Source organism: Nelumbo lutea, chromosome 1 (assembly GCF_056320005.1).
Source record: "Nelumbo lutea isolate HS-2025 chromosome 1, American lotus-T2T, whole genome shotgun sequence".
NCBI lineage: Eukaryota > Viridiplantae > Streptophyta > Magnoliopsida > Proteales > Nelumbonaceae > Nelumbo > Nelumbo lutea.
The window spans coordinates 98800702-99035218 of NC_142684.1; the positions used below are offsets into that span (position 1 = coordinate 98800702).

General features: G+C 38.8%; 5 protein-coding genes, 2 long non-coding RNA genes and 1 other non-coding gene across 14 annotated transcripts; 4 read left to right on the plus strand and 4 right to left on the minus strand.

Moving 5' to 3' along the window:
* The first annotated feature begins 790 nt into the window (after nucleotides 1-790).
* LOC148876354 (uncharacterized) lies at nucleotides 791-1666 on the plus strand. Its single transcript, XM_088967326.1, has one exon. The coding sequence runs from the start codon at nucleotides 791-793 to the stop codon at nucleotides 1664-1666; it is 876 nt and encodes a 291-aa protein (XP_088823452.1).
* A 54453-nt stretch (nucleotides 1667-56119) lies between these two features.
* Nucleotides 56120-72363, minus strand: LOC148876355 (soluble inorganic pyrophosphatase 6, chloroplastic-like). The gene is made up of 6 exons (XM_088966671.1): nucleotides 71681-72363; nucleotides 70656-70816; nucleotides 69338-69438; nucleotides 69013-69194; nucleotides 63782-63880; nucleotides 56120-56486 (listed from the first exon to the last, which is right to left on the minus strand). The coding sequence occupies exons 1-6, from the start codon at nucleotides 72053-72055 to the stop codon at nucleotides 56394-56396; spliced, it is 1011 nt and encodes a 336-aa protein (XP_088822797.1). The 5' UTR covers nucleotides 72056-72363; the 3' UTR covers nucleotides 56120-56393.
* Nucleotides 72364-89069: 16706 nt separating this feature from the next.
* On the minus strand, nucleotides 89070-90543 carry LOC148876356 (uncharacterized). Its single transcript, XR_016105302.1, has 2 exons — nucleotides 89825-90543; nucleotides 89070-89657 (listed from the first exon to the last, which is right to left on the minus strand). It is a non-coding gene; the product is annotated as an uncharacterized LOC148876356 (long non-coding RNA).
* A 1106-nt stretch (nucleotides 90544-91649) lies between these two features.
* LOC148876357 (kinesin-like protein KIN-8B) lies at nucleotides 91650-142163 on the plus strand. 6 transcript variants are annotated; one of them, XM_088966674.1, is made up of 15 exons: nucleotides 91650-92589; nucleotides 92714-92791; nucleotides 92887-93003; nucleotides 105638-105726; nucleotides 107071-107215; nucleotides 107321-107416; nucleotides 123717-123808; nucleotides 126420-126521; nucleotides 126637-126783; nucleotides 126865-127015; nucleotides 127944-128006; nucleotides 128091-128327; nucleotides 128691-128795; nucleotides 128885-128998; nucleotides 132314-132877. In XM_088966674.1, the coding sequence occupies exons 1-15, from the start codon at nucleotides 92542-92544 to the stop codon at nucleotides 132518-132520; spliced, it is 1791 nt and encodes a 596-aa protein (XP_088822800.1). In that variant the 5' UTR covers nucleotides 91650-92541; the 3' UTR covers nucleotides 132521-132877. The 6 variants fall into 6 exon arrangements, 4 of the variants coding, with proteins under 4 accessions (XP_088822800.1, XP_088822801.1, XP_088822799.1 ...); XM_088966675.1 differs by lacking the exons at nucleotides 91650-92589; nucleotides 92714-92791; nucleotides 92887-93003 and adding an exon at nucleotides 101311-101531; XR_016105868.1 differs by lacking the exons at nucleotides 91650-92589; nucleotides 92714-92791; nucleotides 92887-93003 and adding an exon at nucleotides 101739-102472 and having other exon boundaries at nucleotides 128091-128496.
* LOC148876358 (Ankyrin repeat family protein with DHHC zinc finger domain-containing protein) lies at nucleotides 141774-197976 on the plus strand. Of its 2 annotated transcripts, none has more exons than XM_088966677.1 (13): nucleotides 141774-142473; nucleotides 142603-142707; nucleotides 144159-144271; nucleotides 145706-145785; nucleotides 149627-149790; nucleotides 169896-170034; nucleotides 170139-170238; nucleotides 177329-177386; nucleotides 186290-186367; nucleotides 186505-186603; nucleotides 191379-191457; nucleotides 191544-191692; nucleotides 197321-197976. In XM_088966677.1, the coding sequence occupies exons 1-13, from the start codon at nucleotides 142222-142224 to the stop codon at nucleotides 197507-197509; spliced, it is 1605 nt and encodes a 534-aa protein (XP_088822803.1). In that variant the 5' UTR covers nucleotides 141774-142221; the 3' UTR covers nucleotides 197510-197976. The 2 variants fall into 2 exon arrangements, with proteins under 2 accessions (XP_088822803.1, XP_088822802.1); XM_088966676.1 differs by having other exon boundaries at nucleotides 141978-142473; nucleotides 142567-142707.
* A 10008-nt stretch (nucleotides 197977-207984) lies between these two features.
* LOC148876359 (protein DETOXIFICATION 48-like) lies at nucleotides 207985-210066 on the minus strand. Its single transcript, XM_088966678.1, has 2 exons — nucleotides 209847-210066; nucleotides 207985-209683 (listed from the first exon to the last, which is right to left on the minus strand). The coding sequence occupies exons 1-2, from the start codon at nucleotides 209976-209978 to the stop codon at nucleotides 208199-208201; spliced, it is 1617 nt and encodes a 538-aa protein (XP_088822804.1). The 5' UTR covers nucleotides 209979-210066; the 3' UTR covers nucleotides 207985-208198.
* A 3390-nt stretch (nucleotides 210067-213456) lies between these two features.
* LOC148876360 (uncharacterized) lies at nucleotides 213457-226867 on the minus strand. The gene is made up of 3 exons (XR_016105869.1): nucleotides 226264-226867; nucleotides 214474-214559; nucleotides 213457-214234 (listed from the first exon to the last, which is right to left on the minus strand). It is a non-coding gene; the product is annotated as an uncharacterized LOC148876360 (long non-coding RNA).
* LOC148876361 (U6atac minor spliceosomal RNA) lies at nucleotides 225479-225599 on the plus strand. The gene has a single exon (XR_016105983.1). It is a non-coding gene; the product is annotated as a U6atac minor spliceosomal RNA (small nuclear RNA).
* Nucleotides 226868-234517: the final 7650 nt, after the last annotated feature.

Below are 234517 nucleotides of genomic sequence, written 5' to 3' on the forward strand. Positions count from 1 at the left end.
AGCCTGCGTAGCCAGCCATGCCAACCGCCAAGAAACCACTGTTCACCTAGGAGATTGTGGACAAAGTGCCACCCACGGGGTGGCGAGCACCTCAGCTCGACAAGTATGATGGGAATACTAATCCCGCCAATCATATCTAGGCGCTAAAGGCTCAACTAATGTTGTACAAATTCTCTAAGGGCCTGATGTGCACAGCCCTAGTGGCTACCCTCACAGGAACAACCCTAACTTGGTATTCCTCTCTACCCCCACGTTCCATAGCGTTGTGGGAGCAGTTGGACTCCCAGTTCCGTGCACAGTTCACGGTGTGTCAAAATCACTGGAAGACCTCAGCCAATCTTATGCAATTACGGCATAGGAAAGCAGAATCCCTCAGAGACTTCCTGGTGAGATTTAATAAAGTGGCATTGCAGGTCAGAAACCTGAACCAATATATGGCTGTCACCGCTATTCAACATGGCCTCCGCCCTTTTCCATTCAACTTCTCCATCTCCAAGAACCCTCCACAGACCCTAGCTGCACTAATGAGCCATACACAGAAATACATCAATGCGGAAGAAGCACAAGCGCAACTGTAGGACGAGGAAGAAAAGCCCTACAAAAAGAGGAGAGACACAGAGGAGTGGAAGTCAGAAAGATCAGATCGGGACCACAAGAGGTAGGACCACCAACCCGATCATAGACCACAGACACCTCCACCAACATACTGGAACTTCACACCGCTGAATACTCCACGGTCTGAGGTTCTGATGCAAATCCGTGACTGTAGTTATTTTGGTGGCCCGAGAAGATGAAAACACAAGGCAACAAGAGGAACCGCGACAAGTACTACGAATTCCATAGGGACCATGGCCACAACACGGAGAACAGCTTCAACCTACGCAACCACATCGAGGACCTGATCAGGTGTAGGTATCTCGGTGAGTTCGTTGACAAGAACGAGAAGCCTACACAGGAGGAACAGTGCATGGAGAATGCTTGGCCACCACCCCGAGCTCCTCCTGTCGGTGTGATCCACGTGATATCAGGAGGGATCATCGTAGGAGGAGAGAGCAGCTTGGGGTGCAAAAAGTATGTGTGGCTGTGCGAAATCGACAACCGGGGGCACAAGAAGAGACGCAACCAATCAATCACCTTCACCGACGATGACCTTCAAGCAGTTCAGACCCCGCACGACGACGCCTTGGTAATCACAACCGAGGTTGCCAACTTCAAGATGCGACCGATTCTGGTAAATACAGGTAGCTCCGTTGATGTGCTCTTCGAGGACACATTCGAAAAGCTCGGAATTGACAAAGAGTGCCTCACCCTCATCAACACTCCCCTAATGGGCTTCTCTGGGGAGTCCCTTTTGCCCACTAAAATGATAACCCTTCCCCTTCTGATTGGAGACGACGACATCACTACGAAGACCATGGTGGACTTCATTGTGGTTCATTGCCCCTCATCGTACAACACCATCCTTGGCAGGCTGACCCTTGATGCTCTGCAGGCTAAGGTTTCTACATTCCACCTCGCCATGATGTTCCCCGCCAAATATGGTATAGGGGTAGAATGTGGAGACCAAAGAACTGCACGACAGTGCTACTTGCTCTCTTGCCGAGGGCATTGCCTGGCCACGAAAATGTTGATGGCAGAAGCTTATGATCTGTTGGACGAGGTCTGAAGCAACCAACCTGAAGACCTTATCCAGGTGTTGCTCAACAAGAAAGACCCTGAGAGGACGGTCCAGGTCTCTCCTAGATGACTACCTCCGGGAAGAGCTTGTGCAGCTGCTAAGGGATCACGTCGATGTGTTTGCTTGGTGGGAGGTAGATATGCCGGGGATTGCCCCTGAAGTCATCACACACCGCCTAAACGCCGACCCTTGCAACCGACCTATCAAGCAAAAGAAGAGAAGCTTCACTACAGAATGGTGGCAAGTGATCACTGATGAAGTGCAGAAGTTCGATGTTGACTTCACTCGAGAAGTTAAATACCCCGATTGGCTGGCCAACATGGTGATGCTGAAGAAGGCCAATGGGAAGTGGAGGATATGCATCGACTTCACCAACCTAAACCAAGCCTGCCCTAAGGACAGCTTCCCTTTCTCGAGGATTGATCAGCTCGCCGACACGACGACAAGGCATGAATTCCTGAGCTTCATGGATGCCTTCTCGGGGTACAACCAGATCCGAATGTACCCTAACGACCAGGAGAAAATAACTTTCATCATCGACCATGGCCTATACTTCTACAAGGTGATGCCCTTCGGCCTCAAGAATGCTGGCGCCACCTATCGGTGACTGGTGAATGAGATATACAAGGACTAACTCGGCGGAAATGTGGAACCGTACATCGACAACATGCTCGTGAAAAGCAAGAAGGCCGAGCACCACCTTGCTGACCTAAAGGAAGTCTTTTGTACCCTCAGGAACATGGTGACACAAAGGGGGATTGAAGCGAATCCAGAGATAATATAGGATATCTTCGACATGCAATTGCCCCAAACTCACAAAGAAGTGCAACGACTCACCGGTAGAGTAGTTGCCCTCAGTAGATTCATTTCCAAATCCACGAACCGGTGTCTGCCCTTCTTCAAAGCCCTCAAGCAAAAGGACTTCCAGTGCACCGAGGAATGCGAACGGTCCTTTCAAGAGCTGAAGCAGTACATGAGCTTGCTGACTCTCCTCACCAAACCAAGCCCGGGGGATGTGCTATTGCTCTACCTCTCAGCCAAGGATGAGGTCGTCAATTAGGTGTTGGTTAAGGAGGAATATCGGGTACAGAGGCTGATCTACTATACCAACAAGGTCCTCAGCAACGCGGAAACCCGATACTCTAACTTGGAAAAAATGGCCCTGGCCCTGGTTAGCTCGGTCAGAAAGATCAGGCCATATTTCCAAGCCCATAATATTCGAGTGCTCAGTGACCACTCCCTCAAGTAGGTCCTCCCAAGGCCTAAAGCATCTGACCGCCTAATTAAATGGAGAGTAGAGATGAGTGAGTGCGACATCGAGTATGCACCCCATCCCGCGATCAAGGCTCAGTCCCTGACCGACTTCATCGCTGAGTGTACGTTCACTACCGAGGACCCAGCCTCACCGCCACAAGTATGGACTCAAGGCAGTGGGGCCGGCCTCATCCTCCTCGGCCCAAATGACATGGTACTAAAGCACGCTCTTAGGTTCAAGTTTAAAGCATCCAACAATGAGGCTGAGTATGAAGCCTTATTTGCTAGACTTCGCCTCGCCCTAGACCTAGGAGCTCGGAGAATAGAAGCCTTCAACGACTTTCAATTGGTAGTCAACCAGATCCACGACCAGTTCGAGACACGAACACCTACGATGGCGAGCTATCTACAGAAGGTGCAAGAGCTCGTCCATCGGTTTGAGCACTTCAACATCCAATAGATTCCTCGAGCCAAAAACATACGAGGCGATGCATTGTCAAAGCTAGCTAGCTCCCCAAAAGCCAACCTTGACACAACGGTGCAGATGGACACACTGGCCCAACCGAGCATCACACTAATGGCCCTCCTCATCTTCCTTGTACAGCACAACCCATCCTGGATGGACCCCATCACGCAATACCTCTGGGAATGCACACTTCCAAAAGACCGGACAGAAGCAAAGAGGCTCTGGCATAGATCAGCTCGGTACTGCCTTATCCAAGGTCAGCTCTACCGCCGCTCATATACTTTCCCCTACCTAAAGTGTCTCTCCCCAACCAAGGCAAATTATGTCCTATGGGAGATCCATGGAGGCATTTGCGGAGACCACCCCGACACGTGCACCCTGGCCCACAAGGCACTCCAGCAAGGTTATTTTTGGTTGACAATGAAAAAAGATGCAGCCCAGCTTGTTCGGAAATGCAACAGTTGTCAGCGACACTCCAATCTCCAACATCAGCCGGTAGTCTCCTTGAAGCCGATCACCAGCCCATGGCCATTTGCATAGTGGGAAATGGACATCCTCAGTCCCTTCCCCACCGCGGTTGCACAGGAGAAATTCCTCCTAGTGGCAGTAGATTACTTCACCAAATGGGTGGAAGTCGAAGCTCTGGCATGCATTACTATGCACAATGCCCAGAACTTTTTCTAGCAAGGTATTGTCTATCGGTTCGGTATTCCACGTGTCCTCATTACAGACAATGGGACGCAATTCACCGATCGAAAGTTCGAACCTCTCTGCGCTGACCTAAGGATTGACCACCAAACCACTGCCGTACATCGACCCTAGAGCAATGGGTAGACCGAGGTGACCAATTGAACCTTATTGCATGACCTGAAAACCCGGCTGGATCAGGCCAAGGGAATTTGGGTCGAGTAATTGCCGAGCATTCTTTGGGCATACAGGACTACTCCGCAAACGGACCGAAGAGACACCCTTTAGCCTAACCTACAGGGCCGAGGCCATGGTACCCATGGAAAAAGGCTCCCCAACTCTTCAGACCAAGCTCTTTCATGAAGACCAAAACGACGAGGACCTCCGCGCAAAGTTAGACTTGGTGGAAGAAGCCCGAGACCGAGCACATATCAAGATGGTAGCGCAACAATCAGAGGATGGCGAAATACTACCACTCCAAAGTTAGAAGACGCGAGTTCAAAATAGGTGATCTCGTCCTCTACAAAGTCATTGTGCCTACACTCAGGGAAGGCAAGTTTAGACCAAACTGGGAAGGGTCATATAGAGTCACTTGAGTTCTTGGACCAGTCACCTATAGACTTGAAGACCTCAATGGCCGACCAATATTGAGAAGTTGGAACACAGTGAATCTTCAAATGTACTATCAGTAGTTTGATGATTAATGTACAATGTTTTATCCAAGCCACACATCTGATTATCCTACAAACCGCACACACGCGCACCACGCACGACACGAGACTACACACACACCGCGTAAGCCACGCTACACAGCCGCACTGCACAGCTGCACAACACTCATCGCGCAATACATACATTGCTCGGCACAACTCATTGACTCGACTGATCTTCGAACGGCCCAAGCCAACGACACGTAGCTCGGTAGCGTATCTTCGACCAACTCGACTCGGCTGTCCATGGCCCCCGCCCATCAAGGCCTAAGGAAGATCATTAAACTCCACTCACCCACTGACTAACAGTCGGTCAGAGCTAGTCGAGCAAGGGTCAGCCCTCGAAGGGCCCAAAAATCTCCCGAGACCAAAAACTAAGCATCCTAGAGATGAGAGCTTGGAATACACTCCGGCTCCACTAGCTGGAGAGTGAAGATCTTAGACAACCCTGGACCTCGACCGAGGCAAGGCAGAGGAACCCGAAAAAAGATGAAGAGAGAGAGACAACACGCAAGTTTGAAACAAAAAAGTATCTTCATTAAGTTAACCATCAGTACAACATACCGAGCCATTACAAAAACAAGAAGAACAAAGAAACCCACGGCTATTCAATGCTCAATGGGAGGATCAACGGCCTCATCACCGTCCACACCAGCCTCGCCCCTATCGACTTCCTCATCGACAAAGTTGTCCGAAGCAGGTGGGGTGTCCGAGTCGTATGCCTCCCAAGTCTATGCGATCCCACTCAGCTCCGGGCAGAGACACAATGCCTTCATATGGAAGACATTTAGTCAAGCCTCGAAGGAAGCCGAGGCATACTGATCCATCACCTACTAGTGCTCCATCGAGGCCTTGTACCGATCCACTACCTCCTCGGCGGCCTCCTGCTTCAACCGCTCCTTCTCTGCCTTCAACTCGGCAATCTCCTAATTCGGGCTACGTACCACATTCACCTGCTCAACCAACGGGGCCTTCAGCTCGGCCACCTCCTTCTCCAGTGTGGCTGACCACTCCCTGGCTGCCCAAAGCTCGACAAACTGAGCCTTCATCTGTAGATACTTGGAATGCTCCTTCTTATACATCCCTCGCAAGTGACGCAGCCGGTCAACCAGGGCAATCGCCGAGCACGCGCTCTATAGACAGAAGAAGTGTCCTTAGCATGAAGAAACTTAAAGCAACAAAAACAAGTGCAAACTTACCTGAGCTGCTCCCCAAATGAGTGAACATTCCAAGGCACCGCTTTCGGTACTCCTGGCCACCTCAGTAATGTACGCAGTCATCATTCCACGGAGTAGCTGCTCGGGAACCCCAGGGATCTCTAGCCCGTCCCAGCTATGGACCAAACAACGAAGTACGTTGATGTCCGAGCTTCTGTCCCCCATCTTAGTCTGCGAAGGAAAGGCAACCCAATGAGCCTCCTCAGGATCTACAACGACGACGTCCTCATCTTCGTTTACCCATTGCCAAGCTCTTTTCTGGTGACAGGACGCCCTTTCAGAAGACCTCGATGGAGGAACCACCTCTGGGCGAACCTGCAGTTGGGCATCAGCCCGATTTTGCCTTAGCCAATTCTCCCTCATTCGGCGCACGATCTCTTACTCCCTGGCCATCTCCGCACCTGCATCGAGGAACCTTAACGATTTGTACGAGATCAAAAAGAGAAAACAAGGATTGAACAAAGTAAAGTGAAGCAACAAAAAGAACAGACCGGCCCCCCTCCGCATCAGCCCGACGAGCATCAACATCTCCCAGCATGTGTACGCCATTACGTCTATCTCATGAATCATGCTCATGGCTGACCTCTCCTCCTAGGTGAGCGTAGACCACAAAGGTTGTGGCACTCTCGTCCTCGACTCCTACAACACAATCGGGAATAGGACTGTGCCCCCCATCTTATCCCCTCATCACGTTAGCTACACGTCATGCAGATAAACACAACTACAGATAAGAGGAGAGAGGAAGACAACTCCGCCAAGGAATAGGACTCTAGCCCGAGGACCTCGGCGGTAAACCTCATCCCGAAAACCCCGGAAACCCAATCCAACCAGGACACGGATCTTCGGCTATAAAGAGGCATTACCCACTCAAGGTAAGGGATTCAAACTTCTAATACCCATACTATTACTTTGCTCAGACCAACATCCTTATACCTTGGCCCAGTCATTCATCACCTCCTACTGACTTGAGTGTCAGAGTGCCTACCCAGGGATAACACCTCGGACCTCTGACTTCTCCTTTCTTGATCCCAGGTTTTAAAGCACGGCCCCGTCATTGTAACTCGGCACCGCCCTATTGGAAAAGACTATTTGGTTGCTCTCCTCAGTTCATGCACCTCCTCAGATTGAGCGGCATTAAAACCAATCGTTCTCAAAGAAGAATTTTGTTGAAAATGCAGGAGTTCACATTTAATAAAAAAAAAATAGGTTAAAAGGGCAAAGTAGTCGATGAAAAGAGTAAAGTGCTAGATAGGGTTATCTGTAATTTAATTTATAAAACTAGAGGTAGACTCGACGCGTCAAAAAGCTCAATCAGGTAAATTTAAACTAAACTTCAAACTGAGCTTGAGCCTAATAAAAATTGGATCGTGTCATTTTATTTTTTATATGATGCTTACACCACAATCAAGCTCAAATAGCCTAATATTTGGCTTGGCAATTTCATAAAGTTAATTTGTTAACTTTCCCTAACTTTATTATTCTCTCAAATAGCCTAGAGGCGATGATCAAGATATCATTTCGATAATTTCCAACAATTGGGTGGTAATAATCGCAGCAACATTCCCTATAATGGTGCACATTGAAAAGTGAAAACATGAACTACTCATGTTGCCCATAAAAAAGACAAGTATCCCACTATTGTATCATAGCACTCCCAATTGATAAAGTGGTATGGGTTTTAATTAAGTATTATAATCTTTTAAGCCACCTTTATTGATCATTAAATTAGCATTTGATAAGTATTAATTATATTTATGTTTAAATCATTTACTATTTCCATTCTATGTTCTTTTTGGTCTACCCTTAGTCCTTTTAGCCCCTTCAATTATTTTTTGGTATTGACTCACATACCTTGGATCCCGATAGGGGCCATAATTCATTGTCTTGGCATATTATAACACTTTTTTCCTTTACTTTTTCAACAACATTCTAACAACTCTTTTCCAAAAGTGGTGAGAGTGGATAGTGGGGCTTGAAACCAAGTATTTGCTGGAACTATCCAAGTTATGTACCAGCTAAGCCACCACTCAATTGGTTTTTAGCCCCTTCAACTTGTAACAAATCACTTCTTCTAACTGACTAGTGTTGTTGATGGTCTTCTATCAAAGTGACCAAACCACATCTTAGTCAACTTTCATTTTATGACATATTGGAGTTAGTTCTAAATTCCTACGAATGACTTCATTCTTGATCATATATTTTCTAGTTTATTCACTCATCCATCTTATTAGTTGCATTTCTACCACACTTATTTTTAGGACTTGTTTCTTGACTACTCAACACTCTACTCTATGGCATAACTGGATTTACAATTATTTTGTAGAATTTTCTTTTTAATGTAAGTGGTGTTTGCCTAACACATAAAAGTCCAAATTCACTCCTCCATTTTGTCCATCCTTCTCTAGTTCTTTGGATGACATCCTCCTCACTCTCTCCCTTGTTATGAACTATTGAACTAAGGTCGAAAATGATCACAGTGAGTTATCTCTTGGTCTCAAATCCAAAGTGCATTATGATTTATACTCTTATTATTACTAAAATCATATGTCATGTTTTAACCCTACTTATTTTAAAATCCCTTGTTTTTAAGACATTTTTCCATATGCTTAATTTTACGTTTAATTTTTCATTAGTTTGAACAATTAAAACAATGTCGTCCAAAAACAACATGCACCATGGAACTTCCGCCTAGATATGTTTAGCCAATTCATTTATTTCCAATGCAAATAGATAAGGGCAAAGTGTTGAACATTGGCGAAGATCCATCAAAACTATAAAATCTGAAGTTTCACCTACTAGTATTGTAACATTGGTTGTTGCCACCTCATGCATATCCTTAATTAGGTCTATATACCTATTTTGGGCCTCTTTCTTTTATAGAATCCACCATGTTATCTCTCTAGGAACTGTCATATGCCTTTTATAGATCAATAGACACCATATGAACTTTTCTATCAATCATCTCAAAAGAAATATAGTTACCATGGTTGATCTTCTTGGCATAAAGCCAAATTAGTTCTCTGTTACACTTGTTTCAAGTTATAATCTTTGTTCAATTATTCTCTCCTAAAGTTTCAAAATGAAGCTCATGAGTTAAATCCCTCAATAGCTATTACAATTTTGTATATTAATTTGTTCTTAAATATAAGCATTACATTGTTGCTTCACCAATCATCAGGCATCTTCTTTTCTTTCATTATCTTATTAAATAACTTAATTAGCCAAAATAAGCCTACATTTCCATGGTTTTCTTGGAATCCCATTAGGTCCCAATGCCTTTCCTTTCATCTTATTTAGGTGGCATTCGACAAATTTAAAGTCTAAAGTTTGAAAACAAAATAACATCTAAAAAAACTTTCAAAACATTCTATGGATTTTTTAGTTTTTTGCTTTGGTGAACATTTAAAGGCAATGAAGTTGTTTACTAATCTAAATGTTGTTACTTACCCTTTAAAATTGTTATTTAAATAATATAAATGTAAATAATTAAAATATAATGATAAAAATTTTAAAAATAATAAATAATAAATTAAGTATTAAAATGATAAATTAAAAAGTAGTAAAGAATAAAGGAGAGAGACAACACCTTGTAAACAATTTGCAAAGGAGAAGTTTCCTCCCTTAGACAAAACTATAATGGAAATGCTCATTAGCATTATGTTGATAAAAATTAAAAAAGAAAAAACTTCAACATACCATTAAAGTTTGGTTGCCACCGGTGGTCTCATTGTCAGATATCTAAGGACAACGTGGTTGTAGAGAGAGTACCCATAGTTTGGACCGCTACAAGGTTGGAGAATGATGAAAATAAGAATAGGGTTCGGGGTTTTATGAATATGGGGTAAAGTGGGGCCATTCAAAATTATAAAGGGCACTCAAGGCATGAAAATGTTGTCCGCTACCTCTAAACACATTCAAAGATAATGGACTAGATAAATGAAACAGAGGCCATTTTAGCGCTACAAGCAGGCGTTCAAATGTGCTATCAAATGATAACCAAAGCACTAAAAACCCAAAATTTCAACATTCAGAAGTTCATTCAATTCAACCAAATGTCACATTAGTGCTTCTTTTAATTCAGTAGGTCTAACTCTACGAAGGTACATGTCATTTTTAGCATTACTGATATTGTTATATTCTCTTTCAATAGCATTCTCTCCCTATTGTGAGCTCCGGAAAGTTCATGGACAGCTCAAGGAAATGTAATCACTATCTATTTTTTAGAGTGCCCTCACTTTCAGATTTGAAAAATCGATTTAAGTTTTTGATAATGACTCCGTTCTTCATGAAAAAGGCACATAGCTAAAAGATTTTGGATTCCAAGAATTGGGAAAGGGAAGGTGTTAGTCTCCTTTCTCCAAACTGATGTAACAGCCCAATATGGGAGTTGTTCAGGCTCAAATTCTAGCGAAATGAGAATTAACAAGATTGCTCAAAGCTCTTGAAATCTGATGAAAACGTTCTCAACTTTACCCAAAATTGATTTAAGGTAATGTTATCGGGTTTTACATATTGGTTTCCCTAAAACCATTGCCTCTCTACCTCTTTTTCTCAATTTGGAGGAAGCTAGGTTGCAAGTTTTCCATGGTTTTAATACTTTAAACAATCTGAAACTAAACTAAAAGCAAAGAGATGGTGAAATGAGATACTTACCTCTCATGTGTGACATTAAAACAAACTTTCCAGCAGCTAGAAAGACTTCAAATGAAGCTTGAGCAAGTTACGAAGATAAGCTGAGCGTTTTTGGTGTTGAGTCTCTCATGTGTGACCTTGAAACAAACTTTCCAACAGATAAAAAAGACTTCAAACAAAGATTGAGTGATTACAGAAGTTGGGAAATTGCCCTCACTCTCAAGCTTGAGATGGGCCTCTATTTATAGTGAAAAAATGAGGAGAAAGGGTCTGACACTCATCCATCTATAGTGCCTAGGACTCGATAGCAATTTTTTACACAAATAGGCAAAGATTCTTCAAAGAAATAGATACTCAGTTAAGTTTTCCTATTTAATAAAATATTCTCTTCGATTTGGGGGTGGTTTTCACGAGTTTTGTGTGTCCAATGGGAGCTTGGGGTGTGTCTATCATGGCGGTCTCGTACTTGGAGCTATTAATGGTAGAAAATGTAATTTTGATTAACTTTAAAATGTTATTTTGTCTTTTCTTGGTTTTAAGTAGGGATATCTTGGGATTTTAGGTCTATTAGGCTCTATTTCATTGGTCTAAGTGTTCTAATGGATCAAGAATGGGCCTGACATAATCCATCACCATTTTGAGGCTCCAGGTTGGGACAAATGACGTGACAATTTAATCAGGTGCATCAAAATGGTATCTTTCTAGTTTAACAGTCAAACGGATGAATCTAGTCATGAAATTTGGCATGCTCGGACTTTTTGGGTGTCTGAACATAATGGTTATGTCTGATTAGTCAAATAGGGTCAGGATGATTGAGATCTATGGCTGACAAGTTTGGGCCAACAAAATTTACTAAAATGGGATATTGGTTTAATAAAGGGTCAAATGAGGGAATTTTGAGCTACAATTTGGTAGGTGGGCATTTTTTATCGTCTCAAATCTGATGGAAGCTACAGATCATTGATCAGATGTGTGGATTAACAAATTTAGTTCAGATCATGGTCTTAGCTTATGGTTTTTTTAATCAACTAAAGGGCTCAAAATGGAATCTTACTTTTTCAATGGTCAAATTGAGGAGTTTAGTCGTGCAATTTGACGTTCTAGGTTTTTTTGGGTTTTTAAAGAAGGTGGTAAGGTTTGATTGGTCATATAAAGTTGGAATGATGGATGGTATGCTCTAATTAATGAGATTTGCTAAAATAGAATCTAGGCTTAACGATGGGTCAAATGGGGGAATTTTGAGCTATAATTTGGTGGGTAGGCATGAATTAAGGTGAGACATCAAGCGAATAGTTCTGATCTGAGAAAGATATGGCTGATCATGGTAATTGTTCAGGGTCGTCAAAATGGAATTATGGTGTTTTTGTGGTTAATCACCATAGATTGGTGGTGGGATACGCTAGTTAATTGCTTTCCAGTGATCTTGAGGTGATGGGTGTGTTGGATTTGATTTTTGAGGAGTTGGACTTTGAATATCACATAGATCGGGGTCATTAGAAAGGAAGTTGGCGTAATGAATGGTGGATATTTGGAGTTTAGTTATGAAAATTGATCTGTAACTAAGTAATAATTTTCCAAGTCTGGGGATGGTGTCTGATCAGACGTTGATGTCAATCTCAATGTTCTTATTTGTACCATGGATTGTGTCAAATAAGGTATTTTGGGGTTTTGAAAAGTCTTAGGTTGTGTTTCCAAGTTTTTGAGGTCTAAGAGGAGAGTACATAAAGGAAGGGTGAAGGGATTGAGCAAAAATTGGGTGCTTACACTTACCATTCATTTAATAATTTTTCAAAATAGTTTTTCATTTGTATTTGATTTCCTTATCTTTTACAAAGACTTTCATATTCATCTTTAATGCACCTAACATGATTTAAATCCCAGCATTTCCTTTATCTCACCTTTAGTAATTTATACATGCCTTTTTCTCTCTCTTTAGTGCCTAATTTATAATAAATCTCATCATAAGCCGGCCTACGTACCTATATTTTCATTCACTTTCTTTCTTATGGTTTTATATTTTTTTTCTAATTTTCTACATTTGTAGTTTTTTACTATTCTTTGTAACATGTTCATTTTCATCTTACTATATTTTGAACCTCTTCTTTCCACAACCAAGTTTATTTAGTACTTTCCATTTCCTAATGTATGCATGTATCTCACTAATCTATGCTGCATTGTTATGCTTTTTAATATAATTTGGTAATCATTACACAACATTTATAATATGTTGGGTTTGAAGGAAAAAGTAGGGAAAGGAAAGGAAAGGAAGGGAAAGGGGAACACCTATACAAGGTTTGTAAAGGTTTCCTTACCTTTCCCTACTTTTGCTTCAAACCAAACACATCATTATTTATTCTCTTAGTAAGGAAAATATCTCTATGATTTATGTTTGATCCAATTTTAAATATTACTAAGTGATGGAGGGTGATTTGGCCCGACCTCGTAGCACGGGTACACGTGGGCATGACCTTGCTCAAGCAATGACTCAACGTGACAGCACAGCAATCACCCAACCGCAACTTGGTGGAAAGGGCTCACCGAGTTTAGTCTAGCAACTAGGTGGGTTAGGCTACTCGTCGAGAGCCGCCAGGCTTGCACCTCCTTCCCAAGGCTGAGGCGCTCTGAGCTACCTCCGAGCTCAGGGCCCCCTGAGCTTTCCTAATGCCCGAGCTCCTCCTAGTGGATTTTAGGCCACTCCCAAACAGGAACACCCCGATCCGCCTCTAGATACCCCGAGGTAGAAACACCTCGGGCCAGACAGCTCGATGTAGCTTGCCACAGGCAGCTCACCACTTGTGGTAGCTCGCAGAAGAGCAGTTCAGCACATCACAGGAAGGCCTCCTGCCCGACCACCATACCTGACAAACCTGGAGACTGCAACCACGTCTCTCGTCAGGCAGTGTGTGCCCGCCACCTTTAGAAGGTGTCCTACATCTGACACGTATGTACCCTACAACGACGGCCCCGCACATGCCACCTCAGCCCTGGCTGTAACGGCTGCAGCATGACGACAGTGGAAGTTATACCAGCCCTGTCAGAGGCAAGTGGGCCTGATTCGACAGAGTTCTATTATAAGTAGCCCAATCCCAAAGGACATAGGTAATTTTTCTGATACTCGCGCTATCTGCACTCTTAGCTTTCTTCCTCTCTTTGCATCTTTCACAGAACTCTAACTTAAGCATCGGAGTGTTCCCGCCAGGCAGGCCCCCGGGAATCCCTAATCTTCTCCATCTTAGGTACCTTCCAGGAGTCATGCAAGTGACAGCTAGGAGTGATCGGATTGATGGAGGGTGATTTGGCCCGACCTCGTAGCATCGGTACACGTGGGCATGACCTTGCTCAAGCGATGACTCAGCGTGACAGCACAGCAAGCGCAACCGCAACTTGGTGGGAAGGGCTCACTGAGTTTAGTCTGGTAACTCGGCGGGTTAGGCTACTCGCCGAGAGTCGGCTGGCTTGCACCTCCTTCCCAAGGCTTAGGCGCTCCGAGCTACCTCCGAGCTCGGGGCCCCCTAACCTTTCCTAATGCTTGAGCTCCTCCCAGTGGAATTTAGGCAACTCCCAAACAGGAACACCCCGATCCGCCTCTAGATACCCCGAGGTAGAGACACTTCAGGCCAGACAGCTCGGTGTAGCTTGCCACAGGCAGCTCACCACTTGCAGGGTAGATCGGTACAGGGTAGCTCGCAGAAGAGCGGTTTGGCAAATCATAGGAAGGCCTCCTGCCCGAACACTGTACCTGACAAACCTGGAGACTGCAACCACATCTCTCATCAAGCAGTGTGTGGCCGCCACCTTTAGAAGGTGTCCTACATCTGACACGTACGTACCCTACAACGACGGCCCCGCGTGTGCCACCTCAACCCTGGCTGTAACGATTGTGGCAAGACGATAGTGGTGGTTCTACCTGCCCTGTCAGAGGCAGGTGGGCCTGATTCGACAGAGTTCTATTATAAGTAGCCCAATCCCAAAGGACAGAGGTAATTTTTCTGATACTCGCACTATCTGCACTCTTAGCTTTCTTCCTCTCTTTGCATCTTTCACAGAACTCTAACTTAAGCGTCGGAGTGTTCCCGCCGGGCAAGCCCCTGGGAATCCCTCATCTTCTCAATCTCAGGAAACATTCAGGAGCCACGCAAGTGCCAGCTAGGAGTGACCGGATTGATGGAGGGTGATTTGGCCTGACCTCGTAGCACCGGTACACGTGGGAATGACCTTGCTCAAGCGATGACTCAGCGTGACAGTACAGCAAGCGCAACCGCAACTCGGTGGGAAGGGCTCACTAAGTTTAGTCTGGTAACTCGGCAGGTTAGGCTACTCGCCGAGAGCTACCTGGCTTGCACCTCCTTCCCAAGGCTGAGGCGCTCCAAGCTACCTCTGAGCTCAGGGCCCCGTGACCTTTCCTAATGCCTGAGCTCCTCCCAGTGGATTTTAGGCCACTCTCAAACAAGAACACCCCGATCCGCCTCTAGATACCCCGAGGTAGAGACACCTCGGGCCAGACAGCTCGGTGTAGCTTGCCACAGGCAGCTCACCACTTGCAGGGTAGATCGGTACAGGGTAGCTCATAGAAGAGCGGTTTGGCACATCATAGGAAGGCCTCTTGCCCGACCACTGTACCTAACAAACCTGGAGACTGCAACCACATCTCTCATCAGGCAGTGTGTGCCCGCCACCTTTAGAAGGTGTCCTACATCTGACACGTACGTACCCTACAACGACGGCCCCGCGCGTGCCACCTCAGCCTTGGCTGTAACGGCTGTGGCAGGACGACAGTGGCAGTTATACCTGCCCTGTCAGAGGTAGGTGGGCTTGATTTGACAGAGTTCTGTTATAAGTAGCCCAATCCCAAAGGACAGAGGTAATTTTTCTGATACTCGCGCTATCTGCACTCTTAGCTTTTTTCCTCTCTTTGCATCTTTCACAAAACTCTAACTTAAGCGTTGGAGTATTTCCGCCGGGCAAGCCCCCGGGAATCCCTCATCTTCTCCATATCAAGTACCTTTCAGGAGCCACGCAAGTGCCAGCTAGGAGTGACCGGATTGATGGAGGGTGATTTGGCCCGACCTCGTAGCACCGGTACACGTGGGCATGACCTTGCTCAAGCGATGACTCAGCCTGACAGCACAGCAAGCGCAACCGCAACTCGGTGGGAAGGGCTCACCGAGTTTAGTCTGGTAACTCGGCGGGTTATGCTACTCGCCGAGAGCCGCCTGGCTTGCACCTCCTTCCCAAGGCTGAGGCGCTCCGAGCTACCTCCGAGCTTGGGGCCCCCTGACCTTTCCAAATGCCCGAGCTCCTCCCAGTGGATTTTAGGCCACTCCCAAATAGGAACACCCCGATCCACCTCTAGATACCCCGAGGTAGAGACACCTCAGGCCAGACAGCTTGATGTAGCTTGCCACAGGCAGCTCGCCACTTGCAAGGTAGCTCGGTACAGGGTAGCTTGTAGAAGAGCGGTTCGGCACATCACAAGAAGGATTCCTGCCCGACCACCGTACCTAACAAACATGGAGACTGCAACCACGTCTCTCATCAGGCAGTGTGTGGCCGCCACCTTTAGAAGGTGTCCTACATCTGACAGGTACGTACCCTGCAACGACGGCCCCGCGCGTGCCACCTCAGCCCTAGCTGTAACGGTCGCGATAGGACAACAGTGATGGTTATACCTGCCCTGTCAAAGGCAGGTGGATCTGATTCGACAGAGCTCTGTTATAAGTAGCCCAATCCCAAAGGACAGAGGTAATTTTTCTGATACTCGCACTATCTGCACTCTTAGCTTTCTTCCTGTCTTTGCATCTTTCACATAACTCTAACTTAAGCATCGGAGTGTTCCCGTCGGGAAAGCCCCTGGGAATCCCTCATCTTCTCCATCTCAAGTACCTTTCAGGAGCCACGCAAGTGCCAAGTAGGAGTGATCAGATTGCGCACCATCATTTGGCGTCGTTTGTGGGAGTCGCTTCTAAAAGCCTTCCTCTAAGCTTTCACAGTTCATTCTTTTCCGAAAACTCATCATTTGGCGTCGTTCATGGCTTCTTCAAGCAATGTCGGACATAGCATGGAGATGGACATCACCAGGGAACAACTCTAGGTCCCCGTGGTGTGCATTGGGCAGTTCACCATTAACCTTTCGGTGGATGGAGTCCTTAGCTTGAATGTGCCACGAGCAGTGGCGCCTGTGAGTGTTCCCCTTCCCCCCTCTGTTGAGACAACCTTCACAGAACCAACTGTTGTCCCTCCGACGACAAGCCAAAGCCAACTCGATAACCTGGTGCGGTCCATGCGGGCCATGCAAGCCTGGATGCAGCAGTTTCAACAGTTCCAGCTCTACCAGCAGCAGGTGCTGCACCAAATCTCTCAATATCACTATCAACAGCAGTTCCCTCAGCTGCCTTAGCCTCAGCCTCAGCTCCCTCCTTGGCACCCAGCCTCACGGCAAGCTAGGTCTTGCCGCCAGGATGAACGCCCTTCTCGCCAAGGAGAGGCTTCCCAGAGCCAAGCCTCCTCCCGCGGCAGAAAGGAAAGACCAGCCACTCCGGTCTCGCCGCGGGCAGTCAGGTCGGGAGGACCCCAACCCGCCAGGTCTGCATCACCCCAGCAATCAAAGTTTGAATCCCCACTTCTAGAGAACCAGTTCGAGATCCTGGCTGCAGACTCTAAGCAGAACCCCTCTGTCCGTAGCCATCACTAGCAGCCCGAGTTGCTTCCTACGCAAATTATTCTTGATAGTATGGAAGTGAGCAGCACCAATGCGGAGCCCGCCAAGAAACAAAGACGTCGCCGTCGAGCTTGCCGAACTACCACCCACAACCTGCCCAAGCTCAGAGGTAGGGAAGAGGTAAGCTCGAGTGAAGTTAAAGCTCCTCTCCTTTCTGTTCCATCCCCCCTGTCTCTTGAGCTCCTGGCTATTCCAATGCCCAAGGACTTCAACCTCCCCCCTCTTGATAAATATGATGGGTCGTTCGACCCGAATGATCATGTAGACGCTTTCCAGTCGCAAATGCACCTGGCGAGGGCCAATGAGTCTTGCATGTGCATGGCTTTCTCCACCACTTTCAGAGGAGTGGCCTGCACATGGTATCGAAACCTTACACCCAGGTCGATAAGAAGTTGGGCGCAGTTCACGCAAGCCTTCACGTCCCACTTCATCACCAGCAAGCGGTGCCCGCGAACTAAGGAAAGTCTTCTCAACATAGTCCAGAGAGAGCGAGAGTCCATCCGAGGCTATATCAAGCGGTTCAATGATGCATGCATGCAGATACCGTGCCCGGACCCCGTAGTGCGCCTTGCAGCAGCCAAGAAGGGCATGACGCACAAAGAATTCAAGTGGCACATGGTTGTCAACCAGCCGGCGACCATAACAGAATTCCTCAAGCTCGTGGACAGGTTCATAACCACGGAAGAAGAGATCAACCAGAAGGGAAAGAGCGCACCTGAGAAGAGAAAGAAAGAAGGAGAACCTTCCAGCCAAGGAGACAGTCGAAAGAAGAAGGACGTAGCTCAGGGGGCAAAGTTGGGCCAGCCGTTCCAACCCCCTCTAGCGGACCAAATAGACTATACCCCACTGAATGCTAAGCAGGCCGAATTCCTGATGGCACTCAAGGATGCCCCGTACGTGAAGTGGCCACCCCGCCTGAGGGGGAATCCTAATGAAAAGAATAAAAATTTGTATTATAGTTTTCACAGAGACCACGGTCATAGTACTGAGAACTGTAAGAATCTCCGTGACAAGATAGAAGAACTCATTCATCGTGGATACCTAAGAAATTTTGTACAGAATAACAGTAATAATAATAATAAAGCAAGTCGGCAAGGGGAGCACGGTAAGGATGTTCCCGAGCCCAGCAGCAGACCGGCAGAGCAGTCACAGAGACAGCCCCTGGAAGAGAGGCCAATTCAGGGCACCATCCACATGATAGTCGGAGGCTCGATCGTTGCAGGTTGTACCTCGGCGGCAGCTTGGACATCAATTCGTGAGGCTGCCAGAGAAGAGCAGAATCCCCCTAAGCAGCCGAAGACAGAGGAACCGATCTTCTTTACGGAGGACGATGTGCGCGGGGGTTCACTACCCCCACGATGACGCGCATGTCATAAAAGTAAGGATCAATGATTTCGAGGTCAGACGCGTCCTCGTTGACTCGGGTAGAAAGGCGGATATCCTCTTCAAAGCCATGTTCGACCAACTTCAGTTGTAGGGAAGTGACTTGAGGCCCGCTAATACTCCCTTGGTAGGCTTCAGTGGAGAAGAAGTCAGGCCCCTCAGCAAAATAACAGTACCTATGGAAGTCAGCACATGGCCCAGCGTAGTCAGACTTAACCATGACTTCTTGGTGGTCGCGACCCCCTCCCCGTACAATGCCATAATAGGTTGGCCGATCACCCATGTCCTATGGGCGGTGGTCTCCACTTATCATTTGATAATGAAGTTCCCTACAGACTTCGGAGTAGGGGTAGCGCGGGGTGACCAGCTTGAGTCTCGCAAGTGCTATGTCGCCGCCCTCAAGGGAAAGACCAAGGTGACTGACAACCTCGAACTAGAGCGACCTACGGAGCAAGGCGAAGAACGAGCTGCACCCACAGAAGAAATAGTTGCCATTCTGACTTCAGCAGAAGACCTAGCTCGAACACTTCAGATCGATGCTTCAATCCAAGAATCCCTGCGATCCAAACTAGTAAGTTTTCTACTTCAAAACTTAGATGTTTTTGCATGGTCCGCGGCAGAGATGCCCGGTATAGACCCTAGTCTTATAACTCACAAGCTCAACACTGATCCTATAGTTAGGCCCATTAGATAGAAGAAACGCAACCTAGCCCCGGAGTGATGGAAAGCAGTCGACGAGGAGGTCATGAAGCTCCTCGCAGCCGACTTCATAAGAGAAGTCCATTACCCGAGCGGGGTAGCCAACCCCGTTCTGGTAAAGAAGGCTAATGGCAAGTGGTGCATGTGCGTCGACTACACCAACCAAAATCGAGACTGCCCAAAAGACTGCTTCCCACTCCCCATAATCAACCGCCTGGTGGACGTGACCTCAGGGCACGAGTTGCTGAATTTCTTGGACGCCTATTCAGGCTATAACCAAATCAGGATCGACCCGACGGACGAAGAAAAAATTGCCTTCATTACAGAGTTTGGTTTATATTGTTACAAGGTTATGCCCTTTGGGTTGAAAAATGCTAGGGCAACCTTTCAAAGGCTTGTAAATAAATTATTTGAGCCATTAATTGACAGAAAAATAGAGTGTTATGTAGATGACATGGTCGTCAAAACTCAATTCTCACACGAATTAATACAAGACTTGCATTTTGTCTTTCAAATTCTGCGACAATTTAACATGAAGTTGAATCCAAACAAGTGTGTCTTCGATGTCACCTCGGGAAAATTCCTAGGATACATCATTAACCGACGCGACATTGAGGCCAACCCGGATAAGATTAAGGCCATCTTAGATATGAGACCACCCCAGAAGTTGAAGGAGGTTTAGAGGTTGAATGGCCGCATAGCTGCTCTGAGCCGCTTTATGTCCAAGTCAGCAGACCGCTGTCTGCCTTTCTTTAAGGAAATTAAAAGCAAAGGGTTTGAATGGACCCAAGACTGCCAGCTCGCGTTTGACGAGCTGAAGAAATACCTCGCTAGTGTGCCAATCTTAACCTGGCCTGAAGAGGGCGATGTTTGAGTTGTACCTCTCGGCAAGTGACGAAGTGGTCATCTTGGTACTGATAAAGGAAATAGATCAGGTCCAATGACCCATCTATTATGTTAGTAAAGTATTGCAGGGAGCAGAGACGAGATATCCAGAGATAGAGAAGCTAACCTACGCACTGGTCATCGCAGCTCGGAAGCTCCGTCCGTACTTCCAGGCTCATACTGTTATCATCTTCACCGACAAACCTTTGAGGCAAGTCTTACTTAAGCCCGAGGTCTCTGATCGATTGACGAAGTGGGCCGTTGAGCTCAGTGAGTATGACCTCTAATACAAGCCGCGAACTGCTATTAAGGCCCAAGCCTTAGCAGATTTCATTGTCGAGTGCACTTTCACCTCCGAAGTCACCAGGCCGGTTGAGCACGAGGCCCCCAGTCCGGGCGAGCCCGGAGCTCCCAGGCCAGTTGAGTCCGGGCCCTGTGAGGTAGCAGCCAGTGTGGCATCTCTCCTAGTTAGGCCAAGTGCGAACTGGGATGAGGAGCCCTGGATCCTTCACGTAGATGGCTCCTCGAACCAGTAGGGCAGTGGAGCCGGAATAGTTCTGCACGTTCCAAGTGGCACGAAATTGGAGTACGCACTATGCTTTGAGCTCACGACATCCAACAATGAAGCGGAATACAAAGCGTTGATAGCTGGATTAGCTTTAGTCAGAGAAGTAAAAGCCAAGCACATCGTCATCTGCACTGATTCCCAGCTCGTAGTCAACCAAGTCACAGGAGATTACGAAGCTCGCAAACCAACCATGGTTGCTTACTTAGCCAAAGTAAGAGAGGCTCTGCTCAACTTCCAGTCACACTTCATCAGGCAAATCCTGAGGTCGGAGAACGCTGAGGCTGATGCCCTGTCCTGGTTAGCCAGCACCAGCGATATCACCATGAGAACCGTGTACATAGAGGACCTGCCTCGGCCTAGCATTCTCGGGGGGGCAGAGGAGGTCGCTCCCGTTGTTCAAGCAGAGTCGAGCTGGATTGACACGCTCGCGAGCTTCTTGCTACATAGGACCCTCCCTACAAATCGCAATGCGGCCAGAAAGGTAGAGCGCCAGGCAGCCAAATATGTCATGATAGACGAACGGCTGTACCGGAGATCCTACACGGTCCCCCACATGTGTTGCTTGCGACCTACCGAAGCCAAGCTCGTACTCCGCAACACTCATGAGGGTCTATGCGGCGGACACTTGGGGGGTAGGGCCCTCACCCTAAAAGCACTATGACAGGGGTATTATTGGCCAACAGTGAAGGCGGATGCCATCGAGCTCATCAGAAAATGTGACAAATGCCAGAAGCATGCCAATATTCACCATCAACCTGCTGCCAACCTCAAGTATCTCACCAGCCCGTGGCCTTTCGCACAATGGGGCATCGACATACTTGGACCGTTCCTGCTAGCGGCAGGCCAGAGGAAGTTCTTAGTAGTAGCAGTGGATTACTTCACTAAGTGCGTAGAAGTTGAACCTCTTGTAACGATCACAGCCCGGAACGTCCAAAACTTCTTTTGGAAAAACATTGTGTGCCGCTTCGGTTTAGCTCGGGTACTAATTCTTGACAATGGCAAGCAGTTCGAGGATATCAAATTCCAGAACTGGTGCCAAGATATGGGGATACGACATAATTTCACTTCGATCACACACCCTCAAGCAAACGGTCAAACAGAAGTCACAAACAGAGCCATCCTCCGTGGACTGAAGGCATGTTTAGACCGAGCTAAAGGATTGTGGGCAGACGAGCTACCCAGTGTTCTATGGGCTTACCAAACCACAGAGAAAACTGTCACAGGAGAGACTCCCTTCAATCTCACATATGGCACTGAGGCAGTTATCCCGGCAGAAATCGAAGTACCTACGCTGCGACTGGAAGAATACAATGACAAGACAAATGAAGATGAGCTACGTACCAACCTCGATCTACTCGATGAAGTAAGGGACCTCGCGTACATCAGGATTGCAGCTTACCAGCAAAGAGTAGCTCGGTACTATAACGCCAAAGTCAAGAAGCGGAACCTCCGCGTCGGTGACCTAGTCCTTCGTAAAGTTATGGTACCTGAGCCCAACGCTAACAAGCTCGGATCCAACTGGGAAGGACCTTACCGAGTGAAACGAGTGCTCGGGGAAGGAACATACGAGCTCGAAACCCTCGAAGGGAGACAGGTACCTCGGGCATGGAATATTGTCAACTTAAGACAATATTACCTGTAACAACTGAGTAGGCTACGAGTCACTCCCAGAGCATAAGGGCCAAAATGCCGAGCTAACATGACCTCGGCACTATAAGACCCTGTCGCCTCTTCGGCACGGGTGAACTCTATGAGAGCGGACTACAAGCCGCTCCCCCAGCCTAAGGGCCAAAACGCTGAGCTAATGAAAGACCTCAGCACCATATAAGACCTAGCCGCCTCATCAGCATAGGCAAAGTACTTGTAGTGCCTAAGGCACAGGCAGCTCGGGTACGAACCTTGTGATGCATAGCCCACCCCGGCATACAACAGGTTGAACCTGTTAGGGACAACCAATGTCAACTTAACCCGGGTGCAAATAGGTCGGGCATATACCCTACTATGTTGCTCACCTCGGTGTACATAAGGTTATCCCTGCTAAGTACTGGAGGACGATTCGGGGTGACGACAGTCGAGAAACCCCCGCTTCGGGTACTTAGCTCGATAGCTTAACAGTTTGGGGTAAAATAATCACTTCAGCAAATAAAGTAAATTGCACAACACTTAGCAAAATGTATTTTCATTACAAATATTCCATTACAAAAAGTTTGTTACAAAAAAAAAGATCAAGCTCGTAGGTACAGGGACAGAACTATGTCAGAGACTCATCGCATCATCATTGGCACCTTCGTCCTCAGAGTCCGGATCATCCACTGACTGACGCACTATGTCATCAGTGATCCGCGAAGTGGTGATGGTGCTCGTATCAAGACCGGGGTAGATGTGCCTAATTAACCACCAGCTGAGCTTGAAACCCTTGTGGTAGGCCTCAGTCATCACATCGTCTAACTTCGAAGACTTAACATAGTCGATGACAGCCTGGACCTTGGTCTCCTTGAGGGCATCTTCAAAGATCTCAGTCTTCTCTTTGAGGTCACCTCTGAGGTACTCCACCTCATACTCCAGCTTTCCTTTCGCTTCCTTAAAGCCCTGCACCTCAAGCTTCAAAGCATCCCAGTCTGCCTTGAGGCTGTCCATCTCGAGCCTCAAGGCCTCTTCGCCAACCTTGAACCCATTCACCTCGGCCCTCAATCTGTCCTTGTCTCGGGCCAGCTCGCTCTTCTCCGCCAACAACACCTCGATGAAGCTCTTCTAAGCTGAGGCATCATTCTGCAAGCGGTGGATCTGACCGCGAGCTGCCCTCAGTTCGGTATGGACTGTGCAGGATGACTTCTCAGCTTCCAAAGTCCGTCTCAGATGCCGATCAGATTGAAGGGTCAAGGAACGCACGACTGAGTTCACCTACAAAAAGGAGACCAGCCAAAAAAAAAAAAGAGAGAGAGAGAAGAAGAGAAGAGGGTCCTTCGCAAGGAACTCACCACCATGGTATGAGAAGCAGCTCGGGCACCGAGCTGACCAGGAGTGAGATCAGCCCAATCTGAGACCTCCGGGTACGCAGCCTCCTTACTCTTCTGAAGGCTAGTGCACTGGGGGTTTAGAATGCTTTGACCCTCCTGACTCCCCGAGCTGGATACCGACATCTCTGCTGCATGGGTGTACTCCTCGGAAGCTTCAGCAGTGACTTCAGCAGGATGAGCTTCGGCTGTAGCCTCTGCAAGGCGAGCCTCATCAACAGCTTCAATGTTATCCCCGGCAGCAGTCTCGGCAGGATTAGGGGTGGGCTCTACCACCACCTTGGGCCCCTGAGGCGCCATGTCTCCCTCCAAGTCGATGACAGGTTGAGCACCGGGAAGCTCGGGCTCCAGAGCCAAGGCCTGTGGAGGCTGAGCCTCGGTAGAGGCCTGCGAGGACTCGATGCGCGCCTTCTTGGCGACGCGCTTCTTCCCCTTCATCTAGCGGAAGAGCCTCTGACTGTCTATCTTTTCCGCCTCCATGAGACCTGAAGTGAAGCTCGAATTTAGTAACCCTAAAGTAAGTATGCGAACAAAATAGCCGAAGTAAAGACAAACCTACCCGGACTCAAGCCAGCCTGGATGAGCTTCTCCTCGGCTGTGAAGTCCTTGTAATTCAACCCGAGCTGAGCCCATGACTGAAGTGACTTCTTAGTCTTCCCATCAAGGATAACATCGGGATCTTGAACGGCCACCCTCCAGTCAGTGGGGAAAGGCCACCCCATGCTGCTCTGAACTACGAAGTAGTCCCGCTTCCAGGCTGGGACTTTACTCGGGAGCTTGTGCATCAATTTAAAACTCGGGCGGGGAGACAGATAATAAGCCCATCTGTGCACAGGGAGAGTGCTCAAAGCGCTCTTCTTTATTGCCAAGATAAAACAGAGGATATCTAGGTCAATGGAGAAGGCGCGGTCGAAGCAGAGGGAAATGGTCCCAACCACATTCCGTATGAAATTCGGGTGAAGCTGGTCCAAGGTAATGTTAAAGTGCACCAGCACCTCAACAATCAGGGGGTGAAGAGGGAGACGGAGTCTGGCGACCAGTTGCTCCCTAAAGACCACGATCTCATCGGTACCGTGCTCCCATGGAAAACTACCGGTAGGAAGGCTGTAAGAGTACTCCTTAGGAAGGTGGAACCTCTGTATGAGATTCTGAAGTCTCTCCAAAGTCATGGTGGAAGGGCCGAACTGATCTGGCACCCTACCTCGATGGGAGGTGGATGCCAGATGACCCGAAGCCACCCGTACATCCGACGACTGGGCAACAGGAGAGCCACCCTGAGCCGAGGTACCCACCTCGGGCTCATCAATAAGGGTATCTACACTAGACGACATGAAAGCACGAAAGGAAAGAAAGTTTAGAAAAGAAAAGGAAGCTCGGGGACTCACCGCAGAAAACGCGAACCGAATTGGGGAAATAACTGAACTAGAAAACCCAAGTTGAGAATCTCAGCCGAGGTCCCCCACTATTTATATCCACCTTATCCGGGCATTAACGGTCAAGATTGAGATGAACCAATAGCTCTCAAAGAAACCGGTTACGGGCACCTCGAGGTGAAATTAGTTTAGTGCATTTTTTGGCATCCGTGAAGTCCAAATTGCGTGATGTTTGCACGTAAACCGAACGCGACCCAGGTTTCTTTTGATCGAGTCGGGCACTGGATTGGTCCAGCTAGGCGAAGCGCACAACGGAGTGGCATGAGTACCAAAGCCAAATCCACCCAGCGCGTCATGAACTCCCCGCACAAGGTCAACACGGCCAGCATAGGGAGTGGGGGGCAATTGATGGAGGGTGATTTGGCCCGACCTTGTAGCATGGGTACACGTGGGCATGACCTTGCTCAAGCGATGACTCAGCGTGACAGCACAGCAAGTGCAACCGCAACTCGGTGGGAAGGGCTCACCGAGTTTAGTTTGGCAACTCGGCGGGTTAGGCTACTCGCCGAGAGCCACCTGGCTTGCACCTCCTTCCCAAGGCTGAGGCGCTCCGAGCTACCTCCGAACTCGGGGCCCCCTGACCTTTCCTAATGCCCGAGCTCCTCCCAGTGGATTTTAGGCCACTCCCAAACAAGAACACCCCGATTCGCCTCTAGATACCCCAAGGTAGAGACACCTCGGGCCAGACAGCTCAGTGTAGCTTGCCACAGGCAACTCGCCACATGCAGGGTAGCTCGGTACAAGGTAGCTCGTAGAAGAGCAGTTCGGCACATCACAGGAAGGCCTCCTGCCCGACCACCGTACCTGACAAACCTAGAGACTGCAACCACGTCTCTCGTCAGGCAGTGTGTGCCCGCCACCTTTAGAAGGTGTCCTACATCTGACAGGTAGGTACCCTGCAACGACGGCCCCGCGCGTGCCACCTCAGCCCTGGCTGTAACGGCTGTGGCAGGACGACAGTGGCGGTTATACCTGCCCTGTCAAAGGTAGGTGGGCCTGATTCGACAGAGTTCTGTTATAAGTAGCCCAATCCCAAAGGACAAAGGTAATTTTTCTGATACTCGCGCTATCTGCACTCTTAGATTTCTTCCTCTTTTGGCATCTTTCACTGAACTCTAACTTAAGCGTCGGAGTGTTCCCGCCGGGCAAGCCCCCAGGAATATCTCATCTTCTCCATCTCAGGTACCTTTCAGGAGCCACGCAAGTGCCAGCTAGGAGTGACCGGATTGTGCACCATCACTAAGTATTCATCCTTCTTTGGAAAAGAAAAGGTATTTAAAATTATCATATCATAAGCAACTATAAATTTTAATTTTGTACCTTCTTATTGATTTCTCTCCCCAAACCTAAATCCCCCAATGCACCATATCATATCCTACATTTTTTTTCTTTTTCATGCTCATTTAAGTCTCCTCTTATAAAATCTTCAATTCATTTTGAATTTCTTCGGTTAATCCTTTTAATTTTTCCTAAAATTATCTTTTATAGGTTTCCCTACCTTTTCTTTCAAGCCAAATACAGCCTTAATGTTTTCTTCGAAACTCACTTGAGATGCATAATCATTAATTATGTTAATGATTTCTTCACTTGAAACAAGTCTAAGTAATTAAATTTATTCTATTCCTAGTTCTTTTAACATTTATAATTTCATTTTTTTTCATTCTTATCTACTATTATCGCTACATCATTTCTATTTTTTACCTATGTAATTTGTAGTCATCAATTTCTTTAACTCTTTTACCCTTCCTTTTAAGTTTTTGGAGGCATCCAATGTTAATCTTTCTCTTCTTCATAGTGTTCACTAATCCCATGGTTTTTTTGTTAATGTTCCTACATTCAAAATGGCTAAATGGAATTATTTCTTAGATTAGATTTTTTATCCACCCTCATCTAGGCGGATGTAGGAACCCTTGCCTATTTGACATCACAAGCGAGTATTATTGTGACAAGTCATTCACAAGGACAATCTTAGAATACCCTTACCCACTTAACACTACACTCAGGTTAAGGTGTAGTGTGTAATTTTCAAAGAATGCCATAGCATGAGCATAAAAATGCAAATTAAAATCCATATTCATGAGAATTTGCTAAAAGTTTTAATATTAGTTGGCAACATGACACAGGGTTTGAAACCAACAATGTAAGATAAGCTCACACTGGCTAGGGTTGTTCATAATGAGAACTAAACCAACCAAGCTAACTAAACCAGCCAAATCCAACCCGAGCTAGTTGGTTTCCTAAGGTTGCTAGTCAATTTCGGTTGATAAATTTGAACAACTTAACTAGTCAATTTAGTTGCATTTCTCATATTTGAAAATTGCAACTAACCTAAACCAAACGAACTATGGTTAATTTAGTTTAATATAGATTATTAAGGGTGTACTCATGTGCTTTCTTATAGTTTACATGTTACAAATACCTTTATGCATTACTCTTAAAGTTGGAAAGTCATACAGTAAAATGAAAGTGTAAGAGGATGGCATCACAAAAGTACATAGATTTGGTCAACCCAAGACTAAACCCGGGTCAAACTAATCCACTTCAATAATAAATCAAAGTTCAAGTATAGGTTACTCCAGCATGAGTCAAAATATCCTATAATAGAAATAAACAAGTGATTTAAATAAATGGACAAGAATATTTTACAATAAAGGATAAAATAGGAATTAACAATTAACGAGAAAATTCTAGAAAGAGATTTAATCACATGTTTTAAATGTATAAAAGGAACCCTCCAAAATAAAAGGGCAAAAAGGAAAAAATGCAATAACTCATGAAACTTCTAGAATGTGCATCCAGAACTTATAAATAGGAGTTTCTTACCCATTTCAAGAGACTTTTTGGAACTCATCATCCACGCCTTAGCTCTCATCTCTTCCCTTTCCTTCCACCTTAGTCTTTTCCCATGTTCCATGTAGCCATCCACCATTCCTCTCTCTTATCTTCAGAATTCTAACTCTAGTGAACTACATTTACCAAGCTAATCCATCGTTGTAGGGTATGTAGTTCGGGCATCCAACCACTTCTTTTTCCCTTCCTTTCCCCTTTCTAGTCTCATAACTTGAATTACTTCCTCAAATTTTAGAGTATAGACCACCACCATGACCACCGCCTTACAGAAAGAGGGAAACTTAGTCCTTTGGGCCTAAATTTAGGGTATAGATTCAGCTTATAAATAGCTAGACACTAGAATGTTAGATAGTATTTGACTCAAACAACAATTACCAAATTGGAAAAGGAAATTGGCAAAGAAAATTAGCCTTCACCTCTTCTCCTTAATCATCCCTAAAACCAACCAAACTGACCCATCAAGATTGGGCTAGTTTCACTCATGGTCAATTGGTTTCAATTCCCTATTCACCAACCCACCAGGTTGGATTGGCCAAAATACTTGCAACTAAACTGACCCAACCCATGTACACACATAATACTAACATAGTCGTATTACTTTGCATATACATATACTATGTATAATTCTTCTATCATTTTTCAATGTTCCCAAGTGTATCCCTGTAGTCCGCACTTAACATAGACTATTAAAATATCTATCTGAATATTATTTTTGATATTTTCTAAGCTTCTCTAATACATTATAAAGATAAAAATAAACAAATCTAAACAACAAAAATGAAACTAAAAAGCAAACGCAAAACATAGACAATTAGCCTTATAGCAAAAAAAAAAAAAAGGAAAATTTCCACATTAGTACTTGAACTTTGGGGGTAGTGTTAAGTTAGTACCCGAACTTTTAAACGTGTCACTGTAGTACCCAAACTTTCAAAAAGTGTCAAATTGGTCTAAAACCATTAATAGATGTTAAGTATCATGTAAAAGGATAAAAATGACCTTAATCTATCATCTAATTTTCATATATCGTGCTTACCGGTATTTAACTACGCATCTCTGCGCTTCTTTTTTGTTTCATTTTGCCCGCAATACATGATTAACAACTTCGTTTCCTCCTAAAACTTAACAGCAGATAGTTGAAGATACGTATGAATTCTTTACCAATAGGCAACTGGTTTCTATATTCTTGGCTCCCAACTATTGTGGAAAATTCAACAAGACAGGTGGGTGCACTAATGAACGTGGATTCAAGACTACTTTGCTCTTTTCATATTCAAGAGGCTCAAGCCCAAGAGACGAGAAAAGAATGACTTTGTTGCTGAATTCACAAACACAACAATGAATACAGGAATCATATGATGTTCCTAGCCATCAGCATAAGGAACATCGAGCACGACAGCCTCGATGAGAGACCCCAACTTGGACTCAGAACCAGAAAGTGAAGCGGAAGAAGAAGAAGATCGGGAGTACCGAACTTCGGAAGTTAGGACCGCGGAACTAAAGAAAACACCAAGCAACCGAAAACTACTTCTCAACGAGCTTCGCAAGTGTTTCCTTCACAAATGACAAAGGGGAAATGTTCTTCCCCCCTTTTTATAGAACTCCCACTGATCCAAATCAAGGGAAGATCAAAGATGTGGATCAGTCTCCACCCTCTGACAGCTCGGGAAGACAAAACGACGCCATTGACCTTCGCATGCATGTAACCTCGGGAAAGCAAAATGTTGCTTCCGTCAGCATGACGCAAGCATCGAACTGGCCAGCCTACTCAGAAACCAGTTCAATCCCAAGGTCCTACGCTCAGAGGGCAGGTTCAACCAACTTCAGACTTGAGTTCCTCAGCCAAGAACCGAAGAGCTCTTCCATGCCACACCGCGGCTGAGCACTACACTCCTCGACTTTGGAACTAGGGGAGTGGTGTTAGGGTTATGGTTGAGCTAGCCCTGAGTGTCGTGTGTCGCCTACATGGCCACCTCATCACCTCGGCCATGTCAATGCCACATCACCTCCATGGCCCGTCTTATCACATCAGCCACATCGGCACCACGTCAAGTGGATAAGCGTGATCAAGACAGGAGAACATCATATGGATGAGGACAAATCCGCAAGGGATTAGGTCTTATCCCAAAGAGCTCGGCAGGCAAACCCCATCCCAACAACCCCAGAAGACTCATCCGACAAGGACAGAAATCTTTGGCTATAAAAAGGTACCTCCCTCTCAAGGTAAGGGATCCAACTTTCTACTTCCACATTGTTACTCTGCTCAGACCAGCACAGTTCTCTAACTGCTTGGCCCGACCACCAACCTTTCTTAACTAACTTAAGCGTCGGAGTACCTACCTAGGGATAATTCCTTGGGCCTTTGACCACTTTCTTGGTTTCAGATCTTGAAGTGCAAATTCATCCTTCCACCTCGGCTCTGCCCAATTGGTACGATTATCTAACTGTGACCTCGATTCAAGAACCACCTCGGATCGAGCGGCATCAGATTGGCACCGTCTATGGGGATAGCACAAAAAGTCATTCCTAAGCTTCTTTCCACACGATCAAGAAAGATGCCAAGAAATGTTTTGGAATGATCAACAGGCCAATCCCCATCTCAGGGATCCCGCTCTCACGGAAGTCCTCCGTCACGAGAATCTCAACAACCCCAGCCTCAGACCGCAGTCAACCCCACCCAATTTCAAGTGATGCAACAAAAGGTCGACCAAGTCTTGGATATGATACAGACATTGTGTTCTACACCACAACCTCCTCAGACCGTCCCACCCCTTGCCCCGATGCTTAATGTGGCTGATCCTCACCCTGAGGACCCTAAAAGGCACCAATCAGATAAGGACAAGGTGTGGTCTAAACAAGAAAGGCAGACATCAAGCAGATCAGGCTCCTCAGCCCAGTCCCATGAACATGACGACCATAGAAAACCGCACCAAACTACCCATGTACCCACCAAAGAAAGGCTCGGCAAACGGACATCGCACCAGCAGGTCTCCATTGCCGAGTCCAGTTCCATCAAAGACTGTCCAGTGGTCCTCAAGAAGAAGAAGATCACACCTGTGGTACCAGATCGCAAGGACGCGGAGATCCGGGAACTCCGATAGTTCCTGGCCGAGTTGGAGTGCAGCCAAGTTCAAAGAAGCGCAGCACCTCCTATGGTGCAACCAGTAGAGCCGAACAACCAACCCGCCAAGGAGGCGCCCTTCATACAAGACGTCATGGATGAGCTCCCACCAACTGAATGGTTAGCATTGCAGTTCAGAAGGTACGATGGGTCCATGAACCCCGACAATCACATCAACGCCTTTAAAACCCAAATGATGTTGCATGGACTATCCGAAGGCTTCATGTGTAAAGCTTTCGTGGAGACCCTCAAAGGAGTAGCATTGACGTGGTACTCTTCCCTTCCCCCTTGGGAGCAATTGGAGAACCAATTTTTGGCACATTTCATAGCTAGCCAAAAGCACTGGAAGACTTTAGCAAGCCTCATGCAAGTGTAGAAGAGGAAGGGGTCAGAGAATACCTGGCGAGATTCAACGCTGAGGCCCTATAAGTCCAAATGTTGAACCAGTCGGTGGCTGTCACAGCCATCCAGTATGGTCTGCCTCCCTCTCTATTCAACTTCTCCATCTCGAAGAACCCTCCAAAGACCATAGCCGCACTGATGACCCATGCTCAAAAGTACATCAACGTGGAAGAGGCACAGGCATAGATGAGAGAGGAGGAAGAATGACTAGATAGGCATAGGCATAGACGAGGAACGCAAGACATAAAGGGCAGACCGGGGTAACAAGAGGTAGGACCGTCGACCAGATCAGAGGCCAAGGACTCCGCCCCCAACCTATAGGAATTTCACACCATTGATTGCACTGTGGTCTGAAATTCTGATGCAGATTCATGACAGCAAGTACGTCAGGTGGCCCAAGAGGATGAAAACCCAGAGCAACAAGAGCAACCGGGACAAGTATTGTGAGTTCCATCGAGACCATGGCTACAAGAATGATAATTGTCATGACCTGAAGCACCACCTCGAGGACCTAATCAGGCGTGACTACCTTGGGGGCTTCATTAACATAAAAGAAGACAGGTCGAAGGAGGAACCGCACCCCAGACCCCCAAGCTGAGCTCCCCCAGTCGGAGTCACCGTTGTGATCTCAGGAAGGATGGCCTCTAGAGGGAAGAGCAGCTCGGGCCGAAAGGCATATGTGCGGCTGCTCGAGACTGATGAAAGGGAGAAGAAGAGAAGGTGAGGGGACCCGATCACCTTCATTGACAACGATCTCAGGGGGGTCCAAACCCCATATGACAATGCCCTGGTGATCACGACCAAGAGAGCCAACTTCGAAGTTCGGCGCATCCTAGTAGACATAGGGAGCTCAACCGACATCTTATTCGAAGACGCCTTTGAACAGCTCGGCATCAACAAGGGCCACCTCACTCCAGTCAACACTCCCCTGATGGGTTTCTCCGGAGAGTCGCTCATGCCAAAGGGGAAGATCTCACTACCCTTATTGATCGGAGATGGTGAGATAACCTCCACGGTGATGGTGGACTTCATCGTTGTCCACTGTCTCTCACCCTACAACGCCATCCTCGACCAACCGACCTTGAATGCTCTGTGGACCTCTGTCTCTACATTCCATCTCTCCATGAAATTCTCAACCCCATACGGAGTGGGAGTGGCACGTGGAGACCAGAGGGCAGAGCGGAAATTCTACCTGACATCTTGCGAGGAAAGCGCCCAGCCGCAGAAACACTAACGACAGAAAGCATAGATATGCGAGATGAATTGAAGATGTAGTGCGGCCAACCTATTGAAGACCTCATCCAGGTGCCGCTCTCTGAAGAAGACCACAAGAAGACTATCCAGGTTGGATCTCTCCTGGATGGTCGTCATCGGAAAGACTTAGTGCAATTGCTGAGGAACCATGCCGACGTGTTTGCTTAGTCAGCAGTGGATATGTTGGGGATTGACCCCAAGGTCATCACCCACCGCTTAAACACCGACCCGCACTACTGACTCATCAAGCAGAAGAAGAGGAGCTTCGCAGAAGAACGGTGGCAGGTGATCAACGAGGAGGTTCAGAAACTGCTTGACGTTGTCTTCATCCGGGAAGTAAAGTACCCAGACTGGCGAGCCAACGAGGTAATGGTGAAGAAGGCCAGCATGTAGTGGAGAATCTGCATTGACTTCACCAACCTAAACAAGGTTTGTCCCAAGGATAGCTTCCCCTTGCCGAGGATCAACCAACTCACCAACACAATGGCGGGGCATGAACTCCTGAGCTTCATGGATGCGTTCTCGGGCTATAATCAAATTTAAATGCATTTGGACGACCAGGAGAAGACCGCCTTCATCACCGACCGTGGACTCTATTGCTACAAGGATTTGCCATTCGACTCCAAGAATGCCACAATGTTGAAGCTTATATAGATGACATGCTGGTGAAAAACAAGAAGGCCGAGCATCACCTACCCAACCTAAAAGAAGTCTTAGGCACCCTTAGGAAGTATAGAATGAAGCTAAACCCGAATAAATGTGCTTTCAGGGTTGGTTCTAGCAAATTCCTGGGGTTCATGGTTAGGTAGCGAGGAATTGAAGCCAATCCAAAGAAGATCCAAGCCCTCCTCGACATGCAGTCACCCCGAACCTATAAAGAAGTGTAGCGCCTCACAAGATGGGTAGCTGCCCTCAGTAAGTTCATGTCTAAGTTTGTGGACCGATGCCTACCCTTCTTCAAGGCCCTGAAAAGGATGAAAGACTTCCAATGAACCGATGAATGTAAACAATCCTTCCAGGAGCTAAAGAGATACCTAAGCTCACCACCTCTCCTCACAAAGCCGAGTCCTAGGGACAAGCTGCTACTCTACCTCTCGGCCGGAGATGAGGTGGTCAGCTTGGTACTAGTCAAGGAGGAAGACCAGGTACAAAGGTCGATCTACTATACCTGCAAAGTTATCAACGGCGCAGAAACTCGGTACACAAACCTAGGGAAGGTAGCCCTGGCCCTAGTCACCTCGGCAAGAAAGCTCAGACCATACTTCCAAGCCCACAGTGTCTGAGTGCTTACCGACCAACCTCTCAAGCAAGTGCTACAGAGACCGGAAGCATCCGACCACCTAGTCAAGTGGAGTGTGGAGCTGAGCGAGTTCGACATTGACTATGCACCTTGGCCACCATCAAGGCCCAAGCCTTGGCCGACTTTCTTGTGGAATGCACCTTCACAACACAAGACCCGCCCCAGCACCGTAGATGTGGACTCTTCATGTGGACGGTTCATCCAACAAACAATGTAGTGGGGTCAGCCTCATCCTCCTCAGCCTAGACAACATGGTATTAGAGCACGCCCTCAGGTTCTACTTCAAGGCCTCCAACAATGAAGCTAAGTACGAAGCTCTAATCGTTGGACTTCGACTTGCCCTAGACCTCAGTGCTCAGGGAGTCGAAGCCTTCAATGACTCTCAACTGGTAGCAAACCAGATCCATGGCCAATTCGAGATGCGAACTTTGACCATGGCGAGTTACCTGCAAAGGGTGCACCAACAGCTTGACAACTTTACTATACAGCAAATCCCTCAAGCCGAAAACATCCGAGCTAATGCACTCTCGAAGCTAGCTAGCTCGCCATAGACCAACCTTGACTAAATAGTGCGGACGGACACGTTGGCCCAGCCCAACATTGCACCAACGACCTTCCTCATCCTTCCTTTCCAGCAAGGTTCATCATGGATGGACCCAATAGTGCAATACCTACAAGATGACACGCTACCAGAAAACCGAGCCAAAGCCAAGAGACTTGCACACAGGCCGGCCAGATATTGCCTCATCTAGGGACATCTCTACCACCAGCCACATACTCTCCCCTACCTGAGGTGTCTCCCCTCTTCTAAGGTCGACTGTGTCCTCAGGGAGATACACGAAAGTATCTATGGAGATCATCCCAGCACCCGAACTCTGGCTCACAAGGCACTCCAACAAGTTTACTTCTAGCCGACCACGAAGCAAGATGCAGCCCAACTCATCAAAAAGTGTGATCGCTCTCAAAGGCATTCCAATCTTCATCACCAGCCAGTGGTCCCCCTGAAGCCAAAAACCAGCCCGTGGCCCTTCGTACAGTGAGGAATGGACATCCTCGAACCTTTCCCCACCACAGTTGGGCAAAAGAGGTTAATCCTAGTTGCAGTGGACTACTTTACCAAGTGGGTGGAAGTCGAGGCCCTAGCACACATTACCACACAGAATGCCCGAAATTTCTTCTGGCAAGGTATTGTCTGTCGGTTTGGCATTCCTCGGGTTCACATCACCAAAAATGGCACACAATTCACTGACCGGAATTTCAAAGCCTTCTGCACTGATCTGAAGATCGACCACCGGACCACAGCCGTACACCAACCTTAGAGAAATGGACAGACCGAAGTGACCAATTGAACCCTACTGCACGGCCTGAAAACTAGACTTGACCAGGCCAAGGGACAGTGAGTCAAGGAGTTTCCTAGTATTCTCTAGGCGTACAGGTCCACACCGCAGACAATTACCAAAGAGGCACCCTTCAGCCTAGCCTATGGGGCCGAAGCTATGATCTCCATGGAAATAGGCTCACCAACTCTCCAGATTGAGTTCTACGACAATGAGCAAAACAACGAAGGCCTCAGCACAGAGCTCGGCCTATAGAAGAAGCACACGAGCGAGCATACCTCAAGATGGTAGTGCACCAGCAAAGAATGGCCAAATACTATGAATCCAAAGTCCAAAGAAGAGAGTTCAAGACCGGTGACCTAGTTCTTCACAAAGCCGTAGTACACGTGCAGAGTCACTAAAGTACTCAGACCTGGTACCTACAAGTTGGAAGACCTCGACGAGAAGCCCGCACCGAGGAGCTAGAATACCAGGAACCTAAGAATGTACTACCAATGATTCTGCATCAATAAAGATAACTTTTCTTGCACTCAGTTGTTCAACACATATTGCATAGCATGCACCGCACAACACACACTACATGGCACACACCGCCCAGCATACCACACAATGCATGCCATGCAACACACATTGTCCAACCGAACTCTCAACGGCCGGAACGCCCGCACATTGACTCGGCCGACCTATAACGGCCAGAGCCTGCAACGCATAGCCACATGCTAGTTTGGCAACGCATAACCGACCAATTCAATTGGCTCGACTGTTAACGACCAGAGCCCAAAGCGGGGAAGAATGCCCCTGCCTCTAAGGTCAGAGGGCGGTCACCAAACTCCACACACCCTAGTGACAAATCATCATATCAAAGCTAGCTGAGGAATGGCAAGCCCACAAAGAGCAGAAAGCTCCTCGAGACCAAGTGCAACTAATCATCCTGCAAGAGATGAGAGCTCGGAATGCACTTCAGCCAGGAAAGCCGAAGACCGAAGATCTCGGCTACCCCGGACCTCGGCCAAGATAAGACCGAGGCCTACAACTTAGTTCAGAAAAGTAAAAGAAAAAGGCAAAGGACACGACAAGCTCAGAACCAAAAATTGTCTTTTCCATTAATCGTCAAAAAATTTGTACAAAGATAAAGGCTTGGCATACCGAGCCATTTACATCATCAACAAAAAAAGGAAAAGATACACATCAAAAGAGCAAAATAAAGAATAGTGCAGCAGCAATAGTGGTTAGTGAATGCTTCAGTCCTCGGTGGGGTGCTCCTCAGCCACTTTGGGCACATCGACGGCAACAGTATTATCCTCGACTCTGGTGTCAGGATCATAAGGGCCCATGCTCTGAACAGCCTCGGCAATGTCAGGGAATTGGCGCAAGACCCTGTCCCAGCAAAGGAAGAACCCCGTCTCCTAGGAGCATGCGGAAAAGTCACCCATCTCATTCTAATACTCCTTGGAGCCCTTAAACTGAGCAACTACCTCCTCCTTCACTCGGGCCGCCCTCTCGTCGGCCTCCTTCCTTAGTCTCTCCTATGCCTCCTTCAGCTTGGTGATGAGCCCCTTTAGCTTGCGGACAGTCTCGAACCGCTCATCGATGCCACGCTTCAGCTCAACATTCTCAGCTTCTAGCACAGCCGACCGCACACTAACCTCAATCTCAGCTAACTAATCCCTCAGGCGTTCAACCTCGATGTGACTAGACTCGTACAGGCATCGCACTAACCGGAGAAGGTCGATCACCGCGATCACCGAGCAAGCATTCTACAAAAAGAAACCAAGTATCAGAATAGAAACATTAACTGACCAAAGCAGAATAACCAGCACAAACAAGGACTTACTGACGTATCTTGAAGCGCGAGTGCACTCTCTAGGACGCCGCTTATGGACTCCACCACCTCCCACCTCATGGCCGGCCTCAAAAGGTCATGGAGAAGATGCTCGGTAATGCCCTCCATCCCTAGGCCATCCTCAATTCGGACATTCCACTATGGCACATGGATAGCCGAACTACCGCCCTCCAGCATGTTGTCTCGCGGGGAAGGGGGTGGGCGGCCTGAGTGCCATCCTCCGGGTTGACCCCTACAACCTCTTCCTTAGCCTGCCTTGCCCTCTTCTGCTGCCAGGGAGTCCACTCGGCAAACCTCAGCTGCACCCCGTGCGACCAGGGTGGACCCCTGGAGTACTTCTGTTGCACCTGGCTTGCCTAGCACTCATCCAATGAAAGATCTCTTCATGGCTCACCATCTCAATACGTGCACAGGACAAACACAATCAATACAAATCAAATGCTCAAAAAATAAGAGATTGGCAAATCCAGAGCAGCAAATAGACGGCCTCCTCACTCATTAGCCTGGTTGTGATCAAACTCAAGAAGGGTGTGTAGTCTATCACATTGACCTCCTCGATCCTCCCTATCGATGCCCTTTCTTCCGAGGTGAGTTGGGCCAGCTCGGGCTGCTTCACCTTAGTCCTCGACTTCTGGAGCTCGACTGGCAGAGGCGAGCCTTCAAGGCAACACACAAAGAAGAACTCCTTCTAGTGCTTCACCGAGGACAGGGTCCCAACCAGCACCTTGATGCGTTGCCTAGCCGAGTAGTAGTACTAGCCCTACTGGTGATGCTTCAGTTGAAGGAAGTAGGTGATCATCCCTAGGGTAAGCTCGACACCATGGATAAAATAGTACGACATGAGACCGATGGGAACCTAAACAAGTTAGGCATCAGCTACACCAGCAGTACCTAGTACCACTTGAACACGTCAACCAGCCCCTCGTATAATGGGAACCTTAGCCCGGCCATTAAGCTGTGCTCATACACACAGAGCTTGTCCAAATGAGCACTCGTGGGCCTCTCACCGATCCTCGGGCACCTAAGTTCATATTCTACAGGGATGCAATGCAGAGCCCAGATTCAAGCCATATCCCCAGGAGTCAAACAGCACGGCGTGGTCCCAAATTGGCAACCAGCCCGCAATGGAAGGGCAGCTTCCTCCCTAGCCGATAACTCAACCTCGGTTCATTGGCCTCGGCCTCCCACTCAGTGACCTACACAGGGTCGAACGCCTCAAAGTCTTCAGCCTCAGCCCCATGGCCATCAGCCTAAGGAACATCGAGCATGGCAGCCTCGACTCAGACTCAGAACCAGAAAGTGAAGCAGAAGAAGAGGAAGCGGAAGAAGAAGAAGATCGGGAGAAGTCCGTCGACGAGGAAGACATCTTACTGAACTTCGAAAGTTAGGACCGTGGAACTGAAGCAAACACCGAATAATCGAATACTACTTCTCGCTGAGCTTCGCAAGTGTTTCCTTCGCAAATGACAAAGGGGAAATGCTCTTCACCCCTTTTTATAGGACTCTCAACGATCTAGATCAAGGGAAGATCAATGGTGTGGATCAAACGCCGCCCTCTAACAGCTCAAGAAGACAAAACGATGCCATTGACCTTCGTATGAGTAACCTCGGGAAAGCGAAACACCGCTTCTGTCAGCATGACGCTAGCTTCAAACCAGCCGGTCTGCTCAGAAACCGGTCAATCCCAAGGTCCTCCACTCAGAGGGCACACTCAACCAACTTCAGACTCGAGTTTCTCAACCAAGAACCGAAGAGCTCTTCCATGTCACACCACGACCGAGCACTACACTCCTCAACTTTGAAACTAGGGGAGTGGTGTTTGGGTTATGGTTGATCTGGCCCGAGTGCCACGTGTCACCTCCGTGGCCGCCTCATCACCTCAACCACATCAACGCCACGTGACCTCCACGGCCCACCTTATCACCTCGGCCACGCCAACACCACAACATGCGGATAAGCGCGACCAAGACAGGAGAACGTCGTACGGATGAGGACAATTCCACTGGGGATTAGGTCTTATCCCAAAGACCTTGGCAAGCAACCCTATCCCGACAACCCCGCCAACACCATTCTCTAACTACTTGGCTCAACCACCCACCTTTCTCGACTAACTTGAGCGTCAGAGTACCTACCCGGGGATAACTTTCTTGGTTTCAGATCTTGAAGTGTGGCTTCGTCCTTCCACCTCGACTTTGCCCAATTAGCAGTATTATCTGACTACGACCTCAGTTCAAGAACCACCTTGAATCGAGCAGCATCAGTTCCCCATGATTGACAAGGGAGATATTACTAATACATGCTCGTAGTGCCCTATAGGTATGGATGTGAGAACAGTTTGTGGGTATGAGATCCAAATTCTTTCAATGCACACTAAAATTTTCTGCGGCATGTGTAGGGCCTATAGGAAGCCGATTTGAACCCTCCCTTCCCACTAGGACTGCAATCGATCCAAGCTCTAATCAAATAATTTGGGCTTGAGTTTGATTAGGCTCGATTTGAGTTCAATTCTAATTGATCTCGAATCAAGTTTGAGCCTCGAGGTAAATTTGATTAGTTATATGAACTCGAGCTCAACTAATAAAATGTTCATCTCGAAAACTTGTGAACCTTACTCAATTAATACATACATACATATAGAATGTAAAAATATATTTTATAATATATATTATAAAAATATATTTTTATGTATTTCATATATAATATAAGAATATATTATATATTATAAAAATTTTATTATATATAATATAAAAATATATTCATTTTCAAGCTTTTAAATCAAACTCAAACTCATCGAATATTTTAATCGAACCAAACACAAACCAAAAAATATAATTTGAATCAAACTTGAACTTGAATTCAAACCAAATAGTATTTTTATTGAACCAAGCCAAAATATGCCAAAATCCGACTCGGCTCAGCTCGATTGCACCCCTACTCCCTCCTCCCACATTTACCTACACACGGGGCAAATTCCTTTTTCCATCCATTTTCATTAAACTCAAAAATCACCTTCCGTTAAAATTATTCATTGGTCAAAAATCAACCCCAATCTGAACCGAAAGTTAAAATGGTTGTCGTTACGTAGGGAAGTTGCCTTTCAAGCCTCTCCATTCCTTTCTTCTTTTCTTTCTTTGGACCACTGCCTTGCCTTAGCTTGCTTTGTATCTGGAGCCGGCCAGAAAGTTATGCCTCGCCAAATTGTTTAATTGGGGCCCATTATTTTGGTAGACAGGAATATTATGCCTTTAATTTGTAGGTTTCATCTTTTTCGTTTTTCATTTTATCGTTTATATATGCTGGATGACTATTTTCATCTTTAGCAAAGTTATATGTGATCGATTTTTTCTTTTTTTTTGGCTGTCTAGTACGCTGGAAACAAGTTCATGGGGAGAATCTTTTTTTTTTATATGAAAAAGAAGAAAGAAACGCGTAACAAAGAGCAAGATATGAAGATGACATTGAAGGCTGATTCCAATGGCGACCTCTCATGTCATTTGCCATGTAAACTTTAAAGGGGTCAAGGTTGTGGTCATGCGTCTCTAAGCACTTTGTTAAATATAAGAAATTAATTTCACTAAATACAAGGATAGAGTTGTCAATTTACGTCATGAGATGAGATGGTACTGGTGGTTCGAATTCTACCATTTTAATTTATCCTTAAATCCAATGGTTAATATTGTAATCATATGAATCAAAAAAATATATATATATATATATATATATATATATATATATATATATATATATATCATGGTTTCTCTGATCATTTTTCTTAAGGCTTAGTTTGGAAGGAGTACAAATGCAAATATGTACACTGCAAAACCTTATATTTATTTTGTATTATTTTATATGTATTTGCACTGTATATATTTGCATTTGTACTCTTTCCAAACTGAGAATAATATAAAATACAAGGTTTTGCATTTGTACTCTTATCAAACGGAACATAAGGCTCAGTTTGGAAGGAGTACAAATATAAATATGTACAGTACAAATACATATAAAATAATATAACGCTCTTTTGCTCTTTCCAAATGGAGCCTAAGTCTCATCAGTTTCGTTTTTTTTGTGGTATAAATCTGAACTGGATACAAATTATGCATTTATTTGTTTGTGTTGTAGTTATGATTTGCACTCCCAGTTGATGTAAAAGTTATATTTTGTCTCATTTTCATTCACCAGAAATGCAAATTTTATTTTCCAAAAAGTTATACAAAGTTTGCACCACCTCCTCTTACCTCAATTCTCTCTCTAATATAAAATAGGGCCACATCACCTTGCTTCTTACCTCACTCTAAAACAAATAATCCTTTTCCTATCTCCATTCTCTTTTATATAAGGTGGAGAATACACTATTTTAATTTATTTCTATAACTGTATTTCAACAACAAATGAGACAATATCATATATGAAGCAAAAGAAAGTAAAAATTTACACTTAGCCTACTTACAGTCACATGCATTTGTCCTAGTGAAAATAAAACCTGTACCACAAACAAACTAAGGTCTCGTTTGGTTTGCAGGAATAGGGGTCTGGAATCAGAATCGGAATGGGCTATTCTAATTCTAACTGTTTGGTTGGGTAGAATTGAAATCCCATTCCCATTTCTGCTGGAATGGCATTCCCCCATTTGAGGAAATGGCCATTCTCTGCCTCTTTCTTGAGAATAAAATCTCATTCCTGGTGATTCCAATCCAACTGCAAACCAAATGAACCCTAAGCCTAAGTGTATTATAAGTTTATAACATGAAAAAATCTATGATGCCCAAAAGACTTGATTACTCTTCTTTATAATTTTTACGTGGAATCTTCTCACGCATGGTGTGGCCCCAACTGCAACCTTTCTTTTATCTTCCTCCTTTATTGAATGTAGAATTTGATGTCTCATAATCGTAATTTGTGTGGGAATAATAATAATAATAATAATAATAATAATAATAATAATAAAAGAAAAGAAAAGAAAAAAAAAAAGTGGTCATCGGCATGAAAGAATCGTCTATATAAAGGGGCGGGAGCATAAGCGTTTGGGCAAGAACAAACAAGTTTTCTGGCTAGCTCTGTCATCTGCGCTTTAGAAACTACTGTTATTTGTTGTTACTACTTAGACTGAAAATGTGCTCCGCACAAATACCAGGAGGTGGAAAGCTCTACAACTTCTACGATGAAAGCACGGTTCAACAAATCTTACACAATAATGAGAAAACGGTACCCTTAGATGTTACATTTTTGCTGCTTGATTTAATTTATAATTATAGTATCGGAGATTATTTGTTCGTCTTTTGTTATTAGCTTTTGCCGTTTTGTTTAGATTCTAAAACACAGAGGCTGAGGTTTTTGAAGAAGTAGGTTCTGGAATGAATCCTCATGATCATATCAGCTTAATTTGTTTGGGCTTGGGTTCCTGCTTCCTTTATTAACTTAATTCCTGAACCAAACATAGTATAATTGCTTCAAGACTTGGATCGATATGCTGTTCATGAATCAGGGTGGGGTGATAGATGTAGGTAGTCTTTTGGTTGTATTATTCTTTAAGGAAATAAGTTGTCCAACAGCAAAACCACCAGATAAGTCTGGAGGCGAGCAAGAATTAATGGGGTTTTTTTATTTAATCTGCATATTGATATTGATGATTAGCTTTTGTTGCTTGACTGCACTCACTGACCAATGAATTGTGTTTCAGGTGCTGGCTTTCTTCAGCGATCCACAAGACATAGACTCCTTTTACTACGAGCAGTATGTGAAAAGGCTTGCAGCACAATACCTTAGTGTGGTCTTTATCAAGATCGACGGAAAATCCCTCAAGGTCTGATTTTAGTTTTAGCTAGTGTTGAATCTAAATCTTCATCTATCTCATCTCAGTAAATAAATAAACTCGATATTCCTCAGCAGTGGTTTTTTCTGTATCAGTTACTAATTAAATTGAAAACCTGATGGCTCGCAGAATATTGCTAAAACGTGGAAGGTGAACGAGCTCCCTACCTCCGTTCTGATCAAACAGGGGAAATCTCAGGGCACTATTGTCGGCAGAAGAGAAGGCGATCTGCTTAAATTGCTGGGGAAAGAATAGGCAGAAGTAGTGCCTCTGTTGTCACTATGTAGAACGAGGACGCGCGTTACTAATTTCCAGAGCTATTCATGATTTAGGTTGTTTAGGGTTGAAGTTTTAATTTCAATATAAAATATATATATATATATATATATATATATATATAAAATTATAATAGCTCTGGAAATATATATAATAAGGTTTATGTACTGTTTGGAAGATGTAATAGTCAGTCTTGATTGTCTAATAATATGCTTTATGTTTAATTTCTTCTACAATATTATCATTAATTAATTGCTTGTTCCATACTCGAACTGCCCATATCCATCCGCCATCACCATTTCAAACACCAAGCATCAACCAATTAAGTGCTTGTTCCTAGCTAGTCGTAATAATGGGCCAATATACATACCTATAGAGGATTTAATTGTACACTCGTTGGTTTTGTTGACTTGACATTAATTTGGATCTTCTCCTCCTTTGTAAACATGGCCATGTAACTCATGTTGAGTCTGAATCTGCTTAATTAATTGCTTAATTAACACAGTCAAACATTGGGAGCATGTCGTCTACTTTTTGTTGTTATTAATGAGAAAATGTGTATCATGCATGTATGACCGTAGTGTCGTGTGCACAGGGTGTAGTCAGGCTAGTGAGAAGATCCAAATTCACTCATGAAGTTTAATATTCTTAATTTTAAGTATATATGGGACAGGCCTGACTTTATTTTTCAGGTTTACACAATGGAGTTTCAGTTAACCGATTGGCTTTAGTTCAGTTTATGTATTTTTAATTAGTTCATCAATCGGCTTCGATTTGGTTAATTTGCTTATCAGTTTTCTATAAATTGATAATACCATTTCAGCTTTAAAAATAGTCCTACGGGTATTACATTTTCATTATTTATATCTTTGCTAATAGGGAAATTTTCAAATTAGTATTCCATACTTTAGGGGTAGTGTCAAGTTAGTACCCTAACTTCAAATCATGTTACTGTAGTACATAATTTTCAAAAACTATCAATTTAGTAGCAGTTCAATTGGTTCTATCACGCTAGCTATATGCTGTGTAGTATCAACGATTTTCACAGAAGGTGGTGAGATGATGTCTTGAGCAGTTACTTATCCAGGTCCCTTGACACAAATAAATGCGTCGCGAGTTTCATACAATTTCTTTCAAATTCATTAAAATTTCATGTACTAATTCTTCAATACCTACTATGGTAGAATATTCGTGTGGTATCTTCTCAGATTTTGCACATGTGATACATGTTCTTTCTATTTCTCCAAGCAAAGCCCTTCGCATCGCGATGCCTATCGTGTCAATTATCTTTTCACATGATGACATGTGCAACTTAAAATTTTTAAAAATATCAAAATTATCGTTCAAAAGAAAATACTATTCATGAGACTAAACCAGTTGCTGCCACAATAATGATGATCATGATACTGTCCCACTGCACAGATGACATGTCCCTTCGCATCGCGATGCCTATCGTGTCAATTATCTTTTCACATGATGACATGTGCAACTTAAAATTTTTAAAAATATCAAAATTATCGTTCAAAAGAAAATACTATTCATGAGACTAAACCAGTTGCTGCCACAATAATGATGATCATGATACTGTCCCACTGCACAGATCCAAACCATTGATGACTATTTAACAAAAAGTGGTAGAAATACGATGAAAAACCAGGAAGTGAACCGATGGAGGATTCGAGGGACACATCAGGCTTGCTGGATAAAGGAGATGACAGCCTGCTAAGTTGATAAAGTCTTGTTTGTGTGTGTTAGCTAAATCACACTTTTGTCACATAAGAGGCAAGTAGGTAATTAGTTAAGAAAGTTAATTCCAGTTTCGTTAAATCACGTAGAAGAAGATGCAATCCGCCCCAATCCCATGCATCTGCATTTTGCACAAAATTTCCCTAAGTAGCTAGGTTTAACCTTCTGTGAATTTGCAGTGCCAAAATAGTATCTTTAGTGTTAACTGACGTAGAGCTGGTTGCCACACCGAATTGGGGGAGCACACAATCCCAATTCAGTTATTTTCATTGAATGAAAATTCTCTTAAGCCATTAAAATAGGAACAGAATTGGGGGAGCACACAATCCCAATTCAGTTATTTTCATTGAATGAAAACTCTCTTAAGCCATTAAAATAGGAACAGAATTGGGTGAGCACACAAATAAAGGAAATGAAAGGATCAAAACAGAATTCATGGTGCATGCAATCAGTATTTTTCTTTTCTTGTGATAACCAGCAAAACTACAACTATTTCATAAGAAAATTAGGGAATACACCACATTTGTATTCTTCCCCAAGAATTCATCTGCCACAACTGCACTTCGAGAGCTTGTCAGAAAGGAAATGGCGAAAATACCTCGGAAATTAGATCGACCCGCAGAGGACCCACCCGCACCACTTCTTCCTGCTCTTCCAGTACCATCCAAAATCAAACCGCTGGATTCAATGCTATTTAAACCAAAGCCTGCTGCTCCCATGATTGTCTGCCGTAAACGCAGTTCAATCTCTGTAAAAGCTTCTACTACGACAAGCGTAGATAGAAAAGGGAAGCAACGACCAGTAACAGCAGCGGTCAATGAGAAGCCGGTTGTCGATAGGAAACAAGTCGATGACTCATCTGCTACGTACTGTAGCCGATGACAAGAAGAAAACGAGAGAACGGCCCACAACGTCGGGTGCTTCAAGTTCAAGAACGGGCAACAATAAGAGTCGTATCTACACGACCACCGAAAAGAATTCAAACGCGAATGCTGGGCAAAGCACCCCACCCAACTCGAATCCTGTCTCGGCAAGCAAAGGTAGTGCAGCTCGTGAAGGCAGACCGGAGCCCAAAACTGAGAGGTATCAAGGAAAGTCCTCCATAAGGTGATTCCACAAAACTGGCAGATCTCAATACAAAATAGCAACTAAGAATAAAAAGGATATTTAACAGCTTCCAATGACAGATCTCAATCCAGAATAGCAATTGAGAATAAAGGATATTTAGGAGCTGCCAATGACAGATCTCCTCCAATTACGGATAAAGGCTTTCACACAGATTTGGCAACCACTAAATTAGAAAGAATTAATTAGCAGAAATTAATTAGAAAATCTTTGTACATAGGCTCCTATTCTTAGTTTCTTTATTTATTCTTTTATCTTTGTGTATATATATATTATATCTATCTCAGCCTGGTCGACAGGTCAAGTAATACAACCATTCTTTTATTTTTTTACTCTCTCTCTCCTACATTTTATCTTGGTATCAGAGCCTATGGCATTTCACAGTGCTGACTCGTTTGAAGCTATGAGCTCCAAATCTCCTGGTCTTCAGAACATGACTACTACAATAGCCATGAATTCTATTCCTAACATTTCTCCGTATCTCACCACCAAGTTGAATGGAGAAAATTTTCTTCTGTGGAGAGCTCAATTTCTGCTAGTTCTCAGGGCCTACAAACTTATGGGCTTAATTGATGGTTCGGCCAAGGCACCACCAGAGGAAATTCCATATCCCAATGATGGTAGTAAGAAAATTCTTAACCCAAACTATTCTTCATGGATACAGTTGGACCAACTTGTTTTAAGTTGGCTTGTTGCATCTCTGACAGAGGGCGTATTAGCCCAAGTTGTTGGACTGTCTACTATAGTCGAAGTCTAGAGTTCCCTAGAAATATCATTTTCTTCTCACTCACGATCTAGGGTGCTACAACTAACGCGGCAGTTATAAAATCTTAAAAAAGGCAATCTATCCATAAGCGAATATGTTCAGAAAGCAAAAACTATTGCAGACAATCTATCTGTTGTTTCTGAATCGGTAGCTAAGGAAGACCTTGTTCTCTACATCCTATCTAGACTAGGTAGTGATTATGAATCTCTCGTCACTACCATTACTAATAGGACTGATGCTAATCAGTTAGGCATCAATGATGTTCTTGGTTTACTGTTTAACCATGAATCTTGGCTTGTTCAGCATAATGTTTCTAGTGAAGCTCCCAATGCCAACATAGCCACAAATAATAATAACAATGGAAAGAATAGCAATAATAATTCTCAGTTTCAGAATAACCAAGGGAATTATGGCCGCAGTAGAGGCATGGAGCGCGGAAATCAGTCTGGACGTGGACAAGGTCGAGGAAGAAGTAAAACAATTATCTGCCAGGTATGTAACAAACCTGGCCATGGTGCACTCAAGTGCTACAAACAGTACGACCTCTTGTACCAATAAGAACAGAACCATACTTCTTCAGATCATGCGGCTGTGTTTCATAGTGGTATGTCTTCTTACAATGGCTCAACATCTAATTTCGGCCCTGCTTGGTACCTTGATAGTGGAGCAACTCATCACATGACTCTAGATGCTGATAACTTACAAAACAAGACAGAATTTTTTGGTACGAACCAAGTAAAGTTGGTAATGGTGAAGGTTTGACAATTAAAAGTATTGGCTCTTCTTCATTAAATTATGATCATTATCAGTTTAATCAAAAAAAATATTTATCATGTTCCTACTTTGACAAAGAATTTGATTTCTGTTAGCAAATTCACAAGAGATAATAATTTAATATTTGAGTTTCACCCAGATTTATTTTTATTAAAGGATCGTATGGGGAGAGTTCTACTTAGAGGACCCAGTAGAGATGGACTCTATCAGTTCCCAAGAGCCATTAATGAAGGAGAAAAATTAGCTGAAGCACTTGTTGGAGAAAGAGCTTCTTTCCAAGATTGGCATCATCGCCTAGGACATGCATCATTAAAAATAGTTAAATTAGTAATTTCTAAATTTGGTTTACCTTATTCAGGACATGTAAATGAGCAGTTTGTTTGTGAGGCTTTCCGATTAGGCAAAGCACATCGTTTAAATTTGCCACTTTCTTCTACTAATGTCTCTCAACCTCTAGAGTTAATTTAATCAGATGTATGGGGACCTGCACCAGTTTGTCTACAAAAGGCTATAAATATTATGTTTTGTTTATGAATGCCTATTCTAAGTTTTCTTGGTCCTCTTGAAAGGAAATTATATGTGTTTGATGCTTTTGTTAAATTTAAGAGACATGCTGAAAATCTATTTTCCACTAAAATTAAAATGTTTCAAAGTGATTGGGGAGGAGAATTTCGAAAATTATCCCCCTTCTTGGATAGTGGAGGAATTTTACACAAGGTCAGTTGTCCTCATACTCATGAGCAGAATGGAAATGCTGAAAGGAAACACCGGCATATTATTGAGTCCACTCTCTCTCTACTGGCGTCCTCCTCTCTCCCCAAATTCTTCTGGGTCGAAGCAGCAGAAACTACAGTGTTTCTCATTAACTAGTTGCCTACTCCAACACTTGGTAATCTCTCTCCTTATGAAAAGTTGTTTGGTCGAAAACCTGATTATTCTATATTGTGAAATTTTGGTTATGTCTACTATCCTTTCCTTCGGCCATATAACAAGCACAAGATGGACTATAGATTTGTTAAATGCATTTATGCTGGATATAGTTCCTCTCATAAAGGGTACAAGTGCTATAATCCGGTTACTTCACAAGAAATTATTGCCAGATATGTGGTTTTTTATGAGAAACAGTTTCTAGGACTCTCTCAAGAGAGAAATTTTTCTGAATCTCTGAATTCGGCGCCAGTCACCCTGCTACCTGTTCCTTTAGTCACTGATGCGCAGGATGATATCTCTTCTCCTGACTCTCCGTCTCTTTAACAATGTATAACTGCAAGTTCATCTTCCACTGATACTAATGAGTCTTTGTCTCATGATGATAATCAGACAACTCAGCCACGACAGAGAACACGGCTGATTCAGGATATTCTCGACACCACACCTGTTGTTCCTGCACCGGCTGTACGGACACATTCTATGACTACCCGTTCTATGAGTTCCCACCATGCGCAGCCTGTCACACGGTATTCCTTACCTGAAGGGGCACTTGCATATGGTAGTCCGATTGATGTAGAACTAACTTCCTACTCTCAGGCATCCAAGTCTGCACACTGGCACACTGCTATGGCATCTGAATTTCATGCACTCATACAGAATGGTACGTGGCAACTTGTTCTTTATGACCCTTCCATGAATGTTGTTGGTTCTAGGTGGGTGTACAAAATTAAGAGGAAACCTAATGGTTCTGGTGAACGCTACAAAACTAGACTAGTAGCTCAGGGTTTCTCTCAAGTTCCTGGTGTTGACTTCATTGATACCTTCAACCCTGTTGTTATGCCAGCCACTATTCATACAGTTTTATCTTTGTCCACCTCACAAGGGTGGGACATTAAGCAGCTAGATGTTCACAATGCCTTCCTAAATGGATTTATTCAAGAAAATTTTTATATGAAACAGCCCCAGGTTTTGAGGATCAGACATGTCCAAATTATATTTGCAAGCTTAAAAAGGCTCTATATGGTCTTCGTCAAGCCCCTTGGGCTTGGTTTTCTCACCTCAATTAAAGACTTCATGATCTTGGCTTCAGAAGCTCTCAGTGTGATCCCTCTCTCTTCATCTACACCAAAAATAATATTTCTCTATATATTTTGGTTTATGTTGATGATATTATTGTTACTGGTTCTTTTGCTGCTCATGTTTCTCAACTAATTGTGGGTTTGTCTCGGAGCTTCTCTCTTAAGGATCTTGGATCTCTACACTATTTTCTTGGAGTAGAAGCTCATCGTGACAAGACTGGATTGTTTCTTTCTTAGAGGCATTACATTTTGGATTTCCTACAGAAAACTAATTTGGCAAGATCTAAACCCTTGACCACGCCTATGGCTCCTACGTCTCGATTGTCTAAATTTCAGGGAAACCCACTTCCTGATCCTATTCAGTATCGCAGCGTTGTCAGGGCCCAGCATTATATTACACTTACACGTCCAGATGTGGCTTTTGCGGTGAACAAAGTCTGTGAATTCCTTCAGAACCCGACCAGTGATCATTGGACGGTAGTAAGACGCATTTTGTGTTATCTCAAAGGCACAATTGAACATGGACTATTTTTTGCATCCAATTCTCCTAGATATTTAGTTGCTTTTTCAGATGCTGATTGGGCTGGTTGCCCTGATGACTTCCAGTCTACTGGTGGTTATGGTATTTTCCTTGGATCTCATTTAATCTCTTGGAGTGCAAAGAAACAACCCACCATTGCCCGTTCTAGCACTGAAGCTGAATTTTGCTCCTTAGCTAACTCCACCACAGAATTGTTGTGGCTTCAGTCCCTACTACGGGATTTGGGTGTTCATCAGCCTGTTCTGCCTATAATTTACTGTGATAATATTGGTGCCACGTATCTGGAAGCACATCCGGTGTTTCACGCTCGCACCAAGCACATCGAAGTGGAATTTCATTTCTTGCGTGATCATATTCTCTATAAAAATCTGGATGTCCAATATATCTTTGCTAATGATCAGTTGGCCGATATCTTTACCAAACCTCTTGCTCCATATTGGTTTGATTATCTCCGGCCCAAGCTTCGCGTGCTTCCCGCCCCATTTCACTTGAGGGGGCATATTAAGGAAAGTCCTCCGGAAGGTAACTCCACAAGACTGGCAGTTACCAATGGAGGCTCACAATCCAGAATAGCAACTGAGGATAAAGGATATTTAGCAGCTGCCAATGACAGATCTCAATCCAGAATAGCAACTGAGAATAAAGGATATTTAGGAGCTACCAATGACAGATCTCCTCCAATTACCAATAAAGGCTCTCACACAGATTTGGCAACCACTAAATTAGAAAGAATTAATTAGCAGAAATCTTTGTACATAGGCCCCTATTCTTAGTTTCTTTATTTATTCTTTCGTCTTTGTGTATATATTGTATCTATCTCAGCCTGGTCGACAGGTCAAGTAATACAACCATTCTTTTATTTTTTTACTCTCTGTCTCCTACATTTTATCTAGAGGAAAACAATAACACAGCCACTATTGCCAAGAAGTGGAGTGCAACGAATTTCTTAACAGGATGAAAAAGAGCTCTTCATCAGAGACGTCGAAGAGTTCCATCAATAATTAATAATAACAATGGAGGCTAGGAGAAGGAGCAACCGAGCAAAAGAAAACCAACGGCAGGAGTGATAGGCAGAATGATCAGATTCTCCAACAAGGTTGCGATGGGAAACAAACTCCTAGTCCAGCAAAAATGAGTGTCGAGGATGGCGGGCTATGGGAGAGGTTGAACCATTGTGTAAGAAAATTAGATGATAGGTGAAGGGCATTTTTGTCCTTTTGTATGATACTTAACATATTTTAATGATTTTGGATCAACTTGACAGTTTTTAGAAGTTTAGGTATTGTAGTGACACTATTTGAAGTTCAGGTACTAACTTGACACTATCCCTAAAATACAGGGTACTAATCTGAAGCCCTGCTAATAATGGTTAGCTGACATGCTGATAAAAAAACACCTAAGGCTGTGTTTGGTTGCAATGCAAACAAATTTGCACTAATGCAAAACTATGATAGTGCAAATGGTTTGCTTGTAATTTCTTACCTATTTTTGTTTCAAGTTTTAGCTTATTTTGTTTGATTGCATAAAAATGAAGTTAAGACATGAAGTAGAACAAGGTAAAATCCAATACAAAATTAAATGGGAATATGCATTTTCTTCATTTGCATTCCCATGCATTTGTAATAGTACAAATAAAATAGCATTGCAACCAAACACAGCCTAAGTTGCAGCAATTGAATCAAACAAAAGAAGATTGTCGTTTCCTTGGATCACCGTTTCCTTAAAAATAAATGATAATGAAAAAATGACATTAAAACCAAACACCACCTTAATCTTTCTAACCATCAAAAGGCAGAGATGATTTTCTAAATATTCATTAAGCTCTTTTAATAATAGCTGCTTCATCTTTTGTCATCTCTTTTACAAAATTTGAAGTTTCCTTTTAAAAAATAGTTGAGTTTAGAATCAATGGAAGTTTACTTGAACTTTTTGTGCTAAATATATACAAGGAAAGACAGCTATTAATTCCATCATCTCCTTTACAGACTGAGGAAGAAACCGGTACGTTGCTGGAGTACAAGGGAATGAAGATGACTAAAACACAATATGGAAGAGGCGCTTGCCATCATTTGCTCATCTCCCAATAACTCAATTCTTACATTATATTTCTCTTCTAAGCTAATTCCAATCAATTTTGTTCAAACATGGACGGTGGAAATGGATTCTAAGAGTTAAAATTTTCCCTTCCAGTAGATTCCTAACTCAAGACAACTGAATTGAGAATATCCTCAGTGGTGAAATATCACATGCAATCCTTCATCTCTCTTGGATAAATTCCTTCATTTGCTTAACTTTGTGTCCACTTTGGTGGACAATCTCCATCTTTACCTCATAGCAGCAAAATACCAGACACCAACCCTAGTCTCCACACAACAAGATGCCATCTGAGGCTGCTTCAGTAGGGCAGCTAGGAATTCTCTAGTGGGGCAATTTATATGTGTAACTGTAATACATGGTAGGTGTGAATACGCACCCAAAAATACATTTGTTGTGCATTGGGTTTTCCTGTTTTCTCATTTGGATAGTTTGAAATTGGGTTGATCGATCATAACACGATCTCATCATCTCTACCTGCTTAGAAAAAATAGGTAGTTCAAAGACATGGGACTCATTTGCAATTTCAGTTTTTTTTTTTTTACTTGAACATTGCCACATTAGCATTTTTTATTATTTTATTTGTTATTTAACGGATTGTAAAGGGTGTCACTAATACCATGAATTTTTGGTCTAACAGTGGCTTTTTTAACTTATTTTGATGTATAAATTAGCTCCTCAAATTATAAATGGGTGAAATTGGTCTTTTTGCAAAGTTTAAGGGTTGTAGGAGCCAAAAATCCTAATAATAATAATAATAATAATAATAATAATAATAATAATAATAATAATACATTATTAACATATTAAGGATAATAAAATAAAAAATAAAATATTGATAAAATCATAAAAAATAATTAAATATTATAAATAATGTTAATATACTAATACTAAAAAGTTATAATAATAAAATAATGAAAAAATGATAAAAAAATTAATTATTATTTAAATATATATTAAATTCCACTTATTTGTTAGTAATTAATTAAAAATCAATAATTATTATTATTATTCTATTAATTATTTATTTATGATTATTACTTAATAATCTATTTCATATCTTATAATTAAATAATTATTTGTTACCAGAATTGCAATTTTATTATTTAATTACATATTCAAATGTTTTATTGATTAATTACTCAATGCTCATACTTAAATAATAATTATGTAAATAACCTATAAATAATTATTTTGGTTAATTACTAAATTAATTAATAATAATTAACTATTATTCATTATTAATAATTAATTTCGTAATTACTAATTATGTACATATAAAATTTTTTATCAACCATTCCTTAATTATGATTTAATTAATTAATAATTACGCAATTATTTATTGTAAATATATACATATTAATTAATTAATTGTAAAATGCTAAATTATTTAAGAATAATTATTTCATTAAGGAATAATTATTTATTTTAACTAATTTTTAAATAATTCATTAAAATTAGTTATTACTAATATTAACAATAAATTATACAATTACAAATTATGTGCTTGTTAAAATAATTAATTATTAATTCATTACATCATTACATAATTATAAATTAATTATTTTAGTTAGGAAATTATTTATTGATTGATTAATTATAATTAATTAATAATAATTATGTAATGGTTAGTTAATTATTAAATGCTCACTTATTTAAAACTATTTAATTATTTATAGTTTTTATAAATTTCACTATTTATTTACTTATTTTCTATTTATTTAATTAATTGATAATTGATTTCTTAAATAGTTAAACAAACTTTTTCATATCTAGAGTTAAAATCGTCAATTGTCATTTTTCAGAACTCAACGTTTAAATTTTAGAACAGCATTCTCTACATTTAATGCAAAAGAACAGGCCCCAAGGTCTTAAACTTTATCCCAAAATTTTGAAAAAAAAAATTAAGAAATTTATAACCATAAAGATGACAAGAGCTATGGGCCTAGGGTTGTAAACGAATCAAATTCTTAAAAATCCGAATCCGATTCGATTATTGAAAACTTGCATCAGAATCTAATCCAAAATTTGAACAGATTTGAAGACCTCATATTCAAATTCGAATCCTAACAGATTTAGATCGGATTTGGATTTAATCTAACTCTACTTTAATTTTTTTTAAATACAAAATATAAAAAGTTAATTACTTTTCAACTTTTATATACAATAAATTAATGTAATTATATAAATATAACAAACTGAATTCTTCATATAATATATATTTAAATATATATGTATATATATATTTATAATTTCAAATATAATTATATAAAATTTATATATTAAAATCAATAATTATTATAATATAATCGTATTTGGATTTTAGTAGGACCAGTTAGAATCAAATCCAAATCTGATCCAATTACATAAATTCATTATCTGAATCTGAAATAATCAGATTGGATGTCAGATTGGGTATCATTGTCGGGCCAAGTTATGGTTCTCTACGTCTCATGAGATGTGTATTACTTCACTATTGAAAACAAAAAAAAAAATCCAAAAATCTAGAAAATTAAAAAAAAAAAAAACATAGAAAAATCCCATTGCAATTGCTGAGTTCGACGAGTCAGAGAACCTACCAACTGAGCCACGAACACCCCCTATTAATAAGTCGCTTAATTTGACAAAGAGATAAGAGCAATATTGATTAGGCCAAATCAATTTTTAAAAACCAACCTAGAGGTCCAAACCGTTTTTGCCTCCAAGTCATGGGTCGTTGGTTTGGCTGGCCAAGTCAAACAAGTCAGACTGTGCCACGTCAACCATATGGAATATATATATATATATATATATATATATATATATATATATATATATATATATATATATAGTGTGTGTGTGTGTGTGTGTGTGTGTGTGTGCAGGTATGTATCTATAAATATGTATTTTATCAATAAATAATGTATAATGATATTTTACATATAATATATGAAATATTTTATATTTAATTTATGTTTTTTAATACAGTTTAGTTTTTTTATTTGTAAAAAATATTAAAAATTACAATTTGAAGCCAAAAATGTGATTTTTTGGAGAAAAATAATGGGACAAAGCGACACATAAACCTCAAAAAGTTACCAACATCAAAAAAATCACCTCAATCGAACATCGGAGTACAAAGTTATGGCCTCCTAAAGTTTTCTTACACAGTTAGCATGCAACCCACAACCCGGTCACTAGGTTGAACAGGTCAATGATCCAACCATCCAGGTCAAACAGTTTTGACTAAGCCAACGGTTTTTTACCTTCTCCAGGTTTTACTAAAACCAAACCCGGAATCTTGACCGAGTAATGGTTTGAGCAGTTCAACCGGCCAAGTCATTGGTGGGTTGAAAACACTGGGCCAAATCTGCTTAACATCTGGGTTTGGTGATGACTGTTGGTCTCCATTAACCATTCTCCGAGTTGGTCTGGTTGTTATTAGAGTCAAAAAAATGGATAGTTCCAGCCTTCCAATGTTAATTTTCATATGGTTCAATCCTATGAGATCCCTTTTCAGCTACTACAATCCACGGTAAAGAGTTGAAATAAAACAGGAAAAACATGGTAGAGTTCTTGCTCATGCAAAAGTGTTCTCTGCGACTACAAGAAACTCAACAAAGAAAGATAACGACTTATTCAAGCAAAGCAAACTCAAGGGTAATGAAAAAATCGGGTTGAATATCAAAAATCATAAATAATCATTCTTAGTTTTTTTCCTTTGACCGGTGTCCGGTCACAGATACCACTGGCCAAAAATTTCTGCAACGTCAAGGAGAAAAGACAAGCAGCATTGCTGCAGCCCCGTCTCCACCAATACATTCTACACAAGCGAAAGTTCACCAGAAGGAACCGACCTCTTGACTAATTTAGCCCAAGATTCGTTGGTCTCTGTGATAACCTTTAGAGCATACTCCTGCGTATCAGAAGAAAATAAAAGAATTTTAAGTCATAATAGGAATAAGATTATCTTCACGCACTCTAAATCCATCAATCATTGTAGAAATAAATAGATCAAATGGTCTTGATTCTTGAAGGTTTCAACATCAAAGTGGCTGGACCTTGGTACTGGAACTCACTCGACCACCTTAACGCTCATGGTATCAAGCCGTGGGATACAGACTACAGCATAGACATGTCAAAGTGAAACTAAAATTGATCTTTTTCCCGCTAAATGTAAAGGTATAACCCACTCCATCTCACAAGGCTGTCCTTGAAAAGCTTTATATTCTGAGACATCTATTTAAGTGTACATATATTGTCTCATAACTTGTATAAATTTAACCTCCAGTAAAGTCTTCCTATCTTTTGGATTTAACGGTCTACGGATAATGTGGAAAAGTGAAAATTTTCATGCATTTTTTTCCTTAGTATGGGCAAACACTCAGACAGACAAACATGTAGAGGGTTTTGTTTTACCATCAAAAGTGATCTCACAGAGGAGTATCTTTGTGAGATGGATCAAGTAATTAATTGCCCACACACGTTATTTAATTTGTTTAATCATGTCTTTCCTCTTTCCTTTTACCTATTAAACGAAACTACATGTATACATTCAAGATACCCAACTAGAACGTGTATTAGTTATTAAGAATTCCAATATGTTGATCATTTTATCAAATATAGACTATCATGTCTTTCCTCTTTCCTTTTACCTATTGAACAAAACTACTGTATACATTCAAGATACCCAACTAGAACATATATTAGTGATTAAGAACTCCATATGTGTTTATCATTTTATCAAATATAGACTGTCTACGGACCCTCCAACATAGAACACCTATGATCACAATGACCACCTACTGTCACAGTTTATTATAAAGAGTGATGTAGCAAAAAGCTCAAGATAAATGGCAGATATTTAGCTCAAAATATTAAAATTTAAATCTATACATGTGCTAGAAGATCAGGACCATCACTGAATTGGTTCCACCTAACAGATTGTCAGGTCAAAATTCAATTTAACGAGATGATTACAGGTGAAAATTCAATTCATCCATATGGATAATAGAAAACATTTCCTGCAGCTCCAAAAATTATGTACAAATGAGAGGGTTAAAAAGAACTGTAGAAACCACTGATGTGGTCCCCACCTCTTTCTATTGTACTCGTATACAACTACTATGTGGTCCCCACCTCTTTCTCTTGTACTCGTATACAACTACTAGTTATTTAAGTGTCAGTCCACAATTAGTTGTTAGTCTTTTATTAGGACTTTAATTGTTGTCTTTTATTAGGATTTTAATTTTGCCATGTAAGCAGTCTTATCCTTACTTCAGAATTAATATAAATAGAAAGAGGGGGGTGGCAGATTAAGCATCCTCTTCTTTTCTGAAATCCTTCCTTCAAAATCTTCTTCTCTTCTTTTCTCTTCCTCCTCTCATCCTCTTAAGTTCCCATTGATTATACACCACAGCTTGGGCTGTCAGTAGTCTCATACGACTACATGGTATCAGAGCCAACCTAGGAAATCTTATGATAGTCTAACATGGCCGGCTGCATAAGAATTTCCTAGGGTTGGAAAATTTCCAGCAAAAAAGCATCATCGGCTGAGTCTTGGAGATTGTTGGTGAAGCATCAGAGGATGACCAGCAATCAGAAAGTCAGAAGGAAGAACCCTCAAGATTAGGGTTCAAACTTATCTTTGAAGGTTGCGGCCAGAGTTTTGCTGAAGTCAATCTTTTCTATTAAAAGGATTACCTTTTCTGGTTATTTCAAAGGTTCGACTGAAAGTTTTTTTCCTCCTGAACTGCTCTTGATACATGAAAAGAATAGTTTTTTTTTTGTTACTTTAAGAGGTGCGGCTGAACTGGTTGTGTTCTTGACTTGTTTCTTGACCTTTGACTGGTTCTAGGTTCAAGATTCTAGTTTCTTGATTGTCGCCAATTCTAGGGCTGCAGTTAGTTTCAGCCTTGCACTCTCAGCCCTTCACTCTAAGTTGTACTTGGAAGGTTATCTTTTTTGGGTGGATTGCCGAGCTAGAAGGATAAAGTAGGTTCGGCTGATAGCAAATTCTGGGTGTAATTACCCAGTCTCGGTGATACAAAAGGCATTTGTTAATCTTTTCTTGACAAAGAATGGAGTTTAAGAGCCAAGGGGAAAACTATTTAGGGGCTGGTGGTGCTGGTAGCATACCTGAGAACAGTTTTCAGATTACCACTGTAAAATTTGATGGGTCAAACTACTTAGAGTGGGCCCAATCAGCCATGATGGCTATTGGGGGTAGAGGAAAGCTAAGTTATTTACTGGGAGATGTCAAGGAACCAGCCAAGGAGGACCAAATATATACCAAATGGGTTCAGGAGAACTATTTGTTTATGACATGGCTGTGTAACTCCATGCAACCACATATCAGCCGAAATTATTTATGGGCAAAAACAGTTAAAGAATATTGGGATATCATGAAAGAAACCTACTCCCAACCCCTCAATGTTGCTAGGGCCTATGAGCTAAAATGTAAGGTGAATAACCTTAAGCAAGGAGAGAAGCCAGTCTCGGTTTATTTTTCCACCTTGAAATCCTTGTGGCGTGAGATTGATCACTTAGAAACAATTGAGTGGGAAGACAACAGCTTCTAACAAGAGAGTGAGAAGACAACCTTAAGCAAGGATGCACAAACCTACAGAAAGCAGGTTGAAACCAATAGGATATTTGAGTTTCTAGCTGGTCTGAATTCTGAGTATGACATTCTAAGACAACAGCTTCTAACAAGAGACAGTGTGACTCTATCACAAGCTTACTCTCTAGTGCACAGTGAAGAAAGTAAAAGGAAAGTTATGTTACAGCACTCGCCACTTGAATCAGCCTTGGCAGCAACTAAACCCAAGTTTGGGGATAAGGAGAGAGATATGAAGAAGGAAGACAATGACCTAATATGTGAGCATTGCAAGAAACCTAAGCATAATAAAGAAACCTATTGGAAGCTACATCCTCATCTAGTTCCCGCAAAACTTAGGAACAAAAAGGGGAATGCTAATACAGTTGTTACTACTGATTGTGCAACCTCATCAGGCACAAGAGCAGCACCACTAGACACTCTAGCTGTTGTCCGAGCTGCCTTGACTCAGTTGGAAAAGGAGGTTGGTAATTCAGCATCATCATCTCAGCCAATCACAACATCAGCTCCTCCCACCTCACCATTTGCTCATTCAGGTACACGGGCCTCAGCTTATCATGCTTCAACTCCAAGTAACACTGAACATTGTTGGGTAATAGACTCAAGTGCATCTAATCATATGACTAGTTTGCCTTCACTATTTACTACCTATCACTTATCCTCTGGTAAAGACAAGGTGTCTATTGCTGATGGATCACTTGTTCCCATTTCTGGCAAGGGAGACATCAGGTTGTCTAGTGCCATTTCCCTGTCTTTTGTTCTACATGTTCCTAAACTTAGCACCAATTTACTTTCAGTTAGCAACATTACTAAAAACCAGAATTGCTCAGTAACCTTTTTTCCTGATCGATGTGTTTTTCAGGACTTGGAGACAAAGAAAGTGATTGGGACTGGCCGTGAGACAAATGGAATCTATCTGCTTGGAGGAAGTTCACAGTGGAACGGTAGTGAAGTTAGAAGTTCTTTTGTTTCTCAGTCTATTGGTCAAGTCATGCTTTGGCATAATCGATTGGGTCATTTATCCTTTAGGTATTTGAAAAGCTTGTTTCCTAGTTTATTTGAATCTATCAAATGCCCAGTTTAAAGAGAAGTAGTGTTCCTTTTGACATTGTACATACCGATGTTTGGGGACCATATCACATCACTACTATGGGGGGTACAGATACTTCTTGCTGTTTGTTGATGACTACACCCGGTTTTCTTGGGTCTACTTGATGCGTTCTCGAGATGAGGTCCCTACCCTAACCCAGACCTTTCATCAGATGATTTTAACCCAGTTTGGGATAAAAATCAAAATTTTCAGATCCGACAATGCAAGAGAATACTTTAAAGCATCACTAGCCTCTTATTTTCTTGACCATGGGATTATCCATCAGAGTACCTACCCTCATACCCCTTAGTAGAATGGGGTGGCTGAGAGAAAGAATAGGCACATATTGGAAGTAGCTAGAAGTATCATATTCAACTCCAATGTGCCTATACATTTCTAGGGAGATGCCATTCTCACAGCTATGTATCTCATCAACCGAATTCCTTCACGGGTTCTTGACATGAAACCCCCATTCACTCTTTTATATCCTGATAAAGAGTTGTTTTTTGTCCCTCTTAAAACCTTTGGTTGTACCTACTTCGTGCAAACTCTTGGCCCTCATTGTTCCAAATTTGACCCTAAAGCCTCAAAATGCATTTTCCTTGGTTATGCACAAACTCAAAAGGGATACTGTTGCTACGAACCTGCTTCAGGAAAGAGATTTGTATCCATGGATGTTACTTTCTTTGAGGATGTACCTTATTACTCTAGGGTTTCTTCTCATGGGGAGAGTAGTACGGTTGGGGTTAACACATCAAAAGTCCCTTTACCTATTCCATTGAGTGAAGAGGGGTGTAATGGGGAGGGTTGTCAAAAATGTCGGGATTTGAGAGTTTATCACAGACGATGGAGGCAGGTTGATTTCGGTCATCAGCAGTGTAGGCCAGCCCCAATTCCTTTTGAAGATCCAAATCCAGGTATTACATTTCTTCCAGCTCCCATTACAGATGAGCCTTTTGCTGTTGAGCCTTCTCCATCTTCTGAGTCCTCACTTCCATTGAATGACCTTGACCTTTCCATTGCAGTCCGTAAAGACAAACGCCATTGCACCTCATCCAAAGCCCACTGTATCTCACAATTCTTGTCCTATGATCACATGTCTCCCTCTTACATGTCCTTTCTTACATCAATTGCCGATATTCCCATTCCCAGAACAGTACAGGAAGCCCTGACCATTCCTGAGTGGAAAGATGCAATGAAGGTAGAAATGGATGCCCTTCTGAGAAACAATACCTGGGAGCTAGTTGATCAACCCAAAGGGAAGAAACCAGTTGGATGTAGATGGGTGTTTACTGTGAAACATAATGTTGATGGTTCCATTAAAAAATATAAGGCTCAGTTAGTTGCAAAGGGATTTACTCAAACTTATGGTATAGATTACTTGGAGACTTTTCCACTAGTAGCAAAAATGACCACTATCAGAGTGTTATTATCTCTTGCAGCCAATTACTCTTGGCCCTTGTTCCAAATGGATGTTAAAAATGCCTTCCTCAATGGAGACTTGCAAGAAGAAGTGTACATGCAGTAGCCTCCTAGTTTTTATAGTACAGAGACAGGTAAGAAGGTTTGTCGGTTGAATAAAGCTCTGTATGGACTAAAACAGTCTCCCAGAGCTTGGTTTGATAGATTAAGACAAGCCCTTGAAAAGTTTGGCTATGTACAGGCTCAATCAGATCACACTTTGTTTATTAAGAAAGTTGATACTTCCTTGACTCTACTTGTTGTATATGTGGATGACATTGTAGTAGCAGGGAGTGATAACAGCAAAATTGAGTCTCTTAAGAAACTTCTCCATCAAGAATTTGAGGTAAAGGACCTGGGAGAGCTACGATATTTCTTGGGTATTGAAGTAGCTCGATCCAAGCATGGAATCTTTGTTTCTCAAAGGAATTATGTCCTTGATTTGTTAGAAGAAACAGGAAAGTTGGGTGTTAAGCCAGCTGATACACCTATTGAACAAAATCACAAGATTTGTGCAGAAGGTGGAGAGCCTCTTGAAGATAAAGCTATGTTCCAAAGATTAATTGGTAAACTACTATATCTGTCTTACACGACCAGACATCAGCTATGCAGTCATTGTTGCTAGTCAGTATATGCACTCTCCCAGAACTACCCACCTACTTACTGTTGAGAGGATATTGGCATATTTAAAGAGGTGTCCAGGCAAAGGTGTACTATTTAAGGATAATAATCACATGAAGATAGAAGTTTACACAAATGCAGATTAGGCCGGTTGTGTTGATGATAGAAGTTCTACCTCTGGATATTGCGCCTTTGTACGAGGTAACCTTGTTTCTTGGAGGAGCAAGAAACAAAATGTTGTTTCTCGTTACAGTGCTGAAGCTGAATATCGGTCCATGGCAAATGGTGTGGCTGAAATACTATGGTTGAAATCACTATTTGATGAATTGGGTATTACCTATGAGAAACCTCTAATGCTGTACTGTGATAATCAGGCTGCAATTAATATAGCTCATAGCCCAGTACAACATGACAAAACCAAGCACATTGAAGTCAATCGACATTTTATTAGGGAAAGGGTTGCATCTCAAAAAGTCTGTCTTCCATATATCAGCTCCAACATGCAGCTTGCTGATCTTCTCACCAAGGTAGTTTCAAAGAAGAAGTTAGAAGCAGATCTATGCAAGTTGGGAATGACAAACATCTACTCCCAACTTGAGGGGCAGTGTAGAAACCACTGATGTGGTCCCCACCTCTTTCTATCGTACTCGTATACAACTACTATGTGGTCCACACCTCTTTCTCTTGTACTCGTATACAACTACTAGTTATTTAAGTGTCAGTCCACAATTAGTTGTTAGTCTTTTATTAGGACTTTAATTGTTGTCTTTTATTAAGATTTTAATTTTGCCATGTAAGCGGTCTTATCCTTACTTCAGAATTAATATAAATAGAAAGAGGGGGGCGGCAGATTAAGCATCCTCTTCTTTTCTGAAATCCTTCCTTCGAAATCTTCTTCTCTTCTTTTCTCTTCCTCCTCTCATCCTCTTAATTTCCCATTGATTATACACCACAGCTTGGGCTTCAGTAGTCTCATACGACTACAAGAACCAACAAAGCTGATTTTTGGTGCAGGTGACCTTTTAGACAGAACCCACCAGGTGGTAGATCTGATCATCTATTATAGGTGGGGATGTACGGTTGATGGCTTAAGCTAAAACTTACCATTTTAACCCAAGCTTCTGGCAGCATTACTCTATCACAAATATTTACATCCTATTGTATTCTCTAGCTCTTGTTATTTCCTTCATATTCTACCCTGTTCAGAATCTTCAGATTAAATTACCTAATGGAAATAGAACGTCATTATATATTTATATGGATCAAATTTTCCAAATGGACAAAGTAAGAAAACCATCATCAGCCAAACCCTTTGGACTAGCAAGGTATCTCCATATTCCAAGAAGGTGAGTTATGTACGAGCAGATTATTCTTGCAATAAAATCAATAAATGGTGAACAAGAAACCCAAATTAGTGTACCTTGTTTGCTGCCTTGTTGCCAAGACCAAACTTGTTAGCAGGCTTTCCATCTGGGATCTTGTAGTCTCTGAACCAGTCCCTAATTGCAGTGAGAGTACCCTGACAAAAATTGCAGATTATACTAGACAAGAGATATGGAGTGTAACTGTAAAAAGGATGATGGATATTCCTTTGAACTGTTAATTAAAAATCAATTGTTTCCGCATGGAATAACTCCAATTGTTTGCTCCCTTAGTGTACAAGTTATAGCTAAATAAGTTTAGTAACATATCAATTCATCATAAAGGTAAAGTGGTGGTTTAGAATTCTAAAGCACACAAACAGCAATTACCAACACCAAAGGGACCATAAAATTCACATAAATGGCATGGCACTATCTACAGGATCTCCTAGGTCAAAAACTAAGGTGACATGAGTCATGATATTCCATCTGAGACTCTTTTATGAGCCATTTTCCTTTCTCTAGTTTTCTTCTGATGATGAATGCAACAAATCCAGTGATACCACTTTGTGCCCTAAAAAATATACTTGGTAAGACCTATCATGAAGGGGAAAACCCTTCATGTGCAGAACGTTTCCTAGTATTTCATATGTGAATGGTTATTACTTTCTGAGCCTCAATTATCCTTATTACCATACAAGGATATTAACAAATCAATCATAACTAGGAAGTTACTGTAATCTTTTTTTTTTTTTTTGAGCAAAAGGTAAAGTATAATTGTATTAAAGAAAAGGTCCTTTGTACAATGAGAAGCGGTACAAAAAGTCAGAAGGACCTCAAAAGAAGGTCATTCTCAAAAAATTACTGTCAGAAGTAACCTCTTTAAAATCAGCAAGAATAGATAACCAGTTTCTAACAAAGCCTAAAGCCAAATTGATGACTTCTTCCGAAGAGGATTTGAGTTCAAAAACCCTGCTATTCCTTTCTGTCCATACCGCCCATAAAATTGTTGTTTAATCCATCTACATTTACTTGGCCGAAGAAAAGGGGAAGAACAATGTGAAGATATACTAGAGTAGCAGTGGTTTGGACTTTATGGAAGAAAGAAATGCCAAAATCTTCCAAGAGAAGGAGAGAAGTAAACAGAAAATTACGGATTGCGTTATGGCTAGTGTTGGTAACATGGACTCTCGTTGGCGGGAGGTCGAATCTCCAAAGGTCTGGAGGAGGCGACAGGAAAGAGAGAGAAGGTGGGGAAGAGAGAGGAAGAGAGGAGAGAAGGGAGAGTCTCCCTTTTTGAGAAGCCCTAGGTCCCTATTATATGATATCGTCTCCCGCGGTGAAGAGTTATTCCACTTTATATAGAGAGAACCCCAAGGCTATAAGGAGAAAGATCTAAAAGGAGACCTTTCGTATTAGGAAAGGGGATCTTTATCTTTATGTTGGCTATTAAGGGAGCATCATTGGGGTTTCTCCACGTGTCCGGCGAGATCCTTCAAAGACAAAGTTTCCTTTCTCTTAAGGATTATCGCGTGGCACATGTAGGCTACGTCCCCTTACGGGTTTCCTAGTGGCAATGTGTTAAAGGACCAGATCGGCAATGTTATTGTGAGTCTCAGGCGACGCCCATTGTTCATCGTGAGTCCCAAGCGGTGTTTTATGCTCATTGCAAGTCTACGATGGTTTGTTAAGCTCATCGCAAGTATTTGAGGGTTCTAAGATCATCGTAGATGTGAGCCGAGTCATGGACTCATCGCAGGTGTTCTTGTGGTATCGGTTTAGCACCTTCTGTGCCCTCACAGTCGTGACAATCAACATATACCTAACATTGGCTACAGCTGTGGAACTATTTAAATGTTTCTCCTTCGATGACATTTGGAGGAATTAGTTTTCAGTAGCTTCTAGTTCAGTGCAAAAGGCTAAAACACAACTGATTTGGGCACCACCCATGGAACGCTTTATGAAACTAAACTTTGATGGGAGTAGTCGACGCAACCCAGGCCTATTTGGAATTAAAGGAACCATCAGAGACAAGGATGGGAATCTAAGAGCACTCTACTCAGGACCGATGGGAGAGACTCTTCAAGAGTTGAACTGTATTCAATCCTACAAGGTGTACAGATTGCAAGAGAGATAGGGGTGGAGTGTTTGGTGATAGAAGAGGACTCCAAGGTGGTGGTGGGTTGGCTTAGAAATACAGATTCAGTGATATGGTGATATGGAAATGAATTGAAGAAGTTCAAATGGGCAACACAACATATGAATTTAATCATACAATGGGTGGGAAGAGAGGCTAATTCATTTGCTGATTGTTTAGCCAAACAATGAGTAACTAGGGATCAGTTGTATTGGGCCCAATTGTAGTCTTTGTGATGTTTCTTTTCTTTTAAAGGGTGAGGATGCACCTCATGCCTCCCGTTGGGATGCTTGTAACAGTCTTTATCTTTTGTTGATAATGAATTCTTAATGAATTTTTATTTATCAAAAAAGAAAAAGGATGTTTAAAGACCAAACACCACACCACCTTTCCTTTATGTCTTTCAAAAGCTGATCAATTGTTGACTCCTTAGCATCACAAAAACCATACAAGTGGGGCAAAGTTCACATGATTCCCCCCACTTCACACCAAGAATTCTCCCTAAATATCTCTTGGTCACATTCACCATCTGCAGAAATGAGGAAACACAAAATTACTTGAAGATTTCAAAATGCCTTTCCAATAAATCCATCTTTTAGAAATTTTCATCTCTCTTGAATCTCACTCATGCTAGTAATTCCATATTTGTGAGCACTAAATTTTCCACAAGGACTCCATGTTCTGAAACCCAAACTTTCCTATTTTTTTAAACAGAAAATCCACTTTCACTTGACTGGCGGTATTCATTTTCACCCCCTCATCCAAATTCCAAAAGCCAAGGGTTCTTTCTTTGAGTTTTCTCTAAGCTCTTCTCCACTCATGCTAGGACTTTCAATAAAGAGTAAAGACAAGAAATAAGCAACGATGCCAGTCATAACATTAGCCAATCTTTGTCCCTTTGCCTAACCTCTTCATTATCAGATCCCAGCTGCTAATTAGATAGGTGCATGCAACAGTCGGAAATCCCAATCAAGAAAATGGTAGTGAACCCTTGTGGCACTCTGGTGGGGATCGGTCCAGGCATTATAAGACTTATCTTTGTCCCTTTGCCTAACCTCTTCATTATCAGATCCCAGCTGCTAATTAGATAGGTGCATGCAACAGTCGGAAATCCCAATCAAGAAAATGGTAGTGAACCCTTGTGGCACTCTGGTGGGGATCGGTCCAGGCATTATAAGACTTATTCTCATAAGAAGGCCAACAAACACGTTCTGATTTGGCATGAGGAAGACTCTTGGGACTTGGACTGATCTGGTCAGGGGTATTTTCGTCATTTTGACCAGTCCCATGTGGGCTTGGATTATAGCATCTTGTTCCTCTAGCTTAGTAGTACTTCTCTTTCAATTTTCAATTTATTTGCATTAGTAGGTAGAAAGTTATTATGTTTCTTGATGTGCATCCCTCTTCAATATATTATAGATCAGCTTATTTAATGCTTCAATTGGAGAAACAGAGGAGTAATGATGAATCCCCCTCTTGATACCCTATGGCTTTCAAAAGTAAGAAAGGGAGCCATTTGACAAGGATAACAGATGAACCAGTACAAAAAATTGTTATCTTTCACTTTTTTCCATCTGTCCCTAGAGCCCATTCTCATCATCATCTGTTATAGAAAAATCAAGAGGGTCATACAACATCGCCAGGTCCACTTGTGCTAGAAACCAAGGAAACAAAAATGAAGATACAAAAAGAGAGAGAGAGAGAGAGAGAGAGAGAGAGAGAGAGAGAGAACACAAGATTTAACCTGGTTCAGTGATTTGTGATTACATTCATTAATGACCCTTGCAAAACTCACTATTTTCAATTCAGTAATACACCCTAATTCAAGTATAACTGAGAATATGTAATGTAAAATAAATATAAAAAATGCCCCCTGTACAGATGATGTACAATCAAATTTCACATATCAATGTGACTTTAGGAAATTCATGGAGCATATCAACATGATTTGGGTATACAAACTCCACACTCCACAGAGAACCTGAACAACAGCAAAGCAATAAAGTACACCCCTACTGTAGGATTGAACAAATTATTTTCTAAATCTAACCCCCAATACAAGTATACAACTTATTTAAACTAAACACCTTCCCAGAAAGACTATCCATCATTGAATTGGCAGGCCTCAAGATCAAGAACAAGATGTTCAAACTAGAGACCAAGGTTCTCACCTCCCCAGTGAAGTGTTTCAAACTCCATGGGCCATCTAAGTTGTCATGCAACCAGCCAATAGCAACATATGAGTCTCCATCTATCTTAAACCTCCCAAAACCCAAGGAATACATTAATCTAAGGCCAATATTAAGACCATAATGCCTTCTATAAATTTTTTGATAGGTATGTATGATCTGTTTGTAAGTTGTAAAGGTCATTATACAATGTTGGTCCCAACTATCTGGGGTCTTGGCAGGGATAGACCAGATATAGACCTAACCTTTGGCATTTTTTACACAAAGTGATTGCTCTCAGACTCGAACTTGTCGGCCTGAGATTTTACCATTTCACCAACCATGGCCCCTCTATTCATAATTTGTATCATATACAAAAAAGGCACACTAAGGACATTTGCACTATAAAGCAAAATGCAGGCATAGGCTTTCAGCTCATATACAAGACTTATAACTAGCCCTCTACCTGAGCATAAAAAACAGTTTTTCCCAATCATTACAAAAAGTTAGAGAAAGACATTCTATAAAAATCAGCCAACATAGAAGCCCAATTAATTATTGTGTTTCCTATATTGCCAATCACTTGTAAGGCCTCACAGTGATTCTGATAAACAATTCTGCAATTCCTCCTTCTCCATATACCCCAACATAAAGTAAATAGGGCCAAATTATACATTGACTTGTTTGCTATACTCTAACAGGCCAAGCATCTATAAGATTAACTAGATCAGCTGGGATAAGCCATTGCCTCCCAAACAACTTGACATTACATGATGACAAAGCTTATAGTGTCTAGAATAATATTGATTTGCCAATACTTGATAACAAATTATGCAAGTTCTAACACCATATTTTTAATATTGAAAGAACCTAGCATAAAGTTATGAGTGGTTTAGATGGTATAACAGGGACATTCCACCAAGTTAAATCTAGAATATGTAAGGCAAATATGTAATAATGATAAGTTAGAAGTATAAAAGTTTACAGGAAAATGTTTCTCAACGTCATTAACATCGTTGACCAGTGAAGCCCTTGGATCGTCCAATGAGATGGCAACTATTTTCCAGTCAAGCTCCCCCTCATCAATCATAGCTAAAGCAGCTACAGGCTTGACTTTGAGAATCTGACCAATTTTTCCCCGGCTTTCACCAATCTCAACAACATCAACTGGAGGTTCAAGTGAGAACCAAAGGATAAAAAAAAAATAGTAATATTCTTATTGGAAAGTGGAAACAATAGAGTGCAACATGCACAACATGTTGTGACATTATGTTAAATGGGGCTAAAGCCCAAAAAGTTAGTGCTGATACCTGGATCGTTATCTCCTAGTGCTCCTTCAATCTCCGGGTTTGCAAAAGATGGGTCTTCCCATGTCTGTGGAAGCAATCCATAGTTCCAATTTATGCTGTAGCTGAGAAGGATGAAATAAAAATAGTTCAGAAATATGCTTTATAAGGTATAAGGACATAGTAAGAGAACAAAAAACATACAAAGACCAAAGAGTTCTGGTCTGATCAATACAATTGCAGTAAGTACCTGAGAATAGAAGGATGATGCAAAGTAGTGGATCTCACATTGCAAACTTGACTAGGAAAATGGCAGAAAGTCATTTTAAACAGTATAAATTATTCTAGGTCTAGAACGCAAGGCAGATCCATAGATGATAAACCCAACTTACATATTTTTATTTTACACTTTTGGTTACTGAGCCTCTGTTTTGATTTCTTCTTAAAAATAACAGTGTTATATACCCAGACTTATGTCTAATAGGCCTACTTGTTCATTTTCAACTGCAACTTCCGAGTTATTTATAGCATTCAAAACAACATCCAGATATTACAAAAAAGATGCCTAAAAATCATTACAATAGGAAACTTTAGACTTTTCACATAATTGCTTTTTTGTGTTTTAAATAGGTTGCACTCTGTTCGTGAAAAACAGAGTTTTCCCTTTTCCAGGGAAAGGTAAGCACTGGTAAAAGAAAACCCTGACACGCTATATTAAAAACAAAAGGAAACTTACATTTAACAAATACACACTCACAGAGAAAGAGAGATTCAGTGAAAAAGGGTGTCTCTCATTACAATGTAAAAGTCCAGAAGATATATAATTAAGTAATAAGCCAAAGAGACGGTAGGCCAATAACGAAATCATTGCTCAGTTTCACATGGAAGGGTGCATCTCATTACAATGTTCTCTAACTGGCTACACAAAAAAAAGACATAATAAGCATGGGATAATCTGGAATGAAGATGTACAAACAATTTATAGATGTACAGACGGTTAACATAAAGTAGGCAGCAATTTGGCATCAACTGTTTTGTGACCCCATGTGAAAGGAACCTTAGGCAAAAAGCCAAATACCCCATCAAATGGGGTGAAGCAGACAAATTGGATAGAAACTAAGGTTAATAAAATTACATTGGATCTGATTTTTTTTAGAAAGGAAAAAAAAAAAAAAACACTCCAATTTGGGATCCATCAACTGTGTTTCAACCCTTGCATGTCTTGCAAAATTAACAATCATATTGATACTGCCCACCCAAAAAATAACTTAATATTACATTTTATATTTTATGGAAGCACTATGACAAGAAGAAAAGGGGGCATAACAGGAGTATATCTTACGGATAGTATCGAAGTTTCCCCTTCTTTGTATCCTGCTTTATGGGAGTGTATGGTTCATCAGTAGCAACTTCCATCTTTGCACTTGTGTCTTTTGGTATTTCAACAACAAAATTGAAAATGCCATCACCCAAATGCAATGGTAAGTCATGCCAAGGAGAAACCTGCACAAGTAGTAAGCAGCCACTTGGATGTCCTAGTCCCAATAACCAAATCAAGACAGTTATATTGGGTTACAGGATCAAACAATACTGTAAACAATCCCTATTGTAAAATACCTTCTTAAAAAGACATGAAGAAAAGAGGGGAAGAAACTTCAACTTCTACTTTTGGGAAATAAATTTGTCTACTAAGGATTATGTTGATCAAAACCAGAAACTTTAACTTCTAAGAATCTTATATGTTGATTTCTATCGTTATCTTACATTTCAATGCAAAATGGAGTACCCTGAGGCCTAAACTAAAAAGATTAGAAGACCAGAACAAGTTATAGAAGTTTAGGACCCCCTCCCCAATGAAAACAAAAAAGATTAAATAAACTAAACCCCGACAATCAGGAAAAATAAAACCGTCAACATTGTTGCAAATGTTAGTTAAAAGGAAACAATGTTTTTTGGTAGAAAAATATTCCACTAAAGACAACAAAGATATCGAAACAGGAAAAAATTATAAAACACCAAAGTTACAATGAGGTAATGGATTCGAGGTCACTTTGCAACTTCCAAAATGTCAGAAATCCAAAATTGCAGATTATATGCCCTCTGATTTCAATTAATCTCTCACCTTCAAGTGAGAAGAACATGGTTCAATTTAACATACATAATTTGATCCATTCAGCTTGCAGACAACATCGTAACCAAAACAAAATGTTACCCCAATCAATAAACACGATCCACATTTCTTCAAATAAATAGAACAAGCAAACGCCTGCTAAATTAAACCGAAAATTGTAAAATAATAGACTAAAAGGCATAGCATAAGTGAAAAAAAAAATGAGAGTATCAAAATGAAGAAACATATTAAGAAACCTTTTTGCCAGAGCTATCGACCAAGAAGACTCTGTAGTCGAGAGTTTCGGGATGGCCCTCTTCTTTGATCTGAACCTCGGGCTTGTAGAGAGCTCTGCAAGTGAAGAGCCTTTTGGGTGGTCCGTTGATATTGAAATTGCGTCTTAGCGGTCTCTGCTTTACAGAGAAGGGCTGTTTAAGGAGAAAACAACCGACGTTGCGGCCGTGATGAAGCATTCCTGCTGCTGCTATCACTCTACTGGCCGCCATCTCTGCTCCCAACAGGAATTCGTTACCCACCACAGAATGTTTTGAGCTTAGCTTCCTACCGGCTCTGCTCTTCTTTTCTTTGGTTGTAGTCGTGATTCCAAGTACCCGCCCAAACTGGGAGAGCATGCGGTCGAAATATTGACCGTCTGATTCTCCTCCCGGTCACCATATCTGTGCCACGTTGTTGCCAACCGAAATGCGCCTACATGGCCGTCCAATTTTATGGTTTGAGCTGTCAGAAAGGGAGGGAGCCCAGACAGAAAAAGGCCCAATTATCGATCAAAGCAATATTAATTATAATGAGGCCAGAACAGAAAAAGGCCCAGTTCTTCCACTAGTGCAATTATTTATTATTTTTTACCTTATTAACAAAAAATTATTCTCTATTTATTTTTTCTTTTTTGTGGATATGGCCCAATTATCATTGGGTCGCTGGGACGGTTTTGGGCCGACCTATTACTTATAAACTCCACTCATCTGGACTGATTTGGCTTCTTCCTCGATCTGGTTATTTGACAGCCGCACTTGTATGATAGTAATATTGCCAAACATTCCCTGTATTTTGGGAATGTTCTGAACGGGAAGGAAAAGATATTTGCACATGGTGATGCCTTTTAGCCTGTGATTGGTTCGAAAGTAAACAAGAGATAAATAGAAAATTGACGGAAAAATTTTTAAGGGTCCAATTGGTTACTCGGAACAGGTGCCTACAATTCTAGCCATTTGCTTGATCGGAAATAAGGATGGCAATTTTCCTCAGTTTTTCTATCTGCACGAGTATTCCCCAGTAGTGATGGGAATAGGGAAATGAATTTGTGTTAATATTTTTAAAGATATGGTTGAATATGTTCGAATATGTATGGATCGGATCATAAATTGTAATTATTTTGTTTTTAAATTCTTTTAGAGTGAAATAAAAATAAAAAATAGCATGAATTTAACATCATAAAAAAAATGTTAGGGAGTGGGATCCCTATGGGGACGAGTTCACATCTCCTCCCCACAACACCCCTCAGCACATCCCCACTAGACCTGTTCATGGGCCGGGTGGCACGACGGGCGGGCCCAGCCCCCAGACGGGCTTGAACAGGTATATGGGCCTGCGGGCTTAACCTCGGGCCAAAAAGCCCGGCCTGCAATAAATTCGAGCCAGGCTCGGGATTTGCCAAAATAGCTCAGCCAGAGCCCGACCCGGCCCGGCCTATAATTAAACCTAAAAACCCTAGTCGAATGCCCCTCTTTTTTTCACCTCTTTCCCTTATTTTTCCAGTCGAACCCTTCTTCTCCACATCCTTTTTCCCTTCTTTATATTCTTTTTTTAATGTAAATAAATTTTGAATTTATATTCTTTTTTTAATGTAAATAAATTCTAATTTATATTGATTATTGAATAGGGGAAAATTCTAATTTTTTTTATTAGGTCGGGCTTCGGGCTCGGGCTCGGGCTTCGGGCTTTTTTTCAGGGTCGGGCTCGGGCCCAAGTTGTAGGCCCGTTGGTCGGGCCGGGATTGGGCTCGGGCCTAACATATTTCCATTAATGAAGAGTAAAAGCCCGGCCCGAGCCCGACCCGGCCCATGAACAGGTCTAATCCTCGCCATGTATTGGGAACATCTCCCGATGATAACCAGAACCGATGATCATCATCAGGAGATGTTCCCAATACACAACAGAGATGTGTTGTGGGGTGTTGTGGGGCAGCCCCTTGTGGAGAGGAGATGTGATCTCTATGGGGATAGGGATTCCCCATCCCTGTCCCCAATGACAAGGACATGGACAAGGATAAGGATGGGTTTTTTTTTTTCCACAAGGGCGATGATGAGGAGTGTCTCCCTATCCTTGCCCTGCCTAGGAATGGCAACGGGGTGGGGCGGGGACAAGGAGCCTCTCCCCATCCCCATCCCTACTAACAGGGACAAGGTTATCCCCATCCCCGTCCCCATGGGAATTCTCGTCCCCATGATTTTTTATAATGTCAATCATTTTGCTTTTGTTTTTTACTTAAAAATAAAGTAATTAAAAATCACAATCATATTAGAAAAGATTCAAACATATTCAACCATATTATTTTTAAAAATTTTAATATATAAATGCAAGTATGAATATATACATATATAAATTTATGTGTACATATATACATATATGTGTGGGGATCCCATAGGGCGGGGATCGGGGTCCCTACGGGACGGGGAGTGCTCTCCCCGTCCCCGCCCCATCCCTACCAACGAGGTCAAAAATTTGCCCATCCCCATCCCTGTGGGGGGAAAATCATCCCCATCCCCGCCCCATTCAGGGTAGATCCCCACGGGAATCAGGGGAATGGGGAAAATTGTCATGCCTAGTCCCACCTTGCCCCATTGCCATTCCCAGTCAGAATGGGATTTCAATTCTCATTCTTGGTAGAATGGGATTCCCCATACAAGTGAATGGCCATTCCATGCCCCCTAGGAATGAGCTTCTCATTCTAGAGTTTCTCAAAAAGTAAAGTATTCCTAACAAAAAGGAGCCAAAAACCCTAATATTAGAAAATATTAAAATACTATTAAAGTAATAATAAAATATTAGTAATTAAATAATTATAATAATAAAATATTGGTAATATAGTAATAAAACAGTAGTACTATAATAAAATATTAATCAATTAATAATCAAATATAAAGATATTAATTATTAAATAATAAACTAAAAAGAAAACAATCGTAAAATAAAATTTTCAATAAACTAATAATAAAATATTAGTAAATCAAATATAAAGATATTAATTATTTAATAATAAACTAATAAGAAAACAATCGTAAAATAAAATTTTCAATAAAATAATAATAAAATAGTAGTAAAATAATAATAAAATCATAAAAATCATAGATTAATAATTAAACACTATTAATAATTATTAAATACTAATAAATTAATAATAAGATTAAAGTACTAATAAAGTATTAATATAATATTATTAAAGTAAATAATAAAATATTTATTCTGATTTCAACTCCAAATGAACCAAACAGAAACAATTAGAATCCAACTCTAGTTCTATTTAAACCAAACAAACGTTTGGAATAGGTAATTCTGATTCTAGAGGATTTTAATTCCAATTTCTATTCCACTCCTGATCGCAAACCAAACAAACCCTAATTTCATAAAATTTGTTAAGAAATTTTCCTTAAACTTTTATTTTTCTCAAATCGAAAACATAGCCTCAGAGAGAGAGAGCTGGCCTTGCCTTGTAATGTTCACTATTGTTATTTTCTTTTCTTTTTTTTAATCATTGATGAGTAAAAAGTTGATTGAATTGAATTGCATTGCATGAAAGTTCCAAAAAGGCTACAAATGAATGGCAAATAGGTATGTAATAGGCCACAAATGAATGGGATAGAATTCATCATAAAGGGAATATAAAAATCTAACATGATAAAAATCCAAGATATCTCATTAAATTGAATATACAAATATGTAAAACATGTAAAACATATAATTGAATTCAATTGACTTTTACAAAACCAACATAAATATGCAGCACTAAATATATAACAACAATAGTAAATAGATAATAAAAAGATTTATGTAAATTTAAATCCCACCCAATCCTAAAGCACCTTAGACCTTACTAAAGATCCTTTAATCTTGAACAACCGTAAATGTTACTTGAAAATGTATATATGCTTTGCATGTGGCAATTTTAAATGACAATGATGATGATAATATTAATAATACGTGTCCAATTTTTTCTACAATTTTTTTATATTTCTATGTGTATAATAATATCTCTTATTTGTTACACTTAGTTTTGCTTAATGTGATGAATATATAATATTGCAGATGTGCCCAATGTTTTCTACAAATTTTCTATATTTTTTTCTTTTTTATGTTTATTATTTAATTATGATATCGATGATTGACATATTTGATCTGAAAGGTTAGATTGTTGAATCACCACCAAACAAGAAAACAATTTCATTTGTTGGATTGGTTTTAAATTTGTATTTCATTTCCATCATCAATAAAAAATACTTTTGTTTATTACACTTGTATTTCTTTAATATAGTTAATATAAAAAATATTAAAGATGTCCCAATTTTTTATATTTTCTTGCCATTTTTATATTTATTTATACTTTAAAAAACTATTATGTAACTATGACAACATGATTTGATCCATTTTGACCAGGATGGCTGAATTGCTTACCCGACACATGGATGGAAGAACAATTAGTTTTAAAAGACACGGGTTTTATAATGTTATAATTTACAAACATTGGATATAGACCCAATTAACAGAATTTATTGGAGAGAAAGAAAAATACCTTAAATATAAGATTGGATGTGAAAAAAAGAGTTAATACCTTAAATAAGAGTTAATGAGAGGGGATTGAATGAGGTGAAAGATAATAGTTCAAATTAAATTTCCAATCCTCACAGTTAAAGATAAACCAAACTAAAAATAAATAAATAAGAGCATTTGAGTTAAGAAAAGTTTCATGTGCTCATTTATATATTTTATTTTTCTCTTTTTGAGAAAAGCCCATGTAAAATTTGCATTGAACTTAAATCAAGATTTATGTCTTGTACAATGATAAAGCCCATGTGTACAGGTGAGACAAAGATAAAGCTTTCTTAGCAATAATGCGGGTTACTTCAAGGGATGTAGCAAATTGAGCAAGAGGGAACGTAACAACCACAAGTCCTCTGCCACGATGGTGTAGTAAACCACCAATAGAGTGTTAACAATCATTTGAGCATCACCTTTAATAATAGAAGAAGATAGTTGGAGCTCCCTAGCAAATGAGGACCCCTAGAGAAAGGCCATGGCTTCAATTTCGGGGGCAGAAGAGGAAAAGAGAATGGCACATGTGGGAAACCCAGAAAGAAAAAGGCAATAAGTATAAGTGAGATTTGAAATCACCACCTAAGCCCTTAAAAAACCTAAATTTTTTAGTGAAAATCAAGTTTCTTGGTGATTCACACAATGGTAACCAAAGATTCCAAATTTGGGTGCCAAGGTACATTATGGAAAGGTGTTAACATCCCACAAACACCTAATTAAGGTGGCATTTACTTTGTTATGCATTTAGCTTGGAGTATTACTAATTTATTAGGGGCTAGAACCACACTACTAATAGCATGCGAATAACAAAAAATTGAAGGATAAAAGTAGACTATCTATGAAGCAAATAAAATATCAAACAAATGAAACTATTCTATACCATTTCAGAAGTAATGTATATATATATATATATATATAGTTGTCCATATTATTCTAAACTGATTTTCGAAAGTAGATGCCCTGGACGTAGTTGTCCATGTCAGCAACTACTTAATGGCCTTCCCTCTATGTTTCCCAGTTTTCTAGTTTTGTATATTTTTTTTTTATAAAAAGAAGAAAATACAGGTTTTTTGTCACTTGCCCTACCTTCTCAATGGTCACTTCTCACTTTATCTCTTACACTACATCTATATGCACTTTCCGTCTTCCTCGGTACTATCATAGGTTACAAATCTCAACCAACATGCCAATTACCATATCTTCTTTTCAATATCTTTTGCATCATCTTCTCATTCTGGGGTGTTCTTTTCAATGGGATTTTGGTTCCCATTGACCAAGAATTTCATGTTATTTTTTTAGTTTTGTGTGGGGTGTTCTTTTCAGTGGCACGACTCAGTCCTCCTTCTCCCTGCAATTCCCAGTTTTGAGATTCTACAACATCACAACACTACAAGTTTGGTTTGGACAACGATTACCGATAAGTTTCATTCTGCCTCTTTACTTTTTTACACCAATCTTAAAACCGCATTTATGGAACCTATCTCTGCTAACCCCTTCATGAGGAACCGGATACTGTCAATAGTTCACGATTTCTCTAAGATTGAACCCTTCAATGGAACCAACTACAAGTGTTGGAGACAACGCCTGCTGTTTTCCTTAGAATAGTTAGGGGTAACCGTTGCCATGATCGAACCGAACCCACTAAACATAAAGGAACTAGCCCATTCTATTGTTGCAAAACACTGGACTACAGCCGACCACCTCTGCACCAACCATATTCTCAATTGTTTGTCCAATTAACTGTATAATATCTACTCTTTTTACAATTATGCCTATGAAATTTGGAATGCTTTGGACAATAAGTATGCTCTGGAAAGTGCCGGAAATAAGAAATAAGTCATTGCCAACTTCTTGCACTTCACCATGAAAGAAAACATGGGCATGCCTGCCCAAATAGATGAGTTTCAGGTTCTTGTTTGGGAAGTAGCAAAAGAAGGCATGGTACTGCCAAATGAATTCATTGTCGATTCTCTCATAGAAAAACTGCCACATACATTGAATGATTTCAATACTAGTATGAAGCATAAGAGGAAAGATACTACTTTGGACCAAGTAGTGGTCTAAATCAAGATAGAAGAAAAGAACAGAAAGAAAGATGATGATCAACTTTCCAAAACCAATCTGGTTGAGGAAAAGACTATCAATTGAATGTGAAAAATGACCAGAAATTCAAGAATCAACAAAAGAAAGGAAATTGCTATGTATATGGCAAACCCGGACATTACAAGAAGGACTCTCGGTACCGAAAGAAGAAGGACTCTGGGAAACCGAAAGTCAAATTGACTGAGGATGTTATCGCAGCAATGGTAACTGAGGTAAACTTAGTTGATAAGCCAAAGGAGTGGGTACTGGACACTGGTGCTACCAAGCACATATGTGGGGACCACAATTCCTTATATGAGTATACAACTCAGTTTGAAGGAGAGCAAGTCTTCATGGGAAACTCACAAACTTTGAAGGTCATCAACAAAGGAAAGGTGCTCCTGAAACTAACTTTAGGAAAAATCCTAATGCTGAATGATGTGTTGTATGTATCGAAGACCGGACGAAACTTGGTATCGGGAGCACTCCTCAACAAAGTGGGACTAAAGCTCACATTTGAAGCAGACAATGCCGTGTTAACTAAGAACAATGTTTTTTTATTGGAAAAGGATACAATGCTAGAGGATTGTTTGTACTGAATATTTCTGATATTATTATAAATAAAACTACTTCTTCTTCTGCTTATATTGTTGAATCTTTTGATATTTGGCATGCTAAACTAGGACATCGTAGTGCTCCTTATTTAAAACAATTATGTAAATTATGAATTTTGAATGTTCCTATTAATTTTACAAATGAAAAATGCCAAGTATGTGTAGAAGCAAAATTCACTAAGAAACCTCATAAAAGTGTATAAAGAGAAACTGAATTGTTACAACTTATACACAATGATTTAGGAGACCTTAAATGTCATGAAGTTAGAGGAAGAAAAAGATACTATATAACATTTATAGATGACTTTTCTAGATATGCGAAAGTAGTTCTACTTAAATCAAAATATGTGGTTGATCAAGCTTTCAAAAACTACAAAACTGAAGTAGAAAACCAATTAGGAAAGAAAATTAAAAGGCTTAGAGCAGATAGAGGGACTGAGTATGATGGATAAACCATTAAAAAATTCTTTGAAGAAAATGAAATCATACATGAAACCACAGCTCCCTATCAACCTGAATCTAATGGAGTTGTAGAAAGACTGAACAGAACATTAAAAGAAATGATGAATGCAATGCTAATTAGTTCAAGTGCACCTCTGAATTTGTGGGGGAAAGCAATCCTAACGGCTTGTCACCTGTATAATAGAATACCACCCAAGAAGAAAGGACAAATACCGTTTGAACTTTGACATAATAGAAAATCTAGTTTGAACTATCTAAAAGTTTGGGGCTGCCTAGCAAAGGTTGGAATACTCGAACCTAAAAGAAAGAAATTAGGACCGAAAACCTGTGACTATGTGTTCATTGGATATGCACAAAATAGTGCGGCTTATCGGTTCCTCATAATTAAAACAATTGAAAATGTTGTTGAAAACAACACAATAATAGAGTCCCAAGATGTAGAGTTCTTTGAGCACATCTTTCCTCAAAGAAAAGAAACAATAAATAGAGAACCTTCCCAACACTCAATTAGAAACCAAGAATAAGTGAGTGCTCAAGGAGTCAGTACTTCACCTAAGCAAGAACCAAACTTAAGGAGAAGTAAAAGACAAAGAAGAGAAACAAACTTGGGTGATAGAATGTTCACATTTCTGGTAAACAAGGACCCAGTAACCTATCAGGAAGTTGTCACTTCACCTGATGCAGTATTTTGGAAAGAAGCCATAAAAAGTGAAATAGACTCTTTAGTCATTAATCACACTTGAGAACTTGTAGATCTCCGACCTGGAACAAAGGCACTGGATTGTAAGTGGATTTAAAAAAAAAAAAAAAAAACAAATGGCACAATGGATAAATTCGAGGCCAGATTAGTTGCAAAGGGATTTAGATAAAAGAAATATGTAGACTTCTTTGATACCTACTCCCCAGTTGCAAGGTTAACAATAATTAGAGCTTTGTTTGCTATAGCATCCATTTACAAACTGGTAGTTCATCAAATGGAGGTAAAAACATCTTTCTTAAATGGGGAATTATAGGAAGAAACATACACTAAGCAACCTAAAGGCTTTATAATGCCAAGACAATAAAATAAAGTATGTAAATTAATTAAGTCTCTGTATGGCTTAAAACAAGCTCCCAAACAATGGCATGAAAAAATTGATAATGTATTAGTAACTAATGAATATAGCAGAAATAATTCTAATAGATTAGCAAATTTGAAAATAATAAAGGAATCATTATCTGTCTATATGTTGATGATATGCTAATAATGGGAACTAGTCTAGAGGTAGTAAAAGAAATAAAACAATTTCTAATGTCCAAATTTAATACCAAGGACTTGGGTGATGCTAATGTAATCTTAGGGATTAAAATCCATAAAGAACAAGGAAACTATATTCTCTCCCAATCACATTATGTAGAGAGTATCTTCACGAATTTTGGAAATTATGATTGTAAACCAATTAAAACACCTCTTGACTGTAGTATTCACTTAAGGAAACATATAGAAGAACCTGTTTAGCAAAAGGAGTATGCAAGTATAATTGGATTTGTATCTTACTTAATGAACTGTACAATACTCGACATAGCTATAGCAGTGGGAAAAATAAGTCAACATACTCATAATCTTGGAAATGAACATTGGGAAGTTCTAGTAAAATTATTAAAATATTTAAAAAGAACCATAAATTTTGCTTTACACTACTTAGGTTTTCCTCCTATTTTAGAGGACTTTACTGATGCAAATTGGATTTCAGATTCAAAGGATAGTACTTCCACTAGTGAATATGTGTTTACTCTAGGTGGAGGAGCAGTATTGTGAAAATCGGTAAAGCAGTCATGCAATACAAGTTCAACAATGGAGACCAAGTTCATTGCACTAGAATTGGCGGGGTCCGAGGTAGAGTGGCTAAGGAACTTGCTAGCAGATATACCACTTTGGCCATGGCCAGCTCCGTCCATATCTCTCCATTGTGATAGCCAAGCAACAATAGCTAGAGCCAAGAACCAAACGTACAACGGTAAAAGAAGGCACATCTTCTTAAGGCATAACTTGGTAAGACAATACCTCAGCAAATGTACAATCGTTCTAAAATTTGTAAAGTTTGAAAAGAACCATGCAGATTCATTAAGCAAACTACAGACTTCTAATGTGCTTTATGAGGCATCGGTAGGAATGGGGCTGAAGCCCGTTACAAAGTCATTAGTGATGGGCACCCTACCTATGTGAAAGGAAATCCCTGAAATTAGGTTGAATGGGTAAAAACGAGTCACTAGATGACTTGGAAAAGCATTATCAATTTGTGTCCCATTTCAGATGCTGAGGTAAGATAGTTCTCACTGCAATTTGAGGAGATCGAGCATGAGACTCTTAATCAGTTAGAAATAGTGTGTGCAATGCACACTAATAACTGACCTAAGTGAGTGTGAAGTGTGGCCGCTTCTAAGAGTGATCTAGGGTTGATTCTCTAAAACACTCATGATTCTAAGAGGGGAACAAGGTCGAAATGTTCCAAAACAAAAGAACCACTAAAGAATTGGTGAGTTGAATTGGTTGGTCGATTAGCTAGTTACGACAAAGAGGAAATGTTGAATGAGTCTGACTCCACCCGTACTCTGTAACATAACCCATCATACCTAAGTGTTGATTAAAGTCCAAAAGACATCACCATGAATATTTTTCTCATTGCAATGCTCAAATTGTTCGATCTTCTTGTTATTTTGAATCTTGTGGGGGATTGTTGGAGGGAGATTCAAATTTTCAAGAATCTCTCTGCTCCCTCTTGTTTTTTGTCTTTTCCTCTTCCCACTCTCGAGTGCATGGGAAGACTCATTGTCCCACATTGCTTGGGAAAGAAGTGGAAGTTGAGTATATTTGTATATTTTCTCTTTCTATAGGTAGGGACCCATAGGAGGAGAGCACTATAGATATTCCATGCATGTGAAGGGGGTGGGGGTGCTTTTTACATGTGTGCACGCCAAACCGAGCCGGGGCGTGGGCGCGGGCGCGGATGCATGTACGTGTACGTGTACGCATGATGCACTGAATCATTTTGTTTTCACCAAATTATACCTTTTCAATTTAACATGTGTCTCTTCAATTTCAAATTTAATTTTAAAATAAATTATTTTCTTTTTCGCGTCTCTTCTTCCTCCTTGTGCCTCTTCAAATAGGTGCACTGTTTTGAAAAGGCTCCTGTCTGAAATGACACATCTGTGTCCATTCAGGTCTGAGACCAATTTATAAAAAGGATGATGGTCGACCCAGTTTTCAAACCCCATTTTTTCGACATTCTTCTTTGTCTTCTCTGTGAAATCTAAGCATCATACTTCTGTGGTTCGCAGAGGTCTGATAAGCGAGTGCATGCCTACTAGAAGCCTGTGGGCTGTTTTATCTTAGTGACCGATTTGTGATCACTTGGCTACACCATAGGGGGCAAATGCAGTTTTAAGGAGAGTGACCAAGTGGCACGACTCAGCCCTCCTTCTCCCTGAAATTCCCAGTTTTGAGATTTTGCAACATCACAGCAGTGCAAGTTCGGTTTGGAAAGCGATTACCGATAATTTCCATTCTGCCTCTACTTTTTTACAACAAAATATAAAATTGTAATTGATAACAGAGGCCTCTTTGTGCCATTGAGTAGGAGAGAAGCTGTTAAGCAAAGACGAAGAAGAGTATATGGTGGCTTTTAGAGCTCTTTTCAAAATAGTTTTATGTTTCGTGGAGAAATGACAAAAAATCCTATGTTTTCACATGTCACTAGAGCACACATGTCTGTAAGTTTATAAAGGATGTAGCAAGAATTGTAACCCACTAAGAATCCACTCATTTTAGAAGCAAAATTTTTTCACTTCCTAGAATTGGCCCAAATGCTTAAGATTCTAGATAAAATCTATTTTGGAGAATTGTCACAACCAAATGGCATTCTCCGAAGAATCACTAGAAACGATTCTCCAAATTTATGCCAAACGGAGTCTTAAAAAAATATTGTTTCCCTTCTGTGTCTTTTTGGGCAAGACATAAATGTGTTCCCCCCCCCCCCCCCCACCACATACACCCCCACTCTCCCTTCTTTTTAAACCTCCTTTTTTTCCCTTTCATTGCCGAATCAAACAGAAAATTGGCATATAGTTTGTTCTTCCTTTCCTCTTTTTCTAGATTATAGATTTCAGACCTCCATCTTTGTTTCATCAATGAGAGAGAGGTAAAATTGCACTCTGTACCATCCAAATGTCGAAAGTCTCTCTCTTCTACATAAACCCCTACTTCTCCCTCTCTTTCTCTCTCTCATAAATGCGCATATAGCGATGCATATTTTTCATCTCTTTATTCAGCTCCTTCGCTAACACAAACCGTGTGTGTACACTTTCATCTCTTATTCTATTCGGCTCAGTTTGGAAGGAGTACAAATACAAGTACGTACAGAAGGAAAAAGGCTATAAAGGGGTTATAGAAAGGTTTTACATTTTTAGGTAGTGGTTGAGGGCCATGCCCCTCTCCTCAAATGGGCTGAAGTTGATTCAATATATTGAAAGTTGGAACACCAGAAGAAAAAAGGTTTTACATTTCATGTACAAATATACAAATTTAAATTTCTTGGGTTTTTTATCTTTTTTTATTTTTTGTTTTATTAATGATTTCCTTTTTTTATTAGCTTCCGATGTACAACCACCCAATGTTGAATGAATGGAAATGGAGGGGGAAGGGGGCATTTTCGAAATAGGTAGGGGTTTCAGTGAATGGTTCCCATGTGTTCGACAAAAGTCTCAAATGAGATCCACACACAAATGCATGCCACACCCTAGGCATGACATCCAAATGCATGGCCTCTACTTTCTCCCTTACCCCAGCGGAGAATTCTTAGCCCTTTTTTCATATAGCCTTCTTTTCTCTCTCATAAAGCCACCTCATCGATGTCCTCTCCCTCTCTCAGATCAACATCTCAGCATGCCTGACCCACTTCACTGTTCTCTACTCCTAACCATGGTAAGAGTGGTGAGAAAGCAAGAAAACAGGGCCAACACATTTCATATTGTTCTTCTTCCCTCTCCAGATTTTTAATGCAACTCTTAACCTAGGCATGACATCCAAATGCATGCTTTTCCTGTGTAGAGCTTGCCATCAAAGTAGGCCCTTGTATTTAGATCACAAGGTTTGATATTACAATGTTACAAAGGTGATTGATGAAGTGCTATAAAAATCAATTAAGTACCCATTGACAACCATAGGTTGCTAGGAATACTAACTTTATATAAAAATAATAATTAATAAAATATACACATATTCAATTAAAAAATGTACATAACATTAAATATTATATAACAAGAAAAAACATTATTTTATTTTTTAATAATATACATAATAAAAGATGTGGGATAGATTTTTAGGGTAAAACATCCCATGCAAAGGCATAGGATCACTCTTGGTAAAAAATTCCAAGTAGTGTGATCAATCCAAGCACCACTAAAAATGGCGTTTTTTCAGAAGTAGAGTACTTCAATGACACTTTACATAATTTAGGTATTAAGGTACTATATATATATCAAGAATTCTCAGCAAAGAAATTGAGTTTTAAAACAGGGTCAATACATTTTTCTTTAGCAAAGAAATTGAGTTTAGCCAAGCTGTAGCTCCCATTCGTATATTCGTATTGCCCTCTACTCCTGTTTACGTGAAAATCTTCTTCTTCCCCAGGTATTAGAAATTCAAAGATTCGGACCTTGGTTGGAGATTCAAAGAACAAGGGCGGAGTACTCACAACCAAAGCTTGATCATAAAAAATTCCTTCTGCATTGCCTCCAAGGTATGTTACCTGTGTTTAATTGTTGTTTTATAGTTGGATTTCGGAGTTCTGGTGTCATTCCGACTTGAACAATGGCTTCTGGCTTCAAAACCAAAGAAAATCCAAAACAGGGGAGCATCTTACCCCCATAGTTTTAGAACTGGCTTAACATTTTCTGTGGCTTTTATGGTTGTTTTTTGGCATGAATAATGACCGCCAACATTATTCTGACGTGAATAATGGCTTCCCACATGAAAAAGAAAGCAACTTAGCCCCCTATTCTGCTACTGTAGTCGCTGCATCGAGCGACCACTGTAGTGGAAATCGGGTGAAGAAGAAATATAACTTGGGTCGGGTTTTGCATATGTCGACCCGCACCTGTTTCCTTATTAAGCCATTTTTCTATAAAATCACATACGACTATGATATGGAAATGATATAATATCTGAAAAACTTCTGACCAGTCAATTGGAATCATAAACGTGGTAGTCAATTAGGTGTTATTTATCAAAATTAATGGGTGGGTGTTGATTGGTCAAAACTCTTTCCATACCATATTTTTTCCGCATCATAGATTTTCCCTTCACATCATTGCCCTCTCTTGCCAGCCCTGTTTCGCAATCTTTGATATCCGGTTTGGAAGGTGTTTGATGCCTATACATTTCTAAAGAAACTCGGAAAAATGGGGCACTTTGAACATAAAACTCATTTCCTTTGGCTCCCTTCTACTTCTCTATTTATTCCCCTCTTCTTCCTTTCCTTCATCTCCTGTTCCACCCAAAACATCATATTTAAAGAGACAAACAGGCATTCTATTTCCAGTTAAGGCCATGTTCATTTTTTAGAAACACATTTACTTGGGTAAATGTATTTACCCAGGTAAGTGTTTCCCTGGGTAAATGCACTTACCCATGTTCTTGTTTTGTTCAATTTATCCAAGTAAATGAGATTGTTTACTTTCATATGTTCTTTTGCAACATCCACTTTCCTGGGTAAGTTGGTATTTTTTCACATCTTGCCAATTTTACCCTTTGGGCTCAAATCAATGTTTCCAACACCATTGCAGTATGCATCATGAGTACAATGTTTTGTTATTAAAAACTGAACGTTCAATTTATCCAAGTAAATGAGATTGTTTACTTTCATATGTTCTTTTGCAACATCCACTTTCCTGGGTAAGTTGGTATTTTTTCACATCTTGCCAATTTTACCCTTTGGGCTCAAATCAATGTTTCCAACACCATTGCAGTATGCATCATGAGTACAATGTTTTGTTATTAAAAACTGAACTCTAGCTCTATACACCCTTGAAGTACGCCAATTTATTCCACATTTTCACAACAACTCAAAACCAAAACAGATGTCAAAACATTTTGGCCCTTCATTACCCAGTTCTAATTTATTTCTTTGTTTTGTTAATGCAAATGAAGTAGAGCCTCAAGCAAAGTAAAACTTGGAATAAAATTTATTTAAAAATTGCACTCTCTTTAAAAAAACTAAAACCTGAAGCAAAAATTGACCAAAAAATTGCACTCTTATACATTTGTATTAGTGCAATGCATTTGCACTGCAAACAAATGGAGCATAAATAACAAAATGATGATACCTGGTGCTCTGTACTACATAAACCATCAAACTTCAATGGCATTACAGACAAATGAGTAGAGTGCGCCATTTTCTCCTTCAACCCCATAACAGATGCCAAAATTGTTTAGATGAGGAGAGAGAAAGAAGCTTGTCGGAACTGCAGTACAAACAACTGCAGAGGAAGCCTGTGTCTAATTATTATGTTGATGATGATGAGGGTTTGAAGTAACCTCCATGTTAGAAAATTGTAAAGGAAGGCTTTGGGAAAGTAATGAACTCAAATCAAAACCTTCCTTTACAATAATCTATTGGGTGGAAGCTAATTGCCATGTTATTAATATTCCTTACTCAACAATGGCAAGTTTGGTGCAATGTTAAAATCCCATTCTGACAAACATGGGAAAGAAGGCTCTGAGTCTGAGAGTGGCCAATTCGTTCAAGAAAATGCTCGAATGTTGGGTTCATATCCAGTCCACCCCTCCCAAGATCCTAGATAGCTAGGACCAACATTAGGTAATATTCCTTTTCACTGTAATATAATATGGGAATTTAAGGATGAGTCTTTAGAACTAACACAAGTCAATCTGTTTTTATATTTCTATTACAAGAGAAAGGATCAGCAATACCAAATATATCCATATTTGGTGCAATTGCTGAAAATTTAGACTTTAGAAACCCGAAGTGGAGATGGATAGCTTGAATCAATCATATTACAAACTTGCATTACTACATCGCTTCCATTTCATGCTTCACTATACCCAAAAGTCATCAAATGATTTGTCTTTTGAGATATTGCTCATGATAAGCAATAACTTTTCAAGGAAGTACACTACCTCTCTGTAATCAAACGGTATTTTGGGTTGTAAATATTAAACAAAACAATATAACAATCAAAGAAAAAACGGAACTCCATAGTATAAATGCAACTTTAACTAACAAGAGGAGAAAAGCCTGTATGTGATTGCCTAAAAATGTATAAGCTATAGAACTATCCATTCACCTCAGAGCGCATAATTGCAACTAAAATAATCTCAAATTTTACATGAATTGATTACATCCATTCACATCTAGTGATCTAGATGAGTCACAATGGGTTCTAGCTCACTGAGTTCTAGTGACAAGCCTCACGACCTAGGGGAGGCTAAGGCTTGTGACTTTAAATATTAGTAACTATGTGATATCCTTCATGTCCCCAAGGTTTATGTATCCAATTCTAATGTTAGTTCCACTACACATAAGTAGTTATGAGGCAAGCCCTAGTGATTGTATTCAAGTTCATTGAGGCCACTTGTTCCAATTCTGATAAATGTAGGAATGAGTTTAAGAGGGTTGGGATGTGTTTGGGAGTGATCATAGGACAAAAGACAGATTTTTCCCAGTAGCCAGAACAAATTGCCATTACCATAAGAAAATCCAATATTATCTAGTGACTGAAATTCTAAACATAAATAATCTACCAACTAAACCACCACCAGTTGGCCAAGAAGGCACAATTACAACATCAGTCAAAGCCAAATTTTTTGATGGTCATAAATATAGGTAATCAAAATTGTTGCTCTAAACTAAGATCATGGTGGAAGAATTGTTATTTCTGATGAACATCAATTGTTGCATAGGTGTTTAAAATTTTCTTCCAACAAATTGGAGTCTACTAATGCTTTTCACCATTCACCTAATTGTTGTCATATGAGAAAAGCTAAGAAAAGTGTGAAAATTGTGGTTTGAGGCTGAAAGCATCCATTTTGTGCAAAAGCAATAGAGTTTAGGTAGAGATTAACCCCTCCCAAGACTCGGATAGTTGGGACCAGCATTAGGTAGTGATCCTTTAAAATGACAAAGATAAGAAAACTAAACTAATTAGCTAAAATTCAAAAACTAATTGGTGTTTTGAAAATGAAGCACCTAAATGTTTTCTTCTCTCATAGATTTGATTTTAATAAGAGATGCTAATGACCTTTCTATCAATTGAGTACCCAAACCTCAGTAATTTCAACCAAGGATATGACTTAATTTCTTGAACTCTCAATAAAAAGTTCTATTCATTTCAATAGAACAGATAAAATCTCCACTATGCCAACAAAAAACAAAAATTGATACTAGAATGAGCATATGTTTTGCATGGATGAAAATCTATTAACAATCATAATCAAAAGAAAGGGACATGGATAAGCCTTTTTTTTGCATCATAAAACAGATTAAAACTGAAATATATGGAACCATAAAAAAATAAACAAGCATTCAAAATCACACACAAGAAAAGGAAAAGAGCAATAAATGGAACCAGAACTGTACCTTAATCCTGCCCCAACTACCAATAAAAGAAAAAATGCTTCCCACTTTCATTATTCCAAACTGACAACAATATGTTTTTGCTCAAACAAAAAAAAAAAAGAAAGAAAGAAAGAAATGAAAAGAATCCAGATGTTGGTGTATAATGCACTTGTACCTGATACAAAAAGAACTTATATCATTGATCTCTCAAGAAATTAATACCATATCCTATGAAACGCCAAAAGACAACAACAATGGTGTATGATGCATTTTTCTCTTATTTTTGCCCAGTAAACTGGATAAGTATCTCCTACATTTTTGGCCATCCAAAAGCTAACATTTTGCGAACTTTTTCAAGTTCTTGTATGCTCGAAATTGTTGCACAACAACCTGCAATTAGAGCTCCTATGAGACTTCGCTTGGGCTAGATTTCTTGGTTCTCTGAGTTTTACATGCCTTAAGTAAGATTGTTTTAATAGCATCTCAATTAAACAGGATTTGGCTGGATTGATCAACAAGATAAGCATATCCTTCATTTCTTCGCTCCCAAATGTGTATTCCGCTTCACTATAAGTTTAATGTCCTCCAAAATCATTTTGGTACCCATTCAACAAATTGGATTACCAAGAATTCTGGAAACAAAAAATCAAAATAAAAAAGGAAATCAATGAAATAACAATAAAAGAGGAACAATAAGATGAGAAACAATTTTTTGAATGGGATGAAAAAAATAAGATGCATTATGTGCATCACAGAGGAATGACAGATCAGTGGGAAGAGGAATAGTAATATTTTTTACCGTTTCAATGGATGAAAAAACAATGAGCAGCGGCGGCAACTAGGCGGAGCAGCGACGACGACAACTAGGAGGATCAATGGTGCCGTCAACAAAGGGATAGCGAAGATGATAGATTGTAGGAGGATAAACTCTTTGGCATTAGTAACTAGATGGAGCAGCAGCGATGACCTGATCAAGTAGCTGCAGCAACTGAGGGAATCAGTAGCAGTGAAACTGATTCTTGAGAGAAGCAGAAGAGAGATTCTCGATTGTGGGGGCAATTTTGAGATTTTAAGTCTTTATCTACTTACCCTCTACTCGGGAAACCAACTTACCCGAGTCTCGCAAGGGTATCATTTACGCGGGTAAGTGATACCGGAAAAATCAAACTTTCCGTGGGTCCTAAACATCTTTGAAATCCAAACACAGGTAAATTGGTCATTGGGATTGTAAATCCCATTGACCAGCCCCCTTCACTTCATGAAAAACGAACACGCCCTAAGTAAATTAAAACCGATGTGTTTTGTGAGTTTGGGGTTGAGTTTCTCGGTTTCCATATTTTTGTCCCCAAGGATGAATTTCTACCAAGAAAGCCTCTTCGTCAGCTACAGAGGTAGGCTCCTGCTCTTCTACAATTGAAGCTTGTTTTTCCGCCTAAATACCTAGTAAGAGCAAAATCTCTGGGGTGAAATTAAGGTATTTTTATCATCGGTGACATTATATTCATCTTCATCATTCTCTCATGATAAAATTCTATTGGATTCAAAATTTCAAGAATCTCACTTCTATCCCTTTTGTTTTTTTGTCTTTTCTCTCTTCTCTCTTCTTGCATATTATCCCACATTGATTAGAAAAGAAATATATTTGAGTATATTAGTAGATTTGTACACACGCTGAATCAGAGTGCGGGCGTGCCTCTTCCTCTTTGAAATGACACATCTATTTTCATTCGGGTGACCGAAAGCATTCTATAAATAGAATGTTGGTTGATCTAGTGACACATACTAGTACACACAAATCAGTTTTTTCTTCTTCGTCGTTCGTCCATCTCTTAGCATTATTTCTAAGTGGTTCGTGAAGGTCTTGGCAACCAATTTGCATTCACCCGACTACACCATAAGGGCAAATGCCGTTTTAAGGAAAGTGACCAAGTGGGTTAGGAAAATCTAAGGCCGGGTCGGTTCGGTTTTAGTTGATTTACAAATGGCCAAACCAAAACCTGACTTGGTCAAGTTAGGAAATTACTGAACCTAAGCTGACCGAAAATATTAAAAAACTGACCAACTTGGATCAAATTGGATCGGATTAATCGATTTCATTTGTTTGATGAACAACATTAGATGAAATTAATTATTATTATTTTTGTATTATTAAAATAATAATAATAATATATAAAATATAAATAATTATTAATATTAAAAAAATAAAATATAAAATAATTATCTCCTCTTATATATTTCTTTTGTTTAACTTTTGCTTAAGAAAACCCCATTCATCGCACGAGTCCCCCCAGTTTACACAGAGGATGGAATTAATCGTTGGACGAACGATGGGAATGATCTCATTCTATTAAGTTGTGCTAATTTGCACCTGCACAAGAAAAAGGGCAGGTAATAACTGAGGGTGCTTTAGTCATTTTAGAACATGGAATGCCAGTAATCTCGCGTCATGGAGGGAGGCGAATAAGTGGGGCGATTATAAGTTGTAACAGAAGCCAATTTCATGCTCGTGCCTCCATGGTTTCCAGAAAAAGTCTGCTTCCAGCGGTTGAGAACTGTAACGAAAACCGCGAAAGTCATGAGCCAGTCGTTAAGAACTGCATCGAAAAGAAAGAGAAAAAAGGAAAAACGACCTCACAAAATCCAAATGTCCCGCTTCCTTGCATCCCGAAGAAACCAACGATTCGCCATCAGCACGAGAGTTTTCTAGCTTATGTTTCCCATGTTCTCTTCTTCTTCTGCATTCCTACTCAGCTGGAAAATGGCGTGCCGGGATGCCGTGGATTAGATAATATTTTTCTCAAGATATTTCTTTTCGGCCCCGGCTTTCGTTTTCGTTTATTGTATATTTTGGATTAGATTCCACGGAGATTTTGTCGCAGCTAGACCCGAGAATTCGAAGGATCTCTGCAAGTTTGCCCTTAGACCTTCGTGGCGGTTTTTAGCAAAAGTAGAAGCCAAGTTCTATCTTTACATTGACAAATGCGTGATTCGATGGTTCTCTGTGGTTTCGGTTGGGAAAGATTTGTCGGTGAGACGTCTTTGATAGGTTCTGGATTCATGATGGGGGAGACGTCTTTGAGTTGGGTGCGTCGAGATATGGAGTGTATTAATTGTGGCGATTGTTTATGTTACGGTAACGTGTGTGAGGATTTCCATTCTTTTTAGCAGGTAGGGTGCTAAAGAAGAAGCAGAAGTTTGCATATTGGTTTTTAGAATATGAAATTAGGATGAGTCCAGTTATCGGACAGGTGGAAGAATTATTGTTGAAACATGTTTGGATTCTGCGCCATTGTATAAATTAGGGTTTATGAGTTTATTCTGGTTTTTATTGAAGCCTTTGAAAAGAATACAGAGGAAACCCTGTCTCTGGGGTGCCTAGCTTTGGAAACAGATAATTCAAACAATTTGATGGTTAGCAAATAGGGACTTTTGCGTTAGTGAATCAAGGAGAGACGGGTGGGGTTTTTTTCGCTATTGTGAACAGAGGTGATTTACCAAGACGATTGTTGAACAGATATGCCAAGCATTAAAGCTCCAGCTACTAAGCAGGCAGCGACTCTCACGGTTAGTATCTACAAGTTATATGCAAATTGTCCACGTTTAGTAATGGTTGCTTTTGGTGCTTTCACTTGACATGCTCGTAAGTGTTATCTTACCATTTTCAATTGTTCTGATTTGTTGGTTTCAGGTCGCTGTAAAATGCAGGCCGTTAACAAAGAAAGAACAGCAAAAAGGTCGTGATATTGTTCAAGTTAAGGATGATAAGGTGCTGTCGTGTTCATTTTCTCTTTTGAGATTTTATCAAATGCGACCATTTATTAGCCATGGGAAAGGGAACTTATATCATAAGTTATCTCATAGGAGGTCACTCTGTTGGACCCTGACCTGTCAAAGGACTACCTTGATCGGGTTCAAAATAGAACAAAAGAGAGAAAATATTCTTTTGATTATGCATTTGGACCCGACTGTACAAACTTGGTATGTTTTATATATTTCCATATTTTAATTTCTATCTGGTTGTTTAATTTCCTATATCTTCATAAGGTTTGTGCACTTTTCCAAAATATATTTTTTTGCTTTGTTGGAAAAGTTGGTCATAGAACTGGATTCACATATGTATCAATCAACTTCCTGTTGTGTTGTCAGTAGAAGGATGGTATACATTTCTTATAGATCCCGGTAATTCCATGTTGGGTAAGGGTAAATTACTTGTACCTCTTCTGTGGTTTTAGTGAAATAATAAGATCTCCATTGGGCTTTACCAAATGACCTTTACCCTTTGACCACGAAAGTGCAGGGGATTTGTTAATGGAAAGGATGGAATCAATATAGAGAAATAGATGCTTTCTAAAATGTCAATCTTCTCCCATGCCCTGTTTTGATCGTTGATTCTAAGAAATCTTACACAGTGCCTTTCCACCTCGTTAAATATTTCTGCAAACCAATCTTTTAAAGGGATCCATAGACATCAATTCAAATGGGTCTACAACCTCTCGGTCTCCTTATTGTCCTAACTGCAGGGAACCAGTTGCTTAAACTAGCTTATATGTTCCTTCTCAAACTGAAGCACCTAATCTGCATCTTCTCTATCATGGAACATAAAAAAGAAAAGACCACTGTTCAACTGTAGAAGATGGTAGAGTGGGACCTTGACCTTGTCATCACTTGACGGTCTAATATCATTGACAGTCAGGCAAGATTGGATGATAGTATAGTGAGGAGGTTTCTTCAAGCATTGAGATGATGTCCAGTGTTAGGTCTCTTGAACAGATATAAGGCCTCTAGTTGGAACTATTGATAATTTGAAGTAGAATCATGGTGGTCATAATGTTATTGTTGGGATGGTGGAGGTGTTAGATATAAAGATGACTCCTAAACATGAAAGAAGCATCATAGAAGCATTCTTTGCTTTAGAAATGGACTGAAATAAGTAAAACCGACCTTGAGCTATTGATGTAAAGTTGGCATCCATAGCTCTATTCTGACGTTAGAGACCTTCAGAAACACCTCTTCAAGCTTTGTTACTTTCTTACTCTTCTCTGCAAGAAACCAAACTGGAGAACACTTTGCTCCTTGCTGAACTACAAAACCTAAAAACAAAGCACAATGGAGACTCTTCTCTCTAGTCACGGTTGCTCTCAGCTGATGGATGGCTAGTGTGTGTGTACAGGGTTCTATTTATAGAGCCCAAACCGCCTAGAGAGGGGCCTTCCTTCATGGTTAAGGAACTATAAAACCAAAGGCTTCATCAACCTCTGCTTTACAAACCATTAAATCTGAAACCATGCACTCCCTCTCTCAGTGGGAACCTTAGGTGGACTTCTAGAACAGCTTGCCATATCAGCAGTTAGCTCCAAACACTACTGGGTCCCAGTTGCTAATTCATCTCAAGCTACTATGAATAAGTTCTAACAATCTCCCACTTAGCTGAGATGAATCTTTCTATTTACTTTATATGGCCATTAATGACCCAGTATGGTAAACCTAAGGGTATCCGTTCCATTCAGTTGAAATGACTATCCCAAATTGAACAACAAACATGAACAAACTGCATACAATGCTTAGACAACCTAAGTACGACCCACATATCTCTGTATAATGTTATGTGTACACACTTAAATTGAGAGAAAGATTAGAGATATGTTTATCAGAATCAGAAATTTTATTGTGATCACATACAATGGTGTCAATAAGAACCATCACACTAATCCAATTTATCAAAACTATCCACCAACCCTATGCATGCTACATGCTCCAAAAAGAGCTTAGGTGGAAGTCTCCTTGTTAATGGATCAGCCAATATGAGTGTAGTACTAATATGTTTTATTGACTCAATCTGATCCTGAACCCTTTCCCTCACAATGAGGTACTTGATGTCAATGTGTTTCGACCCTGTTATTGTCTTGTTATTCTTTGAGAAAAACATGGCAGCAACATTATCACAATAAATCCTCATCAGTCTTTGAATCGAGTCCACTACTCGAAGACTTGAGATAAAATTACACAACCATATGGCATGTTTAGTTGCTTCATAACAGGCTATGAATTCTGCTTCCATAGTAGATGAAGTAGTTCTTGCAGTTTATTTTGCACTTCTTCATGAAAAAGGCCCTTCCATCATCATGAAGATATAACCAGAGGTACATGCACGAGTATCCTGACATCCAGCAAAGTTGGAATCTGTATACCCTATTACCTCCAAATTTTCTGAGTACTTATAAGTGAGCATATAATTCTTAGTCCCTTGTAAATAGCACGACTTTCTTGGCTGCTTTCCAATGGTCGATACCGGGATTCTTTTGGTATCTTCCAAGCATACCAACAATAAATGCTATATCAGGATGGATACACTCATCTGCGTACATAAGACTTCCCACAGTCGATGCATAGGGAATGTTATTCATCTGCTTTTGTTCAAATTGGTTCTTAGGGCATTGAAGTAAACTAAATTTATCTCCTTTTACCACAGGGGCAGGAGTGCTAGTATAATTTTGCATGTTAAACCTTTTAAGAGGCTTCACCGAGATCCTTCATATCAAAATTGTTTGATAAAAACCTTTTGGTCTCGTGTAACATTGCAAGATTGTTACTAGCAAGCAATATATCATCAACATATAAGGTTAGGATGATTTAACTGCTCCCGCTGACCTTCATGTATATACATTGGTCAACAATATTTTCCTTAAATCCATAATTACACAAAATGTTATGGAATTTTAGGTACCATTGCCAAGATGCCTGCTCCATACCATAAATGGATTTCTTTAATTTTCATACTAAACCTTTCTTGCAGTCTACTTCAAAACCTTTTGGTTGTTGCATGTAGACTTCTTCATGCAAATCTCCATTTAGAAAGGCTGTCTTAACATCCATCTGATGCAGTTCTAGATCAAAATGAGCAACTAGGGCCATGACTATCCGAAATGAGTCATTCTTTGATACTGGAGAAAAGGTTTTTGTATAGTATATTCCTTCTTTCTAAGTGTATCTTTTTGCAATAAATTGGGCTTTGTATCTTTCAATGTTCCCCTTAGAGTCTTATTTGGTTTTAAAACCCCATTTACAGCCTATTGGCTTAACTCCTTCAGGTAGAACAACGAGATCCCAGATATCATTGTTTTTCATGTATTCAAGTTCATCCTTCATGGCTTCTAACCAATGAGTTGATTCCCTTGAGTTGATGGCCTCAATAAATGATATAGGATCATTTTCCAAATTCAACTCATGCTCACACTCATTTAAATAGACTTCATAGTCATTTGATATTGCCGATCTCCGGACTCTTTGAGATCTTCTAAGTGGGATTTGTTTTTCTAGCGTTGTATTTTCAGTAACTTCATTATTTTGGACACCTTGTGTATCAATCTCAAGAGTTTCAATTGGTATAACTCTTTCTTGTATGATTGGTACAAGTATGATCACTGGATTTTCCTAGAAGGTGATCTGCCTGGATCCAAAGCTCCCACTAGAATTCCCAAATTCCAAACATTCGGCTTGCCTAAATTCCACAATTCTAGTATTCAAAGTAAGGCAAAAGAATCTATAACCCTTAGATCTTTCACGGTAACCAACAAAATAACCACTAACTGTCTTGGGATCCAATTTACCTGATTGCGGATTATGTACTTTTACCTCAGCTGGACAACCCCAAACACGTAAATACCCCAATTTGGGTTTCCTACCAGTCCATAATTCATATGGGTATTAGGGACAGCTTTAGTAGGAACCCTATTGAGAATATGTACAACTGTCTTTAAGGCTTCTTCCCATAAATTCTCAAGTAAACTTGAATTATACAACATACTTCTTACCATGTTCATGAGAGTACGGTTTCATCGCTCTGCTACTCCATTATGCTCAGGTGTACCTGGCATGGTGTAGTTTGCAATAATCCCATGTTCTCGTAGAAATAAGGCAAAAGCACTTAGATTTTGGTTTGTTTCGGTGTATCTACCATAATATTCACCTCCTCTATCAGACCGTATACTTTTGATCTTCTTATTGAGTTGATTTTCAACTTCTATCTTGAAGATCTTGAAAATATCAAGTGCTTCTGATTTTTCATGAATTAGATACACATAACTATATCTGGAGAAATCATCTATAAAGGTAATAAAGTATTTGTGTCCTCCCATAGTAGGGGTAGGGAATGGTCCACAAATATCTGTGTGTATTGTTTCTAGTAACTCTACACATCTTGTGGCTCCCCTTTTAGTGGCCTTGGTGAATTTTTCCTTTATGGAATCCACACATATGCCGAAGTCAGAATAATCCAGTGAATTGAGGATTCCATCTTTTGTGAAACGTTCCATTCTTTCTTTAGAAATGTGGCCTAATCTTTTATGCCACAGAATGGATGAATTCTCATTCACTCGATTTCTTTTATTTCTGATCATATAGTTCTCATGCAAGATATATGATCCATGAGCAAAGATAGGGTGCAAATTAATCTTATAAAGATTTCCCCATGACACACCACACCCAACTTTAATGGAATTATGAAGTAGAGTAAAATTTTTGTTCTTAAACTTAAATTCAAAGCCACAGGAATCAAGTTTAGGAACTGAAATAATATTTCTCTTAAATATAGGTACATATAGTGTATCTACTAAGTCTAGATGAAAGCCGGTATCCAAAATGAGATGATATGTCCCTATGGATTCAACATCTATCTCTATTCCATTGCCAACAGCTATGGTGCGTTCTCCTTTATGCAGCCGTTAGCTTGTAAGAAAGCCCTGTAGAGAAACCGTGACATGAGTTGTAGCGCCCATATCCACCCACCAAGTATTAGATGGTGCGCTAACCAAATAGAATTCAGAAAACATAAAGGCATAATTCTTACCTTTCTTGTCAAGCCATGCCGCATATTTGGGACATTCTTTCTTTACGCATCCATTCTTTTTATAGAAGAAGCAACGAGCTTTATGATCTCCACTTTTTGCAGCAACGACCTTTTTTTGCCCTTTCTTTGAGTTTTCTTCCTGAAGTGTCTCTTATGTGGTCCAGTGATTAGGTGAACACTTTTAGGCATTTCACTCTTAAGCCTTTCTTCTTCTTGAACACACATGACGATAAGCTTGCTCATTTTCCATTTCTCTTTCTACGTATTATAGTTGATCTTAAATGGACCAAATTGTGTAGGAAGAGAAGTCATAATGAAGTGCACAAGGAAACCTTCGGATATTTCCATATCCATTCCTTTAGCTGGTTCACCATGTCATTCATTTTCATAATGTGCTCACGTATCCCATTGCGACCATCATATTTCATGGTGATCATTTTGACCATGAGGGTACTTGTCAATGTTTTTGTGGAGCCAACAAAATGTTTTTTTACTGCCTTCAAATAATCCATTGCGCTTTCCTTTTCAGGAATTGCACCATGGATTGTAATAGAAATGGTGCTCCTTATGATCATGAGACTCATGCAATTAGAATGTTCCCACTTTTCATAAAGTGCCTTTTGCTCACTAGTATTGGCACCAGTGATTTCAACGGGTTTGTTTGTTCTAATTGTAAGATTCAAATCCATGCACCTTAGAACAATCATAATCTAGTCTTTCCACTTGTTAAAGTTTGTACTAGTTAATATTTCAATGCCTGATAGATAACTAGTAACCATTGCTGGATTAACAACTGCAAGTTTCATAATAAACATACAAAATGTCATGCCACATAAAATATACACACATATCAATAATCTAACTCAAAATGTGGTAATCATCAGTTAGATCTCATCAAGACCATTGTATAATCCTGATTAGGTCTTGACCCAAGATCGATGTAGGATATCGTTCCTCCGTTGGGCTGAACGATAATTCTACAAATGATCTCAATGGTCCAGACTAAGTAAGTGATTCTGCCGGTTGGGCAAGCTCATCACCGTTGTGTTACAAGTTTCCCCAAGCAGAACCCCTTATTTAGTCTTTTCATCCCACTCTAACTATTCAAAGTAGCGTCCTTCCGTTGGGCCGATCTGCTACCCATCGTAGTTAAGTGCAAATATGTGACTTATTCATACATGTGAATCTCACAATCATATCCAAATATATATGCATAACAGTCATTATCACATGCCTTTTCAAGAGAACAAATAGTAGGTATTTAAAATTGATAAGCAATCATGCAAGACTACAAAACAATTACCAAATCATAATGAAATATGCATATATATAGGTAAATTTTGAACAATAGTAGAAAATAGGGCCCTCTATGATCCCTCCAAATTTCAGCTCTGTCCGAGGTCGGAAACCCCCTGAACCAGCCTCAAGAAGTCATCAATATGATAGTGAACTAACAGATCAGTCACTGAACTGGTCCAATATTTCCTTATCCAAAGGGTGTTTTTGTCTGAAATTTCGCACATAATAGGGTCATAGGGTCTAGTGGGGTCCCACGAAATTTTAGCCAAATTGGAGTTCAAAAACCCCTTGAACCGATCACATAACTGCGACGTTGTCATAGTCTGTTGGGTTGAGCCAAACTGGACCAGATCCAGACCGAACCGGTTCTGATAGCTCCGTTCCAAGCCATGCGAATTTGAACCGATTCAAGATAAAACTCAAACCGAACCTGGTCAGACCAGTTGGATCGGGTCACCCGGGTCGAACCAGGATTACACAACATAAGTTAACCGGGTTAGGTCGGGAATCCGGGCACCCGACGCTCGAGCTTCATCTTCTTCACCCGAATCTGGTGCTACAGTGTTCACTCGATTGAGCGAACACAACAACACCGAACGGGTGTTGAAGGGCAACCGGTCGACGGCGAACGATCGGCATGTCACCACCGACCACCCAGAAGGTTTTTTCCAACAAGAAAACGGCCGAAATTCGACGATTTTCAGGTTTGAATTTTCTTGTAAAACAGAGAAGAAAAGAGCAAAGCTTCAGCCGTTTCAGAGCATAGAGTGGCTTTGATACCAATTGTTAGATATAAAGATGACTTCTAAACATGAAAGAAGCATTCTTTGATCTAGAAACAGACTGAAATAAGTAAAACTAACCTTGAGCTATTGATATAAAATTGGTGCCAATGTCTCTATTTTTACATTAGAGACCTTCAGAAACACCTCTTCTAACTTTGTTACTTTCTCTCTTACTCTTCCCGAATAGGAGAACACTTTGCATGTATTGTGCTCACGTTGGGTTTTGTGGGGTCAATGTTGATAGTAGGTAGAGAGTGATTGCATTGAGTAGGATAGTGGATTATAACGGAGAACATGTTTTTACGAGTCGGTGATTATTGAAGAGTCTATTTAAGTTGTAATTTCCCTGAGAATTATTTTTCTTAATTTCCTTCGAAGTAAAATAAGTTACATCTTATTTGGGACTGTAACATTTGGTATCTAGCGTGACGGGATTTGTTCCTCACAAATGGGCGCCTCACAGGCACATTCCCCGTGCGATAGGATATGCGTGTGAGGCGCCTGTGAGGAGCGGATCCGGTCTCGCTATGAAGCCCGACTTTGAAGATCGGCTTTTCTGTCTACAAGGAAAGGTTCGATCATTGGTGACAAACCAAGAGAAGTTTTGGGAAAGAATGCTGCAGATGTTCAAATCTCTCTCTACTCATCTTATCAACTAGAAGCCGTATACGCACCCTGTGAGTTCAAGCACTCTGTTGTTCATGCGGCTATCCATCATTTGGATGGTGGGGGTGACGACAATGATGTTGAAACCCAAACAGCCAAGACGGTATTAAAGCAGCAAAAGCAAGAACGGTTGGAGGAGAAAGCCACCTTCAAAATCCATGATGAAGTGGTAGAAATAACCGACACCAATGATTCCGAAGGCGGAAAACCCAACAAACAGGAGGTCGTCACTGATGTTCCTGAATACGCCAATGCTTCTTCCCCATTTCTTTTCTCACTTGACCCGAAGAGTAAGAACTGGGGTTTTGAAGGGAATAAGGACGCACTGGTTTTGCAATTCAAAGATGGGTTTTCACCGGACATTGAGGACATTGGATGGTTGGAGGCTGCCATGGATTCGCCAAAGCAAAAAGAGGAACGTGCACTTGAAGTGTTTGAGCTGCCTGGGGAAGTGTTGGTGGTCGATAAAACGGAATCCAGTCATATTCGTTCAAACGTTGCAGAGAATCTACACCCCAACAATCGGTTTGGAATCTCAGGTTCCACACTTCTCTGAGACCTAATTCTTTTAAAGAAATGCCTGCTAGAAGAGTCAGGCTTGTGGGGTCTGCATACGAAGCAGGGAAGGCCAGAATTACAGATGGAATCGATGAAAAGATAGCATTGCCAGAATCTATCAACAACATCAATAGAAGTTTCATCCACAGGTATCAAACTTCCTCCCCTTCGTACTCCAGCAGGAGTTCCTCAAAGCTTAATCAATCCATGGAAGAAGGGGCATTGTTGACACGGTCAAAGTTGCACGGATTTACAAGCAACAAGCAGTGGAGTCAGAGCATTTAATGAAATCTCTTCTGGAGCAAAGAGATGTTCTGTCACGAAGAATTCTTACAAGGGCTGGCATTGACAAGGTATCGGTCCTACAACCTCTTTGGTTTTCCTTCCAACCAAGTGATTGGGTTGGTGCATCTGAAAGATTACTATCGAAAAAGCAAAATGTTCATACCTTACACGTGGGAAACACCTGGATTGTCATTTCGTCCCCAAGCTCTTGAACGACCTTTTTGAGATCCAAGCACGTGGAGGTTGTGCATGTGTTGGTCTATACAACTATTTGCTTTTTCATGTCAGTAGAGCTCGAGCAGAACAAATCCGCTACTCTGTCGAGAAGGGATATGGAGTAAGGTCTGCGGGGGCAAGAACATCAAACAGCCAAGAAAAACCTACACGTGTTTCTATAGATTTTTCCCCGGCTTAATTGTATATGACAGGTCCTCATTTATTCAGTGGAGATGCTGAAGAACCAATTGCTTGTTTCAGAACTAAAGTGGAAACTCCACTACATGGCTGTGACAGCTATGCCTATACTCTTTTGGCATTTGGTTACATGAATCCTCTTATAGAATCTGCTGGAGACAAGCAAATTTACCAACATTTTGTAGAGGGGCAGGCTCTTGTCAGGAGTAAGGGGTTTTTCTCCTACAAAGATGGACATCACACAAGTTCTACTGTTGTATATCAGATTGCTGCATCTGCTATTTCTTATATGCAATCTCAAACATGGAGCTCTTTTTCTGTCAAAACTTCAAAGGCTGATCCTATGAAGGACTCACTGCATAGGTGCATGGAAGCTAGAGACAATGCCAACAAAATGAGCCTAGAAATAGTTTCACCAGTGGCAACTACCAATGCTGATCCTATGAAGGACTCACTGCATGGGTGCACGGAAGCTAGAGACAATGCCAACAAAATGAGCTTAGAAATAGTTTCACCAGTGGCAACTACCAATGCTGATACAGTAGTGATTGCAGCAAAGGAGGTTCATCTAACACTGGATTACAACAGTGGAGAAGTAAGCGTTGAATGTGTGTATAGTGACTTTGACCTTGAGGACAAGGTTAATTTCAACGGGCAGGGAATGTCACATACCCATTAGTGGTCCCACCTATCTAGGAATTAGGGGGAGAATAAAAAGGTTGTTAGTTGAAATTTTAGGCACAAGTATCTAATTGAGTCGGTTAGAGTCCTTGTAAATCCATGTATTGTGCTCACGCTGGGTTTTGTGGGGTCAATGTTGCTAGTTAGGTAGAGAGTGATTGCATTAAGTAGAATAGTGGATTATAAGGGACAACATGTTTTTAGGAGTCAGTTATTATTCAAGAGTCTATTTAAGTTGTATTTTCTCTCTTAATTGATTCATTATGAGAATTATCTTTTGTTAATTGAGAATTATCTCTTTGGAGGTATACGTCTCCCTTGAAGTAGATGAAACTAAGTTACATCCTATTTGGGATTGTAACAGAAATGATTCCAAATGCAGATAAAAGATTTAGAAGGCAAAAAAAATCAAAGGGTTGTTCATGTCTCTGAGGTCTTTGACTGGTTAAAGAGGGGTTTATTTGGTATTGCTCTGAACAAGAAGGTGAAGAAGGTTAGGAAGGGACTCATCAAAAAAAACAAAAGAAGGTTAGGAAGGGGATGTAGAAAATTACAGTGGTGTAAGTTGAGGTGTTGGGGTAGCTCTGCTGTGCTGAAGGTGTAGGTTGGCACATAGTTTGAGGCTGCTGAATTTTTTCATGTGTGGTTCTCTTAGTTTTAGGTAATGTTTTAAAAATCGATCCAAAGGCCAAACCGTTTTTGCCTCTGTGTTGCAGTCACTGGTTTAACTGTCTGGGTCGAATGGGTCAGACCGTTACATATCAGCATTATCTATATATACATATATACATAACAGCATTATCTATACAGACATACATACGTACATACATACATATATGTATGTATATATGTATTATTCTGTGGCTAATTTATATTTTTTGTTTCAGTTTTTAATTTTTTATTTATAAAAATGCTAAAAAATAAAAATTGGGTTTTGAGGACAAAAGGGCCTTTTTTTGGCAAAAATAGTAGGGCAAGGCTCCTTTGGCTCCTTGGAACACATAAATCTTGAAAAGTTGCCCAAAATCAATATAAAAATCACCCCAATCAGATAACTGAGCGCTAAGTTATGGCCTGTAGAAGTTTCAATACATCTTATTGGCTAACCCTTGAATTGGTGACCAGGTCGAATGGGTTAACTGTTCAACCGCTTGGGTTAGCGGTTTTTGACCAAGTCAATTGTTTTTGAAGAATTTCCGGTTTTATGAAAACCGGATCTAAAATTTTGACAGTGACAGTTTGAGTGATAGTTTTGAAGGCGCCAAGGCGTCTCCTAGGTGATGTTTTTTTTTTTTTTTTTAAGTAAAAACATATATCCTATGGTAGTTCCCTAGGTTCCATAATCATATTTCCTAAATAATTATCCGTACTTTTCATAAGAAAAGTATAAACTTCATGTTTAAATCTAGAAAATCAACATATTTGTGAGAAGATAAAGAAGAAAGAAAAGAAAATTCAGAAAATATAGGGGCTGAACCCCTATTTTTATAGGAAAAGAAGAAAAGAAAAGGTGGAAGAAGAAGAAGAAAGTTTGGAAGAAGAAAATGTGTTGATTAGACAAAATTTTAAGTTCTTCTTTACTTATTGGTTCAGGTTTTGAAGTCTTTGAGGGTTCAATACAATAGTTAGCAATGTTGCAGAGAAGAAGGCCTTTTACTTGCCTTTCTCCTCACATGTGCTCTCTTTGTAAGGAAAGTGGTGAGACCCTTCTACATTTATTAATATCTTGCTCCTTTGTGCATCACATTTTGGAATTCTTTGGTGTTCTCTTTGGTTGCAGGTGGGTTCCCCCTCAAGATGTGGCAGGACTCTTCAACCGAGATTTCTTGAGTCAACCAAAGAAAAGAGGGATGGTAATGTAGAGATCTATGAAGGCAGCTATTTGCTAGGTGGTTTGGGAAGAAAGGAATAACAAAATTTTCTTGGAGAAAAGTAGAACAGTGGAGGAAGTGATAGACACTATAAAAGTTAAAGTAGTTCATTGGGTAAAATCCTTCCTCAAGAGCGAAAGAGAAAGTATGGATGGAATGGAAACCTCCAGAAGGCAACAGAATTAAACTAAATTTTGATGGAAGTTCTCTTGGAAATCCGGGACTGCATGTATAGGAGGAACAATCAGAAATTCTGAAAGGAGGATATTGGCTTTGTTCTCAGGACTGATTGGCATTGGCAATTCAATAAAAGCTGAGTTATTGGCACTGTTACAAGGGCTGAAACTAGTTAAGCAGCTAGGACTTAGGCATATTGAGGTAGAGGGGGACTCTAAGGTGATCATCTCTTGGGCTACAAACAATAGAATTACTCCGTGGACCTTCAAACATGTGATCAAGGAAGTGGAAAAGATTGCAAAGGAGGTAGAGGCTGAATTCAAATGGGTCAGAAGGAGCGCAGATGGGCTAGCTGATTATCTTGCCAAACAAGGGGCACTGAGGCAACACTTGTTTTGGGCTGCGCTGTAAAGTGGGACAGAAATATACCAGTCTGGGAGCATTATTCCCATCTACAAGCTGTAAAGCTTTATTTTAAACCTATTTTAAATAAAACTCTCTTTTGCTGATAAAAAAAAATACAACAGTTAGCAGTGTTGTGTTGATTAAACCCTAACAAATAAGAAAATAATAAAAATAAATTAGTATATAAACATGCAAAATGATTATTTTAGTTTTATAATGTCTATTTTATAGTTATAATCTCAAAAAAATCAGAATGTAATAGTATTTTATAACATTGTATGCAAAAATACTTGGCAATTAGGTGAAGCGAGCCTCCAAGGGCGCCTTGTCGCCTTGACAACTATGGTTTGACTGTCCGGGTCAACTTATGGGTTTATGCTTCTTAACAAAAAATAAATGAAACACATTTGAGTTTGAGCATTTGGCAGATATTTATATCTTCTTACCTACTAGCTCTTGCTTTATTAATGAAAAAATTAAATTGTTATATTTGTTACCTGGATACAGCAAGGGCATGGATATATATACATCAGATATGGAATTTACACTAAAAGTTAATGTAAATTAATATGTGAAACTTTTTCTGTTATGATTTTCTGCACCTAACAATGCTTTAACATTTCCAGGATGTTTATAAGACAAGTATTTCTTCTAAAATTTCTGGGGTCGTTCAAGGTCTCAATGCAACTATTTTCGCATATGGTTCAACTGGAAGGTACTAACTTAATGCAGTAATTGCATTAATGTACAACATAATCTATCCTTCTTGTTTGTTAGTACCATTTCATAGAGACTAGGAGTTTAGGTCATCTTATTTTCTTCATCATTTCAGTTTTTCTGTAATTATGTTATAGTTCATTAGTTATATTTATCTTTTTCCACTGATTTCCTGCTTGACTTCTAAATATTCTAATTGAACTTCTAGGTATCCTTTTTGATATACTTTAAGTTAGTAGGATGTACAAAACCATACTTTGTGTCTACAGGAAATTGCTCCATTTCCACATCTCTTATTAAGTTGTTTACCTGTTGCCCCTATTATTTCAAGATCATGCTATAGTACTATTATCCAATGTTTTGAAAATTCGAGCAGGCTGGCCATGAATCTGATCAAATTGAAACCTGGCCTCAATTCAGTTCAATGAAAACTGGCCAGTTTTGGTTATTTCGAGATTGTCAACCTGGTTAAACTGGGAAAAATATAACCTGGCCTCTATCCACTTTGATGTCTTTTATGGTTTTCAAAATGTTGCTATTGTTTGCCACTGTGAACAAGTAGAAAGATTATGGGTTTAGATAGCTAGTCAAAGAAAAAATGTTCTGTAAGAAATGACAGCTTATTGATTGGAGAATTTGAGTCTTTGTGAACCTTTCCTATAAGTTTTCACAGTGTTCTCAATTATGGGCAGAAAATTAATTTGATTAGGGACTTTGAAGTCTCTTTGAATGTTTTCTGTGAACTTTCTCCTTATCCTTTATCCAGTCTATGAAGGTGATCAATTTGATTTATGATAGTTAGTATTTAGTAATAACCTTTTGTCACTGCTAGCTCCATCAGATTCTTGAGCCCTGGAAGATGGCTAATAAAAGCTTTCTTCAGAAGATAACATGTTCTGTGGCCTAGCCTTTTAAAATGTGAAGATGTGGAAAAAACTTTCACACTTTTAAAATCTTTTGCACCTTCTAGTTGATTGACCAATATGAGGATCCGAAGAAGAAACAAAATTTGGCATTAGACTGTTATTGTAGCTTGGCCTATTCCAATCTCTGAAATATTCATTATTTGCGGCTCCTAAATATGGTCAATATTGTGATCCACACCATCTACCATGGAGAAATGGCTCAAGAATGCGGGCATTTACTACAGAAATTATTTGCTTGGCAATGATAGAGTTGGCCAGTTTTTAAAATTGGATGCTTCATGTGATCTTCTTTCCTCTATTTTTTGCATGTAAGATCATAATGTAAACAATGCACTTTTGTTTATGTTTTTATCGTACAAGAGCATTTACCATCTCTCTTTTCAATAGAATCCAATTCTTGTTCCGTATTTTACCAGTGGTAAAACATACACAATGGTTGGGACCAAAGGTGATTCTGGACTCATGGTTCTCAGCTTGCGTACAATTTTTGATCTTATCAAAAGCGACATTAGTTCTGACGACTTTGAAGTTACTTGTTCCTACCTTGAAGTCTACAATGAAGTAGGGCGTGCGGTTATTGGTTTTACCTAGCTAATTCTTCTTTCACTAATTGCAACTATTGTTTTATGAAGTACATATTAATGTTTGATTTGATTCTGAGTTCAGGTCATCTATGATTTGCTTGAAAAGTCATCAGGTCATTTGGAGCTTCGGGAGGATCCACAGGAAGGAATTGTTGTTGCTGGCCTTAGGTGTATTAAGGTCCTGCCTCCCCCTCCCCCTCCCTTCAGAAGTAAAAGTTTGGAATAAGTTTAAGTTGGAATACCTTTATCCCATATATTATTTGTAAGTCTTCTTTGATACAATAACAACTGAAAGCTTGGTATAAAATATCATGACTTTAAAATTTATAATCTCTCTTTACCTGGATGACTTAGACCTTTTTTTAGATAAACATGCTTACATGCTTAATGCCCTTTCCTGCATACATATGAGTGGATGAAATTTATTAGTGATAAAAGATGCATTTCATATAAAACATATTCATTTTGTTTTTCATTATTAATTTACTAATGTAGCCTTTTATTGCTATGAAAACACAGGAAAACCTTTAAGTAATAAATATATCATACATGATTTTGTTAGTTATGGCGATGACCAATGCATATGGATGGTGCCATGTGTGTTGTGGGGGATTCTAACTTTTTAACATTGAAAGATCTTTTTATTGAGTTTATCTTTCCTTGCTTTTAGCATTTAGCAAGATGTCATTTTCAATCACACTTTATACCAGTTCCTTAGAAAGGATGAAATTTTGCCTTTTAATTAATTAAATCTGTTTATTTTGGTGCTGCTGCATATTTGTAGAATCTTCTCTTTATTGTTTAATCAATAAAAACTCTGAGAAATAAACAAAGGAGCACAGGCTCAAAACTAAACCAAAATGATACATGAAGCAAAAACTACCCAGAGATGGATGATCCCAGATACAACTTACTCCCCAACACCTCTGCTAACTAAACTGTTCGACAAGCAATTGGCTGATCTCAGAATCCACTTGAACTGGTTGGGTATTCACTCTGGATGCCAAGGATCCAGTCTTTCTGATAGGTATAATCCATGGACCCTCACATTCCTCCTTTAACCAGTCTTTCTGATATATATGATCTGGATATCAGTTATGTCTAATAAGATTGGATTTAAATCTTAAATCATTTTTTGATAAATAATAATAATAATAATAATAATAATAATAATAATAATAATAATAATAATAATAATATTTTATTAAGACACAGAATATTACAATGAGGTGCGAGGTACAGCCTCCATTACAAAAACAGAATTACAACTGAGCCCAAAACAATTAAGACTTATGCACTCCTTGCTTAGTTAAATAATCAGCCAACCCATTAGCTGATCTCCTTTCCCATTGTACTGTAACAGTCATATCTCTAATCAGCCATTTAAATCTTCCAAAACATCTAAGACTTATGCACCCCTTGCTTAAATAAATAACCAGCTAACCCATTAGCTGATCTCCTTTCCCATTGTACTCTAACAGTCATATCTCTAATCAGCCATTTAAATCTTTTCATTACTTATCTGTATTTCCAGATTGCTGTATCCGGTTCCTTCAACCATCCTACTATCAGTTTAGAGTCTCCTTAAATTAACAACCTTTCATAGTTTAACTCTAGCAATCTGTACTCCTTGCATTATTGCTTGGAACTCAGCATGCACTGAATCCCCTACTCCAACAGGACCCGAAAATAAAGCAATAATGTGCCCTTTGGTATTTCTGAACACTCCTATACCAGCTGGCCCCGGGTTTCCTAGGCTGATGCCATCAAAATTTAACTTCAAAAAACCTCCTTCAGGGGGTATCCAAGCTACAACATGTTTATCTTTAACTGTAGAGCTACTTGCCACAGACTTCCAGTCCTGCCATATAACATCAAAGGTATAGTCTGAAAACAAGTCTAAAGATTTAACTCAATGTATAGACCTGTTAATTATGCATTCCCAAACTGCCTCCACATTCCTTTCCTTATTATTGAAAATTCTAGCATTTCTTTCCTCCCACACTGTCCAAACCAAGGAAGCTTGAGCACATCTCCACATGACTTTACCTCTTCTCTCTGGCCATCTGAAGGTTGTAGGGTCAAAAGAGGATACCAATCTGTAGGGCTACATTCCACCTGTTACCAAAATGATCGAAAAGCTTTTCCTAATGACTTACAACAAAGGGGCAGGAGATTAAAAGGTGCTAAGAACTTTCTCCACTAGTTTTGTAGAGAAGACGGGTAGTTTTGTCTTATTCTCTCTTTGCATGTATATGGGCGTGTGTACTAGTATACAGCTTGTACAACTTTGTATTTTATTTCTTTGTGTAAGGACAATATTGTCCATTTATCTTTTAATATAAATATATCTATCCTGGGTTGGATCGTCTCCTTGAGACCAACTGAACAGTCTTGGAGTCTTCTTTGTTTTCTTTCTTGTTTCTCTCTTTCTAGGTTAACATGTGTTAGAATGCTCGAGTCAGGGGTATTTTGGTCATTCTGGTGTATCTTATTGAAAGTGAAATGTCTATTGTATTTGAGTTTAAATTATGTGTCCCATCTTCTATGAGGGACAAAATTGTTTTTCTTGTAACTCAAGTTTTTCATGAATAAAAGTCAAGTGGGTCGGCTAGGAGAGGTACTTTTGTACATCCTCTCTTCTAGTCTGGCCGAATACTTTTCTCCTCTCCTTCTTCTTCTTCTTTTTCATTTCTTTCTTCTTTCTTCTTCTCTACTTTGACCTAGATACAACAAGGGTTTATTCACATTGTATCAGAGCATTAAGGTCTGGTGTTCGTTTTTTTTCTTGCTGCTGTCTTCTTCCTGGGTTCGCCGCCAGCTTCATAGTAGGTTTCTTCATCCTACAGCTGATCTGATTGAAGACTCGATAAAGGGCTGAAAAGGAGTTTCCGTTTTGAAGGCCTGGAGGTGAGAATGCCTCTGGCCGGTGCTGTGGTGGTCGTTGAAGTGGTATACTAGACCCTCTATTCAGTGTACGAAGAGGGCTGGTCGTATACAGGTATGGGCACTGCTATCGTGTGTTCAGAAATGGACTGTGAATGCTGATTTTTTTTTTGTGTGCATCGAAAGTTAGTTGTTGTGGTGCTGGGTGAAACTGATACACATATAAGTCATGTTTTTTTGTGTTTTCTTGCTCAAATGTGTGCTGAAAGAAGAGTGGTAGACTGCTGATGTCCACGACAGCAGTGGTGTGGTGTTGATTGTGTTGTGGTGGCTGGCATATCTATGTTTTTAAATGCTTAAAAGTGAACCCCTAGACCTTGTGTGTAATCAATTCTACAGTTTGCAGAACAAGTGTTCGATGAAATGACTGAGTAATTTCAGTAGTGGTGTGTTGGTGGTAAATGGTCCTGTAGTGTGCAGTCCAAGTGTTTGATGTGTTGACTGAATGATTTCAGCTTTAGAGTGTAGTTTGTAATGTGTAGTTGAAGAAAGTGGGTTGGTGGTATTGTAAGTGAGATAAGTCTTGTGACAAGTGTGAGATTGTGGTGTATATTCAGAGGAGACATAATTGAGATGGCTTCAACTGTAGTTGGGAATGACAACAAAACAGGCATCATGCTCTCTTCAGATTATCTAAGTGTTCAAATGACATTCATCAAGTTGAATGGTGAGAACTATATACCATGAGCAAAATCTGTGGAGGTGTTCTTGAAGGCCAAGAGGAAAGTAAAACATGTGAGGGAAGAGAAACCTTCCTCTGATTCTCCTGGGCTCAGTGATTGGGAACAAGATGATGCACAGATAATGACATGGCTTTGGAACAGCATGGAACCAAAGATTAGTGTGAACTTCATGTTCCTAGATACATCCAAAGAGATCTAGGATCATGCTAAAAAGTTGTATTCTGGACAAGACAACACAACTAGGGTATATCAGTTATACCAAGAGTACTTCAATTTGAAGCAAGAAAGTCAAAGCTTAGAAGAGTATTATGCAAGTTTGAGAAACATCCGCAATGAGCTAAATATGTATCACCCTCTCACATCAGATGTCCAGATCCAACAACAGCAACATGAACAACTTGATGTGACTAGGTTTCTTGTGGGCTTGATGGCTGAGTATGAGCCTGTCAGAGCATTCTAACAACATGGTATCAGAGCAGGTTGTTCTCTGATTTTCTCTTAGTACATTCAAATCCCTTTATTTTTTTCCTTGCTCCAATGATTGGTTTACGGCTGTTTTGGTCAACCCTAGAACCAGTCTCCTCTATTCTGTACAACCAGCAAGAGAAATCTTATTAGATCTCTTATGAGGGACATCAGTTCATGGTAAGACTTACAGGGAGTAGTAGATAAGTGTCAAAGTTTCCTGTTTTGATATAAAACTGTAAAAGAAAGAAAAGAAGGTTTGTGTAGAGAAGAGTAGAGAAGAGAAGTTGAAGAAAATGAGTAGTAGCCAAAAGATTAGGTCTGGCCACCCCTCTAGTTGCATTATATACCCATAAAATAAACTGAATACAAAGACAAGTATGCCCTTAGTAAGTCGGCCTACTTGTACAAACTAACAAGACATTCTTAATTAAAAAGAAACTAATGGGCCTTGGGCCCAATACCTCTATAACTGTGTTATGAAAATAAAACAAGAGTTATTAGCCAAAAAACTCAACACTCCCCCTCAAGTTTGGGAATAGATGTCACACATTCCCAACTTGTGTAGATCATGCTTCAGCTTGTTCCTTTCAACACCTTTTGTAAGAACATCAGCAAGCTGTAGGTCAGATGTAATGTAACATATGGTAAACACACTTCTCCAGATGTCACCCTCTCCCTTATAAAGTGTCTGTCCACCTCTATATGCTTCGTCCTATCATACTGAATTGGGTTGTGGGCAATGTTAATTGCTTCTTAATTATCACAGTATAGCATCATAGGTTCTTCAACCTCAACTACAATCTCCTCTAACATGGATCGGACCTAGAGAAGCTCTGAAACACCATGTGCCATGGCTCTGTATTCCACTTCTGCACTAGGCCTTGCAACAACTGATTGTTTCTTACTCTTCCATGAAACTAAATTACTTGCAACAAGAGTGCAAAGTCTTGATGTAGATCTCCTGTCATCTAGGCACCCTACACAATCAACATTTGTGTAGGCTTCTAATTTCAAATGTCCATGGTTGGAAAACAGTATGCCTTTGCCTGGGTGCCCCTTCAGATAGGAAAGTATCCTGTCAATGGTCTCCCAATGCTGAACTCATGGGGCATGCATGTATTGGCTCACCACACTCACTACATAAGATATGTTTGGTCGAGTCATACATAAGTATAGCAACCGGCCTACCAATCTCCGATACCTTCCAACATCCTTAACCAGCTGTTTAGGATTAAAAGTATATAATATATGTGATGTAAAAAATATATATATAAGGCTTGAGGGGGCCAGATTTGACAGCTGACCCACTTCACATAAATTTAAATTTTAAATTATTCTGGTTATGGGGGGAATTAAGCAACCGTCCCACGTATGAAGAGTGGGGAAGTTGCTCTAACCTCCCCACCCATAACTGCCTCCTCTATAAAAGGGAGAGAGGAGATGAAAAATGGGCAGAAGAACGGAAGATAGAGAAAAGAGAGAAGAGAAAGAGATAAAAGAGAGAGAGAGAGAGAAAAAAGGAGAGAATAGAGGAGGGAGCTTGTAGTTTTGCTGATTGAAGAGGTTAAGTGTACACAGGTACACATCTTATTTTATTTTTTTTTATCTCTTGTCTTCTATCCCTTTAAACTTTATCTACTTTCAACCGTTATCTTCTCTCTCTCTCTGGAGTTCTGTTAGAACTCAAAATCTTATCATATATATATATATATATAAATATGTATGTATATGGTGGATTCTATCCACCACAAAAGAATGTGATAAAACAGATAAAAAAAATATATGGTGGTATTTCATGCTTGGGTTATAGATACATTGTTATTCATTGATGATTGCACATGACATACATGAGTTCATTTTCTCCATAAGAATCTAAAGTCTTTCCCACATTTAAGAACTTCCATGCCATGGTTATGAATCAATTTATGATTTGACTTGGGGGAAGTACTTTGATGGTGAGGATAGTAAGTTTTAAGCTTTTATCTTAAGCAACTTGGTATTCAGTCCCAGAGGTCTTATCTAGGCACCCCTCAACAAAACTGGGTATTTGAGCATAAAAATTGTCATATTGCTAGTATGGTGAGATCCCTTTTACATGATTCGCATATTCCCATTAACTTTTGGGTGGAGGCAACCAACTCTATTGTGTACCATATTATTATCCTTCTTCTATTTTTGGAAGTTAATCTCCTTTTCAGTCCTTGTTTCATTGTCCACCTAACCTTTCCATGCTTCATGTTTTTGGATGTATTTGCTTTGTTCACCTTCCTCTTCATGAACACACGGAGTTAATTGCTCAATTAGCTATGTGTGCATTAATGGGCTATAATCTAGAACGTAAGGGATTTCTCTATTATGATCTCAAGGTCCGTCGGCTTTGCATATTCCTTAATGTCATTTTTTTTATCAATAACAACACTTTTATTAAAATAGATATGTAAGATGCAACCAGAATGGAGGGATAAAATGTCTTAACCCTCCCTTTCAAACCCGAAAAAACATATTACAGAATAACCCAAAACAAATTAGATCTTCCCACTCCCTGTTTAGTTAAGGAGTCAACCATGGAGTTGGTATTCCTCTTAGCCCATTGAAACCTTATAATCATGTTCTGAGTTAGTTGCTTGGTTTTCTTTCTTTCATTTGAGAACTTCCACATGCTGGACTTTTCCATCTGCAACCATCTAACAGTCAGTTGGGAATCTCCTTCCACCAGCAACTTGCTAATATTCAGTTGCTTAGCCCTTTTAACTCCTTCTACAACTGCCAGGATTTCAGCTCTCAGAGAATCCCCCCAGCCTATAGGTCCTAAGAACATAGCAATAATTCGCCCTTCTTCGTTCCTGAAAATACCACCTATGCCTAAAGGGCCTGGATTTCCTTCACTACTACCATCAAAATTCAATTTGATTTAACCCAAGTCTGGTGGAGTTCAAACAGGTCTGATATCACTAGACATAGGAGCTGGCCGAGCCACTTCTTCTAGTTTCTAATGATGTCTCCTATTGAATAGGCTTCAAAAAGCTTTAAAGACTTGACCCAGTGGGCCACCCTGACATATACAAGTTCTATGAGGGCTTCCCTACCTTTTTCTTTTTCATGAAATAATCTTTGATTTCTTTCTTCCCAGACCGTCTAGCAAACAACAGCTCTAGCACATCTCCACAAGATTTTACCTCTCTTCTTTAGACCCCTCACTGAAGTGGAGCTGAACAAGCTTTGCACACTTGAAGGGGAGGGCCACTTGCAACCAAATAAAGAAAAGAACCAACACCAAATATTTGAAACCAAAGGGCAAGAGACAAGCAAGTGATAGCATCTTTCACCATTCTTCTTACATAAGATGCACTGGTGCGGGGATAAACACCAATTAGGCATTTTCTTTTGAAGTAGGTCACAAGTGTAACACTTTTCTAGGATTGCTTCCTAGCAAAAAGCATCTACCCTAGGAGGGATGGGGCTACCCCAAACTCCTTGGACTGGAAAAGGAGGCCCAGGTACCGGACTAGACAGTGTCAATGCTTTCAAGAAGGAGGAGCAGGAGAAGATACCCGAAAGAACAAGAGACCACACCTTGGAGTCCACATTGTAAGGTTCAAGGACTACCTCATCCAAGATTTTAAGCAGATTCGAAATAGGTTCCAACTCAGAATCTCTGAGAGCCCTTCTGAGACCCAAGTTCCAACCAGTAGCGGAATTAGACAAGGTAGCAAATGTTGCTACTGGTTCATTTTTAAACCTAGACAAAGCAAACAAAGAGGGAAACTGCTCTTTCAAGGGAAAATCCCCCACCCAAGTGTGTTCCCAAAAAAGTACAAACAAATTAGAACCAAGATCATACCTGATAAATGGAAGAAAAGACTGCAGGACAACATGAATTGACTTCCAAGTGAAGGCTCTTGAAGCCCTGGATGATAGTCCCAGATCCCAGTCAGCTGCCTCTTGCCCATGAATACTTAGGATTATTTTAGCCCACAAATTTTCCTTTTCTTTGGACCATCTCCATAACCATTTCTCTAAAAGAGCTTCATTCTTCTTCTGCAGATTTCCCAGCCCCAGTCCCCCTTCACTTTTAGGTCTTGTAACTAGATCCCACCTAACTCTATGGTCCCTTCTCTCCTCCCCAAGTTCCCATAAAAAATCCCTCATTAATTTTTCCAACTCCCTACAAACTTCTTCTGGGATTCTGAACACCGACAAGAAATATACTGGAAGGTTTTCCAATTTAGAATATTTCCTTCTTTGAGCATATTATTAAAGTGCTTGCACCATCCTTTTCTATACTGCATCATTTTGGTTTTGTAGGTGATCCTCCTCTTATCCCTCAGCAGTTAAAAGTTTACTATAGGAAACATCTAGTTCATTCAATGTCTATGCCTCCACCTTCAGCACTGGTGACTAATCCTCCTCCTTCACCCACTACCACTCAAAGTTCCTCTTGTTCTACTATTTTACCTCCATCTATTCCTCTTAGTCTTCACGTATTTCCCATCCTGATTGCTATGGTTTTCCCTCTAGCCATAGCTCCTTTTTTGTTGTTCTATCCTCCACAACCATTCCTCAATCTTACCACCAGGATGTAGCGGTTAAGCATTGGAAAGATTCTATGGACTAAAAAATTCAGGTTATGTCAGAGAATGTTACATAAGATCTTGTATCACTTCCTAATGCTTCTATCATTGGTAGCCATTGGGTATATTTAGTGAAACTTAAATCAGATGATACTTTAGACAAATATAAAGTTTGCTTGGTTACTTAGGGTTACAAGCAAGAATATGGCATTGACTATAATGAGACTTTCACCCTTATTGCTAAAATGACAATTGTTTGCTTACTTTTGGTTGTCACTACAATTAGACAATGGACAGTTCATCAGATGAATGTCAAAAATGCCTTCTTCCATGGGCATTTATGGGAAACCGTATACATGAAACCTCCTCCTAGGTACTGTAATGATCCCTATTTGGTTTGTAAACTGAAGAAGTCCTTGTATGGTCTTAAACAAGCTCCACAAGCTTGGTTTGAAAGCTTTCATATAGTTGTGTTGGATGTTAGATTTCAGCAAAGTGCTTCAAATTACTTTCTCTTCACTCTTAAGTGGGCACATGGGTTGATTCTTCTTTTAGTCTATGTTGACAATATTCTCATCACAGGAGATGATGTGGATGGTATTAACTTGAAGCTTCTCAGCAACTCCTTCAAGATGAAATTTCATGGGCCATTCACTTATTTTTTGGCTCTTGAAATTCAGCGATGTCCTCAAGGATATTTTGTTGATCAACAAAAGTTATGCCTTTGATTTGGTAAAGATGGCCCAACTCACAAATTCCAAACAAGTTGAGACTCCACTAGAACTCAATCTCAAATTGAATAGGGATTCTAGTGAGCTACTTCTATATGCTACCTTATATCAAGAACTTGTGGGTAGTCATATCTACCTAACTATGACTTGGCTAGATATTTTTTATATCTTCCTCCCCTACTCTACTTAGAGCCTATACTGATGCTGATTGGGTGGGTTGCCTCAACACTCATCACTCTACTACCGGTTGGTGTAATTTCTCAGTGATTCTTTAATTTCTTGGAAATACAAGAAGCAACATTCTCCAAGTTATTCATCAAAAAAAAAAAAAAAAACATTCTCCAAGTTGTCTATTGAAGAAGAGCGGAGTATCTAGCCATGCTATCTGTATGCACTGAGATAGTTTGGCTCAAGGCTCTACTTTGTTATATGGATATTGATTAATCATCCTCCATCCCTCTCCTTGCTGATAACATGAGTGCAATCAAGATTGCAATCAACCCTGTCTTCGATGAGCATACAAAGCATATTGAGGTGGACTACCATTTCATCAAGGACCTCCTTGCTGGCCACATTTCTCTCCCACATGTCATTTGGCTTGCAGTTTGCTGGTCTCTTCACCAAATCTATGACTAGGGCCAAGCATAATTTTCTTATGGACAAGCTGATGCTTGTTCCCCAACATCAGTTTGAGGGGGAGTGTAGAGAAGGGGGGTAGTTTTGTCTTTTTATTCTCACTTTGAGTGCATATTAGTGTGTATATTAGTGTACAACTTTGTGTTTTATTTCTTTGTGTAAGGACAATATTGTCCATTTATCTTTTAATATAAATATATCTATTTTGGGTTGTATCGGCTCCTTGAGACCAACCGAGCAATCTTGGAGTCTTCTCTTGTTTCTCTCTTTCTAGGTTAACAGGATTAGGGGAGACGTCATCTCCATGTTAGGAATAAATTTTTCATTTATTTTTGTTTATAATTGTTGACAGGATGGGCTTATAATAGCTAAATGTTTAGTGTGTTATTGGGTTTTTTTTGTTGGGAATTGGGCCTCTGTTATTTCTTTTTATTTCCCTTTTTATTTCTGCTGTTGCCACCCTATTAAGGGCATGCTTGTAAATTCATTTTATTTATTAAGTGTAGAGAAGATGGAGGGTAGTTATGTAATTTTACCTTTTCTTTCTTGTAATCTAGTAGGCGTGTACATTAGTGTACAACTCTTTTCTTTTATCTCTTTTGTAAGGACAACTTTGTCCATTTACAGTCTTAATATTAATTCTTTCTTTTTGGGTTGGCTCGATAATACTGATCAACCCTAACAGATCTGAATTCTTGGCTTCCCTATTGTCTTTTCTCTTTCTCACAGATTAACATGGTATCAAAGTAGGTTGTTCTCTGATTCATTTATCTTTCTTTCAAACATTTTGTGGGTTCTTCTCCTCTTTGATTGGTTCTGGACTGTTTTGATCAATCCAGGAACCTGTTTTCTGTGTTCTACGCAATCAGAAAGAGAGATCTCATTGGATCTCTCTTGGAAGACATCTGTTTGTGGTGAAACTTGAAAGAAAGTGTCGCCTGGACCTTTTCATCATACTCTGAAAGTTTCATCGAGATCGGAGAAAGATTAAGAGAGATCTATACATCTCTTCTGGGCGGCAGCAGTCAGTCTTTCCATATTTGGACTGCGTTCTCAGGTTTTAACCATTGCTGTACTTTGGACACTCTCTTTTGACTGTAAGAGGTTTCTTCTCTTATATTTTGACTCTCTTGGACTAGTTCTCTGTTTATATTGCTTGCTTCAGCTAGTTTTGCTTTGTGCCTTTACTCGGCATGGGTCTTGAAAAGAGTGGAATTATTTCTGTCAAGTTTGATGGGAGCAACTATGCTCTTTGGAAGTTTCACTTCCAATATTTTGTTGAAGGGAAGGGTATGTGGGGTTACATTGATGGTTCCACACCCATACCCAATGCTAATGATGTCAAAGGACTGAAACAGTGGAAAATTGAGAATGCACAGGTTGTTTTGTGGATTATTGGTTCTGTCACAATAGATGTCAGTATTCCGATGAGGGGACTCAAGTCTACCCATGACATGTTTGAATACCTTAAAAAGGTATATCAGCAATCAAACATGTCTAGGCAATATCAGATTGAAGTTGATATATTTTCTTATGCTAAAGGAGAGAAACGGATTCAAGAATATTATGTTGGGTTTGTGAATCTCTAGACTGAATATGAACTGGCTCACTTTGGGGGACTTCTTTACAGACTGTTGTGTGAAAACTATGAAGAAACACCTTAGTAAGAGAAATATTATGCATTTTTTATGCACCTTAGATTTGATTATGAAACATTGCGCTCTAGTATACTCAACAAAGAGCCTATACCTGATCTTGACATAATACTTGGAGAATTATTAAGATAGGAAACTCATCTCCACACTCAGTCTGCACTTGATCAGAAGAAGGAACAGGGAATAGATACCATCTTCTTGGCTACCAAATAGAAGGGGGAGAAGGAGTTCTCGAAGATGCAATGCTATGAATTCAAGGAATTTGGACACATGGCATCCCACTACAAGGAGAAAAAATTCTTCACCTACTGCAAACAGTAGGGACACATTATAGTGGAATGCCCAACCAGGCCCCTAAGAAAGGACAACATAAGGCTTATCAAGCCTTAGCTAAACCGACTCCAACTGATACTGCTTCCTCCTCATCAACTCACAAAACTAATTCATAGGGAAATTTGATTGAAGGTAAGATTTGTGAGCTTATGTCCTTGGCTATTTCCTTTGCTTTTTCTGCTATTAGACTCGTTGGTAAGTCTGCTTATTTGTGTTTTTCTCCTTCACACATGTGGATTATTGACTCCGGGGCCTCAAACCACATGATTGGGGCTTCCTTTGGTCAGTCTTCTAAACCCTACACTTTTGTTAACCACATTATTACTAATAATGGTGATTCTCTTCCTATATGTGGGTGTGATGATTTATTTCTATCCACTTCTGAGTCTACACCCTTACATCTTCCCAAAACCTCTTTTGTGCCTAAGTTGACTACTAGTCTTATTTTTGTTGGACAACTTGTTGATGATGGTAATAATGTTTTGTTTACTCATGACAATTGTTTTATCCAGGATCAGCACACTGGGGAGCTAAAGAGGAAGGGGCGTAGGCTTGGGAGACTATTTGCCTTGGAATTTGATAATAAGCGAGCTTCATCAGACTCTTGTTTGTTGTCTACTACTTCTAGTTTTTCTTCTACATTTTGTAATAATGTGTGGCACTTATGGCATAAACATTTAGGCCACACTCATGCTAAAAACTTGGATTATTTATTTTCTTCTGGTTGTTTGCTTATAATTGTTGCTTCATTTAAGAATGTTGATAAATCTTGTTTAACTTACTACTATAGTAAAAGTCATGTTTTGCTTTTCCCATCTACTAAACATGCTTCTACACCTTTTTACCTTATTCACAGTGATGTTTGGTCGTCTCCAGTTATTTCACGCTTGGATATAAATATTTTGTGTTGTTTATTGATGATTGTACTTGATACACATGGGTTTACTTTCTTCGAAAGAAATCAGAAGTCTTTCCCACATTTAAGAACTTTCATGCTATGGTTATGACCTAGTTTAAAAGCACTATAAGCATTTTGAGGTCAGATTCAGGGGGAGAGTACTTTGATGGTGAGAATGGTGAGTTTCAAACCTATTTCAAACAACATGGCATTCAGTCCCAGAGATCATGCCCAGGTACACCTCAACAAAATGGGGTATTTGAGTGCAAGAATTGTCACATTGCTAGTATGGTGAGATTCTTGTTATAAGACTCCCATGTTCCCATTACCTTTTGGGTGGAGGCGACCTGCACTGTTGTTCACCTCATCAACATTCTTCCCACTTCTATTCTTGGAAATTCTTCTCCCCATCAATCCTTGTTTCATCGTCCGCCAAATCTTCCCATGCTTCGTGTCTTTGGTTGTGTCTGCTTTGTCCATCTTCCCCCCCATGAATGCACAAAACTAATATCTCAATCTGCTATATGTGCATTCATGGGATATGGTATGGAACACAAACTAATAGTTTTGTGCATCTCTGTAATGTCATTTTTCTTGAGAACCTTTCATTCTTTGAACACATTATTAAATTGCCTGCACCATCCTTTTCTATTCTGCATCATTTTGGCTCTACAGGTGATCCTTCCCCTACATCTTGGCCACTTCAAGTTTATTCCAAGAAGCATCCAGCTCGCTCATTGCCTATGCCTCCACCTCCAGCACCAGTGACTAGTCATTCCTCTCCATCCATCACTATTGTAAGTTCCTCTTCTCATCCTGTTGATTTGCCTTCATCTGTTCCTTTATGTGGATTGCCTCGTATTTCTCGCCTACTTGACCGCTATTGCTTCTTTTCCAGTTATAGCTCCTTTTCTATTGTTTTGTCATCCACAGACATTCCTAAGTCTTACAACCAGGCTGTAGCGATTAAGCATTGGAGTGATACCATGAATTCATAGGTTTAGGCCTTATTGGAGAATGATACCTGGGATCTTGTTTCTCCTTCCCCAGATGCCTCCATCATTGGTAGTCGATGGGTTTACTCAATGAAACTCAAATTAGACGGTACTCTAGATGGATATAAGGCCCGTTTGGTTGCTTAGGGCTACAAGCAAGAGTATGGGATTAACTATGATGAAACTTTTGCCCTAGTGGATAAAATGACAACTGTCTGTTTACTTTTGGCCATTACTGCTCTTAGACAATAGACAATAGACAATTTATCAGATGGATGTCAAGAATGCCTTTCTCCATGGACATGGCTTATTTTTCTCATCTTCCTCCTCTACTCAACTCCGAGCTTATGTAGATGTAGATTTGGCAGATTGCCCTGACACTCGCCATTCTACTACTAGCTGGTGTATATTTCTTAGTGATTCTCTGATTTCCTGGAAATGCAAGAAACAACAAACGGTTTCGAAGTCATCTACTGAAGCAGAATATGGAGCAATGTCCTTAGTATGCAGTGAAATAGTTTGACTCAAGGCTTTACTTCATAATACAGACATTGATCACTCATCCGCCATTCTACTACTAGCTGGTGTATATTTCTTGGTGATTCTTTGATTTATTGGAAATGCAAGAAACAACAAACGGTTTCCAAGTCATCTACTGAAGCAGAATATGGAGCAATGTCCTCAGTATGCAGTGAAATAATTTGACTCAAGGCTTTACTTCATGATACAGACATTGATCACTCATTTGCCATCCCCCTTTTTGCTGACAACATGAGTGTGATCAAGATCGCATCCAAACTGGTATTTCATGAGCATACTAAACATATTGAGGTGGATTGTCACTTCATTCTTGACATTCTCCTCGTGGTTCACATCTCTCTCCCACATGTTTCCTCGGGCCTACAGCTTGTAGATCTCTTCACCAAATTTATGACCAAAGCCCGACATAATTTTCTTATGGACAAATTGATGCTTGTTCCCCAACATCAGTTGGAGGGGGAGTGTAGAGAAGATGGAGGGTATTTATGTAATTTTATCTTTTCTTTCTTGTAATCTAGTAGGCGTTTACATTAGTGTACAACTCTTTTTTTTATTTCTTTTGTAAGGACAACTTTATCCATTCACTTTCTTAATATAAATTCTTTCTTTTTGGGTTGGTTTGATCATACTGATCAACCCTAACAGATCTGAACTCTTGGCTTTCCCTCTTGTCTCTTTTTTTTCTTACAGATTAACATTAAGTAGTGGGACAGTACCTAGGTTCCACAATTCTGAGTTCTCTTCTTTCCTCTTCTCTTCTTCCTTACTTTTTATAGGTATGTTTTCTTTTTATTGCTGGTTCTTGATCAGATTATTGAATCTGATTATTACAAGTATAATAGCAAAAATGGTCCATCTTTTCATTCTTTTTAGATTACAAATATTTCTCATGAGTCCCCCGTAGTCTTGGTTGACCATGTAAACCCTTAATGACAGAAAACCTATCTCATTGTAGGTTTTATAGCCTAAATTCTTGAACATAATATCTTTTTCAATGCCTTAAATTCATAAAATAGAAATATTTCTCATCAGACAAATAAACCTATTTACATAATTAACATTCAATGTATTCTATATTATTCTAGTTGAAAAATTAAGAGAAAATATCTTTGATGCAGAGCCTAAAGCTGAGTAAAGGAAGCAACAATCATGTTTTTGTCTAGGCCTGTATGAATGTGGCAGCTATTAGGTTTCAACAGGCCCATGTAAAATGAGTCAAATACAGTAGGTTCTAGTCACCTGTCCAGTCACCAAGAGCAGTGATATGCCCCATAGGCTCCACAAGGATTTCTTATGTGTAATATTCCTGAAAAAGAAATATTCTACGAATTTGATTAGAGTTATTGGTCCTAATATGGAGATTTTATTTGTTGTCAAGTTAGGAGATCTTAGGAAATATCTAGGGATCTAAAAAAATATTTTGTTTCCTATTAATTTTAGAAGCCAGTGATCTCTTAAGTAAATATTCCATCCTATGAATTTATAAATAAGCATGAAACTTTTGTAAGAGGATTAAAATATGGATTTGATGAGCACTTTTACTTCTTTCTTTTCTGCAGACTCCAGACATTTTTGAAGGTGCTGACTCTAAACTATTAGGTGCTGGCTCCTGGAGACACCTTGGAGCACTCCTAGTTTTATTTTTTATTTTATTTTTTCCATCTATTATTTTATAGATCTATGTTAGATCTGATTTGGATTTGTGCCTATACATTATATAACTATATCTGCATTTCAATGTTGTGAGTCTGGTCATATATTGCTTTGTTTACGTTTAGTGTTTTGCTCATTCCTGTAGATCCTTGGAAATGAAAATGTTTTATTACCTACTTACATTGTCATTTTGAACCACGTTATTATCTACTTCTATCCATTTAAATATTTATATCATCTTATTTTATCAACCTCTCTATTTATTTCTTATTTCTATTTCTATACTGTTTGTGCTTTCTAGTTATGGGTCAATCATTTGGGATCATAAGTCAAGATACTTACTGGTTCTTGTTTTATTCTTTATTTCAGGTCCATTCAGCTGATAAGATTCTTGAACTTTTAAATTTAGGAAACAGTAGGCGGAAGATGGAAAGCACAGATGCCAATGCAACATCTTCACGGTGAATAAGCAATTACTGTGTTCCCAATCTCAGTGTATTTTTTCTTTTTGCTTCATGGGGCTACACAATGGGGGGGTAGCCCATCCTCCTCCCTTAACCCCCCCAACCCTGGCAGCAGCGGGATTTGATCCCAAGTCTCTACTCTGATGAGCCAGAGAACCTACTAACTGAGCCACCATCAGTTGGTCTTTCAGTGGTTGCAGATGCTTGTTTGTGACATGGGTTAGTGAGCTTATCTGGGAAGGATTCTATAGCTAGGAGCTGTTTGATAACAACTGAAGTGGCTGAAAGTAGAGTTTATTGTATTGTCTTTTAGTAAGTTTTTAAGGAAGTTGTGGGCATCTTAATGGCTGAAGCTGAAGTTGGGTAGATTAGTATACCCTTGAATATTTTATTATTTTAATTATTTTATCCACTAAAAGACAAAGCAATAAGTCATTCAGTTTAGCAACTTCAGCTGTTATCAAATGGCTCCTTGGTACAACTACTCACTGAAACTCGGAAACTAGTTCAATTATCCCATTTTTAGGTTTCATCTCATGTGCTGCTTGTTCTTGCCTGACACATGTATATTTCTTATTTTGTTCTTTTTTGGATAATAAAGGTTAAAATCTTATTAGAAAGAAAAGATGAAAACTATACCAAGTGTTCAAATACAACATCAAGTCCTCAGGAAACTCCAATGATTTTTTCTTTCTTCCTCTTTGCTTCTGACTGGATCCTCACTTGCATGATCTGAGCTGTAATCATTGCTAAATGATTCAGTGGATCTCTTGTTTACACCCAACCACCCTGCTGTCTCCTTATTCTCTACTTTTCTTCAAGCCACCTAAACGTTACGGTGTAGTTCCTTACCTCCCAAGAAAAATATTCCTAATGTCTTGGCTATCTTAACTTCATTAGCCAATGTCTTGAATTATGAGCCTTGCATATTTGTACCTCTTTGTCATATTCCTAACTATTCTTGTACTCCATACTTCCTGAATCATCTTCCTCCCTTTATTCCACGTCACATTTATGTAAGCATGTTGCATGGGAGAACCCTTGTTAGCTTCCTCCCGTGACATGGTCCTCACAAAGTGTTCAACCTTATTCATCACTATATAGGTGCTCATCTCCCCTTAATGATAAGTGGAACCTTACTACACTGAAGCTTGATCATCACTTCCCCCTGATGTCACACCTTCAACCTCTTTAGACAGTACAGAATAGGGCCAGGAGTTGTGTGTCTCTTCAAGTTAGTCACCAGAATCCATCCCAATGATGCCTCTCTCATTGGTGGTGACCTATGTCAAAGGAAACATTTTTTTTTCTTCCCTTGCCATTGTTACACATTCTTTAACATTCCTCTTAAATCCTTAAAAATCTCTAATTTATGTTCTAATGTTTGGTGGGCCTTTAAGTGAAGTGGGCTTATAATAGTCTTACAAAGGTCCAACACAGTCCTAAGTGGGATCAGGGCCCCTGAATTAGATGAGCTCCCTAGCCTCTTAAATCAGTGAACATCTCCTTGATTGATCCACATATGGGCCTAGCACTTGACCAATTCATATTAACCAGCCTGATATCCACATTAGGGATGGAGCCCCCCAAAGACATTTGGAAGCTTCCAGATTTGGAAACTACACATGTACAATTTGAATTTTCTTCATTCCACATCAGATTCCAGAAACTCCTATTGATTCTCAATTGTGCTGGTACCAGTTGGATTGACATTGACCAAAGGCTCAACAAATTGGATAACTTCCATGCCAAACCTCTTCACCCAATGTACCACCCTGAAACCTACTCCTTTGACAATCTCTCTGAGCCAGTTGATGCAAGAATCAATGGAATGCCCTCATCTCAAGTGTCGGCTGCTCACTTAGATGATTAGGCTTCGAGCCTCCAGGATTAGGCCTGAAATGATCTTGTCAATAGACTGAACCTTAGCTTACCCACTCAATCACATCCCATGGCCACCCTTAGCATAGTGCCATAGTTACCTTATGTTTATCACCAACTCCAAATTTTTGGGAATGTCACCCAAATACCTCCTCAAATTTTACCAGTCCAAGTGAATCCACCAATCTCCAGCTTAGGTTCTCTTTTATACCCCATAGCATCACCAATCTCCTTAAAAGTTGCACAATACCAAGTGTTCAAAAGAACCTTGGTGATTCTCACCTACCATCGACCAAAATCCTTCATTGCCTGAATCCTATCCAGAGATGGAGACTTCTATAGTTCTAGCTTGTAGCCATTGAAAATCCATAAATGGAAAGAACAAACTAAGAAATAAGAAACAAAAGAGAGATATCCTTATTTTGTTTCTTTGCATCTTCTAAACTGATTTTTTTTTATTGGCATGAATGTTTGAGGTTCCAAACATTGTGTTTTTTTGACTGGTAACAATTGATAAAATGTCTTTCTTTCTGGATCATTATAATTTCTTTTAGTAAGTTTATCTTTTGGAGAAAACTATTGGGTGCTGTTTAGGAAATTTGACCTCTCCCAAATTTTCAGATGCTATATCAATGTCACACAATGTGTCATTGTTGATATTGTGATTTCTATACAAGGTTGCCTATTGAAACCCTCTAATACAAAAATAATTGGTTTGTCCTAACAGTTCACATGCTGTTTTAGAGATTACTGTAAGAAGGAAACAAAGAAATCAATACAGGAACCATATTGTCTGTGGAAAACTTGCACTAGTTGATCTGGCTGGCAGGTAAGTACACATTTTAGCTCCCCTTTTTATTTATTATTTTTATTTTTTTCCTGCTACAATTTGGTCCTGTTTCAAATGGGGTTCTATAAATGTTATATTAAACACTTCTGTGCAGTGAACGAGCTTCTGAGACAAACTGCAGAGGTCAAAAGCTGAGGGATGGTGCCAATATTAACCGTTCACTTCTTGCTTTGGCAAACTGCATTAATGCTCTGGGGAAACAACGGAAGAAGGGTCTGGCATATGTCCCTTATCGCAATAGGTATTATCTTATATTTGGATATTTTTTCATTTTAGAATGGAACTCTCTTTGCAAGCATAGCTAATGTCTGGATATTTTCAGCAAGCTGACACGGATTCTTAAAGATGGTCTAACTGGTAATTCACAAACTATCATGATTGCAACAATATCACCTGCTAATAACCAGTATCACCATACTGTGAATACTCTGAAATATGCTGACCGAGCTAAGGAGATCAAGACGCACATCCAGGTCTGCAATCTGTCATTTAATTATATAAAACATCTTCAGCATTTTAAGAATGGGTGAAACATTTGGTTGGATTCCTGATTCATGCTTTATGGCAAGGATCCATATTACATGAATTTATAAGTGAAGATTGCAATTTCTTGAGAGCAATCAGTACGACTTCTGATTCATGCTCTTTGATCACGAAACTCAGGAAAACTCCTCCCTCCTTTCCTTACAAGGTCTCCCTCCCCCATCTCCTAGACAAGCATATCTGGGCCTTAACCTCCAATGGCTCTTTCTCCACTAAATCTTTTTCCATCAACCTTACTGCTGGCTCCCTGACTCCTGCCTTCTCAGTTAAAAGAATTTGGCCTCTTTCTCCACTAAATCTTCTTTCTCTTGGGTGACTTCTGGTCACCTTCCTTGTATGTCTCTTTTTATTTTATTACCAATAAAAGATGCCTCGCGTGGAGTTGCTTCTGGTGTATATTTGCATGTGTCCATGAGCCTATTTGCACCTCTACTTCTTCCACAAGATTGTTTTTCATCAACACTACTGCCTTGTGGTTCCTGAATTTAGACCTATATTAGCATTCAATTGAATTCATTTTGCAATTTTCAAGTTCTAGCTGGTTCTCTTTAGTTGCTTTTTCTTACCTTGTTTCTTCTAGTAACCAGATTGGTATTTACTACTACTGCTATAAAGGTCACTAAGATAAATAATGGCAATATTTAGTGTTGTTTTTCCTTTAGGAAGATTGAGTTGAGTCTTTAGGTCGTACTAGTGGTGTGGGTGTTCTCTACTTGTCTTGTTACTCTCATTCTATTGTATTTTGTTTTCTTTGTTGATAGCTTTGTATGCATTTTTCTTTCTTTTGTTTATCATTCTTATGTACTCCCTCTCTTCAATAGCATCCTCTTTTATTGATTGAGAGTGATTTTTTTCCAGACAAATATTGGCACTGTTGATATCCATGTTGCAGATTATCAGAAAATGATTGATAGTCTTCAGGTAAGCTTGGGAAGGGTTTTTATCTGCCATTTTATTTTGGGGATCAATCATGTTGTATCAGATCATAAGAATCTGATTATGCAGATTGAAGTTTGCCGGCTGAAAAAGGAATTAGCAGAAAAAGAATCAAAACTAAGTGTAAAACCGAATGAAAAAGCAATTGATGAGCAACTCTCTTGGTTGGATGTTTTGAGCCGTGAAACCAATGAAAGCGTACAGGAACGGATAAACTTGCAGAAGGCTTTATTTGAGCTTGAAGAAATTAATCTTCGTAACCGCATTGAGCTCCAGCATCTAGATGATAACATTACAAATGAACAGGTCATTATTGCCATTACTCATTGAATCAGTGGTTGATTTTGACCATCTTTCATGCTTTTGATCTTGCCAGTATCAGTATTTTTCACTTGGAGCTATTTGAAGTATACTGCAATAAGGAAATGCTGAGCATTTGTTTAGGATTTTGATATGCCTCAGAAAAATGCAAGAGGTATTATATATAGGATTCTTAAAATATGCTTCTGCCTCTACTGACAATAGTCATTAAACTTTGAACTTGGATGTTAGGAATGAATAATGTTGTAATCTTTTTTCGAGACATGGTCATAAAGTTCAATCATAATTAGAAATTTAAGCTTAAAATTTCTGGGTAATTCCTTTTATTGATGAACTACTATCTCCTAGGCCATAGGAAAGGATGGGACAATTTTACAAGCTTTAAGAGAAAGGAGACAAGTCATTCTTGATAACATCCGTGATAATGATGAGGCAGGGACCAGCTATCAAAAGGTGTTATTCCTGTTAATTATGTGGCTCATAAGGATCAGTTTTTCCAATTTTTATCTACTAATCTGGTTGTTCTTTCTATTTTCCTGCAGGAAATTGAAGCAAATGAGAAGCACTTCTGCCAACTTCAAGATATGATAGAGAAAGCCATTAGTAATAATAGTAACAAAACCTACTTGCATATTCTCAATCAGTACAGGCTGTTGGTAAGTAGAAATGAAACAATAAGACCATCCAATCTACATATTGTGAAACCTGTTGTTCTCTGTTTGTCTTTATGCATGTTTGTGTATACTTTATATACATTTTATGTATGTCTGTCTACACGATGTATGGACATATGTATGTATTCATGCGTGAACAGATGACTATGTCCATACACTTTACGATTCCTGTGCTTGTGTGTGCATATGCATTTAAGTGTGGTTTCTGGTCTTCTTAGTGGAGTTCATGGTAAGTTCATTAATACCAAAACTGATTCGTCAACAAAACATATCATATCTGAACCTTTGGAGTAAGGTAATATATGTGTTCACATTGTATAACATATGTATTTTCATTCAAAAGAAAAGGAAATTATGCCATGTTTGTACATTAGTATTGAAGATAAAAAAACTTGTATCGTCTTTTCTCCTCTCAGTTGAGGGATGGATGTCTCTTACTAGAAGCCTACTCTATGCCATTCATCACATTGATTGAATATAGACAAACATACAGGAGGGGTGATTTTTTCATGAAAAAATGATCAAGAGAGAGAGAGAGAGAGAGGAGAGGCTATGGATGTTTGGTTTGGAAAGAGATGCTCTATGGAGGAAAGTAGTGGCATGTAATTATGGGGTGGTAGGTTTTGGGTGGGACACTAAGGAGGTGAAGTCCTCTTATGGAGTACGTTTTTGGAAAGGAATAATGGATTTTCAGTTAGCCTTCCTTGATTTTGTCTCCTATAAGATTGGAAGTGGATCGGCAATAAAGTTTTGGGAAGATGATTGAAGGGTATTGGAAAATTGTGTGATTTGTGCCCATGTTTATAACACTTAAGCAAAAGAGAATCCTCTATTGCAGAAAATTTTGAAGTGATTCATGCAAGGGTGGTGTGGTGTCCAAAATTCAAAAGACCTTTGTTGGACTAGGAGATTGGGGACTATGTAGACTTTCTTTGAAAATACATTCCAAAATTCAAAAGAGAACCCTCTTGGTTGTTTTACTTGATGTTTTTTTTAATAATAATTTCTGTTACTAATAAAAAAAAATCTCATTGGAACGCAAAATAATGTTTTGATCAAGTCTACTTTGTCAAATTTACCACTACACTATTTGTCAATGTTCAGGATTCCACAAAAGGAGGCTAGGAAGATTGAGAAATTAGTGAGGATTTTTTATGGGAACTAGGAGAAGAGAAAAAGGATCATTTTGTTCATTGGGAGATGGTGATTAGAAGTCTTAGGAGGGAGGAATAAGTGTGATCAATGTAGACCAGAAGAATTTAGCTTTGTGGCATATGGTTATAACTGGTATTCATGGCAGAATGGATTAATGGACTACCCTTGCTTCACCTTGGAAGGTTATTCATGATATTCTCCATTAGTTTCCTAGATTTATTAGGTATGTTGTGTGTGTTCAGGGGATGCTATCAAATTTTGGGAGGAGAGTGTCTAGGTTGGTTCTAATGCCCTTAAGGTTTTATTCCCTTCTTTGTACTTTGTGTCTTGTATAAAAACAAGAGAGTGCTGGATTTCATTGCTCCTCTTATACTTTGGGTCACAGTTGGGATTTTGGTTTTCGAAGAGGTTGCTGAATTAACTAAGTTGAATGGGTTGTTACAACTTCTTGATTCAATTTATCTGGATCCCTCTAAACTGGACAGACATATTTGGACTCCCCACCCTAAGGGCAGCTTTTCTTGTGCCTTCTTTTTTTTAAGTCTCTCTATTCATCTTCTCTCCCCTAGCATTTCCTTGTTAAGGAAGTTTGTTATTGGCTTGTTCCACCAAAGATAGGAGCTTTTTTGTTGGGAGGTGTTTTATGGGAAGGTTAATACTCTTTGGACATGTTACAAAAAGGAAGACCCTCTTTATGCTCATCACCAAATTGATACATTATTTGTAGATCCATTGGAGAGAGTTGTTACCACTTGCTAATATCCTGCCCTTTAGCTACAGATATTTGGGAATGGTTTTTCTCTTTGTTTGTGCAAGGTGGACTTCGCCAATAGAGGTTGGTAAGATTTTTGACCCTTCTACTTTTGTTTGAACTAAGAAAAGCGGCATGATCATGTGGAGAAATGTAAGAGCCGGGAAGAAAAGAATGCTAGAATCTTTTCAGAGAAGGAGAGAGGTAAGGATAAGGTAAGATATTGTGATATGATGAGAATAGTTCACTGGGTAAGAACTTTGGACTCTTTCTCGCATGTTTATTTGGAGAAACTAGGGGATGGTGGCTAGAAGTTACTCCAGAAAGGAAAGAGTTAATGTCATTTGAAAACCTCTGGTGGGAGACTTTGTGAACTTGAACTTTGATGGGAGTAGTCAAGGCAACCCAAACCCTTCAGGTATAGAAGGGGTGTTGAGAAATAGAGAAGAATTTGCCATTGCTTTATTTTCGGGTCCAATGGGAGTGGGGGATTCCATAAGGGTGGAGTTGCTTGTTTGTTGCATTGAAAGGGATACAACTTGCAAGTGAGTTAAGCTTGATAATTGTGGAGATTGAAAGAGATTCAAATTTGGTGGTTGGTTGGCTAAAGGAACCGGAGTCTGTAACTTGGAAGTTTAGGGAGGAGATCAAGAAATTTAAATGGCTTGCTAGAATGAGTTTGAGAATAAGTAGGGTAAGGAGATCAGCAAATGAGATGGTGGATGCATTACCTAAGAAAGGGTTAAATAGGGATTACTTGTATTGGGCTCAATTTTAATTGTTTTTTTTTCTTGTATTATGCTCTATAATTTGTGAGAGGTACCACCTTGTGCCTCTCTTTGGGGATGCCTATAATGCCTATACTTTTGATAAATAATAAAATTTCACTTTATTTATAAAAAAACATACATCTACTTCCTCAAAGAAATGCTAAATTTATCATTAATAAAATACTCAACTGTTGCTTATAAAAAAAATTTCTAATTATGGACGTACTCTTAATATTTGGTCTGAATAATTAGTAAGAAAATTATTAGAAATGAATGCATACTGAATTCATTTCGTTTACTGATTACTGAAATATTTCCAATACCTGATCTACCACCCCCACTAACTTGAGGGAAATATTCCACTTTCTATTTATTAATGCAACTTGACCAAGGTCTATTCCCCTTGGTTTGGTTAGTTCCACTATATTATTGTGCCTGACATCATTAGTTTTACCTCCTTTTAAGGTGGCTTTTGTGTCATGTCTCTTGTTTTAGGAGATTTGACTTTTATTTTCTTCACTTTTTCCTCCAATAATGCTGGTCTTTGTCTTCCTTCTAAACAAACCACATTGACCTCATTATAACCATGTAATTACTATTTTAGTACTGCTATACATGTAGGAAATGGCCAACACTGAGCTCCAGTTTGAAATGGCAATACGAGATCAAGTGATTCACAACCAACGGGAAATGCAGAGGAACCTGTGGAACCTGATCATGGGGTTAGGAATTGATGAGAGACAGATAATGAAGCTTGCTTTTGAGCAAGGAATAACAATAGAAGATTGGACGGTGACACCCCTTCGGGGGCTATCCAGTATGAAGTAGTGTCTTACTTCAGGATGCAGTAGTTTACTTTTGTGTTCTTGTCCTGGCATCAGAAAGTCTTGCTATTCAACATCTTGCATCTTCCAACAAAACCAATATATTGGTGTTTGGTCATGTTTCAAGGAGCACTCTAACTGTGCTCATACTGTGTGTAGGGATGAGCACCATTGCTCCTAGTCAAGGTTTAAAATGTCGATGTCGGTGGAAATATCGTCACCCAAATATAGGAAACATGTAGAAATATCGTATGGAAATATTGTAAAAATTCTAGGCATGGTGGAAACATTGTAAAATATGCAAAATACAGAATGATATTTTATGCAATTACTAAAGAAGCATAGGTACAACTTTTTAAATTATTATCCTGTTCCAAACCATTAAACAAAGCTAAGAAACTAAGGCCATAGGCAAAAGAATATGTGAAGTTGTCCTCTAAACCTTAAGATTCAAAACTACATGATAGAATGAGTTAAATCAAAATTTAAACTCATAGAAAATGTAACCTAATAGATCAACCAAATAATCTATTACACAAACAAAAATTAATATTTTACTTCATGTTTGAAATGAATATCAAGTTGGTTCAAAGTGGTAATGAAGTTAGGTGGGCAATAACAATGCTACTCCACATTTCTACAATATTGTTACCATCTTATGTTATAATACTATCTCTTGTACTCCACACTGGTAGTGTTCACTAGGGAATAAGCTGATTCCAATTAAATTGTGTCATTATCCATGGAAATGGAAATATTTTGTGAAAAGCATCTCTTGTAGTCCTCATAGTGCTGGTAGTGTTCATTGAAGAATATGTTGGTTCCAATAAAATTTCATTTCACTACCCATGGAAATGGAAATATGTCATGGACATATTAGGAAATTTAGGGACATTTTAAACCATGCTCCTAGTGAAGGGATGGGAGATCCATCATATGGATGGCCAAACCATGCAGGGTGGTTGAGCGAAATTTCAAAAATTTCTTTCTCCCATCCGGGAATCCTATTCCTTAATTTAAAAAAACTGCATTTTTCAAGGTTCGTTCTTGAAACAAATTAGACAAATCTGAAACCAAGATTAGGGAGAAGAATACCTGATACGGAATCCACGCAAAAGCTCCTCCCAACGTAGGTGTTCACGCACAAAGAGGTTACCAAAGTTGCCTCTACTGAATATGACATAGTGAATGTTGAAATATGATCAACAAGAAGGATTCTTCAGCAAGAACATGTGATTCTTCAACAAGAATCGTGTAGGATTGTGTGAGCATGACTTCAGATTGTTTCTTCACCAAGAAACAATATCAAAAACAGTTTTTGATCACTCCAAGAGGTGGAGATCGAACTAGGCAGGACAACAAGAGCAGAGGGATAAAAAGATTGCAGAAAAGAAGTGATCTTTCTGTAGAATTCGCCCCCTTATTTATAACCTTCCCTGGATCAACTTCCTAATCCAATTAGAAATGAGTTTCTTAATCCAAATCTGATATTTGGATTTGGACTCTCAAGTGAATAAGACTTATCTTATCCAACTACTAATCCTAATCAGATTATAATCCCAAATTCGCCCATTTAATTAAATCACTTAAGCCCAGTTCGAAATGGGCCTTAGACCCATTAAGTCACACAACTCACTTTACCCTTTAAATGCTAGCTAGTTTGGCTCTCTTTGTATGGTGTGGGACCCTAGCATTGATCTACACATCAGCTACATGGGTTCAACCTAGCTTTTGTTACAAGGCCTGATCGAATTCACTACAGAACACAGTGAACCCCTGAGTCCATCAGTATGGGCTCTTAATGGGCCCGACATTTACACTAAATGGTCATTGGGTCCAACCATCTTGTGAAGGCCCAAGGACTATGGGCAGATGCAAGATTAGCCCATCACGTATAACCCTCAATGGTCTTACACTTAAACCTCTCAGCTCATAATGATCAAACATTGCCCGACAAGAGATGACCTCTCCCTCGACTGTAAAGTACAGTGTTGCACTCTTTACTCACATGGATCCCGGGAATTAAAACATTTTGCAAACATTTTGTGAAACTATAATATATATATATATATATATATATATATATATATATATATTTATTTCTATATAAATATATTTTTTAAAACAAATCCCAACAATTTGAAATCAACTACTAGTAGTTTATGTTTTCATTAGAGAGTGCATTCCCCGATCATTCACTTTGTCCGACAAATGGGCTAATTCTGTCACTATGATCACCCACTCAGGTGAATTCTCAAACTGCCCCAACATACCCAGGTTTTGACCTGTTTAAAGATCTCATCGATTGGCATATCAAAGACAGCCCAATCCGACACTTAGTGTAGTACCATAATCGAGTCTAGGGGTCAGGTGTAACATTCCGGTTTTGCCCATCTATCCTCAAGGTCCAGAGCAATACTGGAATTTGGTCCAATTCAGGATTTCAAGAAAACTCACACTGCATGTACCTCAGGTCTCACCCTAGCAGTTAAGACAAGCCACCCCAACCCACTTGGCAGCACATCAGTGTCAGCCTTGGAAAGATAAATCTCCCCAGATCTATCCAACGGCTGTGAAGATTCTAAACTAACACAAGTCTGTTAAGTGTCCAGTTTAAAGGTATTACACCAAAATAACATGAATCAATTATGCACTTTATTCATTTACAATAAATGTCAATAAGTACAACAATCTGATTGGAGCTAAGGGCATAACTGTCTAACACCTAGTACATGTTGTCTCATGATCACTCACATTAGCATATTTGAGTACGAGGAAGTGGAGTGAACATTGGATGACTGGAGGACCAGGTACATCATTCTGATGAGTCCGGATCTCTTGCCCACGATTATCGCAGCCACACATGGAGAACATCTCATCCTCTGCATAGTATTATGCAGGGGGAGATGTTCCAAATTCACTGGGGGTAGTGTATTGTGGGTAGGCGTGGGCAGAGTTCTCGTGGGCAAGAGATCCGAACTCCATTCTGATTCCCTAACAACATATTCATGGTGTAAATGGTTCATATCCATTATCTGGAGACAAAAATTTTATATTCTTTGTTTGGTGGAGGCTGCATATTGACATCATGTCTTCCAAAAAATTTTGGCCAGTAGCAGCAGGTATGACTCCCCTCTCTACTATCTCTGTATCATCCTACTGGTTTATCCTGGTTTTCATTTTTCCACACTTAAATGAGAAAATATGTCATAAACTTGGACTATATTGTTGCAATATCACTCTTGGATTTATAATGGAACTAGATTGATCTACTAAACTGATGAGAAATTAAACCATCTTCCTATCTAGGGGATGGGTTAGTGGTTCAACCTTTCAGGTCAAATAAGTTAACCCATGATGTATAATTAAAAATATATATATTTTTAATTAGAATAATACAAAAAAATATGAAACAATTTTGGGCACATCTATAATATTATATACTAATAATATAAACAAAAAAAAGTATGATAAATAATAATTATTTTATCAATGATATAAATGAAATGCAAAATTTAAAACCAGTTTGAAAATGATACCATTTCCATATCTAGATGGTAGGTAGGCCAATGATCTAACATTATATTTCAAATGGGTCAATCTATGATGTTATAACTAAGTAATGAATATTAAATAAATACATACATACATATAAACTCAAAGAAAAATATAAACTTCATATAAAGCATTTTGATACAATTCTATTGTTATATATTCACTATATTAAACAAAAATAAATGTGAAAATAAGAATTATTTTTATTGATAATAAAAATGGAATACATGTTTTAAAATCAACCGAAAAAGCAAAAGTGGTTTTTCCATCCAAGAGATGGGTTAGTGGTTAAACTATCCATGCTAAATGGATGTTATTATTAAATAATAAAATACATAAATTATAAAAAATATAAAAATTTGTCGATAATTTTGGGTACATTCTATAATATTATATATTCATCATATAAAAAAGTGTGATTAATTAAAATTATTTTCATTAATGATAGAAATGAGATAAAAATTAGGACAAAAAATAAAGAGCATTAATGTCTAACACATGACCCGACTAACAATGTCAAATGGTTCAATAATTTAATTAGCTAGGTCGTCGTAGGTAAGTAGTTTGGTAGGGATGCAAACAGATCAGATCAGATTTGAATTAAGGTATATTCAAATCTAATTTGATCCAAAGATTCGATCGGATCTCATAAATATTGATTCGAATCCGAATTCAAGATGTTAGATATTTGAATATGATATGATCCTATTTAATTTTTTAAAAAAGTAATAAATTATTAAAAGAAAAAGAAAAATTAACAGTTGAAATAAAAAACAAAAAAGATAAGTATTTTTTCAACTATTGTCATCATATAAAAAGTTTACAAAAATGCAATATAAATAACATATATATTATATATAAATAATATAAATACTATAATATAAATAAAAATATAGATTTTTTTATAAATTTTATAAAAAAAATTGAACATACATTAATATTATATATTATTCATATTAAACAAAAATATGTTTGAAAAAAATGAGAATTATTGTTAGTAAAGATAGAAATGACTCAAGTACAAAGTAAAAAATGAATTAATGTCTTAATCATAGTCAAATTTTCTAGTTAAATAGGTTAATGGTTCAACCAGGTCCTTTGGTTATTGATTATTATCATCCATTATTTGGTATTGCCACGTGCAAAAACAAATGTGGAAATAAGAATTACTTTTCTTGATGATGAAAATGTAAAACATGATTTAAAATCAACCGAAAAAGAAAAAAAATGGTTTTTCCATCCAAGTGGTTCAACAATCGATGTCAAGTGGATCAATTCATGATGTTATTATTAAATAATAAAATACATAAAATTTTAGAAAATATAGAAATTTGTAGATAATTTTGGATATATTCTATACTATTATATATTCATCATATAAAAAAGTGTGATTAATGAGAATTATTTTCATTAATGATAGAAATGAGATAAAAACCAGGATAAAAAATAAATATTATTAATGTCTAACACGTGACCCCAGTAACCATGTCAAATGGTTCAATGATTTAATTAGCTAGGTCATTGTAGGCAAGTGGTTTGGTAGGGATGCAAACAGATCAGTGGTTTGGTAAGGATGCAAACAGTGGTTTGGTAGGCAAGTGATTGGATCTCATAAATATTGATCCAAATATGAACTCGATCAATATGTTGGATATCTGAATCTGATAAACAAAAAATATTAGTATTTTTTCAACTATTTTCATCATATAAGAAGTTTACAAAAATGCAATATAATAACACATTTATAAATAAATAATAAATAACATATATATTATATATAAATGATATATATATATATATAAATAATTGATTTGACCACATTATTAAAAACCAATATTCAAACTATATTGGAATTGCATTTAATCTTGGTAAATAAGTAATTTTTATAATCTCATAAATTAAATAATAAAAAATAAAAATATAGAATTTTTTTATAAATTTTATAAAAAATTTGAACACGCATTAATATTATATGTTCTTCATATTAAACAAAAATAAAATAAGAATTATTGTTAGTAAAGATAGAAATGGTTAAAATACAAAGAAAAAAATGAACTAATGTATTAATCATAGTCCATTTTCCTAGTTAAATAGGTTAATGGTCCAATGAGTAAGGTCATTTGCACATGCATGCGCGTAACTTTTACTAGTTATCTCAAATATCCGAATACCAAAAGAAAAAAACAAGTTTTCTTTGCTGTATTGGAAGGATGGATGGTGGTCTAACATATTCAAGCCTGTCCCTGGTCTCCTAGATATTCCACTTAATTGAATGGAACTGCTAATTTGTTCCCTTTAACAGAAAAGGGAGAGAGAGACCATGGATATAATTCTTCAGAGTTATAATTGTTATTTGTTATATACCTCTTTGGTAGGACTATTGAATAGTTAGTTGGTCATTCCAACTCCCAATCAAGTTTCCATTTAGTAGAGAGACATGGAATTGGCTAGTAGGGCATCATGCACCCTTTTCTGTCCCCACCGCTATCCCTACTAACCTCTAACCAACTAGTTGACCATTCAAATAGCCAAAAAAATATAAAAAAAGCAAAACCCCCCAATCGAGTTTTCTTTGCCTTGATGGAATGATGGATGGTGGTCCACCATATTTTATCCTAGCCTAGTCTCCAAGATTTTCTGCTTAATTGAATGGAACTACTAATGGTACCATAATGCTTCTCTTTTTCAAAACTAGTTCTGTCTTTTAGTTGGTGATTTTATTTCTTATTGATATTTTTACTGTCTTCCATACTATTAACATTTGAAGATATTTCTTCGAGCAGGGTTTTTAGGCTACAATCATGTAGCTGCTTGAAGTTCATCTAATTGGATTGGGCAGTGGCCCTAATCAATGATTAAAATATCGATACGATATGCCTTGATACGCTCGATATGGGGCGTATCGCATTGGTATCAGACTGCACCGCTATCGGATACGCTACGACTACAGGTGTATCTTGCCAATTGTTCATATTGGTTTGATACACCAATGTATTGGCGCGTATCACATTGTATTGGCTGATATGCGTCGATACAGAAGCATATCGACCAGTGTCTTACAATAAAAAAATCGTGGGAAGCGTGACTCGAACCCAAAGCCATTTGTTATTTCATATTAATACATGTAATAAAATAACTTTTATTAAACTTAATGTTTACATGTAAATAAAAAACAACATACATTTATTTTCAAAAACTTCAACTATAAAATTAAAAGAATAATATTCAAAATTAATATTTTTTAAATCAATGGTATAAATAATTTATAAAATCTACACACAATATATATATATATATATATATATCAAAAATGAAATTTAATTTAAAAAATTTCATTCGTATCCAAGTTTCCCAAGCGTATTCATGCTTTCCACAGATGGCACTCTCAAGTTGTCTATATATGTTCCCAATTACACCATATGCAAATGCAGTGCTAAATGCTTTTAGTTCCACTAGCCCCTATTTTAAGGATCGTCCTCCAAACTTTGTTTAGTCATGTTTGATTTCATTATTTCACAGTTTCTATATTTATTTTTGGCCCTTTGTTGGTTTAATTTGTATAATGTGTTCATGGAGGGGATGCTAATCATGCCCTCATGAGGGAGCTTGGGATTAGAGATCTACTCACCATTTGCTTTTTACACGGCTCCATGCCATATACTTTCGGAGATCATCTTCAGTTAGTGCAAGGCCCGTTCAAACGACCTTTTCAGCCTTGCATTGGGAATATTTCTGTACCTATGCACCTTATTTCATGGGGAGATATTCCCGATGCAAGGCCATAAAGGCTGTTCAAATGGGCCTTGCACTGACTGAAGCCGAGTTCATGCTTTCATCTTTGACTCTTTTCACATAGGGGTGGTTTGGCAATTCCATCTTCATGGACAGGTAAAAGTAGTGATGAGAGTATATCTTTCATAAGGTAAGATTAGCATTACTCTTCACATGTGCAATAGTGTTGTATTGTTATGAAGTTGAGCTATAATACCTCAACTATCAAGGGAATCGACTCCTATAGTACCAAACTTCCAATGGGAGTAAAGCTCAATCAGCAAAAGCATCAGCCATGAGGTGGAAATAGATGGATGGCCTTCCAACTGCCAAGAATGTGGCAAAAGCCAAGAGCAAATTCTACATATTTGTCAATGAGGACCATTTGTCAAATGAGAGACTTGTGTATCTTAGGTGGGTGGTTCATTGGCCAGATGTCATGCTTATTAGTTAGATGGCGTTTGATAACACTTTTTAGACCTTTAAAGTCTGAAAATGTTGCTTTTTAGATGTCAGAGGTGTTTGGAAGTGTATATGAATTTGGGTATGAAAATCATTTTCAGATTTGAAATAATAAGACATGGGCCAGGCATTGAATGTGTTCAGATGCATTTCAAATCTAGCCGAAAGTCCAAATACCCTTAAACTCTCGCCTCTCTCCTCTCTCTCTATCTCCTTTCTTCTTCTTTTCTTGGCGTCACTACAACTCTTCTAGCAAACTAGCGGCGGCGAGTTCCGGCCTTCTCCCCCCCTCTCTCTCTCTCTCTCTCCTTTATTCTCTTTTCTCTCGCTGCTACAACTCATCCGGCGAACTAGAGGCGGTGAGTTCCGGCCTTCTCTCTCTCTCTCTCTGTGTGTGTGTCCCCCTCCTTTCTTCTTCTTCTTCTCTCACCACTGCAACTCCTCCAACGAACTAGCGGCGGCGAGTTCCAACCTTCTCTCTCTCTCTCTCTCTCCTTTCTTATTCTCTTGCAGCTGTAGCCGAATAGTCTAATTTAGGGGTAAAATAGTAAAATTAGTGAATTTCAGATGCTGAAGGTTTAATCCAACAGAAACAACCTTCTTTATTCAGAGATTCTAAAAAGTCAAAAAATAAAAATGTCTATTTTCAGATTTCAAACCCTTTTAATATTTTTTTAACTTTTCAGATTTTATATTTCAGATTTATCAAACGCCACCTTAGTATTGTTGTTAAGGATTTGAGTTCCATCCATAAGAGAGAGGTAGCTGGTCTGGATGGGTAAGTTGGAATAGAGGCATCTAAGATGTTACACGATTAGTTCTAATTTATCTATTACGCATACAACTTCTCATTTCTTCTTATTCAAAGAATATTTGTGGTTAAGCGGTAACTATTACGAATGCTTAATGTTCCAGACTCCAGGACTAGATCGGTTGTACAGTTGGACCGGTCATGAGTCCAGGTTTGATTTTGGACCCTAAAACCATCCGGCCGGACTTTGGACTGGATGGTTCATTTGACTCGGGAACCAGTGGACGATGCAGTTCTGTTTCTGGTCAGGTTTTCAAAACCATGCTCCAGAGAAGCTAGCGGAGGTGTCAATCATGATATGACACGCTGCAATATCACGACTGGCCCAAATCTCAAGATTAAAGCCAAGTCTCACCATTCAACTATTTTCAACTGTTTGATTGACGAACACAACGTGGCCTTGAATAGTGAGCAGGAGATGCACGTGGCCTTGACCTCTCAAGGATTCAAGGGGTTTCAAACTTTCAATTGGATGGAGTGACAAAAGATGGGGCCGCAGTAAAGCATCCAGCGCTACTCCAACTGGAATAAGCTGATTTCTCCGGAAAACCTTTGTCCAATTTTGTGCTATTGAGTGCAATTTTGGCCCCAAACAGCCAAAGTTTTTTTCCCGCTCTGTTGGGGGGCAGATGTAATTCTGCTGATCCTGTGTAAAACAAAGATAGACTATATGTCCTAGACTATGAAGCTGAGTAAGGGACATCTCATCCTTGGCCTAGCCGGTATATAGATACATAATTCATGCTATAAGGTCTTGGATAAAGAAGTAACTCGATATTCTTTTTTTGATAAATCTAAGTAACTCGATATTCAATTACCGGAATGCCCTCTTCTTTTATTTGTGTATATAGACAAGAGAAGAGACTATTTAAATTATAAAAGACTGATGGAAGCGTCTGTTTGTGGCAAATTCAGTCCACAGCCTCCCAAATGCTAAATAAATTGAAGCTCAGAATCAGGAGACCAAGTAGGGGAGAAGCACCAGCAAGTTCTGGGAATTGATTGTTCAGCTCGTAAAATTTCCAAATTCATTTCACATCTCATTCTTTTTTTTTTTCCTTTATCCTATGGATTCTTACATGTAGAAGTAGAATAGTAGATGGGTAATGGCTTCTTCAGAGATCGAAGTTGTTTCAGACAGCAGGAACCAACAGAACTCAGCGAGTTCGAACTCAAACCTTAACGAAATCAACATAATTGACGTTTTCTCTGCATCTGCTTACGGTGATTTCGACAAATTGCGAAAGTTCGTCGAGCAAGATGGTTTCTCCGTCTCCAATCCTGACCGTAATGGTTATTATGCTCTACAATGGGCTTCTTTGAATAACTTTCCTGATATCGCGCACTATATTATCGAGGTTTAATCTCTCTCTCTCTCTCTCTCTCATGCGCATATACACATTGTGGTGAATTTGTTCTAATTTACTTAAATTCGTTTTTCGTTCTAAAAGCATGGTGGCGATGTTAATGCTACCGATAATTCACAGCAGCCGGCTTTGCATTGGGCAGCAGTTCGGGGCTCAATTGCCGCAGCAGACGTGCTTTTGCAGAATGGAGCTCGCGTAGAGGCTGCTGACGTTAACGGCTATCGGGTAAATTTGTCTGAAGCTTTGAGAATATTAGATTATTCGAAAACTTATCCACTTGTTTTTTTCTTCTTTCTTTGGTGTTAATCAATACGACTGAGAGAAAGCTGTACTGGAGCCTGTGTTCCGATTGTAGTGAGGGACGTAAAGAGGGAGCAATGGGAAAGCATCTTAATAAGGAAATGATGCCAGTATACAGTCGATTATATTTTGTCAACAAGAAAATATTCTCCAACTGGTTCTGGTGACCTTGATAAACTCTTTTTTCTTTTTGTTTTAATTGTAGTTGAAGTGTATTGTGAAGACCAACTCAAACATCTGCATAGAATAGAGCTTAGAGGCGGTAACATTTGGATGAGCTTCCAGTAGCAGCTATATTGTTATGGGCAGCAAAAAGAAGTACTGCACTGGTTTTAGTAAAGGAACACTGATATAGTGAGTTTTCAATGTAATGCAGTTGAAGGTGAAAAATCTATAATGAAAAAAAAATACATTCAAGCTTTATAACAAAATTAGTATCTTCAAATGCAATCTTGAAATGCAGAAAATTAATATAGTAAAGAGAAATAAAACTAGAAGAGAAACACAATGAATGCCAGAAGTGTCTAAGAAAGAGATGAGTACTACAAAGGAAAACACATAGCATATTGACACACAGACTGCCTTGAATACTGATCCTCCAACATGAACCAAAACCTAAAACAAAATAAACCACTGGAGCTAAAGGAAACCAACCTACTAATTATCATCATAGGAATATAGGATGCCAAGTGCCAACTGCCCCTCCTCACCAAGGTGCACTATCAACAAGAAAACAACTGCAACTCATGCAACCAAGAAAATATTAAAAGCCAACTCAACAATTAAATCAACCAAAAGACAATCCCCAGTCAATCTTCAATGGTGGCACTACCTGCTAAAATCCTAAAGCAACTGCACTCTGACTACAACCCCAACACCTTCCCGTGGTAGTTCCTCAAACCATGCTTCCAGTTCTTCTTCCTGTACCCCTTCTATTCTTATTACTCATTTCGGCAATCATCTAATTCAAAGCACTCCAATTTTCACCCTCCACCTCAGTACAAAGATTGATTCACATACAAGTCACTAGATGTGTCCTTCTTTTGGGTTTGACATCTTGGTTGGTTTTAATAAACTTCCTGTTGGTAGACCTATTTATAAAGCATCTTATATGGACTTGTAGTTGTCAGCTGATGAATGACTTTTTCTTCTTTTTTCTCTCCCTGTTTGCTGTTTTAGGTGGTTGGTATGGGTTTGGGGGGTGTTATCTTAACACCTGCCTTTATGTTGTATTTCTTTTTTACTTTTCAAAAAAAAAAAAAAAAAGATCTCCGGACTTTGGAGAAGTTCTAGTGTTGATGTCAGGGTTGCTGATATGTTAATTGTTTTTTGATATGTCAAAGTTTCAGTTATTGGTTCCTTTGTCTCTTCTACAGGCAGTTCATGTTGCAGCTCAGTATGGGCAAACAGCTTTCCTAAACCACATCATCGTGAGGTATGGTGCTGAGTTTGACATGCCAGACAATGATGGGAGAAGTCCTCTTCATTGGTATGTGAAACTCTAGGTGATAAGTTTATTAATCTAAACAGCCTTCAATTGAGCATGGAATAGCATCTGAATTCCTTGTGTTCTAATTTTTTATGACTTCTACAGCACATGAAAATGGAATTTAATTAATTGATTAATCACAAACTATGAAATTCACTATTTGATTCATTGGCATTGAGCATATGAGTGGCCATGAAGCTTTTAACTCATCTCACTCCAAGCTTGAATGAGCTTTGGATGGCCATAAATGAAAATCATATTAAGATGAGAAAGGAAGGGAACCCCTTAGGCTCCACAGTCTGATCAGAAGAAGAGCTGCTGATAGCAAAGGAAAGAATCTTCAAATTAGATGCCTGGCTTTGCTAAGGCTTCTGTGTGAACCACATTTTCACATCCATCATTCTCTGGATAAATCTAAGACATTCCTAAATGAGTTAGAACTTAACAGTCCAATTCTTGATGCTACACGACTTTTAATGGTTATTTAAGTAATTGATTAATTTTATGTTAGAAATACAATGATATTTTATGAAATGATAAAAATTGCATACATATCCCACTTTATATTATTATCTTGTTCGAAACCATCAAACAAAGCCAAAAAACTGAGGTTAATACACAAAATAATACACTACAAAGTTGTCTTTCTTTAAGTTTTTAAACCACATAATAGGGCAAATTCAAGCAAAAATTAATCTCACAGAAAGTGGAAATGATTCTATAATTCAGTCAAGTAATCAGTTAGACAAACCAAAACTAAGGTTTAGCATCATGAACTGACCAAACTCAAAGTGGTCATTATTTCCATTAAGTGGCCAATAATATTGATACTCTGCATATCTACAATATTGGTTCCAATTCATCATGTTATAATTATCATCTTGTGTACTCTACATGTCATCAGTAGCTTTAGTTGTGGGAATATGTTGATTGATTCCAGATAGAAAGCCTAAAAACTCTTCCATATTTTAGCAAAGTTAAACCATAGATTCTCTACCTGGAGTAACACAATACATATTTTTGCTCTTCATGAGCATAGGCGCATGCATAAATACACATAAACCCACCTCATTAGATTCTCTGAATGTTTAGAGCTTTTCAAATTTGGTGCTCTATTACTCCCACTCTGTACCAATTAACTTGTTCCAGAGGTCCTGACTTGATGCTAGTTCAAGTTTGGAAGACTTACAGCTGACTAGGATTTATGGTTCCAGCATGACAAGAGTGGTGAATAATTAAAATAGCTTCATGTATCAAGCTACTTAAACAAGAAAATAGCGGGTGTTATGGAAAATAAAGGAGCTTGATTTAATTTTCTCTTAGACAAAATTTTTAGCTTTTTGTTTGGATATTTGGAACTTGGATTTCTTTGATTTTTTTTTGATAAGTAGTTTTTTTTATCAATAATGATAGAATTGTAATACTCTGAACCAGGGCTGCTTATAAGGGCTATGCAGATACTGTGAGGTTGCTTTTGTTTAGAGATGCAAACCAAGGTAGACAAGATAAGGAAGGTATATTACTGAGGTTTATTATCCTCCTATATGTTCTGCTTTTTTGTCTGGGTGGTTTACAATCTTGTTTCTGTTCAACTACAGCAACTTATGACCATATTTCCTTGTTGCTGATAGATAAAGCTATCCATCTAGTTTTAGATACTCAATTGCATCAGATAGTATCATGACCATACAAGAATACAAACAAGTAATTATATTGTTTAAATTCTTATATTGGCCATCGAGACAAAATGAAGAAGTTCAGATGGTTAACACAGTATATGAGCTTGATTATACAATGGGTGGGGAGGGAGGCTAATGCTATGGCTGATTCATTAGCTAAGCAAGGGATAACTAGGGATCAATTGTAATTCTTGTGCTGTTTTTTTTTTTCTTTATGAGTGAGGCTGCATCTCGTGCCTCCATCGAGGAAGCTTGTAACAGTTGCTTATATTTACTGATTTAATGAAATTTTAAAGAACTTTTACTTATAAAAAAAAATCTTATATTGATCATCTCTTATTCCAGTCAATCATTTTGTTGATAGATGGCTAACCATTCATACATACAAATAATACAAGTACAGTACTATTGTTTTTTTTTTCTTTTGAAGCCAGTTCTATTGTCTTTCGAAAGGCCTTTTCCATTAACATATTTCAATTGCATTTTGAAGTTATAAAATGGAAGAAGACCATTTCTTTGTAATTCTGCTTATAAATAACCAGACATTTTATGCCAGTGATTTTAGATGATCTGAAAATATGTCTTCATAATGTATTATGGTATGTGTGCCTATACAATAATGATGAATTATACAGGTGCATGGTACAACTTTGAAATCCTTAACACAGTAATGTTTGATGACCAGTTTAACTTCAACCAAGAATATGATATTTATTTGATGGTTTCAGATAGTGACTTTATTTTTGATAATTTTAGGTAGATACTAACTTTCTTTCCCTAATTATAACTTTATAACTCTTCTAAGTGCAAATCATAACATCCTTTCATGTCATATGGCTTTCTTTATAAGTAATCAAGAAAAAAAAAAGAAACAAATAATGCACTGATTCCTCAGACAATCTGCACATGGCACAACACAACAATTTTGAATCTGCATCCTCTTGTTATTAAAGTGATTTATGGTTAGGGCATATCTGAAAATAGAAAGCTTCTGATGATAAACTCTACATAATTGGTATGATACTAACACCAAAAAAAAAAAAACTATTTTATAAATGTGACTATTCTTGGTTTTGTTTATTTATCATGCTAATCACATTACATCACTGGAAATTGTTATCATGTAGGTAGTTTGTTTTTCCCTGATTGGCAATATGTATTTGTGTATGTTTGCACCTATGAACATAAGTTACATTTCGTTCTTTTTTAATTAAAGTTTCTTGTTATTGTCAAACTGAATATAAGAGATGTACATGGAACATATAGCTAAAAAGGAAAAATCAGAACCACAAAGAGGGAATGCTTAAATGCAACAGAATTACCATACAGATTCTCCATCCAACTGTAGAAAAATTTGCTTAGCTAAAATTAAGAAAAAAAGAAAGAAGGAATGGAGAAAGCCATCTACTACTAAAACATGCAATCGTGAACAAAAAAAAAAAAAGGTTCACAGGACCACCAAAATGCTTAAAACATTACCCATGCGAAGTTCCTACTTTGACTTGTTGTTTCCATCAAATAATCCTTAGTTTGAGATTTGTATTAAAGAGAGCTGGGTAAGAAGGCCTCTGCTGATTGGTGTTGCCTGTTCTGATTTGTAAACTTGATTTGGAAAAACGCTTAGGATCATGTTAACTGGAGACGGTTAGACTTTGTCCTTGAAAAAATGAATTTTGGTCAGGTTTGGAGAAACTGGATTCAAGTTTGTACCACATCCCCTAACTTATCTGTCCTTTCAAATGGGAAGTCAGCTGGTTTCTTCAAGAGCTCAAGGGAGCTTTGGCAGGGGGACCCTCTTTCCCTCCTGTTCATATGCTTGATGGGAATTTTAACCAATTTCATTGATCGAGTGGGAGAGGTGGGGCTTTGGGATGGCTTTAAGTGGTTCCTGGAGGTGAAAAAGTTCTGGTGCTCCAATTTGCTGATGACACTTTGTGCTTCATTGATGCACAGACTCAACAATTAGAAGTACTTTTGGGTGTACTTAGTTGGTAGTTGGTTTGAAGTTGTAACAGACCTGAAGGTTAACTGGGGGAAAGCAGCCTAATTCCTGTGGGGAATGTGGAGAGCATTGAGGAATTGGTTGAGGTCCTTGCTTGTCAAGTGGGATTTCTGCCTATTAAATACCTGGACCTCCCTCTAGGTACCAAATGCACTTTGACTCTGATTTAGGAACCAGTTTTGGAGCAGGCTGAGCGGCTGGAAAAGAAGCTTGCTTCCTGGAAGGCTAAATATCTTTCTCTTGGAGGTAGGATCATGCTTTTGAAAAGTTTTTTATCCTATCTTCCTTCCTTCTACCTGCCTTTGTTTCTCATACCAGGGAAAGTGGCCAAAAAAATTAAAAAGCTGCAGAGGGATTTCTTATTGGAAGGGCTGGGAGGAGGAGAAGAAGATTCATCTACTTAGTTGGAACCAGATTTGTGCTCCAGTGGAGAATGGTGGCCTGCGGGTTAGGAATCTGAAGGTATTTAACATGGCTCTGCTTGTAAAGTGGATTTGGAGGCTTGGGGTGGAAAGGGGAAGGTGGTGGAGAGGTTTAATTGCCGCAAAATATGGTTTAGACAGAGGAGATTGGATAACTACATCTTCATTTCCCACCTTAGGCTATTCAATTTGGAAAATAATAATGGACATCCTCCCAAATTTCTGTAGAGGGCCGAGTCCTAAGTTGGGTAATGGAAGCAGGTTGGCCTTCTTGAAAGACCCCTGGTGCTGCAACAGTCCACTCTCAGAGCTCTTCCCTCTGTTGTTTCAAATTGCAGAAGAGGCAGATTGCTTTGAGCTGATTGGGAGGTCTATTGTGTGGAACCCTGCCTTCCAGAGGAATTTCCAGGATTGGGAGATTGATAGTCTGGCTGAGTTGCTTGAATTAATTTCAGTTCAGGAACAGGACTTGAACAGAGCAGTGTTTTGAAAGGTGTGGGAGGCATATGCCTGGAGGCGTGCCTCCAGGCGAGGCACTCCCAAAACGCCCTGAGGTGTATGCCAGAGGTGCTGACACCTATGAGGCATACGCCTCAGGTGCAAGAGGCATGCCTCATGCGCTTTTTACATGGGGCTTGTCACCTCATGCGCCTCATGCACACCTCATATAAAAAGATTGAAAAAAATAAAAAAAAAGGAAAGGAAAGGAAAAGAAAAGAAAAGAAAGGGAAGGGAAGGGAAAGAAAAAGGAAGAAAGAGAGAAAAAGAAAGGGAAGGGAAGAAAAGAAAAGTGGAAAGAAAGTGGTCTGCCAGGCCCCTTCAAAGAAATTACTAAAAGTAATTTCTTAGCTAGATCAAACATGTGGGTGAACATATGTATAAGCTTAGATTTGCTCATTAGATTGGTCTTCTGATGCAAAATGTACTTTAACTAACGTATGAAATGCATGTCTTGACATAACACAATATGGTGTGAGAAGTGGCTTATACATTCTGGTAGCCATATATATAAACTTAGATTAAATCTTCAGGTTGGTCTTGTGAAATATGTCTTAACATATGGCATAATATGGTTTGAGGAGTGCCTCTTATATTTTCCAGTTTGAGCCTAAAGGTGTTTTCCTTGAGCATAGCCTCTAGGTAAGCTGGCACACTTTCACAGCACTGGTAATGATCAATGACCAAATGCTGGCTTACCTATGTAAGTATTAACGCTTTATGATGAGTAATGTTTATAGTCTTACAATGTCAGGATGTACACCTCTGCACTGGGCTGCAATAAGAGGAAATGTGGAGGTATGCACGGTACTTGTACATGCAGGCACAAAGCAGGAATTAACAGTCAAGGATAGTGCTGGATTTACTCCTTCCCAGCTTGCTTCTGATAAGGGTCATCGACATGTTGCTTTTTTCCTTGTACGTACTGTGTATTTATATTCTATTAACCAAAGCAAACTCTTTGCAGACTTGAACTTTTTAATGATTTTGATAGATAATATTAGTATTATATTCTAGATCAATGGCTATGCATGGTATGATGTGCCTCAGTTTTTATGCAATTCCGGTTCACATTTACTTATGCAATTCATCCTCTCTTGAATCAGTAATACTTCAACATGGTTATTTTGTAGATTTTCCTCCTTATCATAGCATAGATCTTCCAAAATGAAAATAATTGGAAAACAAAATTACAGTTTGTCATGGTTGAAATCATGATTTGATGTTGCAAGGTGCCAACCAACTGGTTAGTAAGGTCTCCTGCTGGTCATAGCAGAGACTTGGGATCGAATCCTGCCTGGACCCCGGTTGGGGGGTTATGGGTTGGGGGATGGGCTACCCCCGTTGAGTGGCCCTTCAAAAGAAATTAAAAAAAAAATCATGATTTGATGTTTTGATTGGTTTGGGTGGGTGCTTGGTAGTTAGACCCTAACCCTAAATGTTCGGGTTAGGGTTGACCCATGGGTGGTAGCATTTATAATTGCACAGCACATATTTTTATAGCAAATAGAAAATTTTATTAACAGAAAAGGCTGCATGCTAGTGATAAAAAAACAGTTGCATGCTTTAACTATACACAGCTTCAATTTCCATAAAATACTTTCAATGATTATTTCATATCCAATTGTCATTGACCACAGAAGTCCACATAACCTTAACATGTACTATACTATACTATATAATGTAAAAATAGATTTATAATTATATAGCATATATTTTTATATGAAATAGAAACTTTTATTAACAGAAAAGGTTGCATTCTTTAACCATAGAAAGCTTCAATTTCCATAAAATACTTTCAATGATTATCTTACATCCAATTATCTTATCCCCATTATAAGAACCTAAAACTTAATCTCTAATGATGTTGCTCATAGAATTAGAGCAGGATGTGTAAAATGGAAAGGTGCATCCGGAACCTTATGATAGGTGAATACCACTTAGATTAGAAGGAAAATTCTATAAAACAATTGTAAGGCCAGCTATGCTGTATGGATATGGAGCAGAGTGTTAGAAACCTAGGAAGAAATGTGTGTATTGAGATGGACAAATGGAAAACTAGAAAAGATAGGATTAGAAGTGAAGTCATTTGAAGGAACTTAGGAGAAGCTCCAATAGGTGATAAAATGAAAAAAAGTAGATTCAGATGGTTTGGTCATGTACATAGAGGACCACCTACTGCACCCATAAGAAGCAATGATCTGTTACAAGTTGAAGGGGCTAGAAGGGCTAGGGGGTGACCAAAAAGGACATGGGTTGGAGTAATAGGAAGTGATTTAAGTGCTCATAATTTAACATTGGATATGGAATAAACAGAATGGAACGGCAAAACGGGATTCATGCAGCCAAGTAGTTGGGATGGGGGTAAAACTGTAAAACAGACATGTTTAAGAGGCTTGGACATTCAGATTTCAGAATACCAAACAACTTCACTAAACTCAGAACACCAAATTTAGAGTTTAGAATTGTTCTCAGAATCTTTTTGATTTTCCAAGATCTAATGGAAAACACTTTATATAATAGTAATCAGAGTCATTATTTATACACATACTGGATCTGCTATGAACACAAATGTGAGAACCTGGCTAAGTGACCAATCATGAGTGAACAAGCCAGTGTTCCGTACACATGGGGCCCACATCCATACAGCCAGGGGGGAGGGGGTTAAAACTATAAAACACACATGTTTAAGAGGCTTCAACATTCAGAATACTGAACAACTTCACTAAACTTAGAGCTCCAAATTTGGAGTTAGAATTGTTCTCAGAACATTCATGATTTTCCAAGATCTAATGGGAGACATTCTTTATATTTCAGTAATCAGAGGCACTATTTATATACACACAGGATCTGCTATGAACACAAATGTGAGGACTTGGTTAACTGACCAATCACAAGTGAACATGCCAGTGTTCTGTACACATGGACCCACATGTGGATGTGGACCCCATGTGTAATTGTTTATGAAACACTGGCGTGTTCACTTGTTATTGGTTACTTAGCCAGGTTCACACACTTAGTGTTTGCTTCAAATCCAGACTCATCATCATCATTTTCGTCCATGCCTTTTCACAACTATAGGGGTTGGCTAAATGAATCCTGTTTCGCCAGTCCATTCTATTAAAAGCCATATCCACTGCTAAATTATTAGTGCTTGAGTTATTTCTTACTATTTCTACCCATGCCCTTTTTGGTCTATCCCTAGCCCTTCTAGTTCCTTGAACTTGTATCAAATCACTTCTTTTAATTGGTTCTGTTGATGGTCTTCTAAAATCCAGATTCATGTATTCAAATTTACAAGATTACTCCTAATAGATCTAATATTTCATTAAAGTTCCTGTGTATTTTCTTGATCCACTAGCCACTGCCCTTTTACGTACAACCTTGGTCTCATTTTGTACAGCTTTTTGGTCTGTAATGTGTGGTTCTGGAGGATGTACAGGGTTTATTCTCTCAGCCAAATGATGGTTTCAGTAAGAAAGTGTCGTCAGTCTATGATGCCTCTGCTGGGGTGTCTAGGCTTGAGAGAAATCAGAGAATTTTTGCATATAGGGCTTGAGCTACCAAAGCCTTTCTATGGCCTGCAGTTCCATCATTTTGAAACTCACTGGCATCAGATTATAAATTCTGATGAACCTATTCCATGATTCCTGAGGTTTTTGGGTAGATTTGTGCAGATTTAGTAGTTGTTTCTGTTTATTATTTGTTTAGATAGGAAGTGGGAACCACAACACTCTTGTTGGGCCCTTTTTAGTGGTTCTTTTAAATTATTTATGCAGTTTTATGTGTTAGCTGCCCTATAAGGGCATATTGCTCATTGTACCCTTTCCAAATTAAAAGTATAAATACTAGTGACGAGGGCGACCAGAACTGATTGCTCTCTTTTCTTTCTCAATCTCTTCTCTTCTCTTTCTCTTCTTCTTCAAGAAATATCTCTTTTCTTTACAGATTCTTTGATTCAGTAGTTTTCTTCTTGGTATCAGAGCAAGACTAGGGTTTCTTGGAGTTCTTCCATGCAGTCCTAGATCAGCCAATTGCATGAGGAGATTGTTAGAATGCTCGAGTCAGGGGTATTTTGGTCATTCTGGATTATCTGCTTGAGAGTGAAAGGTCTATTGCATCTGAGTTTAAGTTATGTGTCCCATCTTCTGAGGGACAAAATGGTCTTTCCTGTAACTCTATGTTTTTGAATAAATACAAGTGGGTCAGCTAGGGGAGAGTGATTTTGACTCACTTCTAGTCTGGCCGAACTTTTCTTTCTTCTTCTTCTTCTTCTTCTTTCTCATTTCTTTCTTCTTCTCTACTTCAACCTAGAATCTGCTAGAGTTTACTAACATGGTATCAGAGCTGTAAGGTCGTATCCTCATTTCTTTCTTGCTGCTGTTCTCTTTCTGGGTTCGCCGCCAACTTTCACAGTCATCTTCTTCCTTTTCGACTGACCTGAGTGGAGGTTCGATAAGGGGCTGAAAAGGAGTTGTCGTTTTGTGGACCTGGAGGTGAGGATGTCTCCCGTCGTTGCTGTAGTGGTCGTTGGAGTGGTATACTAAACCCTCTATTCAGTATCGAAGAGGGCTGAATGTGGACAGGTATGAACACTACTATTGTTTGTCCAAGGGACTGTGAATGTTTCTTTTTTTGTTTCAAAAGTTGGTTGTGGTGGTGGTGCTTAGTGTGACTGATATGCATCTCAGTCGTGTTCCTTTGCATTTCTCTTCGTATGTATGTTGAAAGAAGAGTTGTCGACTGCTGAAGTTCACAATAGCAGTAGATTGGTGGTGGTTGTGTCGTGGTGATTGGTGTATCTATGTTTCAAAAATATTTAAAAGTGATCTCCTATACCTTGTGTGTAATCAGTTCTGCAGTGTGCAGCCCAAGTGTTTGATGTGAGGACTGAGTGATTTCAGTCTTAGTGTGTTGATGGTGAATGGTTCTGCAGTGTGCAGCCCAGGTGTTTTGATGTGAAGACTGAGTGATTTCAGTCTTAGTGTGTTGATGGTGAATGGTTTTGCAGTGTGCAGCCCAGGTGTTTGATGTGAAGACTGAGTGATTTCAGCCTTAGTGTGTGGTGTGTAATGTGTATTTAAAGAAGCTGGAATTGGTGGTGTTATAAGTGAGATAAGTCTTGTGAAAGAGTGTGAGGTTGTGTTGTATATTTGAAGGTAAAATAATTAAGATGGCTTCAATTGAAAATGGGAATGATAACAAAACAGGTGTCATGCTTTCTCCAGACTATCTAAGTGTTCAAATGACATCCATCAAGTTGAATGGTGAGAATTATGTACCATGGGCAAAATCTGTGGAGGTGTTCTTGAAAGCCAAGAGAAAGGTAAAACATGTAAGAGAGGAGAAGCCTCCCTCTGATTCCCCTAGGTTCAGTGACTGGGAACAAGTAGATGCACAGATAATGACATGGCTCTGGAACAGCATGAAACCAAAGATTAGTGTGAACTTCATGTTCCTAGATACAGCTAGGGAAATCTGGGATCATGCTAAGAAGTTGTACTCTGGACAAGACAATACAACTAGGGTGTATCAGTTGTACCAAGAGTATTTCAATTTGAAGCAAGGGAGTCAAAGCTTAGAAGAGTACTATGCAAGTTTGAGGAACATTCGTAATGAGCTTAATGTGTATCATCCTCTAACATCAGATGTTCAGATCCAACAACAGCAACGTGAGCAGCTTGATGTGACAAGGTTTCTTGTGGGGTTGAAGGCTAAGTATGAGCCTGTTAGAGCACAAATATTGGGAGGATCTACTCTTCCCTCACTTGAAGAAGTTTTTGCTCGTCTTAAGAGGACATCCATTGAGTCGGTAGAACATTCTTCTCTCTCTGACAGATCTGGTTTGGTAGTGACTAAAGGGGTTGGTCGTGGAAATAGAAGTGGTGGTGTCAGGAGTGGACTCCCAAGCAACCGTGGTGGTCACATGTTTAGCAGGGCTAGTGGTCGGACTGGAGGTCGAGACTCAGGGGGAGGTCGGGGAAGAGGAAGGAGTTATACTCAGAGAAAGTGTACACATTGTGGTTTAGAGGGGCACACAGTTAATTTCTGCTATGATTTGCATGGTACACCCAACACTTGGGCTAACCATGCTAGGACTAAGGGTAGTGACACAATTACTGAAAGTTAGCAAACTGACCCAATCCCCTCCACATCTACTTGTGCTTCTGAGAAGGAAATGGTGAGTGTACCACGTGCAGTATATGAACAGTTCATTCAAACATCTCAGCAGAACACCGCTACACTTGCCCATTCAGGTATGGCTTGCTTAGCTTCCAAAGACTCACACTGGATCATTAACTCCGGGGCCTCGGACCATAAGTCTGGGACTCATGATGTATTTTCTTCCCTTTCCCACTCCTCCACACCTCAAACAGTTACACTTGCTAATGGTTCTACATCTCCTATCTGTGGTGTTGGTGATGTTAATCACTCCTCATTGCCTTTATCATCTGTTTTATATGTTCCTAAGTTTCCTTTTAACCTTATGTCTGCCAGCAGATTAACCAAGTCTCTTAATTGTTCTGTAACCTTCTACCCTTCTTCTTGTGTGTTTCAGGATCTCAAGACGGGGAGGAAGATTGGTGGAGGGCATGAAGCAGGTGGATTATATTACCTTGATGGTGGTGGTCCTCCAGTAGCTTTTCAGTCATCTCTTACTCCTCTTCAGTGGCACTGCAGACTTGGTCATCCTTCTCTCAAGGCCTTGAAGTTACTGGTTCCTTCCTTGAGTCATCTTTCATCATTAGATTGTGAGTCATGTCAATTGGGTAAACATCATAGAGTCTCATTTAGTCTAAGAGTTGATAGTCGTGTCTCAAGTCCTTTCTCTTTAGTTCATTCCGATGTATGGGGTCCAATTAAAGTGGTGTCATACAATGGGTATAAGTATTTTGTAATCTTTGTTGATGACTTTTCAAGGATGACATGGATTTATCTTATGAAAGATCGTAGTGAGTTGTTCCCTATTTTTCAAAAATTTTATGCTGAAATACGCACTCAATTTGGTGTTCATATTAAAATCCTTCGCTCCGATAATGCCAAAGAATACAACTCCTCACCATTTCAGCAATACCTAGAACATCATGGGATCATTCATCAAACTTCTTGTGCCTACACCCCACAACAGAACGGTGTAGCTGAACGAAAAAATCGACATCTTGAAACTGCTCGATCCTTGATGATTAATATGAATGTCCCAAAACATTTTTGGAGTGATGTTGTTCTTACATCCTGTTTTCTGATCAATCGGATGCCCATGTCAATCCTTGGAAGTCAATCCCCTTTCTCCGTGTTGTTTCCCACTTTATCTCCATTTCCTCTTACCACAAGAATCTTTGGCTGTGTTTGTTTTGTTCAACACTTGGGGCCTGGGTTAGACAAGCTAGATGCTCGAGCTACTAAGTGTATCTTTCTTGGCTACTCAAGGACTCAGAAAGGGTATAAGTGTTATAACCCAAAATCCCATAAATCGTTTGTGTGCTCTGATGTCACCTTCTTTGAGTCAGTTCCGTTCTTCTCAGATGCTGGGGTCTCTTCCTCTCCCTCTGTGGTTCCCCTTCCTGTACCTGTTGTGGACATCCTTCCAGGAGCTCCTGTTTCTACTGCAGATGCACATCCTATGCTTGTTACTACTGGGAAGCCGCCAATCACTCAAGTGTATACCCGCAGAAGTGCATCGGGCCCTCCTCCACTTCAGCCCCTGTCGACAGATCCTGCTACTGCTCCTCCTTCAGATGCTGATCTTCCTATTGCTCTGCGAAAAGGTAAACGTACTTGTACTTCTCACCCCATTTCACACTATGTTTCTACTGCTCACCTTTCTGCTTCTCATTGCAAATTTATATCATCACTCTCATTTGTTCCCATTCCCAAGACTGTCCAGGAAGCTCTTGCCTCCCCAGGGTGGCGGCAAGCCATGGAAGAAGAACTCTCTGCTCTACAACATAATCACACATGGGAACTCACCGCTCTTCCTTCCGGTAAGCACACAGTTGGGTGTAAATGGGTCTACACAGTGAAGTATCTTCCTGATGGCAGTGTGGAGCGATTGAAAGCGAGGTTGGTGGCCAAGGGTTATTCTCAGATGTATGGTGTGGACTATATGGAGACATTTTCTCCTGTGGCTAAGATTGGTTCAGTTCGGGTGCTGATTTCATTAGCTGCTATGTATGATTGACCTCTTGTACAACTTGACATAAAAAATGCCTTCCTGCATGGTGATCTAGTTGAGGAGGTGTATATGGAGCAACCACCAGGGTTTGTTGCTCAGGGGGAGTCTGGCAAAGTGTGTAGGCTCAAAAAGGCAATTTATGGACTGAAACAATCTCCACGTGCTTGGTTTGGCAGGTTCAGTGAAGGGATGAAAGCCTTTGGGATGAAACAATGTCAGGTTGATCATTCTGTGTTCAGCTATAACTCAAAGGATGGGAAAATCTTGCTAGTCGTGTACGTGGATGATATTGTCATAACTGGGAGTGATAGCAATGGAATCAACAGGTTGAAGAAATTCTTACAGGATCACTTCAATACGAAAGATCTGGGGAAGCTGAAATATTTCCTGGGAATAGAGGTTGCGAGGTCAAAACATGGGATCAACCTATGTCAGAGAAAATATGTTCTTGATCTACTTGAAGAAACAGGGTTGTTAGGTGCTAAACCAGCAGAGACTCCTATGGAACTCAATGCCAAGCTGAGTGTTGATGCGGGTGAAGAGTTTGATGATCCTGGAAGATACAGAAGGTTGGTGGGCAAATTGAACTACCTGACCATTACCCGACCAGATATATCATTTGCCGTGAGTGTGGTGAGCCAGTTTATGCAACATCCTCGGGTTCCTCACCGGGAAGCTGTTCTGAGAATTGTTAGGTACCTAAAAGGTGCTCCAGGTCGTGGTTTGTTATACCAAAGTGGAGGAATTCTTGAGATAGTAGGGTACACAGATGCTGACTGGGCTGGTTCTATATCAGACAGGAGATCAACTACAGGGTATTGTACCTTCCTTGGTGGCAATCTTGTAACTTGGAAGAGCAAGAAACAAACAGTGGTGGCAAGAAGTAGTGCAGAAGCAGAGTACAGGACTATGGCCCATACCACATGTGAGCTAGTATGGCTAAAGAACTTGCTTCAAGAGATGGGATTCTCAATTGACAAACCCATGAAATTATACTGTGATAACCAAGCTGCTGTTCACATCTCTTCCAATCCCGTCTTTCATGAGAGAACTAAGCATATCGAGGTTGATTGTCACTTTGTAAGAGATAAAGTAATAAGTGGGGTGATAACCACATCTCATGTGAGCTCAGGAAATCAGTGGGCAGATCTCCTCACAAAGGGATTGTCTCGGGGAAGAATAGATTACATTTGTAACAAACTGGGACTATATGATATATACTCTCCAGCTTGAGGGGGAGTGTTAGAATGCTCGAGTCAGGGGTATTTTGGTCATTCTGGATTATCTGCTTGAGAGTGAAAGGTCTATTGTATCTGAGTTTAAGTTATGTGTCCCATCTTCTATGAGGGACAAAATGGTCTTTCCTGTAACTCTATGTTTTTGAATAAATACAAGTGGGTCAGCTAGGGGAGAGTGATTTTGACTCACTTCTAGTCTGGCCGAACCTTTCTTTCTTCTTCGTCTTCTTCTTCTTCTTCTTCTTTCTCTTTTCTTTCTTCTTCTCTACTTCAACCTAGAATCTGCTAGAGTTTACTAACAAAGATAAAGGGCTGATCGATATACTTCAGACTGCCCAGTTCTTAGATTTTTTGGTGGGTTTCAGTCATCAAGAGGGTGATCTGTGTTTTGGCATCAAAATCAGGAAAAACTGGAGTGTGGGGAAGAGTCCTAGTCAAGTTGGACTCTTCATTTTTTATCTAATATTGGGCGCTTGGACCTTGTTGGACTTTCTGTAGGTTTTATATAAGGGGTGGTTTGGTTTCTAGGAGTTTTTGAGCCTTCTAGAGTGGGAGAAGAGGGATTTCTCTCAGGATAGGTTTTTCTTCTTCTGGAAGGGTTTGTTACCCTTGTGTGTGAGATCGATTTGATCTTAGAGGCTTTCTACCTAGTTATTTCTTGTTTTTGAATTGTTTGAAGTTGAAGTGGAGAGTTGGAATACTGAGCAAAAGTCCACCGGTAACATGGGTCTGGGTGTAGGAGGTCCTAGCGATATTTTTGGGTATGGAATTCTTACCACAGTGAAATTGGATGGTACAAATTATTTAAAATGGGCACAATCAGCCAAGATGGCCATTGGTTCTCATGGGAAACTGGGGTACATCACTAGGAGGAGAAGAAACCTAATACAGATTCCTCCTAGTGGGTACAAGAGAATTACATGGTGATGCCATGGCTGCGTAATTCTATATTACCTCACATTGGTAAAAATTTTTTGTGGACTAATACTGCTAAGGAGATTTGTGATGGAGTGACTGAAACCTATTCCCAGAAACAAAATGTAGCTAAAGCCTAAGCCTCTTGCTATGTATTTCTCCATGCTGAAAACACTTTGGCAGGAGGTAAATCACTTAGAGGTTGTGGTTTAGGAGAGTATGAAGGATGCAACAACCTATCAGAAGTTGGTGGAGAAGAATAGGGCCTTTGAGTTCTTGGCTGGATTGAACCCTGAATTTGATATTGCCAGGCAACACATCATTTCCAAAGAAAGTATGACTCTTTCTCAATCTTATGCCTTTTTTTCTAGAGAGGAGAGTAGGAGGGATGTCATGTTGAGACAATTTGGGATTGACCAGTCGACTATGATTAGTACAGTCAAATCTAAGCCAAATGGAGACAGGGGGAGTAGTGAGACTAGGAGGGAGGATATGAAGGACTTGGTGTATGACTATTGCAAGAAGACTAAGCATACCAGAGACACTTGTTGGAAGCTCTACTCACATCTCATACCAGCTCAAGTCAAGAACAAGAAGGGAAATGCAAATGTGGCAATTACAAGAGACTCTTCGGGACCTCTTACCCAAGCTGACTTGGAGTCCATTGTAGTAGTAGTAGTAGTAGTAGTTAGAACTGAATTGGAGAAGTTATGGACAAATTATGAACAAGAAGTATTCAATCAGTTCTAGTTCTTCGGACAAGCAACAGAGTGCAGAAGCCAATCACACTACTTCCTTTGCTCATATAGGTAGTTCATATGCAGTTGCAAATTATGCATCCACCTCATGTAAGGAGGGACCTCCCTGGATTATAGACTCAAGAGCATCTGAGCACATGACCAATATATCTACCATTTTCAGTTCTTACCAGTTGTGCTCTGGTAGTGACAAAGTCTTTATAGCAAATAATTCCCATATTCCCATTGTTGGGAAAGGGACAACTAAAGTAACTGATGACATTACTTTATCCTCTATCTGACATCTCCCTAGACTCCATTCTTATCTTCTTTTTGTTAGTTCTCTAACAAGAAATTTGAAATGTTCAGTGACTTTCCTTCCTGGTAATTGTGTTTTGTAGGATTTGGAGTCAAAGAGGATGATTGGGAGTGGTCGTGAAGTGGATTGAATCTACCTTCTGGATGAGATTCCGAAACATTAAAGCCATCATGTTAGTAGTATTAGTAGTAGTGGATCAGAGTCAGTGAGTCAGATTATGCTTTGGCATAATCGTTTGGGTCATCTTTCTTTCAGTTCATTGAGATCTTTGTTTCCAAAGTTGTTTGAGTCTGTTCAGTTGGGAAAGCATTGTAGACATTCTTTAAACCAAGTAATAAAGGAAGTTCTTTTGCTTTTGATATTGTTTACACTGATGTATAGGAACTTTATCATATTTCTCCCATGGCTGGTTACCATTATTTTCTTTTGTTTGTGGATGATTACACACAGTATTCTTGGATATATTTCATGAGATCACATGATGAGGTACCTATTTTGGTGTGCATAGTTTTCAAGGCGTCTAGGCGATTCTAGGCGACATTGGGGTGCCTAGGCGATAAAAGTTTTATAATATAAAAAACTGACTTTTGGCTAGCTTTCTAGTTTTATATACCATTCAGCATGTATGTTAATTGAAAAAATAGCAATTCTCTTTATTAAGAACATTAAATTTCCTCTAAAAATGTGGCAAATCATCACATCTAAAAGATAAAAATCTTTTACATGTATTAATTTCATTATTTTCAAAAATAATACTACTATAATAAGTATTTAATAGAGCAAATTCATATTAATTAGTAGCTAAAGAAGGTTATTAACTTTATATGATAAATATTCAAGACAGAAAGTAAAATAGAAAAAAAACAAGGATGGAGTTTCTATTTTATTTAATTAGAGAGAGAATAGAAAAAAGAACTTTATTATTCTATTCTTTCTTTCCTTCTTTCTTTCTTTCTTTTTCTCTGCTTAAAACCCTTTGATCTTTTAAATTTCAATAGTAAAACATTAAAACAAAGTATAATTGATATATATAGCATATAATAAAATGTATTAACACATACATTAATAAGATACATCAATATAAATGACATTATAAAAGGCGCCAACCTTGTCATTTTTGTCGCCTAGGCGGGCGCTTAGTCGCCTAAGTGAGTGCCTAGTCGCCTAAAAGGGTGCCTAGTTGCTAAAAGTCAAGGTGTTTGGGCGAGGCGCCCAACCACAGGCACCTAGTCGCCTAGGCAACACCTTGACAACTATGTTAGTGTGACAATTCTACCAAATGGTTCTCACACAATTTGGAGTGAGGACTAAGGTTTTCAGATCAGATAATGCTAGAGAATACTTTGAGAAGGATTTAGCCACATTTTTTGGAGCATGGGGTGATTCATTAGAGTAGTTGTGCATATACACTACAACAAAATGGGGTAATAGAGGGGAAAAATAGACACATTGTGGAGGTGGCAAGAAGTCTTATGGTGTGTACTTCAGTTCCTATTCCTTTTTGGGGGGGATATAGTTCTCACAACTGTGTATTTGATTAACCATGTACCTTCATGCATTCTGGGGTTTAAGGTGCCACTCACTCTTCTTTTTCTAGATGGGGAGATATTTCATATACCTTTGATAGTTTTTGGGTGTGTTTTCTTTGTTCACATTCTTAGTCATCATTGCAAGTAGTTGGATTCTAAGGCCAAGATATATGTTTTCCTTGGGTATGCTTAAAACCAAAAAGGGTATTGTTGTTATGATCCAATGTTGAGGAACAAGTTTGTCACTATGGATGTTACCTTCTTTGAGTCTATTCTTTTTCTTTGGTGGTTCTCCTCAGGGAGAGTGTTTTGGGGAGGAGAACTCACAGTTTGTTCCTCTTCCTGTTTCATTTGTTCCTCTTCCTTCATTTGATCCATTAGTTCCACTGCTCGATCCACTATGGCCAGCCTTATAGTGTTTTCAGCAATGCAAGAGGGTTGACTCCACACATGCTCCATTACAAGAACCTACACACTCTTTGTCAGTCCATTTGAGATTCCAGATTTGGTCGATACAGTTCACCCTTGAGCCTGAGCCTGTTATTTCCCCTAATGATGATGTTTTTGTACCTAAAACTGATGTTGCAACTGATCCCATTGATCTTGATCTTCCCATTACACTCCGCAAGGGAAAGAGAAAGTGTACAACCCATTGCATTTCACACCATTTTTCCTACAATGCCCAATCACATTCCTATTGTGCATTCCTTCCTTCCTTGGATTCTATGTCTATACCCAAGAATGTCAATGAGGCTCTCTCCAAACCTGAATGGAGAATAACTATGCAAGAAGAAATGGAGGCTTTGGTTATGAACTAAACATGGGAGATAGTTGATTTTCCTATAAACAAAGAGATAGTCAAATGTAGATGGGAGTTCATTGTGAAGTATAGGGCTGATGGCAGTATAAAGAGGTACAAGGCATGGTTGGTTGCAAAAGGGTATACACAGACCTATGGTATTGATTACCTGAAGACCTTTGCACCAGTAGCTAAGATGAGTTCAATTCGAATTCTCGTCTCTAGTAGCTACCTATTCATGGCCCCTCTTCCAACTTGATGTTAAAAATGCATTCCTTAATGGTGATTTGCAAGAGGAGGTATATATGAACATTCCAACTGGTTTTTATGAAAATGTTGGTGAGGGAAAAGTTTGTAAGCTGAAGGAATCATTATATGGTTTGAAATAGTCACCTAGGGCATGTGGAGATTCGGTTTGCTAATGAAAGAAGAATGTTTAACTGGTTAGCACAAGGTGTCGAGATTCAGTTTCAATGGCCAAAAAGATGTGCTAATTCATTTGTGGATACCCTTGCTAAACAAGGAGTGGGAAGGGAACAACTGTTTTGGGTCATTCTGTAATTGAATTATATTCATTTGGGGAGGGTTAAGAGAGTTTACCCCTCCTTTGTACTTCTTGCTATATTGAAAGTTTTAATAAAATGTTGTTATTGATAAAAATAAACAGCCACCTAGGGCATGGTTTGACAGGTTCAGAGGGGCACTTATCCGGTTTGGATACACACAGACTTAGTCCGGTCATACTCTCTTTGTGAAAGGAGAGAAGCACTTGTGTCAGTACTGATTGTGTATGTGGATGATATAGTTGTTATAGGGAACGATTTGAGGTAGATTGATGCACTTAAGAAGTCACTACAACAAGAGTTTGAGATCAATGATCTAGGTGAACTAAAATATTTTCTAGGGATTGAGGTTGCAAGATCCAAGCATGGGATATTCATCTCTCAGAGGAAGTATGTGTTGAACTTACTACAGGAAACTGGGAAGCTAAGAACTAAACTAGTTGATACTCCTATTAACCCAAACCATAGGGTTAATGCTTTGGATGGTGAGTTGGTTAAGGATGTGGGGAGATATCAGACCAAGATCCAAGCATGGGATATTCATCTCTCAGAGGAAGTATGTGTTGAACTTACTACAGGAAACTGGGAAGCTAAGAACTAAACCAGTTGATACTCCTATTAACCCAAACCATAGGGTTAATGCTTTGGATGGTGAGTTGGTTAAGGATGTGGGGAGATATCAGAGGATGGTAGGCCGACTATTATATTTATGTATGACACATCCAGACATTTCCTATCTTGTTAGTGCTGTGAGTTAGTATATGCATGCTCTTTGGGTTCAGCACTAGGAAGCCATTGAGAGGATACTTGCATACTTGAAGAAGCATCCTGGTAGAGGGATTCTATTCTCAGACCATGGGAAAATCCACATTAGGGATATGCACCTTTGTGGGAGGAAATTTAGTTTCATGGAAGTGTAGAAAACGTCAGTTGTGGCTAGGTTAAGTGTAGAGGCCAAATATAGATCTATGGCCCATGGTGTTTCAAAGCTACTTTGGGTTAGATCCTTACTAAGTAAGATTGGGATAAGAATTGAGGAGCCCATGATGTTATATTGTGACAACCAAGCTGCAATCAATATTGCCCACAATCCGGTTCAACATGACAGGACAAAGCACATTGAGGTTGATAGACAGTTCATAAAAGAGAAGGTGACAACTAGAGAAGTTTATCTACCTTATGTCTCCTCTAAATTACAGTTAGTTGATATCTTCACCAAAGGGGTTGCAAAGAACAAGCTTGAACATGACCTATGCAAGTTGGGAATGTATGACATTGACTCCCAACTTGGAAGGGAGTGTTGAGGTTTATGGGCAAATTTGTGCAGATTTAGTAATTTTTGTTTAGATAGGAAGTGGGGACCACAACACTCTTGTTGGGTCCTTTTTTAGTGGTTTTTTTAAGTTATTTATGCAGTTTTATGTGTTAGCCACCCTATTAGGGCATATTAGTCATTGTACCCTTTTTTAATTAAAAGTATAGTGAGGGGGGCGGCCAGAACTGGTTGCTCTCTTTTTTTTCTCAATCTCTTCTCTTCTCTCTCTTCTTCTTCAAGAAATATCTCTTTTCTTTATAGATTCTTTGATTCAGCTGTTTTCTACTATTCCTTTGAATTTGTAGATAATTTGTACTATGATTTGCACATCTCTTTTTGCCTTTCTACTTGAAAAATTATAATTAATTTTGGGATGTGTCCCTTCTAATACAATATCACTTTTACCTTTTCAAAAAAAAAAAGCATATACAATAAAATTTTATTTATTTGAGATGTCTCTATGAGTCGTACTTTTTTGGGTTCACCAAGTGGGACTTCCAGAGGCATCAGGCATGTCAGATTCTGATTTGTGCGTCTGAGTCAATGCAACACTGATTCCCCACATTGTTAAAGCTGACCAAAAGTTGTCTTCTCAGAAAACATATCCTCTCTCTCAAATCAATTAAGGTGCTTAATCGTTCCTAAAATCTGCTTGCCTGTCCAGATCCAAGAATAACTGATTCTGCTATAATTTCTAGAAGCTGTAAGCACTCAATGACTTCTCTGGTAAGAGACTTCTTAGATGGGATACTGAACTACCTTTCTATTAGCAATGTTAAAACAATCAGTAGTTGGCTTGCCTGATTTCATGGAAACTGAATTTCTACATCTGGAGACAAATGTGTAAAGTTTTAGCAATCCTTGTTCAGTCATCACCCAAGAGGTGCCACCAAGGCCATTCCCCAACTTAAATCCAAGCAAGTGGAAATTGTCAAGAATTTAGCAATACCTTTCTAGAGGCTGATACCAAATTTGGCTGTTACAGGTATAGGTACTTAGTCATCTGGGAGTAACTATACTTTGTCTGGATGACTCTATTTCATATGCCTAAATCTTCTGTAGTAAATCTCTGAATTATCCTCTCAACAACATTTTGGTCATAATAGCATCTTTTTAACCCCCAATCCACCAAAAGTGTCTGGCCTTCAACCCCTTTTCTTTTGATGGCATAGGTTGCACAACTTTAGGATGCTCTGTGTCTATTGAACTCTATTGATCCCGGCCTTGACTTTTGTACCGCTGTCTACGAAAGACCCGAAATGGAGGAGGATTGGGAGGAGAAGGCAATAGCACTTGTTTCTATTTCTCCTCACTTGAACTCTTCTCCTGAGGAGAAGTAGAAAAGAAAGGAACATCCTCAAAGAAAGAGACATCCATGGATACAAAGTACTTTTTGGAAATGGAATCAAAGCAACGATAACCCTTTTGGGAGAGAGGGTAGCCAAGGAAGAGACAAACAATAGATTTGGGATCCAGCTTACCACGGGTAGGAGATAAATCATGGACAAAACACTTACACCCAAAGACACGCATAGGGATAGGAAACTATGGAGCCTTAGGGAAGAGGAGATGATGAGGGGACATGTACTCCAAGAGACGAGATAGCATCCGATTGATGACATAAGCCACAGTCATAACAACATCCACCAAGAACCTTTTTGGAACATTCATGTGTATCATCAACCCCCGGGCAACCTCTAGGAGATGACGGTTTTTCCTCTCTGCAACCCCATTTTGTTGAGGGGTTCTAGCACAAGAGCTACGAAGAAGCGAGCCACAAATTTCAAAAAATTCTATGAGATCACCATGAAAATACTCCTTGGCATTGTCTGATTGGAAATTTTGAATCTCTGTTTGAAATTGTGTGTATATCATACGTTGAAAAGATTTCACAAGTTTAGGGATTTTCTCTCGAGAGTGCATAGGGGTAAACCCAAGTATATCAAGAGGAGTCATCAATAAAAGATATGAAATATTTGTAGCCATTCTCCGTTGGAATATTTACAGGTCCCCAAACATCAGAATATACAATGAGAAAATGAACTTTTGATCTTTTATTACGTAAAGGAAACGAAGTTCTATAATGCTTGCTTAGCTAAAACACACAACACTGAAAATCATTGACTAACACTGACTTAAACAATTCTGGGAACAAATACTTCAAAAACTCAAAGGGCATATGACCCATACGATTGTGCCATAAAGTAATCTGACTGTTATTGGATTGACTCAAAGACTTTGAGGCCACAAGACCAAAATATAGAGACCATTTACCATGTTCTCGCTACCGATCATCCTCCCGGAGGCTAAATCCTAAAAGACACAAGATTGAGGAAAAAAAGCTTATTGAGCAGTTCAAAGATTGTGTAATGTTACTAATAGATAACAAATTAATAGGCAACTTTGGAACATGTAAAACATTTGACAGAGGTAGGCCAAATGGCAAAGATATAGATCCTCGACCAGCAATGGAGGAGAAGGATCCACCAACTAACCTCACTTTATCTCTACCAGAAAGAAGGGTGTATGATTGGAAAAAGGTTAACTTACTAGTCATGTGATTGGAAGCACCTGAATCAATAATCCATGGAGATTCAGAGGTATCAGTAGACACATTGAATGCAGAAGCTAAGTTACCTAAGGAAGAAGCAAAAGAGGTGGAGGGAGTGGGTCCAAAATTTGCTTGTGTAGTGCCCTACCATATTGCTCCAACTGGTCACGGAAGGCATTGATAATATTTTCCTTGAGATCAGAACTAAGGGGGCAATCCTGGGGATTCGCAGTAGTACATCTACTATGTGACTCATGAGAGGGCATGTTAGCCGAGGCGAACTTCTAATTTGGTTTCTTATTCTGCTCTTGTGCTGATCTCTTTCTTAGGTCTTGTGCCGACTTCGACTTTCCATGCAATTCCCAATATGTCTGCTGTGTGTGTCGGGATTTCTAACAATGAGTGCACCATAGTTTATCTTTATCATCAACCCTTTTCTGACCATTTCCCTTTCTTGCTGAATTAGTATAACCTCTTACAACTAAAGCAATGGTCTCCCTCTCAAGAGGATTCATGGCAGATTTTCTACTTTCCTCAAATTGAACCAATGCATACACCTCTTGAACAGATGGAAGATCCTTGCTGCCCAAAATCTGAACTCGAATGGGCTCATACATGGGATTAAGCCCCAGCAAAAACACAAACACCTGCTGCTGTGAAACTAACTGTTTGTAAGCTTTGGCATCCTTCTCACTCTCTTAGTCAATGTTTTGATTGTAATCTAACTTTTTCCAAATAGATGTGAGGGCAGAATAGTAGGTGGATAGGTTTCTTTCCCCTTGTTTACATGTTGCAGACTTGGCTTGCAATTGATAAATTCTAGCAAAGTGTCTCTGCTTAGAGTAAGTTGACTTTGCTTGTTCCCATATTTCCTTAGCTGTCTCAGCCCACATAAAATTCTGCTTAACCGATGGTACCATAGTAGTCAGAAGCCGTGACATAATCATGCAATTCTCCTGGTCCCACTTATCATATTCAGCAGTACCAGCCCTAGGCTCCATTACTTTCCCATTGATGTACCCTGCCTTTCCTCGGGAAGTGATGTACAGTCGCATCTCCTTAGACCATGTTAAATAATTCCTGCCATCTAAGGGGATGATAGTTGTTGGAAAACTCATGGAGTCCTGACTACTATTCATTCCTCCTTGATTGAAGGAGGTTCCAGAAGTTTCAGAGTCCTCAGAGGCCATAGCAAGGAGTGGTTATCAGAAGGTTCAGACCTACAAACCTCCTCCCATAGTCCACACACCAAAAAACACAGCTCTCACTTCAAGTGTTAAAAAAAATTGTAACACAGCACACTGTGTTTGCTGTCACAGGTTCACAGGTCTAACCGATCTCACACGAGCTAGTTTAGGCCACATATGGCATCTACAGCACCTTCCGTCACAGATTCACAGGTCTAACTGACCTCACAAAGGCTAGTTTGAGTCACATGTAACATCTACAGATCTCCTGTTGTATCTTTTCATCTGAACCTGGTCATACATGACCTACACAGGTTCTTCACCCACACAGATTTGGATCACCGACCCACAGGGACCAATTTAACAGGTCTACACCATTCGGCTGAGGCAAACTTTAGTATGTTCTTGGTAACAGTACCAAGAACCAATAAAAAAAAACTTCAGTTTATATTTCTGATCAGTTCGACTGACTTCTGGAAGTTACAGTCCAGAGAAGAATGGAAGAGACGAAGAAAGGACAACCAGCGACCTCTAAGATCAGGCAATCATCACTTGCTTTGTGGAAGTGTTTGTTCATGTTTTTGTTCAAGAATTAATGGAACATGATCAGCTGAACAGTTCTCAGGGCAAGGTCAAATGTATCTTCCTCATTCTCAGTCCAGACATGCAATGGGAGAGCTTTGATCAGTCAAGGAAACTTTTACAGAGCCCTGTCCTGCTCTGATACCATGATATCAATCATAAATGAAACAGAGAAGAGAGAAGGAGAAGGGAAAAGAGAAGAAAAAAGAAGAGAGAGAATTGAAGTCCAAAAAGTATGGGCTGGCGGTGCCAGTCCTTCTATTTATATGTTAGAGCGACCATTACAATAATAAGAAAGAAGGAAAAGACAAAAGTGCCCTTGCGGCACATAACCAAGATTACATCACATTCTATTATATGCTATATATCATTTATAGTATACTATATATCATAGGTGTCCACCTAGGTGACAAAAATTGATGTCAAGACAGTCCATTATCATTTATGCGTTGTTTTAATGTTTTACTATTGAAATTTTAAAGTTCAAAAAGTTTTGAGGAGAGAAAAACAAAGAAAGAAATAATAGAAGTATAGAGAGATTTCTTTTTTTTTCTGATCTCTCTCTCTCTCTCTCTCTTTTCAATTAAACAAAACAGCAACTGCATCCTTTTTTTTCTATTTTATATTCCATCTTGAATTTTTATCATATAAAGTTAATAGCCTTCTTCAGTTGCTAATTGATATGAAATTGCTCTATTAGATAAATAGTAGTATTATACTATTATTTTTGACAACAATGAAATTAATATATTTAAAAAATTTTTATCTTATAGTTATGATGATTTACCACACTTTTAGAGGAAATTTAATGTTTTAAATAAAGAGAATTGCTATTTTTTCAATTAATATGCATGCTGATTGGTATATATAATTACGGAACTAACCGAAAGTTAGTTTCTTATATCATAAAATTCATATTGCATAGGCGCCGTGTCTCCTAGAATCACCTACACTACTTGTATCATAAAATTTTTATTGTCTAGGCGCCCTAGTGTCTCCTAGAATCACCTAGACTACTTGACAAATGCACATATTTAAATTCTTTGAGAATTGTTAGTTTTTACTCTCAGTGTTTCAACTTTGTTAACAGTAACATTTTGTTTTCTATTTTGAAGTCAAATGCACAAGGGACAAATAGAAGTTTCTGTAAGGACAAAGTTGGCATTGGGACATTAGCAGATACAGGATATGCCCCCATTTTATTGTGTATCATAATGATTCTTATAGTGCTGTTCATCAACTCCATTCTTACAGGTGGGCAGCTTTATTCTTCAAAATGTTCATAATGAACTAAATGGAAGATACCAATTGATGCTTTAAATGTTGATTACTTATTACTAGCCTACTACTCGTTGCAGCTCCTAATTTCACAAAGGTCACTGCTGTTGTTGGACTTTGGGGATGGGTTGCCGTTTCTCTTGCTTTTGGTTCACTATTCATGTTCTACAGATGTAGCAGGTAACTGACAGATGAAACATTCATAATTTTCAATTTTAGATTTTTATTTTTTTAAATACTGCCAAGAATGCACATAAAAAATTTCTTATCCTCTCATTGATTGGGCATATTATTCTCATGAATTGGTTCAAATCCATCCACTTCTGACCATAGTGCATGGTGGGAATTCTGAATGGTCCTACAAGGCTCATCAGAGCTGCTTAAGTGTTGGACTGGCTAAATGAGAAGTGCAACTGAACTGCAAGGGGTTGTGAGGTTTCACTTTTGAAAAAGAGAACAAATGGAAATTTTAGTGCACAAGAATTTGCAATTCTAAATGTAGAGATACAGCAAAAGAATCTCAGTTGTTTCCATGATAGATGTGAAAGTAGTTTTTCTCCCAACTGGTTGACTGCTAACACTACTGGTTGACTATTAACAATACTGGTCAAACTGTTAACAATAAAAAGGAGAAAGAATAGAAAAACTTTAACTGCTTCTTCTAGGATGATTCAACCACCTCCTAAAGGCTGTTGAGCTCTATAGGGATAGAAAACAACCCAAAAAACTTTGAGTGCCACTTCCAAAGGTAGGCTTAAGCCCTAAACCTAGCACGCACTTGGTTTCTCTAAGTCTTCCTGTTTTAGGTCACACAATACCCTGGACAGCAGCAAGAAACTCTCCAATAACCCTCCAAGATTCAGACGATATATGTTCAGCTTCCAGCCCTAGGATGTTTTCATGCAGTCAGCTGGATTAAGACCACATGAGAACCTTAAACAATCCTAGTCCTGCTCTGTTACCAACTTGGAATAGTTTCTGTAACAGGCTTAGGTTTAGACTTTAGTGTGTGAGATCAGGCCAGAAAAAATACAAAGGAGAAGAAGAAGAAGAAGAAGTTCTGCTGCCTCTCTATTTGCTATTTATATGTTTCAATAAAAAGAAGACTACAAAGACTAAATTACCCCTGCTGCCTATGAAATAACATAACAGTAGCTAAAGGCAATAAATAAAAGATGGGACCACATAACTAAGACTCCTTTGTTGTATCTCTACACTAAATTTTGAAACAAGTAAAATATTTTAAAACAATCTTATCAGATGGGTTAGAGTATCATGTTATTAGTAAGAAGGTTGTAGCCTTACATGTTGAAGTACTACATTGTCTAAACCATTTAAACTTTAAGCATCACAGTTACATCTTCAAGTGATTTAAAATGTTAGATATTTGCTTCTCTTTCATTGCTGGTATTTGTGTCCATTTTAACTGGTAATGATTTTGAATTACGACTGCTATTTGAAAGAACATATGAGCAGATGGGACCACAAGCTGGTCAACCATTTCCTCTACACTCCCCCTCAAGTTTGGGAAAATATATTGATCATTCCCAACTTGCTTAAATCTGACTCAAGTTTGATTTTGTTGACTGCCTTGGTGAAGACATCGGCAAGTTGCATATTAGTGGCAACATAAGGAATGCACACTTCTTGAGAGGCAACTTTCTCTCGGATGAAATGTCTGTCAACTTCAATGTGTTTGGTTCTATCATGTTGTATTGGGTTGTGAGCAATGTTAATGGCCGCCTGATTATCATAATACAACATCAAGGGTCTTTCAAACTCAATCCCAATTCTGTAAGGAGAGACTTCAGCCATAATATTTCAGCAACACCATTAGCCATAAACCTGTATTCAGCTTCAGCACTGAACCGAGCAACAACATTTTGCTTCTTGCTCCTCCATGAAACTAAGTTTCCTCCAACAAAGGCACAATACCCAGAAGTAGATTTCCTATCATCAATACAACCTGCCCAATCTGCATCACTGTATACTTCAATCTTCATATGGCTACTATTTTTAAAAAGTATACCTTGGCCTGCACACCTCTTCAAGTAGGCTAAAATTCTCTCAACAGCAAGGAGGTGTGAGGTCTTGGGAGAGTGCATGTACCAACTAACAACACTTGCAACATACGAAATGTCGGGGCAGGTCAGACATAGGTAGAGAAGTCTTCCTACAAGCCATTGATACATACCTTTATCTTCTAGAGGTTCACCATCCTCTGCATTAATCTTATGATTTTGCTCAATGGGAGTATCAGCAAGTTTAGCTCCTAGTTTTCCTGTCTCTTCCAAGAGATCAAGAACATACTCCCTCCGGGAAACAAAAATGCCATGCTTAGACCTTGCCACTTCTATCCCAAGGAAATACCTCAACTCACCCAGGTCCTTTACTTCAAATTTTTGATTCAGCAATTACTTAAGAGAGTTAATCTCATCAATATCATTTCTTGTCACCACAATGTCATCCACATACACAGCTAGGAGAGTCAAAGTAGATTCTTTCTTCTCAAAGACCAAAGCGTGGTCAGATTTGGATTGAACCTAGCCAAATCTTTCCAAAGCAAGTCTGAATCTATCAAACCATGCCCTTGGATTAATCATTATTAGAACCGACTTGCCGCCACCATCTTATGTGAAACACCCTCAATTCTTTACACTTTTGACAACTCCCTTCAATACACTCCCCTCCACTTGCAGGAATGGGCAAAGGAACATCTTGAGCAAACACACCCTACTCACCACTCTCCCCCTGAGGTGAAACCCTAGGGTAATAAGGGACATCTTCAAAGAAGGTGACATCCATAGATACAAACCTGGTTCTCGAGACAGGGTCATAGCAACAATACCCCTTTTGATTTTGTGCATACCCTAGGAAAATACATTTGGCAGCCTTAGATCAAATTTTGAACGGGTAGGCCCAAGGATTTGGACTAAACAAGTGCAACCAAAGGTTTCGGGAAGAACAGAGAACTGCTCCTTATCAGGATACAACAAGTTAAAATGAGCTTTCATGTCCAAGACTCGTGAAGAATTCTGTTAATGAGATAAACAGCAGTAAGAATGGCATCCCCCCAGAAACGAATAGGAACATTAGTATTCAGCATGATGCTTCTTGCAACTTCAAGGATGTGTTTGTTTTTCCTCTCAGCCACACCATTCTGCTGAGGTGTATGAGGACAAGTGCTCTGATGAATCACTCCACGTTCAAGGAGATAAGTGGATAGGGGTTTTGCAAAATATTTTTTGGCATTATCATTTCTGAGATTTTTTATTGTAACCCCAAAATGAGTCAAGATCATTTGATGAAAAATGTGGGTCAAAGTGGGAACCTCATCCTGAGAGTGCATGATGTAAACCCATGAAAACCGAGAGTGGTCATCAACAAATAATAGAAAGTATTTGTACCCACCCATAGTAGGAATATGATAAGGCCCCCAAAAATCAATGTGCACAATTTCAAAAAGAACAGAGCTTCTTTTATTACTTTGTGAATAAGTTGATCTACAATGCTTTGCCAACTCACAACTCTCACACTTCAAATTGGACACTTGGATTGACTCAAATAAATTAGGAAAAAGACTCCTTAAAGACCCAAAAGAAAGATGACCCAATCGATTATGCCAAAGCATAATCTGACTCATAGACTGTGACACAAAAGACTTCCCATTTTCTTTCCTCTTCCCAGGTGGATGCTCAAGCAAGTAGATCTCATTTGTCTCACGGCCAGTCCCAATCACCTTCCTTGTAGCCAGATCCTGAAAAACACAATGATCAGGGAAAAAGGTTACAGAACAGTTCTGGTGTTTAGTGATACTACTGACAGAAAGCAGATTAGTGATTACTTTAGGAACATGCAGAAATGAGGATAAGGAAATAGCATCAGAGACATTGATGTCTCCCTTGCCTAAAATAGGGACAAGAGAGCCATCAACAATAGACACTTTGTCTCTGCCAGAGGACAAGCAATGGGTGTGAAACAATGAAGATAAACTAGTCATATGATCAAATGCACCTGAATCAATAATCCAAAAATGGCTAGTGTTACCTGGGGTAGAGGCACGATAGGCAGAGGCCCTTGTACCTGATTGAGCAAAAGCAGAGGTTGGAGTAGAATGAGACTGTCTAGAGCAACCAACTTCACTCTCCAACTGAGATAAAGCAGCCCTAACAGCAGCCAATGCATCAAGAGGACTGGATCTAGTGTTGGGAGTGGATGGAGCTCTTGTGGTTACAGCTGTGGATGAAGCTCATGTGGTTATAGTTGCATTAGCATCTCCCTTCTTGTTCTTAAGTCCTTCTGGAATTAGCTGAGGATGAAGCTTCCAACAAGTGTCCTTAGTATGTTTTGGCTTCTTACAGTAGTCACAAAACACATCCCTCTTTCCATCCTTCTTTACATCCCTCTCCTTATCACTTCCAGTCTTTGGTTTTATAGTTTCTAAAGCTGATTCCATAGATGGGATTTGCAACATAACTTTCCTTCTACTTTCCTCACTATATACCAGAGAGTAGGCTTGAGATAAAGAGACACTATCTCTAGTGAGAAGTTGTTGTCTTACAATGCCATAGGCAGAGTTCAACCCAGCCAGGAATTCAAACACTATTTTTCTCAACCAATTTCTTGAATGTGGTAGCATCCTTTTGGCTCTCCCACTCAATAGTCTCAAGATGATTCAATCTCATACCACAATGATTTCAAGGTGGAGAAATAGATTCACACAGGTTTCTCCCCCTGTTTAAGATTATTCACCTCCATTTTCAGTTCATAGGCTCTAGCACCATTAAGGGGCTGAGAATAGATTTCTTTCATATTGTCCCAAATCTCCTTAGCTGTCTTTGCCCAAAGATAGTTTCTATTGATATGAGACTGCATGGAGTTGCATAACCAAGTCGTAACCAAATAATTTTCTTGAACCCATTTGGCAAGGGAAGGGTCCTCCCGTGCTGGTTTCTTTGTGTCTCCCATCACATACCCCAGTTTTCCACTCCCTCCAATGGCCATCACAGCTGATTGGGCCCATTCCAAATAGTTTGTTCCATCAAACTTGACTGTAGTAATCTGAAATAAATTGTTATCAGTAGAGTTTACAGCTCCTACAAGGCCTCCATTTGGTTTGTTCTCATTTCCAACCATTTCCATGCTGAAGTGGACAAAGAGTAATCATTGAATGAAGGGTACAGCACTGTCCAAACTCCTTTTCTAAACAAAAATAAAAATAAACCCAGAAATTACTGGGTGCCACTCTCAATCTCTGATTTAAGCTCTAAATCAGAAACCAGCCTGTTTTCTCCGATTCTTCTTGGTCACCGGACAGCTCTCCAAGAGATTTGAATCTTGGGCACCTTCTTCGATCTCCAATGACCTCCAAGAACCAGGCGACTCAAGCTGAAATTTCCAGCCCTAGAACAACTCTCATGTAGTTGGCTGGACAACACCTACATGAGAGCCCAAGCCAGGTTTAGGTCTGCTCTGATACCAAGTTGTCTGAAACCAAGAAGGTTCAGACCTGTTTAGTAAGAAAAGCAAACCAGAAATGAAGAGAAGAGAAGATGAGAGAAGAGAAGAGGAAGAGAGAAGAGAAGAGAATGATGGGTTCAGCTTGCTTAGTCTGCCGCCCCAAATGATATTTAAAATAGGTCTTCAACATTAAGTGGTACAATGACAAGAATGCCCCTGTCACTAGAAATAATAGAAAAAAAAAAGTTCTAACAGTACTATAAACAAGAAAGAACATATGAGCAGATGGGACCACAAGCTGGTCAACCATTTTCTCTACAACTTTCAACCCCTCCCCCCTCCCAGTTCCAGTTCTAAAACTGACCCAACAACCAATCCCAAAAGAATCTTTACAATCCCATGAATTCTGGAAGAATCATAATCCAATCCTATATTCTTTTAGATGTAAATCCTGCCTTCAATAATGTGAAATAAAATAGAAAAAAAAATAGAAAAGAAGAAGAAGAAGATGGAAGAAACAATGGAGAAAGAAAATGGAAGAAAAGGGAAGAAAGGAAGAGAGTAATCGAACCTCTCTCTATCCCCCACAAATATGTTTTATTCTTTGATTGTAAAAAAGGACATAATTATATGAATACCCTTAGTAGGGCGGCCAGCACTAGAAACAATAATAAAAGAAATAAAACAGGCCTATAACTAAGGCCCACTAACCACAAAAATAAAACATGAGCAGAAATAAATAATAATAATGACCTATGGCCCATTCGGTCATAGATATCAATCATGCCCAGCTTGCTTACATAGTATTGTAACTTTACCTTAGGGACACCCTTGGTTTGAACATCTACTAACCGTTGCTCTGAGGCAATGAAAGGAAGGAAAACTTCTCCGAAAGCCACTCTTTATCTTATAAAATGCCGGTCTACTTCAATGTGTTTTGTCCTATCATGTTGAACCTGATTGTGAGCTATGTTAATTGCAACTTGGTTATCACATTACAATATTAAGGGCTTACCATATGCAATACCCATCTCCTCTAGGAGTGACTTGAGCCATAACAGTTGTGGAACTCCACGTGCCATGATCTTGTACTCTGCCTCAGCTGAAGATCTAGCTACTACTGATTGCTTCTTACTTCTCCAAGAGACAATAACTAGATGTAGATCTTTTATCATCAAAACTACCAGACCAATCGGCATATGTGTAAGCCTCTAGTTTCATGTGTCCTTGACTAGACAAAGGTGACATCTCCTGCCAACCGGATACCCCTATCATTGATGTGGTATTAAGTAAGAATGCCATCCAAAGCAACCAAACATGCAAAGTCCTCAAACCTTGGAGGAATAGGATTGCCCCAAACACTTTTAATATTTACCCTTCCAACCTGATTTCTTGCCAATAAGGGTGGAAATGGGTGGGTTGGGTGTGGGTTGAGTACCAATCCACCCATATTGACCCAGTAACCATTTGCCACCCATCCCACTTTGACCCCGACCCACCCTAACCCACCCTTTTGACCCTTTAATTCAAAATAGACTTCCTTTTTACTTTTTTTTTTCTATTCTAATTGTATAAAAACATAGAATTATATATTTCAACTAAAAAATATAAAAAAATCATTTTTAAAAAAATGCATAAAAACAAATAAATGGCAAATGTAATATATATATATATATATATATATATATATATATGTAAAACATCAAATATTGCAGAAAAATACATCAAAAAATTCAGATGACTAGATATTTTGCTCAATTGTCCTTATTTTCAAAGTTCTTGCAATGATATCTATTTATTTTTCTTGCAGTAAAGACCCAGGTTACATAAAAAGGTCTGCAGGTTTTACTGATCATATGGATAAAGAGGTATATATTGATTGTGTGTTACTTTTTCGGAACATTTTGCTATCCCTTGTCAAACTAAAATTAATTTGTCAAAGGTCAAGGTTTTCTGGAAGTGTAGTTTGTCTAAGTATAGATGGACATGATTTGACATAAAAACTCTCTTTTAGTAATAGGATAAATCTTGCTATTCAGTTATGAAGCTAGCATGAATTTTACTTCTTATATTAATCTGGATAATTGAAACTATGGTACATTTAAGATGGAAAAGTGCAGGACTTTCCTGCAACATTGAAAACTATGAGGTGATTATCTGTCAAAAAGGGGTTTGCTTTGATTGTGAATGTCTATGATCTATAATTGATCTCTATCTTGGCATTGATTGCCATGTGGATTGAAAAGTTGCAAGGAGATTTTGTGGCATGGGGTGAACAAATAGAAGAAAAATCATTAGGTTGATTGGTCCATGTTTTGCACCGTAAAAGATCTGCCATGGATTGGGGCACCATTTTGTTTGAATGTTTGATAGGAAATTTCTGTATTGTGGAGATTCTAGGAGGAGGTTGATATACGGAGAAGGCTAATTAACAGATGTATGGAACCTGCAGTAATGATTAGAAAACTGATATTGTGAAAAGTGGCTGTGATTTATGTTTGTGGAGATTCTTTGAAAGATCCCTAAAAATTCCTCCAAGGTCGTCCCCTTTATGCTTGGGTGTGGTAATAATACCAGAAGAAAAATGACAGAATATTCCAGAATCATAAAAAGCATCTTATTGGGAGGATCATGACCATGTGAAGAGTTTTTGACTTGGGAATATCAAGAACTCTTTTGTGCATAATATTTTAGTTATCAGGGAAAACAAGAAGGCTGTAGCATTTCAGAATGAGACGTCAGCCAGTGGTAGGGATGATGAGAAAAAATCTCACCAAATCTAAGTCTGAATGCAGCTGCAAGTTGCAATAACACTTGAAGCATGAGTAAATAAGTCGTTTATATTTACAAAAGGCATCAGTCCATTAATGTCTGCATGTAAAACAATATGGATGGTCAGGACAATTATTTGCTGGTGACAGATACAGCAACTAACAAAAGGCAACATCAGCTAAAGGCCATTACCGAATGTTGGTCCTAGCCATCTGGGGTTATGGGATACAGACCTAACCTTCAACATTTACACATTTACACTTGTCAGCCCAAGATTTTACCATTGCACCAAGCAACGACCCCTAATATATTAAGAGATTAAATAATAATGTGCCAAATAGATTGAAGGAGGCACCTTCATGCCAAATATTTTTTTAATCAGTAAAGAATAGTCATTTTATTAAAATATGTGCAAAAATATGTTCAGTTCTGTGCCAAGAACCCCTCAAGTGTAGCTAGCCTGAATAAATTTGGCTTCCAGCTGCCCCCTTTTGGCAAGCCTATCTGCAATGCTATTATCTGCTCTTGGAATTCATCAAAAACTGTCCTCAATCCCAGCACTAGTCTTGTAACTTCCCTTAAAATATATCTATAATTCCATGAAGTAGTTTTGTTATTTCTTAACCGCCCTATTATTACATGTGAATCCCCTTAAACCAAAATATCCTTGTAGTGCAGTGATTTTGGCAGCCTCCACATAGGACAGCCCATATATCTGCCCTAGTAGAATGACCAAAACCAGCCATTCCTTTGTATAGAACATGGATGCTTCCTTCTCTGTTTCTGAAAACACCCCCAACTATAAAGATACCTTGATTCCGCAAACTGCAGTCATTAAAGTTCATTTTAATCATATTTGGGATTGGATGGGTCCAAAATGATAATGGAATAATCCTTACTAAGCATGAACCAGCCACCTGTTACCAATTTCTTAATATATCATCCATTGTAAACGGTGCAAAATCATCCATCCCCTTGGGTTGCAGAGGTGGAAAGTCTGGATGCTACAGATCTTCTAGAATCTCTTAGATATGTCCTTCCATCCAATGGTGTCATGATTTCTGGGTGCATATTAGAGTCCAATAGAAACTTATCATTAACTTCTTTACATTACTTATAGTAGCTTTGAACCAATCCCTTTCCCTCATTATATGCTCTGCAAGGTCCATACTCCTACTAAGATAAAGATCTTTTGTTGGGAAATAGCCTACAAGAAGACTAATGCTTCTGATTTGCTTCAGAAGAGAAATATCTGGTGCTTAATTTTACATGTATCTTTGTGGGGAAATTAGTGAATTACATTTCCTTCTCCCATAAGAAGAAGCAATTTATTAAAAGTTGGAGGGACTAGAAGGGCTAGGGGCAGACCAAAAAGGACATGGTTTGAAATAGTAAGAAATGATTTAAGTGCAATGGTTATGGCATTAAACAAAGTGGAATGGCGAAACATGATTCATGTAGCTGAGCCCATATAGTTGGGATAAGACTTGGGTGATGATGATGATTTTCTTCTCCACTGTAGTAGGCCTGTGACTCAGCTTCGGAGCTATTTCTTCAACCTTTTCACATGTAATGTTTCAATATTCATGACATACAGGAAGTCTTTGACTTCCTTGGGACATCTATAACCACCTTTTTTTACCCCTAGGAAGGTTATGTAGAGGGCTCTAGTTCACACAGTTTTTTGGGGAATTTGAAAGAAAAGAAATGCTATGACATTTCAGACCAAAGAGAAACCAATTAAAATAATATTGGAGCTTATCACTATTGAGACTGCTCTGGATATAGGGATCTTTAGGGAATATATGATGGCTGCAATGATAACTGGTGGGGTATAAAAAACAAGATCTGTCCCCATAAACTTGAGGTACGTCAGGACATGGTTTAAAGTATTGATACGATACGCCCTGTATTGGGCGTATCGTATCGTATCTTTTGAAAAAGATACGGTCCGAAACGCCTGTTTCCAGGTGTTTCGGACCCCCCAACTTTCTTTAATAATAAAACACATGTTTTAAGATTCCCAAAAAACCAAAATTTGAAAAAAAAAAAAACTGAAAAAAAAGGCGTTTCGTCCGTTTCTAATAACCGATACGATACGGCTGATATGCATATCGTATCGATACTTTGAACCTGAGTCAGGAGTGAATGCATGCAGTGGGAGTAACATTACACTCAACTTTTATGGGTGTTGTAGGATAGCCTTGTCAAAACTCCCACAAATAGAAAAATAAAAAAAAAAAACAGAAAATTAAAAGAAGATGATAAAAAAAGGATAGTTAAAGGAGTCTCTTCCCTAATCAAGTATGAAATTACACTAATCTCTTCAGCATCATATCCAAGAAAAGATACCAAAAGGCATAATTTTATTCTCAGTTTCATCATTCTCTTTTTCATAGATGTTATGGACCTTATATAAACTTATTTCCCTAATCTAAGGAATCCTAATTATTTTCCAATTTATACCTCTAGTTGGAAAGAATTCAAACTAGAACAAAAAAAATATAAACATTGACTGTTGACACATTAAAATTTTGGCATCAATTTCTAACAAGGAAACAACTCCTATTCGAGAATGCAGAGGAGAATGTTCATCTGTTCGTTGGCTGCCCCTATTTGAGATTTGTTTGAAGTTTCTTCTTTGGTTTATTCAATACTAGATGGGTGGAGCCACGCTCTCCAGGAAACATCTTTGCTTGTTAGCCTGTCATGCCAGGAAAATTTTGTATGAAGCTGCATCCCTTATGCTATTTGCTGGGAAGTCTGGAAGGGAAGAAATAGAAGAGTTTTTTGAGAACAGAACTTGCTCTAGAGACAAATTAACACTAAGGTGTGGCAAAAGGATTATGGATCGGGTTCTAATTCTTCCAGAATTTGAAGGAATTTCTAAGGAAAATCTGGGTGTTGACTTTTGGAGCCTTCTTGAATTAAACTAGCCTTTTTCTTGTTTCTGTTGTAAAGGACTTTTTAGCTTTTATGTTGCTTTTGTTTTTGATCTTTTGGGGATCATTCGTCACCCTCCTGATGTGCTTTTGCTCCTTTTATTAATAAAATTTTCTTTTTTTATTTATTACCAAAAAAAGGAAACAACTCCTAAAGTAAATGCCTATCAAAATAAATCCTAAAACTACTAAAACTCGAATTCAAAAACTTAAATAACCCCAAAAAAAAGTAAAATAAGCATGTTATAACTTTTAACCATTCAAATTTAGGCTGCCAGTTGAGTGACAGGCCTGAGGCAGTCTTCTCTCTAATTTTGAGTTGAGAGAAACTTCCCTGCATTGAGGGTGTTCAGAAATGGGGAGAGAGATCATTCTTTAGTATTTTGTGCCTGTAGGTTGAGGAATCAATACTGTGAGAGAAAAGTTACCATCTCTCCTTTGGAGACTTTCATTTGTTAGTGCCCAAGGGCTTTGAAGGTCTCTTGTTAAGGGGGATTACCAAATTGTCATTAATTGGATGAGATAGTGATTCAAAGGACCTCAGAGACATAGGGTTGTGTGTTAATGGATGAAGTGGCTAAATTGAATGACGTGTTGCTTTGTATTTTAGTGAATTATGTCATTAGGTAGGTAGTGATCTCCTTAATAGCTTAATGGCATTTTGTTTTGATTACAATAACCCTGAACATTTTATTATATAACCATTTTATCCATTAAAAGACAAATCAAAGAAGGTGGTGCAGCGGAAAGAGGTCTGCCATATGTAGTGATTAACATTAAAATTTCAATCGACTGGATTAACTGCAAACCACAGACTATGGGGGAAACAGTTTCTCCTACTTCAGATTGACATGGAACTTGAACCAAAACATTTTCAAGCCAAAACACATCAGAGTTGAGACTCTGATGGTTAGAAAACTTGCCACAATCACAGTAAGATACTAGTGGAGTTCATGCCCAAATGGAGATACCCGTGTTTTCAGCAACAACTGTAGGTGGCACAATTTGTAACTTGCTTCAAGTGATCCACCAATGTAGATGGGTGAAACAACAGCATTTGAAGTCTTCTCAAAGTGAATCAAATGCACTATTGAAGTTGGCAAGGCTGATCAAAATCTGACGGTTGGATGGAAGAAGAATAAAACAAAATTTCTTTTTTCGTTTTTCTCTCTGGACCAAATTCTAGGAGGTAGAAATCATTTCTTTCTGGAATGGATACATTGATCTAGGGTTTTTTGGTTGTTAAATAGACTCCCTAGAACCCCTAGTTTGAATCCCAGAAGGAGAGTAAGAGTTGATATTTTAATTAATTCAGCTCTCCTAATCCCATTTCCGCCCAAAAATGTGAGAGCATCTCTGTTGGTTATGCATGGCCCACTAGAGTCCAGCTCAGACCTTTCTAAGAGCCCCCCACATTGCTGGATCGAATCCAACATATGTGGGGACATTAGAGATCACAATCCCTCTTCTATAAGTAGAAATCGACCTCAGCTGTATGGGATCAATGTAAGCCCATTTACAAAACATCTGGAACTTTCCATCCTTAAGGTCCAAATCCAATGGCTCAACTCTGGATCGCATCCATCAAGTGTTCAACCTGAATAGATACTTGCATTGTAATCTCTCTATCATTAATATCAACACTGCAATATGGAAAAGCATTAATATCAACACTGCAATATGGAAAAGCTTATTGTAATGCTTATGTACACAGTGTCATGTCCCCTTTCATAATGAGAATCCCGGGAAAAACACTTGCTAACTGATTTCAAAATAATTATCTACTTAATATAATATTATTTTGCAAAACAGTTCAAAGTTCAAACAACATTTGAAATCACCGGTGCCAGATTTAAGCTTCTCATCAGAGAGGACATCAATTGAGCTATTCACTTTGTCTAACAAAGTGATAGATTCCATCACATTGACCATCCACTCAACTTCTTTCATTATTTGCTCCAACATACCCAGGTATTGACCTCAGAAGGATCTCATTGGTTGGCATATCAAAAGCAGATAATTCCATAACCTAGTTGAGTACCAATTAGGGATTACCTCCAAAAATCTGGATTCCCTACCAATCATAAAGTCCAAGGGATTCAGAAACCGTCCAGTTCAGTGTTTCTAAAACACCCGTGCCTTGTGCCTAGGGTCTAACCCTAACGGTTGAGACTCATACTATTCCTTCTCATAAGACAGCAGAAGCATGTCAATCTTGTCAGAATAGACTGCCCATGTCTATTCACTGATTGAGAACAAGTATTGTCTGTATACTGTAAAAGATGTCTCAAGTCTTAATCCTAAAATACAGAGCAAGGGCTATTCACAGAAACATATTACATAACCAAGTGACAAGTAACTATTGTCAAAACTGTAATTTTATCCATAACTAGCAGAACGGTGTGTGCTACACACATGCATCTAATGTCAAAATATATATAATAGTAAAAATTATTAATGTGCAAGATAATTTGTTAAAATAAAACTAAGAAGAAAAGTCACATTATTTTTTCATAATCCTAATGTACAAAGATTATTACAACTTCAAAGAATAATTGATTACATGATAATTATTCTAATCAACAATTATCAATAATATACAACAAAAATAACAAAATGTAGGGAGTGGATAATCATCTTCCTTACATTAAAAAATAATGTTATAATAAAGTAAAATAAAATGTAATAATGAGTTGGGAAAGCATTATTTGTCTTTTACTTAATTTTTTATTTTCTGTAGAATTTTCTCTTGTTAGCTACAAAGGCAGAAAATGGTGTCACTTGACATTAAATAAGAATCACTATATTCACAATGAGAGATAAGGTGTTGGTACATTGATTGGTTTGAACCTAGTATTCTTTGGAGGCTGAGGCTTAGTTTTTAATGAAAAAAAGTTTAGATAGTTGTGGAAATGACAAAAAAACAGGTCTCATGCTTCGAGGCAATATAGTGACAATTATACAATGAAAATAAAAACGTTGTTTATCTGGGAAATTAGCAATATAGCAACGATTGTCCACTGTCACCCTCTTTCTTTGGGAAATTAGCAAAACATTGTTTCTTTTCTTACAACCATTTAGATTAAAAGTTGTCAATGCCAAGCTTGTCATGTATAAATTCTGAGACAATGTTCCCTTGGTTTTCATTTTTATTATATAAAAATAAAAATCAATAACAACAATAAAAATTTTTGAGAAAATCATTAAATAATCAATAAATGGCACCATCACAAAGGGTATTGACAAAATAATAATTTGTCAACTCATTGATAGCCCTAAATATTGGGTTCTAGGAGAGAGAGAGTAGGTATTGAGAGAGAGAGCATTAATCGAGACAATTCTGGGTCTAATTTTTGTTAGTAAATTATTTCTAAATAAATAAATTGTTTAGTAAATCAAATAAATAAGAGTCTATAGATAACAATTCATTTAATTTAATGAAAAAATGAATGAATAAATAAAACTTTATTGGGACAAGACTTGTACAGGCTATCCTGAACCAGACCAAACCCTTTGACAGCCCTAAATATTGGGCTTAACGGGGAGAGAGAGTGAGATAGATAAATAAATAATTTATTTAATTTAACAAAATAAATAAATAAAGATTATTTATTACTAGAATGGGAATGGTACAAGTTATCCTGAACCAGACCTGACCTATTGATAGCTCTAAGTATTGGAATCTAGTTTTGCTAGTAATAATAATTTTTTAGTAAATTATTTCTAAATAAATAAACAAAATTTTATAGATAATAATTTATTTAATTTAATAAAATACATAAATGAATAAATAAAAGTGTATTGGGACAGGACTGCTACAGGCTATCCCAAACCAGACCTGACCCATTGACAGCCCTAAATATTGGGCTAATAATAATTTGTTAGTAAATTATTTCTAAATAAATAAATAATTTAGTAAATTAAATAAATAAAACTTTAAGATAATAATTTATTTAATTTAATAAAATAAATAAATGAATAAATAAAAGTTTATTGGGATGGGGGACTAGTACAAGCTATCCTGAACTAGACCCGACCCATTGACAATCCTAAATATTGGGCTCGAGGAAGAGAGAGAGAGAGAGAGCACGACCATAAATAGTTTGATATTCAGTAACAAAAATGAAAGGGGGAGAAGTATCATGATTTCATTTGTCTTATACGATGGTAAATAGTTTGTATATATTTGTACTGTACATATTTGTATTTGTACTCTTTCCAAACTGAGCCTAATTAGAAATTTAATAGCACATTATATAGATATATAGATGTATAGGTAACAAATTTTAGAAATTTATAAGAGGAAATTTGGAAAACAAAAGTTACATCTTGGACAAAAAGAGAGTGTGTGAAACTCTCTCTTTTATTATAGGTGTGTGGATAAAACACAGTTTACATCAAATGCTGGATCCCAAGGGCATACACTGTCCAACACAGCTGACAAATGTTATCAAGTGACCACTTAGCTATAGTCATAGAGGTCTAGTTATTAAGTGCCAGGGTGAATCCCCCTTCAGATGGGTTCTGAGATTTACCAATTTTGATGTTCTGAGATTTACCAATTTTTGATAGATGACAACCTAGCAAGAGGGGATGACAAGAAGTGAATTCATGGGGTCCAAACATGCGTAGCTGATTTTTTTTTTTTTTTCTTTCATATCTTTTGCCTGTGGCACACTAGGAAGTCCTGTGTTGGGCCAGTGCTGCTCTTGGTACTTTTGATACCCCAGGCAATGGTAGCTGGTTCACAACCTTCAAATTAATATTCACCTATTTGTAAAAAAAGAAAAACTGATAAAAAGGAATACCAGACAGTGGTAGGAGGAAGATCTGCCTTTGGAATAAAAACATTTATTTAGCATGATGCAAAAGTGGTATGAGGAATATGATGGAATTACTATAGATCTATTGATTTTGAAGGTAATCAAGATTGTGTTTGTAATTTGAATCCTGTTTCACTTAATCCTTTATGTTTTACCAAGTGGCATATGTTGTCTTTTGGCTATTGATAAATCTGATCATTTCTTTCCTTATCTTATTACCATTTGTTTTTGCAGGATCCATTGTTGAATATTGATCTGAACATTTCCTCTGTTTGGATGGGAAACTGGTCTCAATTATGTCCTACTTGCAAGGTCCTTATAACTAACTGATGACTTTTGTAGAGACTGCATTTCATGAACAAAAAATATTTCCGACCTACATTATTCATGCTCAACTATTGGGTTACCGTTTTGTATAAATTTTGATTTGTGTTTCTCCCTACTGTCAGATAATCAGACCTGTTCGCTCCAAGCACTGCTCTACGTGTAAGCGCTGTGTGGAGCAGTTTGATCATCACTGTCCATGGATATCTAATTGTGTAGGGAAGGTGAGTTTTTTTGTTTTCAAGAAAAGGTAACTAAAGAAATTCATTAAAAACCAAAGTCTACATGAGAGGATGTACAAATAAGCATGGAATCACTAAACAAGAACACCCTACAAAAACCCAATTTAGCCAGACTGTCCACAATGGCATTTAGATCTCTAGGGATTCAACAAGTAGAGATGTCTAATTGAAGAACCAGGTCACTAAACTTCAGCCAGGTTGTTTTCCAGTCTCCAAGGCCCATTTCCATGGTTCTTGATCCAATCATTTGTGTTAAAAGAACCACCCTTCATAGAGATAACCCACCAGGCCAGATGTTTGGCAATCCTGCACCCAGTTAGAGCTGCCAACAGAAATTGATATATTGTAATTTGAATCCACTATCCATGATGTGACAAGTTTATGGTTTTCCTTGGAACAAATTAGAATATAGGAGATAACCAACCACACCACTCATTGCATTTATGTCAGCTTCTAGTTGATAAGAGCTCAACCATTCATCCCACTCAATTCTGAATTAAGTGCTCATCGCTGTCTCTTTGATTTGCATTAATGCATTTCTTCTACTCAAATGGTAGCCTTGCCTGCTGAAGGATGATACAATTGTTAATCATCACTGTGATCTAGGATTTTATTGAATTCTATGGTTACTGATTAAGTGTGCTTGCTATATGTTTTCTTCAGTTGTAGTATGCTCATCATGAAGACTAGGGAAACTATGAGATCAATGTTCTGAAGATGGTAATCATATTGTAAATCATGGAGAAGGTTAAATCAAATTGAATGATGTATTTATTGTAAATTGTAAGATTATTTCTTTTTTGTAGAAACTTGTCAATAAATTAAAAACTTATATATATAGAAAAATTATTGTATCCCCTTTTAATATATATCTACCATATATTTATGTAGTACACCAGAGTTTATCACTTGTACAATGGATGTGAAAAATAAGGTTAACTAACCATATAACATTCTTATTAGCCATGTGGAAAAGGAATTACATCCACTGTACAAGTCTTCCTATTTACTTGTGTACCTGACAAGTCTTCCTATTTACTTCTTGTCTACTTTTCTTATCCTGAATAGGATAGCAAGATAGTTAGAGAAATATATGAGGGATTTCTTATGGGAGCCTAGAGAGGAAAAAAGGGATCACTTAGTCAAGTGGGAGTAGGTTTGCAAACCCAAGGAAAAAGAGGATTTAGGGATTGGGAACTTAGTTCTTAGGAATACAGCCTTGTTAGGTAAGTGGTTATGGAGATTTCCCTTTGAATGTGATAGGTTATGGCGCAAGGTAATTGACAGCATTCATGGGTTGGGAGATAATGGCTGGGATGCAAAATTATCCCCTCAATCAAATTCCTCCTCTCCTTGGAAATCAATTTTTTATGTCTACCCAGCATAGTTGTCAGGGCAACGCCTAGGCGATAAGGCGCCCTTTGAGGCTCGCCGCGCCTAATTGCCAAGCAGTTTTGTACTATGTATTATAAAATACTTTTTTATTCTTTATTTTTTGAGATTATAATTATAAAATAGGCACTATTAAACTAAAATATTCATTTTGTGTGTTTATATACTAATTTCTTTTTATTATTTTCTTATTTCTTAGGGTTTAATCAATACAAACATTGCTAAATGCTGTATTGAATCCTCAAAGACTTTAAAACTTGAACCAATAAGTAAGGAAGAACTTAAAATTTTTTCTAATCAACACATTTTCTACTACTTTTTTTCTTCTTTTCCTATAACAAAAATAAGGGTTCAGCCCTTATATTTTTTGAATGTTCTTTTCCTTCTTTTTCTTCTTCTCATTAATATGTTGATTTTCTATACTCTAACATGTACTCTATACTTTTTTTAAGAAAATTATGAATAATTATTAAGGAAATATGGTTATGAACTTATGGTACCTAGGGAACTACCCTAGGATCTATTTTTTCTACATAAAAAAATCCATCGCCTAGGCAACACCTAGGTGCCCGCCTAGGCGACTAGGCGCCCCCCTGTTGCCTAGCCTCGCCTTGGCGCCTTGAAAACTATGCTACCCAGTTTCCTCAATTCCATCTGCTATGGTGTGGGAAATGGTAACAAAATCCAGTTTTGAGAAGACCTTTGTTTGGGGGAAACACCTCTTAATTTGTATTTTTGTTTGCTTTATACCCTCTCTAACTTGAAAGGTGAAATTGTGTCCAGATTGGCAATACCATCTCCCAAAGGGATAAACTGGGACCTAGACTTCACGAGAGGCCTTGGAGAGAATGAATATGTATCTCTTATTCAGCTACTCGGTATGCTGGAGTTAGTATGTTTGAATCAAAATGTTGAGGGCTCTAGGATTTGGTCAATCTCTTGATGGTTTTTTCACCTGTGCTTCCTTTTTCAGTAGCCTTGCTTTTCTTGACTCCCTAGGGGTAGACTTCTCAGTAAAAGAAATTTGGAGTAAGCCTATCACCGAAGATTCAAGCTTTCTGTTGGGAAGTTTTCCTTGGTAAGATAAATACTTGTGGTATGCTGTAGAAAAGAAGGCCCAATGTGTGCCTCTCTCCTCATATGTGCTTTCTATGCAAGGCTGGTGGTGAATCCTTATCCCATTTATTAATCTCCTGTTCTTTTGTCCACTGCATTTGGGAGTACTTTTGTTCTCTGTTTGGTTGCAAGTGGGATCCCCCTCAAGATGTGGTTAGTATCTTCAGTCCCAACTTCTTGAAACAATAGAAGAAAAGAGGGTGAATTATGTGGAGACCAGTAAAGGCAACAGTAATTTGGATAATTTGGGAAGAGAGAAATGGGAGAATATTCAATGAAAAAAATAGATCAATGGAAGAGGTAATTGACAGAATAAACATTAAGGTTGTACATTGGGAAAGTTGGTGGAAAGCTTTCAGGTCTTCTCAGTGAATGAAATATTAAGAGTTTGGGCGAAGGTGGCATTGTCATCTTGGGAAAAATACAAAATTGTCATGGTTTGGAAACCTCCAAAAGGTACCAAGTTTAAACTGAATTTTGATGGAAGCTCACTGGGAAATCTGGGTTTGGCAGGAATAGGAGGTGTCTTTAGAAATTCACGAGCTAGGGTGGTGGCCTTATATTCAGGCCCTATTGGAGTTGGAAAGTCTTTGAAAGCAGAACTGCGTGCTTTATTGCAACTTTTAGCAAAACAACTGGGATAACAGAAGGTGGAGGTCAAAGGGGATTCTAAAATAGTTATCTCATGGGGAAGATGTAGCAGTCATGTTCCATGGACTTTCAGGCATGCCTTTAGGGAAGTGGAAAGTATTTCCAAGGAATTAAATGTAGAATTCAAGTGGGTTAGAAGGACTGCAAATGGGATGGCTGATACCCTTTGCTAAACAAGGGATCATGGGACAACAACTTTTTTGAGCTTCATTGTAATTGCTTTTTTGTTTGGGCTTGCATTTTTTCTTCACTTTGTACTAAATTCTCTCTTTAATTTATTAAATTAAATTTTTCTTGCTGATCAAAAAAAAAAGTTATTATTAGCCTACATATGATGGAAAATAAACTCAGGTTTCAAAATAGGTATTAAACAACCTAAACAAAGACTATTCTAGTAATGGTTTTAAACAAGTTTTCTTATAAGAAATTAAAAGAAATAAAGGAATGGAAAAGTAAAGAACGTTATTAGATCTCCAAAAAGATCTAGATATAAGATACAGATCGTAACCCTTAGCATTGATAATTCAAATTGTGAATTGTATAATTAATTGGAATATTTTGACAACTATTAATGGAATTTGTTGGTGTTTTCATAAATTTTTCGTTGCTGAATCATTGAGATAATGATGTGCCATTTCTTCTCTATGTTTCCTTTTCCCGAGGCCAACCCAGTCACAGATGGGAGATGGCATCAACAGTCAGTCAGCTTACATCCTTACATATTTGCTGTATTGTTATAAAGCCCAGTCTAAGTGTCAACTGTCAACTAGGTTTTCCTGCCACGTAATCCAGATCATCATTATGGCCCCTAAATGACCATTCAGTAATAAAGGATGTAGGGTGCAGATACAGCCAGGAGGGTCAACTGTTCGTATTGAAAATTTAAAAAATCGAGACCTCTTGATATACATATCCACACATATGTAGACTTACATTATGTTAAAATAAGCATAAAACTATACTCTAAACATATTCAAGACATCCAGAACACATACTCATACATTAGCAAATGGTGTTTAAAAGATAATTACCACATCCACCCTTATCCAGACCTGGTTTTTCTTCTGGATGGTGGGTCAAATGATCCAACCATCAGGCCTGGGACAGATAACTGGTCATGCAACACTACCTGTGGGTTCTGTCATTTCTGTTGCTTTCAAAGAAGATAACAGATGCTTTCTTTTTAGATTTTTTAGAGGTTATGTTTTCGAGAAAGATATTTTATGGATTTTCCTTTTCTTTTTGCACTATAAAATTCTTTTTTAGATAGAAGCCTGAACCGTAGGATTTTGAATGTACAATAAAGAAAAAAGACAAACAATAAAAAGTGGACTAATGATGCCCTACTGTGCAAAACTATAGAATTTGTTTACCATTAGGAGATGGTGAAACATGCAGTTGCTGCCTTTGAAAAGAGACTGGCAGTTGGCTACCATGTTGACTGAGTGATCCTTGAAACAATGTTCTGATATAGTACATTATTTATTGGTTAAAGTATAATATGGGCTACATGTATATCCAGACATAGTTCTCATTCTTTTAAAATTCCTCTTTTATACTTTCCATACTTATCAGCTTCATTTTTATCACTGTTGCAGAGGAACAAATGGGACTTCTTTGTCTTTTGCTGCATGGGAACTGTGACATCATTCATTGCTGCTATTATCACAATTGAAAGTAGGTTTATATGGAGACAAACTAAGCTACCTGAGGCTCTTATCATATTTATATTGATAATTTGACATGTTTGTACCATTTGATAGGGATTTGGACAGGAATGCCAGCAATCCCTGCTTCGGAAAGATGGATACATCATCTGGCAGTTCAACATCCTGGGGTTCTCGTGTTTCTATTCATGGATACCATTATTTTGATTGGAGCTACAGCTTTGACCATATCACAGGCATCACAGGTATTTGGCTTCATTGTTTTTTTTTTCATTTTTTTTACTGATATATTGCTACTAACCTGACAATTTATTGGAACAAAAAACATGGTCTGGTCATATGCTCATTGGGTACAATTAGAAAAGCTCCAAAGTAAATGATAAGCCCCAGATTAAATGCTTGCCCTCCTTAGTTCAGTATTAGTATGTAAATATGATGTGACATTACTGGAATTCCTATTTACATGATGGAGATGTAATCTGACTGGATGTAGGGTGTCTGCTTGAAAACTGTGAGGTCAAGTATGGGGATGCCTTGGTGTGTGGAATCTTTTGTTTGTTCTTTCTGTACTCATCTCTTTATGGGCAAAGGGGCATAAGGATCTTTTTTTTTCTTTCCCCCTCTTCCTGATTTATATCTTTTATGTTTTATCTTAATTTAATTAAATCAAGTTATGTTAGTTATAAGGTCAGGACCGGAAAGGCGAGTAAAAAGGTGGTTGCTTATGCTGTAGTCTGAGATTTGAGTGCTTTTTATCCTTTGGAAGATAGATTTTTAATCAAAAGAGAGAGTAGGTTGAATCCTAGAACTCCCAGTTTATTTGCCTTTTTTTTTTTTTTGAAACAGGAACAAATCTAGCCAAAACAAATGACGTTGTGTTTTTTAATATGTATATCATATCTGAATTATGAATTGTTGAAAGACAAGACCAGGTTTCTTATTTCATGAGTGATCAGGGACCAAACATTCATCTTGTTTTCTCTTTGTTCTCCTTCTCCATTGGTGCCACCTTGCCTAGTTAAAGAAATTTGGTGTAAACCTGTGTCCCCTAAGATTGAGGTTTTTTGTTAGGAGGTATTCCATGAGAAAAATCATGCATCCTTCAAAAGAGGAGTCCCAACTGGTGTCTATCGCCACATGTTTGTCCTCTATTCAATACAAGTAGGAGACTTGTCACCATTTACTTATCTTCTTTTCATTTGTTGTAAACTTTAGGAGTGTATTTTTTCCTTATTGGGTGCAGGTGGACTCATCCCCTATATAGTTAGTTTGTTAGCACATCAACATTCAATTCGTTGAGGAAATGGGGGAAGGTATGTGGAGGTGCACCAGGGTGTTAAGTCCGTAGTTTTACTAGATTACAGAGGTTGTTAAAGTACTCCCAATCATATAGCTTAAAAAAGAAAAAAAAGGGCCTCTCTTTCCAAGTTGATTTTCTAAGCTTAGTCCTATGAGTGGGCTGAAGTAATTTATTTAAGAAAGAAAGGGGCCTACAGTCCATTTTAGTGAACAGCAGGCCCTAACTTAATTTGGGCCTTAATAATGACACATTAAGCATTTAATGGGCCTACAGTAGAGCCCATTTAATGGGATAGAATTCCCTAAAAGAATTAAATTTACATTAATTAATAAAACTTACTTAATCTTAGATATTTATAAAGGGGTTGTCACCTATCCTATTATAAAATAGGGGTTTTGTTCCCTCCCTTAGCCACTTCAAGTGGTGTGATACATGGCACCAGGCACCCTAAGAAAAGAAGGTTCTTTTCCTTCCTCTAGTTACTTTAAATGGGGTGGTCATGACACATGTTACCCTAAGAAGAGAGGGCCCTTTTCCCTCCTCTAGCCACTTTAAGTGGGTGACACATGTCACCCTAGGATGAAAAAGTTATTTTCCCTCCCCTAGCCACTTTTAGTGGGACGACACATGTCACCCTAGAATGAGAGTTATTTTCCCTCCTTTAGCCATTTTAAGTTGTGGGGCACATGTCGTTTTAAGAAAAAGAGTTTTTTTTTCCCTTCTTAAGTTGTTCTAAGTGGGGTGAGAATTGGTACCCTAGGAAGAGAGGGGTGGGGAATTACCTAACCACCTCCCTCCACTATATAATCCCCTCTCCTTGTAGGAGAGAAGCCTAATTTCTATTAGCTAAAAGTATTCTGCTTCTAAAATTCCCAGTAACAAGAGACAAGTGAAAGGAGAAGAGAGAAGATTGGGACGTGAAGAACATAGAAGAAAGAAGAACAGGAAGGTAGGGAATTTTGTTTTCCTCATACACCTCTTCACTATGATATTCCTACAGCCTCCTTTAGGAGGAGGACTTGTCTATTCCTCCAATTCATCTCACCCCATTCTTTCTTTCTTTATTTATTTCCTTGTTTTCTTCCTTGTTTCAGATTGGAATACATGCAAGGAGATAACTATCTACAGCCTTGTAAATGAAATTTGGTTGATTATGGTTACTTCATCTTAACCCATAAAATCATTGTTTTATATATAAGGAGACAACCATCTACAATTTTGTCCATGAAACTTGCTTGATTATGGTTCCTTACTCCATTTTAACCTAGGAAATCATTATTTTGTGTGAGGGAGAAAACTACAGCCTAGTTTAGAACTTGGCTGATTATGGTTCCTCAGACCATGATAATACATAAAATCATTATTTAAAGGCCAGCTACAGCCTTATTTATGAAATATGGCTAATTATGGTCCCCATTTGATTGTTGTGTATAGAAAAAAGAACTCTTATTTATTTATATTTGTTAGTTTTCTCTCAAATAAAGAGGGAATATATACCAAGATTTTTGAAGGAAAATTCTGTAGTGAAATTTTACTTGGTTTATTCTACTCATCTGAACTTCTAGACCAGAATCAAGAGGTTTTCTCTGCCCCAAGATGTAATTAAAGGAATATCTACATGATTTCCGGAATGGAATTCACTCAAATTTTTTATGTTATGTGAGAAATTATACTGAATTATTTTCCACTAACGTAGGGTTGTAGTCATTTGGACTATATGGTAAGGAAGACATTACTAGGGCATTCTCTTTGTTTGACAGAGTGGCAAAGCCTATCACAATGATCACTTGCCTAGATCCTGTCCTTATTTGGTCCAACATAACCAATTATTAACCCCAGAAGGCCTTCACTAGTTGGCATATCAAAAGCAAACAAGTTTGAAACCTGACATAGTACCATTATCAGGCTGAGGATCAAGTGCAACAATCTAGAATGTTCCACTAATCATAAACATTGTTTTAAAAGGCTTAAGCCTTGAGGCGTGAGGCGTATGCCTTGAGGCATGAGGCGTACGCCTTGAGGCAAGGCATACAGATTTTGCCTCAAGGCTTAAGCCTCACAACTTTGATGTGAGGCTTATTAAGCCTTTGTCAGAATGAGGTGTAAGCCTCAAGCCTCAAGGCATGAGGTGTAACCTGAGGAGTAAAAAAGGCATAAGCCTTAGTATGAATGACTACTTAATGATTTAATGCAAAAAATATATATTTTTATAATTCAAAGTATATAGGACAAAACACTTCAATAATTATAGGCCAAATAAATAAAGTAAAAAAGAAAAACCAATATGGTAAATCAAATTCTATTAGTTTTTCCTAGTGTTTTAAGAGAGTTAATTGCAAAAAGGGCTAATCAAGCTTTTGGTTTCTTTTGGATAAATCAAGTGAGATTTTTCTTGTTATTCTAAATGTAATGTCCCAAATTTGTTATTACAACAACAACAACAACAATAATAATAATATAGATCAAATCAACTAAGTTGTTTCCTTTCTTATAAATTGGTTTTTTACATGAAACGTAAAATGTTTATATTGTTAGCTGATTAGTTATTATTTTATTTAATGCTTAAATGTTGAAATTTATTGCTTATAAATTTCTAGTTTATGGATGTGTACTTTCTATCATTTTAATTTGGCATATCATCTGTTATTTCCATCAATTTACAAACTTTAATTAATTTTTTCCTTAAACTTTGAGGCTTACGCCTCACCTTTTTGGGCCATTATGCCTCAATTACACCTTTAGCCTTTTAAAACCTTGATCATAAAGTCCAAGATTTATCTGAAAATAGTCTAGTTTGGTGTTTCCCAAACACCCATGCCTACCCCTTGGTAGTTGAGACTAACTGCTCCTTCTCATAAGGTAGCACTTATATGACAACCTTGTCCATCTTGAACTACCCATGTTCAACCACTAGTTGAGAACAATTTTGTCTACATATTGATTATTTTTGTCTCAACCAATTTATCCATGACTCTCACAAAAACATGTACTGAAAAAGACATGAGATTGTAAATGAAACTATTATGTCTATTCATAGTAAAAGCAGTGTACATATCATAGTGGTCCTAAAGAGCATATACTGTCCAACGATATACTCACCAACTTGAGGTGGAATACTAAGGTGTTACTATTCTTTATGTTTTCTATTTAGGGCGTGTGAACAGGGGTTTTTTTATCAGTCTAGAGTGAGTCACTTATTAGGGGTATGGTGGTCTTTTTATTCTTTCAAGTTGTGGTCCATCATGTAACTCAAACTGCTGCCACAGATGGGACTTGCATTCTGAATCCCACGATCTCTTAATTCTCCCCTACTTCTCTTATTTCTTTTTCTCTTCTCTTTTCTCTATGTGCTACTTCATCTCAGATTAGATCAAAAGATTATACAATGAATTCAGGACAGTAAAAATTAGGATCTTCCTTTTAAGGATGGTTTGATGTCTTTGTAGGGGTTGTTAATTACTACATAAGTTTTCTGAAAGAGCCTAGCTAGAGGAGGCATCGAGAGTAGGGCTGTAAATGGATTGATCAAATCCAAATCTGATCAAATTTAAAAATCTCATATTGGATTTGAATCCTATCAGACTCAAATCAGGTTCGGATTTAATCCTACTCTGTTTCTTTTTTAAAATAAAGAAAAAAATTAAAAAGTTAATTACTTTTTAACATATATGTAATAAATTAATATCAGTATGAAATATTGAATTTATTATATAAATTTATTTATAGTATGATATATAAAATTATATTTTATATTTCATATATAATTATATAAATTTTATATATTTAAAATCATTATATATTATAATATAAATTGATTTGGATTTTAATTGGATTGGATGGAGTTAAATCTTGTCACCGTCGTCATCCTCCATGCCTTATCCCAACTATATGGGGTCTGTTACATGAATCCTGTTTTATCAATCTGTTCTATTTAAAGTTATATCCACTGTTATTAGTGCTTAAATCATTTCTTACTGCTTCTACCCATGTCCTTTTGGGTCTACCCATAGCCCTTCAAGCCTCTTCAACTTGTAACAAATCACTTCTTCTAACTAGTGCTCCGATTATTAATTCGATTTAGATTGTAAAATCTGAATCCAATCCAATTATGTAAACAGATCATCTGATTCCAGGATAATCAAATCAGATGTTGGATTGGATTCCAGACTCTTGGATTCTGTTGACAGCCCTAATCAAGAGAGTGCCTCCCAATATGGTTATTGCTTTTGTTTCAGTTTGATGTATTTGATTTGATCTTGCCTTCTCTTTTGAGAGATTTGTTGGTCCTCTTCTTCCCTGGCCGTGGCCGATAGACAAGATTGTTTTCCCTTTTTCAGCTTTCTATTATACCTTCATAAAGCTCTTTGATCTGGCTATGATTAAAGAAAAAAAAAAAAAAAAGAGGTGCATAAAAAATGTTTGCTGCATAATTGCGTAGGTCTCTCTAGATTGGCTCAGTGTTGTTTCTCTTGGCATTTCATCATTTTAGAATCATTCTGAAAAATGGTTTCACCTAATGGATTTAATGATTGTAATACGAGTTTATTTATCTATTTATTTATTTATTGTGCAGATAGCACAGAATATCACCACTAATGAGCTGGCAAATGCCAGACGTTATGGATATCTTCAAGGTCCGGATGGGCGATTTCGCAACCCCTACAACCATGGGTGCAGAAAGAATTGCACTGATTTCCTTATTCATGGCTATATTGACGATAATGAAATTGCTTGGCCTACATTACAGCAGACCACCAATTAAAACCATCACAATACGCTTCAATTTTCCTCAGAATTGAGAATGTTGTTTTCTCTGAGGCATTCCTCTCAGACTGTTGATCTATTATGTGGCCTATGATATATTGCAGAGTGTGACTCACAGGCTACAGATTCCAAATGCTTCAACGCCTCTATCTGCCTGCTTATACTACAAATGAATAGGCGCTTTTCTGTTTTGGAGAATGCAGGTGATACATGTTCTGTGTACATACCTTCTGTTATATGTGATGGTGAGACGTAGGCATGCTTTTTGTGATACTTAATCTTCAACAAGAAATCTGTCTGTATTGTTTTGCTATGCATGTAAAATTCTTAAATAAATACGCTTGCGAGTTTTTAACTAGAACCTGCTAATTAGCTCGAACATTGCCATTGCTACTAGTGAGAGAATGTTAAAGTGAATGGTATTCTTAGCAAAGCTGAATTTCAGTATGTTATCTTTTCTTTGAACCTCTTGGTGTAATTGTAATTGAGGAATCGAGGATTAGATCCCCGCCCCCCAATTCAGAGGTCCCATTGTCTACAATGAAAACATCCATGTTGCTCCTATGAAGGAAAAAGGTTAATCAATATAAGCAAATTTGTTGATGAAAGGAAAGGGAATGTTGGGAAAATACACTTGTTTCCAGGGACATCGCTAATTTGTAAGTATCGGACAACAGTCTTTCCAGGAATATTACACAAAATAAATCCATTTCATTTTTTCTTTCTTATCGAATAATGTTAATCCGATTAAGAATATTGTAAGCTTGGATTCTTTATTGGTTATAAAATCAGTTTTGTTTCATGTTGGTGGACTGAATATGGGTTTGGGAAAATAAATGGGGATAAAAAGGAAAAAGTTAAAAGAAATCAAAGGCTAATTGGAAGAAGAATACTCTCTCTATGGCGGGAAGAATCACTTTACTCAATTCTACTTTAAATATAATCCCTCAATTTATTATTAGATCTTTCCAGATTCCAAACAATGTGATAAAGGAGATTGATAGATGTCAAAAGAATTTTTTATGGACCAACTCTAAAGGTAGAAAGCCGATCCATTTAATGAATTGGGAAAGAGCTTGCACTCCTAAAGATAAGGTGGTTTAGGGCTCAAAATTCTTTTTTGGGTTAATGAAACTAATCTTGCAAAATTAGGTTGGAAAATTCTCGTTAAGAAGACAACCTCTAGGTGAAAGTTGTCAAGAGTAAATATCTTAAAAAATAACAATTTTTTGGATGCTAAAATCAAAAAAGGAGTTTCTTGGACATGGAGAGGGATTCTTAGGGCTAGATATCTTCTCATCAATGGTTTGGGGTGGGAGATTAGCAATGGTAGATTAGTGAACTTCTAGAGAGATAGATGGTTTGGTGATAAGGCCATTGCTTATTTGATTCCTCAAGAAAATTTTGGTTAACGAGGAGCTCTTAGTGATGTGATTGATCAAGAAAGGAAAGTTTGGAGTAGGGAGAAGATCTGTAATCTTGTTCCAAACAATGGTTGATTGAAGATCAATGCTACATTCATCCCCTAATATCAAAAAGAAGATAAGTTGGTTTGGTGGTTTAATTCTAATGGCAAATTTTCATCTAAGTCTGCCTACAGATTGAAGTGTAATCATTTACTGAACTATGTGAATGGTTTCAATTGGAACAAGATTGTTTGGAATCTTATGTGCCCTCCAAAACTGCGTTCCTTCTATTGAATAATAGACTGCCCACTAAATCTCTATTAAGACGCAAAGGAGTTAACATTGATGGAGGATGTGGTGTTTTTGGAGAGGATGAAGACGTGAATCATATTTTCAAAAGTTGCTCATTTATCCAACTATTCAAAGTTTGGATGAGCAAAATGTCCTTTAGAGATTGGTGGTTGGACCTTATTAAGAATTTACCAAATGAGGAGGAAAGGTTAAGGGAAAAATTCGTCTTCCTTCTATCACAGCTCTTGAAGATCAAAAGCATGAGTGTATTTAAAAATATTTTGATACCCTAAAATAAAGTCATTGATAAAGCCCTCGTATCCTTTACAGAATTTCAGGATAGTATGATCAAGATTAAGGGAGAGAATAGTACCAAGAATTGTAGCTATATAAGGTGGACCCCCCCCCTCCCCGAGATGGGTGTGATTAAAATTAATTTTGATGCTTCGCAGCTGGAAGGTGGTTTATGCACCATTGTTGTTCTTGTTAGGAATCACCTAGGTGAAGTCCTAGGTTTTAAAGCCTACAAATTGGGGCCTTGCTTCTATTAACAAAGCTGAAGTGTGGGCTGCTTGGAAAACTCATAACCTGGTCTTGAATTTCAAAAATTACCCTCTCATTACGGTGGGTGACTCCAAAATCGTGATTTCTTGCCTTAATAAGGTAATGCCTTACTCATAAACCTGCGGAACGTCATCCAAGGCATGAGTTGCTACCTTAATAAGCTCTATGGCATTTTGCTTTTATCTGTTCCAGTGATTTGTGGGTGGTCATGCTACCCCCATCTACTTGCCAACTGAGAATTGATCAGACCAATGGACAACCAAAGTCATTCCAATCAATCAAATCAGTCAAGCAATCAATGAAGCCTTGTCCCAATTTTGTCAGGACTCCTTTGCCTCCATCAAGACACAGCTTATGGTATAATCAAGTTCCATACTGCCCTATCCAAAGTTTCTCTCAATTTGTGGTTAGATCTTAAGAGAGGGCAAAAGCTGCTTTAGGTAGGAATCGTACGAGAGTTAGGTCGACTGTGGGGATAAAGTTTTTCCTTGTATTGCATGGACTCTACTATTTTCTAGGTAGGAAGAAAAAGAAAAGTAATGCTCTCCATAAGTTCCAGTTCCTTCGAGGAGCATGATCTGTTTCCAAGCCAAGTTAGAAAATATAGAATTAGTGAGGTTGAAAGAGGATAAATGGTTAACACTTGGATACAGATAAGGTTTATGAACACAATAAGCATTGCATCCCGCTTGATTTGCCTGAATTGGGATGTTACTGATCACTTAATTTTCAGTTTGATTTGCATCTGATAGATAATGGGCTTGATCTACCAGGTGTGTTAGAACAGGATGCTACAGTGCTTGCATAAATACAAAGGTGTATTAGGGGGAAGATGTAGCCCATGTTCGATTTCACTTCTAAGAAATATTTCTTTTAATAAGTACTTTTAAAAAAGTGGGGAAGAAGTATTTTTTGTTAAAAGAAGTATTTCTTAAAAAAGTAACTTAAAGTTGGCTTTTTTTTCAGCACTTCTTTGAGAAATACTTCTCTAATAGAATGGGACAAATTAAACCCTAGTATTTTCTTTTAATACCCAAAATAATCCCGTGCGAGGGTTTAAATTATTATTATTGTTATTATTTTTGTTGTTGTTGTTATTATTAATTGGGCCTACATGGCAATTCACGTGTGAGTCCATGTGGACTCTCAGTTGTCATAATTTGGCATTTTTTCATTGAAATATATAGTATAATATGTGAAAAGCATTATATATATGTATGAATGAAGTGAGGGTTAAAATTGTCATTTACGTCAATACAAACACTTATGGAGAAAGTAGCTTACCAAACATTCCCACCCCAATAAGTGCTTAAAAATATAATAAGTGATTTGGCAAGTGGATCATCAAACAGCCTTAAGTGGTTAAAATAAATACTTTTAAGAAATATTTTTTTAACAACCACTTAATCATCAAACAGGACCTTCACATAGAGAAGAAATGTTTATGGCTTACCGACTCAAGTCTTATATAGATTTGCTATCTCTGCTGTTGAAGTTTTACCTAGTAGAATGGCTTCCAACAAGGTAAAAATTCGCATCGCTACTACTGAAGACCTAACCAAAAAACATTGGATTGATAGGTAGAATTAGGTCCCATTTGGTTTGCAGGAATATCTCCATTCCAACCGTTTGGTTGGGCAGAGCTGGAATCCCATTCTCCCATTTGAGGAAATGGCCATTCTCTACCCCTCCCTTGGGAATGAAATCCCATTTTTACTTATTTTAGTTTTCATTTTCATTTATGTCTGAACCAAACAAACTATGGGAATAGACCATTCTGATTCTAATTTCAAAAAATTCTTATTCCAATTCTGGTTCTGATTCCAACCGTAAACCAAACGGACCCTAGGTTATGATATGATTAGAAATCACTTTATTGTAATTAAAGTGTTCACGAACTAGAAAGCCCAACTAAGAATTAAATGTTCAGTATATAGGTTCCAAGGGGTAACCGATCGACGATTGAACACAAGGCCTGTAAATTCAAAAGTATATTAATTAGACAAGGGAGAATGCAAATCAGCTAGTCAACCAGCTAAAGCTTCTGCAGCTAGCTATTGGTATCACCATGACACGATCGTTGCTTCCACAATTAGCAATCGTCGACCCTTAAAGTGAATTCATGGGTGGTTAGGACTTAGAAGTGGTCCTTTGCTTGTCATCGTCACAGGCGCCTGTGACGGCCCGTGGGGTGGGGTGTTGGGTACGTGGGTTCTCAAGATTTTTTGTGTAATTTTCGAGTCTATTGAAGCCAGCACTCTTTACTGCCTCAGTGGTTTGTACAGCTGCTGTCTCATATATACGATTTTTTAAAGCATCCTGATCTATAGAATTAGGTTTTTACCGATTTATTGAAATGAAGAAACCTTCAATGACTTTAGGCTGTGTTTGTTGTAACTTCATCAATGGAGTTGTACGCTGATGAGTTTACAATTTTGTGAACCATTGGAGCCTTTTTAAATGTGATAATCGATGTACAATTGATGTAAAATCGTAAATATGCATTGATTATCGCTACGTATTTACGTCGATTATTGATGAAAAAATATGGACTGGGAATAGAGTTTTATACCAGTCCATATTTACACAAAAAATAAACATGTACAAATTTTAAGTACATTCGCATTTACACCTAAAACAAACACAATTGCAATAACATAGATTACAAAATTTGATTGTTTTGTGGACAAAAGACTAACTAGCTACCAAATAAATAGACCCTTGTCTTCCTACTGTTCCAATAATGATTCAACCTCTTATATATTGCTTAAAATTGTCTAATCAGATTGACTTTTGAATTCAAAGATTTTCAACTTTGGATTAGAACAACTGTTGATCTATTAATTTATCATATGACATTGGCCCCTACTATTCAATATTCAATGTATGTATGATATAGTACAGTATCTACCCAATTCGCGTCTGATAATGATACTTACCAAAACATTTTTCATTCTTTCTCTAACGAAATACCCAAGTGGTCTCTCTCTCTCTCTCTCTCCTTTGCCTGTGGCAAATGAAAGGTAGCGGGCCTCATTAATGAGGCATATTAAATGACTGATAAAAAGAGAGTTGAGTTATTGCGACTTGTGCTTAGCGTCTGAGCATTCTTGACCCGGTTGCGTATTAAACAGCCATGAGTGATGTAGTTGAAGAAACTGTGCAGCTTTAACGACACTTGGCTATTAGCTCTTACTTATCAGAGTGCCCCGCCAATTATTTACAGGCGCTCGCCATTTCGTTGCGTGATGGATCCTCATGGCCTGTTGCCATCATCCAACTGATGAACTGATGCAATGTCCATTGAGGCAGGTCATGGGGAACCGACGACATCGACCTAATCAAAAGCAAACAAAAGGACAAAAACAAATAAAAAGCAGGTTTGATGAGCAACTTTTCTAAGCCTGCCTACAGCCGGAGTTCATAGCTTCTTGGACTCCTTTTCTTTTCTGCTTCCTTTACATTCTCATTGTCTGGATTACCTAATCTTGGATTAAGCATGCGTGAAGCTAGTCAGTATTATTAAACTTGTAGTCAAACCACTACAGAAAGGAGATGGGGTCAAATGCTAATAAGTGGAATAACAAATTATGTCAACAACATGCACAAATTTTGAGAATTGAGAGTGTCTTCTTCCTTGTTCCAGCTGATTCGTTTTGTTTATGGGTTTCTTGTTCTTTGATTTCAGATTTGGGACAAGGATACACGTACGCATTCAGAGAAAACTGACCCAGCTGTTGGACAAATTATTAAGTCCATCCTCCACGTGTTGGGCATAAAAAGAGTTGTACCGTTCTCGTCTTTTCTATTAACAAAGGGGAATTATCATTTTCTACTTTACCTTAGTGAGGGGTAAAAGCAGTGGCTCATCTTCCCTGTATGAATGATGAGTCCCTGTTATAGCTTTAGGATTGACTTGTGCACAAAGAGGAGGAAAAAGATGATGTGCACAAAGCAAGAAAGTGAAAGTGGGCCAAGGATTGAGACATTCCAAATTCGAGAAGGTCGGTTCTCATATAGAGGGACCAGAAAAACAACCTTGGCCTATAGGCCGGGGGACAGCCCATTGGCCATTGCCCCACTGGGCGACTGCCCTAACCCAAAACTTGCACCCATGTCCTATGAAGGACACTTAATGCTTCCTATAATTGATAGTTTGATACCCATGTCCCACGTCGAGACTTGAGAGAGAGAGCATCGAGATACGCCCATCTTCGCCTTGGGTAGAAGATTTGAAGAAGATGATCGATCAATGCTATATAGCCCCAACCCCAACCCCAACCCCATCCCCCAATATATATAGCACATAGCTAGCTCTCTGTCTTTTGGTGGGTCCATAGTAATTAAGCGACTGTGCCACTGCATTGGCATCTTGGAATGTAAGGATTACTAGTCCTCCATCTCAAGGGCATTTCCCGAGTCACCTGAATTGGGGACAGTGGAATAACATGTCTATTCTTTATTGGAAGGGTGGACCCTGCCCCTGCTGTGGCAACTATATATAGGCTATAGCTGGCCTAGGTCTGATCTTAGGCCAAAAAATCAAACGGGTCCATGATGTCCTGCCAAGTGCCAAATGCTGCATTTGCCTGAAAATAAAAAGAAAAGCTAATAAACTACTGCAGTAGGGGAAAGCTGAGCCTGAAAGCATCACACCACGTACGTCAGGGCTCATCAGTAAAATTTCGTGCAGTTGAAGAGTTCAATTTGTTAAGTGCAGTTATCTGCAATTAGCTAGACAGTCATGAACTAACATGAACCACCCGCCCTCCCTCATGGACTATAACTATGCCTATCTAGACAAAGTCGTCCACTTAATTAAACTACTGGTTATAATATAAGTTGGGAGCAGCTAGTGGCCGGCCACATTAATCCCCTCCTTAAGTGTGGATTTACTTCTTTTTTCTTTCTTTTGGCTTTAGAAAAGGAAGGGATAACTGGATAAGGAGCACTAGCTCACTAGTACTCCTCGTAGGAGGGAGGACGGTGGTGGACAGAATAAATGTTTAATTTAGAGAACAAAACCCATGGCGGTTTTGCAGCTATTATGTCTTCTTCTTCGGCAGAACATTAACCCAAAAGAACATTAACATAAATATATAATAGTTTGGTTTCTCTCTCTAGGAGGAGCCCTTCTAGAAATAAAGATAAAAGGTCACTTCGTTAGTTTGTTTCTCTCTCTCTCCTTTTTATGTTCCTTTTTCCATCAATTCCACATGGCAACGAGCCAACGACCCTACCACTTCCACCAATTGGTTTGTTTAGTAATTATATTACGAATTCTTAGATAGACCCCTAAAGGACTAGGTTGCTATGTGAACTGAAGACACGTGTCGTGTTATCATCAACCAGAACCCACAACAAAAAACATAGTTAGGCTTTTCATTCTCATGCTGTGACAGAGAGACAGGTGGCAGTAAGTGTAAGACTCCCAATTACACTAGTGATCGTTGTGAATTTGCAGAAGTTCACAACTTCATCACATTGGCGGTGGCATTCCAATTACTTTGTATGATAGTCTCTAACTTTTATTCCCAAATGGGCAATTACTTCGCATGAAAAAACTTTGACTCCATACGTTGTTGAACTTATTGTTGAAAGCAAGAGTAGCAAATTAAACCCAGAGAATCTTATAAAATTAACTTGGGCTACGTAAGTGAATATGTAATTCCCACGATCGACTATCAATGGTCCACTACTCTTTAGTTTCAGCCAAAAGAAAGAGAATTTGAAGTTTGAAGGCCTGAATTGAAGTGATGAATATATTCAACCTGCTGATCAACTATACGCCATCCAAAGCATCGATCACTTGCTGGGAGCTGGACCAACCCACCCACTATTAAAAAAAGAAAGAAGAAAGCTTTCTCCATCTCCATCTCCATGCAAGTGACGTCTGGGGGTCATGTTTATGTGGCGTGTTGTCAACTTGTTCACTCTCGTCGGTCATAGTTTTGACTGGTCAATGATACAAAGGCTCAACTCAACCTCTTTGTTTCTGGAGTAGAGGAATTGAACACTTGCTTAAGACTTTTGGCACCAGAGTTGGACCGGACCGATGGTGATGGCTGGGTTGCGGCTCTTGACTCTTTAATTGAGATAGAATTTATTGGTTACGCTCACGCTCACAGTATCGTAGGACATCTGACCCTGTCTTCCTCTTTTCTTTACTTTCCTATATAAAATAAAAGTTTTCTTTATTTTGCTCCCCACTTGCTCCATCGATTTTCATTTCCTTGTCATTTATACATATGTGGTGTGTGACGGAGAATAATTTTGACACTCAAACGCAAAGTATCGGTTCTCACAAGCATGAAGCACCCACCCAAAAAATAATTAAGAAGACACGTGGCACACCAACAGTAGGAATGGACCCACATTCCTGAACGGATCTGATTTATTTTGTGATTACTTCATTACTTGAACTTAAACTCAAACAAGGGGCTTTTGGGTTTGTGATTAAAGGTTAAGTTAACATTTGTAGAACATTCCATTGGCCCACAGACCACAGTGAGTTTGACATTCTTTTGTATGAAATCTGCACGAATTGTTACATCAGATTGGTTAAATACCGGAATGGAATTGAATAAAGTTAAGAATGAATTAATGGTTGTGATAACACTATGTTGATCCACTTGGCTTCAGCAAACGCTGTGTCGTGATGTCTGCATGGTCGGCTGGTGGTGACACATTAGTATAGATTTGTGCTTATTTGTGCACAAGAACATTCCTGTACAGATATAGCACTTAGGACAATTGAAATGTGGTTGAATTATCTTCACCAATCACAACTCCTAGAGAAAACATTTAACGACGTCAGACCATCAGACCAGAGAGATGAAATTTCTTGCCACCTTTCCTCCAACCACACGGGGAAAAGGAGAAAAGTGGAAAATAGGAGTGTGGTGTGTAACTGTGTATAGAGAGAAAGTGAGAGTTGTTTGGTGTCTGTTGCTCAATATATAAAAAATGCAAAAAGAAGTAGTCTTACCATTTTCTTTTACTGTTGGTTTTTCTTTCTCTAATTTTTAAAGCAATTGTTCTCTTACTGTTGGTTTTTCTTTCTCTAATTTTTAAAGCAAAAAGAAGTAGTCTTACCCTTGCATGGTTTGTGTAAGAAGGAAAATTTTAAAAGGGAAAAGGAGAGAAATAAAAAAAGTAAAGAAGGAAGGGAAAAGAGAGGGTGAAAGAGAGGTGCGTTAAGTACTGGCCAAGCAGAGGCACTGCTCCTATTTTGTCATCTGAGAAGTAGACAGAGCTAATAATAGCTGGATTTTGTTTTCTTCAGTTAGAAGCAGGGACACCCCCCCCCCCCACACCTCCATCCAAGCACCTCTTTCAACTGATACTTCTATACTATTATTATTCTTTAATGCGCTAGTACATATAACCCATATATAAGATCTCTCTCTCTCTCTCTCTCTCTGTTGGAATTTTGTTTGAAGTTTTATGGGTACTTGTCTGTTTTTCTTTTCAACCTGTATTATTGTTTATATAAACTAGTAGTGTACATTGTCCAAGGATGAAAAGGAAAGTATGATAAACACCATCTCGACTATGTAGAAGATATATATAAATAATGGAAATTCATAAGAGAGTAATAGTCAGTCTTTACATAATTAATAGGTTGACGTTGATTAGTGGGTATTTACTTGAAGAAGAAGAAGAAAAGAAGCTTATTGCCTTATTTGCTCATGAATGTATATTTTAAAAAATGCAAGAATGATAATAAGCTAAAAATTATAAAAGCTAATAAATGTGAAAAAATGAATGAAATGTAAAAATTTTGAGATCACATTTCCTGCGACCCCCGTCGCAGGACAACCCCGAGACCCCCAGTGATTTTTGGAAAAAGAGAAAATGTGACACCAATAAGCTAGTGTTTGATTAAAAACACTGGCCTGTTCAAAAATCACTGGGGGTCTCGGGGTTGTCCTGCGACGGGGGCCGCAGGAAATGTGGTCTCTTAAATTTAGGCTTGTTTTGCCAGAAATGGTGGAGGTGTGAAGATATTCCTTTTTGGGGCGGCTAGTGTTGTGCCTCAAATGGAAGGAACAACAACAAAAAGCAGGCAGATCCTCTCTACAGCCCCTAAAAACACCGACAATAACTTAGCCTTTTCTTTCTCTCTTCTCGTGTTATTCTTAACTTTATTTCTTTTTTCTCCATCTCGATCGACTCTCTTAATGCGAATAAAAACGTAAACTGATGGAAATTTATGGAAAGAAAGAAGAAGTTCTCAACTCATCATCATCTACAACACAAATTAAGTCGGATTACATTATATATAAATATATATATATATATATATCATTAATTTTTATAAATATAAATATATATATTATCATCTCTTTTAAGATGAAAAAGAAAAAAAAAATTGGAAATTAAGAGTAGAAAGAAGCACTCTCCTTTGAAGGGTAAGGCTTTAATTAATTAATGGAATTCACAATGGGTGTTGAAATGAGAGGATCTGTTTCTTGTGAGTCTGACTTCACAAGTCCATTAACACACAAAATCTCCTCCAAATTAGGAACCTTTGTGGCTTCCTTAGTAAAAGATGATGATGACAATGAAGCATTTGTTAGTTCTCTTGCTCTCTCCGCTTGAACCACCCAATCTGTGGTGCCTAGGACATACAGCATGAGTATGGCACATGATACCTGTGCTGCCAGCAGGCCAATCCAGAGCCCTGCAAAGCCCATTTTGGCCACAAAGCCCATGAAGATGGCGACTGGCATACCCACCAAGTAGAAAGATCCCAGGTTAATATTGGCGCCGGTCGTTGGTCTGGCGCTGCCTCTCAACACCCCGCAGCCGGTGGTCTGCGGGCAATTGCCGAGCTCACAGAGTCCAACTATGGGCAATGCTACTGAGGTGAGCTCAAGAATTTCGGCATCGTCGGTGAAAAACAGACCCCACCGATGTCTCACCAGCGTAGTGAACAGCATTGCTGCAAGGCCTAGAGCTGCCGCACATGCGAGAGACACGATCATGGCGATGCGGGCCTTAGCCGGTCTGTTGGCGCCTAGCTCATTCCCCACCCTTGTCGACACACCAAGGCTTAGAGATGATGGGAAGACATAAACCAAAGATGTTGTTTGGATAAGGATTCCCATGGAAGCAATGGTCGCTTTCGGATTAACAAGCAGCCCACATAGCATTATCATGAACTCATACCACCACCACTCGAGGCACACTGAGACGCAGGTTGGCACGGCCAGCCCCAGCAACGACGACCACCCTCGGAGGCAGTCCATGCTCGGCGCAATCCATGAGTCCTTGTAGACACCGGAGAAGAAAATAAAGGCCGATAGCAAGAGGAAGAGATTGAGATTGGTCCACACCATGGCTATGGCCACCCCTGCAATACCCATCTTGAAATGCACGACTAGAAGGAAATTTAGTGGGACGTGGAGAAGAACAGAGATTGCAGAGCAGTATGTCAACGGCAACGTAATGCCTTGGGTCCTCAAGTAGATCCGAAGGGGGTGGAGGAGGGAGAGGAAGAACAGGTCCGGGATGGAGAACACTATAAAGACATGCGCCATTGATGAGATTTCTTCGTCTTGGCCGCACCACAAGAGGATCCTCTTCATGTTGAGCCACATGGCTGATATGGGGATGGAGGTGGAGAGCAGAAGTAAAACCGTTCTTTGCAGAGTTAAACCCAGTAGCTTCCATTGTTTCGCGCCGTATGCTTGCCCACAAATGGGCTCCATTCCCATGGCCAAGCCGGAGATAACCGAGTAACCGGTGATGTTGGCAAAGCCTATCGAGAGAGACCCTCCTGCGAGCTCGAGCTGTCCGAGGTGCCCAAGAAAAATCATGGAAATCATAGCTCTTGAATACATGATCAGACCTGTAAGAGCTGTCGGGCCTGATATCTTCCCCATGGCTTTGATTTCCTCCACTACCTGAACATTATGCAAAGAAACAAATTAAAGCAAGCAAGCAGAGACAAATTAGAAATTGAGTACTTGGTCAAGATTATAACATTGTTGGATAATTAAGTACAGTATATATACTATTTACAATATGGTATGCTAATGTTCTTGAGAATGGCTGTTTGTATATTACCTCATAGGGAGTTGGCCATCTATGGAGTTCTTCACCACTGTAGACATCGTCCATGGTTTTGTTGGGATTTGCGAAATGAGTTTTCTTTGAAGAGAAGAATGAGGAGGGAGAGGATGGCTTGGGTTTACACATAGCTACCTTCTCAAAGGAGACTTTTTTAAGATTTTAATGAAATCGAATCAACTTTTTATAGCTCTTTTATTTGTCTTTGATCTGATTGAGCTACCATGGAGGGGGTATATATATATACTCATATACATGGAGAATGTTGGGACGACTAGGTCTTTGAAGGACAGGTGCCAATAAAAGTTAGAAACCAATAAGAAAAGTAGCATAATTTGAAAAAAAAAAAAAAGAAAAAGAAAATGAAAAAAAAAAATCGACCACTGGAAGCCTCAGAGTGCCTATAGCCTGGTGTTCTGTCATACTGAGTTTGTTCCGTATATGTGCAGTGTGCTGTGACTTGCTTAAAAATTGGGTGAGGGTGGGGAGGAGCCAACCCTCCGTCTGTGATTCTCCTTCCAGTTCAAAGTTCATTTTTCAAACCATCTCTTTATGTGTCTATATGGTTCAAACCATTTGTTGGACACTCAGACTAGGTGGGGGTACCACGGTTTTGCTGATTTTGCATGAAACAAGACTCCAGTGCAAACTGCAGAGAGGAAGTTATTGCTGTAATCTTATTCCCCATGATAAAAAAATGAAAACCCAGATGATTGATAAATTGATGATTGGTAGACTGATTGTTTTTAACCGCCATTTTGGGTATCTGTCCATAGGATTTGGTTCTGTTTTGGTCGCTTTTGGTTTAACTAATCTAATTTTACTGCTTTAATTTTGATCCAATTGTTAAAACAAGGAGGATTATCCTTTTATTTTAGAGTAGTGAAGAAAAGAGCACGTGCCCATGGCCCCAATATTGCTGTGGCGTCTGAACTCTGGAGTCCAGATTTGAGCAAGAGGGGATGTATGTCAGGACATGGATCAATGTCGTTTCGCTGGTGGATGAGAATGGAGAAATGTTTGACGTTCTAACAGTGTCTACTAATGGATCTCTCTGATTATGCAGTTTTATCATCTCCAGACAGTTTGAGACCTTTCCTACCTGTTTGACTTTATTCTACTCAACTTGCTCAGCAGAATCATCAATCTTTCTTTGAGTCAATTACATTAGCTGATCTCTCTCGCTGTACCCAAGTGCTCTGGCTTTATCATCCTTTTCAACCCTGAGCTTCTTCTATCTTATTGTGGACTGGATTCCATAATAAACAGTAACGTAGATTGCCAACGTTTAACTCAAGTACTTGTCGTTATGTGATGACACTGTCACACACACGTGCGCAGGAAAATGTTGCCGTGTGCCTCTCTCTTGCAAGTTGCAACCCATGTGATCAAACCCCATTCATGTATGCATCTGCATTGTCCACAAGGGATCTAGACATCGATGATGAACAGAGATCCCTGTCTGATACTTTATCAAGAGGTGAAAAATCAAAAATCCCCTCTGTAATTTGCTCTGTTGGAGTCCTCATTCCTTCCCTACATTTACACTTTTTTCCCCTTTCCCAATCCCAGCCCCCTTTTCTAGCTACTTGATTAGAGATGGGGAACTCGATGGGAATCCGGATGCATGTCTATCAGTTTCCTCGTCAATGAGTTCTTTTCTTGATCTTTTTTCATTCCATCAGGAGTGAGTGGGGCAAGGACGGTCGTTTCTTAACTGGTGGAGCTCCGCTATTCCAAGAGTAAGATCAAATCTTTGCTCCATCAAAAGATTTTTGGAGATTCTGGGGCAATAAAATATAACCACCAATCCAATCTACTACTCATTAGTGGGTTTTTATTAGGTCCTCCTAATCATCAACAAGCCCTTTGCTTTTCTTTCCTCCCCCAATTCCATAAAAACCTCCTTGCACCAATAATGGGTTGTGTTGGTTTCTAGGGAACTAAAATGGGTTTCCGTATCAACCCTCATCAGTCTGATTAGAAACCATGACCAGTACCCATGGTTTTTCCCTTTTGGTTGGTTAATAATTTGGGGTTTAAGTGACTTCCAAGTGTCAAATCTTGGAATTCTTGTTAACTCAGTTATTGATATTATAGTCATAAATCCCTGTATCATTGTTGTTGTAATCATTATTTTTTAACTGTACGCTTGTGGGTATTTGGGAGGAGGTGTTGCATCAATGTATGGGACCACTGTATTGAATAGGTTGTGTGGATAGAAGCCGGCAGATGGAAGAAAGGAAACACTGAAAGACAATGAATGCTCCAGTTAGTTGTATCCCTTTCCTCAGAATAGGGTTGAAGACTTGAGTGTGTCTCTACAGTGGGAATTTGGCTGTGACTGGGGCAACAGGAACCCCACCAAACCAACCCCCCACCCCTAACAAGTAGAGCCAGAGCGGTTTCTTTTCCCTTCTCAAAGGTGGCCCCTTGTCAGATTCCATGTGTTTCCAGCTCGAAACGTGTGGCCTTAGATGGAAGTTCTGTCGTCTGTGTTATCCACTCAGGGATGGAAATAAGAATTTGGAAATAGAAAAGAAGACAAATGTTGTTTCCGCGCTGGGTTTTTTTATTTTTATTTCCATTGCAAACGGAAGATCCCATTTGGACGAAGCTTGTTAAAGTTGTCCGTCCAGTTCATCGGTATAGAATTTAAAAAAAAAAAAAAAAAAAGTGGCAATATCAATTTTACAGAAGACATACAAAATATCCGGTGAAAATTAGACTCCTATCACTCTTCTTTTAATAAGTTGCCTTGACCCTTGGGTCAGAGATGTAACGTACAGTGCCAACTGTGCCATTGATATGGATGTTCGTAAAAAGTCTCACGAGGAAATGAAATGGAAAGTAACTTAATCCTAACTGAACTGTTACAGAAACTGGGCCTCACAGTTTACTGTTTAGATCAGGGACCGGATTGTACTGCACACTGATAGCAATGAACAAGTTCTAGGATCGAGAGTTGTGCACTTGTCTTGTACCATTGTACAGTCGGTCAAATGCTGGATTTTGGAGCCATGGCTTAGACTTTTATGAGACAATTATCTCTACCTCTGGTAGTAAAATAATGAGATGAGAAAACTGAATTTAGCACAGGCAGCAAGAAAGCTCCATGTAACAGTGATGGGTTCAACATTTTGGGGTTCTTTAGTCGGTCATTAGAGAGGAGGAAGAGAGGATTTAAACGTGTAAAGCCCATTGACTTGAAGAAACACAGACCAGAGGGATGAACCCATGAAGAGTTGAGTTGAATCAATCATGTATGGTGATGGCCATTACAAGATGATGATGATGGTGAAAATAAATGTATATGATATGGAAACCATTTTTGTTATTTAACCATCCAAGTAGATAAATTCGAAAATGATGTTTCACGTGGCTACTGGAACTGTTTTACCTTTTTCCGTATTCCTCTTCTTTTTTCTTACCATTAAATTTGTAGTAGTTCAAGCTGCACCATAAAGGAAGCCTTTAATTGTCTCTCGGGCTCCGGTAGTAACCATTGCATGGAGTCTTGAAGACAAATCAGGTATCAGTGATTCCGTATGCACAGAGATGAGTGCAATTTACAGGGGAATTTATTCCAAGATTCTGATGCAAGAAATAAAAGAGAGAACAATAATAAAGAGACCTCCCATTAAAAAATAAATCTCTGAAGCTTTCAAGAAGTATAGTATACAGACATGTCCCCATCAAGGTTTCAATCAGCATAATTTCGCATACCATCTGTTGGCCACCAATCACAGTTGCCATACCCATTACGTGCACGATAGGCTGCAGGATTCCGCACATTTGAATTGAATGGCGGAGGGCGGAAATCTTCTTAGAATAATCCCAATCAATGACAAGCAAATTATCTTGCTGGTGTGGAAATTGTCAATGGGAGTGATCCCCTAATCCTCAACAAAGTATGTGCACCACCACCTTTCCGTACGATTAGCCATAAAGAAATGCTTAGAGGAGATGAGAATCTTCACAATTCAAGGGATTCCCTAATGTGTGAGAGGTAACTTGCTTCAGAAAGCATTCAATACTAGCCATTGGACTATGAATCCTTGGTCCCTTTAATGAGCATAAATTCAGGATTATCTCCAATGTTTCCTTATTAATCCTTCACTCCTGTATCAAGTTAAGCCCGCTTGTCATTGTTAGTGGAAGGTGCATCTTGTGAGCATGAACCACTTGGTGTAACTATTTAACCAGATTTTTTGTGCTTTCAATTAGTCTCTCATACTAAAACTTAAAAGTTATACACATCACTGAAAAGGTTAAGACGGTTGTCTCCTTCTGGTAGCTAAGTTGGCATAGAACCTGAGACCTCAAGTTGCAAGGCAGTGAAACTTCCGAGTGAAACTTCCAAATGAACCACAAATCATTCTGGGCTGAACATACCACAAGGTGAAAACTTGAACAAGGTCTTTCATTAATTTGAATGCAGATTCTTTTAAGAAATAAGGGTAAAAAAGATATTGATTTTATTAAGAACTACAGATTTAACAATAAACATTCACAATTTTCCTTTAACGAGGAACATATTTCCCGTTTCCATGTCATTTAGTGGCTGCAATGATGAATAGCTGTTTAAAAAAATAGATTAAAGGAAAAAAAAACATTTTAATACCTTAGAGATGAATCCTAGGGTTCTCTTGTGAGATTGAGATAGCGCCTATATGGCCATAAGTCCACTGACAAAGGCTGCAACTGTTCCTACAGGAAAGCATGATGAGTTTCAATCACCAAATTATTGATCCCATGGTCCACTTCTCAAGGATGTCATACCACCACTTAATCTCAAATTTCAACAATCAGTTTAACACCTTAAAAGTAGAACCTGAATTCTTAATTGAATAACATAGAAACCAAAGATAAAGGATCAAGGTTACCCCTGCTAAAAGAACAAAATCTTTCCTATACAACTATTTCTCCCTGAAGCTCTATTAGTTAAAACTTCTAGTTTTTTTTTTCTTTTTCTTGTTCTTTTTTTTTTGGTTGGGAGGAGGGGATAATCCAGGAGTACATATAGGTCATTTGGGTGAAACTCCAAATACTTAGCAACAAGCCAGGCCTTGTACCTCTCCACTATGCCATTTGCCTTATGTTTCACATAGAATACCCATTTGCACCCCACAGGTTCCTTTCCCTCAGGAATATCAACCAATCCCACGTGCCATTTTTGTGAAGGGCATTGATCTCCTCCTTTATTGCATCTGTCCATTCAAGAACAAATAAAGCTTCTACGACACTCTTAGGAAGGGGAACACTATCAATAGCAGAGAGGAAAGCACGGAAAGAGGGTGAAACAATCTCATAGGACAAGAAATGAGACATTGGGTGGTGTGTGGTGCATGATCTGACACCCTTCCTTTTAGCAATAGGAAGATCCAGATCACAATTGGAAGTGTCAATATCAATGGGTTCAAGAATATCAACTAGAATAATAGTACCTAGATGCGGTGAGGGCACCCCTGAGAATCCAATGGCATAGGTTGCACAGCTTCAGGATGCTCTGTGTCTATTGAACTCTGTTGATCCTAGCCTTGACTATTGCACCGCTATCTACGAAAGACCCGAAATGGAGGGTCAAGAGGAGAAGGCAATAGCACTTGTTTCTGTTTCTCCTCACTTGAACTCTCCCCCTGAGGAGAAGCAGAAAAGAAATGAACATCCTCAAAGAAGGAGACTTCCATGGATACAAAGTACTTTTTGGAAATGGGGCCAAAGCAACGATAACCCTTTTGGAAGAGAGGGTAGCCAAGGAAGACACAAACAATAACTTTGGGATCCAACTTACCACAGGTAGGAGATAAATCATGGACAAAACACTTACACCCAAAGGCACGCATAGGGATAGGAAACAATAGACCCTTAGGGAAGATGAGCTAATGAGGGGACATGTACTCCAAGAGATGATATGGCATCTGATTGATGACATAAGCCACAATCATAACAGCATCCACCCAAAACCTTTAGGAACTTCCTCTCGAGAGTGCATAGAGTAAATCCAAATATATCGAGAGAAGTCATCAATGAAAGATATAAAATATTTGTAGCCATTCTCCGTTGGAATATTTACAGGTCCCCAAACATCAGAATACACAATGAAATAATGACCTTCTGGTCTTTTATTACGTAAAGGAAACGAAGCTCTACAATGCTTGCTTAGCTGACACACTTGACACTGAAAATCATTGACTGACACTGACTTAAACAATTCAAGAAACAAATACTTCAAAGACTCAAAGGACATATGACCCATACAATTATGCCACAAAGTAATCTGACTCTTATTGGACTGACTCAAAGACTCTAAGGCCACAAGACCAACTTTATTCTCTAGCACATAGAAACCATTCACCATGTTCCCGCTACCAATCGTCCTCCCGAAGGCCAAATCCTGAAAGACAAAAGATTGAGGAAAAAAGGTTACTAAACAATTCAAAGATTGTGTAATGCTACTAAAAAATAACAAATTAATAGGCAACTTTGGACCATGTAAAACATTTGACAGAGGTGGGCCAAATGGCAAAGATATAGATCCTTGACCAGCAATGAGGGAGAAGGATCCAATAGACCTGTTCATGGGCCAGACTCGGGCTTAGGTTTTATCAAAATTCTAATGGGCATGGCCCGAATCCCAAGCCCAAAACAGTATAAAGTTTGGCCCGATGCCCAGCCTGTGAACAAGTCTAGAATCCACCAACTAACCTCACTTTATCTCTACCAGAAAGAAGGGTGTATGATTGGAAAAAGGTTGACTTAGTAGTCATGTAATTGGAAGCACCCGAATCAATAATCCATGGAGATTCAGAGGTATCAGTAGACACATGGAATGCAGAAGCTAAGTTACCCGAGGAAGAAACAAAAGAGGTGGAAGGAGTGGGTCTAAAATCTGCTTGTGTGAGAGCCCTGCCATATTGCTATAACTGGTCACAGAAGGCATTGATAATATTTTCCTTGAGATCAGAACTAGGGGGAAACCCTATGGATTCGCAGTAGTACATCCACTCTGTGGCTCATGAGAGGCCAAGTTAGCCAAGGTGAGCTTCTGAGTTGGTTTCTTATTCTGCTCTTGTGTTGATCTCTTAGGTCTTGTGCCACTTCGTCTTTTCATGCAATTCCCAACATATCTCCCATGTGTTTCGAGATTTCTGACAATGAGTGCATCACAGTTTATCTTTATCATCAACCATTTTCTGACCATTTCCCTTTCTTGCTGAATTAGTATTTACTTCTTACACTAAAGCAATGGTCTCCCCTCAGGAGGATTCATGGCAGATTTTCTACTTTCCGCAGATTGAACCAATGCATACACCTCTTGAACAGTCGGAAGATCCTTGCCACCCAAAATCTGAACTTGAATGGGCTCATACATGGGATTAAGCCCCAGCAAAAACGCAAACACCCGCTGCTATGAAACTAACTGTTTGTAAGCTTTGGCATCTTTCTCACTCTCCCAATCAATGTTTTGATAATAATCTAACTCTTTCCAAATAGATGTGAGGGCAGAATAGTAGGTGGATAGGCTTATTTCCCCTTCTTTACATGTTGCAAACTTGGCTTGCAATTGATAAATTCTAGTATAGTGTCTCTGCTTGGAGTAAGTTGACTTTGCTTCTTCTCATATTTCCTTAGCTATCTCACCCACATAAAATTCTGTTTAACCGATGGTAGCATAATAGTCAGAAGCCATGACATAATCATGCAGTTCTCCTGGTCCCACTTATCATATTCAACAGTACCAGCCCTAGGCTCCTTTACTTTCCCATTGATGTACCCTGCCTTTTCTCGGGCAGTGATGTATAGTTGCCTCTCCTTAGACCATGTCAAATAATTTCTGCCATCTAAGGGGGTGATAGTTGTTGGAAAACTCATGGAGTCCTGACTACTATTCATTCCTCCTTGATTGAAGGAGGTTCCAGAAGTTGTAGAGTCCTCAGAGGCCATAGCAAAGAATGGTTATCAGAAGGTTCAGACCTACAAACCTCCTCCCGTAGTCCACACACCAAAAAACACACAGCCCTCACTTCAAGTGTTAAAAAAAAATTGTAACACAGCACACTGTGTTTGCAGTCACAGGTTCACAAGTCTAACCGACCTCACACGAGCTAGTTTAGGCCACATATGGCATTTACAGCACCTGCCGTCATAGATTCACGGGTCTGACTGACCTCACAAAGGCTAGTTTGAGTCGCACATAACATCTACAGATCTCCTGTTGTATCTTTTCAACTGAACCAGGCCATACATGACCTACACAGGTTCTTCACCCACACAGATTTTGATCACCGACCCACAGGGACCAATTTAACAGGTACACCATTCAGCTGAGGCAAACTTTAGTATGTCCTTAGTAACAGTACCAAGAACCAATAAAAAAACTTCAGTCTATATTTTTTATCAGTTCGACTGGCTTTTAGAAGTTACAGTCTAGAGAAGAATGGAAGAGACGAAGAAAGGACAACCACCGACCTCTAAGAAGACCTCAGACAATCATCAATTGCTTTATGGAATTGTTTGTTCAAGTTTCTGTTCAAGAATTAATGGAACAGAATCAGCCAAACAGTTCTCAGGGCAAGGATGAAGGTATCTTCCTCATTCTCAGTCCAGACATGAGATGGGAGAGCTTCGATCAGTCAAGGAAACTTTTACAGAGCCCTGTCCTGCTCTGATACCATGATATCGATCAGAAACAGAACAGAGAAGAGAGAAGAAAGAGAAGGGAGAAGAGAAGAAGAAAGAAGAGAGAATTGAAGTCCAAAAAATCTGGGCTAGTGGTGCCAGAACTTCTATTTATATGTTAGGGCGACCATTACAAATAATAAGAAAGAAGGAAAAGACAAAAGTGCCCTTGCGGCACATAACCAAGATTATATCAAAATCCTCCCTCTCCAGCCTGCCTGTTTATTTTTTCTCCATTTTCAAGGTGCCTGCTAAAGTGAGATCTTGCCTTGAAAAGCTGCAATGTGACTTCCTTTGGGATGGAGGGGTGATGTAGGACCAGCTAAGTTCTAGTCCTTAGAGAATGTTGAATGGTCTTCTTTATCAGAGTTATATCGCTGTCAATGGCTGTAATGGCTTCTTGAAGGAATAAGAGAGAAAATAAGGAGAGAAAGAAGAGAGAAAATACCTGGAACCACTCACAGGGTGCTTAGGATCACCATAGGGCATGGGAATCACTCACCATAGCTAGCATAAGCTGAAGAAACCTCAATATAATTCATTGCCTTTGTGTAAAACGTCGATACATATTTATATACTCTAAACTCATAATAATCCTAGGAGTCAAACTATTAGACTCATAATAGCCTTAGGAGTCAAACTATTAGACTCAATAATCCTAGTAGGACTCAAACTAAGTTGTCATATTCTATTTCAATTCAAACAAGACTCGATAACTCTAATCCTACTTATGCCAAACAGTTCTCAGGGCAATAACTCAATAACTCAGCCCAGGTGTGTGCCTTTTTAAAATTTTACGCTTTTTGCTTTTTTTGAGTCTAATGCTTGGGCTAAGGTGCAAGGCTCATCAAGCGCACCAAGCATGCGCCTTTTGAAAGGGGTGGACCTACAACCTAGGCGAGGCGCATACCCCAAAATGCGCCTCGCCTGTGCGCCTAGGCACACCTTTTAAATCACTAGCCGAGGCCACACAGAGAACTAGAAAAGGATCTTGAAAGAAATGTATTTCTAAAACATTGCCCTCCATAACCATCTTTGTTAAATCATCAATAACATTAGCTTCTTGGATACTTAATTCATCAACCATCGATTGTGATGAATCTTCCCCATCGCTTATGGAAACTCTCAACTGCAATATTTGGAACTTTTCCTTCAACTCTCTAGCTTAGGAATCACCATTTTTGTGTGTCATGCTATCCTTGGTTCATCAACAAACTCTAGGGCTCCTTCCATTGTTAATGTTGGTGGAACTTGTGCTATGTCAGGTTGTAATTCTTGAATTAGTTCTAGTTGAACTTGAAAGGTAAAGTCACTTACTTCCTTACTAGGATCTACTACTGCACTACAATCAGCACATTTGTATCTTGCACCTGAATTTCTTTAACTTGCTCCGCTTCTATTTCTTCTTGATCATTAACCTCAAGCTTATCATGGGTGTTGGAAACTCCAACAATTTCTATTTTTGCTTGGCCTACACTTTCATGATTTTTAATATCTACAACTTCTATAGCTTGAAATTCTTCTTCTTTAGCTTCACCCTTAACTCTAGGATAGGCATCAACATGCAAGGAATCATCTACTTTTTTTTCAACTTTGTACCTTCTTCCCCTTGACTTCAAGTTCTTTGTTGTAACTTGTTGCTTCTTCTTTTGCTCGAAATTAGTCAACTCCATATATAGATCACCATGGAAGTTTAGTGGGATGTACTTTTCTTGCAAACACCTCTTCATCTCTGCCCATGTACTAATTGGATCGTCGCCTCTACTTTTTAGTCGTTGCTCAAGAGTTCTCCACCATACTTTAGCATGACCCGTCAGCTTCATGTGCGCAAATCTAATCCTTTGTTTGTCAAACATATCATGCCAATCAAAATATTCTTCTAGTTCAGCAACCCAATCAAAGAATACTTGTGGATCATCATCTCCTTTGAAATCTGGTATTTCCCTTTCTCTTCTAACAGGTTTGAAAACCTTACTCACGTAGCTAACATTATTAAATCTGTTTTCTTCCACCATCTTCTCAAATAAGTCAACCAAAGACCCTTCATATGGTTCAAAAACCTAATCATCATTGGTTCTAGACTTGTATGATTGTCTAGAAGATAACCTAGGCCTATAGAATCGGTCACTTTGTGAGAACATAATGAATAAACCATTAGCTTTGATACCAAACTTATGTAGGACCAACTCAGTTCTAGTCCGTAGAGAATGTTGAATGGTCTTCTTGATTAGAGTTTTATGGTTGTCAATGGCTGTAATGGCTTCTTGAACGAATAAGAGAGAAAATACCTGGAATCACTCATAGGGTGCCTAGAGTCACTCTAGGGCATGGGAATTACTCACCATAGCTAGCATAAGCTGAAGAAAACTCAATATAATTCATTGCCTTTGTGTAATACATCCATACATATTTATAGACTCTAAACTCATAATAATCCTAGAAGTCAAATTGTTAGACTCACAATAGTCTTAGGAGTCAAACTGTTAGACTCAATAATCCTAATAGGACTCAAACTAAGCTGTCATGTCCTATTTCAATTCAAAGAAGACCCAATAACTCTAATGCTACTTATGTAATGACTCTGAAATTTTAAACATAAACTATAACTAGACAAATTAAACGCTATCAATGGATCCCACAGAAAATTGCAAAATGACAAAAATATATAAAATTCCAATTTTGACTCTTCAACTCCTGCATCAAGGGGATAAAAAAAGGAGCATATAGTTAATTGGGAGATAGTTTGCAAACCGAAGAAGGATGGAGGTTTGGGTCTTGGACACTTGTTAGAAAGAAATGTTGCTCTTCTCTAGAAATGGCTATGGCATTTTTCCTTGGAGCAAGACAGCTTCTGGGCCTCCGTAATACAAAGCAAATATGGAAGGAACAGTTATGGGTGGGACAGCAACACTGTGACAACAGATTCTCTTTCGCCAACCCTTGGAAAGGTATTATGCAAACTCTTCCTCTCTTCTCCCCTCTAGTAAGACTCAGGATTAGCAATGATAATCAGATCAGGTTCTGGACAGATACTTGGTGGGGTCCTCAACCTTTGTCTGCTACATATCCTAACCTTTTCAGCCTAACCTTGGATGAGGACATCTTGGCTTCTGGTGTTTTGGTCAGAGACAACCAAGGCCAGTCCTTTAATTTCAATTTTTGTAGTGCACTATCAGATTTTGAAACCCAAGAAGTCTCCTCCCTTCTCCTTTCCTTCAATTATGTATTTCTCTCTTCACACCTCCCTGATAAACGTGTCTGGTCCTTATCCCCTATTGGCATCTTCACCAAGTCCTTCACCCACCTTATTACAAGATCCCCTCCTGGCTTCTTGGTCAACAGAATGTGGCATCAGGTGGTACCTCTGAAAGTTCATTTTTTTATTTGGGAGGCGGTTTGGGAGTGCATTAATACCTGTTACATGATTCAAAGAAAGATAAAGGGTTCTCTGTGTCTTTCTTCCCATATCTGTGTCATGTGTATGAAGGATGGTAAATCGATTAGTCACTTGTTAATTAATTGTGAGGTGGCTCGTTCTCTTTGGCAATTCTTCTTTGACCTGGTGTTTGGTTCTAGTTTCTATTGGGCCCCTCCCAGAAGTGTTACTAGCTTCTTAATCAGTGGCCTTCTTGCAAATTGGGTTCTAGAGGCAAAACCTTTTGGAAAGCTTTATCTCATGCTGTTATGTGGTATATCTGGGAGGAACGAAACAGGAGAATTTTTTACAACAAGATCACAAGGATGGAAGCCCTTAGAGAGAGATTTTTTTCTTGTATTTTTTCCTGGTTTCTCCCCTCTGATCAGTTCAAAGGTTTCAGGTATGCTCGTCTTGAAAGAAATTTATTAGAGATTCTACATTCTTCCCACACTGAAAATCGGCATAGTCACCTCCTCACTCCTAGGCCACAGCTAGATTTCTTCCTGATGTTTGATCGCAGCTGCAGATCATTATCTGGCCAGTCTCCAGTGGCTGGCATTGGGGGAGTTACTCTAAACAGAGAGAAGCCTATGACTAGTGGATTGGCCTTTCCTTGAGATTTTAGAGAGAGTTGGTTTTGGAGAGAGATGGAGAATGTGAATTGATGGTTGTATTAGCTTCATGCATTACTGGATCCTAATTAATGGAGTTGCAAGAGACTTCTTCCCTGCCAAGAGAGGGACAAGACAAGATGTCCCTCTTTCTCCCCTTCTTGTTTACTTTGGTTGCGGAGGTCCTCAATAGAATGATAATTAAGGCTGATTTGCAAGGCATTATTAGAGGTTGGAGAGTTGGTAGAAATGAGATTGTAATCTCCCATCTCCAATTTGCTGACGATACAATTTTGTTTTGTGAAGGAGACAATCCAGACTTTGCTAGTATTTTTTATTTTTATCAGCAAGAAAAATCTTATTGATTATATTAATTGGTGAAAAGTGAGAATACATCTACTTAGCTGGTAATTTAAAGGGTTTGATTGAAACTTTTAAGAGTGTCTCTAGTGTCAAGGGTAAATTGGGGAAAAAGTGGAATAGTAGGAATCAATATGAAAGAAGGGGAGATTATAAGGATTGTTGAAAGTTTTGAGTGTGAAGTTAGGGACTGGCCCCTGGACCATCTAGGACTACCACTAGGAGGGAATCCAAGGACTGATGGATTTTGGAAACCGGTGGTGGAGAGGTTTGTTAAAAACTTGGCCTTGTGGAAAAGAAATTATATCTCTTTGGAGGCAGAATAACTCTAATAAGAACAACTTTGACAAATCTTCCTATTTACTTCTTGTCTACCTTTTTATATCCCAAATAGCATAGCAAGACATCTAGATAAATATATGAGGGACTTCTTGTGGGAATATAGAGAAGAGAAAAAGGATCACCTAGTCAAATGAGAAGAAGTCTAACCTAAGGAAAACGGTGGTCTAGGGATTGGGAACAATCTTGTCAAAATCTTACAATTTACAATATGATTCACGATTCAAATCATGAATCCCAAGGGTTTTGATTCAAATCTTGTGTCTAAATCCTTTTCTGCAAAAATCTTACAATTTTTGTTTGAGTCCTATGACTTGATTCATAAAGAGCCATTGTATGTAGATTTGTTTGATTTTCAAGTCCAACTTGATTATATCATCTTAGGCTTCTATTGTATAAGTGCTGAATTGTATTGTTTTAAGTACATATATGGTAGATATAGATTAAAAATAGAGTAGAGTCACACTTTTCCTATATATATTTAGCTTTTTCACATATCTATATTTAATTTTTTGACAAGTTTAAAAAATAGAAATAATCTTATGATTTACAATACGATTACGATTTTCAAAACATTGATTGGGAACATAGTTCTTAGGAATATAGTCTTGTTAGGGAAGTGATTGTGAAGCACTTTAAAATTGACAAGTTGTGGCACAAGGTAATTGACAGCATTCATGGGTTGGGAGATAATGGCTGGAATGCAAAATTATCCCCAAATGACTTCTTCCTCTCCTAGGAAATTAATTTTTAAGGTTTACCCAATCTTCCTCAATTCCATCTACTATGATGTGGGAAATGGTAACAAAATCTGATTTTGGGAAGATCATTGGTTGGGGGAAACCCCTCTCAATTTGCAGTTTCCTTTTTATACTCTCTCAAACTTTAAAGGTGAAATTGTTTCTAAATTGGGAATACCTTTTCCCCAAGGGATTAATTGGGACCTTGGCTTCAGGAGACGCCTAAGGGAGAATTAATGTGACTCTCTTATTCAATTACTTGGTAATTGGTATGTTGGAGTCAGTTTTCTTGGATCAAGATGCCAAGGACTCTAGTCTCTAGGATTTGGTTAGTCTCTCCTAATGGCTTATTCACCTGTGCTTCTTTTTTTAGTAGCCTCACTCTGCCTAACTCCCTAGGGGTCAAATTCCCGGTGAAAGAAATTTGGAGTAAGCCTATTCCACCTAAGATTCAAACTTTTTGCTAGGAAGTTTTCCTTGGTTAAAATAAATACTTATTCTAAAATAGCCTTCATTTGTTTGTTGGTTGTCACTCCATGAAATTTATATGGGGCTTGTTTTGTGGCAATATTTAGAGCTAATTGGGTGGAACCCAGGACTCCATGAGACATTTTTGCCCAATGGCCAACTATGAGAGGAAACACCAAGGAAAAAATAGTTTGGAAGGAAAGAAACAAAAGAGTTTTTGAGAACAAGGTCCATAGAAGAGAACACATCACTCTCATATGTGGAAAGAGGATAATGGATTGGGTTCTCATACTTCCAAAGTTTGAAGATGTTTCAAGAGAAGATCTTGGCACCAAATTTTGGGCTCTTCTTGAATTGGAATCAAGCTTATAATACCTTTTTTTCTCTTTTGTACAAACTTTTACTTTGTAAACTTCACTTGTGGTGATTTCTCATCACCCTAGTTGCTACACTCCTTTTCTTTATTAATAATATTTTCTTTTTAATTTACTACAAAAAAATACTATTTTTTATCAAATTAAAAATGTTTCATTTGTTTTGAAAAAAAAAAAACACGTGTCAAATATTTTTTTGGGGGGAGGGGGGAATTTCAGGTAGTCACCCTACAATTATGGGGTGGTGGCACTTAGCCACTCAAACTTTGTTTTGCAACAAAGACCCCCCGAACTTTTTAGATCCCAGCACTTTGCACCTATTGTTAGCATCTCCTCAGTTAATTTCATGCAATATTCCATTAAATATTTCTAAAACTCCAGGCCACCCTTATGTTATTTTACGAGATTATTTTGCTCTTTCGACTTAGCTTTTCTAAAATCCTAGGTCTCACATGTTTTTCTCAACTTTCATTGAAAAAAAGGTCACCTTGAGAATTCCTTGATAATGATCAGTTTATCAAAACCTTGAGAATGATTTATGCCTTAGAATGGTTATTTCATTATTTTAATATTTGTTGTTATTGGCCAATAGAATCTTGAATGGGTAATTTGGTAATTTTATTTTTATTGTTAGCCCGTGTTCTTTGAAAGGAGAGACGGTTGGCATCTCCCCTGGCCCTGACAGGGACGCAGCCTTCCGGCTTACCTGTTAGCACACATTGTCAACCCATTAACATGTCAAGAGACAAAGTGCTGGAATTAAAAGTTCAGGGGCCTTTGTCGTAAAATAAGTTTGGGGCTAAGGTCTGTTCATTACTATTTCACAGGACTTAGAGCGTTCGGTTCCAATTATCTCTTCAGCCTTAATCTCTTAATTCACATTTTGTTTTCCAAAAATTACCCCCAAAAGATTCCTCCTCTTACATATATATAATATTTTGATTAATTAATTATTAAATACATATTTATTAATAATTAATTATTTTTATTACTTAAAAATAACTAACAATAATTGTCATTAATTATTCATTTTTAATTAACCACTGAATTAATAATTATGTAGTTTAATTGATTATAAAAATAATTGATAATAATTAATAAACTATTATTTTAATAATTATTTATTAGTTAATTATTTAATTAATAATTATAAACTTATTTATTTCAAATATTTATTAATTAATTATTAAATGTCAGTTTTAAAAATATTTAATTTTTTATAATTTTTTATCAATTCCCCATCGGCGTTCAGATGTCAGGCTTCAGTGCAGGAAACAAAAAAAAAAAACGAAAGAACGTTCTCAAAGTGCTCGAAAAAAGTATGGTTTTATGTAGGGTTTGCTTTTGACGGAAACAACTCCATTACTCCAAACTCATAAAGCTATTAATAATTAACAAATAAATAAGAACACGAATAGTTACCGATGTGATTGGCAAGACGAGCCCTGCAACTGCAAGGTCTTGGGTTATCGTGGGTCATGTTTTTAGCGGCATCAAACAACCAAAACCCTAAAACAAAAGAAACGACGGCGCACGCCCTCGACTCCCCTCCGCCCCCGTGTATCCGACCGATGTCCGCGAAGTGTCCAATAATCAGAACGGCAACAGTCATAGACACCTCTCCGGCAGCGATGAAAGACCTGCGACGGCCGAACCGACTCATGCACCGGTTGCTCATGTGCCCTACCAGGGCCTGGACCAGTAGACCGGAGAGGGGTCACAAAGGCACAGGACTCTGATTCATGAGTGCGGAATCCCGAGATTCGTAGGGCGTCCATTCGAACCCATCGAGGCTACGTGAAACAACCGCTTTAACGGCACCCTTTTTGCGCTGGCCTTCGGGCTTCTCCATCATCGCTAAGGATGACTCGCCGAGTTGCCGGCACCGGTCTTCAGTCGGGGCTATGTTTGAAACAAGTACAAATATAAATATGTGGGGTACAAATAATGCAAAATATAAGGTTTTGCACTACAAATAATATCTATATTTGTATTTCTTCCAAACTGAGCTTTAGGCTGTGTTTGGTTGCAATGCAAATTTATTTGCATTAATATAAATGTATGAAAGTACAAACGTAAAAAAATGTAAACTGTTGTTTAATTTTGTTTTGGATTTTACTTTATTCTCTTCATGTTTTGATTTATTTCTTTTGTACCGTAATCAAACAAAATAGGGAAAATTCCTTATTAGTATCCTACACTTTGGGCCTAGTGTCATTTTGGTCCTCGAACTTTAAAATATGACAATTTAGTATCCAAACTTTCAAAATATGTCAATCCTACTTATCATTAACCAATTCATTAATCAACCATTAAGTGACATTTGAAAAGACACAAATGCCCTTTAGTGTCATCTAATTTTCTTTATCAACCATCCACATGTTGATAAAAATGAATAGTCTTAAATCCTTGCCTCTTCTATTCAAGAATGTTGGGGTTGCGTCTCAATGGGCATTTTGGTGACCCCAACATTCTTGAACAAAGGAGGCAATGGTTTGGGACTATTCATTTTTTCTCAATGTTTGGATGATTGATAAATAGAATTAGATGACACTCAAAGGGTATTTGTGTCTTTTCAAATGGCACTTAACGGTTGGTTAATGAGCTCGTTAATGGCAAGTACTAGATTGGCACATATTGAAAGTTCGGGTACTAAATTGTCACGTTTTAAAATTTAGGGACCACAATGGCACTAGACCCAAAGAATAGGGTACTAATCTGGAATTTTCCCAACAAAATAAGCTAAACTTTGAAACAAAAATAGGTCAGAATTTACACTCAAATCATTTTTGCACTACTATGGTTTTGCATCAGTGCAAATTTATTTGCATTGCAACCAAACACAGCCTTAAGTATGTATAGCGTCGATGTGTATTGTAAATCAGTAAAATGTGAGTGAGGCCTAGTTAACTAAGCGCCATGTATACAATTTGAGTGATTCGGATATGCTCAATATCCAACTGCAATGTATTGTAACGCTACAATGGATTTGAGTTTTAATCCAATTGTTTGGGCTCGAGTTTGATTAAGGTTGCTTTGAGTTTGATTTTAATTGAGCTCAAATCAAGTTCATATTTTAGAGCAAGTTCAATTAGTTATTCGAATTCAAGCTCGACCAATAAAAATTTTGGCTTAAAAAGTCATGAGTTTGGCTCGACTAATACATTCATGCATAAGCATATACATATCTATATATTATAAAATATAATATATATATATTATAAAATATAATTTTATATTCTATATAATATAAGAATAAACTATACATTATAAAAAATATATTATATAAATATATAAATATATTTAATTTCGAACTTCAGAGCCAAACTCAAGCTCATTGAATATTTAGTTGAACCAAGCTTGAGCCAAAAAATATAGTCCAAGTCGAACTCAAGCTCCAACTCGAACCTAGTAGTGTTTTAATCAAGCTAAGCCAAAACATGCCAAAGTTTGAATCAACTTGGCTCGATTGCACCCCTATGTGAGGTTGGTGTGGCAGTAGATCCCAACTCATTTTTAAGTTTGTATCTAATCCTACGATCCATTGTAGCTAGATGTTCCTGATACACAACTGCAATAGTTGTTGGGACTATACCCACCCAAGCCCAAACTCAAACATTAGTTTTTCGAAAAATAGGAGGGGAGAGTTGATCCATAGGAAATTGGTTTTCATTGAACAACTTTACTTTTTTCTAGTAAGTTGTGGGTCTTGTGGTAAAGCTATTTTCTTAAGAGACTTTGTTTGTTTTTTGATAAATCATTAATATGCATATATGTACTTATCTAGACAAGTGTTTCTTGGGATATACTTATTCGGATAAGTACACTTACCAGTGTTCTTTTTATTTCCTATGATAACCATTTTATCCATAAAACAATCATTAATGAAGGAACAATGTTGTCCCATCACACTTTAACAAATTTCCACACCAAGAAAGTTATTTACCCAAACCTCAAGAGGGTAATACATACCCAGGTAAATGAGCCGATCAAGAGTTTCCATGGGACCCACTAATCTTGAAATACAAACATGGGTTTCTTTTCATGGAATCCACCCCCATTTATTAAAAAACGAATGACCCTAAGTATCAATTAAATTATACCCATCTTCTAAGTGGATAAATAACTTTTCCACCAAGTGAAAAAGTTTACAAACGTAATGGGACAAGTTTGTCCAATCTAACAATGACTTTTTTGTAGGTAAAAAAGTCAATGTATAACTTACTTGATAATCAAAAGAACACAGGTAACTAAACCTACCTGTGTAGTAAATACCTCCCCTTGGTTTTCTAAAAGGCCTTAAACCTCACCTCAACTTTGATCTACCTTTAAATTTACCTAGATTTTAGGGATAAAAGGACTTATACACACCTTTTGTTAATTTTAAGTGGACAAAGACATGAAATGTCTATTATGTCCATACTAATTCTTGTATCAAGTTAATAGATTGTTTATAATTTCAACTTTACCCTTAAACCACTAATACTAATAAATATGTTTTAGTATTTCATTTTTATAGAATAAACAAAGTCGTTTTGGGTAAAGAGATGTTTAAGGTTCTTTTCTTAAAGATTTAATTGATTTTTTAAGGACAAAATTGGCATTATAACATGTTCAAATCCGTGACATCAATAGTTGTTTTTAGATTTCTAATGGTAAAGTAATATAAATCCCTTTATCTCTAGAGGTCATGAGAAGTTTAAGGGCAAGTCAAAGTTGAGGGGAGGTTTAAGACCTTTTCGAAAAACCCAATTGAGGTTTTAAGAGATTTACCCTAAAATTAATTACAAGTGTTTAAACTATCATTTTCCCCATTCAATCCCATTTTTTCTAACATCTATAATTATTTATGTGAATCTATACTACTATCAAATGTGTGAATGAGTGTATAACTTTTGTTTGACTAATTATAAGGATAAAAATACCCCTAAAATTAAATACATTTTGTTTGAATAATTAAAATACCCCGGTTGTTTGAATTTGGTTACTCTCTAATTATAAGGACAAAAATATAATTTGAACAATCACTTTTTTCTTCATTCAAATATTTAAAGTATTAACTCCCATTAAAATTCATTAAATCCTATTCTTGACTAAATACCCATATTTTTGAATTTGATCTCTCTATAATTGTGAGGGCACAAAGTGTAGTTTGAAGTACTACATTTCTTCTCATTCAATTATCTCTCACTAAATCTTATATTTTAGAGTATTAACTCTCAAATTGAATACTATATTAATTAACTATATTAAAGAAAATTGAGTGTGATGAAGAATAATTGTTTTTATTAATGATAGATAGAAATAAAATTGTATTTTAAAACCAACGCAAAAATGGAGTTGTTTTATTGTTTGGTGGTGAGTCAACAAGTCAACCTTTTTAGGTCAAATGTGTAAACCTTTGATGTCATAATTAAATATTAAAAAAGATGAAAATGAAAAAAGTATAAAAATATTAAAAAAATTGTTGAAAACATTTGGGAACATTTCTAATATCATATATCCATCACATTAAACAAAAATAAGTGTGACAAATAAGAATAATTTTTATGGACATAGAAATATAAAAATTTATAAAAAAAAAATGGAAGCATATTATTTTCTTTTATCATTATAAAAAAAAATTAATGTGCAAAGCATGTGCACACTTACTAGTAATAACTTAATGATAATATAACTAATAAAAATAATAGTAAAATAGTAAACTATCTTATGTATAACTATCAAATTTATCCTTCTAGATAAAAAAAACTATAATAAAAATTCTAAAAAAAATAAGATAACTAGAAAACATTTATATATTATTACCAAAATAATTAGTTTGGATCTAAATCAGATTGGGTTTTGGTAAACTATAATAAACATTTGAGGACCCCTTATTTACAAATTTCATAAGGAGGGAAACTTTCCCACTTTAGAAAATTTATTGCAAGTTCGTTAAGTCTATGGCACCTAGCTCAATCGGGTTTTGCCATGTGCCCATGTGGTTACCTCAGTACTTGAGTTTTTCTCTTTCTTGATGTTCATGTGTGAGCACGTGTGCAATTACTCTCTTTTTGGATCCTCAAGTGGGTGTACCAAGGACATATGACTCCTAAAAGGCTTAAGTGTTGAATAGTGTTTGCGATGAGCAATGTAAAATTATGGTAAAGTTGTGAGGTGTATTCTTAGGACAAAATTATGACGTAAAACTATGTTAGTCTTGTTGCAATGTGGATCCAAAGCATGATAAGACACCACAAATTGTTACCATGATATAGAATGTGCCAAGGGAATGCAATGGAGAAGTTGAGTATGACATATGATGCCAAGTTTCAACAAACCTATGTAATGAGTAATCAATTACCAATTGAGGGGGAGATTGCGATAAAGGATTGTGATGTGATTTGGTATTACGAAATTTCAATGCAATAAAGCATAAGAAGCAAATCATATAGACTCGTGAGACAATTGTGTTGTGGCTTTGTTCTGTCATGCTATCATGCTATTTGTTTTATAGTTTTATTTTTGTGATACATGGCATGATGTATAGGGCCATCTTCCTTTGGCTTGATGAGTTCAATTCTAATATATAAGGTTAAAATGATGTTGTTTGTAAGATTCATTTTGAATGATGATCAACCAAAGAGACAGATCTCATTTTAAAGCACATCAACCAAATAAATAGTAGGTTTAAATAAATACAGGGGTGTTTTAATACTATAACCATTAATGTAAATTGGGACCTTCTTTCATAATTCTCTCTCTCTCTCTCTCTCTCTCTCTCTCTCTCTCTCTATCTATCTATCTATCTATATATATATCACTCAAGATTTCAGATTTTAAACTTGGGCACATTTAGAATAACATCTGACAATATGAAGTTTTATCTTTCTTCACTGTGTTTATCTCTCATTGTTGAATTGAGAGAGAACATGGAGTCTTGATAGTTTACATAAATAGCCTCCACCCACCAACATGGTTTTGTCTCATCACATAAATGAATAAAAACTTTTAATGGTTACTTGTAGCTAAACAAATAACTGAATCCCTTTCGGCTTATTTTTTTCTTGAAATATCCCTAGGTCTTAGAAGGGGTGTACAAGATACTTTGGATTATTTAAAATTGTAAAGAGGTATATACTTTGGTTATAGCTTAATAGGTACTTTGATTATATCCCATAAATCTCCTTTCCTCAACTCCATTTATCTCATAAATCTCCTCTCTGTCAATCTCTCTTTTTTGTAACAGTTAGTTTAATTATAATCTTTGTACATCTGAAACATGATTGGATTTCACGTGTGAAATAACTCATTGATTATAGTAGTAGTAATTGCACATCATTTCTTCTTTGTAACATGAAGTATCATGAATATGTACAGATGAATAATCAAATGTTGATTGCAATTGTTGGAGTTGCAATTGCACAAACTCTTGTACAAGAATGGTTGAACTATGTTGATAGGGAATCTTCTGTGAACCGAAACTTACAACAACAAGATTTACTAGATTAATTGTATAGGGGAAGGCAAATTGATTGTTATAACTAGTTAAGAATGGGGAAAGAAGACTTCTACAGACTATAAAATTTTGCGGGAGATTAGACGACTGATACATTAAGGACTAGTGTAGAAGACAAGTTGCTAGATTTTTTCACATCTTAGCACACAATGTTAGAAATAGGACCATAGTATATCACTTTAGTAGATCCAGGGAGATTGTTAGCCGTCACTTCAACTCAGTGTTGGATGCAGTTAGTGTTGTATGTAGTTTTGAGCTTAGAAGATACATACTTGGTTCAACCAACTATCATAGATACACCACCTAAGATTATAAACCAACAGGACTTTTGGCCATGTTTCAAGGTAATGATAGTGTTAATATTATACCCCATAGTTGCTTATATGAATTTAGGTGATGGATCATAAAATAAAAACGATATTACTTCCTTGGCAGGATTGTATTGGGGTAATTGATGGCACGAATATATTTGTGAAGGTTTCACTTGCAAATGTAGCTAGATTCCATGATCGTAAATCATATCTAACACAAAATATCCTTGTTGTATGTTCTTTCGACTTGTTTTCACATATGTATTGCCTGGATGGGAGGGTGCTGCATTGGATTCCCACATGTTAAGTAGTGCATTGACAAGGGAACATAGACTAGAAGTCCCACAAGGTATTAATACATATCCATATAGGTCATATTTGGTATAAATGTGGAAATTGGTATGCACTATTTCTTGTATTTTAAATAGGTAAATATTACCCAGTAGATGCGGGTTTTTCTCTTAAGTCTAGCTTCCTCACTCTGTACCAAAGCATAAAATACCATATGAAAGAATGGGGTTCACATCAACCTGAGGACCCTAAAGAGTTGTTCAACCTCTATCATGCCTCGCTTAGGAATATAGTTGAACGAATTTTTGGGGTTCTCAAGAAACTCTTCCCACTCTTGGTTTTTGAGCAACATTACCCATTCAAAACACAAGTCAAGCTTATCCCAGCGTGCTGCACATTCCATAACCATGTAATGGGAGTAAACCCATATGATCGAATCATGTCTCAATATGATAATGAGGAAGCTCAAGTGTGACATTTTAGTACTCTACAATTTTGGAAATATACACTTAAGTATAACTTCTTTCAACTAGTGCTACAATGAAGGAGAAAATTACTAAAATGCCTACGTTCAAATTCTCCTTTTTATTGTTCCTCTTCTAATACATTTGGATGCAATCTAGTGGTGAATGAAAGGAACACCAAATCACAAAATAACAAAGCAACTAATAAATTCTGCACCTAAACAAAAACATCCAAAAAACAAAGCTTACAACGTGTCAATAAAACACTAGTTAATGACTAAGTGGAAGTGCAGGGTGATCAATCCATGTGACAGCAGTCCCCCCCCCCCCCCCCTCATATGAGCAGAATATGTTACATAACAAACTCGTACATGTGGAGAGGAATAAAAATAAATAAAACAAACACAAACCCACAAGCACCAACCTCTCTCTCGTGCCTATTGACGGTTATTTTCTGGTGGCGACAATAAATGACCCACTCACGACATTCATTACAAATCACATTCCATTTTAAAGACTACAAAAAATCTCTCTTTCGAATAAGCCTTGTCGGTAGGCATGAACTAGTTAGGTGTCGACCAGCACCCCCTACACTCTCTCTTAGGCTTCTCACTCGGTATAGCTGTCAACTCGACTAGTATATAAGCGAACACATCCTTTAGGCCTATATAAGTGCTTCTCCAATCGGTACTAGAGGGTTCAAATGGGGGCTTTCGTTCATTCAGTCAATCTACTTCTATCTAACATCGCGAATCGGTCCCTACCAGGGGAAAGGCTATCTATCAATGGGCAGACGCTGCCTCCGTGTGTATTGCATGTTTGCTCCAATCCGGGTTAACGAAATCAACTGCCTTTCCTACCATCGAAGGAACCTGTGCCTTTGCCGCTGGTGCTACTTCAATGGATTATGGTAACTGAGCTTTTAAGTCAAGCTCTTTAAGGCTTATAAGTCTAATACAGGATGGCTCAAAAAAGTCTTTCCGCTGCTTTTCCTGGCTCGCTTCGTAAACTGTGCTCGCTTTGTTGTTCTAGGCTCAAGCTCAAGTGCAAGATTCATTGGCTAGAATTGTTGTCACCTTAACAAGCTACACTCTCTCTTGTTGTAAGGC

Excerpts from the sequence above, each read along its gene's own strand:
- LOC148876354 (XM_088967326.1), top strand. The coding sequence starts at position 791 with ATGAAAACACAAGGCAACAAGAGGAACCGCGACAAGTACTACGAATTC.
- LOC148876355 (XM_088966671.1), bottom strand. The coding sequence starts at position 72,055 with ATGCTCTCCCAGTTTGGGCGGGTACTTGGAATCACGACTACAACCAAA. Across the intron at positions 69,439-70,655 it reads GGGAAACTTCGATACTATCC|CTACAGCATAAATTGGAACT; the intron begins GTAAGATATACT and ends CATCCTTCTCAG. Across the intron at positions 69,195-69,337 it reads ACTAGGAGATAACGATCCAG|TTGATGTTGTTGAGATTGGT; the intron begins GTATCAGCACTA and ends TTGAACCTCCAG.
- LOC148876357 (XM_088966672.1), top strand. The coding sequence starts at position 101,885 with ATGACAGGTCCTCATTTATTCAGTGGAGATGCTGAAGAACCAATTGCT. Across the intron at positions 126,784-126,864 it reads TATGTCCCTTATCGCAATAG|CAAGCTGACACGGATTCTTA; the intron begins GTATTATCTTAT and ends GGATATTTTCAG. Across the intron at positions 128,999-132,313 it reads TCAATCAGTACAGGCTGTTG|GAAATGGCCAACACTGAGCT; the intron begins GTAAGTAGAAAT and ends CTATACATGTAG.
- LOC148876358 (XM_088966676.1), top strand. The coding sequence starts at position 142,222 with ATGGCTTCTTCAGAGATCGAAGTTGTTTCAGACAGCAGGAACCAACAG. Across the intron at positions 145,786-149,626 it reads AGGTAGACAAGATAAGGAAG|GATGTACACCTCTGCACTGG; the intron begins GTATATTACTGA and ends TTACAATGTCAG. Across the intron at positions 170,239-177,328 it reads ATGTTCTACAGATGTAGCAG|TAAAGACCCAGGTTACATAA; the intron begins GTAACTGACAGA and ends TTTTTCTTGCAG.
- LOC148876359 (XM_088966678.1), bottom strand. The coding sequence starts at position 209,978 with ATGTGTAAACCCAAGCCATCCTCTCCCTCCTCATTCTTCTCTTCAAAG. Across the intron at positions 209,684-209,846 it reads GATGGCCAACTCCCTATGAG|GTAGTGGAGGAAATCAAAGC; the intron begins GTAATATACAAA and ends CATAATGTTCAG.